General features: G+C 37.9%; 1 protein-coding gene, 1 long non-coding RNA gene and 1 other non-coding gene across 3 annotated transcripts; 2 read left to right on the top strand and 1 right to left on the bottom strand.

The window, feature by feature from the left end:
- Window positions 1–92,300: 92,300 nt before the first annotated feature.
- Window positions 92,301–92,407, top strand: LOC112918486 (U6 spliceosomal RNA). The gene has a single exon (XR_003234701.1). It is a non-coding gene; the product is annotated as a U6 spliceosomal RNA (small nuclear RNA).
- Window positions 92,408–109,105: 16,698 nt separating this feature from the next.
- Window positions 109,106–117,499, bottom strand: LOC140598362 (uncharacterized). The gene is made up of 2 exons (XR_012000745.1): window positions 113,942–117,499; window positions 109,106–109,625 (listed from the first exon to the last, which is right to left on the bottom strand). It is a non-coding gene; the product is annotated as an uncharacterized lncRNA (long non-coding RNA).
- A 3,815-nt stretch (window positions 117,500–121,314) lies between these two features.
- Window positions 121,315–242,451, top strand: PLPPR5 (phospholipid phosphatase related 5; the record flags this gene model as incomplete). The annotated part of the gene is made up of 6 exons (XM_072751309.1): window positions 121,315–122,310; window positions 163,463–163,595; window positions 166,924–167,174; window positions 202,018–202,194; window positions 210,430–210,549; window positions 241,712–242,451. Coding segments are annotated over 6 exons (1,710 nt in total), but the record flags the coding sequence as incomplete, so codon positions are not given.
- Between the last annotated feature and the right edge of the window lie 1,342 nt (window positions 242,452–243,793).

Genomic DNA, 243,793 nt, shown 5'->3' on the forward strand with positions numbered 1-243,793 from the left:
GTAAGGAAGAAAGAGTAAGGAAGAAACAGTAAGGAAGCCAGAGTGGTTGATGCAGAATCACCAAAGGTTGAAAATGGTTATCAGAGAGGAAGTTGAGCTGGGGATGGGGGACAGATGTGGGAGGGTCTTATGGGTTGTGGCGAGGACCTTAGATTTTTTTAAAAGATTTTATTTATTTATTCATGAGAGACAGAGAGAGAGAGAGAGAGAGAGAGAGAGAGAGGCAGAGACACAGGCAGTGGGAGAAGCAGACTCCATGCAGGGAGCCCAAAATGGGACTTGATCCCTGGACTCCAGGATCATGCCTTAAGCCAAAGGCAGATGCTCAATGGCTGAGCCACCCAGGTGTGAGCCACACAGGTGTCCTCAGGACCTTAGATCTTAACATGAGAGTTATTGGAAACCATTGAAAGATTTTGAGCAAAGAAGTGACACAAAAAAACATTTTAAAAAAACTATGTGGGCTATTCTATGGAAAACAGATAGTATGGGTAGAAGAAGCAGGGGGATCAGTTGGAAGTTTACTGCAATAATTTGCCATCTGTAATATGAAACATTATCGTTATATTTTCTTTTTTCTCCATTGTACCCCAAGAAACCCAGTTTAGCTTTGAGCATTTTCCCCTACTTCTTAGGTCTAGGAAAAGGAGAAGTGAGAATTGGCCCATAGAATACAATTCCCATTAAAACTAACTTTTTAGGGACGCCTGGATGGCTCAGTGGTTGAGCGCCTGACTTTGGCTCAGGGTGTGATGCCCAGAGTCACAGGATCGAGTCCCATATTGGGCTCCCAGCATGGAGCCTGCTTCTCTCTCTGCTGCCTGTGTCTCTGCCTCTCCCTGTCTGTGCCTCTCATGAATAAATAAGTAGAAATCTTTTTAACCAAAACCAAAAAAACCCCCTAACTTTTTGGAAAGGTAACTTATTCAACCTCTGGTCTGTCCTACTTGACAATGATGCATAGTTGTTGGTGCTTGAAAATGGCTGTAATGCTAGAAACCACAAGGAGGTATTTTAAATTTTGCTTGTTTGTTTCACAAGTAGAGTTTTCTTTGTTGGATAGAAGCAAATAAAGAAACATAATTTCTCCTGGGCCAGATTCCTTTTATGCATGCATCTGTACCGAGAAGCATCTTGCTTAGAAGAGCTGTGACCTTGGAAAGCTAGGGGGAAAAAAGCTGAGTTAAAGAACCATTCATTATAAACTTTATGAATACATTATCAGTTTGAGAAAAACATAGCAAGATAATTTTTAAATAGCATATTAGTACTTGCACTATTTGGTTTTAATGGGTTGTTGACAACACAATCATAAGTATATGGAAGCCATAAGCTGTTGTGTTGAGGTTGTTTTGTGTAGTTATTCAATTTTCAAAACATGACAACTTTTATAAAGGTTGCTCTGTTTCCTTGTCTCTAAATACTTATTTTACTGTTAAATGTTTTGCAAAGGTGAACAAGGAAAGGATTCTTCAGTTGTTTCTTTTTCTATCCTTAACATAGATCCGATTTAGTACAAAAGCTTTGATCCAGGGCTGGCTTAGACACCACATATGCCTAAACCTATGATCTTCTAACGTTCTAGGTTCAGGGAAAGCCATAGTGAAGAATATTATTTTGGACACAGTTTAAAAAACTGCAAGTAGTTCTGTTGTTACAAAATAGTCACCTTATTTGCCCTTCATTTTAAAAGAGGCTGGTGATTTTAGAAGTTATTTTCCATAGCTACACAGCACTCATCGGCATTCATCCTGCCACCTCATCATACAATATTTGCCACTGAGACTTCTATGTTACAGGAAACCACACTTCCAAAAACTTGCCATTTCCCAAATCTCACTGAAATGACTCAGTTACCGCCTGAGTTTTCTGACTTTGTTGCCAAACTGCTCTCATTTCTCTACAATCTCCCTTTTAATGAAAATTGGAGCTACAAATATTCCATTTCAAGTTCTACTGGTTGTTGAGTCATTTTTTTTGAATAGACAGTTACTACTCCAGCACTCCATAATTTTTCCAATAAACACTATCATAGATTATATAGGCATACATGTGGGAGTGGGGACAGAGGGTAGGGGAACAAGAATAGGAATCAAGATAGAGATACAGATCAGTAGAAGAGTTGGTCTAGGTATGTAAACTTCTGTTTCTGTATTTCCTACAGAAAAAGAATCCATTTTCCAATAAACGAAGCACCCAAAAATGGATGAAAAACACAACTGGAAATACTGAATAAACTTTCTATTCTTTGGAAGGGTTTATGAGTAACAAAGGCCAATATTATGGTAAATTGTCTTCATGTGTATAGCCCATGCATATATTGTGCATATAACTTGTCCTAAAGATTTCTGGTTAGAAAAAGAACATAGGATTAAGGCAAAAAAATACAAGTTTAAGCCTCATTGTATGACTTTAATCAATCATTTAAGTGTTCATTGGCTCTTGGTCCTTTATTTTTATTTTTAAACATATATAAATTTAACACCATATCTGTATATATATTTAATATATATAAATATATACATATAGCTCACAGAATTAATGTAAGAATCAAATGGATTATAGGTGAGAAAGCCTTTTGAAACCACCAAAGTACTTAATACAAATATTTTGTCTATTTGTTATTACCTTTAAAAAAGTAACAAATGACCTTAAGAAAGGAAGTACACAATTATCAGAAAGAAGGATGAAAACTTTATACATTGTCTTCTGAATTTGATTGTACAATTTGTACACAATTTTTTTTTAGTTCTTTCTAGCATATTTCAGTTAAATTAAGCCTTCTTAAACTAAGGCACTTAAAAAAAGGGATCCATTTATCTTTCTATTGTGGACAGAATAGGAAAGATAAAAGGCAAGCCTTCTGATGAATTATTCTTCACATTAACTGCATCGGAAGCAATCATTTATCTCAATATTTCCATGTGGTATATATTACTGTTCAACAAATATTCACCCCCTGGTATGCCCAAGACCTCTATGGGGAGAACATTTCCTTAACCCTCAAATGTTGCCGTGGCCATGGTACTTGTTCCATCCAAGTGGGAGTGAGAATGTTCCAGTCCCAAACCTAGTCCTTAAGAGACAACAGTTCTTCCGCTGGCTTTCCTGGGAGTTTCTGATCTTTAATATGAGAAATATATGCCCAGGTATTTGCTGCACTTCCTTTACAGGCCCAGAATGTGACACATGCAAGTCCAGCACCTTCCCGGCCTATTTGCTACTTGTAAGCATGAGACTAAGTTTAGACTAAGTGGCTGTGATTACATGCTACAGATTTGTAGGGTATTTGCTGGGCTGTATTACCATGGCAACAGCTGATTATTATACCTAGTGATACTACCACTTACTGAGAAAACTTTTGGAGAAGATGAGACCCAAGTGGGCCTGCTGACTCCTTCTCCCAAATCTAGTCTCTGTCCACCAGAGGGAAATTTTGAGTCTCCAGAGCAGAACATTAGTGTCCAGATCACTTTTCCTGTTGGGGAGCAAGAGGTAAATGGGACCCAAATGTTCCCAGTTTAGAATTTGAAGTAATTTAAAGCTACTGAATTGAGAAAAAACACTGGGTAAAAAATCAGGTTACCCTCTCTGGGGAGGAATGAAAGGGGTGAGGCAAGTGGCTATTAGTGTTTAGGGACCATCCTTCTTCCTGGAAACTAGAAAATTAGAGATGAAAGGTACACAGCACACACCACACACACACACACACACATACATACATGCACACTCCTTTTGTGTCCTTAATGCATTGGACTAACTATTAAGTCTATGGCAGGGCAGGGTGTGGCTATGTACCTTGGAGATGGAAGTCAGCGATTTATCAGTCTGTCTTGCTTTTAGCGGGGTTCAGGACACACTACTCCAAAATATGGCACATTAGCATATTGAATACTTCGAACTGAAGGAATTTTGGAAATGGCAGGTGCAGGAAGGATTTTTCTGACCTTCTCCTAAAGCAAGTCATGAGCCCCTAATGTGAGAGATGCCCTCCTTGTACTTGGACAAAATCTGACGGTGGAGGGCCATGAAGAGGAAGGGACAGGGCTTGCTGTTTCCCCAGTTTACTACACTTTGGCTCAGACCACGTTTCATCCTGTCACATTTTTTCGTGACTCTCCACTCTTCATCAAACCAGAGTAAAAAGAGTCAGGTTTACTCAGGGCTTCATTTCCTTAGGAAGTGTCTCCTGTTGCATAAAACTTATATAAATAAATATGTATGTTTTTCTCTTGTTAATCTGTCCTTTAGTACAGGGGCCTAGCCAAGTCCTTAGAAGGGTAGAGGAAAAAGATACTTCTCCATCCTTCCATCTTCATATAGCCATTTTCCTGCTTGTAACCACTGCCCTTCCCTGGATCTTTCCAATGGACAGTAGAGATTTTGCCTGGGAAGATTCTAAGATGAGTCATTACTATACATTAATTCCACCAAACTCAAGGTAACGGTGTGCTCAAAGCCAAAGCTTGTCTGCCAGTCGTATTTCAGATTATAACTATCCCAGTGATCCAACGTGGTATTGACATTAAGGTATTCCAATAATAGGGCCCTGGGTGGCTCAGTGGTTGAGCGTCTGCCTTCGACGCAGGGCGTGATCCCAGGGCCCTGGGATCGAGTTCCCCATCGGGCTCCTCATAAGGAGCTTGCTTCTCACTCTGCCTATGTTTCTGCCTCTCTCTCTCTGTCTCTCATAAATAAATAAATAAGACCTTTAAAATAATATTCCAATAACAAACAAAAACATCCCAGAGATATTGCAAAATTTCTACTATAAACCTTGCCATATTACCAAATTCCTGGGGAGAAATTACCTCTAAAGTTGGAATCTTTTTATGTATAAAGTTAAAGTCTAAAATAAATCCAAGTCTGATATAAAAGTCTCTTGTCAAATGAATAAAATATTCAAAGAAATAAAAGTCTCAAATCCATTCTCTAAAATGTCCTATTTTGCTCAGGCTCAACTGGGGAAGTTTTCCCCCTTGGATGGAGTGGGGTTTCCCCAGCAGCTGAATCCTGCACTATCCCTTAATGGAATGGGTGATTATTTCAGGGCCTCAGAAGTAACTCTATAGTCACTAACATTAGCCTAAAGAAGCCCAAAGATTTAAAAGGATGCATGAGTTTTGTGCTCCTCCACTCAAGATTTAAAAGTGAGTGGGGACTCTAAGAGTCGCTGAAGGAGCTCTCCTAGGCAGTGCTGTGACCCCGTGCCCTTGCTTGTCCCAGGGTGGTCACAACACTAGCACAGGCTCAGTGGTATCTGGGCAAAGGGCAGTGAATGAAGAAAAATCTTTATTTTAGCCCAAGTCTATGACCAGTGATCTAAAATTTGTTTGGGAAACATCTAGAAAGAGATTCATTTGGGCAATTCTCCCATCTTTTTAAAAAAAGAGTCTCCTTTGTGGAAAATCCTTTAATTTCCATTTTGCCTTTGAACACTGAGTTTTTGGTACCATCAAGATGCCTGGACGGTGATGCTAGGTTGTCTCTCACGAGCATTTGCTGTCCTATATCCCTGTGGCTGTTGCCCCTGCTTTTTGCCATGGACTTGCTTAAACTGATAAAATTATGGGGCATCTAGGTGGCTCAGTGGTTGAGAGTCTTCCTACAGCCTGGGTCGTGGTCCCTGGGGGTCCTGGGATCAAGTCCCACATCGGGCTCTCCATAGGGAGCCTGCTTCTCCCCCAACCTATGTCTCTGCCTCTCTCTGTCTCTCATGAATGGGTAAAAAAAAAAATTTTTTTAATGATAAAATTTTCCCTTAGGAGAGCTTTCTCTTCATTCCTGCATTTGTTCAAATGGAGAAATCGCCTCCACAGATTCTGAAATTGTAGCTTCTGTGAAAGCTTCTGAAGCTTGTACCCCTGAGGGCTGAGAAGGGCCAATACCTCTGCCCCAGGCTCCGCTAGATTGTCTACAAATTGGATTTGAGAAACCTAAAGCCACCGTGAGAGCTTACAGAATTAAAGAACCCAGACCAACTAGAGGCCACAAAGCAAGACATGACTCTGGAGCCTCTACACCAGCTCCACAAACCCAAGATTTGTTGTCCCTACTTAGGGCCACAGATGTGGAATGGGAACTGAGCAGTTTTCTAACACTGCCTCTCTGGGTCCAACACTAGCAATTAGTTATAGCCAGAAATGCACGGGTTTATAGGGGCATCCACCAGCTTGCAATTAAAAGTAGCAAATATTGTGTTGCCTATCAGTGCATGAAAATGATTGAGTCCCACGTCAGCCTGCCCTGCAATGCCAGACAAGCTGTCTCCAGGTAGCTCAGAATCAAGCTGCAACAGCCGAGGGCCTGTGAGGCCTGCCTATTGTTTGGTTAAAGCCACTTATTTCTAGGCAAACTTGGTGTAGCCTCCAGAGGCATCAAGATCGGAAGCCTACAAGGCTCACTGCTTCATGTCCGTGGCTTAAAGCTATTGGCTCAGGCTGCAGCCATTAATAGCCATGGGTACACCTGTACAAATATAGTGTGAGGTACACCAGCACCACCTACTAGGGTCAAAAACCCACATGGTATATACACTTAGTCAAGCAACAGCAAAGCCTGAAGACACCCACTCTAACTAGACTAGAAGACTGTATTTTTAAAAAAGATTTTATTTACTTATTCTACAGAGAAAGAGAGAGAGAGAGAATGCACAAGCAGGGGGAGTGGCAGGAAGAGGGAGAGAGAGAAGCAGGCTCCCCACCGAGCAAGGAGCCCAACGTGGTACTTGATCCCAGAACCCTGGCGTCAGGACCTGAGCTGAAGCCAGACACTCCACGAACTGAGCCACTTAGGTGCCCTGCATTTTTTTTTTTTTTAAAGCTAAATGCCAGACCTTGTTGATCCTTCAAAGATTTTGGCTCATGTAGTAAACACTGCTTATTTATGAGACTAACGTTGGTTTTCTACCACTCAACACCACCCAACCGCACGGCTTCAAATTGGAAGGTCTCCCCACCCCATTCCAGAAAGCATCACCAGACAGTGGATGCCTCCTAGAGGGACGTAGTATTTAGTACAAGTTCCCTGCATGTTGAGAGTAGACCAGAGACATGCTCTCTGCAGACAAGCCAATCCCAGGGGAAAAGGAGAGAGCGAGGTGAGCACAGCTAAACCCTGGTCCTGCTGCCCAATCCATGGGTGACAGAGAGGAGGTATTGTGAGCACGGAATACTTAGGAAAATTCAGAAGGAAGGGAAGAAGTTGTATGGATCACTCAGTGGAAGGTCCAAAGTTATTTATTTTCTTCCTAGCATCTTTTGTGAAAAGACAAAACAAAACACTTCCTCCCACTGACTGGAAGCACTGTTTCTTCCATTGCTGACTTTACATTTATTCATGGGCCTCTAATTGTCTATTCATTCACCAATTCCAAGTTAGTTAAATTACAGAAGTGTTAAGTATTGTATTTTTAATTATTTAACTAGGTCATTCTCACCTCTTACTCTTTTCCTCACATTGTTTGAATGGTTTTTAATATATTAATTTCCCCAGATTTAAAAAATAAATCATTTTGTGGTATCTTGTTTGGGATCACATTATAGATTTGGCATAGAATTCTAATACAATACACAAATGTCCTATACCACTTACTTGCATTGTTTTCTAGGTTTGGAGATCCAAAAGAGCAAAGAACACTTCTTTTTCACCTCTGCATTTCATACAGCAGTTCTTGGATATATTAAGCGATGGGAGCAATAAGTTTTTTTGCAAATATATTATTCTTTTTTCATCAGTGCTTTTAAAAAAAAGATTTATTTATTTGCATTAAAGACAGAGAGAAAAAGAGAGGGAGTGCACGCATGTGTTGCGGTGGGTGGCGTGGGGGGCAGAGGGAGAGGGAGAGAATCTTCCAGCCGACTTTCTTCCCAGCCTGGAGCCTGATGTGGGGCTGGATCCCAGGGCTCTGAGATCATGACATTAACCTAAGTCAAGAGTCTAATGCTTAACCAATTTAGCACCGAGGTGTGCTACATCAGTGCTTACCTAGACACCTTATCTGTTGCCAAATTTTGTTCATGCTTCCAAATCCACCTAAAACAATGTCCTATGAAAAGCCTATACTTACACTAGCCAGTTAGTCTTGGTCTTTCCTCTATGTCTTTGTGTTACTACCTATATATCTCTATTCTGTTCCTTAACATCTTTTGCTGTGTATAGATTCATCTCTTCTAGTCATATCAAGTTAGGCTTCTTGATAGTGGGACTGTGATATTTATCTTTTTTTTTTCACTCTGCGTATTTCCTGATAATATAACATGATTTTCAATATGTGTTTGGTAAATGAATAAATGCAAGAATGAAAACTGCTTTTAATTTGTAATATTTATCATAACTGAAAGTAATTAAATCTTTTTTGCATAATTCTTTTTTTCTTTTTTTTTAATGAACGTCTTCCCCGTTAAATAGCAAACTTCACAGTCAGAGACCATGACAGTCTTGTTTACCACTGTATCCTGAGGGTCTGGCACAGAGTAGCTGGTTAATAAATATTTATTGAATAAGTTAATATTATTATAAATTAATAATATTATATTACTATTATGATGAGACTATATAAAATATTCATATGAAAGGTTTGCATAGAGAAATTGCTATACAAGTGATCAACAGATCTTTCAGGAAAAGAAATACCGTTTTATGATGTTTTGAGGATTTAAATTCCTTCTTTTAAAAGTCATCAAGTGACTGTGGCCACAGGAGGAGATGTCCTTCAGCAACGTAGTATCTTTATTTTGCTCTAAGTCAAAATATGATGGGAAATCTACCCATAAAACATTTATATGGTGCATATAAATAGGCTATTAGCAATAGACACAGCAGCCAACAGGTTTACCCTGTCAACAGAAATTTATTAACATGGCAAATAGATAAAATAACGTATAAAATGAACCATAATCCTGCATCATTTTCATTTCAATGGTCACTTCCAGAAGAAACTTTGCCATCATTGCATTTAAATGTTTATTTATATTTACACTTGAATATTTATAGTTGTTTTTAATAAAGAGGGGTCTGCAGAGTCATCAAGAATTTTTAAAATGACATTCCAGGGAAATGTTCCAGAGCAGCATGCTTTGAAGAGAAAATAATTCTGAGAATATAGAAATTACAGGTTTTCTGTGAAGAAGACAGAAAAGATACAGATGCCGTTATTAAATAATGGACTAACCATGAGTCATCAGGAAGTTACTATTAATACATTATATATTGTACCCAATATATGATTATATATATTATCTTTGTATGATTAACTGCAAGCATAGATCTTAATAGTAATATCCCAGCAAGCATTTAATTTGAAGTAAACCTCTCCGGATCCTATTAAGAATAAGTTTGAAAACTAAATTATAAGGCCTGTTTGGAAAACTTGGCTAAGATTTCATTGATACTAAAAATAGCTAATATTTATTGAGAATTCATTCTGCATCAGCAGTGTTCAAGTCAATTTCCACATGTTACCTCATTATTTGATCTTTATTATGACTTGTGATGTAAGTACTATTACATCAGTCTCTGATCCACAAGGGATCTAAGGCTAATGTTGGTCCCTGACAAAGCCTGTGTTACCAAAGTCAGCAAGTGGCAGAGCTAGAGCTTGAAATCTGTTTTGACTGTCACAGTAGAGTCTAACCACCGTGCTCTGTTCTGTAAAACAAACTGTTAGTGTAAGGAACAGATCTGGCTGAAATCTTCATCAGGGGACTGTTAAAAATATATTTGAATTTGAATACATTTTGGCATGGTTTCATTTTATAGCTCTTTGCATTTTTGCATTTTTCATTCTCTCTGCCACCTAATTATCCAGATGATTTTGCTTAGTACAGTTAGTTCATCTCCCTGGCCACAGAAGACATTTGATTTTGAGACTCCTGTTGTATCACATCAAAGAGGTCCCCGAGAATAGTAAATGTTGGAGTCCAGGAGGGAAAATAAAAGGGCTTCGGATCAAAAACCCTAGTTGAAAATCCAGCTCGAGTATCGTGTAAAGGCTCTAAATAACGTCTATGTCTGTATCTATGTATATATCAATCTATTAGCCTCTCCATCTAAATTGGACTTCAATGTAGACCTCATTTAGTTTTGACAGTTATAGCAATCTTTGCATGCAGATACCTCAATTTGGGATTACAGAAAATGGAACTGATTTAGAGGACACACAGGCGTTTTGTGATCTGGATTAGGAGACATCTGGTAGGCAGCAACTGAATAAAGGCACTATAATAAGAAATGCAAGTATAATTTGAGATACAAACTTGAAAAGGCTCAGGCTTTGGTGTCAGGATGACCTAAATAAAAATCCCAGAGTTTCTATTTAATAATTCTAACTTACTCTGGGAAACACTTAACCATACTGTTTTACTATTGGCCTAACGAGGCCTGAGAATAGTAGAACATTCCTTCTCTCCCAGGAAGAACATATGGAGGGCTGAAATTTAGTTCACTTAATTTTTTTGTACCTTAACTTTCTGATGGGTGTTAACAATTATGATCTTGTAGTTCACTGGTCTTTTCTTTTGAATTGTCATTTCTGCTGTTAAGTACATGAAATGATTTTCATTTTTAATATTTCACTTTTCAGTTCTAGAACTTTCATCTAATCATTTTGCCCTCTTAACTTTTTTGCTAAAATTCTCTATTCATGCTTAGTGTTCACCTTTTTGGCTAAACACATTAACATATTTATAGTCGTTATTTTAAAGTTCCTGTCTGTTGCTTCTAATCTCTGGGATATCTTTGAATCCACTTCTATTGACCATTTTTTCTTTTGAGAATAGGTCACATTTCTGTGTTTTCTTTGCATGCCTTGTAATTTATACTCTAGATATTGGCACACACACACACAAAAAGAATAGTAGAGACTAAAAAGTGATATTTATTCCCATTGAAGGATATGCTCCTTCCTATAATCCTTGATTAAAGTGAGTTCTGGGAGAGGTTACAGTTTGGGTAAATTTCAGGACACCACTCCTTCCAAATACTTTGAAGATCCAATTAGAATTTCTCCCTCAAGCAGGACTTGGGATTTAAGCACCAACAAAAATCATGAGATGTCTCAGGGCTTGATAGTACTGTTTTTAGGTCACCAAAAAGCTTTCTCTGCACTCTAGCTCCCCTTTTGTCATTCCAGAGATCTCTCTGTCCTTTTTCTGCTTCTAAGCCTTTATTGAGCTCTGCTGTGCTCTCTGCGAAGTCTCAATGAAATTTTGGGATTTCTTTAGACCCTTCTGTTATTTTCCCAGTCTTTGCCCTGTGGACTGGTGAAAATCCCACGGGGAAGAATTGACAGATGGGTACAGACTCACTCTGCACCTGGAGCTCCTGAAGATTCTAATCTGCCGTGCCAACCTATATATGGCCTTCAAAAGTTTGGCTAGGGCAGCCCCGGTGGCGCAGCGGTTTAGCGCCGCCTGCAGCCCAGGGCGTGATCCCGGAGACCCTGAATCGAGTCCTGCGTCAGGCTTTGCATGGAGCCTGCTTCTCCTTCTGCCTATGTCTCTGCTTCTCTCTCTCTCTGCGTCTCTATAAACAAATAAATAAAAACTTTAAAAACAAACAAACAAAAAGTTTGGTTAATTTCTCCATATCCCACAAATCTCACTGTCTATGTTGGACTCACATCTCCTCCCACTGTGTTTCCAGACATGAACATAACAGGCAATTTATTCTTTCTTAGGAGGAGCTCATGAAATTCCATGAGTTCCATAAAAGTTTTGTGCACCTTGTCTCCCTTATAGGTATAATAAAATTATGTAAGTTTTGTAACTTATCCTTTTAGTTGTTCTGTTTGGAACAATAAGCTCATGGTTTTTCTACATTTTGAGTGAAGAAATTTTACCTTAACTATTCTCAGTCACTATATGGTCATCTTTGGAAAGGAAAATCTTGTGAAGATTGACACACAACATGTAAAAAATTACTTAGTGTGGTGTCTGACTTTGATAGGTGCTTGCAAATACTAATGTCCTTTCTCCATCAAGTTGGGATATTGAGGGATGCCAAGTAAAGAAAGAAAGGAACAGCTGTGCAGGTTTTGCATGAATGGTATTTGGAAGGGGTTAAATTTTGAAGACAAAAAGGACAGATTGATGGAAAGGAATAACAACTGAGTTTTTGTCTGCTTCATTAATTTCTTTCAACCCATATTTACAGAAGGCTCACTTATGGACTGTTCTTATGGTAGGAATTCTTCTTCTTTTTTTTTTTAAGATTTTATTTATTTATTCATGAGAGACGCAGAGAGCAGAAACATAGGCAGAGGGAGAAGCAGCCTCCCTGTGAGAAGCCCAATGTGGGACTTCATCTCAGAGTCCTGGGATCACAACCTGAGCCAAAGGCAGAAGCTCAACCACTGAGCCACCCAGGTGCCCAGGTAGGGATTATTCCTAAAGACATTTCCAAAGCAGAGCTCTTGTGCTCCTCTCTCTCTCTCTCTTTTTTTAAATCCTCAAAATGTGTCTACCATACTGTACAGACACAAAGATGGTTCTTTTCACTTAGATGTTCGCTCAAAAGGAAATGGGCGATGAAGTGGGAGTTGTGGAAACATAACAAAAATATGCTAAAAAGAAAACTAAACTGAGGAGCAAAATAAACACAACGGGTAAAAATTAAAAGAAGAGGAAAACTGTCCACAATCCAGAAGAGCAGACAATCGCTGACAGTGTTTATGTCTCAAGGAAGGAAATGAATTTATAAACACCTTCTTTTTGTGGATTAGAAAAGAGCTATAAACGAGTGTTAGGATTCACATCAGGGACCCACACCTGAATGGATGAATTAGCTTCCTGAGAAGTGGGGGCAAGATAGCGCAGAGAGGCTGCATTGCCAGTTACATCTATTCCGGCCTGCTCTCTCTGGATGGTGTATGTCTGCTTGGACCAAAAAGAATCTTTTTGTTCAAACTGCTTTTCTCTCACCAGGAGAGCCAGATGGTGACCCCAATGGGAAGGTATTAGGTTGTTGTGGATTGAAATAATTCCATTTTGGGGTGTGTGACTTTCATATCATCCACCTTCATTGTGAATCCAGGATTCACAGAGACCGAAGAAGGACTGGGAATCAAAAAAATTAAAGGAAAAAAGAAGAAGAGAGTCTCGCACATTTTATTTGGGTCAGTAACAAACGAAAAGCTCAATGAATTGAAATCCTGTGGGAGTGGGAACAGGACAGAATTTATCCATTTGTGATCCTCCTCCATCAGCTTTCACAGGAGCTTCCCAGCTGTAGGTGACAATCTCCAGAGGCAGCAGCTGGGCTCTCATCATCCCCTCCACAATTTCCTGCTCAATCTGGGAGCATTTGATTAAAAAAAAATTGAACAAACCTTAAAGTGTATATACAGGCCAGATACTTTATTTATCCGAAAGGCACTTTTTTTTTCACGCCTGAGAGTTATGCTGTGTCATCCTGCACTGCAGCCACTTTATATCCTTTCCCTCCTCCTTCATTTCCTGTGTCTCCATGGAAGGAAACATTCCATCAGAAGTCTGTTTCTCCGTGTAACTCTCTTAAACTGGGAGTTAAGAGTCTCTTGGTTGTATGATTTTCTTTGCTGAATATCGCACCACAAAGACTCTTTTAATCACACATATTGCTTCTAGCTAGTGTATCTGAGGCAATCCCTATTCTAGGAAACACAAATACACCTTCAGTGTTTATTTATGTGTTACTGACTTTGGGAGCTATTTCATAACTTACCCTCCTCAGTTGATTTGAAACCCTACTCCCCTAAGCTTACCTGAATCCCAACACTTATCACATTGCATTTAATTAATTAATTAATTAATTAATTATTTTTGTATATTTTTTTATTGGAGTTTGATTTGCCAACATATAGCATAACACCCAGTGCTCATCCTGTCAAGTGCCCTCCTCAGTGCCCATCACCCAGTCACGCTATTTTTTAAGGTTTTTGAAGATTTATTTGATCATTTGCGAGGAAGGGGGGGGAGGTGCCAAGGGAAAGAATCCCCAGACTTCCTGATGATCCCAGAGCCCCATGTGGCCTGACCTCAACACCCTAAGATCATAACCTGAGCACCAGATTCAGACGCTCAGCTGACAGAAACACTCAGGCATCTCTCACACTGCATTTTAATCGGGAGATGTGATGTTATAGTCAAGAATGGGTGGGCCTTGTTATTAATAATACCAACTCCAATATTAACCTGTGTGACATTAGGCAAGTTACTCTACGATTCATTCCCTTTCCTTATAAAATGAGATTGATAATAAGACTTCCCTTCCACATTTTGGCCATCAGAGGAATGGAGTTAGTGCCAAGCAGAAGAAGATGGCACTAGACTGGCTGCCTTAGATTTCTTCCTCTTCCTCTTGATTCTGTTTCCTTCCACATAAGTTCATCAATTTCTAAGCCTTCTTTGGGGCCCAACAGGGTGTCATAGTCATACTCTCAGGAGTATTCATCATCTCTCTGATGCATACCTTCCTTATGCTCTCAAATTGACTCTGGTTTAAATATTTGGTGAGCCCCGACCTATGGAATTTGTAAGAGCAAAAGGCCCAGTGTCTTATGATCTGTGAGGCTTGGATGAAGGACCTCTGAGATGACATTCTGGCTTATTTCCCAATTTAGGGTCTTTGGTGGGTATTAAATACTGCCTGCTGGTGGCTGTGCATGTTAAGGATCCAGAGGGAAGGAGGGGTAGCATTTATGAATTTCCAAATGAGCAGATAAAGAAGAACAAAACTTGCACCTAAGGCATGTGGTTTCTTCTTAAACAAAGTCGAAGGAAAAACCAAGTGAAGTAATCACAAATTCAAAAGCCCCACACTCCATACCTATAAAATTTGATCTACCGTTTTAATGAAAAGTCTCTGAAAAGTTTGCGCTACTTCCAGATAATCTTGATCTCTTGCATGAACACTTACCAATCGAATATCAAGCCCTGTTCATGTCAATATGGCCTGCTTTATTCACTCTATATTTAACCAGCACAGAAGAAGGAAATGATAGATAGTAATTAAGAGAGAAAAAGTTCTTAAAGGAACCATGATCCTAAAACAAACAATGAATATACCCTTATGAGCTTCACAAGGAGAGAGAGAGAGAGTATTCATGGGGAACAAAATTTGCAAAAAAATACTTTAAAATACTTTACTTCTGTTTTAAATTTAGGCTCCTAATTCCTGTGTGGTTCTGGCTCTTCAAGAAGCTACATGATAGTGTAGAGCCCCAACTACTCAATAACCTCCTCTGCCCTCCTCAAATCTTGCATCTTATCACCCCAACAGCAAGGAAAAAGCAATCTGGAACATACCCATCAGACAGAAAAGAAAAAAAATGTTGACCCTGATGTCTGGGGTGAGCTAAGGCTTTCCCCAGGGTTGCCTTTACTAGGTAACCACAGTGGCCCCAGAGCCCACCTCATTTGGTCATTTGTGACTTTGGGAAAACATCCTGTAAGTTGACTAGGGAAGGAAGCATAGAGAGTGATGGCTGGCTGGACCTTCTTCCAAGAAGTCCCAGCTACTTGGGAAGATTTATATCTGAAAACAACATCTGGGGCTTTGACTTTAATCTGTTTCTCCTTTGAAAAAAAATCTACAATGATATGTATTGAAGATCCCCATTTTCTATTCCATATATTTATTGTATCTCTAATCTTTTAAATTTCTGTATTCTAGAAGAACATCAAATTTTTCTCTCAATCACTGAGCTGCCTTTCTATAGCTTCCATTCTGCTATTTATGACCTCAATTGTGAATTTAAATTGTCCATATTTCATCTTAAGTTTACTAACATTTTAAATTAGCCTACTTACATGTGCTTAGCAATCATTCATGAAATTTTAAATTATCTTACTACTCTGATATTGGATCTTGGCCAATTCTAATTGTGAGATTATGTACTTGTGGCAAGCAGTCACTTAAAATTTAGTGATGAAAAATTGATGTTACTCATGAAAGTTGCAATATCTAATTTTCAGTGTCTATGTGGACAAAAAGGGTATAATAACTTATACATCTCCTTGTTACAATATGATATTTCTAAAATACAAAGATGCTGAATGAGATAGAAGAAAATCTCCAAGAATGTAGAGCATGAAGTATAAAAAATACAAAGGAGAGCGACGAGACACAGAAAATCAGATAAGGAGGCCAACTATATATTAAAAAGCATTTTGAGGGACAAAGGAGACATTAATTAAAGAAATAATATGAGAATATTTACGAGATAAGGAAAAATACAAATCTTAAGATTAAAAATGCCAAGCAATATAAGTAAAAAAAAAAAAAAGAAAAGAAAAGAAAACCGCAGTTAGGCACATAGTCCTAATTTTTGTCAAATCAGAATAAAGAACAGATTCTGAGAACTTACTAAAAGAGAAGGGAATAAAATCAACTACCTACAGAGAAGTGAGAAATGGAGTTACACTTGTTTTTCAACAGCAGCACTGATGAGAAAAGACAGGGGACATGCTTCATTGAAAAACTTTTAGAATATTAGGAAAATGAAATTTAAGTAGGCATAAAGTAAAAGTAGACATAAAATTTCTCTGAACAACACCTTACTTAGTTAAGTATCAGCTGTAAGGAGATTTGTTTTTTTTTTTTTTTTTTCAGCTAAGTTCCTAATGAAGAACTGACTTTCCTGTTAAAAGGAGCAAACAAAATCCCCTCATCTACTTGCCAGAGAGAGTGTAGCTACATAGACAATATATGAATGGCATCTCAGCCAGAGGTGAACACCCCAGCACACGCTCAGGACAAAAGGGAGAAAGACAGTTTACTGCTTCACATGATCAAAGTATAAATCAAAAATTAAGTTAGTATAAATCAAAATATTGGTGGAAAGCAAATCTTTTCACAGACTTTAAGTCTGTGAAAGTATAAATTAAGTATAAATCAAAATATTGGTGGAAAGCAAATCTTTTCACAGACTTTATGCATGGAACTCATCATAAATATATTAGCAAAGTCATAAAAGTTTTAAGCAATTCAAACCAACATGACATATCACCATGGTATGGTTAGAGGAGAGACCACAATGGAGTACATAAGAAGACCAAGAAAGCTAGAGCATCTCCAAGTTCTGAGAATCCCAAGGAATTTTTAAGTTTCCCTTCACAATAGTATAGTACCATAGTTGCCAAAAATGTATACTTACAGTAATGTGTAATAAACATATTGATTCATAGTCTATATGCAGTAAAGAAATCTAGAAGAATATACGACAAAATACTGAGAAGAGTTATTTTCAGATGGTAAGGTCATGAATTATTTGTACTTTCTGTTTTGACTTTACAAAGAGAATGAAATACTTTTATATTCAGAAAAAAAATAAAGCAGCTTTTTTTCAATTGATAAAATAGAAATTAGAACTGTATTAATAATGGCAAAACTATGCTCTATAAATGTGGACTACCAAGATGACCAAACTCCTTAATATAGTGAAAACTAAGACTAGTCCAACTTAGACCAAAGGAAAGCTGAAATTATCAGTAACAAACTACACTTTTTTAATCTTTAAAAAGTTATGTAGCCCAAGTTTATCTCACGATTTTTGTTCTTATTGAGAAAAAAAGCTGACAGCACTAATACAATCACAGCTCTAACATGTGCAGTGAGGGACACATGGCTGGCTCAGTTGCCAGAACATGTGGCTCTTGATCTTGGGGTTGTGAGTTCCAGCTCCATGTTGAGCATTGAGATTACTTAAAAAAAATAAAATCTTTAAAAAAATGTGCAGTGAGATTCTCTGATTCACTGAAAAGCACCCAAAGATACTGTTGGATATCAGCCTTACTATTCTGCTTTTTAGGCTGGGCTATTGAATTTTACACAAAGCCTAAAGACCTGGGTTGAGTTTCTGACATGGTATTTTGTGAATTCCCAGGGTCATAGTTTCTGAATTAGGTCTGCGAAGGAAAAAAGAAATATCCATTTATTCATTCAGGTAGTGGAGATTACTGATCCCTCAACTGCATCCATATATAAATGGAAGTTTCATAGGGCACATATTCCAGCCACTCATGAAGCTAACTATGGCTTTTTAATTATGTTCAGGCCAATATAATAGCGATCTGCACATTTCCTGTTCCAGTCCTTTCCTCCTTCCTGTTTCTTAGAAAGCAGACATGGTGAAAATGGGCCATTCAGGATGGCAGAGACTAGGGACACGTCTGGATGGAGGAGCCACTTGGTAGCAGGTGCCTGGATCATCCACACCATGCAACTGTCTTCTCAGCCCCAGACAATATTTACCTGGACTATTACAGCTTCTGAAAATTATGCTAAATAATGCACTTTTGTTTTTAAAATTGATGGAGTAACAAGGAAATTGCCTTTTCCTGGGATGGTCCATTTAAACACATATTTAAGACATATTCAAAAGCACATTTCACATGCTGCTCCCTCCCGTGCCAGGAAGCTAGCACAGTCACTCATTATTTTAAAATCTCATAAATCTCATTATTTAAAAATCAGGATTAGAGCTTGACAAAAAGAGACTTTTTATATTTATGTTCTCTCTCTCTCTCTTTCTCTTTAAGAAAATGCAGCATATAAACTACCAGTTAAGTTACTGTGAGCTTGTGAAAAGACAATTTACCCAAATATTCCCTGAAATTGAACACAATCCTTTAGGACAGCACCCTAGGGCACACAAGGTTATTGTGTTATGGAAGATTTTAATATCTTTTTGTGAAATTTTTCAATAGAAGCTGCAATCAATAGTCAATGCAGTTATTATCTTATGGAGGGCAAGTTTGTATTTATGCACTGCTTGAGGCACAATGGGAAAATAATATAAATCAATTAATATGAAATAAGGTATTAAAACAATATATAAATGGTAATAAAATGTAGAATAACATTGTAGCTATCTCCGGCAATAATAAAATACATTGGCACACACAATTATATTAATTTTGCTTTGAAAATATGTGAATTTTTCCACTAATATTCACATACTTTAAGAACACGATATTACAAAAGTAGCAATAATGTCTAGTCCTTTCTCAATTTTTTGCACTAATGATGAGTGGATGCAGCAAAGTGAAACCCGAATTTCTGATTGCCCTTAAATCATTTCTAATGGGATGCATTATTTGGTTTGAGAGAAAATGTAACAGATTTACCTTCCTAATTATGTTTCTGTGAGACTAATATTAACACTAATTAGCATTCCATTTGCATCCACAAAGAAAATCACTCTAGAATTTAAATTTGCCACAGTTAAGCCATATTCAAATTAAGTAGATTTTTTTCTGTGTATATTACTTTCTTTGTGAAAAATTTTAAAATGTCCCAAGTGGGGAAAAAAAAAACTTTCAAAATAACTTACATATGAATAATTCTTTCAACTCTTCAAACTATTTTAGAGCAATATAGATATTTTCCCAAGATTATACAACTGGTAATAGTCCTTAAGAACCCCCTCAAAAAATCTAACAATCTTTTCTTACTACAAAACTGCTACACAGATACCAGCCAGTCCTAAATCTGTATAGCTAAATGATGATTGAATCTGAAATAGCATATGAGATCTCATTCTAACACCTTGGTGGCTATTATCTAGTGAATTAGCTTGCTAGGGCAGGGTAGCTTAAAGAACAAGAATTTATTTTCTCACAGTTCCAGAGGCTAAAAGTCTGAGATCAAGGTATTGGAAAGGTTGGTTTCTTTCAAGGCCTCTCTTCTCAGCTTGATGTCCATCTTCCCTCTGTATCTTCACACATTATCTTTTCTCTGTGTAACTGAGAAAATTATGATTTTCCTAATCTTTTCTAACAAGAACATAAATCATTGGATTAGGGGCTACCCTAATGATCTCATTTTAATTTATTTACCTATCTCCAAGTACAGTCACATTCTGAGTTACAGGATGGTAAGACTTCAACATACGGATTTTGGGAGACAGTCCTCAGCTCCTAACACCTAGAAAATATAATTTCCTCTTTTTCTTATCACAAAGATCCCAAAAATTGTTTCAATAGATGGAAGGGTACAACTGGTCCATTTGGTTGGGTTCTGAGGACTGGAGTACCAGGTCCCATACCCACAGTCTATTTGGAGTAAATAGCACTCTTCTCTTTGTACAATATTTCATTTAATCCTCAAAGCAAACTCTGTGGTAAGCATTGTTATTATACCCATGAAATAGATGAGAAAATTGAGATCATGAGGGCTCATTGACTTGTATAAGATTACACAGTGATTGACAAAGTCAGGTCACAAACAGAATCATCAGACTAAATCACGTGCATGGAATTAGTTAGCTAACCAAATTCCTGAAACAAAAGAATCACCTCAAATATTGACTTCTTATTTTTCTGTTCCATGAAGAAGTTAATAATGAGTTGACATTTACAGTTAAGTATTCCCTTCCTTAGGACAGATAATTCTTCTTTACAAAAACAAAAAAGGCAAACAAAAAACAAAAAAAGCAAAGCCAACTAACCAAACAACAACAACCAAAACTCTTTATAATGACCATTATCTAATATGCAAATAAATCTGTTAATGCTTGTAGTACTTATCTTTTACTGTGTAAAAAATTACCCCAAGATTGTTTGCTTAAGATAATACAGAATTATCATCTCACAGATTTTGGGGGGCCAGAAATCTGGGAGTGGTTTAGCTGGGTGGTTCTGGCTTAGGATGTCTCATTTTGTAGTTGATGGGACTTAGTGGGAGTTACTGTTATACAAAGGTTGGTTGTGGATGGAAGATCCATTTCCAAGAAACCTTACTCACTTGGTTATTGGCAGAAGGCCTCAGTTCTTAATTGGCTTTTGGCAAGTGGCCAAAGTTTTTGCTACATGGGCTTCTCGTCACAGCATGGCAGCCAACTTGCTCCAGACCCAGCATCTATGAGTAACAGGAGGTCACAGTGTTTTTTATCACCTACTCTCTGAAGTCACAAACCATCCCTTCCATTATATTCTACTCACTAGGCAGAGTGAGCTACTAAGTCCAAGAAGAGAAATTAGTTTCCACCTCTTGAGAGGAGGAGCATCAAAGAATTTGTGGACAAGTTTTACAACTACCACACTATATATATAGTGCCAAGAAGCACTCACACGAAGAGTCTATGGCTCTCTGATAGTCATTGAAGTTCCAGCATGGGAATTTTTAGGCCTTAGCCTTGTCCGTATATGATGGAATCCATGAAGGAGGTTAAATAAGCATTAAACACTTCTGCAAAATAGTTTACAGAATGGAACATGCCAGCAGAAAATTGCCTTGGCTTATTAAAACATCAAGATATTTTGATTCTAAAGCATGATATACATGATACAACATAGGCCATTCTTTTATGGTTAGCTCACCTGTAACTGACATGTTATAGTTCTACTCAGCTTCTGATTTTTTTAAATCCCAAATAATTGATAATTTCAATGAAATTTTTAAAAATCAGCAGAAATTTATTAGTTTTATGATGAATATGACAAATTCACTTGTGACATAAATTTGTCCAATGCCCCTCTTTACCTTCACTCCTGGTCTCCAAGGGAGATCACCAAGAACTGAAGAATAATATCTTCATTTTGAAAGGAAGTCTCTGGCAACTCACCCCAAGATTGGAAAATGTTTTTAATGATGTTTGCAATATGCCATTGTAGTATTAGTGATTATTTTCCTTCTAGTTTAATAAAGATCACATTTCCTTTTACATCACTCATTTGCTATCTATTTTAAACTTCATAAAGGGTTACCTTATGTTTTATTTGGAGCAGGGAGGGAGATTAGTATGGGAATGGCTGCCCTGGGTAACCCCCTCTGGCTGGTCATGCCTTTAGTGTGCTGGTGAGTAAGGCCAAACGACCCACCATGGAAGCCATAGTCCTAACAGTCAGCCAGTGGCTTCTCTCTTCCTTTCATTCTCCTCTTAAGTTTGGTAGATCTCATTTCATTTTCTTGGGGGGTGTCATTATCAGTTAGGATTGGTCTTTTGCAGCAGAACTGATTCACAGTATGCTGTGATTTTCTCCCAGGGCTCCTGTGCAGGTTCTTAGCAAGAAGCTCAGAACCTCCTCCTTCCACCACATGCCATCAGCCCCCACTAGGTTCCTCCGTCTTGCTGCTTGGATTTCCGAGCCTGATCAAGTGGCTTTCTCAAGTGTGGTCCTGGCAAGAACATCTTAAGCCCTGCCACCTTTTCTCTCATTTCTTCCTCATCAAAGAGTGGAAGAGTGAACTACTTCACTGCTACCCCTATCCTCAGTCTTACCGTTTCTTTGCAAGACCAGACATGTTAGAATAAAATTGAAAATCATGTGCATCCCCCAAAATAAATAAATAATTTGAATATATAATTTTCATCCCATGGTTTTTTTTGAATCATCATGTGAAGGTCAATGAGATCACTGCATGTCATAAATCTCTACCAACTTAACCCATACAATGAAAACCTCTTAAATTAAATGCTCTGTGTAAGAAAAAATTTTATAATGGTGAAACAATGTCTTTATTCTATGTAAGCTTCCTTGTCTATAATAACCTTTTCTGAAGTCACAAGAATTTTCACATAACTTATACTTTTTTATTGTTTCAACTAAACTGCAATGGACATATTTAAAGTGGGTGTAAGCCAATGGGACATTAAAAAGTGGAGCTGGATGTAGGAAAAATTCTTCATTGTGTGGAGAGCTGTCCTATGCACTGCAAACCTGTAGTAGTTTCTCTGGTCCTGATTCCCAAATGCCAATTTAGGGTCCAACCCATTCTGACAACTCAATTCCTGTATACAATTTCCAAATACCTCCTGAAAACTACTGAACTATGGAGAGAGTGTAGAGGTAATTGGGCTGGCTTTGGTCCCCTCAGTAGGGACACAGGCCCCACTGCTTATATTGATTTAACTTAGAATATGGGACATATCAACTTTGGGGTTTGCTCATGATGCTGCAACCCAGGAAAAAAATCACACTTCTCCACCACTTCAGCTTTATCTACAGAGGAATGTAGTAATTTAGTAATTTAGATATTTCTCCTGTCCCATGAGTTGATTATGCATATTTATTATTCTCTCCCAGTAATTCCAAATAAACATTTCATTTTTATTCTATAAGATCTGTAAGATTCCATAAACTCTGTAAGCTTTTGCCTTCTTAACCATCTAAAGGAGGTTCAGCTATTATTTTTTTCATAAGGATCACAATCAAAATATATTAATAATTTTCCATAAACATTCACACTATTTGACTCATGTATACGTAATAAGGTAGTTTTCACATTGCAAACATGTTATTTTATAAATTTTCCAAGCTAGGTGGTGGGGATAATGTGGAATATTTTCAGAATTTGAGCCCCTTCTGCAGATCAGAGTTCAGGACATCTTCCTCCTTCACCATTTTCCTGGGGTTAGGAGCATTTTATTAGGTTATTGACAAAAGGTCATCTACAGAAATCTTTAATATTGTGACAGGATTGTGGAGGGACAGGCACGGAGCTGCAGCAAAGGTGTGTGGCTATGGTGCCCTTGAACTTTAAGGCACTATTTTCATGGTCATAATGCCTATCTCTAATGGATAGAGTCAGATGTTGAATATCTAATTGTGTTGAATATCTAATTGTGGAAGTGGAAATGTTTGATAATATCCCAAGCCAGAGGTAGAATTTAAAAAGAAGAATCCTTGTAGATGCCAGGTGCAATACAAGTAAAAGATATTGATGTTTCTAACATTTTAAACAATAACTCATGATGCAAAAAATGTCAGTTCCTGGTAAAGACAAAATTAGTTTTATAATGAGAATTTATAGTTTCCACAGAACATATACTATGTACAAACTGATTTCAAAATTATTGTATCATTTCCCCATATCCCAACAGGAAAACATGTTTCCAAATCATCAAAGCCAAGAGTTTAGGAGCTACACAATTTTCCCCTGCTTCTTCTTTGTAGAGGTAAGAAAATTCTAGAAATTCACCTCAATGAATATATATTATTTTAAAAAATATATGCTCTCTTCAAAACTTACCCCATGTATCCTCCGATATACAGGTTGAAACTAACTACAGAAATCTGTAATACCATTGGCTTCTTTTCATCTGAAATGTTTCATGGTCATGGAGATTACCAACATGGGTGCCATATTTGTGTCATGAGCAAATGCCTTTCTAGATCATTAGAGTTTCAAAGTTAGAGTTTCATTACCTCACTGATGCATCTTCTCTCTGCCCTCATTTTCCAACATCCACCCCACTCCCCACAGGTTTTTCTTATTCTAGGACCTCTCACCCTGTTCCAAAACTCCATAGTGTTGACTTTACTCGATTGGTTAATATAGTTTTAGTCTGTCCTTATATTAGCCAACAAGCCCTAAGGTTAATGTCAAGAAGTTCATGATATTTTGCCCCTCTTCTGGAATCAGCACTGCTCACTTATTTTGGTTCCCTCACCTTCTTCTATCACCTGTTTCCCCTGTCTACCTTGACAAGACCTCTGAGCTCTCACATGCTCTTCATTCAGACTCCTTAAGTCTATCAAGGATTGTGAGGAAGTTGAGCTATTGGGAAGTTAAGGTACATTGCCAAGATTTTCAAGTCGTACAAGATAATCATTTGCTCCCTCAAAAGAGAATGGATAAACCATTACTCATATTGGCCATTCTGAATTGTGTATACATAAACAACTTACCCATAGTGCATCAACAGTGGAAAAGGGACTCCCAGTAGGAACCTGTGTGGCCAGCCCAAACTACTGCTCTATATTTAATTTTTTTATTAAGTGTATATACACTATTATAAATATCACAAATATATTTCACAGTGACCTCATCTTTATCATGTATATAATTTCCACATTATAATGAATAAAATTAATATGTTAATTAAGCCTGAAATACTAATTTGGTAATAGCTTCTTCAGTGATGGCTTTAACAAGATTATGGCTTAGTGCCTAGACATTGCAATTGCTTTCTTGGAGTCAGCCTCCTTTTTTAATGACTGCAGTAAAAAGTTTCCTAGTGTTCTTCTATAAATGATTCTGTGCAATTCCATGTAGTGGGAGGCAAGGTTATCCGGATATTAGGGGAGAGAGAATGATGGAATAACCTGGCAAATGGGTTATCAATCTTTAGATGTTTCCATCATTTAAAAATATGCTTTAAAGCTTTAGAACAAAAAATAAATAAAGCTTTAGAACTACAACAGGTTAAGCTCCTTTAAGAGACAGGTTTTGAAATATATATATATATATATATAAGTATGCTGAAATGAACTATGGTTAGTATTTATGGCAAAGAACTTTAAGCAAGAAAGAAGTTTATATAAAGATAAATAAGCCAACAAATGATGAACTAGAGACAATGCTTCCTTTATAGTTGAGTGAGAGATATACAACCTGTTATTTCCAGTGATTTTTCTTTCATGATCTGGAAAAGAAATATCACGATGGCAGTAGGACCAATTTTAAAACTCAATCAGACTACAAGTAAAACAAGTAGAAGCTCCAACCAAGGTAACTAAATAGGGCTGGTGATGGGAAGCAGAGATTGAGTTTTTCACTAAAGTTCTCAAGATTATACAGTGCAAGAGAACTGGAGCCTGCTGGGGTAAATGACAGGCTCTGCAAGCCCAATCACATCATTCTTTAAACTGCAAAAATTTTGTCGTTTGGGGAGAAATGGATATTCTTTTTTTTTCTTTCTTTCTTTTTTTAAAAATCTTTATTTATCTATGATAGTCACAGATAGAGAGAGAGAGAGAGAGAGAGAGAGAGAGAGAGGCAGAGACATAGGCAAAGGGAGAAGCAAGCTCCATGCACCGGGAGCCCGACGTGGGATTCGATCCCAGGTCTCAAGGATCGCGCCCTGGGCCAAAGGCAGGCGCCAAACCGCTGCGCCACCCAGGGATCCCAAGAAATGGATATTATTTACAAGGATTCTAACGACTGAAAAAAATGCTTTAGGGTGAGTCAGGAATATTTGCCATTGTAAATCTGTGGAATAAATCTAGGAAAGCAGACAGTGAAGCAGATAGCAAAGAGTTGAGGCATGAATGGCAAGTGACTAGACGTTTTAAATCAACAGAAAATAGTGTTTTAACTGATGTTGATATATGAACAGAGATTGTTAGTCTATCAATATACTTGGGGTGACATTAACTGGTGCTTCAGTGGAGTCAACTACAAACTAGAAAAAAATTTGCATTGCATCCACTAATTAAGTTTGCATAGTTCAGGGAGAAAAAGCCAGGCAGGTGCCTCCTTTCCCATCATTTCATCAGCTCCCTTCACCCTATACTAAATTAGATAGGTTAGAATTGAAAATGATTCTCTGATCTTGGTTCCTTGACCCTTTGATAGCTCAATGCCTGTGCTTTCAGAGGCTTTAATGCAGTTTTTATGCCCCCCCCCCATACTTTGCTTCAGCTCCTTTGATCTCTCAAAGCAGCAAGACAAAACCACCTCTCCCTGCTTGACTTTACTTCACTCGCTGATTTTCTTCCTAGACAGCAGTTTTTACTTCTCTTTAAAATGGAAATGACTTTCATCTTTTTTTTTCTGAATTTAAAGTAATAAATGCGCATTAAATTTCAAATACAGGTACTTTTTCAAAGTTCTGAAATTTCATTGTTCCATTTCTTCTATGTGGCAGACATGGTTTTAGGTTCTGGGGATACAGAGGTGATGAAAATAGATAAAATTTCCTTCCTCCTGGGTGTTACATTCTAATAAGCTGGGACAACAACTAGCACAGAAATGAGAAGAATATTTAGAGTATCAATTGTAGGTAAGTGCTATGGGGACGATGAAAGTAGGGAATGAGGATGGGGTCGGCCGAAAGCAGGCAACCACGTAATTTAGCTTATGATTATTGTCTTTCACAGACAATATCTTAATATTTTAGCATATTACCTACCATAAACTTTCTCTTTTTTTAAAACTTTCTCTTTTTAATTCATTTTTTGTCTATAAATACAAGCACATAATTTAAAAGGTTAAAAGGTGTTAAAAGGTTATAACAAAAAATGTCTGTCTACTAATTGTCCCCCTGCTGTGAAGTAATTTTTTACCTGTTTCTCCAAATAATTTGTATACTGCTGTGTCTTGATTCATAAATTTTAGATATCATCCATTGACTGCCTCTTAAGGGACTGAAGACTTTAGTTTTTACATTGTCTACTCTTTTCTTTCACCTTAAATTCTCCCACAGTAGATGTGTCACAGTTGTTAGCAAAATCTATTCACAATATTTCCATTATTATTGTGGTTATGTAGATTCTATTCAAGTAATGTACTATTCGTTCATTTCCTTTCTTTCACAACTTTTTGCTTTTTTTTTGAAGTTAATAATGACTTCATTATCTTATTTGTGTAGTTTTATTTAAATCTTGGCACACAATGTAATAGCTCTGTTAAAAATGTCTTATGCCAGGTAAATACCAAGTAGTGGAATTACTGGAATATGATAATTCTATTTTTAATTTTTTGAGGACCCTCCATACTGTTTCCACAGTGGCTGCACTAGTTTGCATTCTCACCAACAGTGCATGAGGATTACTTTTTCTCCACATCCTTGCCAACATTGTTTTTTTCTGTTATTATTATTATTATTATTATTATTTTATTTTAGCCATTCTGACAGGGATGAGGTGATATTTCATTGTGGTTTTGATTTGCATTTTTTCTGAAGCAACCCAAATGTCCATTGACAGATGAATGGATACAGAAACTGGGGTATACACAAAGAATGGACTATTATTCAGTCATAAAAAATGAGATCTTGGAATTTGCAACAACATGGATGGATCTCAAGAGTATAATGCTAATGACATAAATCAGTCAGAGAAAGACAAATACCATATGATTTCATTCATATGTGGAAACTAAGGAACAAAACAAATGAACAAAGGAAAAAAGGGACAAACCAAGAAACCTACTCTTAACTATAGAGAAGATACTGACGGTTACTAGCTGGGAGGTGGGTGGAGGATGGGTGAAATAGGTGATGGGGATTAAGAATACACTCATGATGAGCACTGAATAATGTATAGATCTGTTGAATCACTATATTGTACACCTCGAAGTAATATAACACTGTAAGTTAACTACACTGGAATTAAAATTTTAAAAAAGAACACATAACAAATGTCAAAATTAATGAATTTTTTAAAAGATTTATTTATTCATTTTAGCGGGGGGCACACATGAGTAAAGAGAGAGGGACAGAATCTTTCTAGCAGACTCTAAACTAAGTACAGAGCCCGAAGTGGGGCTCAATCTCAAGACCCTGAGACCATGACCTAAGCTGAAACTAAGAGTCCAACACTTAACAGACTGAGCCATCCAGGTACCCCTAAAATCAATGAATATTTTGATACAAGAAATAAAAACAATTTCCTTAGAAAAAAGTCTTACTATAATTTACGACATGACCAAGGGTATCATATAATCTATTACTTTTTTTTCCCTCTGAATCCCCCCAGGTGTCTTTCTCTTATTTCAAAGTGCTCTATTCATTCTTTGGGCCTGGTCCACAGCAGTTGTCTTAAGATTTCCTTTGCCACAATCTTGGGTATTATCTTTCCTTCCTCTCTCCAGCATTGTAGCAGTGCCCATTTGCTGTATCCCAAGTCTCCTGTTCTTGGTTTATTCTTCTGTTTTAGTGGAAAATATCTTATGCAGTATGTTCTCCAAAGAGTATTACGTGTTTACTTTCTATTGCTAATGTACCAACTCACTACCACTTTCATGGCTGAAAATACCATGCACTTATCATCTTGCAGTTATGTAGATTAGAGGTCTGAGTCAGGTCACAGACTAAAATCAAGGTAGGGGCAGGGGCTGCATTCCTTCCTAAGAGTCTAAGGGTGAAACTTTGTTCCAGTTTCTAGAGGCTGCCTGCATTTCTAGGTTTGTGACTCGCACCATCGTCAAAGCCAGCAGTGGTGCGTTGAGTCCTCACACTGCATTGATCTGACCTTCTCCTCTGCCTACTTAAGAACCATTGTGACTATATCAGACTCATCTGGATAATCTCCCTATTTTAAGATGACCTGATTAGTAAACATATTTCACCTACAACCTTATTTTCCTCTTGCCACATAAGGTAACGTATTCCCAGGCTCCAGGGAATAGGACACAGACATCTTTATGGAATTTATTATCCTGTCCACCTCATGATGCATGGAAAACACATCTTAAAGTCTTTGCTGTACATGGACCTCTGATCAATAGATTGGATGGAAAAAGAATGCCAAGTTTAAAATGATTCCACTCATAATTTATAAAACATTACTTCATTCTCTCATAGCTTGCAGATTTCTCTTTAATTCAGATGAAATTCTTAATTTCAAAAAGCCTTAAGGAACTTATTATAACTGGTACCACAAAATCATGCAGTCATGTATCTTAGTTTTTATATACTTTATTTACTATTCTGGGCACTTGGGCAGAGTTCTTGGGCAGAGTTCTTTTACTTTAGAGACATATCTTTCAGGTCTACTTTTTTTCCAATTACTTGAAATTATTGTATTCCTCATCATCAATTTTTCCATTTTCTTTATATTTTCTTTTTAAAGATTTTATTTATTCATGAGACACACAGAGAAGCACTTAGAGAGGCAGAGACATAGGCAGAGGGAGAAGCAGGCTTCCCAGGACCCAGGATCATGACCCAAGCTAAAGGCAGACGCTCAACTACTGAGCCACTCAGGCACTTCTCTTTTTTATTTATTTAAATTCAATTAGCTAACATATAGAACATCATTAGTTTCAGATGTAGTTTTCAATAATTCATCAGTTGCAAAATACCTAGTTCTCATCACATCACATGCCCTCCTTGATGTCCATCACCTCCACCTCCCCTCCAGCAACCCTCAATTTGTTTCCCAGAGTCTCTCATAGCTTCTCTCCCTTTCTGATTTTTTCCATTCAGTTTTCCCTCTCTTCCCTTATGGTCCTCTGCACTATTTCTTATTGTCTTTATCTGGACTTCCTATAATTCAGATATTGAGCTTCCTGCATATCATATAATGAGATGGAGAAGACATCACCCACACAAGTACATAAAAGGAGAAAAAAAGGAGTTACGCTTCCATTAAAGAATATAAAATTTAAAATAAATGTACTCATTAATATAAATATATTAAACATCTATTATATATGTTTAATTTCTCTTTTGTCCTTCTGTTAATTCTTTTATCTTATTTTCTGGGAGATTCCTTCAATTTTATCTTCCAGCATTTTCACTGAATTTGTAAAGAAAAAAAAAGCTGTAAAAGGGATCCCTGGGTGGCGCAGCGGTTTGGCGCCTGCCTTTGGCCCAGGGCGCGATCCTGGAGACCTGGGATCGAATCCCACGTCGGGCTCCCGGTGCGTGGAGCCTGCTTCTGTGTCCTGTGTCTCTGCCTCTCTCTCTCTCTATCTGTGACTATCATAAAAAAAAAAAAATTAAAAAAAAAGCTGTAAAATTCTTAATTTATAAAATCTAAACTCGCTTACTCATACTTTTTTGTCTCTTTTACTATGTTTTCTTTTTAAAGAATGGTTTCTTTGAAGTTTTCTTCTGCTTCCTAAAATGCCGCTGCATTCTCTTAGTGTTTTTTATTTGAGTGCATTTTTAGCCTTTCTTTAATATTTTCCCTAGTACTTAGTGATATTTGAATATCCATCACATATTTAAAAAGACACAAAATATTTTGGAAATTTTGCATTTAGTAGTCAGACTTACTGATAATTGTGTTAGGGCACAAGTAAATAAATAATATTTGAAGATTATTGATTATAAATGGCTCTGTGGTTGAACTAAATTTATAGTCACGAACACCCAGTGCAATACATAACCAACAAGTAAAGACTAGAGGTCACATCTCTCCTATTCTATTTCATTACTACATTGTAGAACCTTCTTACATTAATCAGAGCACAGGCACACCTTGGAGATATTGCTGGTTTGGCTCCAGACCACCACAATAAAGCAAATATCACAATAAAATAAGTCAAACGAGTGTTTTGGCTTCCCAATGCATAAAATATAAATTGTTTACAATATATTGTAGGTTATTAGGTGTGTGATAGCATCATGTTTTAATAAACAATGTACATAGCTTAATTAAAAAATATTTTCTTGCTAAAAAAATGTTAACCATCGTCTGCGTTGTCAGTGAGTAGTAATCTTTTTGTTGGTGGCGAGCGGGGGGGGGGGGGGGGTCTTACCTCGATGCTGATGGCTGCTGACTGACCAGGGTGGTGGCTGCTGAAGGCTGGGGTGGCTGTGGCAATTTTTAAAATTAAGACAACAATGAAGTTCCACATTGATTGAATCTTCCTTTAATGAACAATTTCTCTGTAGCATGTGATTTTTTAAAAAAGTTTTATTTATTTATTCATGAGACACACACACACACACACACACACACAGAGAGAGAGAGAGAGAGAGAGAGGCAGAGACACAGGCAGAGGGAGAAGCAGGCTCCATGCAGGGAACCCGATGTGGGACTCGATCCTGGGTCTCCAGGATCATGCCCTGGGCTGAAGGCAGGTGCCAAACCCCTGAGCCACCCGGGCTGCTTGCATGTGATGTTTTGATAGCATTTTACCCACAGCAGAACATCTTTCACATCTTTCAAAATTGGAGTCAATTCTTTCAAAGTCTGCTGCTGTTTTATCAACTAAGTTTATGTGATGATATTCTCAATCCTTTATTGTCATTTCAACAGTCTTCACAGCATCTTCACCAGGAGCCGTTTCCAGCTCAAGAAACTTTTTTTGCTCATCCATAAGAAGCAACTCCTCTTCCGTGAAAGTTTGATTGTGAGATTGCAGCCATTCAGTCCTATCTTCAGGCTTGACTCCTACTTCTAGTTCTCTCACTGTTTCCACCACATCTGCAATTACTGTCTTCACTGAAGTCCTGAACCCCTCCAGCTCATCCATGAGGATGGGAATTAGCTTCTTCCAAACTCCTGTTCATGTTGATATTTTGAGCTCTTCCCATGAATCATGAGTATTCTTAATGGCATCTAGAATGGTGACTGTTTCAGAAGGTGTTCAGTTTACTTTGCCCAGATCCACCAGAGGAACCACTATCTATGGCAACTATAGCCTTATGAAATATATCTGTTAAATAAGAAGATTTGAAAGTTGAAATTAAGTCTTGGTCCATGGGCTACAGAATGGATGCTGCTGTTGTGCTAGGAGACATGAAAATAACATGAATCTTGTTGTCGATCTCCATCAGAGCTTTTGGGTGACTAGGTAGCATTGTCAAGGAGCAGTAATTCTGAAAGGAATTTTTTTTTTTCTCAGCAGAAGGTCTCAACTGTGGGCTTAAAATATTTAGTAAACTGTGTTACAAACAGATGTGCTGTCATCCAGGCTTTGCTGTTCCATTTAGAGAACACAGGCAGAGCAGATTTAGCATAATTCTTATGGACCCCAGCATTTTCAGAATCGTAAATGAGCACTGGCTTCAACTGCAAATCACCAGCTGCATTAACCCCTAACAAGAGAATCAGCTGTCCTTTGAAGCTTTGAGCCAAGCATTGACTTCTCCTTTTCTAGCTGTGAAAGTCCTAGATGGCAACTTCTTCCCATATAAGCCAGTTTCATCTACATTCAAATCTGTTGTTTACTGTAAGTACCTTCATTAATTAGCTAGTTTTCTGCAGCTTTTCTTTTCTTTTCTTTTCTTTTCTTTTCTTTTCTTTTCCTGCAGCTTCTATATCAGTACTTGCTGCTTCACCTTGCACTTTTATGGCATGAAAATGGCTTCTTTCCTTAAGCCTCTCGAACAAACCTCTGCTAACTTCAAACTTTTCTTCTGTAGTTTCCGCACGTCTCTTGGCCTTCTGAGAAAGAAGAGAGCTAGGGTTTTCCTTGAGATTAGGTTTCTGCTTATGCAGGCCACTGAAACTTTCTCCATATCAGCAGTAGGGTTATTTTGCTTTCTTATCATGCATATGATCACTGGATTGGCACTTTTAATTTCCTCCAAGAACTTTTCCTTTGCATTCATGACTTGGTGAACTGTCTGGCTCAAAAGGCCTAGCTTTCATCCTATCTTGGCCTTTGACTTACCTTCCTTACTAAATCATTTTTATCTTTTGATAGAGAGAGAAGTACCTACCTTAAGAGAGAGGTGTGACTCTCCCTCTCACTTGAACACTTAGAGACCATTATAGGGTTATTAACTGGCCTAATTTCAATATTGTTTTTTCTCCAGGAGTACAGAGGCCCCAGAAAATGTGAAATACAGGTGAATGGCTGGTCAGTGCACATTTATCTGTTACGTATGGCGTCTTATTGGGGTGTGGTTGATGGTACCCCCAAATAATTACAATAGTAACATCAAAGATTGCTGATCATAGATCAGTAAAACAAAGTAGTAGTACTAAAAATGTTAGAAATATTGTGATAATTACCAAAATGTAATTCAAAGAGACATGAAGAAGCATACACGGAGATACAAAGTGAGCAAATGCTATTGGAAAAATGAGGGTAGACTTAATGTAGCATCGACAAAACTGTGTAAAAAAACAAAAAAAACCCTACAAAGTGCAACAAAGTGCAATGCAATAAAATGAGTTATGCCTGTACCTATAACAAATACTTTTTAAAATAAGAAATGAAAGAATAGCTCAAGAGCTAAAAATGATGTGGAGTCCTTAGATCTCCCTTCCTTCTGCTTTCTTGATTTAGCAGATAATCTGTTTTGGGGCATTTAGAAAGAGAAATTGTCTAAAAGATAAAAATATCAATAAACAGAATGAACTTTTTGCCTTCTGTGTGTAATATTTACAATAAAATATCTTGCTTTTTATTTTCCTTATAAAACAGGAAAAAATCTGTTTGTTTCATCTCAAAACTTATAAAGGCGTTCTTTTTATAATTGTAAAACTATTTGACTATTTATTCAAATGTTCTCATTCAAGTGTTACTGATTGTGGTCATGAATACTTAAATAATTATAAGTAAAACTGTGAAAAATAGCTATAGCTAACTGTATTTCATTGAGGACGAGCCAGAAAAGTAAATCCCTCCTCTGCTTTCTCTTGGTCTGTTTACAAGTATTCCTCAAACCCAACCCAACCTTGCACAATGAATTTTGAGAAGCCTGACACATGTAGAAGTCACTGTCTTTCTTGCACTAAGCACTGTTTAATGGACAAGTCATTTATATTATGATGCTTTAAATATGATCATATAAATGTGGAAACTAGGGAAGAAAAGATTGTTGTGTGAAAATGGGCTGTGAAGCTTTTATGAAAAGATTTTCCTTAAAGGTACATAGTATCCATTTTGGAAAGAGAGGAAGAAAGATCATTCTGGCTTAAAAAACCACAATCCCGGTGGCTTATTAAAAATTACTGTTGAGGAGAAGTGAATCTTAAAATATGATAGGTTATGCAGCGTCAGCCCTTGTGAATCTTCATTTCCAGTCTGAACAACAACAGGAACCATTATAGAGATTTTTCTTTGATGAAAGAAACCTTATGGTAAGTCATTTTTTTAATGTTGAAGTCATTTTTTAAAAATTAAACTAGGGGTAGTATTTCAAATGGTTTTTTGGGTGTGTGTTTGTGCTTGTGTTTGTGTTTTGTTTTAAGTGAAAGTTTGAGACAGGACACCACACTAGAGGACATTTTATTAGTTAGGCTTTTGTGATGACAAAACTCTAAACTCCTGAATGGCACTGAGTATGAAGAGGAAATGATGAATCTAAGATATTTCCAAGGAAAACATCAATACCCACTACATGATTAAGTACAGTAGAGAGGGGATGGCAAAGTTAAAGATAATTTTAAAGGTCAAGTCCAGGGAACTGTAAATATGTTCTGTGCTAAGAAATATTTTTGGTACAAGCCCTGAGTGTTTCCTTCTTAAAATTTAAAGATTTTACTCCGTCTCTATTTAGTGTTATCTCTATTTTCTTCATTTTTATAACCAAGCTCTGGCTCCTTGCAGAAAAGCATCATATTTCCAAAACAACTTTTTAATTAATTACCTCACACTTTGTATGTCCTTACAAATGAAATGCCTATGCAATTTCTATTTTTTTTCCTGGAATTTAAAATTCAACATGTTGCAGTTATCTAAATATTATAGCATAGTCTCATCAAGCAGGATAATTCCCCAATTGAGAAATGTTTGTCTTATTATATAAGTTTTATATTTGATAATTTTTAAAAATCCATCTTTTTTCCCTCTAATTTTCAACATGGCTAAAATGAGTAAATAATGTACAGATTATTCTTTTATTGACCAAACTCTACTGAGGATCCCTTGAGCTCCTTTTTTTTTTTTTTAAAGATTTTATTTATTTATTCATGAAAGACACAGAGAGAGAGGCATAGGGAGAAGCAGGCTCCCTGTGGGGAGCTGGATGCAGAACTTGATCCCAGGACCCCGGGATCACAACCTGAGCCAAAGGACATTCAACCACTGAGCCACCCAGGTGCCCTTCCTTGAGCTCTTTTACAACCTAATGGTTTGACTTCTGGACTTTGGTGTTCATCTCTATATTGTTCAGTTTTAGCAAGAGCTACACTAAGTGAGTTTAACAAGAGTCCCCATCCTCTGTATTTGATCACGTTTGATATCCAAATAGGTTCCTTGTCCTTCTACATCCTTCAAGTGGGGTCTGATCATCCGGGCCTTTCAGCAAGCATCTTGTTAGGTAGATGTAGCTGGAATCTCTCCATTAGCCCTGATGTTTCAGGGCTAATTTTCCATCCACTGACCCTCCACCTTGCTCCTTGGCCATCGGTTTCCACTTGCCCACTTGCAATACTCCCCCACCTTAAATAAAGTCCTCCTTGCTCTCTCCAGCAGTATCAGGACCAATATTTTTTCCTCAACAAGTCTTTTGACCAAGTTTCATTAGCCCACACATAATTAATACTGGTGGAATAAGCAACTAAATGTCATGGAAGACTATAAATTAGTATATGATCACCCCCACAATCATCCCCCCAGCAATGATGAACATGATCAGAACACCTACTAATGCATGGCACTGCACTAGGTCTAGGGATACAGAGAGACGTAAGACCTTTCCACAGCAAGTAAAAGAGTATCATTGATTGGAAGGAAAAGTATATGTCCCAAATGGCAAATGCTGCCATAGGTCAATATTTCATTTCATGACTTATATTAAGTCCCAACCTTTTATTTAAAACCAAACTCTAACTAAAATTGTCTCCATATGTCTACCGGCAAAACCTTACATATCTTAATTCTTCAAAATTGTCAGCACGGAGTAATGTGTAAACAAGTAAAATAAATGAGGAAATGCCACAGCATTGCCAGCAGACTACTTTCATGCATTTGAATTTCTCTTATTGTTACACAATTTACCAGGTAAAGAGAATGTATACTGTCTCAAAAATTCACCATGAAAAGTAGATAAGGTTTTTGTATTAGAATTTACTATAGAACAATAGGACATTTGTCTAATTCACACTCCATCTGACACATTTAAACTCAGCTTTAAAAATTTTTTGTGGATCCTGCTGACTCTTCACCTCTCCCTCTCATGTTTCTTTTTATCTTTTGAGACGCACATTTTTTCAAAAGCTACTCCTAAAGGAACAAAGCAGTGCTATTGCTGTATACAATATTCTTTCCATCAGACAATCTCAATTATGTTGGTAGCCTGGCAATTTACATTCACTCCCTTCAGGTAGCAGTCAGACGCCACAAAGGCATCTTCCCCAGCAGGTTGATTGCTTTTTCATTCCCATAGAGCCTTGTGCTGAGAGAACTTTCAGACCCAGGCCTTCCATCCGATCACAACGGCCTGGACTCAGCAACGGCCTGCTGTGATTCTTATATGTGTTGCAAGACAATGTGATGACTGCCATTGCCAACTTTCCACAGGACTATTTAGAGCAGAAATGTTTAAGGTATTTGGCCTTTCAAGTCTCCATAAGAATTGTCCAATGAAAAACAACTATTAAAAAATAGCTTCTAAACAAACACTTTTCTTCATACTGATGAAAAGCATAACAGTCTATCTTATGAAATCTGTTTCACCAAGGAAAGGCAACCTGTCAAGCTTTGTATTAGTAGCTTGTAGGTAGATATTCTCAGGAATGCTTGTTTTCTCACAAGGTTCATTTTTAAGCAGAAAAACAAAGAGCTTACTTCAGCTTTGGAGAATTTTGAATTTTTGTTAAGATTTTATTTATTTACTTATTTGACAGAGAATGAGAGAAAGAGAGCACACAAGCAGAGGGAGCAGGAGAGGGAGAAGCAGGTTCCCTGCTGACCAAGGAACCTGATGCAAGGCTCGAGCTCATGTATAAACTAAAACTAGACTTCTATAGGAAAATGGAAAATCTCAGCAATCTTGGGTTTGGCAAAAGATTCTTACAAGACACAAAAAGCACAAAGTTTCTAGAAAGTAAACTGAACTTCATCGCAATTAAAAATGGTTATGGAAGTGCAAGTCAAAAGCACAATGAGATATCACTTCACATCTATCAGAATGGCAAAAATCAAAAAGGCAAATGAGAACAAGTAGTTGGAAGATGTGGAGACAAAAGAACCCTAGTGCACTGTTGGTGGGAATGCAAACTAATGCAGCCAGTGTGGAAAACAGTATGGAGTTTACTTAAAATATTAAAAATAGAATTACCGTATGATCCAGTTATTCCACTACTGGATATTTACTTAAGAAAATGAAAACTCTAATTCAAAAAGATATATGTACCTCTAAGTTTATTGAAGATTACTTACTGTAGACAAATTATGGACAATCCAAGTGTCCCTGGAGAGGTAAATGGATTTATATATATATATATATATATATATATATATATATATATATATATATATATATGGAATATTTGTATATTTTATATATGTTAATATAGAATATTACTTAGCCATAGAAAAGAATGAAATCTTGTCATTTGCAACAATATGAACCTAGAGGGTATAGTACTAAGTGAAATATGTTGGTCAGAGAAAGATGAATATGATTTCACTCATAATGAGTGGAATTTAAGAAGCAAAACAAACCAAGGAAGAAAGAAAGAAAGAAAGAAAGAAAGAAAGAAAGAAAGAAAGAAAGAAAGAGACTCTTAAACACAGAGCACACACGTATGGTTTTTGAGGGAATATGAAAAGGGTGAAATAAATAAAGGGGATCAAGAGTACACTTATCTTGAGCACTGAGTAACATATTGTTGAATTATTATAGTGTCCACCTGAAGTTGATGTAATACTGTATGTTAATCATACTTCAACTTAAAAAATTGATCAAAATAACCAACTGATTGGATAAAGGCAAAATACATTTTATTAATATGCCATTTATTGATAAGGTTATATATTTATATATTAGATATTAGAGGCAAAACTTCCTTTTTCTTTTTTAAAACTCAAATTAAAATTTTAATTTTATGAATGTGGTGAATGGAGAAATAAAGTGTTGTCCATCTCCTTTTCATTTTCCATTTAAAAACTTTTGTAGGAAATACATGGTACTCAGTTTGGTACAATAAACACAGCCCTGAATATGGAAGATAGTTTGTTTCAGATCATTAATCGAATAACTTTCATGTATCTATACAATAGCATACTGCCCAGCCATAGAAACTATTGATATATACAATAACACAGATAAATCTCAAAGACATTATGCTAAGTGAGGAAGCCAGTCTCAGCAGATTACATACAGTATGATGCCTCAAAAAAGGCATAAATATGATTACATACATTAGGATTCCATTTATATGGCATTCCGAGTAAAGGCAAACTATTGGGTCAGAAAACAGATCAGTGATTACCAGAATTTCAGGAGTGGGAGGGTCTGACTACTACAAAGCGCCAGCAAGCTGGAGATCTTGGGGGTGTCAGAATTGTTCTGTATTTTGTTCATATTGGCAGAATGCTTTATTTTAGAGTTCTTGTATTTTCAATCAATGAGTTTGAAAAAATGCTGACAGTTTTATTACTCAATTTATGAATTAAGAGAATTGTTTTTCAAGTCAATAAACTGCCTCAGAAACGTGTACTTAGTTAACAAAGAACTTGCTTTCATATTGGTACCATGACAATTTTAGTGAACAATTATAAAGGGTCCCCCTTTGGATTCCTCTGCAACTTTTCATAGTGATTGTTACATCTACTGTAATATTTTATCAACATGTTCAGACTCTGCCTTTTGTGGATAATACAGATGTTTTGCTCTATCAACCTGTCAATGTATTTGGCTTTTGGGGCTATTACTCAGAGATTCATCCCATGTTATCCTGAGGTATAGTGCTTATAAAAAGTTATCTGCAGAGAAAAAAATTTCCCCTCAAGCCTCAGCACCTATCTCTTGCAATAAAGCAGCTATCTAAAGGATAGAGCAAAAGAAAGGATGATAGTTGATAAATAAAAATGTAAAATGTAGAACTTCTTAAAAATACAAACACACATACACATAATACAAGTGAGTGTGTATAGAGTATATCTGTCTATAAAGATACAAATAAATGCAGGACCTGGCATAGAACACAGAGCTAGCTTCTTCCCCACAAACTTTAAGAAATTTAAGACCTCCTTGTTTTGTATTTGAGTAGATATTACGATTTTTAATAATTAATAAAATACAATGAGGCATTTGCTAGTGTAAAAGATATCACAACTTCTTTAACAAGGAGAGAAATAAATCTATTAAACAAAATTGTCTGAAGTGTGCTATTTAGTTTCTCTGTACTCTACTGAAAGCAATGATTCTTGACTGTATTGATTTGTAGGGATCACTCAAATGTATATGACATCAAACCTACTCCCTTGGAGAAAAATATGCATTTTACCAATCAAGTACTTTTACATAAAAAGGAAAGAGGAGGTATTATGCTGAGTGAAATAAGTCATTTGGAGAAGGACAAACATTATATGGTCTCATTCATTTGGGGAATATAAAAAATAGTGAAAGGGAATAAAGGGGAAAGAAGAAAAAAAATGAGTGGGAAATATCAGAAAGGGAGACAGAACGTGAAAGAGTCCTAGTCTGGGAAACGAACTAGGGGTGGTGGAAGGGTGGGTGGCGGTGACTGGGTGACAGGCACTGAGGTGGGCACTTGACGGGATGAGCACTGGGTGTTATTCTATATGTTGGCAAATTGAACACCAATAAAAAATAAATTTATATAAAAAAAGGAAAGTGAATTTCAACCAACTCACTATCAATCTCTTGGTAGTGGCTGTCTGGAGCATTGTGGTAACAAGAAATTAAAGTCAAGATTGGGTTTAACATGAAAGAGCAAGATTTTTTAAAGGTATTTATTTATTTATTTATTTATTTATTTATTTATTTATTTAAAGAGAGAATGAGAGAGAGAGACTGCAGGGGGAGAGGCAGAGAGAGAGGGAGAAGCAGACTCCCCACTAAGCAGGGAGCCTAATGTGAGGCTCTATCTCAGGATCCTGAGATCATGACCTAAGCCAAAATCAAGAATTGGATGCTTAACCCACTGAGCCACCCAGGCACTCCAAGCAAGATTTCTTTAAAATTTTTATTTTAATCCAGATAGTTAACATACAGCGTTATATTAGTTTCGGGTGTACAAGAGACTGATCCAACATTTCCATATGTCACCCAGTGCTCATCACATAAGTGCACTCCTTCATCCTCATCACCTATTTCACCCATCCCCTCACCCACCTCCCCTCTGGTAACCATGTTTGTTCTCTATAGTTAAGAGTCTGTTTCTTGATTTCTCTCTCTCTCTCTCTTTAGTTCCTTTTGCTCATTTGTTTTGTTTCTTAAACTCCACACAGGAGTGAAATCATGTGGTATTTGTCTTTCTCTGACTGACTTATTTCATTTAGCATCATACTCCAAAGAGCAAGATTCTTGATTAGCAACGTCTGTACTGGCCCAGCAGGTGAAGGGAAGGTTCACATACTGTGCATTTGCCGATCCTGGACCAGATTTTAAAAAATGAAGAGACTTGGATACAATTTTCTGATTCTTCCTTTTCGGGAATTGAAAATCCTTAGTTAAGGGAATTATCTTCAGTATAAATTTCTTTCCTTTTAGGTTCTCTTTATCCTTGTAAAAAAGACATTTAGCCCCTGACATTATTTCCCTATGTAGGTTTGCAGTGGAATAAAATGTTCTTACAAAGAATATCTTATTACTTTTTGCAATTTTTCGTCTTAGCTAACTTATTTGCTTTTTCTACAATAATTTTTTCCCCTCAAATTTTTGTTTTCCTAGTGTCTGACCTCCTTTTCTATGCTCTGTGAATTCTCTCTGCTGTGTAAATGAGTCTGGTCTGGGTGGTAGGTGGAGCCTGCTTCCCATTTTAGAAGACTAAATGGCTAGATGCTCATTATCCCAAATTCTTGGGGCATGGCTGTGTGCAGTTCATCTAGGTTCAACAAATCAAACTATAGACATTCAAACAGGAGTTAGTGATCAATAGAGGCAGATGATATGAGGTTTGTGATGATGATAACGATAGAAGCAGTTGTATATTTCCAAGAGTGGCTATGGCAGTAGTTCTAGTGACAGCGTCCAGTGCTGGGCTTGGGTACAGTGGCATCTGTAATGCATGCTCCAGCACCTCGTGGTCGGTGGTGGCGGCAACAGTGCTCTGTGATGTGATCCTGGCAGGAGTTTCTGCTGCTGCTTAGTTTCCTTTGTTTCTACACATTCTTCAAGCCTATTTCCCCAGCCTATTACCAGAAATTCTACAAAAAATCCAATATACTTTCAATGAATACTTTTTCTGCTTAAATGAATTAGAATTGGCTTCTCATATTTACAGCTAAGATCACTTTATAACAGATTTATGAAAAGTATTGGTGGTGAAACGAGGTGAGTTTTGCCTCCTTTGACTTCGCTCTGTAGATGCTTTGCTACTTGGTAAACATCAAGAACTGTCTGTTGAAATTTACTCCTCACTATTAGCTCTCTCTATATGTTATACACCGTGGCTTCTGCTATCCTGAAGCAATAGGGCTGATAAGTTTTGTACCTTTTGGCAAGAGGAGTCACTATAAAAGTCTGAACTTAAAGGAGAAAATTCAGCTTTGGAAACATGGGTACCATAACCATTTTGGCATAGTTTCCCATGATGACAAAAATATATTCTAAATCCAACCAAGTCTCCCATTTCTATTCTGACATTATTGCCATCATTTCTCCCCGGGTGATTTAACAGCCATATAACTGTCCTCAATTCCTCTCCTACTCCCGACTCCCACATATACAGGCTACCTTCCAAGCATTTCTTCAGTGGCATCTCAGAATAACTTAGGGGAAAAAATCCAGAATCTTCACATGGTTTAATAAGCTTTACATTATTTTACCCATGACTACCTCTCTGACTTCATTTCCTACTACTTCCCATCTTGCCACATGGGATTTTTTGCTGTTCCTTTCCTTACCAAACTCTAGCTCAGGGTATTTGCATTTGCTGTTCTCTCTGACTTGAGGATTCCTTTTTCAGATACTCACATAACTCATCCACTGACTTAATTTAGATTCCTCTTCCAACACCATCGCCACAGAAAGGACTTGTCTCACCAATCTTTCTGAATGACTACATTTACCATTCCTTTATCTCTATGCTACTTTATAATAATCCTTATTATAGTCTGATATTAGACAATTTTATTGATTTATTGATTTATTTCACTTTCTCCTCATGGGAATGTGAAATTCATGAGGGAGACAGAGACTCTAACAGAGACTGACTCTCTCTCTCTCTCTCTCTAGGCTATTCATTCATAGCCTATATTATCAGTGCCTAGTCAAGCGCCTGACACATATTCCATTAAATGAAGGAATAAACCACAACAGTTCAGAGTTGGGTGTCAAGTGAGTGAAGAAAAGCATTTTATAGAATCTCAGACTCTTTCCTACTATTTCAACAAATTGTTTTATTGGGACTAGACTCAAACATAAAGTCTTGGAGAGAAGCATAAACCTAACACATGACAAACTCTAAAATGTTTGTGCATTAGTGAGTGACTGCATAATTAGTGACAAAAACACTTGATAAACATTATTTTTTAAATGATCAAATGATTAAATAACTGAATGATCAAACATTGATTGGACAGTGAACTTGGAATCCTCATAAACATGTCTTTGTGGTTTCATATCTAAATTATATTTTTTCCAGAATTTTACATTTTATATTTGTACCACTAGCTTGATAAATTTTCTTGAGCTTTGTGTTAAATTAGAATAGCATGCACAGTTTAAATTATTTTTAAAGTTATAGTTATTGTTTGGCTGGTATGTATGGCATTTACAGAAATTCAGCTAAGCAATTCATTTGTCATCATTTATCATGAGTGTTCAGGTCAATGTTATTTACTCCATTCCAAGAATATGGTGTTATCTGGTGTTTGGCTCACGTCAATTAAATTCAGAACACAGTGCTAGGAAATGTGGAGATTCTCCAAAGAAAATGACATATTTCGTGCCTTCAAAGAGTCTGTCAGTTCTAACATTAGTACAAATTGGGTCTCTTTCTGGGTATGACACTTGGTCTGTTTCCAGCTGAGTCAATCTTCATCTTAGTTTCCCCAGCTGAAAAATAAAGCTAATAATATCACTGTCAGAAAAAAATCGTGGAGAATATTGAGGTAATGTTTGGAGCTCGAACTTGTTAGTAAAGTACAAGTTAGGTCAGTACATTCTAGAATATTTTGCTTGTATGAAACAACAAATTTAAAAAATAGAGTTTTTTCTAATATCTACTATAGCTAGAAAATCTATTAGAGCTGGAATCCCAACAATCCTAACAAAAACAACTAACCTAGTGTTTTCAAACTTAAAAAGAATTAGAATTACATTTAAATGAAATCTTAAGCTGAAGCATAAGCAAATACAGTTGTTAAAAATGGAACTATACACGTACCTGTACCCTGCTTGAATGGAATTCAGTATCTCTGAAACCCGCCTCCTGGGAATCTGTCACGTGGATACGACAGAGTCTGACAGTTTTATGGTCACTAGCACTAATTCAGATACAGTTTTCCCTTTGGCACCATTAGAGATTACTCGTTTCAGAACAGCAATATAAGTAGTCCCAGCACACAGAGATAAGAGCTCTACACTTCATCTCGGCAATCTCTTCTAGATATTTTGAACTATAACCAGGCCTCCTTAATTCATGATATCTCATCCTTGTATTTGTGATGTCTCTTAGAAAATTAGGAACTCGCCTCAGGTATGATTATCTGTCAACCAAATGCAACCAAAATGCAACCAAATGTCTGCGTGTGCACACAGGCACACACAAACACACGCACACTATCTAATCCCATTCAAGTTATTGGTCACAATACAAAATGTTCTTGCCCCCATCTGTTCTACAGAGAATATGGACAGAGACCTTGTTGATCTCATTCACCATTGTATCCTAAATGCTTATCACACTGACTGTATTCATTCACACATGCATGCATTCATTTATTTATTCATCTTTCAATTAAATACATTCATACTCTCACTGTATCTGACACTGTTCTTAACACAGAGAAATAATGTTGGCAGAATTGGCTCCTACCTTCATGGATCTTAAAGTCCTACTTATATTTGGTACTCTAAATATTTGTTCAATTAATGAAAATAATTTCTTTGCTGGAAAATAAACAAAGAAGCAGCCATGACCAGGCTTTTAAAAAGATAAGCTTCAGTTTTTTAAGATTATTTATTTTGAGACAGAAAGAAAGCAGGGGGTGGGGGGTGGAGCAGAGGGAAAGAATCTCAAGCAGACTCTCTGCTGAGCGTGAAGCCTGATGAGGTGCTGAACCCACAACACTAAGGTCATGACCTGAGCCAAAATCAAGAGTCTGATGCTACACTGACTGAGCCACCCAGGCACCTGGAAAAATAAATTTTATTTTTGGAGCAGATGTAGGTTCACAGCAAAATCAAGCAGAAAGTATAGAAAGTTCCTATATACTTCCTGCTTTTCCCCCACCACCACCCCAGCTTCCTCCCCTATCAACATCTGGCACCAGAGTGGAACATTTGTTACAATTGATGAATATACATTGACACATAATTACCCCCAAAGTCCACAACTTACATTAGGGTTCACTCTTACTGTTGTATATTCTATGCCTTCAGACAAATTTATAATCCCATGTATCTGCCATTTTTAGTATCATGTAGAATAGTTTCACTGCCTACAAAATCTGGCTAGACTTTTAAAATTTATCTTAAAATTTACAGAAATTAGATTGAGTATCATCTGCTTTCAGATTTTTTGGACAAAAGTTCTGGTTTGAACGAAATTTGGTTTTCTGAGGAACCAGTCCATTCCTGAAATGTGCTTTCAGATCAGATGATCTCACAAACATAAAAGATAGGGCTTCTCATACTGTCATAGCAAAGCAGTTGCTGGAGAAGTCAAGAAATGAAGCAGTACGTGGAATGAAAAAGAATCTCTGCTTTTATCATTATTCAGCATGAATATCATTTTATTAGTTTAACATTCTTTTTCTTCTGGAAAAGGAGCCTCAGTTGTCTGGTTTTGTTTTCAGAACTTGCAAAATCTAGAGGGGCTTCTTTAAAAATTAGAAATTATGTCTGGCATGAACACAGTCACAACACATCCATTATGCCAAACAGATCTGCCCATTCAGAATTAACCGCTCACAGGTGGGCTCTAGACTCAGATCTTAAAGAGCCTCAGATAACAGAAAACAGGATCAATTGAGCACAGTACCCCCTGACTCAGTGATTCTTATGGCACCAACACAACTTGAAAGTCACATTTCCAACTCCTTCATTTTTTTCTGTCTTACAAAATTTTTGTTTCTCCTTAATTCTTGAAAGATAATTTTACAGGATACAGAATTTTAGATTGGTGGTATTTCCCACCCCAACACTTGAAAACTTACACACCACTCTTTTTTTGCCTGCATGGTTTCTGAAGAGATGTCAGGTGTAATTTTTATTTTTGTTCTTTGATAGGTAAGGTATTTTTCCTCTTATTTTTCAAGACTTTTTCTTTACTTTTGATATTCTGCAATTTTATTTTTAAAATTTTATTTAAATTCCTTTAATTAACATATAATGTATTATTGGTTTCAGAAGTAGAAGTCAGGGATTCCTCAGTCTTATATAATAACCAGTGCTCATTATATCACGTGCCCTCCTTAATGTCCATCACCCAGTTACCCCATCCCCCCACCTGCCTCCCCTCCAGGGACCCTCAGTTTGTTTCCTAGGATTAAGAGTCTCTTATGGTTTGTCTCCCTCTCTGATTTCATCTTGCTTTATTTTTTCCTCTCTTCCCCTATGATCCTGTTTTGTTTTTTAAATACAACATGTGAGTGAGATCATATAATTGTCTTTCTCAGATCAACTTACTTCACTCATCATAATACCCTCTAGTTCCATCCATGTCATTGCAAATGGCAAGATTTTGGTTTTTTTGATGGCTGAGTAGCATCTCATTGTATATAAATATACCACATCTTCTCTATCCATTCATTTGTCAGTGAACATTGCTGTTATAAACATTGGGTGCAGGTGCCCCTTCAGATCACTATATCTGTATCTTTGGGTCAAAGAGGTGCAGTGCAGTTCTGGGTCATAGGATAGTTCTATTTTCAACTTTTTGAGGAACTCCTTTATTTTTTTCAGAAGGAAACAGAAATTGGGTTGTTTTGTATATTTTTTTTAATTGGAGTTCGATTTGCCAACATATAGTATAACACCCAGTGCTCGACCTGTCGAATGCCCCCCTCAGTGCCCATCACCCAGTGACCCCATCCCCCCACCCACCTCCCCTTCCACTACTCCTTGTTCATTTCCCAGTCAGGAGTCTCTCATGTTTTGTCACCCTCTCTGATTTTTCCCACTCATTTTCTCTCCTTTCCCCTATAATCCCTTTCACTACTTTTTATTTTCCCTGTATGAGTGAAACTATATAATGATTATCCTTCTCTGTTTGACTTACTTCACTCAGCATAATACCCTCCAGTTCCATCCACGTCGAAGCAAATGGTGGGTATTTGTCATTTCTAATGGCTGAGTAATATTCCAGCTTAGATACATAGACCACATCTTCTTTATCCATTCATCTTTTGATGGACACCAAGGCTCCTCCCACAGTTTGGCTATTGTGGACATTGCTGCTATAAACATTGGGGTGCAGGTGTCCTGGTGTTACACTTTACCAGTATCTTTGGGGTAAATCACCAGTAGTACAATTGCTGGGTCGTAGGGTAGCTCTATTTGTAACTCTTTGAGGAACCTCCACACAGTTTTCCAGAGTGGCTGCACCAGTTCACATTCCCACCAACAGTGCAAGAGGATTCCCCTTCCTCCACATCCTCTCCAACATTTGTTATTTCCTGCCTTGTTAATTTTCCCCATTCTCACTGGTGTGAGATGGGATCTCATTGTGGTTTTGATTTGTATTTTCCTGATGGCAAGTGATGCGGAGCATTTTCTCATGTGCTTGTTGGCCATGTCTATGTCTTCCTCTGTGAGATTTCTGTTCATGTCTTTTGCCCATTTCATGATTGGATTATTTCTTTGCTGTTGAGTTTAATAAGTTCTTTATAGATCTTGGATGCCAGTCCTTTATCTGATAGGTCATTTGCAAATATCTTCTCCCATTCTGTAGGTTGTCTTTTAGTTTTGTTGACTGTTTCTTTTGCTCTGCAGAAGCTTTTTATCTTGATTAAGTACCAATAGTTCATGTGTCTGTTTTTGTGCCAGTACACACTGTCTTTGATGATCACAGTTTTGTGGTACAACTTTAAATCCGGCATTGTGATGCCCCTAGCTCTGGTTTTCTTTTTCAATATTCCCCTGGCCATTCAGGGTGTTTTCTGATTCCAGACAAATCTGAAGATTATTTATTCAACTCTCTGAAGAAAGTCCATGGCATTTTGATAGGGATTGCACTGAACATGTAAATTGCCCTTGGCAGCACTGACATTTTCACAATATTAATTCTTCCAATCCCTGAGCATGGAATATTTTTCCATCTCTTTGTGTCTTCCTCAATTTCTTTCAGAAGTGTTCAGTAGTTTTTAGGGTATAGATCCTTTACCTCTTTGGTTAGGTTTATTCCTAGGTATCTTATGCTTTTGGGTGCAATTGTAAATGGGATTGAGTCCTTAATTTCTCTTTCTTCAGTCTTATGGTTAGTGTATAGAAAGGCCACTCACTGACCATGAGACTGAAGAAAGAGAAATTATAGAAATGCCACTGATTTCTGGGCATTGATTTTGTATCCTGTCACACCGCCTAATTGCTATGAGTTCTAGCAATCTTGGGGTAGAGTCTTTTGGGTTTTCTATGTACAATATCATGTCATCTGCAAAGAAGGAGAGTTTGACTTCTTCTTTGCCAATTCGAATACCTTTTATTTCCTTTTGTTATCTGATTGATAAGACTAGATTTCTAGTACTATGTTGAATAGAAGTGGTGAGAGTGGACATCCCTGTCATGTTCCTGATCCTAGGGGAAAGGCTCTCAGTTTTTCCCCATTGAGAATGATATTTGCTGTGGGCTTTTCATAGATGGCTTTTAAGATGCTGAGGATTGTTCCCTCTATCCCTACACTCTGAAGAGTTTTGATCAGGAATGGATGCTGTATTTTGTCAAATGCTTTCTCTGCATCTATTGGGAGGATCATATGGTTCTTGTTTTTTCTCTTGTTGATATGATCTGTCACATTGATTGTTTTATGAGTGTTGAACCAACCTTGCATCCCGGGGATAAATCGCATTTGTTCATGGTGAATAATCATCTTACTGTACTGTTGGATCCTATTGGCTACTATTTTGTTGAGAATTTCTGCATCTGTGTTCATCAAGGATATTGGTCTATAATTCTCCTTTTTGGTGGGGTCTTTGGTTTTGGAATTAAGATGATGCTGGCCTCATAAAACGAGTTTGGAAGTATTCCATCCTTTCTATCCTTCAGAACAGCTTTAGTAGAATAGGTATTTCTTCTTTAAACATTTTATAGAATTCCCTGGGAAGCCATCTGGCCCTGGACTTTTGTGTCTTGGGAGGTTTTTGATGAATGCTTCAATTTCCATCCTGGTCATTGGTCTGTTCAGGTTTTCTATTTCTTTCTGTTCCAGTTTTGGTAATTTGTGGCTTTCCAGAAATGCATCCATTTCTTCTAGATTGCCTAATTTATTGGCATATAGCTGCTCATAATGTTTTTAAAATCATTTGATTTTCCTTGTTATTGGTTGTGATCTCTGCTCCTTCATTCATGATTTTATTAATTTGAGTCTTTTCTTTTTAATCAGGCTGGCTAATGGTTTATCTATCTCATTATTTCTTTCAAAGAACCGACTCCTGGTTTTGTTGATCTGTTCTACAGTTCTTCTGGTCTCTATTTCATTGAGTTCTGCTCAAATTTTTATTATCTCTCTTCTGCTGCTTGCTGTAGGTTTTATCTGCTGTTCTTTCTCCAGTTCCTTTAGGTGTGAGGTTAGCTTGTATATTTGAGTTTTTTCCAATCTTTTGAGGGATGCTTGTATTGCAATGTATTTCCTTCTTAGGACTGCTTTTGCTGTATCCCAAAGATTTTGAATGGCTATACCTTCATTTTCATTAGTTTCCATGAATCTTTTTAATTCTCTAACTTACTGGTTGACCCATTCATCTTTTAGTAGGATGCTCTTTAACCTCCATGTGTTGAATTTCTTCCAAATTTCTTCTTGTGATTGAGCTCAAGTTTCAAAGCATTGTGGTCTAAAAATATGCAGGGAACAATTCTAATATTTTGTTATCAGTTGACACGTGATTTGTGACCCAGTATGTGGTCTGTTCTGGAGAAAGTTCCATGTGCACTTGAGAAGAATATGCATTTTAATTGTGTTCGGATGGAAAGCTCTGTATATATCTGTGAAATCCATCTAATCCAGTGTATTATGTAAAGCCCTTGTGTTTTTGGTGATGTGCTTACAAGATGTGTTATTTGTAGAAAGTGCTGTGTTGAAGCCTCCTACTATTAGTTTATTATTATCTAAGTATGTCTTTACTTTGGTTATTAATTGATTGATATACTTGGCAGCTCCCACATTAGGGGCATAAATATTCATGATCGTTAGGTCCTCTTGTTGGATAAATCCTTTAAGCTTGATATAGTGTCCCTCGTCATCTCTTACTACAGTCTTTGGGATAAACTTTAATTTATCTGATATGAGGATCGCTATCCTAGCTTTCTTTTGAGGACCATTTGAATGGTAAATGGTTCTCCAACCTTTCATTTTCAGGCTGTAGGTCTCCTTAGGTCTCAAATGAGTCTCTTGTAGAGAGCAAATAGATGGGTCTTGCTTTTTTATCCAGTCCAAAACCCTGCGTCTTTTGGTGGGATCATTTAGCCCATTCACGTTCGAAGTAACTATTGAAAGATGTGAATTTAGTGTCATTGTAATACCTATTCAGTCCCTGTTTTTCTGGATTATTTCTTTGGTCTTCCTCTTTCTTTTACAGGGTCCCCCTTAATATTTCTTGCAGAGCTGGTTTGGTGTCACATATTCTTTCAGTTTCTGCCTATCTTGGAAGCTCTTTATCTCTCCTTCTATTCTGAATGAGATCCTTGCTGGATAGTATTCTTGGCTGCATGTTCTTCTCATCTAGGACTCTGAATATATACTGCCAGCCCTATCTGGCCTGCCAGGTCTCTGTGGAGAGGTCTGCTGTTAATCTAATATTTCTCCCCATATAATTAGGGATTTCTTGTCTCTTGCTGCTTTAAGGATTTTCTCTTTATCTCTGGAATTTGCAGGTTTCACTATTAAATATTGAGGTGTTAAATGATTTTTATTGATTTTGTGGGGGGGACCTCTCTATCTCCTGGATCTGAATGCCTGTTTCCGTCCCCCAATTAGGGAAGTTCTCAGCTATCATTTTTTCAAATATCCTTTCTGGCCTTCTGTCCCTCTTAGCACTTTCTGGAACCCCAATTATATGTAGATTCTTCCTTCTGAAGCTATCATTTATTTCCCTTAATCCTTCCTCTTAGTCTTTTAATTGCTTTTCTCTTTTTTCTCAGCTTCCTTCCTTGTCATCAACTTGTCTTCTGTTACTCACTCTTTCTTCCACCTCATTAACCCTCATTGTTAGGACTTCCAGTTTGGATAGCATCACATTTAATTGATTTTTAATTTTGGCCTGATTAGATCTAAATTCTGCAGTCATGAAGTTTCTTGAATCCTTTATGCTTTTTTCCAGAGCCACCAGTAGCTTTATAATTGTGCTTCAGAATTGGCTTTGTGACATCAAATTGTAATCCATATTCTGTAACTCTGTGGCAGAGAGTACTGTTTCTGATTCTTTCTTTTGTGGTGAGTTCTTCCTTCTAGTCATTTTGCTCAGTCCAGAGTGACTGTATGAGTGGGCTGAGTCAAGAATATCAACCACGACCTAAGTAAATTTTACCCTAGATGATTCTGACAAGGTCAGAGACCAGAAAATGAAAAAAAAGATCAGAACAAAATAAAGCAAAAGGGCCAGTAAAGTGAAAAACAAATTTTAAAACAAAGTAGTAAAAAAATAAAGTGCCAAGAATCACAAAGAAAAGAAGAAAAAGAAAAAGAAAAAGTAAAAAGAAAAGAAAAAAGCAAAAGTAAAGAGGGGCAAAAAAGAAAAAAAAGGGGGGACTGGGAGATGGTGGTGGTGAAGATGTAGGGGAACGAGAATGTAGTCTACCTGAGAGGTCCTAGAGGGTGAAATTCTTGTTTTTGAGTGTATCAAGTTCTGTATGTTAGAAGATGCTCAGTCCCAAATTTATATAAACCAAAAATACTTGTGTAGGGCCCCACCATTGACCACCAAAACATAAATGAGATAAAAGAGGGGGACAGAATGGGAATGAAGAATCTCACAGAATGAGTCAGCACAGTATACCAGTTGGTTCCCCAAGCATGCCGGTCGTGGTTTTTTTTTTTTGTTTGTTTGTTTCTTTTCAAATTTTTATTTATTTATGATAGTCACACAGAGAGAGAGGGAGGCAGAGACAGAGGCAGAGGGAGAAGCAGGCTCCATGCACCGGGAGCCCGCCGTGGGATTTGATCCTGGGTCTCCAGGATCGCGCCCTGGGCCAAAGGCAGGCGCTAAACCGCCGCACCACCCAGGGATCCCTGCCGGTCGTGTTTAAGAAGGTATTAACTTCCACCATTGTAGAACAAAACGAGGCAGAGAAAACAAAAAACACAAAACAAAAAAACATCTTGTATATCTCCCAAAATTAAATTGAGTATGTTGAAGGGAATCTAGAAGTGGAAAATATATCTAAGACCTGTAATTGTAGAAATATGAAAGTCGAAAAGGAAAAAACTAAAAAATGAAGAGGTGGCAAAATGTTGTGGTTAAGGTGGGAAAAGAGAAAAAAAATATTGGAAATTTTTAGTCTGATACAAAAATGAGTTGTACTGGAAAAAGGTGGGGGGGGGGGGGGGAAGGAGGAACCCTCTAGTCTATACACTATAAATCCCTTGTCTTCCTCTGGAGCTTTCCAGAGCTGCTCGGCCAAGAACTTGCTCCTCCCCTGTTCTTCCAGCTGGTCTTCTGGCAGAGGGTCTGCTGTGCTGACTCAGGTGTGTGTACCTGGGGGAGATGCCCCCCCTACCCCGCCAGGTGCTGGGCTCAGTGGGAGCTGTTGCCCCCATGAGGCCCCTGTTCCCTGGCGGCCCTGTCCCTCCCAGGCACAGAGTAACACCGGGAGGAACAACCCCACTGGCGATGGCCAGGTCCCCAGCCCTGGAGTCAGCTCCTGCAGTAACTACCGCACCTCCCAGTCCACAGGGGCCTGGATGCTCCCGGGGCGGGGGCGCTGACCTGCACAGCTCAGGGGCGCCCGGCGGGGGGAGCATCCTTACTGTCCTGTGCCCTCCCCGCCTCCACCTGTCCCCAGGGGATGCAGGATCCTGGGCCGTGTCCCCCAGGACCCTGGGCTCCCGGGCCTGCGCTTCTGGAATCACGCTCCCGGGAGCCCCCAAGGCCACAGGGCGCAGCCCCTCCTCCCGGAGCCCACCGACCCCCTGGCTGCTCCCCAGGCCCCACCCACTCCAGCCCTTTACTGCGCTCAGCCCGGTGTGGGCGCGCTCTCCCCCGCGCCCCTGCTCTCCTAGTGACCCCGGGAACCTGGAGGCGCCCCTGCCCCCTGTGATCCTGCCCGAGTTCCCCGGGGAGCGCTCCTCCATCCGGGAAGAATCCGGGACGGACTTTTAAAGTTCCCTCTTCTCCGGGTGGGGCTCTCCGGTCCCGAGGCTCCCGCTGCCCCCCTAAGCCTGGCTCCTCGTGGGCCCTCCCCCACTGGATTCCTTTTTTTTTTTCCCCCTTTTTATCCCCCTTCCTACCTTGTTAGAAGCAAAGACCCAACTCTCTGTAGCATTCAGGCTGTTCTCTCTTTGAATCTCAGGTTGAATTAGCAGGTGTTCAGGATGATTTGAAAGTTATCCAGGTGAGCTGGTGGGGACAGGTGACTTGGAGACCCTACTCCTCCACCAGCTTGTCCCCAACAATCAGAAGGAAACACAAATCTATAGAGGTGAGGTAACCTACCTGCTTCAGGCTGGCTAGCTGAGTAGAGGCAAAGATGATGCTAGGATAGCAGGGTCTGGAACACTTGCTCCAAAATTACTTCTTCTTCTTTTTTATTTTTTTAGAAGGAACGGCAAAGTCTTCCTTTCTTTTTTTATTTTTAAGATTTTATTTATTTATTCATGAGAGACACAGAGAGACAAAGAGAGGCAGAGACACAGGCAGAGGGAGAAGCAGGCTCCATGCAGGGAGCCGGATGTGGGACTCGATCCTAGGATTCCAGGATCGGCTGAAGGCAGACGCTCAACCACTGAGCCACCCAGGAGTCCCTATAAACAAAGATTTAATCAACTTTCTATGGAGGTAACATTCCTGACTTAGTAAAATATTTTGTAGTAAGATTAATCAAAATTTCCCATTGAGGAAACATTTCTCTGAAAGCAGAAACATAATGTTTGTGAACCTGGAAATATTTCCTTGTCCTGGAAATGTTCAAGACATCCATTGGTGCCACTGCCCCTTCCTTTCTGAATTTCATATGTGGGGTATGAGAAGCAGGGCTGTGGATTTCTTCAAACTCTATTATTTTGTTTAGTATGAGTGGTATGGATGTGAGAAACAGGGATAAATAGGATTCAATCCAAATATATAGAAGTAAATATGCACACCTATGGGAACTTAACTCCATCATTTGAACTTAAGTGAAAATGACCAGCACAACTCTGTAACTGATGTAATCAGAAGGGAAAAATGTCTTAAGCAGCTGAAATCCCCAGGAACCCTAGGTAAGCCAAATAAAATTATTCTCTTGGAAACTGGCCCTGGCAGGAGAATAGCCATCATCACCTCAGGGAGAGTTGCATGATATTTTTAGTAAGAGGATATACTTAACATTAATTTTACCTTCAAAAAATTATCACATTTAAACCCTTTGAGAATAGTGCAAGAGTTCACCACTACTTCCATATGAATGTAGAATTCCGGAATTTTTCTTTCAAAATAGGCAGAAGCTGACAAATTCACTGAGCTAAGGGCTACAGCATCCCTCAGGGTTTCACTCGAATACTCATAACAGATGGATGTCTAGACTGTTTTTGAACACTCCAGGGACAAATTCCACAGTTCTAATTATGAAAACCATTTATATAATGCATTAATATGCCTGTACATGATTTTCTTACTTTATATAGCAATATGAGGATAAGATGAGATAACACATGCAAAAACGTTGAGCAGAATCTGGAATTAAAGAATTTAATACATTTTGCTTTCATTTCTTTTTCTGACACCAAAAGTAAATAAAGATAAATAAATACCGAAGATAGTAAGTTAATTGCATGTACACTTTTTTCTAATAGATTCTAAGCCCTTAGAGCAGACGCTATTTTATTTCTTCCTGCATTCTTTGTGCCTAGCTCAATGCATTGCTAAATAGTAGGAAAGAGTATGAGGTAAATGGAAATGAAGGGAGAGAGAAAAGGAAAGAAGGAAGGAAGGAAGGAAGGAAGGAAGGAAGGAAGGAAGGAAGGAAGGAAGGAAAACAAACAAAAGAAAGGGTAGGGGATAGCAAACAGCTCTAGGCTTATATTTCTCCAATAATTTCCTGCCACTTTCAGGATAGACAGACATCCAATTCCACAGGTTGGTTTCCAAGACAGTTCTTACTGCCTTGGCAACCTCTGTAACCTCTATAAACATACCTCGTGTTCAGCTTTGGAAACACCCAATGAGTAGCATTTCCTCAAATGCACTCAACAATCACAGCCCTGAGCCTTTGTATACATTACACTTGTAACTGGAACATATCCTCCCTTTCCCTCTGAGCCTGGCTAACTTCTCCTCCAGTAAGCCTCAGCTGATGCATTTTATATAATCACAGCAAATAATTTTTTTAATTCTTTCTCCTTCTGTTTCTGCCTGTTTCAGTACCATGCTTTGTCATTTTTTAAAAAAGATTTTATGTATTCATGAGAGACAGAGAGAGAGAGAGAGAGAGACTGAGGCAGAAACACAGGCAGAGGGAGAAGCAGGTTCCATGCAGGGAGCCCGACATGGGACTCCATCCTGGGTCTCCAGGATCACACCCTGGGCTGAAGGTGGTGCTAAACTGCTGGGCCACCAGGGCTGCCTGCTTTGTCATTTTTTCATGTGTTCATACATGATAGTACATTTGCTCTCCCAGAATGTACTCCAAATATTTTTTTTTTGTTTTCCATACTATCCAATTCATTTATACCAGATCCACATATAAAAATTTTAACTATAATGTGTGCAACCTTCTTCCTCCTAAGTGTTGCTGGTTCCCTTCTAGTCTTTCCCTGCTCTGCATTTAGGAACCAATCTTGCACCCTCCTCCCTTAAGTAGATGATATTCCTTTGGAACTCTGGAATACCCTGTAGGAAAACATTTTTTAAGTTCCAGTGCTACTTTAAAAATTAACCTTTTTATTTTACATAACAGTAGTTGTGTATGCAATTGTAAGAAACAATATGGAGAGATACCTAACACCCTTTACCTAGTTTTCTCCAAAGATAATGTCTTTCAAAACTCTAGTACAGCATCACAACTAGGATTTTAATGTGGGGATAGTCAATGTACAAAACGCTTCCATCAAAAAAACAAAAAACAAAACAAAAACAAAAAAACAAAACAAAAAAACCCCCACTTCCATCCACAAGGATTCTTTGTGTGCCTTTTTTGCTATGACCACTTAGAGTTTCCCAACCCTACCCCTGACAGGTGGCAATTACTAATCTGTTCTCCATTTCTTAGTTTTGTCATTTCAAGAATGTCATAAAAATGAGATTATAAAAAAAATGAGATTATACAGAGTGACTTACCAGGATTGACTTTTTCACTTAGCATAATTCCCTGGAGATTTATCTAGGTTTTTATATGTATCAATAGTTCATTCCTTTATATTGCTGTCTAAAAATATGGACATTCTGTGGTTTGTTTAACCAGTCACCCATCAAAGGACATTTAGGTTGTTTCCAATTTGGGGCTGTGACAAATAAAGCTGCATATTCATGTATAGGTTTTCGTTCTACATACATTTTCGTTTCTCTGGAATAAATGCTCAAGTGTACAATGACTGTGCAATTTGGTATTTCCATGTTTAATTTTATAAGAAACTCTCCGTTTCATTTATAGCTACAATATTACTGTCAACAACATTTATATTCCCTCTAGGAACAGTGTGAGAAATCCAGTTTTTCCTCATCCTTACTAGCATTTGGTGTTTTCCTTTCATCGTTTTAATAGATATATGGTGATATCTCTTTGTGGTTTTAATTCACATTTTCCTAGTGACCATGATGTTAAATATCTTTTCATATGTGTTTGCCATTTCTTCATGTGCTTATTTGACACCTGTATATCCTCTTTGATAAACTCTTTATATCTTTTACCTATTTTTCTGTTTGGATTTATCTTTTTTACTGTTGGGTTTTAAAAGTTCTTTGTATTAATATTCACTACTACATTAGTAGTCATTAAAATTAATTTGTAATGATATGAGTATTTTACTAGTTTGTGGTTTGAAAACATTTTCTTCTTGTCTGTAGTAACATTTTCGTTATCTTAACAGTGTCTTTGGCAGAGCAAAATTGTTTAATTTTGATGAGGTTCAATTTATCAGTTTTTTTTCTTCTATGGGTTATGTTTTTGATATAAAGTCTAAGAATTTTCTGTCTCACCCTAGATTTAAATTTTTCCTCCTATTTTTTCAAAAAGTTTTATAGTTTTATGTTTCATGTAAGTTCATGATCCATTTTGAGTTAATTTTTGTAAAAGATGTGAAATGTAAGTCAAGGTCCTTTTCTTCTTTCTTTCTTTCTCTTTCTTCTTTCTTTCCTTCTTTCTTTCTTTCTTTCTTTCTTTCTTTCTTTCTTTCTTTCTTTCTTTCTTTCTTTCTTCTTTCTTTTCTTTTCTTTTCTTTCTTCTTTCTGCCTATGGATGTCCACTGACTGCAGCATCATTTGTTGAAGAGGCTACCTTTCTTTCATTAAATTATGTTTGTATCTTTGTCAAAAATCAGTTGAGCATATTTGTGTGAGTCTATTTCTAGGTTGTCTATTGTGTTCTATTGGTCTATGTGTTTATCCCTTCACCAGCATCACACTATCTTTATTACTATAACTATGGAGTAAATTTTAATATAAGACAGAGCAACTACTCCCACTTTATTCTCCTTTTTCAAGTGTTTTATCTGTTCTAAGTCCTGTTCTTTTTCATATAAATTTTAGAATACATTTATCCATGTCTACAAAAAGCCTTGCTGGGATTCTGATAGAAACAGCAAAAAACAAAACAACAACAACAACAACAAAAGAACAACAACAACTGGGCAGCCCCAGTGGCTCAGTGGTTTAGCACTGCCTTCAGCCCAGGGTGTGATCTTGGAGACCTGGAATTGAGTCCCACATCGGGCTCCCTGCATGGAGCCTGCTTCTCCCTGCCTGTGTCTCTGTCTCTCTCTGTGTCTCTCATAAATAAATAAAATTTTTTTTTAAAAAAGAACAACAAAAACAAAAAGACCCAAAGAAACTATAGGTCAATCTATAGGTCAATTTGGAAATAATTGACATCTTTATTATGTTGAAGTCCCAACCCATGAACGTGATATGTCTCTCCATTTGTTTATGTTTTTTTCTAATTTCTTTTACCAGCATTTTGGAATCTTTAGTATATAGTTTCTTTTACACATTTTGTTAAATTTATACGTGTCTCTTTCTTTGAAGAGATTGTAAGTGGTATTGTGCTCTAAATTTCAGTTACCACATATTTATTATTAGTATATAGTAAAGCAATTGATTTGTTTTTAGTGAGATATAATTCACATATTATAAAACTCATAATTTTGGAGAAGCATACATTCTTTGAGTTTATCTTATTTGGGATGTATTCAACTTCTCGAATCTGTATTTCTATTTCTTTTGTCAAATTTGGGACAATTATTAACCCATTATATCTTTGAATACTTATCCAGTTCAATTCTCTCTTCTCTCCTTTTAGAATTCAGATGATATTTTAATTCTTTTGTTACTGTTTCAGAGGTCTTTAAGACTTTGTTCATTTTAATTTCAGTCTATTTTCTCTCTGTTGCCCCAATTGTATAATTTCTATTGATCTAACATCAAGTTCATTGATTCTATCCTCTCTCATTTACCTTTTACTATTGAACCCTTCCAGCAGTTTTAAAATTTTGATTACTGCCTTTTTGCAGTCCTACATTTTCATCTAGCTCTTGTTTATGGCTTGTATTTCTTGAGATTTGTAATTCCTGCTTTCCATGCAAAGCAAATAACTAGCAAAAACAGGAGAAAGTTGTATGTGAAATTTAAAATTTTAAAATCACCCAAAATCCCATCTTAAGGAGTTTGTCTATGATGAAACCAAATGAATGTTTTTGGCTCTAGCATTATGTTTACATTTGTATTGTCAGAGATCCTTATGCCTACTATGGTAATCCATTAAGCAATGGAAGACAATGTCCAAAGTTTGCTCACTAAATTTATCTTTTCTACACTGCAATTTTCATTCATTCATTTATTTATTCATCATTCATTTGATCTGTATCTGCTGACTGACTGATATAATCCCCAAAACTGGGTATATAAAGAATAAGATATGCTTTTTTAAAAAAAGAATTTACTTATTTATTCATGAGAAACACAGAGAGAGAGGCAGAGACATAGACAGAAGGAAGAGTAGGCTCTCTCTGGGAGCCTGATATTGGGCTGGATCCCAGGACCCTGGGATCATGACCCAAGCCAAAGACAATTGCTCCATGACTGAGCCACCAGGATGACCTCGGAATGATATTGACCATTACTCAATAGTGCTGCTCAGAAATTTGGATATCATCTTTGGCTCCTCCCTCCTGACTAACCCCACTTGCATCCAATCCACTAACAAATTTTAAATTTTCCCTCCAAAATAGATATTGAATTCATCTAATACTCTAATTGGCAATATTTATTGCCAATCTAATCCAAGATGCCATCATCTTTCTTCTGGGCTATTGACCCACTTTTTAAGCTGACCTCTCTGCTTCCTCTCTTACTCAGCAGCCAAGTGATCTTTTAAACATGTAAATAGGAACATACCAGTGCCCTCTTTAGAATCCCCCAGTGGCTTCTTATATATGAGGAAGAAAATGCAAATTCTTCATCAAGGGTTTATCTACTTCTCCACTCAACTTTGTACCACTCTACTTTGTAATCTGTATACTTCTACTTGCTCAAATTCTCAACCTCCTTTCTACTCTGAATTCTCTGTTCACATAGTTTTCTCAGGCTGAACATTCATTTCATTACCCTTTTCTAGCAAATTCCCATTCAATGTTTTCCATCTCTTTTTGAATACAGAATCTCAAATGTTATTTTTCAATTTCTTCATAACACTTCTCTTTACCCTCAGTTTAAATGTGGGACTTCCAGTTATTCCCTCTGTGTTCACTGTGTTGTTTTCCTCAGACTTCTTACCCCAATTTGGAGTTACAAATTTGGTTCACGTTGGTTTAATACCTACTTCTTTCACAAGGACATACGGACCATGAGGACAAGGGTTATTACTCCATTATTTATAACTACACAATTAAAAATATGATAGTGCTTGGCACACAGTAGGTGTTTGATACGTATTTTTTAATATGTAGGGGGCAGAATGTTTTGTCTTCAATTTATGATCCAACTAAGGAGAGATAAATACACAAAAACTAGGTATTCTGAGTGTTATGTTTCCTCCTTTCTGGCACATGGGTGTATATCTTGCAAATATATGGAGGATGGGAAGATAACAATTGAATAATTTAGTTTCACCATTCCTTGTGCTTGGTGAGCCCCGTTGCCCAATGTCTCCTCTGGGTCCCTCTGTCCTAACTGCTGCCAACTATCTCCAATCCTCTAGCCTTATTTCCCTGAAATCCCTCAAGGACTTCAATAATTTATTTATTGGGCACTTTTATTCAATAAGGACTTAGCAAGCACCCCCTCTGTGCTAGGCACTATGTTTGGAACTGGAGGTCAAGCAATAGACAAGATGAAGAGACAGTCTTAGCTTTCATGGACTCCATATTCTATTAATGAAGACAGATAACAAATATGAAATAAAACAGAAATTAACAAGATTTCATAGTGATAAGTACTATGAAAAATATAATACAAAGTGGTGTGGTAGAAATAAGCTGGTGATATGGGGTAAGATGGAGTTGTTTTTGATTAATGGGTTAGATATGATCTTTCCAAGGAGGTACAGTTTGGACTGAGACATGAATACTGTGAAGGAACCAAACATATGAACATCCAGAGAGGAAGGGCATTGTGGGCAGAACAAATAACTACCATAAAGATAGGAGAAAAGCAGGTATGTTTGGAGAGTAAATGGTAGGCCATTATAAGCTGTGATGATTAACAGTGGAATTGAGGAGGCAGGCAGAAACCAGGTTATGCAAGACTACTCAGTCCATAATGGGCTTTCAGAATTTATTCTGAGTATGACGGAAAGCCATAGGAGGAGTTTAAAACAAGAGTGACACAATTAGATTTTTATTTAAAAAGGTCACCCTGGCTTTGATGTAGATAATAGTTTACAGGCAAGCAAGAACAGAAATAAACTAGTTATAATACTGTCTTCATAATCTCTGCAGAAGGTGATGATACCTTGGTAGGGAAGACAGAAGAGAAGAGGTTTATTACAGTTTGGAGGTCATGCCAACACTCCTGAATTCCCCTCATTCCTCCTCCGGTCATTACCCCCTGCCCTATAGGGATACTACTATGCTGATTTTTAACAGCATAGACAGATGTTTGTTTTGTTTTGTAATCTGTGTTAAGTGGCATCATGTAGTATGTACTCTTGTGTCTTTCACTCACATTTTTCCATATTGTTGCATGCAGTGTAGTTTGATCTTATTGTTGTATATTTTTCTGTTATGCAATTCCATCGAAATTAATTTATTCATTCTCCTGTTTATGATGTGTGGATGATTTCCTACATGTGGGGCTATTAGTAATGGTGCTACAAAGAACACTCTAGTGCATGATATTTGGTGACCTGGACTAGAATTACGAGGTTATAAGATATATATATGTTTGGTTTTAGAAGGTAGTACCAGTTCTCAAAAGTAATTCACAGATTTACACTCCCACTAGCACTTAATAGCAATTCCAGCTACTTGGTATTTTCGGTGTTTTTATTTTAGCCATTATAGTGGATGTAACAGATAACAATTTCTATTTTCTTTGATATGTTTGTTCTGTGTGTTTACTTTTTAAATCTTTTTAGACCTATGACTTGTACTGTCTTTATTTATTTTATGTTTAGACAGTACCTTCCAAATTTGAATAACTTTCCTTTTATTAATAGGCTTGTCATCCTGTTAGCCTATGTTGCGAGATAGAAGACACCACTTGCTTTCTGTTTTTGCCTTCATATGCCTTCTTATCATTGAAATACAAAAATATTTCATTATTAATAATCTCACATTGTCTTACAGTGACCATAGGATCTAATCATTATTCTATGAATTCCATGAGAGGAGTTTCATTGATAGATGGCTTCAAAGTCTCTTATATCTTCACTGTTATTTTATTTGAATAATTTTCATCCTTAATTCTTTTTGTGATCTAATTTTCCCTTTGGACCAACCTCTACTTGTTTCTGCCTCCATGGTGTTTACTCCTCTCCCTCCACCCACTTTCACCTAGTATAGGATCCCAAAGCAACTCTTAGGTGTTTATTCTACTTTGATATGAAATTATATTTTATACATGAATTAATTTCCCAGAGATTTTAGAAGAGTTCTTTTACTTAGAGAAAAGTGTCGTGGAATGACAATCCTTTTATTTATTTATTTTTTTTTTTGACAATCCTTTTAGAATGCTTTGAAAGAAAGAGGTCTTCAACGACCAAAGAAATTCAAAACTATTTTCACAAATATGGTAGAATCATGACCAACTTGTTCCTAAAGTAACTTAAGAGTTAAACAAGTCCTTATGCACAGTAGCCAATAAAAGTGATTAGAAGTGATTAATGTTTCTGGAACTTTGCTAATTGTGCCATCATATCAAAAGGTTAATTAGTTCAACTGAAAGTTACAGTCACAGTAATTTGAGATTGGATCTGCAGCTGTGCTTGTGGGATTAGCCATTGACTCCGAAAATAAAGGGCAATAAGGAACTCCTAGTAGGCAATTTGAATTCCCTTGTATGTGTGTCTATAGCATGTTTTGTGTGATATTGCCAGAAGTTAATGAGATACTGAGATGCTATTTTCTGAGTCCCTATTTCTGCATGATTCTGTGTTCCACTTCAACATGATTATAGGTTACATAGCAGAAATCTCAGATTAAGCTATTGCCCTTTAACTTTCCTCTCCTGGGGTTTAGGCATGGCTAAATTGTACACTTGATCTGCTGGAGTTTCTTAGTGACTGAAAAACTTTCTGGAAAAGAACATAAACTGTATCCATTGCTGAACTTCAAATATATCTGATCATGCCTGATGACTTGATGAGTTGGCTCCAAAAAAATCAAAGTATGAGCAGGAGATTAAGAATTGTATAGAAAGAGTTCATTCCAAAGGAAGAAGAAACCAGGCAAATGGCTTAGGTCCAGCAACAAAGCCTTTAGTCATCCGAGGAGGAAGAACTCAGTAGAATGTCATGGTCAATATATGATTTCATTCCAGGCTCAACCTCAAGGACCTCTAAATTAAAACAGACAGATTTTTTTTTTTTTTTTTTTTTTTTACTAAACACTAATACTTTGTGGCATAAGCAACACTAATTTTCACTACCAGGGTTCTTTGAGCCCTGAAGGAGCTATATAAAAAAAAAAAAATGTTTCAACAAAAATGGATGTATTTGTTATATAAATTGTTAGTTACTAAGTTCTCACCATCTTTCCCTACTGATTCTAGTTCATGGAGAAATAAAATCAAGGGATTAAATAAGGAACAAAATTAAGTACCAACTTTATTACTGATAGAGCTAGGTTGAGAACCCAACCTGAATCTGAGGCCAGAATGGCACTTCCTACGGCCTCTCCTGAACTGTCATTCTGGATTCCCAGGGAAGTATTCACTTATGTACAGGCAGAGATGCTGGATTAGAGAGAGCAGAGGACAAGCAGGACCCACCAAGGCACTTTTTGCCTTGGTGACCACAAAGGTGGTGGGAGTGCAAGGTGGTCAGGCTCTAAGCATTTGAAGATATGTGGATGATTAGAATTGCTGTATGTGTTTGTGTGGGGAGGGTGGATTTTTTAGAAATGCAGCATTTCAACACAATGTCCCTGCCTCCCAGTAAATGCAGCCAACAGATGGTAAGCTTTTCTGGAGGTCACTAATCAGGTATCTTACCTCTGCTCTTACGTGTAGAGTATGTACAGACTATCCTCTCTCAAAGAAAAAAGGGAGAAAGAAGTTAAGTAATGAGTTTTCTTCCCCAGTACCCCAAACTTGTGCTTATTTATTTCTGTTTAATAACCAAGGCTGTGGTCAGCAAAGGTTGCAGCTATATCTCTTCCGAGGCGGGACTAGCAGAGTATCAGAGACATCTCACTTCCCATTACTGCCCCTCTGGGCCTTTTTTTTTTTTTTTTTAAAGATTTTATTTATTTATTCATGAGATACACAGAGAGGGGGAGGCAGAGACATAGGCAGAGGGAGAAGCAGGCTCCCTATGGGGAACCCAATGTGGGACTCAATCTCAGGACCTGGGATCATGCCCTGAGCCGAAGGCAGATGCTCAACTGCTGAGCCACTGAGGCGTCCCTCTCGGCCTCTTTCTGGGTCAATAGTGAATAGCTCAGTTTTTGTACCCAGAAGTTCTGACAAAACTCAGAATAAGCCATTAATTGCTGTAACTCACAGGATACAATGTACTCACGGCCTGAAACTGAATACCCATTCAATTTCCAACCTCAAATTATGCCCAGCTTCATTGTCAAATATTTCTTATCAGAAACTATACAAAAAATGCATAGAAAAGCAAAAGCACTTCCAATAATGCAATATAACTTTATAGTATATCACATACTTGAACAACATAAAATTCCTCCTATTATTACATTCTTAGGAAGAAATTAAAGACTGAAAGCAAAATCTGATTCGAGTTAATTAAACTTCAAGGAAATTAAAAGTCCAAAATCTTGCCTATTCAATATGTTTCTCTTTTTATTTTTGTCAAGAAGGATCTCAGTCACATGCAGTCTGGGTTCTTCCAGGAGTGGATTGTCCCTTTTCTATGGGTATGGGTGTCGTCCCTTTGGCAACTTCAAAATTTAATTACTCCAATTTCAAGTCACTTTCATGTGTGACATGTTATCAGACAAAGAATCCAAAGAGTCTATAGGACATGTAAAATGATCTCAGCTGCAGCCCTCACTCATACAATTTAGAAGAGACAAGATAATTTCAATCCTCCCACAGCAGTCATTCCCATACATAATATAATGTCACAGTGCAATTGCTAGCACTGAACCGTAGCAGGAAAAAATAGAGTAGATTTGACTTCAGTCTTGCCAGAATGCCCAGTAGTCTAGGCCAGTTTATTTTGATTCCTTAAACCATCAACTTTAATTCAGTTATGAGAATGCTTCCATTAAGAGGTTAATTGTGACATTGTTTCCCGCATTTGATATATTTCTACATTTTGCAAAAATTGTAAATTTGCTGTGATGGCCTCACCAGCCTCCAGGCCTTATTTGAAGCTCTTTTCTTTCTCTTTATGTGCATTTCACCTCTTTTCATTTTCTGTATCTCCTTTGAGCTGTGTGATCCTGGCATGATTCTGGCATATGGCTGCTGAGGAGTGAGCTTGCTGCTGGGGGATACAATCCGCATTTCCCTGAGAGCTGGGTGCCCTACATTTTAAAAGAACCAGTGCTCCAGAGTTCATTGCATTACATTCTCCACAATGTCAATCTTCTGCTCTTTTTCTGGATTTCCTCAACTTCAGAAACATCTAGAGGCATTTTTAGCTGTGTGCAATTTACTGCTGCTGCCTCTTCTGGAATTCCTTGAGCCCAGGCATCCTGTGTACTAGGGACATCTTTCCCTTGCCTCAGATGGAGATTTCCCTTCAATATATTCCTGAGCTGAAGCTGCTATTGATTTTTTCCCAATATTTGTGCCCTTAGTGAATTAAAAGAGAATAAATATATCCTTTCCATGTGCACTTCATCCAATTCTGCACTCCTAGGGTTTTAGGGTTGGTAGCACTTGAATCCCTTATGTCACTTCCACAGCATCCCAAACACTGCTCCATGACATCTCTTTTCTTGCTATTTTCCATTTGCAACCAGTGCTCTACTCCTCTCTGTGTTCCTCCTACTCTTTCAGCCATGCCCAGTGGAGCTTTTATTTTTATTTATTTTATTTTTTAAAAGATTTTACTTATTTATTCATGAGAGACAAAGAGACAGAGAGAGAGAGACAGAGACACAGGCAGAGGGAGAAGCAGACTCCCTGTGGGATCCTAATGTGGGACTTGATCCTAGGACCCCGGGATCATGACCTGAGCCAAAGGCAGATGCCCAGTCACTGAGCCACCCAGGTGCCCCAAGATATTTTATCTTTATAGATAGTTTGCTTCATGATATTATCAAACTATATTTTCTTGTAAAATTGACAACATGCAGTATAGTAAAAGGGGGTTGTTTTATTTTTTATTCATGAGAAACAGAGAGAGAGAGAGAGAGAGAGAGAGAGAGGCAGAGACACAGGCAGAGGGAGAAGCAAGGCTCCATGCAGGGAGCCCAACGTGGGACTTGATCCCGGGTCTCCAGGGTCATGCTCTGGGCAGGAAGGCAGGAGCTCAACCGCTGACCCACCCAGGCATCCCCCGGTGGAGCTTTTAAATATGTACCCACTCACTAAAGCAACAAACCACATTATGAATTATAACAGCCAAAATTTACTGAATTCTTGTGAGGTGCTGGATCCCGTGCCAAGATATCTAAAGGGAGGCATGGCATGCTTGCTTCCCAGTGACTGGTAACAATTTTGAGGATTAATGAGGTTAAGATATTTTCTGAAGTTTACAAAATATAAGGTAACCTAAAATTAAGAGAGCGTGGGAGGGACAGAGAAGAAGGAAGAGGAAAAAGATGAATTACCCTGTCCACATTTCAGTGGAATATCTCTATCTCTGATAAATGTGCCCCAAGTTTCTTACCTTACCAGTCAGTTAAATTACTCCTTCTTCAGTAGAGAAGCGTAAGTGAAAGGGTAGAGATGGTCAGGAAATATTTATTCCAGTGCTGGAGGAAATTCCTTGTTTGTGGTCAAGGGCCCTAAACCCCTATTTGAGTTATTTGTAGAGACTCAGTGAATTCATGTAAGTTAGCTCCCATTACAGAAATCAGCAATTGCTGCTCCTTTCCCAAGAATGTTGCAAAATCTCCTCTCCTCTATAGACGTGAGGAAGAGGAATAATTGTGTTCTCCAGTAATATCCAAATTCAGGACACTCTGCCAAGGGTGTGACTACTCAGAGTTGGAGTGGGAGGAGAGCCCATTGTTTTGTTCACAGCATATTCCTCTCTATCCTACGGCATAGAAGAGGGTGCTGATTAGTACTTAACTTGTGGTAAGTGTGTCTCTTTTATGCTTTTTGATAATGGTGCTCAATCATTTATTTGCAGTGTTGCATATAAACCCTAAGGATTTTTCTTCCTAACAAATGACTTGTTTTTATTACAAATATAAAGCATGTAGAATTTAAGAAATTAAACAGATGAACATTGGGGAAAAAGAGAGGCAATCCATAAAACAGACTCAGCTATACAGAACAGACTTCCTGAAAGGGAATAAGGAATGAGCAAATGGGTGATGAGGATTAAGGACTGTACTTGTTGGGATGAGCACTGAGTGTAAAATGAATTATTAATTTCTACTCCTGAACTAACATTACATTCTATGTATTAAAAATTCTGGGACATTTTCTGATACGTATAAACTCTCTGCATCTGTCAGAAGGGACATGTACTGGGAACCTATTTTGTTTGCAAAGACAAAGAGAGCTTAGTCATGAATTACTTCCCAATTCAGTTTCACTAAGCTTGTAATTAGCAGAATTTCTTATAAAATTTTGGAACTAGTTTGACTGTAAACCTAGTTTCCAGTGTATAAACTTTTCTCTTATTTCTGTGCTCTCATAGGTTTTTAAATTATTTTTTCATAAAAGCATGTATTTTAAGTAGAGAGAATTACAAATAAGGTGACATGTATAATAATATTTTGAAACACTATGTCTTTAATTTCATAAGAACAATGTTATATTGTACAGCATTTTTCTGTTCTACTGGAAACTATCTCTAGGTTAATCAACCACTACTTAAAGCAATGAGGCCAAAGACAGAAATTTTCTCCTGGATTGTATCACGAAAAAGAAGAAAGGGTCGAAATATGTGCTGTAAGGATATAGAAATAGCCAATACCTGTGGAACAATAGAGTGGATTCCTACTACCCAGAATGAACTCATTGCCTTGACCTTGTCCATGTTTTCCTATGGAATCTGTTTAGACCACAAATTAGGACCAGAAGGAAAATCTGTAAACCAAAATAAGAGGTTGACCTCTCAGTAGAAATAAGTAGAAAGGAAACAGCTGTGAATTTTTAGACATTCGGTATTTCTTAATTTTATTTCAAAAGACCAATTCACTTATTAGTATGTACCATGGCTAGCCTATGAACCTGAACTAGACTTTGTTTTTTTTTTAATTTTTAAAAAAGATTTATCTGTTTGATTATTTGAGGGAGAACAATAAAGAGATAGCAAGAGTGGGGGGTGGGGTGGAGGAGCAGAGGAGGAAGGAAAGAATCTCAGGCAGACTCCTCACTGAGTACAGAACCTAAGGCCAGGCTGGATCTTAGGATCCTGAGATCAAGACCTGAGCCAAAACAGAGTTGGACACTTAACCAACTGAGCCACCTAGGCTCCCCAAGAGTATATTCCTTTAACTATTAATTTTGATCCCTGTGTTTATAACTTCAACATCTGTATTTCATTTTTTATCCATCCATCCATTCATTCATTCAGTCGGTCAATGAGTCAGACAGTAAGTACTTATTGGACATTTATAGTCCAGGTTGTATTATAGGTTCTGGAGATATAGCAAAAACAAAACAGAAAGAAATTGCTGTCCTCACAATTAATCAATGAAGATTTTGTGATTTGGTAACTTGCCTTAGATATGCCTGACATTTAATATATAATTCAGATCTTTACAATTTTCTAACATAGTAGGGTTTCCTGATCCCCTTCAGACATGATAGTTTGGTTTTTATGTTTGACTCCTGACGGTCCTAACATGGAAAGCCCTGCCATGGCCTTTGGTAACAAAGTCACAACTACTTTAATAGTGCACTCAACTAGTGTAGACGTTTGCATATGAGTTCTAATTCACATCCACAAGAAATATGGCTTACTTACAATAACTGATGATATCTTTCTTTAATACTATCTTTCTGTTTTCACTCACCAATTTCAGGGAGCAAGGAAAATACACTTTGTTTTAATCTAGTAATTTGTATTAATTCGATAATTTAAACTTTTTCTGTGAGAGTCTTATTCAAGTAAATTCCCCATCATCCAGATTTCCTGTCCTTGTTCCAGTTATATTCAAGATGGTCTGAAGTTACAAAATTGAGAGGACTACATAATCAACAGTGATTGACAGGAGGGGAGGGACAGTCCTACATACAGGTCCTCATAACTGCTTTATACTACGCTAAAGTTTGTGGTTGGGAAATTTCTTGTCTCCTCTTCAGTTTGATCAGGACTAGAGATTCCCCTCTCCTGACTCAACTTACCTTCACTTCCTGGTGCTAAGAGGTCTTGGGCATGGCTGCTGTAGTTGGGTACTGTAGTTGGCAATAGCTGACCTAGTACACTCAATCTCAGCCAGACCTCTGTGGAGCTTCTGGCAGGTAGCACAGCTGGACTCCCTCCTAACTGCCTCTACATCCCCACATCAACTCCACTGTGAGGGTATGAGGTATCTTTCCATGGCACATAGGAGTTAAGAGTGCCTTAGAGTCCAAAGTCTGCCTAAAGCCTGAGAGGAGGATAGGAGGGGCATCCTGCAGCTATGTCCTCTTCAGGATAGACTTATTCAGGGAGTTCTTGACCCAGGACTCAGTGCTAGCTGATACATGTCTCCATCTTACTGTAATGTTTTCTGTCTGGTGTGGCAGACACATGTATATGTGTTAGGTATGGTACAAATACTACATTCTCACCTTGTGCCAAAAATGCCCACTTTTCCCTGGGATTTTTCCATTTAAAAATTGACCTAACTTAGTGAGGTACGTAGGATAGACAATCTTCAATCACAGTCCATAAAGCAGAACTACCACCAAGTGGCTACAAAAAACATTTGGCTGAAATTGATGGGGATGTTGATACAAACGAGTATAATAGAGAGATATCCTTTGGCAAGTGAAAAGGTATCTGGATCAGTACTACAGTACTACAGAGTTGTTGCCGGTACTCTTTATTTTCTCAAGTCATTTGCAATTTTAGAGATGCCCAGTTTGCACTAAAGCATAATGAAGCCCATGAGATTTTAACATTGTCGGCCCAGTTTTAAAATGTGGTTAACTGAGTTGTTAATGTAGTGTGAGTTCCTAGGACTGCATTAGGCCAATCAGGCTAATTAGGTTGCATGCCCACTGGGCATGGATTGTGAGTGCTTTACTAAGTTTTTATTTAAGGCTCGTGCATTTTTTATCTCAATAAATTTCTTCACACTAAATTGCAAAAAGTGGTATGCAAATCACCACTTAAATATTGTAAAATTAAAAACATATGATTTGTGGAGCTAATACTTGCACTTGATTTGGAAACTGACCTCTAACATTATGAAAGTGCTCTGGGACTGTTACATAATTTTTTTCAAAACAGTGAAGGGCAAAATCTAGTGACACATATATACATTATATAGATGTTAGGTCATTGGATCCCTGTAGGATTCTGTAATTCTATGTGTATGGAAAGAAATCTAAAAAAAATTATTCTGTATTATTTCCGTCCAAAATTTGGTAGACTGATTTATTAGTTGTTGAGTGGTTTAACCAGTAGCTCAAGATAGCCTAAGGAGTTTCCACTTCTTAAATAGGCTGAACTAATACAACATCAGTAAATGTAAACATAACTTTTGTGCTTCATTGATAGCTAACTTTTAAAACTTTATCAGAATGATCCTTTTTCTACTATCTACAGCTATTTGTTATATATATATGTATATATATATACACATACATATATATATAAGTTTATATATTCAGAGATAGACTATTTTTCAAGAGAAACTTTATAACTACATGGAAGTATTGTAGTATTGAGACCGTAAGACTTATGATGGTGTATATAGGTCTTTTCCATCTTAGTTTCACAACACAGTCTGGCACATGGCAATGACACAACCCAATACAAATATATAAATACCTGACTGAAATCTCCTAGCAATAAGAAACACCCAATCATGTGTTCATGAGCTGCCACTGGAAAAAAAGAAGTAATAATGACTCTAGGAGACTACCTGTGAGATTCAAGGGACTCCTAAAGAACTTCAGTCAGGAGAAAACTCATTCGAGATGGAAAGATCTCTGTAGGCAAACATTCTCCTGCAAATACTATACCTGCACTTTGCTTTGGTCATTACAACTTTAACTTCCTTGAACAAACCCTATATGTTTTACAGAGTCTATAAGATCCATTTGAAGTGCCGAAATGAAAAGATAAACTCAATATCTTATAAACATTTTACAGTATCAGGCGATCCTAGAGTTGAGAAGAATCTTTGAGATAATCAGGCCAAGCTTCTACTAAAATTTAGGAACCCCTTCCTAGGCATAGAAATCATTGGGTCTGAACCCTTTCACTAATATAGGAATTATGTACTTTGTAATTATATACTTACATTCTTGCAATCCAAGTTAAACAAATCCAGATCCTAGAGAAAAGAGTGAGCCTGAAGAAAAGAGCTGTACATATGGGACAGAATAAATGGTTCCAGATATAAGAGAAGAAAATTGTAAGAAGAAGAAGAAGAAAATTTACCTAATTAAGAATAAGACATATACCTAAATCAAAGGGAAATATGTTCTAATAGCCAAAATTAATTAAGGAGACCAAAGCTATACATATGTTAGGGAAATTATAATTTCAAAGATTAAGTTATCTTTTAGGCTATATCAGAGATTGTTGACACCCTCAACCCATTATTTTTTCTCATCTTCATCTGTATCAGGAATACTTTAACAATAAATATAATAACTTTAAAAGTAGAATAATCCTTCTCTTTTTCAGCCTCACTTGAATCATAATGTGACCATGTTCTTTGGACCATCATCTGGTCCCCATCCATCTGCCTGAGATGTGAATGTGGTAATGAGCCATCTTCCATGTGGATGAGAACAACCTCCCAGAAATAGCAGAACAGCAAGATGGAAACCTCCATATCAGCCCTGGATTGATTATGCTTAGACTGTTACAAAAGAGAGAAAGAAACTTTCCACTTATTTAAGCTCCTTTTATTTTAGGGTCTACAAGAAACTTAAGCATCCTACAGCAGATACAATACTTTCTCTTTAAAGTTGACAAAATATTTTCAAATATTATATTGTCACAGAAAACTCTTTCAGCCTGCAAAAAGCAAAGTTTGTAAGGATAGTTTTCTTTGATCAAGAAAACAATAACAAGAAAAGGAAAATAGATAATCAGAAAACATTTGACCACCTGGACAATGTGTAAATATATCTCATAGGTCAAAGAGGAAATTAAAGTTCTAATTATAGACTATCTAGAAAATGAATGACAAGCAGTTTCTTTTAAAACTTATGAACTATGATCCTAGCACTTTGATTATGATCTCTGGATGTCATTTTCTACTGAAAGGAACCAGGTTTCAGGGAAGAAAGCTTATTTTAGGCCTGGGTCAGGAAATGTACAATATGAGCCCAGAACATTTGTCATAACAAAAAGTAAGAAAGCTCTCAAAATATACTAGATTCATTTCATAATGAATCAAGAACAAAATGAAATTTCCACTGGACAAAAAAGAACATATTGAACAACAATAAGAATAAAAATATCAAATATGTTTAAATCCATGAGTTCATAAGAATGAGTTCATAAGAATAAATGCCTTCTCTACTACTCCCTGCCAAGTAAAAAAAAAAATCCTTGGAGACCCATAAAGATACTAGGAAACCAACTTTATATTTTTTTAAAATGTAAAAAAAGAAAATAATTAATCAATCATTCCACCCTTCCTACAGGAACTATATACCTCAGAACAACAAAATAATTGATGAATGGAAGTTACTATTTATGGAAACTTTATAACTAATAAATGAAGGAAAAATGAAAAAAGTGCAAATCACCATTCTGTAACCTCTTAAAGTAAACCTAATATGAACAATCTAGGCAATGACCACCAACATTTGCTATTTTGACAAAGAGACAATAGACACTATGTGTCTCAGTGGATATACATGACTCCACCTTTGGTTGAGATGACATCTGCTCCAGTAAAGATCAATTTACAGGGAAAATGAGAGACATAAAACACATGGTAAATGATACCTAACAAAATCTAGATTTGGGAAACTATAGAATAATGGAATAAAACAGCCAGATTTCTTCAATAAAAGGAGGGAGAGAGTTCTGTACTTAAAGAAATATAAAGTTACATAAGAATACTTATATTTTAGAAGTTCTTACAGATGAAATGATATGATGTCTAAGATTTACTTAAAAACTTCCAGTAGTGGAAGATCTTGCTGAAGATCTAAAAGTGAAAGAAGACTGGTCATCTGTTCATACAGTGCAGCTGGGTAATAGATATGCATGGGACTTCATTATACTATTCTACTTCTGTATATACTTAGGTAGCTCTACAATTAAAAAGTTAAAAAATTATGGAACAGGACCAAAATATTTCTCAGAGAAAACATCTTAGTCATGGATATATTCATTATTAAACAAAGCACAAACTAATCATTCAGCTCAAGAGCTTCAAAAAGAATAACAAAGCAAACTCCAGGAATATAAGGCAAATTACAAAATCAAAGCAAATATTAAAAATTTCAAAAGTACAATGACTTCTAAGTCAAAAATATTTTTCAGTACAATTAATTCTTCATTTCCTTTCTAACCTGTATGAGGGCAATGAAATCAAGCTGTCTTAAAATCTAGCTTAATAACAAAAAGCCTAATGGAATTCAGTCACAATAGCTTCCTCATTCCTATGAATATGTGGACTTCTTGGGAGTCCTGGTGTCATGGAATCAATATGAATATGTGGACTTCTTGGGAGTCCTGGTGTCATGGAATCAATAGAGGTGATGGTAATGACGTCTTGCAAGTCAGTATTAAAATCCCAGTATTTCTGGGACCTCATAGCTATTATCCAAGGACTGTTGATCCTCCTATGACTGGAATTCTTGCCAATAATTTAAGTGATAATCTCACTGTAAGGTCCCAAACCACCAAATTCTTCAATAAGGGTTTCTAGTCATGCTATATATGCCTTTCCTCCTACAAATTACTTTCCTCTGGTTACCCTACCTCTACTCTGCCCTAGTCTCCTTCTCTGGTGCCTCCTTTTGCTACCTGTACTATACAGGGTGCAAAAATCCAGAAGGCAAGCTTTTCATTTGATAAATTTCTTCTACTCAGTCAAGATAGATTCTCAAATTAAAATCGTCATACAAACATCAGAGGGTGATAGACTCTCCCATTTATAAGGGATTCAGATGTTCAGGTGGTTACGTGTTTGATGCAAAAATCACTTTAGAGCATACTCTATAAGTAAACAGCAAATATACAGTCACTGTTTATTATATGTATTTTAAATATACAGAATCATTTATTTTTCTTTAAAATTTTCTCCCTACATTTTGGATTGGCTATAGCTCATGTAGGCATTATTTTATGTATCTATGTATCTAATTATTTGCTCAAGGATCTATGCAATATTGAAAAAATACTTTGTTTCCCTGAGGCTGAATTTTTTTATAGATAGCATTGAGATAGCAACACCTCATACTGATGTTCTGTGAGGTAGATAAGACAACAATTTAAACCTTCTACGTAGTATCTGATGCATGGTATACACACTGTATATCTTAGATTTCTCATAAATAAAAATGACAAACATTTAAATACTAAACATACAGTCCTTATGAATTGTATATTACTATGACACTATAGTGGCAATACTAAGACATTTGAGCAATAATTCTTTAGTCATGCCTTTCTTGTTCTGCTTTAATCAGAACATTCATTCTTCTCACTGTTTAGAAGAAAATTTTAAAGAAAATGATTTCTAAAAAATAGTTTAAAATTTTTTCTCATAACTTTGGGACAAAGAAATTATGCACTATATGTACCCCAAAAAATGTCAGACAAAGAAAATCAAAGGGAAGCTATTAATGCTGGCTTATTCGTGGGTTATGGATTATGCTGCTTTAATTACACACATATATAAGATTTTAGAATGAAGGAAGAGTTAAAGGACACCAAGTGCAATTCAGGGCATCTCATCCTCAGTAGTTGGGAGTGTTATTCATTTTTTAAGGGGAATATACATCTCAATAAATAGAAACACAAATGTCTTTGTTCTTTGTTGAGTTATTTAAGAATAGAAATTTGACAATATCTCTGCTTTCTATATCCCTTTGTTTCTTTAATGGGATGGGGTGAAGATGGAGAGGAGGAATTGGAAGAAATGAATAAGAATATGGTTTTAGGTTTATGTAAAGAATAAGCCAGTCGTGTTTCTGTCTTCCACAGTATCAAATAGACAAAATACAAAAAGTATTTATTTTCAAAAAAAGAGGTAGAAAAAAATAAACCTATTAGAATGAATCTTTGATCAGATAGTTGTCTAATCAATGTAATTTTCTTTTTTTAAAATATTTAATTTATTTATTCATGAGAGACAGAGAGAGAGAGAGAGAGAGAGAGAGAGAGAGAGAGAGAGGCAGAGACACAGGGAGAGGGAGAAGCAGGCTCCATGCAGAGAGCCCGACGTGGGACTTGATCCCAGGTCTCCAGGACCACACCCTGGGCTGAAGGCAGTGCTAAACTCCTGAGCCACACGAGCTGCCCTCAATATAATTTTCTACTGATTTTGTTTCCTTCAGGAAACTCTAAAAATTGAAATTTTGCCCAAACGGAAAAATATTTTTTGTTCTTATTTTAGTTCTTAAATTTAGTGTTTTTCAAACCCCCCAAAAATGTTTGACTAATATGTGAACAAGAGGTGCATCCAATAGGATTTTCTGTCAAATCAAAAGTCTACAATTTTTTCAAAAGTTACGACCAATTCTACCACATTTCCTCAGTTAACCTCTCTCTTAGGTAAAGACTACAAGCATTACAAAAGACAACAGTCAAACGTCACCAAAATGCATTCCTTTTCGATCAGTACACCTTTTTCCTCTCTTCCCTCTTTCTTATCACTACCCATTGCAATTCACTCCACTAAAACATTTCCATATAATATATGGGTCAATTATATCCTTCCATTTGACAGTCTTGATTCTTTATCTCCTTAAGGCGTGTTTTTTCATCATATCCTTCTATTTGGTGACACTCTTCAAACATTCTGGCCACTTGAGGTCCATACAAAACCAATATCCATGTCAAATCCATTTCCTGCCAAGAAATCATCTTTGATTTCTCCATTTGGAATGAGCATCTCTTCACTGCAATTACTTGTGAAAGCCCCAGCCCTGGTTAAAGTCCATTTTCTGACTTCTCCTCTTTCACCCCACGCAGCTGATCCTGGCTAGAAGAGAGCGGACAGCCATGCTAAGCAGTCTAATTTTAAACTGTCATCAACACTTGCATCAAGTTACAACCAGTTCTACCACATTTTCCCAGTTAATCACTCTCTTTGGTAGAGATTCCATCTTCTCTTCTCTCTTATAAAACTCCAATAATCCCTTTCCTTCTCTCATTTAATTTCCTTGATTCTTATGTCATTGAGAAAATGTGATCAATGAGAAGAAAATGTTCACATGCTCTCAATATTGAATTTATCAACTTACTCGAATCTGTACTCAGGCAATGGTGAACTAATGGCGCCTCTATCTGTGAACATGCCCTTCCTTGTGCATGGAATTCCATTCTTCTAACATAGTTTAGGGTATTACTCCTGCCTTCAGCCCAGGGTGTGATCCTGGAGACCTGGGATCAAGTCCCACGTCGGGCTCTCTGCATGGAGCCTGCTTCTCCCTCTGCCTGTGTCTCTGCCTCTCTCTCTCTCTCTCTCTCTCTATCTCATGAATAAATAAATAAAATCTTAAAAAAAAAATAAAACATATGTTAGTTAGATCATGACACTTTTCTGCCTAAACCCACCAGAGATTTTGCATCTAACTCAGAGTAAAGCCCAAATCTGCAATATTGTCTGAAAAGCTCCCATGGTCTGGCCCCCAACCAACTCCCCAGTGTCATCGCCTACTCATTTCTCGTTCTGACATCATCTCCTCTCATTCATTCTGCCCCAGGCACGTTGTCCTGCTTGGAGATTCTTGAGCATGCTGAGCACTCTCAGAACTTGGCATCTGTTCTTCCCTTGTTTAGGAAGTTTTACCCCCAGTGTTTACCTCTCATTTCCTTTGGTCTTTGCTCAAATGTCATTCTGATAAGAAACGGCTTAGCTAACCACTCTATGTTTCCTCTCTATCCCTCTCTCTGCCTTATTTTCTTCATTCCACTACCTGATTATTGCATGAGTATCTGACTGTCATTAATTTTCCCCTGCTAGATAGAATATAATCCACAACGTACTTTTTTTGTTCACTTATTTATTCTCAACAACCAAAATTGCAGCTTTCATGTAACATTGTGCTCAGTAAATATTTATTGGCTAAATATTAATAACATGTGCTTGATCTTCCATTATATATAATTTGTTATAATTTGTACTATTTATATAATATATATGTATGTTTTTATTTCTATATACATAATGTATTTTCAGAGTAATCAATGATGCCTAATACCACACTTGCATTTTTTTTTTAAAGATTTGTTTATCTATTAGAGAGAGAGAGCATGGCAGGAGGGGCAAAGGGAGAGAATCTCCAAGCAGACTCCCTGCTGAGCATGCAGCCCTTCTCTGCTTGATCCCAGGACCCATGAGATCCTGACCTGAGTCAAAACCAAGAGTCTGAGGATCAACCAACTGAGCCACCCAGGCACCCTAACCACACTTGCATTTTATATACATTATCTGTTTTAGTTCTTACAACAACTCTTAGATGAGGGTTATATTATCCTTATTTTATAGATATGGAAAAAAACTCCAAAGAGATGAAAACTGCTGAAAATGGTTACTATTCACAAACCCCATTCTCACCTCCCAAATTGAAGGCTTTTCCTATTACTTTACATTTGAATTTACTTTTGTAACATTTAGTCCAAACTGTGCTATTTGCTGGAAATTTAATTAAATTAAGTAATAGGTCAGTTAAATGTTAAGTATCATTTGTAGACCTTTGAAACTTGGATCTATAGAAATAGCGGTTGAATTAACTATTTGACAAGAACTATTTTCCCATTTGCTTTAATTTTCTTCATTCATTAATGAAGAAAATTTAAGTTCTATGAAATAATGGAGTTACCTAAACCATTGCAAATGAAAGGCTGGAAAAACATGCTGCTTCAGCTCAGTAGGACCCTGAAATTTCCATTTTTAGAAATATTTTTGGAGAGAATAAGTCTTGATGAAGTATATGAAAACTTCAGCCTAAATGTTTTATTCATCAAGCTAAATTTTTAAAAATAAACCAAACTTTAACATTTTTTTAATGTTTATTCTTATGCTACTTATTTTCTATTACTTTCTACTCATGTTCCCATATCCTCTTCCTCAGGCCTTTATACTTCTAATTCTTACAGATATAGTATGGGCAAGAACAAATGGATGGGAGGAAAAAGTAAAAATTTGCCTTAGTATAATTTTCTAGGTGTGTTTCCCTGCTTCCAAATTAGCTGCAGTTCTGGAATTGATGCTGCTTAAGCTCCAGAGTGAGTATATGTAGATGCAGACAATTGAAAGAAGCTGTACTCTACATAGAGTATCTTTTCTGCACTGCTATGCCTCTCTGTGTCTTGTCCATCTCTGCACATGGTTATGCCATCCACCCAGCAGCACAATGTCTGTTTTTACAATGCTTGGAAATGACCTTGGGTGTTTCTTCTCCCTCTCTAGTCTTCTGTCCCTCATATCAAATCCATCACCAAATCCTGTTGACTTAACTAATGTATGAATTTCTCTCCCTATTTATTTTCACAATCTTGGTTCAAGCTTCTCGCTTATGGCAATAGCTTTCAAACATGTGTTTCAGCTTTCAAACTCTTTAAATAAATAACCAGTATGATCTATTTTTTAAAAGATTTTATTTATTTATTCATGAGAGACACACACACACACACAGAGAGAGAGAGAGAGAGAGAGAGAGAGAGAGAGGCAGAGACACAGGCTGAGGGAGAAGGGAGAAGCAAGCTCCCTGCAAGAAGCCTGACGGGGGACTCGATCCCGGATCCCGGATTAGATCCCAGATACCCGGATCCCGGTATCAGGCTCTGGGCCAAAGGCAGACGGTCAACTGCTGAGCCACCCAGGCATCCCCAGTGTGACCTATTTTAAACAAAATAAACTCATATCTCTGTCAATGTCTTCCCACTGCATTTAGAAAAAAAGAAATCAATTCCTTTCCATAAACTACAATGTTCTCTGTGATTTAGCCTGGCTAACATCACTGTTTCTCTTACATCTCCCATCCTGCATGTGGAATTCCATTGGAACTTTGCAGATAGCCTTCCATTTGCCTAGAATGCTCTTTCACAGACTCTATATGGCTGGCTTTCTCTCACATCCGGTCTCAGTTTAAATGACTCTTCCTTAGACAAGCTTTCCCTGACCATCCAAAGTAAAGTAATTTTTCTCATTATATAATATGTCAAAGAATCATATTCATTTTCTTTTAATACTTTTTGCATTCATGATGACATATTTACTTGATTCTATGTGTCTCTCAATAGATTGTAAGCTTCATGAGGACAGAAAGAAAGTCTATATTGCTCTCCGGTATATATCCAGGGCCTAACATGGTGCCCAGCATGTGGTAGTCTCTCAAAAAAATAGTTGTTGAACGAATGAATAAATGAGTACTCTACTACTACTTAAATTGTTTGGTAACCTTGACTAACCAATACTATTTGGTTCAGATTATTTTACAAGATGTTTAAGCCAAATAAACTTAATTTTAGATAAAATAAATATGTATGGTCATATTTTTGGAATAGTGCTTTACATTTTTGATAGGATATGAGTACATTTTTGTCAACAAAGGATTTAGTTATCAGAGACTAAAAATGTTGGACTCCTTAATTAAAAGTGAAGGCATATCTGACTCACCATTGTGAGTGCCTTGTTTTCACAATGTCCCTCATGAAAGCATCTCCTTCAGTGTATGCCTCTTTCCTTCTCCACAGGGCTAGGATTTATTTATGTTGTAGTACCATTCTGGAAAAAGGACACCACACTATCCACCTCCATTGCCCAAAAACTCTGCTTTATTCAAATAATTTCATGCAAATAGATGCCTGAGAGGAGTAACATCTATCTATCATCTCAGCAGATACATGTGCATCTTTGTTTGGGGCCAATCAGATTCTATATCATGCATGTATCCAGATGGCACAAAAAATGTTTTTTTTATTATTTATTTTTTAAAAGATTTTTTAAAAGATTTTATTTATTTATGAGAGAGAAAGAGAGGGAGTGAGCATGAGCAGGGGGGAAGGCCTGAGGGGAAGGGAAAAGCAGACTTCCCACTGAGGAAGAGGCTGATGTGGGGCTCCATCCTAGGACCTTGAGATCATGACCTGAACTGAAGGCAGACACTTAACAGACGGAGCCACCCAGGTGCCCCTGTTATTTCATTTTTAAAAGGAAATTACTAAAACTTAAGCTTAAAGCATAGGATACAAATATAAATTATTGTGGAAATGAAATTATTGGAAACTTGACTACAGACATGTAAAGTTATATAATAATCTAAGAAAATACATTACAGCAAAAATAGGATAACATTTAGGCTTATCATTGATTCACTTTTCCAAAATACTGCTGAATTCTGGGAAGAACACTAGAAAATAATAAGTTAAACATTTTTAAGAACTCTTTGCTTATGACAGATAGTTTTCCAAGCTTTTTTACGCATTCAATCACTTACGCTTCACAAAAATTCACTGAGGTGCGTAGTATAATTCACCCTATTTTACAGATGAGTAAACATGACAGAAATATTTAAGTAACTTGTACAAAGTCACACAGCTAGTAAGTGGCATGAATAAGATTTGAATCTAAAAGCCACATTCTTAAGCATTATGCAATACTGCATCTGTTAAATTACATTTCAATCCATTCTTAAAGAACTTATGTATTAGTAAATTGAGAAGATGTGTGCAGAAACAAATTATTGATCCTTTCATACAATTAATATTTATAATTTCTAAAGTAATTTCAATATATTATTACATTGGTTCATATAGGTAAAAATTAGCATAATACTTGGTGTACAGTATACTTGCAAAATGTGTTCTTCACTAGATCCTAATCTCAACTCAGATAAGAAACTATAGGTGTCAAGATGAGATAAGCTATTCATGATGATAAAGTAACCCTGAAATTCCAGTGACATGTTCAAAAGTGTATTTCTCATTCAGAAAAAGCTTCCTGTGGGTCAACAAGGGCTCTTTTTCAAGCAACAAATCGGAGAGATTGAAATCCTTGATCATGGTTGTCAGTTATAAACCTTAGTTCTAGCTCCTTAATCCCAACACATGGCCACTGAGGAAGGGATAAGGTACAGCCAAAAAGGCACAGCAGCTAATAACTCCCTCCCTCTAATTCAACACAAACGCTCAGATTTGGATCAGAACCAGTCACATGACCTGAATGCAACAAAAGAAGTTGTGAAACGCTGTTCTGTAGGCCCATATAAAGGAAATAATATCATAAGTATTGCTGTTAAGTACTAGTATTCCTCTTTATCATATCAGTAAAATGAGATACATAAAGGTACATGGGGAACCTGGGTGGCTCAGTCAGTTGAGAATCTGGCTCTTGATTTTTGGCTCAGGGTATGATCTTAGAATCCTGGGATTAAACTCTGTGACCAGCTCTGCACTCAGCCTAGAGTCGGTTTAAGGATTGTCTCTGCTCCTCCCCTCTTGTCCCTCCCCTCATGCTCCCAACCTGTTCCTAAGCAGGGCTTGCCCTCTTTTATTCTAAAATAAAATTTAAAATCTTAAAACAAAAAAAGGTACAGTAACCTGCTCTCGCCCATGTAGTCAGTAAATGTTAAGCTAAAACTTTAAACGGGCTTACATATTTTAAATTAGCAGTCATTATGTCAAGTATCATAACCAAATAGTTAAAATTTTAGGAAGAAAATAATTCTTTCAGTTGAGATTTATGGAAAGGTTTCATAGAAGAGGTGCCATTGAAATTATTAGTAAAGGATAGAACTTATGTGTGGAAAAATGGGATAAGGGAATCCTAGGCAAAGTCACATGAGCAGAGTAGTAGAAAGTATGTACAGGAAATAAGAATTAACTGTTTGACCAAGTCAGGATAATTGTTTTAACAGGCATAAGATTACACTAAGTAAAAAATTTCACTTGATGTGATCAATAACAAAATATATAATTGCTCAGTTGATATGAGCATTAAGACAACTTTTTATTTCATGATCTGATCACTTTTCCTCCTTTTATTTTTAACCTAGGCACAGCCTTGTGTTCCAAAACATACCTAAGATACCTGAAAACTCATAATTTATTTAAGTTTGCTAGTACTAAAATGCTTCAAAATATTCCCCTAATGTCAAGTATGGTCATTCATGATTGAATATTGTTATATAATGGATGCCTGGGTAGTTCAGCCATTGGGCGTCTGCCTTTGGCTCAGGGCGTGACCCTGGTCTGGGGATCAAGTCCCGTATCCCACTCCCTGTAGGGAGCCTGCTTCTCTCTCTGTATATTTCTCTGCCTCCCTCTCTGTGTCTCTCATGAATAAATAAATAGAATCTTTTTTTAAAAATAAATAAAATCTTAAAAAAATATATTGGCATATACCTGAAAAAACAATCTGAAAGAGCATATATAAAAATATTAAATTTAAAGAAACTAATTCACATTTATCCAACTTACTCATTTGACATTTGCCTTTCAGGAAGTTGTTATATTCCAGGCAAGGTACTAGATGGAGGTAAGACATGATTGAGGTAGGGCCATTCATGTTCTTTTTACTAATCCGTTTAGCATAGAATTAGAAAGAACAAGATTCTCAATAATAAAGACATGCTTTATAAGTGCTTATATTTTTCCCTTTTTAAAAATAATTCAAATGTTAAACCAGCAATAAAATTAAGTTGGGTACAACTATACTGGCATTCAAAAGAACAGACTTATTTAATCATACCTGGAAGGATTTAACATAAGTAGAGCAGAGGATCTGCTTTTTCTCTCTTTCTGTATATAGTATCCTGAATGAAGGAGAGATTCTGAAGCTGTGGCAATAGACTTGGAAAAGAAGCATGCAGTATCTCCCCAGGCAAAGTTCTAAAAAGACTGAAAACCTTTTATTTTTATCAAACATCCTATATGTGATATTATTAGAATGAGATAGCCAAGAGCACAGAAAATAATAAAAATAATCCAGCTTTCTATTTGTGTGCATCTTGGAAATTAGGCGAAAGGGGATCACTCGTGGGTAGATTAAGCTACCTAAAATATGGCACCTGTGCCCAGTGAGAGGGTACTTTAATGTTCAGATTCTTTGGTCTCTGTGGTTACAGGAAGCTGGGTCACATGAAGATTGGCTTGCCTTTCTCTTTTTCACAAAGTAAAGGGTAGTAGGCACATTTTTACCACATGAGGTGTCACAAATGAGTAAGCTGAGTATCAAGGATGACAAAATATCACAATTGTAAAAGTTTTCAAAAAACACATTTATTTTAGAATCTTTGGCATTGGAAGATAATGGATGGATTTTGGTACTACATATAATGTGCTATAATTTGTATATATGTATTTGTATATATGTATTCTATATATACATATGTGTATATGTATTCTAGAAGGCACTGCAGGATTAAAGGAAGTCCCAACAGAGAATAAAATCATCTAAATAATGTAAGTAGTCTCTGGGATTACATTTTTGTAACTTCATTATTTAGTGGAAATCTTATGATGTGGGAAACCCAGTTATTCGCAAGACACAGATGGTGATATATGGAATCTCTAAGAGGTGAAGTATTTCAAGTGGGGCTTCAAGGTTTGATTAGAATAAGGAGGTCAGGAATCTATAAACCTAAGAAAGAGTCTCTAGGTTTTATGGGTTAAAAACATAAAAAAACAAAAAAATGTACTCACAAGCAATAGTCTGCTTTCATGGAGCTCTGTTGCATACAATGGGGGATATTTAAAAGAGCATGAGAAAACTTTATGCCTCTTCTCAGGGGACAAAGATACCATGTGATGAGCACTGTTGTTTGCCAGTGTCGGGCTGGAGTCCTACCAGCTGAAGCAGGACTGGAGACAGACACACAATAATTAAAGAGTGTGTAAGTTGAGATAGAATAAACAGATAAATTTTTAGTTTTCAGTCTTCATATTACAGAATTTTGGAGAAAAGGACTCCCTCCAAATACAAGGTTAGACAGAACAACTTCAGGAGGAAAATGAGGCTTGAGTTGAAGCTTAAAGGAAGGGAAGATAATGAAAATAAGAGGGTTTAGAATTCCCAGACAGGGGATCACGTGAATGAAGACATGGGAAGAAGATGACAGAACTTGGGGTCAGCAGCAGGGAGGAGTGGGAAGTTGTTGAGGTAACTTAAGGAGGATCAGACAATGAGATAAAATTTTAGAATTGATATGTTTAGCATAGAATCCATTGGAAGTCATTTTATAAAAAGTGTGATGTGATAATTATGCCCAGTATCTTCTGAAAATTAGTCTGGAAGGATTACAAAAAGACAGCTAGGATAAGATAGGAAGTCAGAGAGACCACAGATTGTACTAATTCAAGCATAAGGTGATAAAGCACCAGGAATACTCTACATTATATGAAGGGTAAGGAGGTTCTCCTTTGCTAAAAATAATCCACCCCCCACTACCCTCCCTAGGCCTCTTGATTCATTTCTTTTTTCATAGCTTTCCTAATCACTTTAATTTATTATCTGTCTCTCGCCCCTATAATAGGTAAGCTATTTTGTTGTTTTGGTTTTCATTCTTGTATTTCCACAGCCTGGAACAGTGGTTGACACAGGATAGGTGTTCAATAAAATTTTTTCTCAGGAATCAATGAACAAATATAAAAATGCAGAACAAAGTAATACTTAGGAGCAGATTGAATATAAAGCATGAAAAAGAAAGAAAAAACTAAAATAATAATTCCAAATAATACTATCTAAAATATATATATATATTTTTAAGTCATAGGAACAATTAGAGAGTTTTTATCCAACGGGGGAAATTTAGAGTCAGTTTTAGATCAAAACCTAAATGATATTAGGAAAGTATTATTTGGTTTTCTTTTTCTTTTTTTTTAAGATTACATTTATTTATTTGAAAGAGAAAGATAGAGTGAGCATGAGCAGGGGTGGAGGGGGGGTGGAGGGAGAGGGAGGAGCAGAGAGAAAGGAGATCCCCAAAGAGGGCTCCATCCCAGGACCCCGAGATCACGACCTGAACCAAACGCAGACACTTAACTGACTGAGCCACCCAGGTGCCCTGGAAAGTATTATTTGGTTAGCACTATCTTTTCCACACCTAGCCCAATACCTACAAGGTTGATGTTCCACAAACAGTCTTTGAAAAATACGTTATTTGAAGACTGAGGATTGTAAATGTATTCTGTTTGGAGTTGGAAAGATTGGAATGAAGAATGGGAAAATACAGAAAAGGTAGATTTTAGACCTTTCAAGTTGGAAGCTAGATGATATGGTGTGGCTGAGTTTTTAGAAATTGGAAAATGCGTAAATAGTTTAACGTGTTCATGCAATTGTGTATAAGATTGGTGATTCTCATTTGGCTGAAAACATGTCTTAGCAAATTTAGAAATTAATTTGAGGAATTTGCGACCTGGAGGCAGAGCATACAAACCCTAAACTTTTGAATTAATTTTATGAATACGGGTCTTTTATTCATTAGGTAAATTTCTGAAAAGTTATGTGCAGATCAAATAAGGACAAATCTAATTACATTGACTTGAAGTAAAAGAGCTATTTTATTTGCATTTCTGATTGATTTGCAGTTGGCTGTCCTTCCTAACACCTTCACCATTTCTCTGCCTTTCAAGATTCTCTGTGAATTGGTTGATGGACTGTCAGCACTTAAATTCACTGGGGGCGGGCAGCCCCGGTGGCGCAGCGGTTTAGCGCCGCCTGCAGCCTGGGGTGTGATCCTGGAGACCCTGGGATCAAGTCCCACATCAGGCTCCCTGCATGGAGCCTGCTTCTCCCTCTGCCTGTGTCTCTGCCTCTCTCTCTCTGTGTCTTTCATGAATAAATAAATAAAATCTTTAAAAAAAATTCATTGGGGGCTTATATTTAAAGGATGTTTATGATAAGTGTTTCAGTTATATGAGAAAAGCATATTTGGATATATTGAGTTTTATAAAGAGCAAGGAACGGAACATGTATTATAAAATCTTAGAAGAGATTTAGTATTGTAAGTATAAATAAAGCATAGAATATGAGTAAGAGTTGATACAAGTTAGTTCATTAAAGTGTAAGAGCAAGGTGTATAATGTTTTTATTTTTTATCGTTTTAAGATTTTTTATTTACATTTGAGAAAGAGAGAGAGGAAAGACTCCTTGCTGAGTAGAGAGCCCAATGCGGGACTTGATTCTAAGACCCTGGAATCATGACCTGAGCTGAAGGCAGATGTTTAATTGACTGAGCCACCCAGACGCGCATATAATATTTTTAATCAGTGTGAGAATTTGACCAGTTATTAAAATTTTTGAATTCGAATTTTCCAAGACTGAGGATTTTTGTTTTTGTTGTTGTTTTGTTTTTTAAAATTTTTTTATTGGAGTTCAATTTGCCAACATATAGCATAACACCCAGTGCTCATCCCGCCAAGTGCCCCCCTCAGTGCCCATCACCCAGTCACCCCAATCCCCCGCCCACTTCCCCTTCCACTACCCCTTGTTCATTTCCCAGAGTTAGGTGTCTCTCATGTTTTGTCAAAGACTGGGGATTTGATATGAAAACTTGAAAATGCCATTGGTATTTTTCTGTTTCATTCTCTTTAGTCTTAAGACAAGGTTATTATTGTTATTAGGGGAATATTTTAATTATGTGCATCTGTGTGTCTTCAGTATATAATATACACATACACATAGTTAACTACTCAGTATACCTTACTTTTTCTTTCTCCTGAGGACACATATAGTACATAATTTGAATCTATTTGAGCCAATTAATATTTCAAGAAATTCTTTTTTATACCATTTACATGAAAACACTGAGGGAACAAATTTGAATATGTGTTTCACTTGACTAAATGAATTCTGAAGTTAGTGACCCAAAGACCAAACTGAGAAGGAGGAATGAGGAGAGCAGGAATCCTCATCCAGTCTCCCCTTTTAGCTCCTCATTGCACTAACTAAAGCATATGGTTGGTACTTAACAAATACTATGTTCTCTGCTCCAAAAATAACAACAAAAAAATCAAATTTAACCATTTATTGGGTTACATATTGATATAGTTATTCCTGCTTCTTCCCATCTTCTGAAAAAGATAAAACTATCAGCAACATGAGTCTGCTGGTCCTTAGACACTCTTTTCAGATATAATCTTCTTCCAAACCAAATGCGTTTCTCATGTTTTTCTTCACCCTCTCTCAGCTGTTCCTTTTTTTCTCACCAAAATTCACGATTTTGATGCTGATGGTCTAAATTTCTTTCCCTAGACTTTCCTGCTAAAGATAGAGGCAGAACCAGCATGATCATCCCACTACGTTACTGTTCACATCTTTGATCTTCCCATGGATTAAATAATAACTAGAGATAAGCATAAATTATGTAGGGAAATACCATCATTTAATTTTCACACATGAATAGATCATGATTATTATTCAAGATAGACTAAAAATGTATTGCAGTACAAAAACCTTTAAAAATCTCAGTGGCTTTCAGGATATAGACTTGGATTTTGTTTGTTTGCTTGTTTTGTCTTCCTTGCTCCTGAACATATCCATCTCAGATCAATAGTGAGCTCTGTCCTTTGTCATCTTCACTTAGGGGTGCAAGGTGACATTGTTTCATGTTGCAGGGAATCAGCAGTTATCTCCTAAGGGCTTCCACCTGAAAGTAGCATGCTCAGCTTCCCTTCACACTGCATTGGCCAAAGGATGTCCCATAACTGCCCAACCTCAAGGGGCTGGGAGTGCAGTCTCATCAGGTGCCTGGATAGGAGAATATTACAAATCATAAGTGATCTCATAACTCCCTCACCCTAAAATAAATACAAGTTATGTGTATAGAACTTATTTTTAAATATACATTTTCAGTTTAAATTAGTTCAAATGCACAACGGAAAGTATAAAATGCAATAGGAATAGAGGTGTTATAATTAACCTATTTTAGATAATATAATCATTAGAATGGAGAGTTTGGTAATTATAATAACTACTTTTAAAATGTCCTCAGATTTTTTTGCATCCATAAAGAATTTATTGAATACCTTCTATTTTCCTAGTCCTAGGTACATAGAGATAAACCAGACACACAAAGAAATTACAATCCAGTAAGAAAAGAGTCACTAGCAAATTGATGCTTTTGATAGAGTACATCAAATTTGATGGCAGAAACAAATTCATGATGCAAAGAGCATACTAAAGAGAGAAATTTCAAAAAGTGAGGTCAGAATGAATCTGTATACGCAGAGAGTTTGCAAAGTAGTGACTTTGAGATAAGTTTTAAATACTGAATAGAAATTTTTATGGGTAAGAATAATCCAAAGGAAATAGCATCTCCCAGAGCACAGGAGCATGAGAGTTTATATGATGGTGAGAAATTGCAAGTAGTACTAACTGACTGGAGAATACATTTATGGGGAGAAGCAGGGCCACGCAGCAAAATATAAGGTGAAAGGGAGGCAAATGCATGTGTACCATGCTAAAAATGTCAACTTTATCAGAGATAATGGTGAAACACAGGAGTTTTTTTTTTTTTTCTTTAGAAAGAACATTATGTTGGAAAGTGAAGAATGAGTCTTCACCGCCTGGTATAATACCTAGTACATAATTAGGACTCAATAAAAAATGTTGAGTGAGAAAATGTGGCATGTAAGGAAGGATGAGATCATCTCACTATAATACATTAAACAATTTCTCTAAAATTGGAGAAATATCATACATTGAAGCTATCAGTATTGGTTATGGTGGGTGTTCCTAAATGAAGCAATGATTCAGAAATGCAACTCATCAGTCATTTATTCATCCCCTGATTTTTTTCTTTGATTCATTTATGTAATAGATATATCTCCTCTGTAAAGCACTGTATTCAGGGGCACGAGAAGCAAAGATACCTATCATATAGATTTTTTTTTATGCAAGAACTCTGGAATCCAATAACAGAAGTAAGACTCATACTCAAATAATTACTGTGACGTAGTCTCTGGAAGCAGGGAGAACAGAAAAACAGATTGGTGCTAATTTGAGATCAGTGGTTATAAATGGTTTCAGGAATAAGTATTATTTAGGTTGGCTTCTTAACAGGTAGATTTATTGTAGACCTTCAGAGATTGTCAAAGTAGAAGGAAATAAGGTAAGCAACAATACCTATTTCAAACAATTTGTTCAATTTTGTTTTTTATTGTTACTGTTTAACCTGTCAGAATTATGAGACAGACTAATTTTTAACTAATCAGATGATTCAAGTAAAGCAGTCAGTCAGATAACTCTGAGTTTCTTTTGCATACAAATGAGCTCTCAATGCATCAGCTATTCATATTTAGTTACCTCTTCTGACTTGTGGAACAAATATTGACAGTCTCTTTTTTAATCACCAGTATTTCTAGAGAATTAAAATTTAGCAGCATTCCAAACACTTTTTAAATTTTATGCTTTAGAAAAGAAGTGGTAATGGAGTAATTAAGTGCATATACATATTCTGAAGAAAAAACATTACACTTTATAACCCGAAAGTTGATGAAAGTGCTTTTATTATACCATCATATTTCATTAATTTATTAACCACTTGAGTATTTAGTATGTTCCAGAAAACATACCACATGATTAATAATAATATTAGATTCATTAAGCCTTTTGATTTGTCAGGCAGTGAGCTGTTTGCACACCTTATCTCATTTAATCCTCAAATTGACAATATGAGATAAGGATTATTATCCTCATTTCACAAGTGAGAAAATTGAAATGTAGAGAACTTACATAACCTGCCCAATGTTACCTTAAAAATATGTGAGGATTATGCCAAGTGAAATAAATCTGACAGAATAAGACAAATACCATATGATTCCACTTACATATGGAATCTAAAAAAACAAAACGAACAAACAGATCAGAAACAGACTTATCAATACAGAAAACAAATAGGTTCAGAGGGGACAGGGTTAGGGGATAGGTGAAATAGGTAAAGGAGATTAAGAGGTACATACTTCCAGTTATAAAATAAATAAGGCATGGGGATGAAAAGTACACCATAGGGAATGTGGTCAATAATAATAAATAACTTTGTATGGTGACAGATGGTAACTACACTTAACGTGGTGAGCACTGCGTAATGGCCAGAGTTGTGAATCACTATGTTGTTTACTTGCAACTAGTATAACATTGTATATCAACTTCTACTTCGGTTTTTAAAAGTGGAAAAACAAAACAAGATTCATATTCAGATATGTCTTTTCCAGAATGAAAAAATCTGATTCAACCTTAATGTCAACCCAGGATAATCAATACATAACAGATGCAACAAAAATCTCTGTAATACAAATGTAGATTCTGGGACTGGAAGTTCTGAGAGGCAGAGGCTGTCTTTTCCTTTTTGAAATCCCAATGTTTCATCTTATTTGTTGGTGCATAGTAATTGCTTAGGATACATTTGTTGGATGAACAAGAGATACAAGGAGAAATGGGAGCAACAGGAGACATTTTTGTATAAGAAGAGATTGAGAGGTTAAATGTCCACCCCAATGCCAAACATCTATCTATTCAAAATGTCTAGACTTCAGCCCACCCTTCAATTCTAGCTCTGTTCTTTTCCATGGTGCTTCTCTTTGCCACTGTTTTAGTAGGATGGCATATAGATGCAGAGATCATACGTATAGTTTACCAAGATGAACTCCTCAAATGCAGGTTTTGCCCTACCTCTGCTTAAAGCTTTGACGTGTTCTTGTTGGCGTCGGGAGACAGTAGGCAGTGGTGGAGATGGGGAGCTCTTGGTCAGGCTGAGTGGGCTCAGATGTCAGTTCTGCCCCTTATTGCTTACTGTGTTCTCCTTTATAAAATGAACATAATCATACCCAACCCACAGAACTGTGAGGATTGAATGTGAAAATCCATGAAAAATACTTAGCAAAGTATCACATGCATTAATTACATAGTCTGAAAGGACTGGCTATTATTTTGAATCACTGGGTGTATTAGTTTCCTAGAACTGCTATCACAAAGCACCAAAAAACCCCACAAAAAAAAAACTGGGTTGCTTAAAACAATGGAAATTTATTCTTTCATAGTTTTGGAGGCTACAGTCACATATCAGGGTGTTGGCCAGGCCATGCTCTGGGTCTGATGCTTTGAGAGGAGACTCCTCCCTTGCCTCTTTTATCTTTTGGGGGTTATTGGCAATTTAGCCTCTGGGTTTTATTGGCAATTTTTTGGCATTCTTTGGTTTGTAGATTTATCACTCTGATCTCATGACTGTCTTCTCCCTGTGTGTCTCCACTTCATCTCCCCTCTGTGCATGTCTGTTTCTGTGTCCAAATTTCCCCTTTTTTAGAAGGATATCAGTCATACTAAATTAAAGCCCACTGTAATGACTTTATCTTAAATAGCTTACCTCTATACACACCCTATTTCTAAAAAAGTTTACATTTGGGGGTACTGGACTGTTAGGACTTTAACAAATTTTTGGAGAGGGCATAATTCTATTTATAAGACCAGGCATCTACTTTTAATATTGTGTCTTAAAGGAGCCATGTGAGTTGAAATCCCCTGACCCAGAAGAGCATAAAAAGCACTTTTCTGAGAACTATCCCTTGTGTGTCCTACTTTTCTTCACCTAGCTTCTCAGCCATCTCCTGACAGCCTCAATTGAGAGTTGCCTCTTGGGTCTGGTTTAACTTTCACTCCTGGTCTAATTAGGGGAGCCATTGCTGACCTGAAGCTTCCATCCCCAGAAGACCCTGAGTTCTGCTTTTCCTGCTTTGGTACCTGCCTCTGGTGATAGGATTGCCTCCCCTGGAGGCTGACCTTGTCCTCATTTTACCATCAGTAATCCTCTATTGACATAGATGATAGCAGTAACAGTTTCTTGAAAGCTCTAAGGAGCCAGGGGTGATACCAAACACTCCACAGGCATTCCATTATTTAATTGCCACATCAGCCCAATATGGTAGGTTGGCCAATGTACAGATGAGGAAACTGAGGTTTATTGAGGTTAAAGTACATGAAATAGACAAGAAACGATGAGGCTTGAACTAAGTTGGTGGCTGAGGGAACAGAGCAGGGAGAGGCTTTCAGAGAAAGCAGGTATAATCCAGTGCACTGGGTTCTGACGCAATGTGCATCTGAAAAAGGATGACCATGCTCGCTTCGGCAGCACATATACTAAAATTGGAACGATACAGAGAAGATTAGCATGGCCCCTGCGCAAGGATGACACGCAAATTCGTGAAGCGTTCCATATTTTTAGAAGAAGTTCAGTGGAACAATCCACAAAAACAAGGGCTGAATAGATATGATGACACTAAACTCATATCTGTCAATAGTAACTCTGAATGTGAACTGGCTTAATGACCCCATCAAAAGGCGCAGGGTTTCAGACTGGATAAAAAAGCAGGACCCATCTATTTACTGTCTACAAGAGACTCATTTTAGACAGAAGGACACCTACAACCTGAAAATAAAAGGTTGGAGAACCATTTACCATTCAAATGGTCCTCAAAAGAAAGCAGGGGTAGCCATCCTTATATCCGATAAATTAAAATTTACCCCGAAGACTATAGTGAGAGATGAAGAGGGACACTATATCATACTCAAAGGATCTATCCAACAAGAGGACTTAACAATCCTCAATATATATACCCCGAATGTGGGAGCTGCCAAATATTTAAACCAATTAATAACCAAACTGAAGAAATACTTTGATAATAATACACTTATACTTGGTGACTTCAATCTAGCTCTTTCTATACTAGATAGGTCTTCTAAGCACAACATATCCAAAGAAACGAGAGCTTTAAATGATACACTGGACCAGATGGATTTCACAGGTATCTACAGAACTTTACATCCAAACTCAACTGAATACACATTCTTCTCAAGTGTACATGGAACTTTCTCCAGAATAGACCACATACTGGGTCACAAATTGAGTCTGAACCGATACCAAAAGATCGGGATAGTCCCCTGTATATTCTCAGACCATAATGCCTTGAAATTAGAACTTAATCACAACAAGAAGTTTGGAAGGACCACAAACACGTGGAGGTTAAGGACCATCCTGCTAAAAGATGAAAAGGTCAACCAGGAAATTAAGGAAGAATTAAAAAGATTCATGGAAACTAATGAGAATGAAGATACAACCATTCAAAATCTTTGGGATGCAGCAAAAGCAGTCCTGAGGGGGAAATACATAGCAATACAAGCATCCATTCAAAAACTGGAAAGAACTCAAATTCAAAAGCTCACCTTACACATAAAGGAACTAGAGAAAAAACAACAAATGGACCCCACCCCCAGCAGAAGAAGACAGTTAATTAAAATTCGAGCAGAACTAAATGAAATCGAGACCAAAAGAACTGTGGAACAGATCAACAGAACCAGGAGTTGGTTCTTTGAAAGAATTAATAAGATAGATAAACCATTAGCCAACCTTATTAAAAAGAAGAGAGAGAAGACTCAAATTAATAAAATCATGAATGAGAAAGGAGAGATCACTACCAACACCAAGGAAATACAAACGATTTTAAAAACATATTATGAACAGCTGTACGCCAATAAATTAGGAAATCTAGAAGAAATGGACGCATTCCTGGAAAGCCACAAACTACCAAAACTGGAGCAGGGAGAAATAGAAAACCTGAACAGGCCAATAACCAGGGAGGAAATTGAAGCAGTCATCAAAAACCTCCCAAGACACAAGAGTCCAGGGCCAGATGGCTTCCCAGGGGAATTCTATCAAACGTTTAAAGAAGAAATCATACCTATTCTACTAAAGCTGTTTGGAAAGATAGAAAGAGATGGAGTACTTCCAAATTCGTTCTATGAGGCCAGCATCACCTTAATTCCGAAACCAAACAAAGATCCCACCAAAAAGGAGAGTTACAGACCAATATCCCTGATGAACATGGATGCAAAAATTCTCAACAAGATACTAGCCAATAGGATCCAACAACACATTAAGAAAATTATTCACCATGACCAAGTAGGATTTATCCCCGGGACACAAGGCTGGTTCAACACTCGTAAAACCATCAACGTGATTCATCATATCAGCAAGAGAAAAACCAAGAACCATATGATACTCTCATTAGATGCAGAGAAAGCATTTGACAAAATACAGCATCCATTCCTGATCAAAACCCTTCAGAATGTTGGGATAGAGGGAACTTTCCTCGACATCTTAAAAGCCATTTACGAAAAGCCCACAGCAAATATCATTCTCAATGGGGAAGCACTGGGAGCCTTTCCCCTAAGATCAGGAACAAGACAGGGATGTCCACTCTCACCACTGCTGTTCAACATAGTTCTGGAAGTCCTCGCCTCAGCAATCAGACAACAAAAAGACATTAAAGGCATTCAAATTGGCAAAGAAGAAGTCAAACTCTCCCTCTTCGCCGATGACATGATACTCTACATAGAAAACCCAAAAGCCTCCACCCCAAGATTGCTAGAACTCATACAGCAATTTGGTAGCGTGGCAGGATACAAAATCAATGCCCAGAAATCAATGGCATTTCTATACACTAACAATGAGACTGAAGAAAGAGAAATTAAGGAGTCAATCCCATTTACAATTGCACCCAAAAGCATAAGATACCTAGGAATAAACCTAACCAAAGAGGTAAAAGATCTATACCCTAAAAACTATAGAACACTTCTGAAAGAAATTGAGGAAGACACAAAGAGATGGAAAAATATTCCATGCTCATGGATTGGCAGAATTAATATTGTAAAAATGTCAATGTTACCCAGGGCAATTTATACGTTTAATGCAATCCCTATCAAAATACCATGGACTTTCTTCAGAGAGTTAGAACAAATTATTTTAAGATTTGTGTGGAATCAGAAAAGACCCCGAATAGCCAGGGGAATTTTAAAAAAGAAAACCATAGCTGGGGGCATCACAATGCCAGATTTCAGGTTGTACTACAAAGCTGTGGTCATCAAGACAGTGTGGTACTGGCACAAAAACAGACACATAGATCAATGGAACAGAATAGAGAACCCAGAAGGGGACCCTGAAATGTATGGTCATCTAATATTCGATAAAGGAGGAAAGACTATCCATTGGAAGAAAGACAGTCTCTTCAATAAATGGTGCTGGGAAAATTGGACATCCACATGCAGAAGAATGAAACTGGACCACTCTCTTTCACCATACACAAAGATAAACTCAAAATGGATGAGAGATCTAAATGTGAGACAAGATTCCATCAAAATCCTAGAGGAGAACACAGGCAACACCCTTTTTGAACTTGGCCACAGTAACTTCTTGCAAGATACATCCACGAAGGCAAAAGAAACAAAAGCAAAAATGAACTATTGGGACTTCATCAAGATAAGAAGCTTTTGCACAGCAAAGGATACAGTCAACAAAACTAAAAGACAACCTACAGAATGGGAGAAGATATTTGCAAATGACATATCAGATAAAGGGCTAGTTTCCAAAATCTATAAAGAACTTATTAAACTCAACACCAAAGAAACAAACAATCCAATCATGAAATGGGCAAAAGACATGAAGAGAAATCTCACAGAGGAAGACATGGACATGGCCAACATGCACATGAGAAAATGCTCTGCATCACTTGCCATCAGGGAAATACAAATCAAAACCACAATGAGATACCACCTCACACCAGTGAGAATGGGGAAAAATAACAAGGCAGGAAACAACAAATGTTGGAGAGGATGCAGAGAAAAGGGAACCCTCTTACACTGTTGGTGGGAATGTGAACTGGTGCAGCCACTCTGGAAAACTGTCTGGAGGTTCCTCAAAGAGTTAAAAATAGACCTGCCCTACGACCCAGCAATTGCACTGTTGGGGATTTACCCCAAAGATTCAGATGCAATGAAACGTCGGGACACCTGCACCCCGATGTTTCTAGCAGCAATGGCCACAATAGCCAAACTGTGGAAGGAGCCTCGGTGTCCATCGAAAGATGAATGGATAAAGAAGATGTGGTTTATGTATACAATGGAATATTACTCAGCAATTAGAAACGACAAATACCCACCATTTGCTTCAACGTGGATGGAACTGGAGGGTATTATGCTGAGTGAAGTAAGTCAATCGGAGAAGGACAAATAGTGTATGTTCTCATTCATTTGGGGAATATAAATAATAGTGAAAGGGAATATAAAGGAAGGGAAAAGAAATGTTGGGAAATATCAGGAAGGGAGACAGAACATAAAGACTCCTACCTCTGGGAAACGAACTAGGGGTGGTGGAAGGGGAGGAGGGCGGGTGTTGGAGGGGAATGGGTGACGGGCACTGAGGTGGACACTTGACGGGATGAGCACTGGGTGTTTTTCTGTATGTTGGTAAATTGAACACCAATAAAAATTAATTTTAAAAAAAATGATAGAGGATGACCAATGAAGTAACTTCCAAGCTTCTAGTCTGTTGTTTGGATGGATGCAAAGTGATACTTTTCACTGGAATAGGAGAGAAGGAAAACCAGGTGTAGGGAAGGTGGGAGGCGATCATGGCTTTAATTGCAAACGTGTTGTGTGTGATACTGTAGATTACACAAGCAAAGATGAGGCAGTTGGATATATGAGCCTAGAAGTCATGTAGAGGGGATCCCTACATTCTCTTCCAAACAGGTCTCCCTGCTTCTACCTCTGCCCTCTCCCATCCTTCTCCAGTCTATTTACTATACATTTACATTGAATCACTCCTCTGTTTCCTAGCAAAGGCTTCCCATTTCATGCAAAGCAAACCCCAAAGTTTGACAGTGACCTACAAGGCAAGACACAATCTGGTATCCTGTGGACCATTCTCCTCCTCTTGCACTCCACTTTAGCCAAGCCAGCCCCTTTGCTTTTTTTTTCAAGCCAGGAAAATTCTACCTCCAGGCCTTACTCTTGCTACTTCTACCTAGATGTTCTTCCTCCCAGATGTATGTATGGCTGGTTCCCTCACTTCCTACAGGTCTTTACTCAAAAGTCTTTTTTCAGTGGGGCCTTCTTTGACCATTGTATCAACTCTTACATACTAACATTTCAAATCCTCTTTCTCAATTTTATTTTTTCTCCTTTACACTTATCACTATTTAGCCTACACTAAAATTTACTTATGTACCTTGTTTATCTGGTCAAATGTAAGTTCCATGGGGGCAGGGAGTCTGCGTATTAGCTCAATGGTCTAACCCCAGTGTCTAGATGGTTATTGACACATAGTAGGCCTACAATAAACATTTATAAATAAATGATTCCATGGAAAAATATGATCAAAATATAGATTTTATTCATTCATTTGGAAATTATCTCTTGAATATCTGTATTATGTGCCAAATACTGTTCTATGTTCTGGAGAATAACAGATGATATGTCTGCCATCATGAAGCTTACTTCCTAATTAGAAAGAGCAAAAATAAATAGTTAATTAAATATACGAGGTTCCAGATGGTGACAAGCTCTATGGGGAAAAAATAAAGTGAACTAAGGAAGATGGATTTCAGAATCATGAACATAAGATATTGGAGTCCCATATAAAAGTGAAGGATCATGAATAGTTTGTCATCTGGGAAGCATAAGCATTAAAAGGATAAGTAAAGCAAGAAGGGAAGCCCATGAAGAAATCTAAATGGGAAATGACAGAGAAATGGAAGGAAAGTCAGGATAGTGTGGTGTTAGGAAAGTCAAGGAAGCAGAGAACCTCAAAAAGGAAGGAATAATCAATAATGTCAAACATCTAATTTGCAGGGGTCAAATACTATAAGGACAAAACATATTTGCTAGAATTTGACATTTAAGCAAATTTACAAAAATTAGTTTCAGTAGAGCAATGAGATAAGAAGCCAGATTACTGTGAGCTAAAAAGAGAACAGGATATGAGAATATCAGTAGAAGTTGATAGGACCCACTTTTTTTCAAGATGCTCTGCTTTAAATTTAAAAAAGAAAGAAAAGAAAAAAATTAAGAGGATAACTAGAGGGACCCATGAAAACTGCATTAGAACTGTTGTGGATATAATCAGAAACCTGAAGACAGCTCACTTTCTCTGTCTCCCCGTCTCTGTCTCTCACACACACACTCTTCACATACATACACCCCTCCCCCCACAATATTCCCATTGATTAATAATCTTAATTTTCAAAGAAAATAAAATTCCCAGAAGTTTGCATATTTATGAAGTTTTAGCCCAGGATTCATGCTCAGCAAGCTGCAAGGTTGATTTTACCCGTGGATTTAATGAAAACATAGGTCAATTACAAGGTGTGTATTAACAGTAAGAATAAGAGCAGCTAACATTGGTTGGTTACTGGGGTCAAATATTATGACAACTGTTTTAAATTTATTTGTCCTCACTTTTGAGGTGTGGAAATGAGGCTCAAAGATGTTAAATTGAGCTGAAATTCAAACACAATCTAACTTTCAACTTTATGATTCAACTACACGAGGCCACCTAAGCTACATAATGTTTTAGTGTCTAATGCTAGTCCAATTTATGGATAACTTCCAAGTGGGTCAGACGAAATGTAAAAAAAGAAGCCATATAGGTACTAGAATAAATACATGAGTAAGTTCTTCTATAATCTGGTAACAAAACAAAAACAAAAACAAAAACAAAAACAAAAACCTATTCTTATTATCAAAACTGAGAAAAATAAGGGAAAAGATTGAAAATTTTGAGTACATAAAAAAGAAAATAATTTCAAGCTGAGAAAGTACCTAAGTTATAGACAAAGAGAGAATAACTCTAATATAGAAAGAGCTTCTAAAAATAGAAAGCTGCCAACAACCTTATTGAAAACTAGGTTAGACATAGAAACAAGAAAAGAAATGCAGTGTATTAGTAATCTAATGCCAAGTAACCAAGTGCCCCCAAACTTAGCAGCCTAAAATGATGAACTTTATTATGTCACGGTTTCTATAGGCCGGGGACTCAGACACAGCTTAGCTGAGTCCTCTGCCCCGGTTCCCATACAAGGTCAATCAAAATGTCAACTGGGCTGTTGTCACAGATTGAGGAAGAGTTCTCTTACAATTTATTTCATAGTTTTTATACTGCAAACCAAACCAGAAGGGATAAAGTAATCTCTAAAACTTCAAAGCAAAATGAAATGAAAGAACCTAACTAGGTATCAAGGTGGTAATATAACCATATGAGGAGGAATTATTTAAAATACAGGAATTTGTCTCTACAGTTGGTGGGAAACACCCTAAAAACAAACAGATACACAAATAAAACTGCCCTTACCTTGAAGAAAAAAAGCACACAACAAAACTTTTAACAGTTTTTAGCAATTATATTATTATTAGGAGTGTTGAAAAATATGTATGATTATGTAGTGTGCCTGTGAATCAGGATTTTCGGTACTGAAGAGATGAGGTACAGATGCAAGACCAAAGAGTGAAATTTAAACGCTGTATTTCTGACTCAGGAATGGCATGTCAGTATGAATTTATGGTGTATTTTCTCTAAAAGAAAAAGATATTAGCTTTATCCTTTGAAAAACCCTATAAACAATGACCAACCAGGTGGTAATAAAGCAAACTTTATTGACCAGATTTTGGTCTCTAAATATAATTTCTTCCTACAAGAAACCAAAGTACCTTAGAAAAACAGCTGGTTCCAGGTCTAGGGCAAAACATGTTGGAAATTATCCTAGAACATTTTATCATACCAGAAGTGAGAAAACTTCTCACTTCTGAGAAGTTGAGAAGTTACATCAAAAGAATCCATGAAACAAGGGCAGCCCCAGTGGCTTAGTGGTTTAGCACTACCTTCAGCCCAAGGTGTGATCCTGGAGACCCAGGATCGAGTCCCACGTTGGGCTCCCTGCATGGAGCCTGCTTCTCCCTCTGCCTGTGTCTCTGCCTCTCTCTCTGTCTCTGTGTCTCTCATGAATAAATATATAAAATCTTTAAAAAAAAAAAAGAATCCATGAAACTAATGTAAAGACAATCCTGCTGGTCAAAAATAAAATAGCTGGAGTATAAATAAGAATAACAACCTAATGGATTGAGATATCAAATACCTTTAAATTCATAAGTTTATAATTATGTAATTACATAATATATAACATTATTATTTTATATTATTATATTAAATATGGCATAAACAGTGCATATATAATCTTAATAATATAGATTATTAGTTAAATAATAATTGAATCATAATAATTAAATAAGTAAATAATAATAATAATTAAAATAATTTTGTAAGGGTGCTTGGGTGGCTTAGTTGGTTAAGTGTCCAACTCTTGATTTTAGTTCAGTTCATGATCTCAGGATCAGGAGATTGAGCCCTAAGTCAGGATCTGCTCTAAACATGGAGCCTTCTCTTTCTTTCTCCCTCTGCCTTTCCCCCTACTCCCCACTCACATTGTCTCTCTCTCTCTTTAAAATAAAAAAAGTAAAAATAAAATAAAATAAGTAGTATTGTATTAATAATATAACTAATATATATTAATATTATGTAGGTAATATGTATTAAACTCTCATTGTTCACCTTTGGAATATGCTGAGAAGACAATTCATGATTTTTAAATGGTAAATAAAGAGAACTAGTCAAATATTTATCCTGTTTTTCCTACACAAATTGTACTATTGAAAAATCAAATAGCTGATTAGCTGATGTTTCTCTTTATAGAAGTATTAGAGCTAAAGAATAAGGATGAAATGATAAAATTAATATTTTTCAATCCCTAAAAGAATGAACAAATCGAGGTAATAATCATCAGTGGTTAATAATAGCTCTAACAGAGAAAAACAAAACAAAGCAGATGTCATATACTTCCTAATGTAAGCACACACCAAAACCTATGAAACATTCTTGCCAAAAAAACCCAAAACTAGATCTACCTTCCTATACACAGAAATACAGGGAATGAGAAGATGTTAACTGACCCTATAGATATGTAATTATCAAAATCTAGACTATAGGGACTCTATAGGTTAAATGACTAATTTCTCTAATAAATTCAAAAGAAAAAACCAATGGAAAGTAAATGCATAAATTATTATAGAAATAAGAGACATAACCAATTGCAAACTTTAAATCTTATTTGCATTTTTATTTGAATAAACTATAAAAAATGACACAATAGGGGAAATCTGAATACTGAGTGGACAGATATTGGATGGTATTAAACAGTTATTAAGTGTGATTATTCTAATTTTGGTTTGTGTTTTTAAAAAGCACTTATCATTATATGGAGATATAGACTGAATTATTTATGGATGAAATGACATGTTGAGAATTTGCTTCCAAATAATCTAGAGGAATGGAGAATTAGAGATAAAACAAGATTGAGGTGATAATTACTGAAGGTGAGCAATAGACAGAAGATTTTATTATACTAATCTCTTTAATGGTATATGTTTGTAAAACATCCATAAGAATTTGTTAAGCCGGGCAGCCCGTGTGGCTCAGCGGTTTAGCGCCGCCTTCAGCCAGGGCGTGACCTGGAGACCCAGGATCAAGTCCCACGTCAGGCTCCCTGCATGGAGCCTGCTTCTCCCTCTGCCTGTGTCTCTGCTTCTCTCTCTTTCTCTGTGTTTCTTATGAATAAATAAATAAAATCTTTAAAAAAAAAAGAATTTCTTAAGCAGAGTGATAGTGGGTCCACAGGTTTTTTAAGATATTATTTTTGTACTTTTTTGAACGTTTGAAATGTTTCATAATGTAGGAATATATCCCAGGAAATTGGAGCTTTAACAATATCCTGAAAGTAGCCAGCACCCCTCTAGGACACACTTTATTTATAGTTTTATGTTAAGAAGTTCATTTTCAATTGATACTAACTTGCTGATTCAAAGGAAGTCATTGAATTATTTATTTCTTTTGGTCCCCCACTTGCCTATGTTTTAAATGGGAACAAATGAAAACTGTTAATTAAAAAGCTTTATTTTTCTCTGCTTCAAGTTCCTTGGGAGAAAACCATTATTAAAACAGAATAGCTTAATGCATAACCAATCCTGACACCTACTACATTGCTTTGGCCTTTTGTTTTTAGTACAAAATTCTTTTACTATACATTTTGAAATGTTTTCATCTTTCTCACATCTTTCTCACAAGTATAACACATTACTGATTTTCACTGACAAGTGCTAGACCATGTGAAAAACTTTGTGGGATTAATTTTCTGTTTTGCATTTTTTCCCATGCTATGCTGATTGGACATGTCCCATGACTTAGCTCAGCCCCAAAACATGGCACCAGATCAATCAGTGGGTTTGGCACAACTTTAGTTACACTGGTATAGGATTCATTAAAAAGGACTCATATTCATAAGATAGGCTAACTGCTAAAGGAGAAAAAAATAAAAGTGTTTTGTGTCCTTGCTGTTTTTTTTTTCCCAAAGGGAAGGGGAAGAGGGGGTGTTAGGGTGAACTGAAAGAGTCAAGGGAGTGGAAGCCACAGTTCCTGGAACCATAAGGTCTGCCACTAAAGTTCAAGATTAAGCTTTGTTCTAATAAGAGTTTGGCTTTCCAAATAGGGATGCCAAGGTCCTTTCACTCACATATACTTCTAAAACTCTGCTTTTCAATTGCGTTCGTGTGTTCTATTTTAGAACACTTCTCACTCACTCAGTAATCCAAAAGAAAGACTTTGATACCAGAGCTAAATTAAAGAGGAAACAGTGCTTGTTTTCAGATAAAGTGAGAGTTACCAGCCTTCTTGAGAACGTTGTGTTTTGATTGATCTACTTTCTCACTGGCTCTTTTCTCTCAACTTCTTCTTGGTAGAGGACCTCATCAGGACCTCACCAGATTCTTATCCCTGTTTTTCCGTGGGTTGCTGTACCTATCCTCACCTTCCCATCTCAGTGAAAGAAGATAGCTCCACGAAAGGCTTGACCCTATTGCCCACCTCATCTTCTCACTCTCTTGTCTCTTTTAAAATCTACCCCCGTGAGTAGGTTGTTTCTGCTCTGGCCTCTTCACTCATTCATATTTCCATAGGTTTTTAATCATCAAATGGGTCCACTGATCTTCCCTTTACCTGCAAAGCAAAACAGAATAAAACAGGCTTTACCGTGCGACCTCCTCCAGCCGCTACTCTATTTCCCCTCACGTATTGATTCTCAAACTAGTACAACAAATAATCTGGACCCGCTGCCTCTGTTTCCCTACTGCCTTCTGGAATCTGGCTTCCTCTTTGACCATTCAATGTAGAACAAAATTGTACAGGTGACCAAGAGCCTCATCACCACATTCAGTGGCTCAGACACTGCCCTATTTTCCCTCATCTGCTTGGCAGGTTTAATCTGTGCTCACCTTGCACATCTTTTGTGAACTTTCCCTCCTTGGTCTCCTTGACACTGGGAAATCTTCAATATCTTAAAACATTTTCGATGATGACTTTTCTGTTTCGCTGGCTGCTCTATTATACTTCAGCCTTACATATTTTCTTTCTAAAAATTTCTAGAATATTGGGGCTCTTGGGGGTTAATATATAGCATCATTTGATTCTACTGCATAATATTGAACCAAATGGTTCAATAAAAACCAGAGTAGGAGATCAGCAAATGGATATTAACTATTTCTATAGATCCATGACCAATATAGGATGCTAATATTCTCTCTCCACTTATACCAAATTCAGAGATTGAAAGAATCTATTTAAGGAGACAAAGTAGACTCAAAGAGCAGACTTACCCAGAATTGCTGTCCCCCCCGCCACACACACACACATACACACAAAGAGGGAGCTGAGTCTCCAGATCGTTAGCCTTTAAATAGATAAGATTTACCCAGTGGAAAACTGTGAACCAGTGAATGTCACCGTCAGTCGAAGTCAGATAAATCACTGCTCCTGCTTGGGGAGAAATGAGTAAGATACATCACGAGTGTTACTCTCAGCATAGGAAGCTATATATACACAAACAGTGTGGGATAGTCTTCATTCTTAATCATCATCTTCATGTAGATAATTCCCAAATCTGTGTCTCTGAGTCTGATGTATTTCTAACCTTTTCAATGTTAAATCAACCTGTTCCCTTCCACCTCATGTCCTCCTCTGCTGTGGTCAATGGCACTTCTACTCCCAGTCATCCAAACAAGAATCTTTGGCATCACCTTTCACTCATCACTCGCCTTTGTTTCTTCTTTTAGAATGTCTATGGTACTCATCCTTTCTCTTCAACTTGTACCTCTACCACTATATTCTACTCCTTATTTATCATGTATGCCTTCAACAGCTACTTATGAAGTACATACCAGGTGCCACGACATTTTTTAGGCAGTGGGGATATTAAAGACAGATGAAACATTGATTCAGCCCTTATGTTGAGAAGAGTGGACAAGGGGTTATCAAATTCTAACTTAAGTCAATATGTAACTTCAATATGGACAATTGCAATACTTGGAGGGCACTTGGTGCTCTGTGAGCCTATAACAGGAGGTATGGGAGATGAGAAATAACGTCTCTAGGAGATGATACTCACATTGAAATATGAAGTAAAAGCAGGAGTTAATTAGGCAAAGAAGGCAGAGAGGAACATCTCAGGCAGCATTCTATATGCACAAATGCCTTCTGACTGGAGGTAGCAGGAGGAGTAGAGGTCGCAAGAGGGGTAATGTGGTACAGAATAGAGGAGCTGGAAAGGTAGTTAAGGGGCTGTGCCATGTAGGGCCTTATACATTATGTTAAGGAGTGTTTTGAGATCAAAGTCACTGAAGTGTTTAAACAATAGGGATTAGCACTGGGGTTTGAAAAGACCACTCCTGCATTTTGGATCATTACCTTTGCTTCTCAATTGATTATTTGTGTGTCTCCCATTCCTCCACCTTGTGAATTTTCATACAAACCAATGTCCAAATAATCCTCACTATGAGCTGCTTGAACCTTATCTGCTTCCTAATCAAATGGTGTGGATGATGCCTCATTATTTTTAAGATAAAGCTTAGATTTTTAGATCTGTTTTTTTGCTGAAGCTTGCTACCATCTGGGTTCAGTCTCCTTGTCCAAAATACTTTCCCTCTTCTCCCCAAAACAGACTTTCTCCTCTAGCTAAGTCAATCTTCCCAAACACCCCAGCCTCACTCAAATGCCATTAAGTGAAAGAAATTGCCTTTGAGATTTTGAAACTTCTGCCAAAATTCTACCTCTTATTAAAATCCAAACATATTCAAGATTCCAATGAGGTTCCACTTCCTCTGTAAAATGATTGCTAACTACTCTGGACCACAGTGTGAGTTCAGTTGTGCTAAACTCTGATGATATTTGTGTAGTTGTAACAGAGCTAAACAGGAATGGGCATTGCATAGGCAAATTTTTATGAGACACAAATCATTCATTTTAGGCATCATCATCTTGGCTTGATGTGTTAATTTGGACCTTGATTATAGTCTTCTCAGCAATATTTTGTTTTGTTTTGTCTTTCCATTATTAATTGAGGTTTTTCTAAAGATTTAGAGTTAGAGAAAAAGTGGGGCATAAAAAAAGAGTCTAATTCTAATAAAAATATGTTCAATGTTCTTAAAAATAATTTGGTAATATTTTTATTTGTTGTGTGATATACTTACTATTGATTTGCTATTTCTCAATTTACTCAAAAATGCCTTGTTGCTGGAAATTTAAATATTTCCATTTCATCATGTTTTAAATAATGTGGTTAAACCATTATTTCTATCCTTATGTTCCATTTATTTTCCTAGGATAGATTTAAAAATATGTAATTACTGGGTCTAGAAGCCATTTTTTGTTACATATAAGCTAAAAGGCTTCCAATGAGGCTCTACTACAAATAGTGTATGAGAATGTTCACAACACATTGTTATTAGCATGGGTTTTTATCACTGCACATATCATCTGTAATTTAATGTTTCAAAATTTAAAAAAAGCCCACTATGTTGTTTTGATTTGAATAGCTGTCATTGTGTCTTTGTGGTTTGAGGGAATGTTGGGGAAATTACTGTAAGAAGGGTGCAACTGATCCCTAATAGCTAGAAGACTTTTTGATCTGAGATTCTTTCACTTATTCTACAAATATACATCCAGTGCCTGCCATGTATCAAGCACCACATTCTATGTCAGATGGGCCATAAAGTAGTGGTTCCCAAATTTTTTCTATACATTGAAATTACCTAAAGATTATTAAACAACAACAACAACAACAAAAACTACTACTGCCCAGCTCCCATCGGCAAACATTCTGATTTAATTTGTATGGGGTATGACCTGGGCAGTGAGAGTTGTAAAAGCCTTCTAGGGACTCAGTGTGTAGCAAACTAGGTCAGAGTAGAGGATGGAGTCACAGAATACGGTCAGGGATACAAGTGCTCTAAAGTGTATAAAAAAGACACACACACACACACACACACACATACACACAACCACAGTGTTTTGAGTCCAGTAGACTTCCTCTGCACTAGGTTACCTCAGACAGTGACTTTGAACAGTCCTGCTTGAATGACTTCAAAGTGATAAGACTAAACATTGGGCTGAACGAGGTACTAATGATAAAACTAACAGCTACTTACTACCTCAGTCTGAGTTTTAGTTTTCATTGGAGAAAGATGGGAGCTTCAGATGCATCAAATGTGACATCCTCACTATCCCTTGGGTATCAGTTGGGTAGAACAGAGCTCTGCTTAGGAAAGTCATTGTTAAAACAGAACTCAAGCCTTTACCCAGTATGCCTATAAAAGACATTAGCGTGATGTTGTAAATATATTTAATATTTTGATATATATAAATTATGCTTTTTAAAAATAGTGTATACTTCCTTATTTTCCCTCTGAATTGCTCATTAGAGAGTATCTCTCTCCTGGAAAATATATGTAAAGTGTGTGCCATGGTTTTTATCCATCTCATTTTGATTTAGTTATCAGAATATACAACATCTGCTAAAGCTGAAGCCCACAGTCTTAGAAATTTTTCTTTCATTGCACTCTCAGTCTGCACATCATTAGTACAATTCAGATGGAAATTCCGTAGAGATGCAATATTGCTAACAGATTGTATTTTCCTGGAAAATCTGACCCCCCAAATTTGATTTATTTAACATATTTGCATTTTAATGGATTTTTCTGAAAGGATAATCTCATCAAGATGGGCTGCTGTGGTTTTACTGAGTAATTCACAATTTTCAGCTCATTTATATATGTTTATTAATGTGCAGTATGAATATTTGCACAATGTGCAGGCACATATGGATTATGTCTACCTGAAATGCATGCTTATATGTTTGGAGACTGAACATTTGGTATTTTGGTTACCTTACAGATTAATCCTCTAGTTTAATATATTCCATTGAGTCAGTCTCCTGGCCTCAAGGTTAATAATAACAGTGCTTCTGTGGTACCCTACAATTTATAGTACTCTTTTCACATACATTAACTCATTTAATAACATGCCCAAAGTCTTGGGAAAGCACGGTAACCTTTTGAAGCTACAGAAGAACTGCTTAAAGGGCCAGTTCCTCCCTCCACAGTCTCCCTAACCTTCAAGGATGAAAGTTTCTAAGCCAATCCTGACCAAGCTGTTAGTTTTTGGTATAGCAGGTGGGTGTGTTCAGTGGTTGTGGTTAAAGGAGGACCTGCTACTTAATGTGACGTCAAATTCTTGCACTCTTTCCTTTCGCCAGCCCAAGCCTCCTCCCAAATTCCATTTTCCAGGCTTAATTGGCACAGCTGTGTTTTTCCTGATATCTCTTTCATAGTTCTCTAGCTCTCCACGGGAATCAGTATGCTTTCCTCTAATCACTGGGACAGGGTGCCTATTTCTGCCACCAGTTATTGTGGAACGGAGCTTTGGCAGAAGGATTTATCTACATTACCTCTCCCCAACCCCACTATTGGATGGGATGTTCCTCTTTACACAATGAATGCTTATCTGAAATGTTCACATTATTCCATAAGATACAAAATATATATCCTGACTCCAAGAGACATCAGTCTCGATTATTCCTAAGCATCATATTTTACCATCTTTCAAATACAGGTAAGTCAGAATTTATACTTTTCTGGATGGGATTACAAACTCTCACAAAACATGTATAAGAACAAAACTACAGGGACGCCTGGGTGGCTCGGTGGTTGAGTTTCTGCCTTTGGCTCAGGGCGTGACCCTGGAGTCCCAGGATCAACTTCCACATTGGGTTCCCTGTGGGGACCCTGATTCTCCCTCTGCCTAAGTCTCTCCCTCTCTGTGTGTCTCTCATGAATAAATAAATGAAATCTTTAAACAAAAGAAAAGAACAAAACTATAAGAATCTCAGAAGTCTTATTAGTATAGTGAGTTTTTTCTCCAATTTTTTTCACCCTTCAAATATTTCCTTTTTGGATTTTTATTGATGTGTTAGTGTATAGTTCAATGGATTACAGCACATAAATAGTTCAGATAATTGCCACAATTGGGATGCAGAACGGTTCCATCACCCCCAAAGAACTCCTTTGTGTTATTCCTTTATAGTCATACCACCCACCCCACTCCCAGTCCCTGCAACCATTGATCTGTTCTCCACTCCGTAGGTGTTTTGTCAAGAACGACATATAAATGGAATTGTGTAATAATATGTAAACTTTTGAGACTGGCTTCTATCACTCAGCTTAATGCCTTTGAGATTCATCCAAGTTATGGAGTTTTATTCCTTTTTATTGTTGGGTAGTATTCTCTAACACGGATATGGCACAGCTTGTTTATCTATTCAAATATGTATTTTAATATATTTGTATTAAGTATAAATGGTATTTGTAGAATTGGTACAACATTAAAAATTGTCCATATGATGCAATAGTAATTTTCTGGGAACCAGCCAGATCAAGATTCAAACATCAGCCCTGCTCTTATTAGTCATGCGCAAGTGAGAAAGTCTCTCTGAGATTCAGATTTGGCAAACTGGGCAAGTGAATGATACTTATTTCATAAGATTCTAGAAGTAATTAAATAAGATTAAAACATGAAAAGTGTTTAGCACACAGTAAATAATCAATTGTGTCTGTTTGCCCTCCCACCTTCCATTCAGTCAAGGTAGCACAGTATGTATTTTTGGAAATTTTTATTCTCCTGATTTTCAGGTGTGGAAACTTTGTAATACTGACTTTTTTACAATCTTTCTTGGTGAACATATGGGAGACAATCCATTGTACTATGCCTAGGTCAGATCTTTGCAGAGTGCAAATTCTTAGTACATTTCCAAATAAGGGCAAAAGGTTAGTTTGCAAGTTTTTCTAGTACAAGGTTATCTTATGAGGTGAGTGTCAGAGGTCAGGAATTTGGGAAACTCGTTTTGAGCAACACTAGCAGAACTGGAGGTCCATGTAATCTAATGACAATATATGATAGGTGCATATTTCCTTTGGTGCTCATCATGCAGTCATAGCCCGCTGGAAAGAGGACGCAATACTTAAGCACATAGAATGCTTCGGTGATTCAGACAGCACTGGTAAGCCTTCTGATGAAAATGATTCCTAGGCATCCTTATCTCATTTGATGCTGGACTCCATTACTTGTCAGTAATTGATTTGTTGCAATTCTTGGAGCGTAGCATTCGACTTCCTTATCTGTATGAGCAAGAAGCAGCAATTAAATTTCTGACCCAAAGATAAAAAATATGTGTGTGCTTAGCCCAAACTCCCCATATTTTATTCATTTTATACTTCTGGCTGCACAATTGAATAAGACTGTCCTTCAGTTTTAGTGAAGTTGTGCTGGCCAAGTAAATCGTTAAAGTTATATGCCATTGATTCCATTTTAACTCATGCTTTCTGACTTTTACAATGAGGTAATAAAAATACACTTGGTCTCAAACTTAACTTTAAAGAGTTCAACTGGAAATCTATCAGATTGGGAGAAATAGATACCATTAAAAATGAGTAAATACCTTATTATTTCCTAATGTTATAATTTATGGGATGATCATCTTAATAGTCCAGCAATCAAGTATATTTGTATTGACCTTGTAGAGGTTAATCCATTTGAAGTTGCCATTAATCTAACTATTTTGCACCTGCAAGAAAGGGCAAGTTCATACGGTTCAACCTAATAAACATCCTAATATATTGAATTCAGACAGCAACAGGATACTATTCTGGACTTAATTCTGTTCCCCCAAATTCATATGTTGAAGCTCTAGCTTGAGATGTGACTATATTTGGAGACAGGATAGGGAGATAACTAAGGTTAAATGAGCTCATAAGGGTGGGTCCCTAATCTGATACAGGACCCATAAGGAGGGGAACAGACACCAGAGTTCTTTCTCTCCATGCAGGCATAGGGAAAAGACCAGGTAAGACCACAGTGAGGAGGCACTGTCTACAAACCAGAAAGGGAGGTCTCATTAAAACCCAACCCTGATGACATCTTGATTTCAGACTTCTAGCCTCCAGAATTGTGAAAATACAAATTTCTATTTCTTAAGCTACCTAGTGTACCATATTTTGTAAAGATAGCGAAAGCAGACTGATGTAGGTGCCAATCACTCATACTTCTTGAATCTTCCATTCCTGGCTCAGTAGCTAAGCTGGATTATCAATGTTAAAGGGATATATGGACATATATTCCTCAAGTCTCATTTCCAGGTCCACTAAACATCAAAATGAAAACTTTGTGTCACTCTAGAGCATTTTATGCTGCTGTACAATTACAAATGGGTATCTTGATAAGTAAAAACCTGATTTATTCACATTGGCTTCCACACACACTGAAAGCCTCAATTAAGTGGTGTAGTTTTAGTGGTAGCATCAACACATGACCTTTTAGAAGATAGTTAAATGAAAACAGATGCTGTATACCTCATCAATAAACTGGGGGTGGTTGTGAGGATCAGAAATACGTGAGTAAAACACCTATATGCTTCTAGCATAGAGTAGCCACTTGATACATGATTCTTTTTTTGTTTCAATAAGACAAAAACATATTTCAAGAAAAGCCAGTACTGAGGAGAGAGTGTTCCCAAGCTGTGCACAGGAAGGGGGATTAATTCATAGCCTAGGCTGAGGATAGCTCCTGGACCTTCCCAACCAGATAGCCTGTTTGGGAAATTGAGAGCAGATTGGAGTGGCTCCTCCCTCTCCCAGGCAAGGGAACTACAACAGAAGTCCACCTGTGGAGACGCTGTGCAAAGTGTCTTTTGTCCCCACCTGACCAGACGGGCTGGAGACAACTACTGGAAACAGTGTGGCCCAGTGGCACTCAAGCCAAAAGGCAAGCAAGCAGGGATGATAGTCTACAAAGCAAAGTCAGTGGTCTGTTTAGTCAGGGTACTTGGGGTGCCAGTCAGCTTGAGTTAAGACAACAAAGAGCTTCACTGGCTTTATAGCTGCTTCTCCTGCTACACCTGGACAGGAAATCTCATTTGTAGCCCGACTCATTGCTGAATACAGCAGTCAGCCCATCTAACTAGGGACCCCAACCAGAGCACACAGGCAGCTGCATAGCCTATTCTACAGGCCTACATACAGTGTCACTTAAACAGAGAGACAGCCTCCGGCTTCCTTGTTACACAGAGGAAAACCTGATCTGCCTATGGAATTCAGTGCACACTCTGACCTGATTCATGTCCCCAGACAATGAGCTTTACAGATCGTGGGTCCTGTCCTGCTGACCTGCCAGTTCAGGGGAGCTAATTCACAGCCCTATCTACTACTGAAAATAGTACCGAGTGCCAGCCATCAAGTAATCCTGAACAAAGAATCCAGGAAAATGTGGAGCCATCCTAAACATACCCTAGTTAGAGAACCAAGCTAGCAGTCTTATCTAACTATTCTCAGTCAGTGGCACGATACCCACCCCCACCTCCATCCTCAGACTCAAATTTTGCCTCACCCCAAAACTGACCATAATAGCAGGCACCACCTGCCCAAAGACATTACCAGGAGACACTTAGAAACCCAAACTGAGCTGACTGATGAAGAACTGTCTCTGTCAAAGCAGACCTGTAAAGTCTGGAAGAGGAGCTCAATTACTCAAATGTGCAGATACCAACATCAGAAATCAAGGATCACAAAAGATCAGGTAAACAGGGGCATCTGGGTGGCTCAGTAGTTGAGCGTCTCCCTTTGGCTCAGGTTGTGATCCCAGGGTCCTGGGATCGAGTCCTGCATCGGGCTCCCCACAAGAAGCCTGCTTCTTCTTCTGCCTATATCTCTGCCTCTCTCTTTCTGTTTCTCTCATGGATAAATAAATAAAATTTAAGAAAAAAAAATCAGGTAAATAGGACACCAAATTAATAAAGCTCCAATAACTGACCCAAGTAACAGAGATCTGTAAACTATCAAAGAATTCAGAGTAATTCTTTAAGAAGGTCTAGTGAATGATAAGAAAACACAGACAATTAAACAAAATCAGGAAAATGATGCATGAAGAAAACCAGAGGTTTAACAGGGGAAGAGGAATCTTAAAAAAAAAAAAAAAAAGTCAAACAAATGTGAGAGCTGAAAAATAAACATCTGCATTAAAAAAATTCTGTAGAGGGATCCCTGGGTGGCGCAGTGGTTTGGCGCCTGCCTTTGGCCCAGGGCGCGATCCTGGAGACCCGGGATCGAATCCCACATCGGGTTCCCGGTGCATGGAGCCTGCTTCTCCCTCTGCCTGTGTCTCTGCCTCTCTCTCTCTCACTCTCTCTCTATCATAAATAAATAAAAAATTTTAAAAAAAATTCTGTAGAATTTCAAAAGTAGATTCAACCATGTAGAAGAAAGAATTACAACCTAGAGAACAGGATATTGAAAATTACCAAAAAATAAAAAATAAAAAGAGAGAAAAAGAATGAAGAAATCCTATGGGAATTATAGGACACAATGAAAAGAGAACATTCACATCATGAGAATTTCAGAAGGATAAAAGAAAGAGAAAGGGACAGAGTGATTTAAAAAAATAACAGCTGAAAACTTACTAAACCTGGGGAGAGAAATGCACATTCAGATCCATGATGCCCAAAGAACCCCAAATAATTTGAACCCAAAGAGGGAAATATTGAGACACATTATAATTAAATTGTGAACAATCAAATAAAGGTATATATACTATGAAGGTATAGTTATCAAAACAGTATGGTACTGGCATAAAAACAAACAGACCAATGAAGAAAAAAATGTATCTTCAATAAATGGTACTGGGAGAATTGAACATTCACATGTAAAAGAATGAAACTGAACTCATATCTTACCCATCACAAAAATGAACTCAAAGTCAGTTAAAGACTTAAGTGTAAGACCTGAAACCATGAAACCCTTAGTAGAAAACATAGGAAAAATTTCCTTCGTATGTACCTCAGCAATTTTTTAAACATGATACTTCAAGCATAAAAACAAAATCAAAAATAAACCAATGGGGCTACACCAAACTAAAAAGCTTCCACACAGCAAAAGAGACCATCAACAAAGTGAAAAGACAACCTATGGAATGGGAAAAAATATTTGTAAACCATATATCTGATAAGGGGTAAATTTTCAAAATATATAAAGAATTCATACAACTAAATAGCAAAAAACCAAATAACTCGATTAAAAATGGGCAAAGGACCTAAATGGACATCTCTCCAAAAGAGATACACAAAAGGCCAACAGGTGCATGCAAAAATGTTCAACATCATAAGTCATTAGAGAAATGCAAATTAAAACCACAATGAAAAAAAATTTAAAAAAAATAACCACAATGAGATATCACCTCATGCCTGTTACAACGGCCACCATCAAAAAGACAAGAGATAACAGATGCTGGTATGGATGCAGAGAAAAGAAATCCTTGTGTGGTGTTGGTGGGCTTATAAATTGGTGCAGCCACCATGGAAAATAGCAACATTTAAAATAAATAATAGCAACCATATGATCCAGCAATCCACTTCTGAGAATATATCCAAAGGAAATGAAAAACCTACCTTGAGGGGATCCCTGGGTGGCTCAGGGGTTTAGTGCCTGCCTTTGGCCCAGGGCATGATCCTGGAGACTCAGGATCAGAATCGAGTCCCCCGCCTGGCTCCCTGCAGGGAGTCTGCTTCTCCCTCTGCCTGTGTCTCTGCCTCTCTCTCTCTCTCTCTTTCTGTGTCTCTCATGAATAAATAAATAAAATCTTAAAAAAAAAAGAAAAACCTACCTTGAAAAGATATCCACACCCCCATGTTCATAGAAGCATTATTTATAATAGCCAAGTCATGAAAACAACCTAAGTGTTCACTGATGAATGAATGGATGACATTTTGTGGTGTATATAGGTATATACAACAGAATATTATTCAGACATAAAAAACACAAAGAGATTCTACTATTTGCCACAACATGGCTGGAACTTGGAAAACATTAGAAAGTAAATCAAAGAAAGACAAATACTGCATGACCTCATTTACATGTGGAATCCAAAAACAAGCAAATAAAAACACAAAAAAATAAGCTCATAGTGGAAGAAATCAGATTATGGTTACCAGAAGTTGGGGGTAAAGGGGGAAGGGGTTGGAGGAGGGTGGTCAGAAGGCACAAACTATCAGGTAGAAGATAAATAAGTGTTGGGGATGTGATGTACAACAGATAACACTGTTGTATGATACACAGGAAAGTTAAGAGAGTAAATCCTAAGAGCTCTCATCAAAAGGAGAACATTTTTTTCTTTCTTTTGTTTTTATTGTATATGAGAATATGGATGTTAGCTCAGTCTATTGGGGGTCAATTCACAGTACATGTAAATCAAACCATAATGCTGTATGCCTCACTCTAATACAGCGATATACTTCAATTACTTCTCGGTAAACCTGGAAAAAAAAAAGAGTTCCTCTAAAAAATATGAAGGGTTTCTATTAATAAAAGCAGTAGTTCCCCAAGATACCCTATTTTATGAGACTTTTATGAAGTTAATTAAGATTTTACTATTCATGTTCTTCTATTTTTATTAGAGATCCATATGAGCCAGAAGAATATTAAAGCAAGTCATCAGTGAGTGGAAAACAAACTAAAATGTTTTATTCTTACCCATTACATTAAATGGAAGACATGATTACATCTGAAGCGTTGCTTGCAATAATAAGATTGATATAATAAAATATGATTAATCAATACCTGATTCAATAACAAAAAGCGATAATCAGAAGTTAATGATACAAGCACAGGGATGATTCTCTTCAAAAAACTTCCCCCATCTTTCTTTCAAAGTGTTACAACATATAAATACTTAAATTTTAGAGTTAATGCTTTCTGCTACTATCTTCCAATGCAGTAATTAAGACATTATTTTCTTTCCTTGACCAAAAAATTATTCTTCTTGCTTATTGTTGTAAGCCCACAGGGTGAAAAAAGTTCAGAAATTTGATAATCCTTTCAAGTATGATGAAATTTACAGCAGAAAAATTCATTAAGCCAAACATCTTTATGCCCTCACTAAAATAGCATTCTGAAAATTATCTGATTCAACCAATAGTTGATTATGGTCCATATATGAGCATAAGGAACCATTCTGAGTGTCTAGTTTCGCTGTATCTTTGTTTCAATCATTACCCAGTACACTGAAAGACAACCAAACAAGTGCTAATTACCATTCACAATCTGTTTCATTGACAAAGGACCTGCAGCTGTCATGAGCATAGTTTGTCCCACATTTTCCAAAACACCTCTAAAGAAATTCTGTTTCTCAGTGTTAGCAGGATTTGTGATTTTGTTTAGGACAGTCCTCATTTATCATAGCACAAGTAACGACTTTCAGGTGTCTTCAAATAACATGAACTTACATAGACAATTCAGCACGATTTTATGCAGGCATGTTTCCAAATGGATCAATGAAAGTTCTGCTGACCCAGCAGTAGCAAGATTAATTATGCCAGAGGAGTCATAACAACTGTGCTGATCATTTATTGTCATGAATGGCCTAGGCTCTGTGTTACATCTTGGTGAAGTAGGCAGCCTTTTCCTCTTTTTAGAAGGAGAAACTATAGAAATTAAGGAATTGAAATGACTCCACCAAGTTCCCATAATTATGAACCTACAGAACGAAAATATCTGTTGAGTTCTCAGTCCTTGGGCTTAAGCACCACTTCCATGACACACTCCTATGTCTTTATCTTTAATACTTGTTTAAAGCTATTCTTAGGGAACTGAATATTTTGAAACTTTCCCCCCATGTTATGGATCCATTGACTTACATTTAACCAAGGAATGTGGGGTTTTAATGATTCAAACATAGGGCAAATAATCCAATATTCACAGATGTGGAAACATATCCAATGGCAAATAATCTGGAGTTTCTTAAATTGGAATTAAGAGCTGGGGAGAAAATTCAGCACCCACTTAGATTAGACATTTTCTCCTCCTAATTATGATATATTTTCTAATGCAGAGTTGCCCAATGCTTTGATATTTCCAAAGCAATTTATAAATAGAAGCCTTTCAATGTTTTTGTAAAGATTCACTAACCCAATTTTACAGATAAGCAAACCGAGATTCAGAGAGGCTGACTGCCATGGCCACACAGTAAGTATCATCAGCATGTTTCATTAACTCTTGCTAACTCAATAATTTAAGATTTTTACTTTAATATAAGAGTGTTCATTTGATAGCATATTATATTTTTCTATTCTTTCTCAGCCTCAATGTCTTATAAATTTTAACTCTTTTACTTAGTCCATCAATTTCATGCCTCTATACCTTCAGTGAAATATAACTAGAGTTAATATGTGCTCCAATAAAATATGTGCTTGGATTGTGATCACTGTTTTGAAAGTGAAAACTTAAAATAATACTGGAAATATAGAGGAATACAATAAGCTGTAATCCAGTCACAGAGGAAGACATTTTAAAGATATCTCAGATGTTGTAACTGAAGATAAATACTACTTTTCCAGATCAGAAGTTTCTGGCCCCAGAACTTGCCCGGGGGGCTCGGTAGTTTAGCGTCTGCCTTTGGCTCAGGGTGTGATCCTGGAGTCCCAGGATCAAGTCCTGCATCTGGATCCCTGCATGGAGCCTGCTTCTCCCTCTGCCTGTGTCTCTGCGTCTTTCTCTCATTCTGTGTCTCTCATGAATAAATAAATAAAATCTTTAAAAAAAAAAAAAAGAAGTTTCTGGCCCCTGTGATAAACATCCTGTTACAAATGGAACCTCAAAGACAGACATACACATTACTATACTAGTTGTTTTTCCTCCTGTTTCCTTGAGAATGCAGCTCCCTCCAACATCAAGCACTGAAGATCATTACATGAGGATGCAGGGCATCCTGTCCATAATTGTGATGTCCATAATTAGAGGGCCAAGTGCAATCCCCAAAGTCCCTAGCTCTCTTTAGTCTGCCTTTGAAGAATCTGTATTTTTGAATTCATATGAACACATTTAAGTACATTTCTTGGGTTAAACAGTTCCACATATTAAGTATCTGAGATGTTTTCTGTATCAAATTGTTTGGGAGTTAGTAAACTAGTGTCTTTGCTCCTTCTCTAGATCCAATTCAATAAAGACCTGTCAAGATATTGCCTTCCGTACTTCAATAATTATTAGAATGAGCCAGATGCCTTTACTTCTTCTGAAAGCAATTACCTGGACTATTAAAAAAAATGACTTTCCAATGTCTATTCCCATTAGATCCTTTACCAATCTATGTGTTAATATTTAAAGTTCTTCATTAGTACAAAGTTATCTAACTTTTCACACTCATGAATCTCTTCAAACATCTGCAGCTCAGGTTTAGCATGATGAACATTTTTTTTTTTTGTCTTTGTCATTGATTTTGTCATTGCTGTTATCAAAAGAAGGACCCTATTCTTTTGGAGATGCTTCCTTAGTTTGTCTTGTGTAAAGTCTTCTGAATCCTTCACCTCACTATCTCAGCTATGCATTGAAAGTAATGTTATTTTTTCTGTTTTTGCACCATGGAATGAGAAAAGTTCAGGAAATTCCCTTGATTTACCTCTGAGCTACTGGAAACACATGGAAACCCAACACTTAACATTCTGTATCTTCTTTAGTCCTTGGAAATGCTCAGCCATCTTTGCCAAAACCATGCTGTTCTATAAACTAATGAGGGCCAAATCCTTAGATGTTAGTGGAAAAGCCTCCGTCTCCCTCTATTGCTAGCCACAGATGTGCAGAATCCAATTGGTAATAATCTTGAAGAGCTAGGTACATCTCCAGTTCTCTTCTAGCAAGCACCTTAGATTTTCAAAGTTAAAGAGGAATGCATTCATTTATCTGGCTATGCACAAATATTCAATGCTTGGCTTCCTAAAGAGTATTCATTTGTTTGGTCTTTGCACGGATATCAGCATAAAGATCTACTCCAAATTTTTGTACATTTGTTTTCTGTCTGTAGACAAAAAGGTATAAACCATATGGACAAGGACTATATATCTTCATGCTGGTCTAGCACCTTACTAGTTCTTATTAGAACATTAATATTGAAGTGGGAAGATGAGAGATATTGGAATTGGTGAATGACTCCCCCAAGATTTGTCTCCATATTCATCATGGTTCATGTTTTATGAGTGAAGAAAGAGAGTAAGATCAGAGTGGTTGTTAAGATGTGCAAATAAATATAATATGAATCACTGGAGGTAAAAGTTATAAATGCCACATTTTGACCTCAATAATCTACCTTGGTGGGAGCTAAAATGGGGAGAATTTGCAGGACTGGATAATGTTTTAAGAAAGACTGATTGCTGGGGTGCCTGGGTGGCTCAGGCCACGATCCCAGGGTCCAGGGTTGAGTCCCACATCGGGCTCCTTGCAGGGAGCCTGCTTTTCCCTCTGCCTGAGTCTCTGCCTCTCTTTCTGTGGGTCTCTCATGAAGAAATAAATAAAATCCTTAGGGGGGGGGAAAAAAAAGAAAGATCGACTGCTATAATATATTTGAAAGCACAATGATGTGCCTAAGAATTAAATTAAATTAAGAATTTAGGCGAGGATTCCCAAGGATTAAATATAAGCAGTGCTGTTGTTAATTTAAAAACGATAGAAAGGTAAATTAAAAATTGAGGTAGGGTTCGTAAGGGTTCTTTGAAGTTGAAAAGATGTATTTTGGAAAAGAATGAGCCTAATTAATGTATAAGAAAATAAAGTGAAGAAACATACCAAACAAATACCTTCTTTGGGCTAGGTACTTTACATAGTCTTATTTAATTGTCAAAATAAGCCCAGAGGTAAGAAAAATTAGTTCATTTTATCCCTGAAAAAGCTCAGAGTCAGGAAAGTAAAATAACCAGCCCAAAGGCACATAGCTCATGCTCTTTCATCCACTTCACATCATTTCTATGAATAACCAATCTGCTCAAATATTCATGGAAGTTGAACTTAATATTGGTATCTTTATAATGTGAATTAAGATTCAGTATTAACTCTGAATTTCAGCATTGGATCATTAGTCAACCATGAATCGGTCAACAATACTATTTGACTGTCTATGTCTTATATGGACAAATGATGGGGATATTGAAGATTCTGAAGGAAAATATCTTATTCCTGAGATAACAGCATCTGAAAGAGAAGACAAAATGTGCATAAATCTATAGAAAAGTGTATACATCTACAGAAATAGGGATGCCCCCAGAATTGTTTTGTAAGCCAAAAATTAGAAGGAAGTGACTCGTGATAGATGTTGGAGAGACCTGAGTTAAGGTCTCTGTAAGTCTAGATATGTTTATGTGTACAAGTCAAATTTCATAAAATTTAAATGTGACACAGGTATTCACTACGTGCCGGACATAACTGAGCATCATTAATCCTCGTATCAACCTTGTATTAGTTGGTAATAATATTATCCTGATTTTACTAGTGACGAAACTAAAGCAGAAAAGAGTCAAGCATCTTGGCCAGGTTTCCAGAGCTGGTACGTAGCAGAGCTTGGATTTGAACCGAAGCAATACCAGAGCTGCTACGCTTACATTAACCGTATACGTTCAGTGCCAGTATCCCATGTAAGTGGGCATGGACGTCAAGATTATGATTCCCTAAGCCTTGACATATACCTCGCCACTGTCCTTAGAGGAGCACAGTCATTAATTTACTCACCAGATATTTACTGAATACCTACAATGTGGCATACGCTGCTCATGCTGGGGACAAGAGAGTGAACAGGACAGGCTAGGACCCTGCTTTGTTACATCCACAGGTCTAGGCACCCCATACACGTTAACAATGCAGTACATGCATTTTAATTTCAAAAATAATGCATGTTTTCATTGGCTCGGATAAATCACCTCCATCACTTTCCTTGATCCGAATGACCCTTAAAATCTACCCTTAAAATATTAAGACCATTCCAAAAATTCTATTAAGTAGGAAGGTTTGGGAGATGCCTGGGTACAACCAGAAGAGCAGTTTAAACACTCTCAAGCTCTTCATATGATTCTCTGAATGGGTTTTTAAATCATGTGTCTTTGTAGTAGTTACATTTTCATAATATGGCAAGCCACTTTTGTCCATTAGGGAACGATTTCCTCCCACTGCCCCAAATTGCTTATTATACATGTTGTTCAGGGTCTTTTATCCAGCAAGTAGTTATTAAATGATGTTTAGTAACATGTGGTGGATAAGGTATCCCTCATTAAGGACATTTCACACTGCTATTACTTCCCCAACATACCAATCTTTTGCCAAATTTAAATGGCCTTATTAGCCTACCAATGCTGCTTTTTTCCTGATGCTAAAGATCCACCTCTAAAAATCATCAAGTACAACCCATCAAAGTGAATGAATATTCTGGAAACCTGCTAAAGTAATCTACATGTTAACCAGAGGGGAAGGGCTCTGGGAATTTTCTCATCCCCCTGTCTCTAGCATATGCTTCCTCACCTGTTCTTCCCGAGTGGAGGCTGTGAGCAGCGGCAGGCTCTGCTAAGGTCCTCCCCCACCCCCACCTCCACCGCCACCCCCAAGTTCGCTGGCTGAGCTTGCACCCACAAGGCATCCCCAAACTGGGTTCTTTACAGATCTGCAGCTGCACAGCCCCTTACAGAGCTGTGCACACGCGTGCGTGCCCGTGTATGGGCGTGCTTCGTACGCGCGTGGCGTGAGCCGCGCTGGTGTCCCTCCCCGTCCACCGACCCCTGGAGAGTCCCCGCAGTCCCCCGAGCTCCGGGCAGAGCGGGACGAGGCGCCCTGCCCCCTCCCCTCCCCCCCCCCCCCCCCCCCCCCGGGCGGCAGGCGCCGCTGCGCCCCGGGCCCCTGCAGTGCCTCCTGGCCCCGGGAGCAGCTAGAGAGGAGCTGGCGGAGGACGAGCGAGCGGGGAGCACGCGGAGGAGGAAGGGGCCGTTACGCCAGATGCTCCTGCGCTGCTGAACTGTGACTGTGGCTCTGCACTCAAGGCCCCGCGGCGCTGGCGGGGAGCAGAGAAAGTCGGAGTGTGAAACGCCCTGCGCCGCCGTCAGGGCGCCTGGGAAGCGGCGCGGCGCGGCGCGGCGGCTGCGCGGGGCTCGGGGTCGGGGTCGCGGTCGCGGTCGGGGTCGGGGCGCGCGCCGGGGACACTCGCCAGGGCGCCCCCGAGACGCGGCCGCGCACCGTCTTCCCCGGCGTCGCGCGGGTTCCTGCCACGGCCGCGCTGCTGCCTCGGAAAGGAGTTTCTAGAAGCTCCTTCTCTGCTGCCTCCCCTCCCCCCTCCCCCCCCCGTGTTCGGCTTTTCCCCCCGCGAGCAGCGCCGGCAGCTCCACTGCGCCCGCCCTCCGCGGGGCGCAGGTGCCGCCCGCCCGGCTCGTGCCGCCGCGTCCGCCGACGCCGCCTCCTCCGGGCTGGCCCGGGGGCTGCGCCCGCGCTGCTGCGGCGCCGACGCTCGCTGCTCGCTCGGCCGCCCGCGGGGCGCTGCGGCCGCCGCCGGCCTCCGGGGACTCCCCGCCCTCCCGCGCGACCCCGCGGCCGGGCGGGCGGCGCTTGCGGCGGGCGGCGGGCGGCGGGCGGGGGGCGGGGAGGGGCGCGGGGCTCGTCCGGGGGGACGGCCGCCTCCTCCGCAGCCTGCCGGCGCCTGGGCTCCCGGCGCTGCCTCCGCCTCTGCCCGCGGCCGCGCCTCGCCGTCCCGCCGCCCCCGGTGGCGGCCCCGCGGCCCCGGCAGGGGCCCCCGCGGCGGCCCGCGGCGCTCGGCAGCAGCATGCTCTATTTCCAGATGGTGATCATGGCAGGGACGGTGATGCTGGCGTACTACTTCGAGTACACCGACACGTTCAGCGTGAACGTGCAGGGCTTCTTCTGCCACGACAGCGCCTACCGCAAGCCCTACCCGGGCCCGGAGGACCGCAGCGCCGTGCCCCCCGCGCTCCTCTACTCGCTGGCCGCCGGGGTCCCCGTGCTCGTGGTAAGCCGGCGGGGGGGGGGGGGGCTCGCGTCCGACGCCCTCCGGCCGGCCCTCGCCGCCAGGGGGCGGGGGGCGCCGAGGTCGGGGCGGCGGAGCTCCTGGGCGAGCCGAGCGCAGCGCCTGCCCCGGGGGAGCGTGCGGCGGGCGGCCCGCGGCCCCGATCCCCGCGGAGGCGCAGGGGAGCCCGCGGGCGGGTCGGCGCCTCCGCGCCCAGCGACCTGGAGCGGGCCTCGGCCGCGGGGGGTGGGGGGGGGAGGGGGCGCCGGCTCCCGGGCACCACCGCCCTGCCTTCCAGATGCAAGTGCCCGGGGGCTGGGCTGACCAGGACCGGGCGCCTGGAACAGACTCCGGGACTGCCAGGTGCAGAGGCTCCCGGCAGGGGCTGCTGGAAATTCCAGCAGGAGCCGAGGACCAGATGCATTGAGAGGCGGCTCGGCTGGGCTCTCGGGGCAGCTCAGGTGCTTTGCTCTGACAGCCTGGCTGCGAGGGCCTGGCGGATTTGGGGCGTGTGTGTGTGTGTGTGTGTGTGTGTGTGTTTACGGACACTGTTAGGATGGCGATCACATCGTAATCTACGTATGCGAACATGGTGCGAAGTTCTCGGGAGGGGACCTGGTGCTGGTTCTTCGGAGGACGCGATGGCCCTGGCCAGGGTCCGAGCGTGCAGGTGTCCTCCCCGCGGTCTGCGCTCTCTCCAGCTCCCAGCACACGACAGGCAGTTAGGACACGAAGAGGAGAGGGAAAGGGAAGTTTGAGGTCCAGTGGCGGAACGTGTCGATCTCAACGAATGAATGTTGGGAACATCACTCGGACCCACTGGGTGTGGACATTCATGTCTACTTTGATTTTAGGGGAAAATGATTTCATGGGTTTTTTTTGTTTTGTTTTGTTTTGTTTTGTTTTGTTTTTTCCAGAAGATGAGAAGTTCCTAACACGCATAATGGAATTCCACCAAGGAACTTCTTGGTAACTTCAAAGTAACTTCGTTTATCCCAGGCCCCCATGATAGTCGACTTTGAATTCAGCTTGGCTGTCCTGGTTGGACAAGTGTTAGACCTTGCGCCAGAAAATGCCTTGTTTTGTTTCTGATACTGTAATTTGCTAAAAAGTCCACCTTCATGTTTGTGTTCTCTCCCTTCCATTTGAAAAACTGAGAGAGGAGAGGGAATTTAGTCATTTTAGGGATTTCTTCTCTCTGTAGATGTTGGGTTTTCAGGCACATGTTTTCTGAATAGCCCAGGGATTTTTCTGTGTGATTTATTTATTTATTTATTTATCTATTTAATTTATTTATTTTTTTAAAAGAAAAAGTCTGTCTCTTTCAGGTCACTGGTTTGGTTATGACCGTAATCAATAAGGTCTGTAACTTGGCCCTTGGTAATTACCATTACGTGTCTTACTTAAATGAGATGGCATTTCAGATCCTAACCATCCGTCCATGGTGGCAGGTGCCAGTTAGAGACGAGAACATATTGGCCTTAAGATGTTGGTTATTTCCCACTTATAGGGAAGCTAGGAGGAGAAAGGGAATGAAGTCATTATTGAGTGCATACTCTGTGCTGGGCACTGATAAGCCATAACTGCATTTATTCTTCAGAGCATTCCTCTTCAGATAACATTTAAGGACACTGAGGATCAGATAATAAAATGGAAACACTTGAAAATAAAAATGGTGGGTGTGGTGCTTGTATGCCCATGGGACTGATGCCAAATGCCATGCTACTTCTACTACTTCTAAAGAACATGTTCTATGAGAGGGGACGAGAGATGGCTAATGTGACAGGCATCTAGAATAAAAATTGAGGGGTTTTCAAAGGGAGGATCTGACTTAATTTCCACATTTTGACTTTTAGTTCTTAAGTTGCAAGAGAAAGAATTTAGGAGGCCCATCTGAAGAGAGGGACATGTAGGGTTTTAGAGGCTAGCTGAGCTGCTGGCCCTTGTTTCCTCTTCTGCTTCTCCGAATAGCATGCTCTCACAATGTGAGAGGTAGGGAACAGTAATGGCACCTCTGTCTTTCCCTTCCTCTCAAAAACACTGGCTTAGCACAGTCACTTTGCATGAAAACAATATTACTGATAATAATAATAATAGTTGTGCCCATCATTTGTTGAGTTATATACCTTATACCTGTCTAATATTTGCATTATCTATGAAAGCATTTGTTATTATTGTCACCTAATATTTGCAAAAACTGAGGCTTAGAAAGATAAGGTAACTTGCCCAAGTTATGACACAAAGTGTTATACTCAGAATTTTAACCCTACTTGGTCAACCTCCAGAGCTGGAGCCTTTTCTATTATAATACAAAATTCAGTTTACTCATGAGTTATTCTAAATAAATGCCTCAGACAGTCTCCCCCCCCCCCCTTTTACATTTCTTGGACTGTACTGACAAATGTTCCTCGTATTGTATATTTTTTAACCTTCAAAACTCATTTTTAATTCTTTAGATTAATTTGAAAACTAGCTCTCCTCACTACCACAAGCTGTGGTTTTGTTTCATACTTGCTAAGTTCATTTATCTAAAAATCAAAAGCAATATATCTTTTCAGTTTTATCACTTTTATGTAGTGTTGATTTGGAGCCCAGGTTTGGAATCTAACAAATTTGGATTCCGATCCAAAGTACATTCCTGCTGCTATGTTAACAGTTGGGAACTCTACTTGCTGTGTAACCTTGAACAACTTATTTAAGCTTGTTAAGCCTCAATTTCCTAAGTCACAGGATTTTGAATATTAAATTAGGTATAATACATAAATGTCATCCTTGGCCCATAGTGGATTCTCCATAAGAGATAAGAGATCAGTAAATCATTAGCATGGTTAATTAAATGATAATTCAGTTAATGTTTAATGAATTCCTGTGTTGCAAGCATGACATCAGACAGAGTAGACGTTATAAAGGAAACTTCAGAAATAAACCAAACTCCTAAGGAGTTTACAGCCTAATTTGGGAAATTAGGTAAATATGCCAAGGTCATAATATAAATCACCGTAATAGAAGTGTGCGCACACACACATACATATACACACACCACAAAGACCTTTGGTGGGTTCAGAAGAGGACAAGCTTGTTTTTATCTAGAGGAAAGGCCTCATGAAGGAAATGGTGGCATTTGAGATGTGACTTGCAGAAGAGGCTGGAATGGATTTGGCGTCAGGACATCACAGAAGCAGCTACACGGATAGCCACTTGGTAGCAGAAAACGTAGGCTGTACTCTTGAAACAGCAAGTGGTTTGTCTTGTTTCTAAGAGTGGTGTGTGGGGAACACTGAGGATATACGGCTGAAGGGGAAGACTAGCGTCTCATTGATGAGTCCTGGAATCCCCGGCTGAATATTTTTCTCAATTTGTTGGGAACTGACTAGGGACATTGTCTAATGGGGGGTGTTTTAGGACATTTTGGGGACAGTAGTATAGGGCTCTCCTTTATTAAAATTCCAGTATAAGAATTTCAAACTTTAAATTTTATCCTCAAGTCTATTTTGTGTTGTGAAATATTAATTTAATTGTGTTTTCAGAAAATACCTGTAACTTGGGATCATTTACAAAGATGGCTTTTTTGTTGTTGTTGTTGTTGAAGATCTTATTTATTTCTTTGAGATGGAGTGTGAGAGAGAGCATGAGTAGGGGGAGGGGCAGAGGGAGAGAGAGAATCAGACTGCCTGCTGAGTGGGGAGCCCCAACAGTGGGGCTTGATCCCAGGATCCTAGGGTCATGGCCTGAGCCCGAGGCAGATGCTTATCCAGCTGAGCCACCCCGGTGCCCCAAAGACAACATGCTTTATAAGCTCTTTGAAAATGTCCTATTCACCTTGATCTGTGTAGCATTTGCTGAAGCACCACATACATAATTTTATGGACATAAATTTAATTAGTGATCTTTGATTTTTCATTGATTGAAAGATTTGGGGATGACAATATTTTCTGCACCCCAACTTTGGATACAGTGGCCATGAGCAGCTCTTGTTCCTTAGGTCATTAAGCAACAACACAGGTGATTTGAAGGACACCAGGGCTAGAACATTCATCTTCGTAGAGCCAGAACCAAGGCAGAAAAAATCCAGCAGTGAACCCATTTCATACTCATGGTAATCCTATGAGGGATTATCTGCAGGGAAGATTTGAGTGTTAGGAAACATTTCTGATTCCTAATGTCTGCATCCTCAGGAAACTCCCTCTGGACTCTGAGACTGTGAGAGATGCAGCTACTGCTGTTGTCCCAAGGGTGTTGAGTCATAAATGTGACGGGTAGATAATGACAGAAAGACATCTTGTGTCCAGGCCCTCCAGCTTATTAGATCAAAGTGTCTGAAGCTTTCCCATGGACCTCTTCTTCTATGAACCTCGCCTTGAGTGCTTGCTCCTATTTCAGCTCCTGGAACACATGCCTGTGGCATGGTGCTGAAGAAGCATGGATATGGGTGTCCGACAAGCCTGGATTCTTATCTGCATTTCTCTCACTTACTCTACGTGTGACCTTGGGCAAAAATTTCTTATTCATAAACTGGAGATAAAAATGCCTACCTCTTGAGAGGTTAAGATCACAGACTCTGGAGTCAGACTGCTTGGGTTTGAAGCCCAGATCTGCCGTTTTCCCGCTGTGTGAACCTGAGCCAGTCTTTCTACACCTGTTTCTTCCACTGTAAAATGGAGATAATATGAGTATTGACCTCATAGGGTTATCATGAGTATGAAATGGGTTCACTTAGATATCAGAGGAGTGCCCAGCTATATACCATTAGCTATACCATTAGGTATACCATATACCAGCTATACATATTAGTTATACCATTAGTCCTTTCCAGGTTGTGATGATTAATCAAGATAATCTATTTAAGGCACCTAGCAAAATGTGTTTTGTCAGTGGATTCCAGAGCTGATAAAATACTAGAGGTGGAAAGAGGCCACCCGATTCAACCCACTCACCCACAAAAATTGGGGAGTCTGAACAGCAAGAGTAGCAAAACTCAGAACTCTGTTATTGGCACCAAGTCCACGATTCCTACCTTTGATGATCCCTCTATTTTTTCAAGTAGGCTGACACTAGCTAGTACTTCCTGTGCAGCAGACACTGTGTTAGATACATTTAGCATTACTTGATTTAATGCTCACCACTGTAGTACTATCATTAAATCCACTTATAGATGAGAAATATGTTTAAGTCAGATTATGTGTCAGACTTGTGTTAAATTATTTAAATCTATTAATTCATTTTTTACCTTCAGCTTATGAAGGAAATTTGGATGTGAAGAGGTTGGAGTGCCAGCCAGGAGTTCCACATTGACAGTGTCAGAATCCCCAAAGCCTGTGCCTCTAGTTCTTCTATTACATCCCTTTATCCTAACCCATTAAATAGATCTTTAAAGATACTCGGTCATAGTGATTCAATACTAGAGGAGTCAAATTTTTCTCAAATCTTTTACCCTCCATTTCAGTTTTTCTGGTTTGATCAGAAGCTTTGTGTCCCAGTGTAGATGATGGTTTCAGTGTGGTGTAGGAGATTGTTTTGTTTCCCGTTAAGCTCAAAATGTTGTAGGGAGGTGGGTGGCAGCAGAAGGGATTCAAAGATATTTCTGTTATTCTGATCGGAAGCCATGGTTCTTATCTCTGTATCATATGCTGATCCAGTGCTGCAGGAACCTGCATTTATGTGGAACCGCTGTCTGGTTTCTAGGTCTGCACACTACGGGGCAGGGGTTCTATTTCTAAGACATGTTTCTTAAAATGGGACTTAGCACTAAATTTGGGGTGCAGCAAACTCATTAAAATTGTGTGTAAATACTATATATATATATATATATTCACACATACATATATACAAACACATTTTTCTAGTAAGAGCCTCTGTAGCTTTATCAGACTGTCAGATATACAAGATTCCCTAAAAGTTAGAACCGCACTTTGAAGGCTTATGAATCTGATTAAACTCCTCCATATGTCTCTTAGGACCTTCCCTCACTTAGATAGTCTCATTCATATTCATTCATTCATATTTTCCTTCCCTTCCTGCGTTTCTTTTTGTCTCTCTTTTTCCAAAGATCCTCTCCACTTTGCATACTGGTAAAGGAGACAGTGATGCCGAGGGGAAGACAGAGGCTGGTCTAAAAACCAGCTAGCGTTCCTCTGCTTCTCCTTTCTCTCTCCCCTTCTCCCTCTGCTTCTCCTTCTCCCCATCTTCTTGTCCCTTTTTCTCTTGCTGTCTTCTTTGTCCCCTCCAACTCCTATCCCTTGGTAATCCCTGTGGTTTTTCTGGGCCAGTTACCTTATCTGAAAAATGTGGACTTATTTCTTCCTACCTCTTAGAGCTGTTGTGAGAATAAAATAGGTGAGAATATACTTTGGAGACAAAATGAGGAAAACATACTGCGAGCAGATTACATGGGTTATATACCCACTGGTCACTGGAGATGATTATGACCGCTCATAGCATGACTACATCCCAATCTTTTGTATAGTTTGAGACAAAATAATGTTTCCAGGGAACAATATTGATACCATCTGTTAGGCATGTGCTGTATCATATTAATTTTTAAACTTGCATTTTTCCAAAAAGACGTTATTTGTAAAAGTTTTAAATGATAATGCATCTACTAGGTACCAGGTACAATGCTATTGCTTGAACTTGTATAAGGAGGAAGGTATATTCACTGCCCTTCAGGCGTTCGGATATTGTGCAGCAAGTTAGAGCTGCAAGCCTCCGCATCCTTGTCTGTAAGATTGAGATAATGATACTTAACACGATGATTTATGAGAATTAAATATGAGCACGCATCAAGTACTCGATAACTGATAGCTGCTCTTTTAGCATAAATGCCAATAATATTTATTGATAGTACATAGTGAAATGACATCAGGTGGCTTAATCATTTCTGTGAAACAAATGAAGCAAACCTATTATTTTTCACTTTAACCCTTTCATATAGTCTGTGCAGTAATACATCTAGGGGGCTTTAGCAGTTCCCTCCAGCTGGTAAATGACACATCTAGGATCTGAATCTATTACTTCAAGTCCAATGCTCTGTTGGCTGCATGCAGTTTCCCACTAATTTCATTCCCAACATAAATGGTGACATTTCTAGAAGACAGAGGTGAGTTAAAGCATATCGATTATGTATCGGTGTGCTGTTTACAGTATCCATATATTTGTTAATGTATAGGCTCAGTTACAACCAGACATGGCAATGGGATGTTCAAAGACATGTTGAAAGACAAAACTTCATTGGCTTTTAGAACCAGTGGAATAGCCAATAGAGCAGCTCAGCCTTCCCATTCATTCATCAAGTTGAGTGGCAAGTTCTGATCTCAGAGATCTTAACCTATAGTTAGGAGGATCCTTTTAACAGACTGGAAAATCATAAAGAATATCATTTGGATGGAAGATATTTTAAAATATGTGAAGTGGAGTTCTATATTCAGTACTATTTAAACTATTTCTGAGAGTGCCAGTTTTCACTCAGCAGGCTGGTTATTTTTTTTAGTCTTATTATGACAGATGTAGTTTGAAAATCACTGTCAGTAAAACCACCATTTTTTTTTTGTTATTGTTATATGAAACAGAATCCGAAAGATTTTTTTCCCAGACCAGGTGCATTTAAGATTCTAAAGGCAGGGGCAGCTCAGGTGGCTCAGCGGTTTAGCGCTGCCGTCAGACCAGGGCATGATCCTGGAGACCGGGGATCGAGTCCCACATCAGGCTCTCTGCATGGGGCCTGCTTCTCCCTCTGCCTGTGTCTCTGCATCCCCGTCTTTCATGAATAAATAAATTTAAAAAATTTTTTAAAAAAGAAAGAAAAGATTCTAAAGGCAGTCTTTTGGTGGATATTTCTCAGTGAGTGAATATGTAAGTGAATGTGTTTGTGTGTGTGTGTATACAGTGCATATATATAATTTGGTCTGTAATAAACTTGGAATTTCTTATATGGATTAATTTTTATCTCTCTTGCTTCTAACCTCTATAATGCTCCACCATCCACCCCTCTCTCCCTCCAAAAAAACCCCCAACTTTCTGGAACATTCTGCTATATCTCTTCAGACTTAGCAGTAAGCAAATTTCTTGGGACTCCCACATTCTCCTCTATGACTCCTTTAGCCTCTTCAGCAGATTATGATATTAAAATAGCCTTATATTGTGCTTTGTGTTGTATTTATTTTTATTCCTGTTTCCATCACTAGACATAAGCATCTCAAAGTCAGGGTATTATAATCTGACTAGAGCTAACTTCATCATACCCAATTCTTCAGTTATTCTCAGTAGGTAAGTTATTCAGGCACCAACTAAGGTTGTGATAATGAGGTTATAATGACCAAATTCTGATGAGCATGCAGTTACTTAAAAACCATTTGTTAAAACAGGCAAAAAAAAAAAAAAAAAAAAAAAAGTCCACATGCCCTGTTCTGTATGCTCAGTGAACTGACAGCTCTTTGTCCTTTGAGGTGTCTTAAGTGTATGAACCCCTGTATGAAAGGTTCATCACGGACAAGGTTGGATTCTGTGCCCTTGCATTGATGTGCTTCATGCAGAAATCCTAAACCACTGGCTGGACCCAAGATCCGCTGAGAATAAGCCACTGGAGTATAGGTTACAGGCCTCACTGGAGTCTTATGGGTTATTCATTCAAGGATAGAAAGAATGTCCAAACTATTTTAGTCAATCCACATAGCTTGAAAATATTTAATTTCACCAATAAAGATTCTATTCTTAGCATTCATCATGCTAATTAAAAGTCATTTCTTTCATCAACAAAAAATCATTTTTCATATTCATAACTCTAATTAAATCAGTTATTAATTAACATACAGATAGCAAAAAGACTTGTAGCAGCCTCTTTAGGTTGGGCTTTTTTCTGATAAAATGTTAGTAACTTTCCAAGACTCTCCCTGTATTCCTCATTCCCTCTTTCCCTGAACAATATTCAGTGAGAAGCGTACCTTGAAAATGAGGCTAAAAGAGCTTACTTGGTTTGTTCCAAATCCCAAAACCAGGATTAAATCCCAACTTTCCCTTCTTCAAATCTTTCAAAGTATAAAAGACTTATGAAATCATAGGTCAGTTAAATACAGATGTAGTCCTGACATATCTACGTATTACCAAAATAGCTTGTGTGTGGCATTTCCTCTCCAAGGGAAGCAGGATTTGTGTTGATAGAACCAGAACCTCTATCCTGAGTAAATTGTGTATTGTTTTTCTCATGTGATGATCCCCATTTTTTAAAGAGTGCTTTCAATCATGCCAGCAAAAACTGTACTTCTCTATCAAGATTTTTTAATTGAGATTTCAGATTTATCTTTTTCTCACACTGGGGTGCACAGAAGCACTTTTCATCCTGAGAAGCATCTTATATTTCCAGAGATCTCCTCAAAGCAGAATGCCAAGTTTTCACAGACACCAAAATTGAGCAGTCTTGGATAGAGATAGTGCACCTGGAGCCTCATATTGTAATTTAAAATGAATTCCTAACATTTCCAGTTAAAAAACAAAATAATATCTTTGGGTTGGTGACAATGACCTCCTCCTTCACACGTGCCTTTGCAGTGTTGGCTTCGTTCAGTTACTAAACTGAATGAAGAGACTTAGTCAAAACTACGTGACAACCCTTTTGGTCTTTCACAAAGAGACCTTTGTTTCCTCTTCATTCTGGCTCCTAATCACATGATTATTTGGGGTCCCCTTTTTATTTCTCCTGGGGCTAAGTCTAGAATACAGATATAGGAATCCAGTAAACACTTTATTCAAGCTACACTATTAGGCGCTTTTTGACATTCAATTTTTGGAAAAGACTTGTGAATCCAATGTTAGAAGATGCTTCTTTGTGGCTGAGATTTGTTAGTCATGAAAGCAGCCTTAGAAATCATTTAGTTTCATCTCTTAATTTTCAAACAAATGGTCAGACAAATTAAGGGACTTGCCCACGGTCATGCAATTAATGAGGAAAGATACAAATAGCTGTCATATGTGGGCACTGGGTATTTATCAGGCATTACCATGAGTACTTTATATATATTAATTGAATCCTCCCATCATTGAAGATAGGCACAACTGTAATCTCAGTTTACAGATGAGGATATTGAGGCACAAAAAGATTAAACAAGTGGCCCATAACCCCACAGCAAGGAAGTTGACATACCTTAGCAAAATGGCAGATATGTGCTTTTAACACAGAGATGGGCCTTGTCCCCTTACCAAATTTTTTGCCATCTCCTGGTGGGGCTAAGATCACCTGCAAGAAATTGTTCCGCATAGCAGTATTAGTTGGGAGGGAGAGAGGAAGACTATGTGATTATTATGGGAGCTTTTCCCTCGTGGCTTTTATACTGTTGACCGAAAAGATTTCACTGAATATTGTATTTACAATTGACACTGTCTGTGATAGTGAAAAGGTAGTGACAGATAAAGAAAAAGAACATTTAATTCTCAAATCATTTGGTTCTCCTATGTCTTTTATGCTTCTAACATCAAATATTTTTAGACAAAAAGTTAAACTACGTTTGAAACTTGCTACAAGTGGATGTAATAAAAACCTACCCATTTTTGATGCACAGATTCCAAAGTCTTATAGTGTTATTTTAATATAACACGATATAATATAACACTATATATAATTAACATATAGCATAGCTACTGCACCCAAGGCAGAGTCATTATGTTAAGTTTGTCAACTAGTTAGAGGCGTGAAAGAAATACACAGTGGTGTGTGTGTGTGTGTGTGTGTATTTCAAGGAAAAGCATAGACATTTATATATTTGTATGTTTTGAAGTCATTTTTCTTTGAAGGGACTTAAGATACTCTTAAAATTATTGTAGAAATATTTGGTCCAATCCTGTAGTGCCATTTTCTGCAAAATAGCAGTGACTTGAGGAGTCAGTTCTTTGCTGTGCTTTATGTTATTTTCCCTCTTCATCATTTCCATCTGCTTAAATACTTTTCAGCCTTTACTTTAGGCAACCACAATCCCACTTCTTTCATAACTCCTCCTTTGATGCTTCTAGTCAACAGTGATCTACCTGGCCTTTAAAATCCTTTTTGAATAATAGTCTGTCTTCTTAGATACTTTCCATAAAAGTGTAGTTGTGGACGAGGGATAGGGAGCTGGAGAGACAGCAAGACCAAAGAAAAGGTACAGTAGCGATAATGTGATATAGTATGGACATAGTGAGTTCTGGTAATACATTTTATATATACAGGTTTTATAATGATCTGAAATTAAGAGAGAGAGAGAGAGAGAGGAAGGAGGGGAGGGAAGAAGGGAGGAAGAAAGAAAGAAGAGAAACTCACTGGCCTGAGAGGCCATTACTCATTACTTCTCCTCATTACTTCTGCTGTTTACTGCCTTTGAGGTCTTGAGAAAATCAAGTAGTTCTGTCCTCTGTATCATTAGATACTTGATTTGGAAGAGTTTGAACTCCACCTGGGGCAGGAGACTAACAGACTGACTCATGATTCCTTACATAGCCTTTTATGTGTATGAAACAAGTGTAACTATTAGGACATTTTACCTTTCTTTAAAAAAGGAAAAATATTTTATTTATTTATTTATGAGAGACAGAGAGAGAGAGAGAGAGAGAGAGAGAGAGAGAGAGAGAGAGGCAGAGGCAGGCTCCCTGCAGGGAGCCTCAATCCAGGATCCTCAATTCCAGGATCCCAGAATCATGTCTTGAGCCGAAGGCAGACGCTCAACCACTGAGCCACCCAGGCACCCAACACTTTACCTTTCAATGAAGTAAAGTTTCTCTCTGAGTTGTCTGCTCTTAGGCCTCTCACCACTTGAAACCAGTATCATATGATGTTATTTTTCAGTACTTTGACGATTCTTCTTCTTCTTCTTCTTCTTCTTCTTCTTCTTCTTCTTCTTCTTCTTCTTCTTCTTCTTCTTCTTCTTTTGAGACTTAGAGTTTTCATGTTCACATGGCATGGATTTGAGTCTGGCTTTCACAGCTGACCTCACTTGACAAGGTAGGGCACCAGCACTGAATGATGTATTCCAGGTGTACTTTCTCCCCTGGCAAATACATCAGAAGGTCTGCATACTGTTTTCTTTAATGCATTAGCCTTGGGGTCAGTATAAAGTCTCCTTGTGGTTGATTTTCTCATTTGTGAAGGGAGTAGGTTAGACTTTTCTTCAGGTAGACAAAAGCACTGGATGATGATGTACACTGTCTCCTTCCCATGACCATAGTAGACATTGCTAAGAAATTGTGGCATTTTCTTCCCAAATGAGACTGATCTAGGTTTTCAGTCCTTGAGGTAGAACTCCAGGCAACATCTTCTAAGTGGATTTGCTGTCTTGCAGTCAGATAATTGTTAAAATTCCAGTTGTATGTCACATATACAATGTAGTACACTACATATTTATGTATTATAACTAATTACATGAGAGTATTTTGCCCATAAAAAGGAATTTAAATTCAGAAAATATGTCTTGTATATTTTTGCCTCTTGCTCACTACATAGTGCCTAATATAATGACTTTCAAATGGTAGATATTAGTAATTATTAATGTATTTAAAGAACACAATTGGAGAAGCAGGAATTGAAGTTCTTTGGGGTACCCATTGCTAGATACTTACGTTATGAAGTCCAAATTATCTTTCCAAAACCCATTTTTTAATGTTTTAGTTACCAGTCATCCCTGATTTCAGATATTTTCCCCATGCACATTTTTCATTTATTCATTTATTTGTAAATTTAATCAGTCATATAAAATATAGTTCAAAATATTTACTTAGAATGGAGAATATTTCAAACACCTATCATTTTGTTTTAAAAATCTTTAACATCATCGTATTTTTGCTTCTGTAACCATATTTCCCCCATCTTTAATTGTCCACAGCACAAACTTTTACAACTGTAAATTGTTACTCTGTAAGCATTTCTGTAGCATATGCTTTCTCTTCATCAGATGTGACATATTCCGTATTTCAATACTTCTCCCCCTGTTTTTATTTTTAGAATGAATTGGTGGATTTAAAGAGCATATCATCTTCCATTCTATTTTGTAAATCAAATAAGCAATACATTCTACATTGAAAGTTTGTCTATTTGGTAAATTAGAAAACTTTTTTTGATCTTCTGATGTAGGATTCAGCTAGCTGGCAGAGTTTCTTTCTTTCTTTCTTTTTTTTTTTTTCCAGAGGTTTTATTTATTTATTTGAGAGAGAAGACAGACAGAGCACCAGCCCAGACAGAAGCAGAGGGAGAAGGACAAGCAGACTCTGCGCTGAGCACAGAGCTTAACACAGGCCTCTACGCGGGGCTCGATCTCAGACCCTGAGATTATGACCTGAGTTGAGACCAAGAGTTGGATGCCCAACTGACTGAGCCACCCAGGTGTCCTCCTGCTGGCAGAGTTTCTAAATGAAATAAGTCATGACTTTATTGTCACTCAGATCTCTGAATCATAGTATGTACATTTTCATTACTAATCCTAAATGAAGAGTTGAAACGTTTGACTCGATACATAGAACTGTTTTTGAGAAGAGTTTGTTTCCTTAGAGAGTGATAAAAGTTAGTGGTACTTTAGAAAATGACATTAATGAGTAAAGAAAGATTTAATGCTGCTTGGGTAGGCAAATTACTTACAACTTCAATTAACTTCAGAAGGAACCAGGAAAATGAAATTAGGATTTTATCGTTTATGGATACTTTTCATTGAAATTCAGGATTTCCCAGTTAGAGTGGAAAATCAACCAAGTGCAAATTAGCTGCCTACCTTATCCAGTGGGTGCAAATGATATAGCCTGCTAGCAATCACATTGAAGTACAATGATTTGGGATTCAATAATTCTTTCCTTCGTTTGTCCATTAAAAAACAGTTACTGAATTCTCCCTGGACAAGGCTTTGTATGTGTAATGGACACCGCATATTCAAAGATGGAAGAAAGGATCCCTCTCCTCAAGGAAGTCAAAGTTTAGTGTTACGGGAGACTTAAAATAGACTAATCCTGAAAACTGGCCTGAGAGAGGAAGACAGAAGGAATGAGATTTCTGAGAGGAGGCGCCCTTGGCTAGTCAGGGCAGTGAGGGAAGGGCAAGAGCATACATATACAAAGCCATTTAGGCTGGAGAAACCTTTCCTGTTGAAGGAACTCCAAGAATGTCTGTAATGGAAAGGCAGATGGCACAGAAATAATTAGGTTCAGAACTTAAGGACACATAGTAGAAAATACATTACGATAATATGCAGGGATTCCCTTACCAGCATGAAGAGGTAAGTCTTTGATACACATTCTAATGTCTTAGACTCATTTTCTCTGTCTGCAAAATGGGACACCTAAATCTGCCTGTCTTACAAGTAATTCTGTTTCTGTGACTGATTTTAATTTAGTTTACTAGAAGGAAAACATTAGAACATTGTTTTAGAGTTTTAAGGAATCTAGAGAAATAGTCATCACGTTGATCTTGACTGCCAAGTGTGTTCCAGAAGTGCTTACATTTTCCTACTCTAAAATAAAAATACTGCTGTGAAATAAACTTTTAATTAGATAGTGCCTAAGAGGACAACCCATCTGACATACATACTACATGGTTTTCAATCATTATTTGCAACATGGACAGTGCTAAAAGATTGGTATTGGTACAATTATGGAAGCTTATGTTGATATACACAATTAAAATTTAAATTGGCAAGGGTATTTTTGTTACTATTGCTGTTTTTCTTCTATAATTAGGATACCTTGTCTTGCATTTTCTAAATTACATAGCAGGTGGGCTCACCTGTGTAGTAAATATCTTTATCTCCTCATTTTAAATTGGAAGGTAAAGTGAAATATATACATCTATATGTTGCTCTAGAAATCTGAGAGCATGATATTCTAGTTTTTTTAGAAAGCATGGATTGAAATTTATGTGAAACCAAGCAGTACTATTCCTGGTAGGTGAAATTCATATTTTCCAGTTTATGGTATTAAGGATTAAATGTAAAAAAAAAAAAAAGGATTAAATGTTCTTGGTTTTCTTGCAAGATGCTCTATCCTTCTAAATTTAGTCATCTAATTAAGATTTCCATTCATGGGAAGTGACTTTAAAGAGCACATAAGACAGGCTTTTATACAAACAAGCTTTGATTGGATTAATTGGATTTGCATAAATTTTATGATGTGAATATGCTAGTGTCTTGGCTTCATTCACTTAGAAGGGAGAACTTAAAGGAATCAGAAAGAGAAAACACATGAAAGGTTGCAAAGGAACCATGTAAAAACAGGTTAATGGCATGGAAGCACAAACTGTAAGGAGCTAAATCAGTCCAAGCTTGAGCAATATATAAACTAGCCAAGCCTAGAAAAGCTGAGCATAGGTAAAAAGGGATGGGAAATTCGGACAGACCACAAGATTTGAGTGTTTTTTTCCCCCTGAAGACCTGTAGCCTTTGCACTTGACATGGGTTTGATGACAGGGTCTAGAAGGCTGGTGGTACATGTAGGGCTGAGAAGGCCAAGTGAGGATGGCAGCATGGACTGTGGGCAGGCAGGCTTCTGGCAAGTAGCTCTCTTGGAGGGTCACTTGGTCTTCAGAGGCCAGTGCTGCCCCAAGGTTACCGAAGAGATGGTAGCCTGGAACTGGTACACTAACAAGTAGGACAGAGCAGGGCCGTATGGAGGAAGCAAAGACGTGGTGTGGTCTCATAAAGGTGCACATGAAGGGCAGCCCGGGTAGCTCAGCGGTTTAGCGCCACCTTCGGCCCAGGGTCTGATCCTGGAGACCCGGGATCGAGTCCCACGTCGGGCTCCCTGCATGGAGCCTGCTTCTCCCTCTGCCTGTGTCTCTGCCTCTCTCTCTCTCTCTGTGTCTCTCATGAATAAATAAATAAAATCTTAAAAAAAAAAAAAGGTGCACATGAGTAAGACAGGGTGGGCTGGTCAGAACAGGCAAGTCCAGGGGACCTGGGGAACTGAACAGGATTGTGGGATGAGGCCCTACACATACAGTCCACAGTGCTGGGGGTCAGCAGCCCACATCAGGATCACCAGCAGGCAGGACTAGGACCCCTTCCCAGCAGGCGGCCATCAGAGCCCAGAAACCGATTCAGAGCAGAGTCTAAGCAACAGGTATAGGCTAATGGAATTAAGAAAGCATTGGTGTGGAACCAGACTTTGGACCTTACAGCTGCTAGTGCACAAGTGATCTGCTGAATATTCCTTCTGATATTCATGCACTCATTAATAACAGTGAGACACCAGCAGTAGCAACAACATGACCCTTTACATTTCTGTAAGGCTCTGTCATTCACAGAATGGCTCACAATAATAATGCAACATAGATTGTAATCATGTTGAGATGATGAAATCCAGGCTTAGGAAAATTAGATTTGCTCATAGTCTTGCAGCCCAAACAGTGGCAGAACTTAGATTAGAATGTGTCCCTGATGTATTAAACCTTTGTTTGTAACCTACTTTGCAGTGAATAAAGACAACGGTAACCAGAGTGAAAATAATGAGGACTCTCCCGACCTCAGGAGGTTTACAGTCCAGGCAGGGGTGCAGGCTCATGCTGATGTAACCTTAACATTTCGAAAACTCGTCCCAGGTCTAGAGGAGTGACTGAGATTTAGGAGGCACTAAGTCACAGTTTGATGTATTAATGAATAGCTAGTGAAATGCTGTGGTAGCCTAGCAAAGAAAATCATCAGTTTGGACTTAGGCTATAGATAAAGCTTCTCTGGGAACATGGCATTTTGGCTACTCAATGATAGGATGCGTCCATGAGGGACAGGCATGTTTAGATTCAGTTGGAAGAGAAAAAAGAACTAATAATTATTGAGGTCGATTTAGAATCAGACATTACCAGGGTTCGGATCTTGGATCTACTGCTAACTTGTGTAATTACTTGACCTCATTGATTCTCAGCTTTGTTATGGTAGGTGCTCATTGTATAGAAGCTAATGCTTTTGCACATGTTAATTTTGGGAGAGGCTAATTTAATTTTCACAGCAGTTCTATCATTTTGTATTATCGTCATCCTTTTGCAAAAGACAAAACTGGGACTCAAAAAATCAAAAAAGTAATTTGCATAAAATTAAGTAATTTGAAACCAGAAGGGTCTTCTTGGTTCTAAAACCCATTCCTTTTCTACCACCCTCCAGTGACACGCAAATGATGTATTGAGGGGATCCAGGAGGAGTTTTTCCTCTATTTAGTCCCTTTGACTGCATAAAGAATTTATAGAAGGACAGAGTTAGGAGCAAGTGAAAAGAACAATAATTTATGTGTAATTGGGACTAGTCTGAATGCAACAATGAACCACCACTGATGGAGCAAAGGAGGCTTAAGGGATGAGATAAGAATCCCAGAAGAACATCAAATAGCTGAGATGCCAACTGAAAATGTAGCATTATAAAGTAAAATGAGGTGGGTCTAAAAATATAAACGTATTCAGCTAGTGAATCCAGATAATAATGGGTTGAAATAAACAACCAGAAAAAATGTATGTCTTGTGGATGTTTTGAATTAGAGAAAAAAGCTAGACCAGTAAATAGGATGGAGATGAAAAAAATATATATTAGGTACTATAATCTTACCTGGGGTCTATTTGTATTTAGCCATCTTTTCATATCTCCTTTTTTTCAATTCTGCTTTTCCCAAATTATTCTTAATTGATGTAGGATCCCAAATATACAGAAATGATAAAAATGTAAATGAAAGGGCTGTGGATTCTCATAGTACCATAAAAAAGAAAGCTGTCCTGCCACTGGATATGTGATATGAATAAATATTTTTAATATATTAAAGTATAAGCAGAGGCATGAATTCTAAGCCATACGGACTGTCTGCATATGAGTGTGTGGAGGGGTGAGGACACACTGGCACCAAGGCACGGCCATGGTGTCAGGTACACAAGTGTCCTGTCCAATCCTACATTTGTCATAGCTAATACCGTCCATTCAGGTGGCAGTTACGTTGTTCACGAATCAACAAAGTGGAGCCTCTTTTCCTTTCTTCTATGTCTCTTTCCCTTCCTCCCACTCGTCCTCCCTTCCTCCCTTCCTCCCTTCCTTCCTCCCTTTCTTTTTTCAGGAAATTTTCATTGACTGTCTTCTCGGTGCCAGGAAATAGGCAGATTCTGGTAATTTAAAGATAGATAAGAGTCAGGAATTCATAGTTGAGACTTGGCCATCATAGACCTTGGGGGAATTTTTAAACTCATTTCTGCTTTTCTCCTTTTATGCTTGATAAAAGTTTGGGGCCGTCAAAAGATTTTACAACTTTTGCTTCCAGTTATATTCATGACCTACTGTATAGGTCATAACATCAGAGGTGGTTTTGAGTTCTGCGTGGGCATTTTGAAAGAACATTCCTTGGTTCTTTGGTTACTGGTTTACAGGATTGATTTACAAGTACTTTCCAAAAGCTTCATACCCTATAGTATACGTACACACTATATATGATATAGATGTTCTTGAGAGCCTTCTCTATGTAAGAGGACAGTTCCCTAAGAAAAGAGAAGCCACCCCTCCTTAGCAAATTATCTACAAGCGTTAGCCACTCACAGGGACACTAACCTGATAAAAACATACCAGGAAGAAGGTATGCTTAAATAATGTCAAGATGAGGAGCTAGATAAAGGAGGGGTTTAGTTCACTTAAAAAAAGTTTATTGAACTAACTTGCTGCATTTAAATAGCTGATGTCTATAAAAAGGTTACCTGAGAATCCTAGTTGATCAGCAAAAAATCATGGCCAAGAAAAGCTAGGTTAGAAATTGTAGATACATTAGCACGTGTCTAAAGAAACAATAATAACATTGCTTTCAGAAAGGAAGGTAGGAAAAAAAAACAATCAAGGTAGATTGATTTTGTGAGTTGATTTCTCTGATCTGTTTTAGTTAGAACATGTAGGAATAATGGGTAGTAAATGGATTGTTGCAGGTTAGACCTCAGATGTGATTGCCAAGCCAGAACTCTATCCAATTCAGGAATATGACAAATGACAGGACAGTCATTTACCGACACGGTCAAATACCCACACAGCACACTAGAGTTTTCACGTGTGTTTATTTAACCCACCCACAAATGTATGCTCAGTTGTTTAGTGGAATCCTTATTGTGGATCATTTTATCTTTTAAAGATGAAGATAATATAATAAAGAAACATGACGGAAAGTTTTCTAAAAGCTCTGCTCATGTCTGATGTTATACTTCTACCTTAGAAGGCCAGTCAGTTTTGCATGCTAAGTAAAGGTTTAAAAATCTATACCCAAGATACCTCTGTAGCTCTTCCATCTGCTCTGGTTCCTCTGGAAACCCAGGACCTATTGAGCCACCTACAATGATGGGCCAGGGGATGTAAAAATAGAATCTAGCCCCATACTATCCAATGGCAATATGATGCAAATAATATTTTAAGTTTTATAGTAGACACAATTTTTAATGTTTAAAAATTAAAAATAGGTGAAATTAATTGTATATTACTTAAGTCTGTATATCCAAAATATTTCAACAGGTAATCAGTATAAAAATTTACCAACAAATTATGTCCTATGGCTTTTTGTGCAAAGTCTTTGAAATCTAGTACATGTTTTCTCACTTACAGCACATCCCAATTTTTACCAGCCAGCTTTTGAGTGATCAATAGCCGAGCACTTAAGGCGAGTGGCAAACTGTATTCTCAGGGCAGATCTAGACTTTTTCCCCCCCACCCCCTGTTATTTGAAAGAAACTTCATCATTTCCTAGTCTACTTTTTCACTAATTGTGGGAATACTGTTGAATAGATATGCACCATTTTGATCTGTACTTCAGAAGACACACCTGAATAGATTTTTGAAGATGTTTTCTCAAATTAACAAATACTTGGTTTACTGTAACTGTTTCAAATATGATTTTTAAAACACTTCGTTAAATAGAATATTCTTTTTCATCAAGGTTGGGGGGGTATGGAAATATTAGAGTACTTTTGAAACTTAAACTTGAATCAGGGCATTTTATAGATTTCCTTTCCACATTGTCTTGCTGTGGGAGGGAAGGATTCATGACCCTGTGTAGACTCTCCCCGTTGCCTCTTCCTTTTGCCAGTTCTTCATATATGTTAATGAAGTTGTGGAGAAAGGTTAATCATGGTAGTGTTTAGGCATTCTTGCTTTTGCTTTTTTTTTTCCTAAATAATAGGATTATGTCTCATCTCCAGCACACATGGTGGCAACAAGTGCCCAAAGACTAGTTCTATCACTGTCTTCCTTCCTTCCTACCTTCCTTCCTTCCTTCCTTCCTTCCTTCCTTCCTTCCTTCCTTCCTCTCTTCCTTCCTTCCTCCCTGTCTTCCTTCCCTCCTTTCTTCCTCCCTCTCTTTCTTCCTTTCTTTCCTCCTCTATCATTTAATCAAATATTCATTCATTCATTCACACAATTCTTAGTGAATATCTGTTATATGCTAGGCAACTTGCTAGACATGGAGGTTAAATGATAAAAAGCATCTTGCAATGCAGTGGGAAAATTGTATAAGAAAGTGACAAATGTTATGATGTTCATCACCATCCTCAAGAGGACACATTATTTATTCTTTGTGGTGTAATGGAGCTTGGGCCCAGCTATCTTGGAAATGGGGAAGCATTCCTCTCTTCATTTTATGAAAGGTTCTGATCATGTTAATATTTCTGGATTCTAGCCAATCCCTTTCCAAGCAAATAGCCCTGTCAAGAGAAGCTTATGTCAGGATGCCTAATGGCTCAGTTGGTGAAGTATCTACCATGGGCTCAGGTCATGATCTCTGGGATTGAGCCCTGTGTTGGACTCCCTGCTCAGTGGGAAGTCTGTTCTTCCTCTCCCTTGCTTCTTCCTTTCCCTCTGCCTTTCCCCACCACTCATGCAATCTCTGGTCTTTCTCCGTCTTAAGTAAATAAAATCTTAAGGAAAAAAAAAACAGAGAGAGAGAGAGAAGTTTATGTCTGTGTTTGTGCTCAGTTACCAGAGCCATCAGATCAGATTAGATAGACATCTAGAGAATTTAACACTTGGGCAGCCCAGGTGGTTCAGTGGTTTAGCATCACCTTCCACCCAAGGCCTGATCCTGGAGACCCGGGATCAAGTCCCATGTCAGGCTCCTTGCATGGAGCCTGCTTCTCCCTCTGCCTGCGTCTCTGCCTCTCTCTCTCTCTCTCTCTCTCTCTCTCTCTTTCTGTTTCTCTCATGAATAAATAAATAAAATCTTAAAAAGAGAGAGAGAGAACTTAACACTTTACTGTTTGACATTACACATGGGCTTTGTTTGTACTTTTATTTCAAGTATTGTCATCAAAATATTATTGTTGACAACTTTGTTCATACTGCAAATACTGGCAACAAATATGCTGCTGTAATCTGTGTTCATGGATTAGTTCTCTCTGCTTCCAGTATATCTCCAAGTACACGAAGCACATGCCATGAATTTTATTAATGGATGAGGGTAGTATAGAATCTCTTTCTTCTGGACCAAGTTACTAGTGCTCCCACTTGTAGTGAATACAGACATAAGCTTCCCCTTTTCTCATCTCCTTGATGCCCTTTGCAAAGGTGAGACTGGATTTTTTAAAAAACCTATTACCATGTATCAGGTAAGGCAGACACCCAATCTGTAACCCAGTGGAATGAATTAAGTCAGGAAGCGCTGGGACATCGAAACAATTGAGGAATGGACACACAGAAAGGTAACTCCCTCAAAGGTGCTCTGGGCACCTGGTCCTACAGCAGAACATGGGCGGTGGAAGGAAAAGTTACAGAAGACAGGGATTCTGGGAAAGCGTTTCAGGGAGGCCAGTGGGGAGTAGTAGCATGGTCTGGTATTGGATGGAACGCAACGCCTAAGACTCTAGGAGCAGGTGGGTTGAGGAAGGTCTGCTGCCAAGTAAGAGAATAGGGACTTTGCCACTGTATAGAGTTAAGCAGAAGAACTCCAGTGCCCGGAAGACAGATGGGAACAGATAGTCTCCTCCTTAGGGAGACGAGGTTTCTGACTAGGTTACTAAAACAGAGCCTCAGGAACAGAGATCAGCTAGTAGAAATCAGGCACAAAATAGAAATTGCACTTCAGGAACAATGTATAACTTTCGTTATCAAATATAGGCCAGAATTAGCAACAGAGATTTGATACTGAATCACAGGCCTTGGGCTGAAGCTGTGTAAATCCCTCTTGTCTAAGGTCAGAGTTTTCAAAGATCAGATAGACCTGAGCTTAAGGATTGGGACAGAAGGGATAGAAGCATACTGAAGTGACTCTGGCTTTGTGAAGAGAGTGATGCAGAGCCGAGATTGAAGTAGGATGACACACCTGTAAGCCATGTCAGAGCTCCACCTTCTACTCACCAAAACGGTTTCATTATTTCAGTTGAACCCACTGTCAGGTTTTTTAAGGTTAGATGGTTTGGGGAATTGCTGCACTGATTCCACTGACAAGGTTTTCTGAAAGGCAAAGGAAACACTAAAAAATTCCGTTTTTGTCACTGTCAAACCCTTTCTTGGAGGTCACCAACAACCTTCTTGCTTGGACATTAACTTCCTCTATTTCCTTACGGCACTAAAGCACCAATCAAGGACCACCTGCCCACTCCTCTTTGAAAGTCTCTCCTTTCCTGGGTTCCTTGACGAGATCATTTTCTTCAGACTCTAGAACACTCCCGCTGTTTACTTCTCTTTTTATTTCCCACTCCACAATTGTAGGCAGTCTCAAAATTTATCCTTAAGCTTTTCTTTCTTTCTGCCCTTTTGTCCTCATTATTGGCATGTTTCCCTTTGTTTTTCCCACTGTTATAAGCTTGGCTCATTACCTAGAAGGATTACTGCAATAGTGACTTAACAGACTTCTCCCCCTTTTGCTCATCTTCTCTGCTTCCCGATTGATTTTCCCAAAGCATAGGTCTGATCACACCACTCCCCTGCCCAGAAATTTCATAGCCTCCCACTGTGAACAAAATTAAGTACTAACCTTATCTTGGATCTCAAGGCATTTACATCACCGTCCCAACATAATCTCCTATCAGCCCTCCCATCTAGTCTACATTGCAAACCAAATTGGGCCACTTACTGTCTCTCAAGGACACCTCAGACTTTCCCTCCTCCAAGGCATTATTTATGTTCTGTGTTCTATAATTTTGGCAACCATGTGTCCTGGTTTGCCTGAGTCAGTCCTGGTTTATTCCTGTTGTCTTGATATTAGTATTACTAAGCTTTTATTTCACACTCCAAAGTGTAATGGTTTGGATGATGAACTATATTGTCACCCTACCTGTAAAGCTCTTTCTCCTGTTCCTTCTTGCAGTCTTGTTCTCCAGTCTGCGCTCTATTTAACTTTGCTTCTGGTAAACATAACTCTATCCTTTTAAGCCGTGTGCCATGTAAAAAGCATCAACTTTCATGAGATTTTTTTCATCACTAAGTTCAAGGCTATATTCTTTTATCAATTAGATTGTTTTCATCTGCACATAACAGAAAACTCCAACTTAACCATTTAAACAATAAGGAAAATTTATTATGTCATACAACAGGGAATGCCATTAGGATGGCCCAAAAATGTCTAATTCAGTATCTGAACAGCAGATCAAAGATCCAGGTTTCTCTTATCTTTCCACTCTGACATAATATGTGTCTGCTCTGCTCTTGGTGGTTCCTCTCATGATTTTACAATGACCACCCTTGTTCTGGAATCACGTGCAAAGTTGATGATGTCTAGCAGAAGAATACTTCTTCCATGAGTCTCTTTTTAAATGCAAGAACCCCTATTTGGAAGCACTATCCCTAGCAGAGTTCTCCTCATCCTCCTTGGGTGCAACTTCATCTCATGCCCAGGCCTAAATGTGTCATAGACTGAGCCACCAGGTCCCCAGGACTTGACAAAGCATTCATCCTTTGAGGGTCAGGATGGCGGTAACTCCCTGAGGACCATGACCGTAATAGAGAAGGTTGATAACTGAACAAAATCAAAGCTCTATGAGGAAGATGGACAGTTAACATTGCTTAGATAGACGATGGTGTCTGCTACATGTAAGTTTGGGTTCAATCACTGTTTATTAAATAGGGGTTTAGTTTTCCTTCAGATATGAAGAATTTTAATTCACTTGAATATTCTAATGCTGTCATGAATTATAAATACTGATATTAAACAAACATTTAAAATGATCAGCACTACACATAACAGGTTCACTTCAATACTATTTTGCTTGAGTTCATATGGAGAGATTATAATTAAGATTTTGAAAGAAAACTTGATTGAGATTTTAATAGCCATCTAAAACTGCCGGCCAGAAAACTGCTCAGAATTGCTCATTAAGTACAATTGTTTCCTGTTGCTTTTTGAGGGAATGTTTTTCCAAGTATTTGAGTCCTATATTCATTGGACTCCAATCTATATTCATTGAGTCATATATTCATAGGACTCAAATATTCACAGGATTTCAATTACCTGTTACAAGTTTACCTTTTGGGACTGAATTGCAGAATTCTCAAAACGTCTGCCAGTTGTGAAATGTGATAAACAATGGGTCAAAAAACTGTGATTTTGAAATGCGCTATGGCACCAAGGGGGGCTTGGAAAGAAAGGCTGCTAACTGAAGATCTTCTTCTCTCATGCCCATGGCAGGACTCTCATTCTTCCCACTCAGAGTCTATTCAGGCCCGGCACCTCCCAGGATCTTCTGTGGGAAAGTCAGAGGTGGAAGCCAGAACATCTGAAAATTAGTAACGTGTAGCACAGATGGGGGCTTGCTCTACCTTTTGAAGTGTTGTCACTGGTCCACAACACAGATGGTCTCAATGGGGGGACCACAGGGACCCAGGACCGCCCCCCCCCCAGGTCCACATGAGAAGGAGCCAACACTATTAACATGAAAATATTCCATGCAATGAAAGGATCAGAAAGACTCATTTTGTTTCTGAATGAAATAGAACAGAACAGGGGCAGGGGCACTCTGGATGGCTCAGTCAATTGAGTGCCTCAGGACACTCAGTCAATTGAGTGTCTGCCTTTGGCTCAGGTCCTGAGATCAAGCTTTGCATTGGACTCCCTGCTCAGCGAGGAGTTTCCTTCTCCCTTTCCCTCTGCCCCTCTCCCTGGCTTGTGCTCTCTCTCTGTCTCTCTCAAATAAGTGAATAAAATCTTAAAAAAAAAGAAAAAGGAAATAGAACAGAGTAGAGAAATACTGTTTCTAAACCCTTCATTAGATATTGCTGCTCAGAGTCACAGACCTTGATGCCAGAGGGCATGGAACTGGCATCGTATGTTTTCATCAACACTCATCCTAACTGCTGAGATGTGATGACTCTAAATATTTTGACAGCCTACAATAGGACTCAATAGAGAAGCAGAATCTAAGATTATGCATGGTTTGGACATTTGAACAAGTTTTCTAAAGGATGAAGGGGTTGGATAAGATTGAATTCCTTCCAAATGTAAAAGTCAAAGTTAGTCAGTCTTACCTGAGGGAAATTTTTTACGTGCATGTTCAAATACCTGTGAAAGCTAATCTGAATCTTGCAAGGAGTGCTGGTGGGAAATAGCATAGAAACTGAGTAAGTTTTTTTTTTTTTTTTGAAACTGAGTAAGTTATATATGGAAGAGACAGTGAACTTCAAAGTCATACTTTTCCCCCTCTTAATAATTCAAGTAAATAGAAAGACCTTCACATTAGTTCTACAGGGTTCTGCTATTCTATTCAACTTCTCCAAATGAATATTTAATCATTATGCCTTTGAGAAATAACATAAATCTATAACTCTTCCTCAAAATTTTCTCTTCCTTAAAATGAACATCTTGTTAATATTATCTGAACGTCCCACCAAACCACTGCATCCTCAATCTTTCCAAATAACATTTTAAGGTAACAGGCTAATTCTACAAATAAGTTGAAGCACGTTGGGGGCACATTTAGAAAATTAGTATTCCAAGCCTAATTGCACTCTGCCAACCCATATAAACTCTGTCTTTTACTCTTTGTTTGAATACATGCTATTGTTTGTTGGAGTGTCTTATCTATAAGCTTTATTTATCTAGTTGTTTCTTTTTTTTTAAAGAATAGATTCCCATATTTGTGCTTTCTGTAGGAAAGCATATTGGGGGAAATTATATTCATAAGTACAAAGTTCAGATAAAAGGCTTTAACTGTCAGACTTTTCTTCCTAAAATAAAACGAACTAACAAAATATTATAATGTCAAGGTTGACATCAAGTGATAAAGTGAGTTCATATGTGCTTCATAAAGAGCTTTGACTCCATTCCTGAACAAATCTTTGATGATGAGGATAATATTAAAGTTAGAGTGATGCTGCTGAGGTTTGAATCTCAGGCCCGCCATACTAGTTGTGGGATCTTGGGAAAATTATTCAACTTTTCTGTGCCTCAATCTCCTTATCTATAAGAAGGAAGAGTAATATCTCCCTCATAGGGCAGTTGTGAGGACCAAATCAAATTAGTATATGTAACGTGTTTAGAACAGCACCTGGCCCATGGTGAGTGCCATATATCGCTTTTAAAAAATGACAACAAAAGGAATATATTTATGAGTTTATATAATAAATAATATGTATCATAAGCTTAATTTAAAGGCCTTTGAGATCATAAATAATCAGTTTTGTAAAAGGTACATCCTGTTATATATTGGAAACTTTCAAATTGGCTTGCTTAATAAATTTAGTTGAACCAGAGCTATTAGGGTTTCACATTTAAATGATAATTATACCTTTTCCTAATACACCATGAAACAGTAAGCTGCAAAGTTGCACTCATACCAAAAACAAATGAGACCAGACTGCAAAATGAGTTTATGTTCCAAGATTCATCTCATTCATTTATTTTTGGGTCTCAATCATGCTTTTCTTTGTGCGTTCTCATCAAACATTTTTAATGGCTTAGCAAAGTATAAGGATTTCCTATGCAATCAACATTTACTCTTTCTGTGAAAGTGTTTTAAAAATAAAGTCCTTCAAATGTCTAGTCATTTTTTTTCCAGTAAAAATGAATGGCCTTAAAAGACATTTGTTCTGGCAGTCTGTTTAAAGATGAGAGAAATGAAAGCCAAGAAAACCGGAAGAAGATGGCCTCAAGGGAAAGATCTGTATGATGAATTGGAAATTGCAAGGAATACTATTTCTGCTTTCCCAGGCAGAGCTGTCACCTCAAAAGCCATGGAAAGGAGTGTTACCCGGAGTCTCACAGTCGGTTGAGTGCATAGTCCCTTAATGGGAGTAAGGCACTTGAAGGTGACCACTAATCATTCAGTCCTGTTGAATAACAGAAACTTAGATTTTGATACAGAAGAAACCTCAACTGTACAGTAGAAATCTGAACCATGCAGCAGTCTCAAGTTTCGGAACCAGTAAGAAAATAAACATTAAAAAAAAAAAAAGATAAGGAGAAGAAAAGAGGTAGAATTACTGTCTGCTACGAGCAATTATGAAGAGTTCCTACACTGGCTCAGGTTCTTTGATAATTCTCCCCAGACTCAGCAGCCAGCAGATACCTCAAGGAGGTCCAGTGGGGAAAAGTATGAATCTTCTGTACTGTAGAGAAAGGAATGTGAGTCTTAGATCGGAAAGGTCAGGTAAATCCCACTGTGGTTCCCTGGCCACTTTGTGCTGCACGAATAACATCTCAAAGAGCTACTTATATGCCTTTTTATTTCCCATCTGTGTCACTGTTTAGAATAACACTTCCCTCTCTCCTTGTGTGAGTTAATACTTGTTTTCTTTTTTTTTTTTTTTTGAAGTATTATTTTCTCCTCTTCCTAATAAACAGGGAAGTGGTGAATGAGTTTGCTGTCACTTTATGAAGTTAGCCTTTAACATTTTTCCTTTTTCTTTTTGAAGAGCCCTAATTCTTTTATTCGATTATCATAAATAACTCTACTGGCTAATACTTCCTAAATGTGAATTTCTGTCCTCTAAAAAAGGAGATGACCTGCTTTTATTGACTCCCCCCAGTGTTTCTGGGATATCAGCTTTAATGATATTTAGGATTGTCCCTAAATCATAGATTTCTAAAATCAAATACGTTTGGGAAACACTTGGCAGTAAACTTCAGTTCTCTTTAGTAGTTTTCTGTAGCAGATTGTCATGCTTTTGGTCCTATAGGAAAGCTAATTAGGAGGAAATTGCCCTCTTAAATACAGAAGTTCAAACAAGAAGGCTTTGATTACCAGATGCTTCTTAAAATAAAGCAAGATTTAGAAAAACATTATAAGGTCAAGTTGAACTCCAGAACTGGACTGCATGGAGTCGAATCCTGACTTTGTAACATACTAGCTAAATGACTTTAGGTAAATCATATAATCTTTCTGTGCTTCAGTGTCTTCATCTATAAAATAAAGACAGTGAAACAATACCATCAAGGGGCAGCTAGACATTTTAAATCTTAATGTGCTAATATGCCCTGTGAATCTCTGGGAAGGATTATAGTTTGTAACTTTTAGCTGATTGTTTTTTTGAAACCAGGAATATCTTCCCTCCCCCCAAAATCCCTTAACATCCTGCTGAACATAGTTTTGTAAGCACTGATTTAGAGACATTTAATTATTGCTTGTGCTTCAACGGCTGATGTCTAGAAACTCCATTATTTCAAATTCCCACAGAATATTTAAGTTTTATCATGTTTTATTTTATTGTTGATAAAGAACAGGGGGAATTAATTTTAACGGGCATTTTAGAAGACCTGGAAAGGAAGCCAATCTGGTCTAAGCATTTTTATTAATTATGAATTAGTTCTTTTGAGGAATGACAGGTACATTATAAAGGTAGTGGCCTACAGTAGGTTTATGAACATGAAGAATTTGATCTTATATATTATTTTTTTCAAAACTACAAGTATGCAAAATAACTTTGAATTGTAGTGCTCTCATAATTCATTTTTCTTATAGCTTATGTTCACTACCTTCGTGTGAATGGTTGGGCAAGTATAAAGATCATGGAAAATTTAATTAACTAGGAAAAGAGGTTTTTAATAGTTTTCACAAACTTATTATTATTAAAAAAAAAAGAATGTGCATAATGTAAACCTGCACCTTGCTGTTAGGCAGACCATGCTTTCTTTTTCTGTAGGATCGTGCTACTTGTTTCCCACCCCCTGACCCCCAACCACACACACACACATGCACTACAAGATTAGTGTCAGAACTTTCACATTATCCCAATGTGTCAAACTACTATATTATACTATTCCCAGCGTCCCAGATTTCCTTACCATGAGCACTAACCCATCACTTATCTGAGTTGGAAAGAATCTCAAGATCATCTAATCAGAGCTAAAATTTGCCTAGTGCTTACCCTGGGCCAGCTCCTGTTCTAAGAATTTTATAACAGTTAACCCATTTAAGTCTTACAGCAGCCTATGGTGGCATTATTTCTATTATCTTCATCTTGCAGAGGAGGACACTGAGGCAAAGATTCCTACTACACTACTTTGGAGAGACAAGTATGCCTTTCCAGTGCTTAGAGCAAAAACATTCCAGGTAGTACTTCTCCATACTGTGCTCTAGCTAGTTCCTCAGGGTCTGGAGGGTTTTAATATTGACCACACTGCTCAGGTGGAGTTGAAGAAGACTGGATACCTTTCCGTAAGAGTGTTCTGGAAAGGAACACCATGTTTGGTCACTTGCGTGTTCAGTCCCCAGTCAGCACTTACTCCTCATATCCTCTCTTCTTTATTCATTCACTAGTATAGTTAGTGAGTGTGTCTGTGTTGGCAGATATGTTGTGAGTTTCTCTGGCACCTCCTGCATGTCAGCCAGAGTGAGAAGTGCAGTATACTCTAAGCCAGAGGATGAGCATGTGCTGGGGTGCTGAGCAGTGAGTGTCTTGTCAGGACACTTCATCTCTCCAAGGCTCTCTTAAAACATGTGGAAAGCAAGAGCTTCGGGATTCTTTTTTTTTTTAGATTTCATTTAACCTTGCCTTCTGCAGTCCCACCTAGAATCCCATTCTAGGTATCACAATGCCTGGAATAGGTCTTTGCATAATATAAATATGTGATAATTGTTTGTTCAAATAAATATCTAGAAATTCCTTTAAAAGAATCTCTGAAAAATACCAAATGTGGTAATCAGGACTTTTAGACCCCCCGAAATATCCTGTAAAGAGCTTGGGGGACTTCTTAAGACACAAGTGACTGGACCTCATACCCAGAACTTCTGAGACAGTAGGTCTGGGGTGAGGCCTGTGAGTGTACACTTCCATCAAGTCCCCAGGTGCTGCTGATGCTGCTGGTCTGAAGACATCTGAAAACCACTGTCCATAGAGCACTCTGAAAATTGACACCTATCCTCTGACTTCACAATTAAAAAATGATTTAAAAGGGCACCTGGGTGGCTCAGTGGGTTAAGTGTCCATCTTCCACTCAGGTCATGATCTCAGGATCCTGGGATTGAGCTCTGTGTCAGGATCTCTGCTCAGCAGGGAGTCTACTCCTTCCTCTCCCTCTGTGCTCTCTCTCTCTCTCTTTCTCTTTCACTCTCTCAAATAAATAAATAAAATCATTTAAAAGTTTTAAAAATAAAAAATGATTTAATAAGCTTATCCCACCCACTGGCGGATATAACAGTTTCATGTGTTTCTTATCCCTGCTATTTGCATTTTAACAGGAGTCTCCTAAAGACTGCAAACCCTCACTCAAAAGAACAAGTCCATTCCTGGCCTCATTTCCTTCTGTGTAAGCTGCCTTTTGACACACTGCTTCACTAAAACTGTCCTACCCCCCAGGATATGGGGGCATTCTGGTTGCCACCTGCTGCAGTCCTAACCACCATTACTACTGTGTGCAGATTAAGACCAGGGGTTCAGAAAATGAACTGCCTTGGGTTCAGATGTGCCTCTTCAGTCTACACCCAGCACTGGGTAGTTTACTTTATCTGTGCCTTATTTTCTTCATCTGTAGCTGGATTTTTTAAAAATTTATTTTATTTTATTTTATTTCTGTAGCTGGATTTTAATAACAATACTTATAGGGCTTTTCGATTAAATTGCGAAGCACTTAGTAACAATCCCTAATACCTAGTAAATGCATGTAAGTTAGTTTTCTTTTCAATCCTTTCTCCCCCAGCTTTATAGAGATATAATGACATATTACATAAGTTAAGGTACCTGTACAATGTGTTGATTTGATAGATTTCTGTATTGCAAAATGATTAACACCATAGCATTAGCTAACACCTCTGTCCTCTCACATAATTACCATTTGTGTGTATGTGTGGTGAGAACATTTAAGATCTATTCTTATAGCAACGTTCACCATGCTGTACATTAGAACCTCAGAATTTGTTAATCTCATAACTGGAACTTTGTGCCCTTTGAACAATATCTTTCTTTAAAAAAAAAAAAAAAAGATTGGGACGCCTGGGTGGCTCGGCGGTTGAGCGTCTGTCTGCCTTTGGCTCAGGGCCTGATCCTGGAGTCCTGTGATCGAGTCCCACATCAGGCTCCCTCCATGGAGCCGCTTCTCCCTTTGTCTGTGTCTCTGCCTCTCTGTGTCTCTCTCTGTGTCTCTCATGAATAAAGTAAATAAATAAAAGATTTTACTTATTTGTTTGAGTGACAGCACACAAGGCAGTCGGGGGAGGGGTGTCCAGAGGGAGAGGAAAAACAGACTCCTGGTTGAGCAGGGAGCCAAACTCTGGGCTCATCCAAGGACCCGAGCTGAAGGCAGTTGCTTAACTGATTTAGCCACCCAGGCACCCTGACCAGTATCTTTTCACTTTCCCCACCAGCTCCTAGGCCCTGAGAACCATCATTCTGCTCTCTGTTTCTATGAGTTCAACTTTTTTTTTTTTTTTTTTTTTTTTTTTTTAGATTTCACATATAAGTGATGCCATGCAATATGTGTCTTTCTGATGTATTTATTTAGCAAAATGCCTTAAGGTTCACCCAGGCTGTAGCAAACAGCAGAATTTTCTTCTTTCTCATGACTGGTATTTAATTGTATATACCACATCTTCTTTATCCACTCATCCATAGACATCATTCCACATCTTAGCTATTGTAAATAATGTTGCAATGGACATTGGAGTGCAGATATCTCTTTGAGATCCTGTTATCAATTCCTTTGGATAAATACCCAGAAGCAGCATTTCTGGCTTACATGATGTTAGCATATTGGGTTTTTGTTTGTTTTTGTTTTGCTGTGCAGAAGCTTTAAGTTAGCTTTTATTATATGTTAAATATTCCCCAAATTTGCCTCTTGGGGTATCATCTTCATGACTTCTCTCATAGCTACATACCACCTCAACTATCACTTATTTTTTCTTTAAATCAATCCACTTTACTAACAAATTGTAAAAGAAAACATACCATTATCATAAATGAAATAATATCAATTGGTAAATAGAAAGTAACCACAAAGTGAATATACTGAAAATCAGTATTTTTCAATTTTTTTTTTAAAGATTTTTACTTATTTGAGAGAGAGTGAGAGCAAGAGAGCACAAGCAGGGGAGCAGCGAGGGAGAAGGAGAAGCAGACTCCACGGTGCAAGGAGCCTGCTCCTAGAGCTTCTAGGATCCCAGGAACCCAGGATCATGCCCTGAGCCAAAGGCAGATGCTTAACCAACTGAGCCACCCAGCCACACCAAAGACTTGATTTACTTGAGAGAGAGACAGACAGACAGAGTGCACGCATGAGTTCACATGCACATGAGTGAGGAGAGGGGTAAAAGGGAGAAGCAGACTCCCCACTGAGCATGCAGCCTGAAAAGGGGCTCATCCCAGGACCCTGAGATCATGACCTGAGTTGGAGTCAGATGCTTAACTGACTGAGCCACCCAGGCGTCCCTGGTGTTTTTCAATTCTAGCTAAGTATTATTTTCTGCTGAAAACTGAGCCTGACACTCATTCCTTCTTTATTGGGGGGAAGAAAAGGAAATTAGCAAGTTCTCACTGCTGTTAGATAAACCCCCCCATCTCACTGGCTTCACACGTTAGGGTTTATCTTCCGCTCATGTAGCAGTCTAGCACAGGACTACTGGCTGGGGGGCTCTGACTCCTTCTGTCTTACAGCACCAACGACTCCCGGGCCCAGAGAACTCCCTGTTTCTAGGCAGCAGATGGGGAGAGAACATGGAGAAGACACATGATTTTTCCTCTCCATCTGAAACTGACACACATCATTGATCCTGACGTTCCTGTGGTGTAAGTCACCTAGCAGCAGGCATGCAGGGAATGATGGTCCAGATAGGTAGCCCCTTCCCAAGCCAACTTTATAATAATGAAAGTGAGAACACAAGTTTCTGTGATCAAATTAGGAAATATATACACTTATAGCAAAACATAGCCATAGTTTCTTACCTGTGGGGAGGGATGGTGTGTCACTAACTACATTACTAACCATGTTACTGTTGTATCACTCATTATATTGCCTCTCCAGTAATTCTGCTGAATTCCATTAGTTCTTTTTCCTAATCTCAATTCCACTAAGAGACTATGTTTCAAGAAGTTAGCAATGCCTTACTTAGCAAAAGTGCTGGAATACATATAGACACTGAAGAAACCTTAATTTCTCTGTATCATAACACAAAGTTAATGAGATAGTACCCAGTGTAGCTTTTTACCCCTTGGTATAGCTTAGAACTTTCCTTAGCTAGCTTGAAATTGATGATGGGAAATGAGCTCTCTCTTTATATGTTCCTGTATGATAACCAAGAATACACAGTGTGTTTGATAGGGACCTAAATCTAAGCCCAGTGCCTTCCTACGTTTTAAATTTTAAGTCTGTCTCGTGACCTTACCTTTATGGATAAGTTTCCTTTTCAGATATTGTTTCACATATATCTGAAGTGCATGAGACATGCCAAATACCATCACACCAATTGCATGATCTCTACTGCTGCATTATGTCTGAAATGGTTTTCTTGTACCAATTTCAAACCAATGATGCATGGATATCTTTGAATCATCACCAGTTGAAAAAGAGAGGAATTTCTAATTAGGTTTTTATAAATGAAAACATAAAGCTATTTTATAAATGAAAACATAAAGCTAAACATCAAATGTTTGGCATTTGATGAAAGCCTACAGTGATTTCATCTTCCTGAGAAAACTTACAGTATTTTGTCATTAAGGAATATAGATACTAGAGGGTCAGCCTCTGGGAACTGAGGCATGAGAGCAACATTATGTCCTTATAACAAACATTTAAACACTTATATTTGGGGATTTATGATTCACACTTGCATTTTTGTCAGTTGCTATTCATCTACACAGTGGGGCTTTTACTCACTGCCAGGCAGGACAATGGATGAGATATAGGATCACACACCAGTTCTAGCCTCAAAGATGGGATAGAGATGTGGATGGGTGATTTAGAAAGGTCCTGCTTCATAAACAAGGTAGGGCTTAAGCGACTTTATAATGTCAACACCAAGTTCAATAAAGCATAATGGAGTCACTCAATCAGAGAATGGGGTATAATAGGAAACATGGTCCTCCAGCTTGGGAAGATCTGTGGAATGTAAGGCTTCTGTCTACCAGACGGGTTGAGGTTCAGGAGCACGGCTCTTGCCTCCAAGCACAGAGACTGTCAGGTTGCAGTTAGGAGGGGACTGTGACTCAAGGAAGAGCACAGTTGCTCAGACACAACCCTGGCTGGGTGGGTAAAACAATGAGGGTCCTTCAGTACCAGCTCCTGAGCTCTTCATGGGCATCATCACATTCCATATCAGATTTACAAGGACCATGAATAGACACCACCAACCTTCCATAGGGGTTGCTTAAGGGCTTCCGGTAGAACTAAGGATCAGGCCGGAGCTGTCTCCTTTATTGGCAGAGGAGGAGTGGGGGTGTGATGAGTTAGTGAGCCCAGATGAAGGGAACTGGAAGGCACATGCAAGAAATGAAGTGAGGGTCGACACCTGTGTACTTACTGTGCCAATTTATACTTTCTCTTCCAGTAGTGCTTTTTTTTTTTTCTTTTCCTTTTCTGTCCCAGTGAATGAACTTTGCTAAGGTGGAAGAGCTATGAACAGCTGATCCATGGAATGCCAGTGGCGGATTCACCCCAGTGGGGCCACAGACATTCTTCCTTATGTTCTGCTCCCTTCTCACTCTGCTCTCCACAGACAGCTGGAAGCTGAGGCAGGCAGATGGAGGGGCCATGTTCCTTACCAGCCCGTGTTCCTTACCTCAGCTGTCTTTGGAAACAACTTTCATTTATTAGTTATTAGTTGATAGAAGAAAGAAAATTTTATCAAGGAAAACTATGAAGTGACAAGACTTTTAGCATCCCTGTCTCTGAATTCCATGCCCTCTACTTGTCATGTTTCCCCCTCTCCTACTCCCAGAGAAAGAAAGCAAACTAGTTACACTCTTTACCCAAGAACTGCTTTGGGAATCTGATGAGAGTGGCAGCCAGTGACTCCAGATTAAGAACTCCTTCTTGATGATGGTGAGAAAATAACCAAACCACCAGGTGCTTCATTCCATATAAGAACTGAGAGTATGCAAGGACACCTGGGTGGCTCAGTGGTGGAGCATCTGCTCAACCTTTGCATCCGGAGCGTGATCCCAGGATCTGGGGTTGAGTCTCGCATCAGGCTCCCTGTGGGGAGCCTACTTCTCCCTCTGCCTGTGTTTCTGCCTTTCTCTCTCTCTCTGTCTCTCTCTCTGTGTGTGTGTGTGTGTGTGTGTGTGTGTCTCATAAACAAATAAATATTAAAAAAAAGAACTGAGAGTATGCAGAGGAAACATGAAGAAATTTCATTGAAAATGGAATCTCAGAGAAATAACAGCAGAGTTAGAAAGGATGGCATAAAGCTCCCTTGGTGTTTATTGGAAGCGTGGCATTTTATATCAAAAGGATCAGGAAAGCATTTTTCTAAACTCTGTTCTTTTATGCCTAGAGACCTCAGGATTGTAGAGATCCTTGTGAGGTGCTGTCTGCCCCAGTACTGTCCCCTTAAAACTGTAGAAATTTCTAGGAACGTGGCAGAGCTCCAGGGTATAACCTGGTTGTTGAGAAGTGTGAATAGAGGGCAGGAGGCTGAAAGGGGTGGGCCAGCTTAACCTAGAAAAGTTTGAGAAAAGCTTACAAGTTTCTAGGCAGAAGCTGTGGTCAAAATCCCTCTGAACCTGGATTCAGATTCTGGCTGTGCCAGTAACTGTGTGATTCAGGCACGTTTAACTTCTCTATTTCTCTCCGAATAGGTGCCCTTATCTATAACATGGGCAGATTGAACTGGATTTCATTCACGCGTACAACCATTCACATTTATTGCTTATGACTATGCTTTCATGTAGATGTATAAAGATAGACATTTTACAGTCCCTGCTTCAGAGAAGCTCTCAGTTGAGTGGAAGAGACTGATATTGCTGATTATTATAGAATCATGTGAAAAGTACCATAGTAAATGTACAAAATGCCACTGGAACATGGAGAAGGGATAGGTTGCACCAGGAACAGGCACAAAGAATAGGCAATATTTAAATTATGTCTCAAGCACAGAACTATGCCTTGCCTACCAAGCTATACTAAGTGATGGACCAAGTCTAAAATCCTGGATGTATGGAAAGGCCTGGCATGTTGGCATGTTGGGGGGAATTTACATGTTTAGCTCTGGCTAGAACATGGCATGTGGAGGCTGTTGTAAGATTTGGAAGAAGCTAAAAAAAAAGAGAGAGAGAGTTGGAGGAAGCTGAAAGGGTGATTTTAGGCTCAGCTATAAACAGTCTTTTATGATAATTCCTATTATCCCATTGTCTGTGAAGACACACAGGAACATCATAAATAGGAAATTTGGATTGTACATATTTGTTTTCAATATATCAGTGTGGCAGTAGATGTCTTGATGGCCAGAGAAAAATGGTCAGATTTGAAATATAATGAAAATATAAAAGAAACAGGAGTTAGCAATTGCTGGAGAGAGGCAGATGAGGGGACAGAGGTGTCAGCATGGTGTAACATGGTGTGAGAGTTCAAGCTTTAGTGCCCAAGTGGAGGATGGTGGGTTAACTGAGATGGTGACACGGAGGAGCAGGAGGCTTAGAGTGGGAGAGATGAATTTCGTTTTGGATGGGAAGGCTCTGAGGACTTCAATGTACAGATCTGAGCATGTTGAGATGTTATCACTTAATGAGGTGGTTGGAGACCTGCATCTGAAAGTTGGGGAAGAGAGAAATAGGATTCCTTAGAGTGGTAGGGATTGGAAATGCCTTTGGGAGAATAAAGTCCTCCAGGGAGACTTCTGACAGGGCAAGAGAGAAAGAACCAAAATAAAAGGCCAGGCACCATAGAATTTAGGTTTGTAATTCACAGATGAGAGCTTTTGCCTCCGAGGCAAACTCCATCTACTTTGGTTCTGTTTGGGTCATGTTGAGAGCTACCAGGAGGAGGGCCACCTCCACTCCTCTTCCAACATTACCTTCCTGGTGTTGTTTGTGTCTAAAACCTTTTCATCTATCTGATAACATCTATTTACCTTTTCTTTAAAAGTAATTAGGTTTTCTTTGATGCTGTGCTTTTTTTGAATTCTCCTAGAAGAAAGTACCAAATGTGATTAGATGTACAAGAGATTTATCAAGAGAAACATCTGTAGAAGATAAACATTTGAGGAGGGGTAGGCCAGAGAAGGCTGGGAGAGTATGGAGGTGTGACCCCTGTGAAAGAGAGGGGGAAGGAAGGGGAATGGGGTAGCAAGCACCTCAGACTACAGTGCAGTTTCAAGAAAGCCTTGGCCAGGCGGATTGGCAGTTTTCAAGTCAAAATTGCTAGTTGGAGGTATCCCACATCTCAGAGGAATAGGCTTTCCTGAGTACCCCCACCATGCTTAGTTAGTCATTTACTAAATGGAGCCTACAGGAAGTGAGATCACAGTGGAACAACAGCTGGGCCCATGAGCTGGAAAACCTCCCTGCAGCAGGAGAATCGGAGTGGCACGTTTTACTGATACCACAGATGCTTTCAGTGACTCAGTAACATTTTTTCCTAAATGTGCTTGCTACTGGCAGTTATTGTCCAACGAAGTGAAACTCAGCATCGAACCTTTATAAATTATTTTATCTGTGTCCACCCAACTAGATGATAAAGCTTTCTTAAAAGAGCAGTACCTAACATGGAACCCTTAACTCAGAAGGTATCTAAGTATTCATCATAATAAAAATGGTTTTATTTTTACTACGTGAATTTGCTGATAGTAAACAATGGGAGTTTTGATTTAGGAAGTTGGGATGGGTGGAGAGACTAAGAGAGAGTATGATTTGGATGAGGAGTTGCACAGGTACCACAGTGAGGAGGGCAGAACTAGAGCACGTGACGTAGACACAGCCACGGGAGGAAAACAGACACTAGGGTCTAGGCGCCTACATTTGATGAGATGAAGTCCCAGTAGCACACAGAACGCAGTATCCAGAGAACATGGTGGAAAGGGCTAGTCTAGAGAAAGAACTAGCGTGGGGAGAGGTCCAGCAAGATGGGATAGATAAGAGTTGAAATAGACCTCACTGCAACTCCCTTTTTTTTGAGAACTAGGCTTTCCACCCACAGAGGCAGTTTTCATACACCATGACTTACCTTCTTAACTGGTTAATTGGAGCAAAAGAGACACCTGTCCCCAACTAAACCCCCTGGGAATTTGAAGTTGGGGTTTGGTAAATCTAATTAGTTGAACTTTCCCTCAACTGACCTGACATTTTAAAACAGGGCTCTTGGAAACTTCTGGGGCACTCATGTATGCTAGGAAATAGGAGAACTGGCTTGCAGAAAGAGAAGAATGAGTCAGGCATTCAGAGAAGAGCTGAGAAGCAGTGTGACTCCAGAGATAGGGAGTGAGATGAGAGAGTAGTTGCTTGAACTTCTGAGGAATTTCCATTTCTGGACCTGATCCTGAGACCCATCCCTCCGAGTTCTGAGATAACCCTCCAACCCTAGAATAAGTTTCCAATTTTGCTTAATCCAGTGTGAGAGTTTCTTTTAGTAGCAGCCAAACAGTATTGATTGAGACAGCATTTTGGCAGATATGCTGAAGACACAAATAGGGAATTCAGAAACGTGCAATGTGCTGACATGCAGCCAGGCAAGAGGTTAGCATTAGGAAAACCAGGAAAACTGTAGCCCTGGGAAGAGGGGCCCAGACAAGGCAGGTCTGGTAGGATCCTGGTAACCAAACGAGTTATCAAGTCAGGGATGAGCACACAGGATCTGGTTTTAGGAAGAAACTAGGGTGTAAGGTAGAGCCTTCATCACAGGAACAAGGCAGAAAGAAGTTGGTTATCAGGAGTCCGGCAAAAGGTCAGGGGCTGACTGAGACCTCGGATCTAATGAGGATGGAATTCATGCATCCATTTAGTAAGAATTATTGGGTATCTGTTGTATTCTAAGGAATGTCATGTAGCATGTACTAACAGACCAAGTTGCGGGGGGCAGTGTCCTAGGGAGTGGAGCCAGTCTAGGAGTGGAGACCCACTGGTACCTGCTGTGGAGGAGAGAAGGCTGGGAGGCCAGAATTAGGCTGAGAGCCAGGCAGCTCATGATGTGGAGTAGGTGATAGATTCTTTGAATTTGGAACATTGTGGGGGCAAAACAGACCTGGAAGTAGTTGAAACTGAAAATTCAGTAATTTCTTTCAAAGAGCAGAAGAGTGATTCAGAAAGGAAGAGGAGAAGATGTCAAGCACACAGCTTATCTATTAGTTAGCTTCTTTTAGGGCCGTGGTGGCACCTGATGAGCCCATAGAAAATATCTCTTGTGCCTCTTCAGGTCAGGTGAAATGTTTCATCACACACCTGCTCTACTTTATCAAAGTTAAAAATTTCAGGAGGATTTGGGAGGCTATAAACTATAAATTAGCCTTTCCTAATTCAGTCCAATCTTACCAGATAGGCAAAACTGGGTTTCTTTATTATAATTCAGCTCAACATCTTCTGGTTTAATCTTGAAACTTGAACTCCTTGGAAGAAGAGATATAGTAAGAAAAGAGGAAAAGTTAGAACAAAAATTAAGAAATGCTTTATAATCGGTTACCCATGTAGGAGTAGAATTAGGTTAAATGTTTCATCTCCTATAAACTCCTGTATCTCCCACTTACAATTTTGAATATCCTATAATACAGATGTTGCCTTTCATCGAGACCCCAAAAGCATTTTTCCAGGCAATGTCCCTGTATAGTACGTTACTTAACCTAGACAAGACGTACTGAAAACTAACCTTAATAATGACAAATTAGGCAACATACCATTTGCTCCAGTTTCTTTTCTCTTAATCATATTTCTAGTGTTGTTGATCATAGTATTAAATAGAGTCAAAAGATCTGGGGGAGAGTCAGCAATTTCTGCTTGGCTTCTGACTGGTTTGATGGGGACCAAATTATTTAACCTCCCTAAGCATTCATTTCCTTATTCATAAAATGGAATATTAACACATACTCTAATACCTTGCTGGATGATTTTAAAGGACATGAATGAAAACCACTGCAAATGGTATAAATACCAAGGGAAGATAGGCAGGTCCTTTAATAAATCAGCATAGTAGAGCAAAGAATCTGTACCAGAATCTAATTTTTCTCCTTATTGGCTATGTGGCTTTGGGCAATTCATTTGAATTCCAAGTCTTGTTTTTTTCAGTTGTAAAAGAAATATGGTATTTTCTGTTTCATTTTTTTATAAAGATTAAAATGACATATGTTATACTAAAGTATAAAGAATATAGTAATGACTGTAATTTGTAATACTGTCATTAATACAGAATAAAATAATGAGATTTTGGCAAGGGGTAATCTCATAGCCAAACACATGTGAATTAATTTTGGTTTTTGTTATAAAAGTATTAATATAATTTGACTTTAGGATGTCTTTATCCAATCCTTTCAAGAATACTTTCATAGAAAATTTTCATCAGAAAATTCATTGATTTCTGTGGCACTGTCAAATTTAAGCAAGACATAATCCCTTAAAAATAAAACATGAAATTCAGTTACATACCAAAAATAAATGAGTGCATCCTTAAAGTGAAGATCCTTTGTAAATTTTTTTTAACTAAATCCATACAAAAATGGAATGGTCCGTTTGGATTCATAATTCATCAGCTTAATACTCCCTTGAATTGAGAGAAATATGGGTTGTACACATAGAGATAAGGTTCTAATAAAAGGGTTTAGTTAAGTAAATATGATTCAGTTTTATATTGAGATTGTTATCACTCAGAGGAGTTACTTTTTTGCATTTTTTCTATAAAATTATTCTTCATTTATACTGCTTAAATTCTAATGTTCTTTAACCTTTTATTTCCTTGCAAGATAATAGTTGGAGAAACTGCTGTGTTTTGCCTACAACTGGCCACGCGGGATTTTGAAAACCAGGAGAAAACTATTTTAACTGGAGATTGTTGCTATATAAATCCACTGGTGCGGCGAACTGTACGATTTCTGGGTATGTGTTCATTGAATTATTTTTTTTTCATTGAATTATTTTTATTGTTGCTGCAATCATATTTATGTGTAAGCTAACCCCTAAAATGATCAGCATTTTAACTCTATGCAAATACTGGATTATATTTTATATGAAATGTTTTAGTTTGGCTTTAAAAATAACATTGCATACTACGTTCATGTGGCTCCACCTCAGGTATCATTTTCATATTACTTTAAGAAAAAAAACACTACACTTGGATGTTTAATATTTATTAAGAAACTAAAAATTATATAATTAAAAGAAATTATTTACTGTGTTTATGAAATTTCAGAAACAATGCTTGGGGAGAAATGATAATCTAGTTAGACTGTTCAGTGTCATGACAAACAAGAAAGATAGCTTGGCAAAGAAAAGGTATGTTGTATTCGTTAACTGCCAGATGTAGCACTACCTCTGAGCTTTTTTTTTTTTAATGTGAACAAAAACATATTAGTGATTTTATTAGAGGAAAAGATTTACTATTACATATTGTACACCTGAAACTAACATAACATTGTATGTTAAATATACTGGAATTAAATTTTAAAAAATAAAATTAAAACAAATTTTAGAAAAAGATAAACTGACTTTAACCTTCAGTCTGAAATTCTAGCTCTAATACATATAAGCATTGATGAATTAATGCAAATCATTTCAATTCAATAGAAATTTGGCCAAGACAGATTTTTTAACTGACACAATAAAGTTTAATATAAATTATCATTTCCTGTATTTATCAGGTAAAAGTATGTCTTCATATACTAATAAAATTTAAGATAAATTTTGACTTGTGTTTAGATTAAGGTACTGTATCCTTCAATATATATTTCATATCAATGGGATCAAGATGAAGACTTTGGAGATATTATGCACAGATGACCTAATCTATATATAAACCCACTTAAAGATTAATCAGATGTCATCATACCTTTGAATCTCTCTAAAGACAAAAGGTCTCCTTATCTCGGACTGTTCTTTCTATTGCCATCAAGTTATACATCTCCAAAGCCCTCATTTATACTGTTGAAGTAATAACTTTTTTTTTTTGAAGTAATAACTTTTATATGAAACTTTAAAAAGCTTTTTTTTCACATGCATCAATACTCTGTAATCTTTGCATGAGTCTTTTAATAAAAAAATAAGCAATAATATACTCAAAACTAAAAATGATGAAATTGACACTTTCCAAAAATTCTGTTAAAGCAAATTTTATTAAGCCTACTTAAGTAGGTATGTTTTGCATTTGCACATGTATTTCTAAAGAATTATGGCACAAAATAAAGCATACTTTAAATCTCCTATGTTTCTTATTATGTGATTTTATAAAATATTTAGGAGTGCTTGATTTGTTTCTTTTCCCTTGTTCATAATGATCTGGGTATTTCTAGTTGTTTAAAATGGGAAGTTTATAAGCAAAACATTACTGCATAATAGGGCATTATTCTTTGTAGGGACTTTATCCTGGTGGTCAGCACTGTGGATACACTCATGGGATCTCACTTTAATAAGTATCTTTGTAGTACAATATTGGCCTTGGGCCTAATGCAATGAATATTTTAATTTAAAAGCACATTTGGGAACTTTACAAGTATCAAGAGATATTTCCGTATCCTTATCAAATATTTCTCTCTATTTTACACAGGAAACCTTATTACAGCAGATAAAAAGAAGGGTTTGGTTAAATAAGATGAGTACATCTTAGCCTAAATTTCAAGGGAGTAGAGATGAAGACTTGCCATTTAGGTTCCTGTGCTGGGGCATGATGATTGGAAGGAGAGGTTACGTACAAGAGCATTTTATTGAGCTCCATTCTCTTTCATTTCTCTGCCTCTCCTAAGTTTCTACTTTTGATAGCATTACTTGTATGACTCATGACATGCTGGGAAGATGTAAAGAAAGAGCTTTTATTATTTTCTTTTAACATTTTTAGATAAAGAACTAAGGTTTTTGTTTCACAACCATTTGCATACACAGTTTTGCTATGTGCAGATTTATGTGCATCAGCCTTTTATAATCTTATGTTTCAAAAATTAAAAGGATAGCCATGCTTCTGATGCTGGAAAATTATTTGATCCTGCACAACAAAATTATTTGTTTCCTGCATAACAGCCAATAATTAAGTATAAAGGTCTAGCAAATAAGCAATCCAGAAATCTATGACTAAAAGATAAGTGTCTGATTATTCTAATAGAACCATATGACTGTTTAATGAACAAACTGTTTGGAAAGTATTCTGTCTCTAATCATTTATAAAGTAAAAATACCTGATTTGAATATTATTTCCCTAAATTAAAAATAATAGATTTTTTCGCATTGGTACCATATCCTCAAAGGTTGTATCTGTCAGTTTAGTTGAAAATGATACTAAGGAATTTATTTTGCCTACTCTACCTAAAGAGAAAGATAAATTTTGATTCTAATGACCAATGATATTGAATTTAGAAAGAAATTTTTAAAACTTGGGTAAATTGTCACATTCCTTTCAAGGGACAAAAAAAATCTCTGTATACCTAATTTTCTACCTTCCGATTACCAAAACAAATAAATGTCAGTGCTATAAAGATAATTGACAAATTATCATTTTGATTGCATTATTATTTATGAAATTGCCCCAAATTTGATAAATTAAAATACAAACATAAAATATAAGGTGGGACTAAGTTACTAGCTGTTATGTGACTTTTTAAAATACATCTGTGAAAGCAGGTTAAAAATTAATCTGAACCATTCTTCTTAAGATATTCCGTGATATTTAAATGAAAGCTAATGGCATTGGATTTTACTGCTAATTGGCACCTCCAACAGAGTTAACATCAGTCTGGATGGGTTTAAGAGGCATAATCAAAGGGAGACAACTGCTTGGCTTTATGTTTGTAAGATGCAAAATATTTTCAAAATAGGGAAAATAAAGATTGCCAACATTAGTACAAGGTGAGAGACGGAGCCCTCTCCAAAGAAGCATGTCTCCTTGTTAAAAACCACATTACCCAACTATAGTCTTCTTTATCTTATGTCTTACAAACCTGCCATGCATAAAATTGTAGCCAGTGGTAGACAGAACGATATGTTAAATGATTTAACACTCTCATCACTCCAGAAAGCAAAGAGCTGGAAAGAAGTGAAATGGAAGGAACCATATGTATGTACGTATATGTATGAATGTATGAATTATTTTGTAGTTTCCAAAATGTTGCTATGTTGGCTTATTATAGACAAATACAAAAAAAAAAAAAAAAGCAAAAAGAAACAAAAAAACCCCAGAAAAACAACAAAAAACAGAGTTACAATGGTTTGTTTTCTTCCTCAGGTATTTATACATTTGGGCTATTTGCTACAGATATCTTTGTAAATGCGGGGCAAGTGGTTACAGGGAATCTGGCTCCACATTTTCTTGCCCTGTGTAAGCCCAACTATACAGCACTCGGATGTCAGCAGTACACACAATTCATCAGTGGGGAGGAGGCCTGCACGGGCAACCCAGATCTCATCATGAGGGCAAGGAAAACGTTTCCATCCAAAGAAGCGGCTCTCAGCGTCTATGCAGCTATGTATCTGACGGTAAGCAAGGATTATTAACCAGTTTTAGTCTATCTTTCTGTTAATTCTTCCAGTGAGGAAATTATTTTTTCTGCCATAATGGAAGTCACATTAACAGCTTTCTGTAGGCCACTTAATTTATTTTTAATAATAGCTGTTTGTACTGCGGATAAAATTAAGTCAGTTGACTCTCATGAGATTATGTGTGGGTAGTTGGTTGTATTAAAAAAATATAGCCATTAGCATTTCTATTTGAGAATATGTTTATCTTTATGTTAAATAGGGCTTAATGGAAACAAATTTGTCCCGTAGCAGTCCCCATAATCTCGTAATAACCCAATTAAGAAAACTATCCTGGCCTCTTAGCTGCCTACTCAAGCTCTAATATTTTCTGGTGGAGGCGGGGAAAAGAGAACTCTTTTTTTAAGAACGATTTTTGTTTGGTTATTGGTAACTATTTCATCACAATGTCTCAACTAGTTTTAATATTTTTCCAAGAACTAGCCAAAATGTCCTTATAAATCATGTTTTTCCCTTTTATTCTTGAGTCTTTGCCATCATTTCAGAGGTGAGAGCCAGGCTTCTACTGCAGCTGTCCCGGACCTCTAGGTGGAAGTAAATGGTCATGGTTGAGCACTTTACTGGATTTGCAGGAGTAGAAAGAAGGGCAGCCTTGACAGGCAGTTCTTGGCCCCAGAATCCTGCCATCAGCCCTCCCCCCTATTACCAGGATCTGCCTGTAACTATGGAGCTGGACTCCAAAAGTGTGCTCTGTAGGCTTTGCCATGGCTACAGTAAGAAGTTTAGAGAATTTAAAAGACTTTTGGGGTTCTCCATTCCAGCAATGCCAATAGCTATTTTCTTCTGTTTTCAGCTCACTGACGAGAGATCTCAGGACCTAAATGCAACCAAATTTGGTCATTCCTGATGACTTAAAAAAAATTAATTCTACCCACAAGGAGTTTTTTGATTATGGAAATATTTCTGATATTCTTGTTGTAATCATGCCAGCTTATCTCTAAAAAGCAGAGAGAATCCACAGTAACACCCTGTGACACCTCTCCTTGAGATTGGAAATAAAATTACTAAATAAGCAACAATTTAGGGGGAAAAATACAGCACTATACATACCACTCACAATGGCAGGATAATTTCGGAAGCCATAAGCATATACATTTTAACATTTCTGAAGTTTTCTAGCTGAGGCAATTCTATCCCTCGCAGCCCAGACTTTTAAAAATCCCATCAAAAAAGGCTTTCTGGAGTTAAAGATCGAATCTCATCCTATCCATTTTCTCTTCCACAGTCTTCTGACGTCTGCTGCACCTCCCTTAGTCCCCTCTCAGTGTGCTCCCAACTCTGCTCCTCCCATTTCTCCTGATTTCTTTATCCCATCAGCTTTGCTTTCTGCTTTCCATTCTAATGTAATTCCAACTTGATATGAAATCTGTTTATCCACGCACATTCTTTCTATTCATTAAATTGCTTGACTGCATGTCCCACCTCTCTTAAAATATGAAGCATTCAGCCTTAAAATGAAGATTTTAAAACTTGAGTGAATCACAAGTCACAAAATACTTTTCATTCACTGTCATCACATCTAAATCTGACATTGTTATTTGTATCCGAGTATGAATTGCAAATGTCTGCATATACATATGTGATCAAGCCAATGACTTGAGACCAATTCCAGAATACTCTCTGAACCCAAATCCTATTACATGATTATTTTAGCACTAATAGATGATAGATTTTGCTGGCAAACCAGGGTTTGCTAGTGGTGGTGAATGTGCTAGTATTATAAATACTTGATATTTCTGTCCTGCCAAAATCGTGTTTTCAAAGGCATTGCTTTGGGAGAAGGTATTATCCTTTGAAGTCCCAGAGAAATCTTCATATCTTGTCTTGCCTCTCGTCAGCTGCATGTGTTTTAGCAACTTCTTATATATATAATTATATGATAATTTATGTAGTAATTTATGTAGTAATTGATTATTTGTACTGATTTATTGAGTCCTCATAAAAACTTCTTGATGTAGTATTATGATGCCCATTTTACAGGTGAGGACACTCAGAAAGCGAAGCAGCCTGTTCCAAATCCATAGAATCACCCATCTTCCTGGCTACAATGATTCCAAATATTCCAGAAAAGGACTATTAAATCATATTAGCTCTAATATGTGCATGGTCAGCTGAATTTCCTCCTGCTGCCACATAACCTAAGTAACCTTTATGTGTAAAGGTTACAGCCAAAGGTTCAGATGGTAGATATGTTTAGAGAAAAAAACATTTAATAACACTTCAGCACTCGGAAATCTTCTATCACTAAACAGTGGTTTGGACTAAAAGTCAGGATTCCTACTTGTAATTACATTGCAGAGTACCTCTGTCTTTTTAACAATAGATTCTGTTCTCTGCTAACTGCTTTTCTCTCTTCCCTACCATCCCTTTATGAGTGTGTGAGTGTGGGTGGCTGCTATGGCAACTCTGAATATAACTCTTGCTGCAAATGTAGGCATTACAGTCAGGTTTTACTGTTATATTTGAACCCTTATACATATATATTTCTTCCCAGCTTCACTAGAGACACCTTGGGAAAACTTTATAATAGAAATGTTGGGGTGTTTCAACACCCCATCTCGTGAAATACTTGCCAGAATTTTGATGAGTAGGTAAATAGGAAAACAGCTGTATATTCAGTATTTTCTGTGGAAACAGGCTTATTGCTGTATTTAGGTAGAGATAAATTTGTTTAATGTTGTATAGGTGTTATAAACATACGTAAATACATAAAATAAATAAGCTCTATTATGAAGTCTTTGAATAAGAACTGAGGCATGTTTTTCTGATGTTTCTCTTTGTGGATTAGTCAATAAAATTAAGGAACTTGAAGTCTCCCTTAGCATTTGACTTTAATTAAGGCTTTGGGGATAATTTGATAACAGAGTTGTTCTCTTTTGCTTTACTGAGAACTTTCAGGGGAAAAAAATATATATCTCTATGCCTATTTTTGCAAATGTTGTTGGATTCCCAGGAAAAAAATTCTGAAGGTTATTTAACCCTCAACCATTAAATTTATAATTCAGTGTTAAGTCACGTTAGAATAATACTTAAATTTAACTTTGTGTTATTCATTTCATATAAAATGAGAAGTTTTTCTAATTAAAGTTAAATGAACTTCAAAGTTAAGAATGAGAAATAATGTTTGGTGACTTTCCAGTGAACCTCATAAGCCAGTGAAACAGAAAGACCTAAAATAATCTCTTTAGGTTACTTCCAATTCTGGCCTTATGTTGATTTTTCTGAAAATCTTTAGAAAAAGAGAGAAAAAGAAAGGAAAGAAGAAAGAAAGAAAGAAAGAAAGAAAGAAAGGAAGAGAAAAAGAAAGAAAGAAAGGAAAGAAAGAAACAAAGAAAGAAAGAAAGAAAGAAAGAAAAAAAGAAAGAAAGAAAGAGAAAGACTCAGCTATGCTTGTTGGCCTTTTTCCATTATCTTTTGCTGTAAACAAACCATCCTAACCCTCAAAACAAGAATTTGCTATTCTCAGGATTCTGTGAAGGTGATCTGTGGTTTTACTGGTAGTCAAACCTTGCTTCTCTCATGGGTTGTGTTTAGCTGGTGGGGGGAGGGAGGCGCTGGGACAGCTCAGTAGCCAGGCCTTGCTCCTTCTCAAGAGATTTTCCCTTAGAGACTCTGAGAGCAGCCCATCCTTTATTTTTATTTTTTAAAGATTTTATTTATTTATTCATGAGAGACAGAGAGAGAGAGAGAAAGAGAGAGAGAGAGAGGCAGAGACATAGGCAGAGGGAGAAGCAGGCTCCATGCAGGGAGCCGACGTGGGACTCGATCCCGGGACCGTGGGATCACTCCCTGAGCCGAAGGCAGATGCTTAACCGCTTAACCGCTGAGCCACCCAGGCATCCCCAGCCCCTCCTTTAGTAACATTTTCCCTAGTCTATATAGGGGAATGCACAGGTCCTCATTCTGGGGTACAGGAATTTGGGGAACGCATGGCAGCTTGCCTGCAGCATTTAATGTCATGAGACTGGACAGGGATTGTGTTTGGTGGAGAACCATCGGGGTGGGTAAAAAGAAAAGCTCTGGGTTACCTTCAATATACTTGTCTTGAATGACTGATGAGATCTGGCTGCCATCAGAAAGCCATTCCTCTAAATCTTCCCTGCTCAGAAGTAATTTAATGCTGAAATGTATAAGATCCCTGTGCTCTAGATTTCAAATGAGCAAATTTGTGTCTGGTAGATAATCTATCAAACAGTATTTATTGAGCACCCACTTATACTGTGACTGCTCTGCTATTACCGCGACTGCTGCTGCTGTGACCACTATTATTAGTCGATTGACATTTGTCCTGTCAGCCTTCAGCTAAGTGTCATAGGGGGCAGGGAGGTTACTAAAGACATCTGCAAAGTACCCACTGAGTTCCAATGTTTTCATTACCAAGGACCCCTTTTATAATTTACCGTCTTCTTGTCCCACATTCCTCCATGAACTTTGTATTTCTAAATCTTCTATCTAATATAATGCTTTCCAATCCCGACTTAGGCCCAGATATTGAACAGTGGCCCATAATAATAAAAGTAGAATTATGTTGTTTTGAAATTGTACACATACAGTTATTAAAATTGCACACATACAACTATTAAATAACAAGCGTAAATGACTAAAGACACATGTATACTCTGCATCTTTACCATAGTTTTCCCTGGCTTCTGTAAGTGAGACTTATGATTGGGTATTCTGTGATTGACCCATGGCTTTATAATAGTGTCTGGTTCTCCAGTCACATCCCAGAAATTCCTGCATCTTCCACAATGCATCAGAACCACTAAGCAGCGTGAGATCAACAGTGTTGCCAAATGACTTAATATAGTTCCGGCCAAAAGTAAAGAGTACTGACATTTTAGTTAGTGCATGTGGGCTTATTGTGGGTAAATATACTATTCTATTAAGCTCTTTGAAATATTGAAAAATATGTCATAGAATTCCATTAATATGTCTGGAGTTCCTTATGTGTTAACAAATTCCAGGTTGGGGATTCCTGGCAACATTTGTACATCCTATTTAGGAAAACAGAATTTACTCTCATAGGACAATACAAAGTATAGTCAGGGCTCCATTATGACTTTTGTCGGCCGTAGGCAATTAACTTGTGCTCTCAGGGCCTCTTCTGCCTTTGAAACAAAAATGTATACTTTTACAACCTCATTGCCATAGAAACAAACTTATAAATAACATATGTTAAACATTTTTTAACCTACATTTTCACTTTTCCTTCTGTTTTTAAAAAGAAATTAAGACAAGTTTTATTGGTCCCTAAAAGTATCATGGGCCCTAGGTACCATGCCTACTAGATGCGTTTTCCCTGAAGATAGTGAATAATAAAGTTCTAGTTGGAGTATGATTGTCAGTATATCTGGTTCTGACAGTGAGAGCCACTCAGTGTCCAAGAGGGAAGAGATCACTATTGCCAAGCACCATGAGAGAGTGCTTCAGAAGTAAGTGGTACTTGGGCTGGGTTTTGAAGATGAATACGATTTGAATAGGGAAAGAAGAGGCATTCCAGGTAAGAGGACAGTGTGAGCAGGAGACTGCAGATACAATTAGGAAAAAGTGAGGGGGAACCTCAGATGGGAAATATATGGGGGATTTAAGGATTAGCAAGGATAAATAAATCAGAAACACACGGTAAACCAACCTGAGGCTTCACATTTGGGTTAACAAGTAATGCGGAGTTGAAAAATTACATTACAGTAGTGCTTCAGAATTATTTTATTTAATTCAATTCCATAAATATATATGGAATACTAGAATGCATCCAGCCTGTACATGCTGATATAACCTCCTTATTTAAAATGGTCTGATAAAGTGTAAAGAGGGAACTAGAAAGGAAAGAAACTAAAAGTAAAGGGAATATTTTAAGGAGATTGTCAAAGAATCTCAGACATGAAATAAGGATTTGGATTTAGCTGGTTCTCTTAAGATTGAGAGCCCTGGGGTTGATGAGACCAGAGTCAGATGAAATGAAGTGAAATGAAAGGAAATTCCTAGTTTCTGAGAAACAGAATAAGCTTGGACTCTGTGAACTGTCAAGACCCTGAGCAATGGCAAGGGGAGTGTAGATTTGAGCAGCTGGGAATCCCTAAGCATTTTCTCTTAGAACAAAGGAAAAAGAAAGTCTGATCTAGACCAAGATCTCAGTGCTCCAGTGTACACTGTGGGGTTTGCACACCATCATCAGCTTCCTTCGATGCCATGGCTAAACTTAGCCAAATCCCTGGGCATCCTGCTCCTGTATCTCAACCCTCTGTCCCCCAGCTTCCATTTATTGGAAAGTAAGCCTCCCAGCCTCCTACTAAGTAGTTTATAGAACTTAATCTTCACAGTGGCTGGAATCAAAGTATGGCCATCTTCATGTTACAGGGAACAAAAATGAAGATACAAGAGGCTAATTAACTTGCCCAAGGTTGTATCGCTAATATTCATTGGAACCAGAAATAGGACACAGGCCAGTATCACTCCAAAGCCAGCATTTGGTCTCTTATATTGCACTGCTTCCTGGTATGTGCCCAGTGAAAAGGAGGCAGCTGCATGCCCTGTGATCTTCAGAGTGCAGTGCCTCACACACAGTAGGTGAAGAAAACTGCTCCATTGATTTTAATTGAATGTTGCACAGTATAAATTAGGAAGGTTGTTGAAAAACTGTATACTGCATAAATTCCTGTCTCATGTCTTATTTTCCAGGCAGCCAAATAGCTCAAACACACAAAGTAATATAAATGGTCATGATGATTGGATTTTAATTGTGCTTTTGATTTTAAGTAAGTGAATATTTTATTTTTATGATCCTTAATTTGTAATATCTTATGTTCTGCACATCATTTGAGATGTTAAAGAACTTTAATTGCTTTTAAAATGACGACTTCTAAGTTACCTTTTACTTCTTTACAACATACAGTAATTGGATACATAATAATCTAACTGGCATTGGTAGTGCTTAATGCTCATTAGACCTCCATGGTAGGCGCTATCACTTTGACCGGGTCCAACAGAACCCAGATTGCAATGGGCAGCTCTGAATGTGTGGTCATTTGATATCCCAGAATCAAACATTCCACTTATTCCATGCCCAATAACATGCTCAAGTGTATTTTTCAAAAGATGCATTAAGCTCTGCTGTAGAAGTAGTGGACTTGCTCCTGAATTCCAAGAGCCACACTGAATTTCACAGTAGGGCTGGTCATGAGCTCCAGACTGTATGCTTTCCACTGCTGACATCTCAAGAACCATAGGGTCTTCTGGATCTTGTGGCCCAAGTAGCAGGGCTGCTTACCCCACAGGATCTTTTCTATTCCAGGCCCCACTTAAAGCTGGCAGCTTTTCATGTCACTTGGCATATAGGCCAGAGCAGTATTCATAGGTGTGGGATGTGTGTCCCCAAGAACAAAGTGATCTAAAGGTGCTGTGCTTTTCTTTATGGTGGGGGTACAAGATATAATAATTTGTCTTTTACTTTGGATGGGATATGTAATATGTCCCTGGTCAATGGATCCCTAAAAACTTTAGTGATGTCCCAGGCCCTTGAATCTTATAGGGTTTATCTCCCAAGATCTGGAGTGCATGTGTCTTACGAAGGCCTCCAGTGTGCTGACCATCTTTTATTTATTTTGCTTAAAGTTTAGCATGTCATCTTTGATGCAGAGGATTAATATGATGGTCATGTCAGACTATGATATGGCAAAGTGCAGGAGGGTTAATATCACATTGACATAAACGGTGATGTAAAATTTGCCTATTCCATGTGAATGTGAACTCTTTCTCATCCTCTTTTTTGAACAAGACAAGAAAAAAAAATGCATTTGACAAATCAGTGGTCACTACTACTTGGTTGAAGATTCAGTAGTCTACAGTCATTCTCCAGGATCTGTCCAGACTGTTGCATTAAATGGAGATAGGATAAGAACCACCACTCCTGTATTCTTGAGATCCTAAGTGGTGGACAAATCTTTACCATCCCCCATCCCTTAATGCAGTATTGCTTTTGATTTACTATCTTGGCAGGAGTGGGCGGGTATAGTTTCATAAGCTTCCTACTGAATTTCCCCAATATTCCACCTGCCAAGGGGAAAGTGACCCCTGGATGTGTTCACAGACCTAGAGACTTTGGCCCATACTCACTGTGTAGTCCTCCTAGGACCCTACTCCAGCAGGGGCCATGATGATGCTAATTCAGGTCTCCAGGTATCAATGACCCCTTAGACTCTGTGTCCAATAGTCTCAAAATATCTGGATATTCTCTTCTTCCCAATAGATAGTCACGTGAATAAATGATCAGAAGTCCTTTTGAGGAAGGACTGGGAAAATCCTTACATTATATACTTTCTGTAGAGTCACAGGGTCCTTCTCTCTGGGCACCAGCTGCCTCTTCAGTTAGTTTCATTCTGATTTGGAAACTGCACAAAGGATTAAAACTTTTTATTGGGGCATCTACTTTCAGCTCTGCATTCTTGTTACCTTGTGGTTATACAGTATTTTTCTTGACTCCTCATCTTTTGCTCCAGGGAGCACTATGTTCTATAAATCCTCTCTAAAACTAAAACTATCTGCTGGTCAAGTCACCTTGGCTGTCACTCAGGCCTTCTGCATTGTTATGATAATTGAACACACCCACACCCACACCCACTCCTGCTTCCAGTGGTAGAGCACTGGTTTCTGTTTCTTCAGGCTCCCCAGGATCTGCATGGATGTAAAGGACCCAGCTACGTGGTAACCTACCCTACCGTCAATCTTGGCCTACAGAGGAGAGGCACCCCTCAACTTCTGTGCCTTTCTCATTAGCACATTCCTGGTGCCTCAAATGGACAGTGTGTCCACGAGGTCCTCCTATACTACATCATCCTTTGGTGGGTCCTTAAGGCTCATATTATATGTCCATTTCAGCAATGCCACTTCTCTGAGCCTTTTAATTCCTTCCTCCACCATCTGCCAAAGCAATTCAGGCATGCCAGCTTCATGGAGAGAAAGTAATTCATTTCACCAGGCTTTTAGGAGCCTGCCCAGCAGGAGTTTTTTACTTTTTCCTGGGGGCCTTGCAAGAGTAAAATCCCACATCCCCAGGGAGAGTACTCATGTCAACGAACACTCCCTTATCTGTTTATATTTCAGCCTCCTTGATAAAGCCCCCTCAAAATTCAGCCATATAGGTCTCCCCTGGCTCCATCTGTCATGTATCGGCTAATTCATGCAGCAGTTTGGGGATAGAGGCTCTCTCCTCCCTTATCAGGTTCATCTCATCCTGAGCCACTAAGCCCTAATTGTGGGCCTGACAGCAGGAAGAAGAGGTAGAAGCAGATCTTGAGAGAGTCCCTGTTGCCCTGGGGAAAGAGGCTTCTCATACCCCTGTTAGAATGTCTTCTGGTGTGGGTGGGACTGGGAGGAGTGCTAGCACTGCATAGGTAGGGGTAGGTCACATCTGAAGGCTCCAAGGGTTTAGAGGAGTGTAATGAACCATAATCTTCGTGTACATCCTCTCAGATGTCTCCGTCCCTCGTGTCAGGGTCTAGATTTTTCTTTTTTTTTTTTAAAGATTTTATTTATTTATTCAAGATAGACATATAGAGAGAGGGAGAGAGGCAGAGACACAAGCAGAGGGAGAAAGCAGGCTCCATGCAGGGAGCCTGACGTGGGACTCGATCCCAGGTCTCCAGGATCATGCCCTGGGCCAAAGGCAGGCACCAAACCCCTGAGCTACCCAGGGATCCCAGGGTCTAGATTTTTCTAACCAGGGTCCTGTCCTTGGTCTAATAGACCTGCCTTATCTGAGTATTCAGTCATCTTTGAAGATCCCTGGACTCTTAGCTCATAAGTCCTAAGTCTGGCCTTCGGCTCTTTTTACTCGGACATTGCAGAAACAAAAACTTTCTATTAAGTTCTTTCTACTAAGAGGCACTTTGACCATCACACTCCATTTTGATTTGTTTGTTAGCTGTCCTCAGTTTTTCGATTTCCTTCTGTAGGGCACCAGCACAACTTAGTAAGAGCCAGTCAATCGCATTATCCCTCTAAGCATTGTTTCCAGGGATTTCTCAACTTCCCACATCATTGGCCTCATTAGGATATTTCTCTCCACTAGGGTGACTAACCATCAGACATCAGACTTCCAGTGCTGATATCAGGCAAGTTTAACCTGGTTAAACTAAACCAGGTTAGATCAGTTACCTTATCCCTACCAGAAAAGTCTCCCAAGTCACTACTGGTGGGTTTTAGCAATTGGCTTGCTACCTGGTGGACTGTACGTGCCTCATTTCCAGCAAGAATGTGTCCCCAGATCCCATCTTACCACCTCCTTTCTTAAATTGTCCCAATTCTGTTAGGATCCTCCAAGAAGTGGAAGCTGAGATAGACTTAGGAGTAATATTAGAAATAAAATTAGGAAACTGAGATGTACTGGTGGATTGGAGGGGGATAATACTTGTGAAAGCAGATAGAAGCAAGATTGAATAGGGAGAGTCTCAGACCGCAGTGTAGACCTGAGAGAGTCTCGGCCAATCTTGACCAGAGATTCCCATTAGGAGAGCCCTACACTGCAGAAATGGCTCAATCACCACCACCCCCCCTCAGCCCCCTGGTTGGGGGCTGGCCAGGCACATTGTGAGCTCTGCTCAAACACTATGTGCTACAGGTGGACACTCAGCTCACTGCTCTCCCTATAGCAGAATGGCTGGCTCTTCCCTGAAGGGAGAGGAGAGCAACTTAACCTCTGTGGCTCGCCATACTTGTTTCATCTAGTTCTCACTCAGAGAGGATCTAATAAGCTAACACACAGCAAGGGGTTAACACTGTGCTGTATTATCTTCTGTCATAACTGCCTGTGCCAAATATACTTGCATTTGAAGTGCCTTCACGTATAGGAAAAAAAATTATGGCACTGTAATTTCAGTCATCAGACCCCTCCTAAATTGAGATAGTTTAAATCAAGGAGAATTCTTGGCACCTTTCCCACTGCATTACAAAAGAGGTTACCTTCTCCTATGAACACAGTCTGCTTTGAGCCATTTGTTTGTTTATGCCACTTAAAGAAAATCTTGGAACAGGAACAAAGGATTTCAAACAACAAGGAGAAATCCCTCTATAATGATACAGAAATGTAAAGTATAAAAATAATAACTATTATTACTGAGTACTTACTGTGCTAAGCACTTTACACACAGATATTTATTGCTTTCTCTCCTTTGTCAAACATATTAATCAGGCATCTTTTACCTATAAGGATGTGCGCTATTAGTTTCCATGTGATGTAGAGAAGTATGATTTCCTTAGACTTGCTAAAATTTCCACTATCAAAGAACAAAACCAATAACTACCTAAAAGCCATCCATTAATTTGAGCTACCATTCCATCTCTGAAAGAAACTTCTAGAAAGATCAGTTTATATTTCTGCACCTTATAAGCCATTTACAATGTGTTTTGTTCCCCCTTCACCCTCCATCCCCCCACCACACACTCTACCAATACTACTCAGATTTCATCTACAGTGACCTTACCAAAAGCCCCTTCAAATCCTTGTTTTGCCAGCCATCTCAACAACATTGAGGCTCTTGCTCACCCTCTCCTGTCTCAACTTTTCTCTTTTTAAGACATTGAGGACAATGTGTCCAAACTTGCTTCTTCCCTCAGTAAATGCTTTATTGCAATGTCAGAAAATTGTCTACTGGTGTTTACGAAGTCTCTGTTCTTGACCTTTGCTTCCCTCTATTATCCCTCCCAAGGGTGATCTCATGCGTTAACACCTCCATGTCTTCAAGTGAACCACCAATTCCTTCACCAACCTTAACCTCTCTCCTGAACTCCAGACTATTCCTAACATGAACATACCATGTGGTATTCCATTACCTCTTTAAACTCAACATTTCAAAAGCCAAAATCATGATTTTTCCATTGCTCCAAACGAGCTCCTGCTTTTGTCTCTTCTGATTTGATTATTGGCATCCCTACCCTCCCAGTTACCCAAGCCTGAAATCTCTGAGTCACCCTCAACCCCTCCCACTTCTACACCCCCACATCCAGATGTCTGATTAATCCTGTTGGTTCCACATTTGAATATCTCTCAAATCTAGACTCTTCTCTACCCTGTCCCCCATTCTGCTACTGCTTGAATTTGGCTCCTTTGTATCATTTGCCTTTACTATTGCAGTATTGACCCTGATCAAGGTTGATCTTTTTGAAGTTTTGTTCCATCTTTTCAACACTCCTAAAGCATGAGTGTTAAGCAGATCTCTCTTTGCACAAAAGCTTTCCATAGCCTGCCCTCACCTACCCTTCAATCCCTACATGTAGCATATGAAGCCTTCTTGATTTTGGTTAAAACCTGTTTTTTCTTATGCTATGGATTGCATTGTGTCTTCCTCTACACCCCACTCCAACTTCATACGTTGAAGCCCTAACCTCTAATTGTTGGTATTTGGGGATGAGGTCTTGGGAAAGAATTAGGTGTTGATGAGGTCATGAGGGTGGAGGCCTTATGATAAGATTAATGCCTTTCTAAGAAAAGAGAGCAGAGAGCATATTGTTTCTCTGGGCCCTCTAAAGACATAGCAAGAAGGCTGTCACCAGAACCTGACCATGTCGGCTCCTGATCTCAGATTTCCAACCTCTAGAACTGTGACAAAAATAAATGCCTGTTGTTTAAGCCATCTAGTCTGTGATATTTTGTTATGGTAGCTGGAGCTCAGACACTTCTCTTATTTCGTAATGCCCTCTTTCATGAGTTCAATTCTCAGTTCATGGGAACTTTGTTCAGAGTGGACCATTACCAACTATGAATCACAATATTTTCTTCTACTTAAATTCTTTTACTTTTGTTACTCTCTCCATCTGCAGTATCTCTAGTACCTGTAGATATGGTCTGCTCAAACTTCTATTCACCTTTTATGCATTTGTCAAAATCTCTATTTTTAGAGACAAATATTTATCTCTACTATAAATAATAGAAAGCGGATCTGACAAAATGAAGTGAAAGGACAAGCTTAGAGCCCAGGTTCAGGGAATGAGCAGGAGCTGCTGGAGCCTGAGCAAACAGAGCCACAGTCAGAATCAGCCCATAGGAAGTGTACGGTGAGGATGCACTGCTCTGACCACAGGACCCTGGACACTACTGGTGCCACACCTCTTGATGCCTCCACCAGCACGGCTGCCACTGTGGTTGCGAGTGAAATGGATGTTTCACTTGACTTCTTTGGGTGACTTGTAGGCATATCTGTTTGACAGTGCGGATCATGTGCCAGCAGCAGTTGTTTGCCAGGGCTTAAAGGAAGGAGACACCAACCTTTGTGTGGTTTTGGCAGGGGAATGAAGTATATGCTTCTCATGTAAGAGGCATACCATGGAGTATCTCCCAGTTACAACAAAGGATTAAGATCCTCTGTAGTGAAAAAAAATTCTTTACCGTTATGACCCTGATCAAGGTTGATCTTTTTGAAGTTTTGTTCCATCTTTTTAACTGAAGTTACTCTACCCATCTTCAGTGGCACACCTAGTATATTTGCCACAAAGCAAATAATTTTCATATCTTTTCCTCTGTATGGAAAAAAGTACTTTCAATGACATTTACATGATAACAGTAATACTAACAGTAATAATCACGATTTTTCAGTTTTAAAATAAATAAGAATAGATTTTAATTTTAAAGCATAAAAATGTAGAACAATTCATGTGTCTTGAAAATTTGCACTTAACAACAAAAATACTATACATTTATATTATTTCATTAGTTCACTGTAATGGAATATTTCATTGTTTTATTATTTTCTTTCCTTAAGTTAAACATACAAACAAACTCCAAGTGGTCACACAAATAGGCAGAATTGAAATAACTCAAGATCTCTTTCTTCATCTTTACAATTATAATCCTATTGTGTTTTTTTTCCTTCTCTCAAGTCTGCTTAAATGGAACACCAGAGGAGTTGGAGATACTCTGGGGCCAAAGCTTGCAATGAGTGGCTCCCAACTTTTACAGATTTACCCTCAACAAATATATGTAGCTGAGTCCACATGCCAGAGGCAGATGTGTAGTTAAGAGTTCTTCAAATTAACTTCCTTATACAATAAAATAATATTTATTAGAGATTATGTAATAAAATGTGCTGATTTAAAGTTTACATCTATGTTATTAACACTCAACAGTAACTGCAGTGATTCTTTTAGCTTAGACCAATGTTCCACTTAACTATTGTTCCATAACAAATCACTCCAAACTTGGTGACATAAAACACTCTACTGTACTCACAGACTGCGGGTCTGATATCTGAAAAAGACACAGTATGGCTGTCTTGCCTCTGCTCCATGATGTTATGGATGCAATTGGGAAGACTCAAAGGCTGACTCAAAGTATGTCTTGATACCTGAGGCACGGAGTCATCTGGAAGACTGCTCATTCATATGTCTGCATCTGGGCTGGGACTTGAAGGTTAGGGCTGCCAGCACATGGCCTTTCCATGTGTCTTGGCTTCCTCTCAGCATAGCAGCCCCAGGTGATCTGGTTTCTTACAATACTCTAAGCACAAGTGTTCCAGAGAACTAGACAGAAGTTCATGGGCTTTTATGAATTCATAGTGTCACATCTGCTGTCTTTTATTGGTGACAAGCAAGTCACAAGACTGCCCAGATTCAAAGGGAGGAGAATTTAACTTCACCTCTTTCTAGGGAAGAGGCAAGGGAGCCAGGGGTTGGGAGACCGTTACAGCCATCTTTGAAGGAGACTATCAGCTGCATCAACAAAAGATTCTGGGGGGCAGGAGCATGTTATTCCTAACACTGTTCATAATCGCCTGGCAATCATAAAGAGCAGAGAGACATTCAGTAGGGTTTATTATTGCATCCCCTTATTGCTTGCACCTGGGGCAGACTGCTGCTACTGCCCTGCCCCTAGTGTGCCACTGCCTCTGTTCTAATCTGGAAAGATTTTAGTAATGCTGCATTTAAAATAGATCAGCCTCCTTGTTTTATTATTTACATATTTCTGCCTCTAGTAGAGTATAGACTTCCTGAGATTAGAGACCATTTCTTTATAGTAAGTACCACAATGTCCACAGTAGCATGAATATAATACAGACATAGAAAAGTGTGTTGATTGGTTCAGACAACTACAGCTGTATCTTAAATGCTCATATTTTGTAACCAGGAGATTTAAATAGATGCCTAGCCTTGTCCCCTGATGAATCTATAATCTCAAAGTATAGTGATGCAGAAAATGATACTCAGACTGAGAGGCTGTGCCTACTCAAAGCACTGGATCGATTCCTCTGATAAATGGGGTCAATTCCTTAAATAAATTAAGCTTCTGCATTTTCTATGGCAATTTTATTAGAGCCAAGAGAGAAATGGGGATACTGCTTGGCATTTATATAAAGCCCACAAGCCATCTCACCAAGGCTCTTTGCCACTCTAACTTCAACTGGGAAAACCTTTCATCAGTCTGGTAACTGGAGAAAATGCCTGAATGGGATCTGTGCACATCCTGAGGATGGACAGGCCCTGCTGCACGCCTATAAATGATCCCAGTTAACCATAACTGCCCGTGGACATGGAGACAGCTGGATTAGATTCACAGAGATGCTGGCTGGTGAGGTCCCTGTCCTTAGCTGCGTCTGTGGCTGCTCCTGGCTACTTTCTCACCATCCTGCACAGCACCCCTTTGGACCCTCCAGCGGCCAACTCTAGAATAGTCCTCATGCACTCTAAAAAACCCTAAAACTGAAGACCCGTTTGACTCTTATTTTCCCTTAAAAAGGGAGCCTGTATTTGCGTGAACAGCTACCAACTGCTGTCTGAATAAGTAACATCCTTTTGCTATGTGTGCTGGTACTGTGCTAAGTACCTTACACAGATTTTCTTGTTCAGTCCTCACACTTGTATGCCATGGGTACTATTAGAGTTTGCAGATTAAAGATGAGAAAACTGAAGCTCAGAGAAATTTAATAACTTGTCCAGAGTCACACAGCTAGTGTATGCTGGAGCCAGGATCCGAATCCAGAATGCCTCTTCAGTGTGCTCTAAACCACCGCCTTCCGACTGCCTCCCAGTAACTAAAGTACATGCCCTGGAGCGCTGACAGTGCAGAACTTCAGGTCTCTTAACCTTGGTTCTGCACCGCTCATGTCTCTGTAGTTTCCCAGGAGCAGTTTTGATTCCCATCGTGGTCCCTTGCTGCTCTCATGGCAATGGCATAATGCCGTGTTCTAGCACTGCTGGCTTCTTAGAGTGAGCCACAAATCTCAGGACATTCATCAGATAAGAGACACTAAAGGGAGCCACCGCACGTAAATCAGACATATTTCTTGTATTTAAGTGCTCTCATACGTTCATTGCTATTATGTTTAACTTACTTACAATGCTACCCACTAATTCATCTGGGCCATTTTTTAACATGGAGTCACAGGGCCTTTTAACTCAGTCTATAATTGATTTTTCTTATTCCATAAAGTTTTCTTATTGGGTACTTTCATTTCTTGGAGCTCTGCAGTGTTAAGATTATAGCTTTGGAGTCATTTATGAATATAAATAAAACAGGGGAAATTACATAGCCAAAGTAGACAGTCAAAGGAGGTATTACTTCAGCATGTTAACACTTCACTCCCAGTTCTACAAACTTGGTTCAGACCCTCATCATCACTTGCTTGGATTATCAGTAAAATTTTCCTAATACCCTGTCTTCTTGCCCACCATAATCCACTCATTCTTTAAGTGATTTTCCAAGTAACTTTCCAAACTGGGAATCATAACATGCAGAGCCAGTTTCACGGGTGTATAACCTCTGTTGTCACACAGGCCGCATGTTCCGGAGGGCCCCACACTTGGTTTAATGCTCTGCTGTCACGATCTTGAGATGCTTAATGATATCTCAACAAGGCACTTCACGTTTGCATTTTGCACTGGACTCTGCAAATTAGATCACCAGTCCTGGTAACATATAATCATATCATCCACCCTCCTTCCCCACTTTCTTTCTCATAAATGCCCTAAAAATTCTTCTGTGAATTTCCTAAGAATTCATGAAATATACTTTGGAAGAATCTGAATTTTCTTCTAATTATGTAATTCCATGACCGTAAAATATTTTACAAATATAATTATTAAAGGGTATCAGAGATCTAATATTTACACAGACACTTCAAAAATTGACACAGCACTAATAAACACAAGATCACGTTAAGTTTTCTTTATTTGGCTTGATTTGTTGTCTGCTTTGTTGTTTTATCAGACACATCACAACATTGACTTATATTGACCTGGTGGTGACACAATTCTCAGGAATTTTTTTTAGCTGTGATCTTTATCTTTTCCTTTAATTCACAGACCTAGATTGAGTTTTTCACTAATTGTCAGTGTCATCAATTATCTTAGTGTCTGATAAGAAATGTCTAAAATGGCTCAAAATAAAATAATCATGATTCACTCCATTTTTATCTCAATTTAGAGTGTGTGTACCACATTTTTTTTAAATTTTTTTAATTTTTATTTATTTATGATAGTCAAAGAGAGAGAGAGAGAGAGAGAGAGGCAGAGACACAGGCAGAGGGAGAAGCAGGTTCCATGCACCGGGAGCCCGATGTGGGATTCGATCCCGGGTCTCCAGGATCGCGCCCTGGGCCAAAGGCAGGCGCCAAACTGCTGCGCCACCCAGGGATCCCGTGTGTGTACCACATTTTAAAGAAGAAATTTAAATCAGACAACGATGAGCTGGTTTAATTCTGAAACATTGAAAATAGCAACTCGTTCAATTATGTATCAGTCCATTTGGGCACCTACCATATTTTGAAGATTCAGAGACAACGACCCTCAGCCTCTGATCTCAGGATACATGCGTGACACTTAGATGTGTCCGGGAGGTGAAGAGATATATTAATCTGCTAGGGCTTCCATAGCAAAGTACTACAGATTTGGTGGCTTAAATAGCAGAAACTTATTTTCTCTGAATTCTAGAGGCAAAAAGTACAAGACCAAGTTGCCACCGGTGTTGGTCACTGATGAAGCTTCTCTTTTTAGGATGCAGACAACTACCTCCTTTCTGTGTCCTCCTATGGTCTTTTCTCTGTGCTGTGTGGAAAGAGAGCTCTCTAGTGTCTCTTCCTCTTCTCATAAGAACACCAATCCTATCAGCTAGGGCCCCATCTTTATGATCTCATTTAATCGTAGTTATTGCCCTAAAGGCCCTATTTCTAAACATCATCACATTGGCGGTTAGGGCTTCAACATAAAAATTTTGAGGGAACATAGTTCAGTCCATAACCAACGCAGTACCTCACACTACCAATAAAATGTGTCCTAAGTGCTTTCATAGAAAGGGACATAGGGCAGTCGTGTGGCCAGAAGGTTTTCCAGGAAACAGAAGTGATTTCTCAGTGAAAGAGAGCCAGGCAAGGATGGTAGGTGGTTGAGTGTATTAGTTTCTTATGACGGCCATCGTAAATTGCCACAAACTGGAGGGTTTTAAACAACAGAAATACATACGCTCACAGTTCTGGAAACCAGAAATCTGAAATTAAGATAGTAGCAGGGACATGCTCCCTTTGATGTCTCTAGGGGAGAATTCTTCCTTGCATCTTTTAGTTTCTGACGGCACTAGCTTTTCCTTGGTTCGTGGCAATCTCAATTTCATCTCTACCTCCACCTTCACGCGGCCTTTTCCTGTGGACATCCCTTCTCTGCCTATGTCTGCTCCTCTCAGGAAGACACTTGTCTTATCCCAAGACTCTTGACTGAATAACATCTGCAAATATCCTGTTTTCTAAATAAGATAACATTCACAGGTTCCAGGGATTAGGACTTGAACATATTTTTTTAGGGGTCACTATTCAACCTACTACAAGGACTTGAGAGAGATGGGATGGTAGAGAACAGAGTGAGGATTACAAGCAGTTGAGCATGGCTAAAGCATGGCCTCTGGGAAAGGAATGAGAAGATGAGGCTGGAGCAACAAGAAAAGGTCATGTTGGAGGGGGCCTTACACATCAGTAAAAGTTGGACCTTTATTCTGAACGCAGTGGAGTTACTTCACGACTTGCCCCCACTCTGAGCTTTCCGTACTCTTGATTTCCCATTTAGGAATGTGAACTAGCTGCCGATGACTAAATCAATTAACAGATGTATTTTTATCTGTCTAGCGTATTTTTAAAAATGTAATTACTTCCCCAAGCTTTTAGTTGGAGAATTTCATATCAGAATAATATATCTACTTATTTTTGAAACACTAGTGTTGTGGTAGCCCTGGACTTATGTTCCCCAACAACAACTGGTTGGCACCGAGCATGACTTCCCACTCTGGAAGGCACATGTTCTCTTCTGTTGGCCTTGGTCCCTCTCCTTCATTGTCTTCTCAACATAAGGCTGAGGCCATTTACCTCAATCACCTCTACTGTTGGCTTTTTCTCTAGTTGGTCATCTTGGCTTGTCTTGCCCTTCAGGTAAAGGGACTTGGAACCTTCTCTTTGTATAAGGTATCCTCTCTCTTTCTCTGCCTTATGTTCTCTTCCTCTGCTTTCTTCTCCTGTCTCCTATTTTTCAATCTTATAAAAAAAATCCCCATGGGAAACTGCCTGGCTCTCTCCACATGTCTGGGTTGTTGCTTCAATTTTACTCAAGGCAAGCAAAAGGTCTTACATGTCATTTTATAGTCAGGACCTAGAAAAATCTATTGATCAATTCAACTTCTATTTTCTGTTCATTCTTTCTGTGATTTGTGCCCCTGTATCCCATACATCAATTATTCTTTTTTTTACATCAATTATTCTTACTACTGACTCATATTATAATGATATTTTTACATGTCTCTCTTTTTTCTTATACTAAGTTTCTTGAGGTCAGAAATGAAAGACTTCCCTATCTCTGTATCTCTAGCCCAACACGTTGTCCAGGACAGTGAAGGCACAATAAATGTTAATTGAAAATGAATAAGGGAGGAGTTGCCTGGATGGCTTAGTCGGTTGATTGTCTGACTCCTGATTTCAGCTCAACTTGTGACCTCAGGACATGGGATTGAGCCCCACAGATAGCTCTGTGCTCACCATGGAGTCTGCTTGTCCCTCTCTCTCAGCCCCTTCCCTCCTCCCTCTATCTCTTAAATGAATAAATAAAATCTTTTTTTTTTAAATAAAATCTTTAAAGAAGAAAAGGAATAAAGGTATGAATTCCATCCACATCTCTTTCCTTCTCTTGAGGCCTTACATCATTTTTGAACTTTTACTTCATAACTTTTTCTAGCACATAGTGTGTTTTTAATCATATTCTAGGAACTCTTTTATGCCTGTCCAGAAACATAGAGCCTGTCTTCCCTTCTCTGCCATATTTGCCCTGGGGGATAATATGCTTGCCAGACAGCAGCTCCTGTCCATCTATAAGTACACCCCTGCCTACATGCCACTCCTTCCTCTATCTCCTCAGCTGTCATTTTGCCACCCAAGTTCTAAGCCCCAGCAAACCAAAACAGTTGAATCATGCCTGTAAAATAATCTCCTGTCTCTCATCTTCCCACTGAGGTTTATCCCCTGAGTATGGTCAGATTCTCATATTTCATTTCTCCAACTTTATGTCCCTGATTCCACTGAAGTAGTGAGAGCTAAGCATCTCTGCCCTCTGTCTTCCTTCTTCCCCTGTTGCCTGTGCAGTACCACCCACCAGGCACATCTTCCTCTAGCACCTTAAGCACCTGTGATACTTATCTTCTCTCCTCAGGTTGAGTAACATATTCCTTCACTTAGCTTTTAAGGCCATGTTAGGTTTCTCAACATAATTCTTGAACTTGATCCAGGTCTATCTGTTCACTCTTCTGAGATCAAGCCTTACTCTGTACCCATTGGTCACTTCACTTCATGCATCATAATGCACCCCCAACTCTGGCCAGCCCTTTACAATGAAAGGCCTTCCTCAGGCATCCAATATATTCCCATTATTTGAATGGTCAGTGTATTTTTAGGGCTTACTCATTTTTCAAAGCTGATGGGAACTCTTCCATATTTAGTCATAGCACTTCAACTGCCATAGTTGGAATTACCAAAAAGTTGGAGCCCAGGCTTTGGCTATGTGAAGCTCATTTCCTCATCTCTGCTTTGGCCATTTGTAGTATCATGCATCTGATTCTGGTCTTCAAAATACCTCACAATCTCATGGTCCTTTTTTTTTTTTTTTAAGACTTACTTATTTATTTGGGAAAGCATGCATGCTGTGGGGAAAGAGAATCAGAAGGGGAGAGAGAGAGAGAGAGAGAGAGAGAGAGAGAGAATCTCAAACAGAGTTCATGCTGAGCACAGAGTCCCACGTGGGGCTCCATCCTGTGACCTTTAGATCATGACCTGAGCCAAAATCAGGAGTCTAACAGCCGACTGAGACACCCAGATACCCCAATTTCACAATCCTTTATCATCAGTTCTGAAATCTCCAAAACAAAAACAAAACTATAAAAACAAAGTTATTTTTTATTTTGTTAGCTTTTTGGGTGACTGTGATTTTGTGATTTATAGCACATATGTATTTGGTCTTTATCCATAGTTCCTGGCCCACAGCTCTGAAAACCCTTGGAATTTCTTGTGACAAGAGTGATAAATGTGTCTTTGTTATGTTAATAAACTGACTTTTGGAAAGCCCTGGTAACCTAAGGACAAGGGCTGGCTGCTAGGAGAGCAAAGGGTTGAAACTCTCAGAGGGCCTGGAAGTCCAATCATTGCCATGGCCAATGATTTAATCGTCCATGCCTATGTAATGAAGCCTACATTAAAAACCCAAGAGGATGGGGTTCAGAGAGCTTTCTGGTTGATGAACACATGGAGATCTGGGGAGAGAGGTTCACCAGAATAAAGAATGGAAGCTCCATGCCCTTTCTTATGCCTTACCCTGTGCATCTCTTACATCTGGCTATTATATCCTTTTATAATAAATCAGTGATCTAGCAAGTGTAAGGTTTCTGTGAGTTCTGGAAGCCACTCTAGCAAATTAATCAAACCCAAGGAGGAGGGTCATTGGAACCTCCAGTCTGCCCCCAGTAGGTCAGAAGCACAGGTCATAAACTTGGTTTGTAATTCATGTCCTCAAGTGGCAGGGAGAGGCAGTCTTGTAGGGCTGAGCCCTTTTTTTCGCGGGGGTGGGGGGGGGGGGGGGTGGCTGAGCCCTTAACTTATGAAATCTGGTGCTATCTCTGGGTAGATAGTGTCAAAATTGAGTTGAAATTTAGAACACTTGGTGTCTGAGAATTCTTTTTATTGGGATGGGTGAATTCCCCTGCCCACTCCTCACCTCCGTTGGAACTGGTGATCAGATTCGAACCTTTTTAATGACAAACCTGATATTCCCTGAATTAATTCAGTGTATTAATGTGAAGCTACTTATATTCTTATTTATTCTTCTTGCTGTGAATATCTATATATTTAAATGTAGAAATGTGAATATGTTTTATTGTGGGGCATGGCATCTGACCCCATTTGGAATAATGAGAAGTATATGCATCACTTTACCTTTCTAAAATCTGAAAATATTCTGAATTCTGGAATATTTCATAACTCAGTAGTTCACATAAAGGATTTCATTGACACTTTTCACATTTGACCAATGATGAAACTAAGGCTCAGAGATAGTAGGTCACTCACTAATGTCATATCCCCAATCTACTGGAAGGTTAGGCCTAGAAGTTGGGTGCTCTGAGTCCACTCGAGGCATGATCCTCTCACTATGGCCACCAAGTGCAGAAGCTTCCTGTAAGGTGAAGATAGGAAAGAAAGGAGATTCTTTTACCACAGCCATTAATTTTTCAGAAAACCAATAGAATTCTGGAAAATACCTTCTTAGACATAATTTCTGAAATATAAAAGTCTACAACACGCTTCAAATATAGCTCAAGTAACACCTAGGGTAAGAAAGTCACAGATTATTTATGGAATAATTGTGGAATTTGCTGTAAGTTTTGTATATATATTTTTGTTTTAGTTAGATGTTTCAGTATAATATAACACAAGCCTCGTTTCAAAAGTAGTAAGTTCATCCATTCATTCATGCAGGGCTTCCTATATTCCAAACTCTTCTTATGTTCTCAGCCCCTGTGCTGCCGTGCAAGTTGGCGGCCATGTCAAACATGGAGTTTGGGTACCTAGGTCAGCCTTCAGAAGCCAGTTTAATTCATTAACGTGCTTACCATAGAGTATGAAAAGTGCTGCAGGACTACCCTGGAGACAAGGTTTCCATGAGAAAACAGGTAAAACATTCAATTCTTGGTGCATATGTGAACATCATTATCCCTCCAGGTGGGAATTGAGATTTCCTCACTAGAAACTTTTCTGTCAGCTGTTGAAGCTTGGGACTACCTATGCCTTGCTCTTCACTCACCTTACTTTCCATGCCCACCAATCTCCACTCAGTTCAAACTCATCCACTCAAATGCGTGCGTGCGCCGCGCGCACACACACACACACACACACACACATATCTAATTAACCAATGAGTTTTACCAATTCACCTTCCTAAATATTTATCTAATCTGTTCATAATTGCAGTTCAGGACATGATGATCCAACACCTGGAACCACTTCAGCCAAAGTGACACTTTAAAACTCGAATCTGCTCCTGTCGTCTCTTCCTGTCCCCATCGTGGCTCTCCATTTTTCTTTTACTAAAAATCCAAACTCCCTCACTTGACCCACAAATCCTTTGGTAACCTGGCCCCTGTTAACCTCTTTATCTTAATTTTCTGCCACTCCCCTCTGGGCAGGTACCTCCCAGGGCTCACCCCCAGCCCCACCCACAGAGCTTTCTGTCTGACACTTGGAGTTATTTTCAATGCCTCCACCATCTCCATTGTATGAGCTCTCACCTCTGTTGAAAGATCTCCTTGAGCCCTGCCCATCCCCCACAGACTGAGGCAGAGACCTCTCTATTCATACAGCCTTGGGGTAGTCAGAGCATGGACTTCATAGTTAAGCTGCTTGAGTTTGGATCCCTGCTTCATCACGAGTAGGCCTAAATCCATGGGCGAGTTACTTAACTTTTCTGTGTCTTACTTGCCCCTCCTGTTAAGTACCAACACCATGGGATTATTTGGGCTACATAATTGATACATGTACAGCACTTGGCACAGTCTTTGATGCACAGTAGACATTTCAGTAAATTTTAACTTTCATTATGATTAACTAATTATTGAGAGTGAGTCATGCTGGCCACTGAGGTGACAAAGAAGAAAAGCTATTTCTTTCCCTCATAAGCTAGCAAAAAAGAAAAAAATATATTGTTTCAATAACAAAAAAAATGATGTATTTTTCCAGTACTTATCATGAAACCAAATGCTGGATAGCAAAATGAGATCACTCTCCCCAAACAACTGGGACCAAGGCTGAGAATGTGATTTGAGATGCAGGGCAGGCACCCAGGATCGAGGGATCTTTTGACATCTGACAACTTTGTTGCCCCCAACCCAGAATGTCTGGTGGTGAGGGGTAGAAGCTGGAGGGTGTGGGAGAAGAGTGGCTGGACATGGGGGCTCATGCTTTCCGCTTTCCTTCTGTGTCTTGAAGGGTAGTGAGGTGAAAGCTGAAAATCTGGGTAGGGTACAGTGGGGGTGAATCTAGGCAGCTCTAAGTTAAATAAAAATTGAGGGAGCAGGGGAGGGAAATCTTTAACCTTGAGAGAGGGGAAAAGAAGGTACCTCCTGAGACCCCTGGGTGACCAACCACAAAATCTCCCCTGTGATTTAGCCACAGACAAGCGTTAAGCATGAGGTCAGCGATAGCTTAGTAGCACATGGTTCAATCCTGATATATATCTTGAAATGTCAAGCTGTGGTTAATATTTATGATGTTTATTGAAATTAGCACAAAATTGATAAAGTACTTTGCTGCTGGCTGCAAACCTATATATATAATGTCAATTCACATATGGCCACGGTGACTACTACGAGACTCTGTGTATGTGTGCATGCCTTGTAGCACACATTTCTTTTCCTCGTTGTGATAGAACATTTATCTTTTTAAGTTATGAGTCTTTTCCTGTTATTTATAATTTAACACAGTCTCTCAAGATGTGAATCCAGTTCTTAATATTTAAAATGTTTCTGATTCTATATGTTATATGGAGATATAAAGTGCACATCCTCCAGAGATCATGTCTGTGAATAATCACATACTCATTAATTATAGTTTCTTCCCTTAACTGAAAAAAAGTCTGAGAGAAAATGTAAATCCTAAGATTTATTTACAAAATCAGTTTGATGGATTAGGCAGAGATATTTGAGATATGCTTTCACCATTTTACCATTGATTTCTCGTCCCTGACATTGAACTTGCATATTTTAATAGCTATTTGGGTTGTATTTTCTTCATTTGCCTTTAAGTTAAACTAAAACTGATCCCTAAATTCATCTAGCAGTCAAATGAGCATTTGTGTAGTATTTAAAGATCTCCAGATCCATCTTTTAACATATTAATTTGAGTTCCTTACTTGCTAGTCGGCAAACTTAAAATCTTAGAAATGACATAATTCTTAAAATTATAGGAATCAAGTATCTTTTGCCTGCATGTAACTCCTCCCCCCATGTATAGCTTCCTTTTCCTTGTATTAAAATCAGAAACAAGACAGCAGCCTATCTTTATCTAAATATTCTCTTACTTTTTATATGGTATTTGGCAAACAAATGTTAAATGGTTAATATGTGTGGTTCTTGATTTTATAGATGACATAGGAAATGTCAAGTAGGAGTGTTTTGTTTTTTTCTAGCTGATAGATGAAGCACCATGCATACAATCTATTTATCAGGAGGTCATACTGGAGAGAAATGGTCTCCATGTTAAATCAGCCACGGCTGCTCTTCAGGGATAAGGTAAATGTGCCAGTGATGAAGGAGCTGTTATTTACAACCAAACCATCAATTGGCCATTGTGCTGGGGGCAGCTGAGTCACTGAGCATATTCGGATCTTAACTGCACGTACCAGCTGGTCCTGAACACTGAGGGTGTTGTTACTCACATCACATTTGTGACTCCCTACTGTTGCCCATTCAAGGACATCAACTACATGATAAATTTGGTGTTCATGATTATGTAATCTTTTGTTAGGTACCCACTAAGTATATTGTAAGGAAATGGATGACTACTCTTCATTTTTCAACTACAATATGTTTAAGGACCTTTATCCCCATGCCCATTTGCTAGGCAAATTGATTTTATTATTTCTCCCAGTAAATATATAGTTTTAATCTAAATAATATCTTTTGAATCCTTTATGTGGATTCCAGTCACAAAATAAACAAAAATCTTCATGGTGCCAAAACTTGCATTCCTTTTGCAATTTCTGTGCTAAATCCCACAAACTATTATTGTCATTTTCATTTTGCAAATAATATAAAAGTATGACCTAGAGAAGTTAATTTATCTAAAGTCACAGAATTATCCAAAGGTAGATTGATGTTTTAACCCAGAATATTAAATTCATAATGTTGAGTTTTACCTCCTGGTTTACGCTAACTAAATATGGAATCTCTCAAGTTCCTAAAGGGTATCAGTAAAATACAAAACAGATGATTAACTTTGATGAAGTCAAATATTTAAAAGTAGATGTTATGATAATTAGAATCTGAAAAAAATAGGATAACTGTGACTCTGAAAATTCAAACAATATCCAAATATCACTAAATCACATTATGTGTTATTTAAACTGTAATATATGAATAGATATAAAAGATAAATATAGGTAAAAAGATATAGATAACTATAGTCTGATAAAGCACAGGTGCCCTAAAAAATGGTTTTAAGCTCAGTGTCCAACTCCAACCAATAAAATAATTAAATAACAAAATAGCAATAAATGATGAAATGCATATAATCTTTTTTTTATAATTAACTGATATAATGTTCATTCCCCTTGAATCATGATGTTCTTATTTAGGTCAGCATTCTCCAATAGATTATTTAGATTATTCAGTAGGAATATATAATGAACCATATATATGATATTTAATTTTTTTAGTAATCACATTAAGAGTTTTTTTTAAAGTGAGATTAATTTTAAAATATACTTTAAACTGAGTACATCTGAAATATTACTATTTTGACATGTATCAACATAAAAATCATTAATGAGATATTTTGCATTCCTTTTTTGGCAAAGTTTTTTAAATCCAGTGTGTATTTATTTGACACTTGCAGTACACTTCAGCTCAGATACTAAATTTTCACTTGAAATACTTTATCTGTATGTAGATTTCATAAAATTTACAGTGTAAAACCTAGATCCATATACCCAATTTTTTCTAAATATATTTAAAATATTTCTAATAATTAAATCACATTCTAATTTCAAAATTTAAATGAGCTCAATTTAACTAAAATCTAAAATTGTCCCTTGATTCCATTAGCTACGTTTCAAATGCTCTCTTGCTACACTAGCTAGTGGCTACCATATTAGACAACATAGCTCTAGGATTTCTCATCTTTTATTCAGTGCCTTAGAGAAGAATGGGCCATAAGAGAAAGGCTGACATCTCCTCATCCCTCTTCCCTCGATTCCTGGCAACCACCACTCTATTCTTTGCTCCTATGAGTTTGACTATTTTAGATTCCATGTAGAGAGGTCATGCAGTATTTGTGTATCTGCACCCAGATATTTCACTTAGCATAATGTCTTTCAGGCTTATCCCCCAAATGGTAGCATTTTCTTTTCTTTTTTTTTTAAGGCAGAGTATATTCCATTGTATATGTAGTATATGTACCACACGGAGATTTAATGTTCAGCAATGTGATTATAGTTAATACGTATTGTATACTTAAAATTTGTTAAGAGGGCAGGCAGGTCCTAAATGTTCTCACTACATACATGCACACAAAATGGTAACTCTGTAAGATAATGGATACATTAATTAGTTTAATTGTGGTTATTTGATAATGTATATATATATCAAAAATCAAGTTATATATATTAAGTATATATATTTTTTGTTTGCAAGTTATACCTCAGTAAATCTGGGGGATATAGGAAAGAGATGAGCCAATATCAGTCAAAATGGAAGATATTATTTAGTTTTAATAATCAAATCTTTGGACTCCTAGGTGGCTCAGCAGTTCAGCGGCTGCCTTTGGCTCAGGGCCTGATCCCAGAGTCCCAGGATCGAGTCCCACGTCAGGCTCCCTGCATGGAGCCTGATTTTCCTTCTGCCTGTGTCTCTGCCTCTCTCTGTGTATGTCTCTCATGAATAAATAAATTTTTAAAAAATCTTAAAAATAATCAAATCTTTGTCAGAAGAGAACAGGAATTTCTAAATTCCCAAACTACCTTTACATACCAAAAGCAAAATTTGAAGTTCTGAGTATCATGAGCCAGTAATAGAGAGAACACTGGATATCATATGAGAGGAGGTACCATCAACTTAGGAGAAGAGAAGGTGCATTTCTGGGCCTAGAAAGTGACAAGATTGGAAGAGAGCAAAGGGCAGGATGGCAGATGTGGTGATCATTTTGAGGGAGTGCCCTTGGGTTAGAAACTCTGAGAAGGAAATTGGTCACCAGATAATAGAAAATCTAGAAAAGTTGAAAACAGAAAACAGAGGGGCTTATTCCTTGTTTCTGGCTTGAAACAGGAAGAACTTAACTTAATTGCACCCCTAGAGCAGTAGGGCAGGCAGCAGAAAGATGTATGACGCACACCAGAGCTCGGGATGACAGCAGCCCACCTGGGGCTAGAAGGAAGATGTGCTGGAGATTCAGAGGATTTTTATAGCATGTGAGCCTAGATGGAACAAGTCAGCATGGGTTCACAAGGACTTTAGCAGTGATTGTCAGTAGAGCACTCAGTGGAGACCAAGAAAGAGAAGCACGGGGCAGTGGAAACCAGCAGAGATGAAGAGGCCATTCTGTAGGACAGCCCTGTGGCTGCTCTGAAGTTGCCGCCCCACTTGGGCCGCGTAGTCTTGCAGACCTCCAGCTGGACCCCAGTACCATTTTTGCCAGAAAGCAAAGAATGGAAAACTGAGAACAACTGAGGGTTTATTAAACATTCCTCCCTCCCCTGTTCCATCTCTATTCAGTCTTGGATGGATGCTCATGATGAAGTTTAGATCATTATGGAAAATAAAGTAGCTGCATGCTTTATATGACCTAGATTGCGGTATATAAAATTTATGGCTTCAATATACTACTGTTTATTGCATTCCCCCATCACAGCCCTGAAAGGTCTGAATTATGTGAACACAAATCTGTCTGGCACAAAGTCTATGATCTTCCCTCTACTACATTACCTCCCATCACCATTCTGTTACATACCCTATCAGATATCTTATTGTTGTTTGGCGAATTTATGAATGTGGATAAGTATGGATACAACAGTAAGACTTTCAGGACATAGCGTGTCTAGCTTAATAAATGAACCTAAAATACGGTGCTCAGTGTCTCCATACCAACTTGCAAATAAATCTCTAGTGGAGTGCCATAAGGTTCTGTCTTTGATGCTGTCTTGTTAGTGGTGATCTATATAGAGCTAACGAGAAGCTCAGAGAAAGAACTAATATGATAAATGTCATCACAAAAGTTCAGAATGAGGGGATCCCTGGGTGGCTCAGCGGTTTGGTGCCTGCCTTTGGCCCAGGGTGCGATCCTGGAGTCCTGGGATCGAGTCCCACTTCGGGCTCCCTGCATGGAGCCTACTTCTCCCTCCTGCTGTGTCTCTGCCTTTCTCTCTCTCTCTATCATAAATAAATAAATAAATATTTTTTAAAAAGTTCAGAATGGTCCTGATAGGGTGAAATATTTTGAGAACAAGAAATTGGATTTTTTTTAATAATCCCAGGAGTCCAAAATAGGGGAACCTGCTAGAGCATCAGCCCATGAAAGAAATCACAAACACCCTGACCAGTAGTGCTATGTAGGTACTAAAAAATAAAACCCCCAAAACAGATTCCTTTTTTAGATTGTATTATTCAAAATAGTCAAAACATGGAAATCGGTTTAAAGATGATCCAATCCTAACCTAATTACAAAAGACAGATTCATGAGTAGGAAGACTCATGCATGGTCTTTTGGATTGGGTACAATCCAAAAAAAGTTATAATTGTACTCTGGGCTGGTCAGAGGATGTGTGCACTGGCGGGCTTAATATTGGACTCTACATTCTGAGAGGAGGACTAGAGTATGTCAGAAGCACTAGAGTGTCATGTTGCTGAGGAATCTGGCCACTGAGTTGCTTCTATCCTGATGGGTGGAATTTAGGTCAGTTCACCTATAGGAGGGAGGGGGCAAAGAATAAGAGTAGGTGGCAACCACTTACAAATAAACAATTAGTGGCTGTCTTTAGAAAGATAACTTGGAAGAAAGAAAAAACTGCAAAATAGCATAAGGGAAAGGTGAAAGAAGCATAAAAACAAGAGAAGGAACCAATTTATCCACATGCTGTGCCACGATGCCACCATTAACTTAACGATCCCAACTCACCAGGCACCACCTTCACAATCAGGCAGTGCAGTAGGTCCTGGGCTTGCTGTGTTCTTCAGCCTGGCCCTGACTTAACCCCTGCAGGTACTAGGCATTCACCATGGGCCATGCTTATAACTTGTCTACATGAGTGGCAGAGCTAGGAATTAAACTAGATCTTATTGGCTGCAAAGTGGATGAGCTAATCACTAGGCTACAGTTATCTCTTCCTTTGGACCAGTTTTACAAATCCCAGTACATTTCATTATTCACACACTGAGCAGATATTGATTGACTGTAGTAGTTCTCTTTTGACACCATGACAGATTATCACAAACTTAGTGACTTAAAATAACCCAAATTTATTATCTTGCAGTTCTGCTATTCTGAAATTCAGCATGGGTTTCACAGGGATAAAATCAAGGGTTGAGGGGCACCTCAGTCGGTTAAGCAGCTGCCTTCAGCTTGGGTCGTGATCCCGGAGTCCTGGGATCGAGCCCCGCATGGGCTCCCTGCTCCATGGGGAGCCTGCTGCTTTCCCTCTGCCTGCCCTACCACCGCCTGCTTATGCATGCATGCACGCGTGCTCTCTCTCTGTCAAATAAATAAACAAAATCTTAAAAATTAAAAAAAAAAGTCAAAGGTTGAGCCCAATCGCACTCCTTCTGGAGTCTCTAGGGAGAGAATTCATTCTTTGATTTTTCTCAATTTCTAGGGTCTGTCTGAATTCCTTGGCTTGTGGCTCCCTTCCTCTGTTTCATAGGATGAGAATGTGGGCATCTTTAGGGTGTTGTATTCTTCCTATCATAGGTGCCTGGCCTGTACTGGGTCTTGCTCCAGGCAATATGAGATAGACAAGGAGGAGAAAGACAATAGTAAGTAAACAAAATACATATGCCAGAAAATTTGTGTGGCAAAAGCAAAAACCAATATAATCATCTCAGTAGCTGCAGGAAGAGCATTTGACAAAATTCAATAGTCATTCCTCCGCCCCTTCCTCTTTGCTGGGAACTCGCATACTCATCTTTCTGGATCTCACCTTAGATGTCTCCTCTTGAAGAAACAGTTTCAGGTGTATAGTAAGTGCTTAACAAACACAAATGTTTGTCTGTTTTTATTTTTATTTACTTATATAATAGTACTTTAAAATCATATGGTGCTTTCTCAAGTTACCCAACAGATGGATGTTTATTATCACAAGTGAGTCAATTCACATTTCTGGATAACATGGGCATTGTGATTACATTTTAGTAAAAGCAAACAAGTAAGCAAAAACTCTTTATGTATGTGTCAGTTGTTGTATATATTTGTATAAGTGAGGAGGAAAGTGTAGAAGAATATATGCCAGACTGTTAGCAGACAACAAATGATCAGCTTTGGATTCTGCATCTTTATGCTGATAAATACTCATGGAATGGATGAACAAAGACTGCTAATAATAAGAGGTTAAATAATGAGAGGGTCTGTAAGGTAGTGAGCATCCAGTGACCCTTGAGGACTGAGTGGGTATCATTTTGTTCAAACCATACCCTCTTCTGTTTGTTTTATTTTAGCTACATTTTGACATCTGGTTAACCTAGATGGTTTTATAAGTGAATTAAAAACCAAGAGAGCATAAATAATCAATTTCTGTACTGCATCCAACTTGCTTAATAGATTCTTATGCCATAATTTCCTCTTCTGCAAATTAGGAATAATAGACTTTCTACAAGGATAACACAATTAGACTGGTTAAAAGGCACTTATATTCATAAAGTACCAAAGAGTTGTCGAATATAAGTGAAAACTCTCTAATTTTTCTTTTGTGACATTCATGCCAACTGATCATGCTCCAGAAAAATCCGTGTATTATAATGCACTGCTATGATCCACCTTAAAGTTAAATGTATTTGTACAAATGTCACCCTTTTTCCATAACCCTTAAAATTCAATCTTCTTTTCTGGGTCTGGCTAGTAAGTGGGGATCTGGTGGAGGAAAAGCCAAATTCCAGGCTATGTTTCATGAGTTGTCTTTGTGGACAGACTATATCTTTAGACTCCTTACAACCAATGCTTGAGTCATTAGAGCAAGTAGCGCAAACATTCAAAAAGAAACTTCACAGTCATCACCAAAGCTAATAGATCACTCTAAGCCTACATAACTTGGACAGGTATCTGAGATGGTCTTTGAGGATGAGGGGGAAGACAGTGCTTTCCAAAACCAGATAGATTCTGTAGTAGGTTTTCCACATAGGCCATACTCACATTACTTCTTATTTCCCTCTAACAGCAGAGTTGAGATATAGCCTCACTCTAGGATACTACAGTAACCTTCTTTTTCCTCTCTTTGATTTCAACTCTCTTGTATGTCCATTGGCCATTTCCTCCATGCAAGAAATCAGTAAAGAAATAAGAAAGAGTAAGAGGTGCTTTACTTCTCATTTGCACCTCTCCATTCTCAGCAGTGCCACCCCCAATAGCCAAATTGTATTTTCTTCATAAGCTTTATCTTGATTCAATTTTTTCATCAATAAAATGAAAGTATGATGAGATCTGACTTCTATGGATATTTTGAGAATTTAATAAGATAATCTAAGGTACTTAGAACATTGCCTTGAACAGCGATCACTCATTAAATCATAGCTATAATGAATATTAGCAATATTAATACTATTCAATTATCATTCCACATTTATTTTTGTCTTAATAAGGACAGAATATGTTTAGAGTCCTGGACAGATGTGAAGAAATACAAAAGTAAAAAAAAAATTAATTGACGTTATAGCTGTGTTAAAGGAAATCTCACCAGCAGCCCAAATTTCACTCCCTATTCATGTGCACTAGTCAAATAAAGAATTACTCCATTAGATGCATCACTGGCAACCTGAAGTGGTGTGATATCCCAGCCTTGTTATTCGTGTGGGCAGAGCTCTTTAACACATTCTCTCAGAAAGGCAGAAACATCATTTTCTCTCTCTCGTCTCTTCTTGTTTCCCCCTCATGTATACTTATCCTTCGTCACTGAAATTATTCAGCTCTTCCATGCACGGGCTTAGAATACACAGACTCAGCTCCAAAGATCACAAGCCCAAGATGAAACAATTCAACTTTTTTTTTTTTCCTCTAGAATATTGGGACCTGAGAGAGATGGCAAAGGGCTAGAACTTGGATAGATAGAAGCCTTGTATCACATGGGCTGTTTAAATATTCATGCAGCCTCTTCTGGCAGCTAACAGGGCTGCAAACTTTGCCCAGGAAAAAAAAAAGGGGGGAAGATAATTACTGAATTTCATCACATTCTGAAATGGCTGCTGTGAAGGAAAACCTTAAGTGCTGATTTTTGGTTTAATCTCTTAGGGAAATATATTTTTTAATTATTCAATGCAGGACAATAGGCAAGTGATTAAATGTATGTCTAAGTTTTTTTCTGAGTATGTCATCAGTGTTAGGTACCCACTGACATTAATACCATAAAAACGTATTGTACTGTCAAAGCCATTTCCTTTATAATTACTTTACTAATGACTTGAAATATTAACTGACACACTCCCCTTGCAGTCAACAGCTTTGCTTATGTAGTAATACAAGGTTTAAATCATCGGCAACTGAGCGATAGAATAAATCAGAGTGGAAGAAAGACCAAATAAATTATTCTTGAGTGTGATGCCTCTAAACATGAGGACATTTCATTTAGTGCAATCAATTGGCACTATAAGTTCTTCATTAGCATATGTGAAAACACCAGCAATGTAGGTATCTATTCATTGTCTTGTTTGTTTTAAGGAGACATTTACCCTAAATGTAATTAAGTTTTTTTTGTTGTCCTAATTCTGGCTGATAGATAAAATTTAATAAAAACAAAGTAGCTTTCACAATATCTGATAACAACATGAAAGCAAACCTTGTCACCGCAGTGAACCCCAAATTCCTTTTTCAAAGTACTTTCTATTTAGTGAAAATCAACTATATCTTATTTTTTATAGCTACAGTCATACATTCTAACCTATCAATTATACGTCCTTCCAATGTGGCATACAAAAGTGTAAGCATTAAAAACATTCCTTCATCAGTTTGTCCCTTCTAACAGTAGTGATCTAAGATGTCAATTCAGAAAAAACAATAAGTACATTAATAGTTAAATGTTAATAGTTTCACTAGTTAAAAAAAATCACTTGGAATGTCAGTATTCAGTGTTTCTAGGTAATTCATATTACAGAAGAATTGGCCATTAGTAAATATGAGGTAAGTAAAATTAAATAATTACCATTCTTAAATTCCACTTACAAGAAAGTTACTTCAAAAAATTCATAACTAGGACTAATTATTTGAACTCTGTATGCATAGCTATGTCTATAAATATATATGTGTACATATATGCAAATATATTGGATATATATTAAGAAAATACCTTCATGAAATGTTATGTTTTTCATTTAATGTTTCAGATGTACATTACCAACACAATCAAAGCCAAAGGAACAAGACTTGCTAAACCCGTTTTATGTTTGGGCTTAATGTGCTTGGCCTTTCTTACTGGACTCAACAGAGTAGCAGAATACCGAAATCATTGGTCAGATGTGATAGCAGGCTTTCTGGTTGGAATATCTATAGCAGTGTTTCTGGTAAGTACAAACTTATTTGGATTTCACTGTATTTTTAATTAACGTCCATAATCACCTACAAGAAAAAAAAAAAGGGTGACTCACATGCAGGTGTCTCTGCATGTGGTGTATCAAATGATAAGATGTATATTTTAAGTCATTCATTTCTTCCTCCTTCCTCATTTGTTCTGCCTAAAGTCAAATTTGGGGAGGAAAATATATAAACTCTACACTTAAAGGCGAACCAAATATTTTCGTATTAAATGGAACAGAGCTAAAAACACTCAGTCCTTCTTGGATAGTTTTTAAGAATGGGTTGCTTGGATATTTTGAGAATTTCCTCAGGTCACTTTCCATCCCAGAGTACCTAGAGCATCCCAGAGTACCCCCAAGGCCTCAGCATAGTACTCTCCATGAACTGCCATGTTACAGCGCCTGCTAATAGGTAAACCTCATTTGAGAGATCAGTTGGTTCCCTTCAGCAACTAAAAATGCATGGATGATTTCCAAGATAATACCATCTCACATCAGAATTTGCCAAGTCGTGAAGAGCATCCGTAGTGATTTCTAGTGAAGTAAGCATGCCATCTCTCTTCTTTTTATAAAACCTCCTTGTAGTATTACTACAAAACCAGGTTTTGGTTGTTGGAAAATTTATTTTAGTCTGGCTTTTAAAAAAAATCAATCCATTATGAGTATATAACATTTAACCCAGATGGAAAATGTGTAGGCTATACATCAAAACATATTTTTTGCATTGACACATTATAAAGGGAAAAAACACTTTATTTCCATTTTGATTACATTTAAATTGCTTCTCACGCTTAACTTCCCTTCTTCAGCTCCTTTCCCTAGTTCATAACCAGTAAGCAAAAACTCATATGAACCTTTCCAGCTAATGATTTGTGTGCCAGGCATTTTAAATAGGCTATTTTCTGTAGACCGTCCTATGTTAGAGTGGTGAGTAGGACCTGTCCCTGCCCCAAGTTCTGTGCTGCTTTTCTTCCTAATGTCCCCCCTCTGATTCTCCAGGTGCCTGGGAAACGTAGGCCCATTCTAATCTCTCTCCCAGAGATATTTTATGAACCCAGAAAGCCTGGGGCCCTGACCTGGGCCAGAGCCTTTTCCTTCCTTTCACTCACCACAAATGAAGCAGATTGAAACATTTAAAATAAAACAAAACAAGACAAATATCCTACATAAACCCTAAGTAAAGAACTACCAAAAGTTAAAATGTCAAAGCACTAGTGTCAGATGTAGCTGTCTTTCATCTCCATGGGTCTAGAGCATCTTCACTGGCATCTCATCAGTCTACCTGCTTATCTTCCCATGGCTGTCGCCAACTTTCCTTCACTTCCAGTGAACATCTTGACACCTTGAAAGACCAAATCCAAAACCCTAGTATCTTCCTTGTCACTTCCTTATCTGAAAACCATGTGGTGAATGGGTTGGATTCTGGATCCCTCCTGGGCTCAAGCCTCTCTGACTGTACATATTCAAAACATTCCACAGCAGCCCTTCAGACATTCCCACACACCTGGTAAATGACCTTAATCAAAGGTCACATGAAAATAATGCTTTAACTGTAATAACTAAAACAGACATTTGTGCATTCATGCACAGTCGTTTCTGAGCATGAGTGCCTACAGGTGCCAGGCACTGTGCCAAGAGCTGGGGATGCAAGGAGGCTCAGATGAACATGATGTCTCTCCTGTGAGAGTTACGGTCTGGTTCACGGGTCAGACACTAATAGGGGTTATTCCCTCAAATATTCCCTTACTCCCTTCCTTAAAACATAAACATTTAGTGAAGCCCTGTTATGATCCAGCCACTGTGCTTAGTGCTGGGGATAAATACATGAAAAAGATAGAGTCCATCTACTTGAATAGATCACAAAATAGACACAAAGAGTTTTACAAACTCTAAAATGTAATGATATTAGTTCCTAAACTAAAGAGATTTCTGTTGGGATTAGGGACAGTCTGAAAGAGGTTGGGATACATAAACTTGAAATGTTTGCAAAGCAGGGAGGTCAAAGCTGGGGCATAAGGAATGAGGGGCAAGGAGCACAGTGCTCAGAAGCAACATAAAATGCTTCGTAAGAGGGACACCTGGGTGGTTCAGTGGTTGAGCGTCTGCCTTTGGCTCAGGTTGTGATCCCAGGGTACTGGGATCGAGTCCCGCATCAGGCTCCCTGCAGGGAGCCTGCTTCTCCCTCTGCCTATGTCTCTGCCTCTTTTTGTCTCTCTCCTGAATACATAAATAAAGTCTTAAAAAAATGCTTCATAAGATAGGCCTTTATGGTGCCCTCAGTATATTATAGGCCTGGGCACAGCATTCACACGAGGGGAAGTGACATCTTGGAAGTGGTACCAGTCATCCAACGTGAGTGACAAGAGTGGGAAATAAAAAAAATACAGGGGTATTTATTCTGTATGGCCTTGTAGGTTAGAATAATCTGGGCTTTTTTCTTTTGAATGTGGATGATCTGAGAGCCACTGTCAGAGTTCAAGTGAGTTAAAGCTGGTTGAATCTCAGCTTCTTTATTCACTCAGTTTGTGCCATTGCCAATTTACCTTTCCGAGCCTCAGGTTCTTCCTCTTTAAATGAGGCTAATGACAGCCTCCTTAAAGCTTATAAGGACATAAAAGTTGAAACGGGATGGTGTATGTTCAACAAATGGCCACATGAATGACTGAAATAAGTTCCATAATTGATAGTTTGCTTCCTTTCAGCCCCTTCTCTCCGATACAGTTTGCATTTTGAAACTAGTTTTGCTAGAAAAGTAAAACTCCAGGTGAGGGTAGGGGAGGCAAGTTGTGCGGAAGCAGGGAAATAAGATGGCGCCAATCAGGCCTCCATGGGCACAGAGAGAAGGGAGGCTATATGGGAGGTTTGTGAAACAGAAGGTTTGGAGCTTGATGGCACACTGGGGATGATGGAGGTGAATGAGAGGGAGCAATCTGTGATGATTCCCGGGCTTCTCATTTGGGCAAATAGAATATTTATTCTGAGCAGCGACTACAGCTCTGGCTTGCAACATCCTGGGGTGTCTCCAGTTATCTTGCAGTGTGTGCAGAACTCTGAAATAGTTCCAGAATAAAATGAGCACTAACCTACTCCAAGACTCTATGTCTTGGTTAAAGGCATCCACATCCCCCAGTCACCCGGGCCCAATGTCTAGTGTCTGCCTTTGACTCATTCTTCTCGACTCACCCGGTGAGTCATCTGGTCCCAGTTTATTTCCACTACAAAATGTCTCCTCCACATTTTATGTCTTGGCCATTCTGACCAAAGTGTATACTGTGAGACTATACTCGATTTTCAAGATTAGTGCTTCTTCCCTGTCTTCTATCTCTAGGTTCCTAACTGGCTCCTCATCTCAGACTCTCCAAATACCTCCCGTTCTGCCTCTCTTCTTTAGAACATAAGCTGTTGCTAATAACAAGACAAAACAAAACAAAACAAACCTCATTCCTGCTGCATTAAACTCAGATATGTCCCACTGGGCTTCTGGGATCATCAGTAATCTGGCTGCACTCTTCACAGCCCAGTTTTTTTTTTTCCCCTCCTTGCAGTGAAATCCTGTATTATGTATCCACTCAGCTTCCTTTGCCTTGCAGACAGGTTCTGTGTCGCCTTTATGTTTGACCCAGTGAGAATGCCAGTTCCTCCATATTTTTTTTTACAGAGCAAAACAGGGGTCTGGGAGTCATGTGAACCTAGGTTTGAATCCTGCTTTTGCCATATGGTGCATATGTGACCTTGAACAGGTCACTTGGCTCCTCATTTTTTTTTACATAGAATTGTATTTAAAATGGCTTTCCCTCTCCAAGGAATCCTTTCCTCCTTTCCTGTTCACTTTTATCCATAGCATATTTCAATTTTTAATATGCCACATATAATAGTTTTGTTTTTGTTTTTGTTTTGTTCTTGCTGTCAAACCCACTAGAATGTAAGCTGCGCGTGGAGAAGGCGCTTATTTGTTTTCCTCACTGTGTATTCCCAGTACACAGTACAGGGTCTGGTAGATAGGGGGTTCTCAGGAAATATTTGATGCATGAATGAATGAATGGAGGAACTATGTTATTCCCAAAGCTCTTTTGAGGGTTAAATGAAATCTCATACACTGCAGGTACAGTTGAGTGTGGGGTGCAGAGAAGGCTCTGAAGATCATGGTCCTCACCTTTGATGACTATTCAGATCCTTTTTGCACTTGAGATTGTTCTCAGACAAGTCCTAACTTGCCCAGGAAGTGTCCCTGATTACCTGGTTCTCCCATTTTTCTGGAGTTTCCACTGCACTCAAAGTCTGGCCTGTCACATTATACCTGAGGAATTATATCCTGTCTTGTTGATCACTCCCATCCCCTGTGTGTTTTCTTTAGTTAGAGAACCAAATCCCCATGCTTAAGAAAATGCAAAACAAATACTAGGTGAACAATAGTTGTAGATTGGTTAATATTATGTAACAAATACATGCTGAACAAATGTCTGCTTCAAAGTGCTTCCAAAAACGATGCCCAGGGTCAAGTTAGTAGTTCAAGTTTACTGAGCACATCAAGAGCTTGTCATATTATCCTGTGTAATGTAATAATAATGGTAAGAGTTATTTGAGTTATCTTTACTAGATTAACTCAATTAATCCTCACAACAGCACAGTGAGATACAGTTATTGTCCTCATTTTGCAGGTAAAAGAAGCAGGTTTAGTTATATTGAGTGGCTTGCCCAGGCTCACAGAGTGAGTAAATCAAAGAGGCTGGTGTTAAGGCCCAGCCTCTTTACCAGAGCCCATGCACTTAACTCCATGCAAAACACATGTGTTACTTGCTGCAAGGGAAGAGGTAAAATGACCACAAACAGATCTGATTAATAAATCATCACCAAAGGCAAAAGAACACAAAAATACATGTGTAGTGGTAACTTATTAGTGTCAGTTTTGTAGGACAGGATAAGATTATACACATGAAAGCTGCTAATGTAAAAACAGAGTGTTTCAGAGGAATGTCACTTTAAATTATATAGGAACATTGGGAAACTTGAGAATTCTTGGCTGGACACATGCTCATTAGTTAGTCTATTCATTCTCTGTGGTACTGCGAATACAATGATGAGCAAAAGGAAAAAGAAGAAGGAGAAGGAAGAGAAGAAGTAGAAGGAGAAGAAGAAGAAAGAAGAAGAAGAAAACGAGGAAGAGGAAGAGGAAGAGGAAGAGGAAGAAGAGCATTTCTGCTTTCATAGAGCTTATAAGGAAGCCCTCTAAGGAAGAGGTTCACATCAACCAAAGTAGTATGTTTTAGGAAGGAAAATTGAGCAAATTGAATGACTGGTTGAATATAGGAGAATCCTATACTCATCCTTTAGGATAAATCCAAGTTTTCAGCCTTGTGTAATCAGGGGAGAGGGAGTGTGGGGGTTGTTTTCCCGACAGAATCCAGAAAAAAATCAAGTTTTATGGAGGGGGGTCCAAAGATAGGCAGATCTTGGGTTTCACTTTGAACATTTGTTGAATTTTTCATATCTTTGACAACCAAAGGAATGGTTGTCCACTTACCACTTAACTTGGTAAGATATTGCAACCTCTTCTCTTACAAATTGAGAAAATTCAGACCCAGAGGACTAAGAACATACAGACTCAGGATCAAACACCAAGCCTCTTGCTTTCCCCTATGAGGATTTTTCCTTTTTATTTTTTTAAGATTTTATTTATTTATCTGAGAGAGAGAGAGCCATAGGATGAACAGGGAGAAGGGACAAGCAGGACCCCATGTTGGGTGCAGAGCCTGACTCGGGGCTCCATCCCACAACCCTGAGTTCGTGACCTGAGCCAAAATCAAGAACTTGGATGCTTAATGGGCTGAGCCCCCCAGGAGCCCCCCAACCATGACCATTTTTCTAATAGGACATCAGTTCCATACTTGTGAATGTTAGCAGGCAAAACTTGCTAAATATTTGAAAATGGTTCTGAAGAAGATTTGGCAATTTCCTCCCTTATAATTTAAATAATAACAGTAATGAATAATCATTATGCTAATAGATACTATTTAATGAATATCTACTATCTGTTAGGTGTTTAAATAGTGGCATTTGAATTCTCAGCTGCTTCAGTGGTATTGTCCTAACCCTCAATTAAGGCAAAGACATAACTGATACAAGCTTTCAAAGAGTTTACGAAACCTAAATAATATAAAAAAGCAATTATACTAATTTCAAAAGCCCATATTAACTCTAGATGAACTTTTCTTCATCTCATGACTTCCATACATCTATGTACATAGTTATTTCATTTCAATAAATATTACTTCACAAGAATTTGTAGCAATATTTTTCATCTGCCTAATCTTTCATTAATTTATAATATTAATGAGAAGGGAAATATGTGTGTATGTTTCATGAAGTGAGTGTGAAACTGCTTGCTTGTTATGCTGTTATTGGCTAAATTCTTGATTATATTCTTTGTACTCTAAGCAGTGGTCAGTTAACAAACTGCAACCAATTCAACCCGCTGTGTTTTTTTTTTTTAAGTTACAGTGGAACACTGACATGCCCATTCATTTATGAATTGCCTATGACTGTTTTCACATCAAAAGCAGAGTTGAATAGCTGCTGCAGAGATTGTATGCCAGCAGAGCCAAAAATATGTACTATTGTGCCCCTCCCTTATAGCCAAAATTTACTGACCTTTTCTATAGGGCAGTCTTTTGCCCTATAGTCTTTTGTAGGGTCATCATTTGATACTAGGTTTATCTAGTTCCCATCTCCAAGCCTGTACCATCCCTTACTTTAAAGATCTTAATGGCACTGATAAAGTTGATGTATCAAATTAGTAGGCTTTGATCTGTGCTTCTGATCTGTAATTATTCATGGAAATGGAAGTATAATAAGTATTCCACAACTAGGGAGATGTTTTTTTCAAATAAAGTTTCATAGTGTGTGTTATTATTTTGTAGATTTATTAATTTTATTTAAAAACTGGAGAATAATCAAGATCTAATTGGCCTTTGAAAATACTCAGTAATGAGGCCTACTAAAGAAAAGGCTTTCCAGTGGAGCATTTGTGAAAATATACAATGTAAATGTGTAATTATATATTAAGCATTTATCCTTTTTAAAAATGAATGTTAGGTTATAACTGCAAGTAAGTTCTGGGTTTTGGCTTGGTAATAGACTATAAACCCAGCAAAAGAAGGCTCAAGAATATCTTATCCAGGGCAGCCCAGGTGGCTCAGCGGTTTAGCGCCACCTTCAGCCCAGAGCCTGATCCTGGAGACCCAGGATGGAGTCCCACGTCGCGCTCCCTGCATGAAGCCTGCTTCTCCCTCTGCCTGTGTCTCTGTCTCCCTCTCTCTCAATCTGTGTCTCTCATGAATAAATAAAAAATCTTTTAAAAAAAAGAATATCTCATCCACTGCTTAATATAAGTAAATATAGCAAGTAATTTTCCTGTGTTAATTTACTATTCCTTACAGTATGATTCACCTGCATCAGAAGCTTCTAGAATGTATTTCAAAAAGTGGCAACTCCTAGCCCCCATCCATCATCTACAAAATCAGAATCTTCAGGGAAGGGTTTAGGAATGTGCATTTTTAACAGTGCTGGGCCTTTATTATTATGTAACCCGAAGTATGAGAACCTCTGGCTTAGTTCAAATACTGTCGCCTATGGGAATATAATCAATTGAAACAAGGGTCAATTTCCTTTATGTAAAAGGTCTTCTATTTCACTGGTAGCCCCAGTAAGCTATTGTTTAAATGCCAAGTATACATGGGATACAATAATAGACAATAAACTAGGTTAATTAAAGGGATGCTACTAAATTAGAAAGTGCCAATTGTAGAAGGTTTATTATGAATGTAATGATCTTGAAGCAATGGGAAATAATTAGCATTTAAATTAAGTTGTAGGTTAGCCACATTAGGGAAAGGTTAGCTTGCTATGAATTTTTATAAGGCTATGATGTTATTTATAGATTGATTTGAGCATTGACTATAATCTAATTTAATGAAAAATTTGGAATAATGAAATTGTCATTATTAACTGAGCTACACATTATTCAATAAATTTTCTTGAACACATTTGCATTGGAATAACTATTAAAATTTATACAAGATAAATATGGATGTAAAGTTACATATGTAATACTTAAGTAATTTTAATACTTTAGTACTATGATTCAATTTATTAAGCTACTTAAAAAGGTCATAGTCACAGGGAGTGTGGCTTTGCTTCAACCGCATTTTTTTCCTGAAATTTTAGGTTGTGTGTGTGGTAAATAATTTCAAAGGAAGACAACCAGAAAATGAACATATACACATGGATAATCTGGCACAGATGCCAATGATCAGCATTCCTCGAGTAGAAAGTCCTTTGGAAAAGGTAACATCTGTACAGGTGATTCATGATTTAAATTCTTAAATGTGATTGTTATCTAGAGCAAATGAATAATCATTTCTGAGAGTTCCTGCACAGTCATTTTTTATTTACTGAAGCAAATTTAGACTCTAATGTGGTATTTAGCAAGAATTTAGTCACTGAAGACATCATCTTAGAAAAATGCATATTGCATCGAAAATAATTCTTTGAATACCTAATGCTAAAGGCTGAGTATCTATACATGGAATATGCTCTGTGCTTTGCCATAACTTTGAGATAAGGAACATTGTGCAATGATGGTCTCATGCATGGGTGAAATAATAAGGTTCTATTTGAGAATACATGCATTTTTTTCATTAAATATATTCCATTTTTCCCATGCTCTATTTATGTGAGAAACTGCTTAGTATAATGCCTAGGACATAACAGGGCTCAATAAATGTTGTCAAATCTCATTATATAAAGGTCTGGCAGCAAGAAAACACCAGTCATGCCCTCCTAATCAGGGAGGTCCTAAGGGTCAGGTTGGGCAGAATGGAGCTGGACCAGGTAGCACTTTGAATGGCAAGTCAAGGCTTCATTGGGCATAGCAATGAATAAGAAGCCAAGTATTTAACAAAAACTTTTCTCAAAACTTTGTCTTGAGACATCTGAGAGCTACAGAGGATAGTATTTCTTAAATGATGATGCAGTTATGTAATTGGTTCAATGATTTGTATTTGTAATTGGTTCAATGATTGCTCAGAGGGTTACTAAATGCTTCTCAGCAGCCCTATCCATATCCACATTTTGATCAATATGTTAGATGAAGAGATCAATTACATGCTAATCAGGAGCTTTGATGGATGAATCAGTGAGGGATAATTAATACATTGGTTGAAAGAATAAAAGTTCTTGAGAGATTGGATACAATTAACAACTAGGAATAAAGCAAATGTTTTATATTTGGATTTAAAAAGAAGTTCATGTAGGGTAGGGTACATCTAGGGTAACTGCACAAACAAAAAATGGCTCAGAGGGTATAGTAGGTTACCATTTGGTGTGTGTCAGCAGCGTGTTACGGCTGCCAAGTGTTATATGATCTTAAGTTCCACTTAGGGAACATAATATCCTGAATGAGGGGATTGATGATTTGCTGTGCTCAGAGTAGCATGAACACCATATACTGCCCTTGGTGACATAGTTTTAAGGTGAGCATTGATAAAATAGAGTAGTCGGTACTCAAATATTTGTTAAACGAGTGAATGAATGTGTCCAGGACAGTGAGTGGCCTCAGAGTCACAGATTATGAAAGACTGTTGAAGGAATAAAAAATGACTAGAGAAAAAGAAAACTCATAAAAGAAACAATAACTTTCCATGTATATCTGAAGGACTATTGTATGGCAGAGGAATGCTATTTGTTCTGCTAGTGCCTCAGAGGTCACAATTAGGATGAAAGAAAAGTAAATATAAAAAGATAAAATATCTAGAAAGAACTCTAAAAATGGGATGGCTTCCTTAAGAGCAGTGAAATTTCCTTTTTTAAGGAAATTCCTTTTATTATAAGGATTCAAGAATAATTAAACTATCACTTATCCTTGATTCTGTGGAGGGAATTCAAGCATTACATTGAGGATAGAGGTACTAGATCATCATCATCATCATAAGAAGAAAATATTAATAACTACCATTTAATGAGTATTCAATACGTGTCAAGTACTATGCAGATTGCTTATGTAAATTCTGCAAATACACTTCTATACTCTGAAAGTATAACTTCATTCCTTACAACAATTTTTATAGTAGCAAATGCTGCTAATAGTCCATCTTCCCTTCTTCCTTTTAATAATTGAATTCCCCAATGCAATTTTAGCCACATCCACCACTGCCCAGTCATACATAGTCTGTATCTCCCAGCTACCATTGCAAGTAGGCAATGCAGCTAAGTCTAGACCAATGGGGTATAAGCAGAAGTGGTAAGTGCAACCTCAGATTCATTGCTTGAAGACTCTTGTCTCTGTCTCTCCTCACCCTTCTCATCAAGTAGAAAAAGTATGACTGGAAATAATCTTTAGCTTTTTGAGATAGCCGATCCACTTTGACAGCCTAGTTCCTGGATGAACTCAGGGAGCAGTCCACAGACACACTCTAGATGGTTCTGAAAAAGAAATAAACTTCTTTCTTCTCTGAACCATTGGACTGTTTTCATCTCTTTTTCCACAGTGGCTTAACTAATGCCTGATTACAATAAATGTCCCCATTGTACTAAACTCCTAAATAGTTAAGTAATTTGTGAAAGTCCACATTATTGATAAGGAACAAAGTTCTATAATGTGATATTTCTAGATGCAGGTTTTTTAAAAAACTGAATAATATGTACAAAATTAGATCTTTTTTAACTCAAGAATTAAACATAGCAATAGAATTTAGGAAGAGCTATTAGACATTTTGAAGACAATGGTCAGGGTAACAATTAGTCTTCATTTCATATACCTCTGAAGTTAATTTGAACAATAATCACTGTCTTCTGTTTTAGAACATATTTGTTTAATTAAGGGTTCTTCAGTAGCCCCCTAGCATTGCCAAATATCCTGATATATACCATTATGCCCTTTTATATGTAACATGATCATAAATTCCTGTTGTTGAATTTATGCAAATTTATTTAGTGAGTTTTAAAATATGAAAGCAAAAATATTCTATTAGAATATATAGATTTCAAGATATCAATGTTCATTAACTTCTTTCATTATTTTTTTTTCTATTTACAACAAATTCATGTGCCCTATTTTTACTTCCCACCGAAGTGTGTTGGCACAGACCTTCCTGAGCTCCGACCTTGTTCCCGTTCTTTTCATCCTGTTTCCAGGCAGAACACTGTCTGCAGAGTGCAGGGTCTGTTCTTGCATCACACAGACCACGGGAAGATCAAAAATCCAGCTCCTGGGGACATATCTCAGACTTCCCTGCAGAGCTCTGTTGCTGAGAGGACATGTATTTGGCTCATCAGCCAGAAAGGGAGGAAGGCCATCACTTAAGGGAAGCCCACGATGGCTTTCTCTTTCTTATGTGATAAGGAGTATTTGGAGTAAATATGTTGCTTTTCATCGTACTTCACAATGGGAAACAAATGAATGCAAAACTCTTCCCACTGTTTGATCTTAGTAATTGATAGTTGGAGAGTGACATTAGGTTCATGAAACTGGCTCTCAGAGGAGAGGAAGGGAGTCCAGTATTAAAGTTTGGTCTGCAGACATGCAGTAGTTTGAGCACTATTATGTATTATGCCAAGCTATCATTTTCTGCTTGCCAGTTTTGTGTGGAAAAGGCAAAGGGTTTCTTTTAGAAGTTATGTACTTATATAACCTCCTATGTTCAGAGTACATGTTTGATAAACTGTAAGCTACAGAGTAATTACAGCATGCCAGCGTTCTTTATTTTTATGCCAGCAATTTATCCCTTAATTATAGGGAGTTTGTCATATACTTAATTACCGTAGTTTATGAGGAAAAGTCATGATTTTTCTGAAAGCTAAGTAAATCTGAACATTCATTACATTTGGTTTTATGAAAAGAATTAATCATCTATGGAAACTGGCCCATCATATCTCATTGTCCACTAAATATTTAAGTTGCCAGTAACTTCATTACAGCTGTTTGTAATATCAAATCATAAAAGTCTGTTTATCAGTAGTGAATGATTACATTCGCTATATGTTACATTCCTGTAATGGAACCCAGTACATTATAATGTGGTGTTTCAGCTCACAGGTTCTGGAGGTAGACTGGCTGGGAATTTGGGACAATTTTGACCATGGGCAGCTTATTCGAATACTCTGATTCAGTTTTCTCAATCATAGAATGGCCATCGTGAGAGTTCAGTAAGCTGATACTAAAGTACTTAGAACAGTGTCTAGAATCTGTAAAGCCATTAATCATTGCCAGTTATTATTACCATTTAACAGTTGAAATGGATGGGGTAAATCAAGGTGTGGAAAGTTTTTCAGATATATATTGTAAAGGGGTTTTTATTTTTTGTTTTTTAAAAATTTTATTTATTTATTTATTTATTTATTTATTTATTTATTTATTTATTTATTTGAAAGAGAGAGTGTGTATGTGCCCCTGAACTAGGGAGTGGGGGGAGCAAAGCGGGGGAGGGAGAGGGACAAGCCACAAGCTGACTGCTCGATAAGTGTGGATCCTGGGATCCTGAGATCCTGACCTAAGCCAGAACCAAGAATCAAGGGCTTAACTGCCTGAGCCACCCAGGTGCCCTGTAAAGATTTGTGTGTGTGTGTGTGTGTGTGTGTGTGTGTGTGTGTGTGTATGATTTATGTGTATGATGAAGCCAGCTAAGCAAATTACCACACAAGATAATTTCTTTCTAGTAGGATACAAAAGAGCATGTAGGTGAGAGAGAGAAAGAGAGAGAGAGAGAGAGAGAGAGAGAGAGAGAAAAGAAAAAGAGAGAAACTGGATACCAATTTGAAAGCAATGCTTAAACCTAAATAAGCAATTGAATAGTGGGCCAGATTGGTTTCTTTCCCTTTTTCATTCCCTCCTTTCATTCCTCCTTGCCTCCCTTTCCTCTATCTTTTGTTTTCCCTTTCTTTTTCTTTCTATAATGAATAATTCATGAATAATTGTGTAACAAAAATAGTTACAATTTTTAAAAATTATCCAGTTTTCTTAAGCTAATCTAAGGAAGTTCTGGTTATGATTCCTCGTATTGACCACCAATATGTTCAGATTTACCAAAGTCGCTTGAAAAAACTCCCTCAGAGTAATTTAAATCCCTGTGCTCCTTCCTTATGAGTCATAAGGATTTAAAAGGATCCTTTTAAAACTGTTTGTTTGGTTTATTCTTCTCTGCTGAATTGAGCATGGTGGTGGCTCCCAGGCCTTTATGCTCTCATGGCTAGAGTCCAACCTGTAGCCATCCCCATTCCAGGTCCCATCTGTCCTGAGAACCTGCACACAAGCTTTGTGCAGGTGCCTCTTACTTATAGGAGCCACAAAGTTCCCACCCCACAAAGGCCCCAGGGAACCAGTCTTCTTCATAGGTCATGCCACTGCCTTTCAGACTCATCTTTTTCTGGCTCCTGCCTTCAAGGGCCCATGCATCCTAGACAAAACCTTCAGTGGTGCTGGCCTCAGGATGTCTCCAAATACATGAAGATATTAATTACACTTGGGAGTCCAAGAAACAAAAATCTGATTCTCCTTCTGGGAAGTGGAGATGGAAACATTTACATATTCATTATCTTTAGTTCCTCATATTAGCAAGAGTGAAGTAAGAATTAATATATTAATAGCGGTGTCATGAAGAGTAAAAACTAGATAGGATAAAATTTTAGTCATTTCTTTTAAATAGCATATAAGTTGATCCAGTTTGAAGGGTGTCATGAAAGGATGATTAAAATGTTTCCTTGCCAATAAAAAGTTCAATATTGCAGACTTGGCTAAAATCCTATAGAATCCCAGTAATATACCAAAACTTCAAAGAGTAAAGATAGAGATAGGAGCAATCTTTGAGAGAAGAAGTCTATTCTATTTACAGTACATTTCAGCTCCTTGAACCAACACCATTTTGAAACTGGGTTAGCAAATAGGCAAATACATGACAAAAGAAAGCCTTCAGGCAAGAAGTTTTCCCTCTGATCAAGCTTCTTATTAATATGGGTTCATGGCAAATGAAGGAATTCTTTTCCTCAATTAAACGTGTGCTATAAGATGGAATGGAGAGTTAACCTTCATTCAAAAACAAAAAGCAAAACAGAACAAAACAAACTAGCTCCAATGACTACATCTATCTGGAGTAGCGGTTAGGCTGAGGAGATTAGCAATCTCTCTGATATACTAATAACCTTGGGAATGAAACGATATAGGAACAAAGTAATTTTCCTATAGTCTCAGCTTCTTCTCCCACTTCACTCATCAAATAATCAAAATAATGTTATAAATCTATATTCATCATCTTTCAGCTCAAGATCTAAGGTAAGGATTCCTTGACTATTTATGGAACAATTTGGGGATCTTTGATGAATCTTCTCCCACTCGTTTTAGGAAGACAAACTGAGCTAAATCTATTATGATTCGATAAAAAAATCAGGATAATTATTTAAATACTTTAAAATGAGAAAGACACATCTCAAGAGTTAGAATATTTTTTTGAAACAGAAGATTAACTACAGGAAATTTAATTAAATTTATTATAGGTATTTATTATAGGTAGCATCTTCTTTTCACTGTCAAGGAAATTAAATACATGAAATGAGAGATGAAAGATAGCTGGCACAGTGGTACAACTAGGAAACTAATTAAGAAAACAGGTAACTAAAAGAAAAAAAAAAAAGAATAGAAATAGGTAACTGGGCAGCCTGGGTGGCTCAGTGGTTTAGTGCCTGCCTTCAGCCCAGGGCGTGATCCTGGAGACCTGGGATCAGGTCCCATGTTGGGCTCCCTGCATGGAGCCTGCTTCTCCCTCTGCCTGTGTCTCTGCTTCTCTCTCTCTCTCTCTCATGAATAAACAAATAAAATCTTTAAAAAAAAGAAAACAGGTAACATTATGGCAGGATGGAAACCAGTAGTATAAACCCTAAAGAACAAAATCCACACTGGAGAATGTCATATCTGTTCTATTAAGGACAGGTTTCAGCATATATAGTAAAAGAACAAGAAAATAAAATTGACCTGAGAGAAGATAACAGATACGGAAGACATACTGTCTAATATGAATCATTGTAGATCCAGAAGAAATGAACAAATAGAACTATAGCAATATTGAGAGATAAATATTAAGGAGACTTTTCTTTCAAATAAATACTTTTAGTCTAGAAAAGTTAACTAGATACAAAGTAAAATTAAAATATATACTAAAACATAGATATTTCTCAGTGAAATTTTTGAATTTCAACACTGAAGAAGGAGTCCTATAAATTCTGTGAGAGATGTTGTTGTTGTTCCCACTTATTAACTACCCCCCTTCTGTAGGCAGAATATCCTTCCTGCTCCGGTTATTTTGGATTTGGTCAATAACATGTTAATGAACCTGATTATGCATCACCAATCAGAAATTTGTAGAAACATTAAGAGTTTTTGCCAACTTTATTACTCCTGGACATTTTCCCAGGAAAAGTCCATGTTCCAGATAAGGCTGCTCCCTCCAAAATGGGAATACACGAGAAGCAGAAGAGTACCCAACCAGATGGCTGGAGCAGATCTATAGAACCTGACCACCAACCTGTGGTATGAGGGAGAAATACTTATCTGTTGTTGGAAGCCACTGCACTTTTGAGGTTATAATATAGTATACCTAGTGAAAACTAACACACATACCAGGGCAGAAAAAGTAGGTTATCTACTCTAGACTGACAGGATACTGGCCTCAGACTTCTCTCTCCATAAAGAGAGTAGATGCCAGAATAGAAAGGAGTAATGTCTTTAGAGTTTTCAAAGAAAAAGTTTGTGACATAAGAATTCTATTCCCACCAAAAAGGATATTTAAGTATTAAGATAACCATAAAATATCAGATATGCAAGAATTCAGGAATTATATTATCCTGAAATATTACCAGAAGATGTTTACCAGCTAACTGAACAACACACCAATATCTGGAGCTCTCAAATTGGCAAAGTCATGATATGAATGAATTGGTAGAAAGAATGGAAACCATTTACATAAGGAATTAGTTAGAATTGTCTATGGTAAATATAGTAACAACAAACCAGAAAAAATATAAAATTTATTTAAGGAGAATATATATAAAAAAGAAAATAATATGGGACACCTGGGTAGCTCAGTGGTTGAGCATCTGCCTTTGGCTCAGGTCATGATCCCAGGGCCCTGGGATCAAATCCTACATCAGGCTCCCTGCAGGGAAGCCTGCCTTTCCCTCTGCCTATGGCTGTGCCTCTCTCTCTGTGTCTCTCATGAATAAATAAATAAAATATTTTTTTTAAAATAAAATAATATAATAATGACAAAATGAGACAGACATCCTATATAATACCAACAAAAGTAAAATTATGATGATTTCCAGACTTTATAAAGAAAGGACTCAGTACCACTGTTTTGTTCTTGACATTGCTAACTAGAAAAATATAGGTTGAAGCATTTTTAAAAGTAAAAGTTATCAAACATAATTAAAAACAACCTAAAAAGTCTAATAACAAAGTGTAAAATATCAGCAATACATGTGTCAAAGGTTGATGTCTGTAATGAAACATCCTAGACAGAACATAAAGACTCCTAACTCGGGGAAACGAACTAGGGGTGGTGGAAGGGGGGAGGAGGGCGGGTGTTGGAGGGGAATGGGTGACGGGCACCGAGGTGGACACTTGACGGGATGAGCACTGGGTGTTTTTCTGTATGTTGGTAAATTGAACACCAATAAAAATTAATTAAAAAAAAATGGGCAAAGTTCATAAATATGCAAATTATTAGAGGTCAATGCAAATGAGAAATAAATATATGGAAAGTATTCTCTGCCACCTTTTTCCCCTTTTCACCCTTTTTTCTTTCATGGAGGTATAATTGATGTATAACACTATAGTAAATTCAAGTGTATAATACAATGATGTGATATTTTTATATATATATATATATCCCAAAATGATCACCACAATGAGTTAACATCCATCATCATATAGTTACAATTTTTTTCTTATACTGAAGACATTATTTATAGTCACCATACTGTATATTATGCCCCCATGACTTATTTTATAACTAGAAGTTTGCATCTTTTGACTCCCTTCACCCATTTTGCCCATCCACACCACCTCTTGCCTTTCACAATTACTGATATGTTCTGTGTCTATGAGTTTTGATTTTTCAGATTCCATGTATAAGTGAGATAATACGGTATTTGTCTTTCTTTGTATAACTTATATTACTTAACATAATGTCCTCAAGGTCCATCCATATTGTTGCAAATGGCAAGATTTCTTTTTTGATAGTTAAATAATAGTCTTTTGTGTATATATTTACCACATCTCTTTTATCCATTCATTCATCAATGGACATTTAGATTGTTTCCATATCTTTGTAAATAATGCTGCAGTGAACATGAGAGTGCATATATCTTTTCAAACTAGTGTTTTCATTTCCCTTCAGATAAATGCCCAGAGGTGGAATTGCTAGATCACATGGTAGTTCAATTTTTACTTTTTTTAGGAAACCTCATACTGTTTTCCATAGTGGCTGCACCAATTTACATTCCTACCAACAGTGCACAAGTCCCCTCTTTTCTCCACATCTTTGCCAGCACTTGTCATTTCTTGTCTTTTGATAATAGCTATTTTAACAGGTGTGAAGTGATAGCTCATTGTGATTTTTACTAGAATTTTCCAGATGCTTAGTGATGTTGAACATCTTTTCATGTATCTGTTGGCCATCTCTATGTCTTCTTTAAAAAAATAAAATTCAGAATTTTGCTCATTTTTTCATAAAATTAATCTTTTTGCTGTTGAGTTTGATGATTTTTTTACATATTTTGAATATTAACCTCTTATCTGATATATGATTTGCAAATATTTTCTCCCATTCAGTAGGTTGCCTTTTTTTTTTCTGATGGTTTCTTTTGCTGTGCAGAACCTTTTTAGCTTGATGTAGTTCTACTTATTTATTTTTGCTCTTGTTGGTTTTGCCTTTGGAGTCAGAGCCAAAAAAATCATCACCAAGATCTGTGTCAAGGAGCTTACTGCTTACGTTTTCTTCTAGGAGTTTTATGGTTTAGGGTGTTACATTCAACTGTCACTTACATTTCGAGTTAATTTTTGTGTATGGTGTAAGATAACGATCCAGTTTCATTCTTTTACATGTGGCTGTCCAGTTTTTCCAACACTATTTACTGAAGAGACTGTCCTTTCCTGTCCATTCTTGCCTCTGTTGTCATGAATCAATTGATCATATGTTCATGAATTTATTTCTGGGCTCTCCATACTGTTCTATTGACATATGTGTCCATTTTTATACCAGTACCATTCTGTTTTGATTACTATAGTTTTTTAATATAGTATGAAATCAGGGAGTCTGATACTTCTAGTTTTGTTCTTCTTTCTCAAAATTGCTTTGGCTATTCAGAATCTTGTGTTTTCATAGAAATTTCAGGATTGTTCATTCTGTTTCAAAATGCCAATGGAATTTTGATAAAGGGATGCCTGGGTGGCTCAGTCAGTCATTGGTCTGCCTTCTGCTCAGGCCATAATCTCTGATCCTGGGATGGAGCCCCACATCAGGCTCCCTGCTCAGTGGGGAGTCTGCTTCTCTCTCTGCTTCTTCCTTTCCCCCACTGCTAATGCTCTCTCTCTCTCTCTTTCTCTTAAATAAAGAAATAAATAAGTAAATAAATAAAACCTGTAAAAAAAGAAAAAAGTTTTTTTATAAGAATCGCATTGGATCTGGAAATTGCTTTGGGTAGCATGGGCATTTTAACAGTATTAATCTTCCAATCCATGAACATTTATTCATTATCCTTCCATTTATTCGCTTTCTTTAATTTCTTTCATTATTGTCCTGTAGTTTTCAGTGTACAGGTCTTTCCCTCCTTGATTAATTTTAATCCTACACTTTGTATCCTTTTTTATTCAACTGCAAGTGTTTCTTCATCTTTCTTTCTAATAGTTTGTTATTAGTATATAGAAATGCAGTGGATTTTTGTATATTGACTTTTTTGTATATTGATTTTGTATCCTGCAGTCTTATTGAATTTGTTCATTAGTCCTAAGAGTTTTTTGGGCATAGTCCTTAGTTTTTTCTATATACAGCATTATGTCTTTTGCAAGTAGTGAAAGTTTACTTCTTCCTTTTCAGTTTGGATTTACTTCTTTTTCTTGCCCAATTGCTCTAGCTAGGAATTCCAATACTATATTGAAGGGAAGTGGTCATAGTGGCATCCTTGTCTTGTTACTGATCTTAGAGGAAAAGCTTTCAGCTTTTTCATTGGGTATGAAGTTAGTTTTGGGCTTGTCATATATGGTCTTTATTATATTGAGATATGTTCCCTTTATACCCACTTTGTTGAGAATTTTTATCATAAATGGATGTTGAATTTTGCCAAATGCTTTTTTATATATCTATTGAGATGATCATGTGATTTTTATCTTTCATTTTGTTAATGTGGTATATAACACTAATTGATTTGTGGGTGTTGAACAATCCTTGCATCCCTGGAATAAATCCAACTTGATCATGCTGAATTATCCTTGTAATGTGTTGCTAAATTTGTTTTGCTGAAATTCTGTTGAGGATTTTTACATCCATGTTCATAAGGTATATTGGCCTATGATATTTCCAGTGGTATTCTTTTTAGTTTCAGCATCAGAGTGTAACGCTGGCTTTGTAAAATATGTTTGGAAGTGTTCTTCCCTCTTCTGTTTTTTTTTTTTTTTTTTTGAGTTTGAGAAGAATTGATATTAATTCTTTTTAAAATATTTGGTAGAATTCACCAGTGAAGCTTTCTGGTCCTAGACTTTTGTTTGGCAGGAGGAAAGGAGATTGCTGATTTAATCTTCCTACTAGTAAGATTTTCTAGTTCTTTATGATTCCATCTTGGAAGGGTGTATGTTTCTAGGAATTTATCCATTTTTTCTAGGTTGTTCAATTTATTGGTGTCTAATTGTTCACTTACGATCCATTGTATTTTTGTGGTACAAGTTATAATACATCTTTCACTTCTGATTTTATTTATTTGAGTCCTTTCCCTTTTTTCCTGATGAGTCTAGCCAGAGGCTTGTCACTCTTGTTTATCTTTTCAAAGATTCTGCCACTTTTGATGAAAATTCATGAAGAGTCTTTTATGGGATACTTACAAAGAAAGAAAATGTCATGTCATTTTGATTGACCAGTAATCTTCTGGCAAAGTTTGTTTTTAGTTAGATGCCAATTCTGGTCAAAAGAGTTGACTTAGTGTGTTCAGGCTGCTATATCTAAGTGCCAAATAAACAATAGAAATTTATTCCTCAAAGATCTGGCAGCTGGGAAGTCCAAGATCAAGATGTCAGCAAACCTAGTGCTTGGCGAGAGCCCATTTCCTGTGTCCTCACATGGCAGAAGGAGTGAGGGAGCTCTCTGGAGTCTCTTTTATATGGACACTAATCCCATTCATGAGGGCCCCACCCTCATGACCTTATCACTTCCCCAAAGACCTTCCTTCCAAATACCACCACACTGGGGGTTAGGTTTCCACACTGAATTTGGGGAGGACACAAACATTCAATCTATAGCAGGAGTTATCTAACTATCCCAATGATTTACAGTGGAAAAGGCTAACTGCTAGGCAGGCTGTCACTAAGAAAATTGTCCCTGTACTCTCACTCCCGGGTACAGGCTGACCTTGCATCTGTGGCATTTGCCTGTTTTCTCTTCAGAGATTTCTTTTGTCTATAATTAATGAATAAGGAGTACATTGACATTCCTTCCAGGGATTCTCCTGGGTCAAGCTGCATTCATCACAGCAGCAAAGCACTGAGCACTTTTGTCCTTTTCTCTCTCTCTCTTTCTTTCTTTCTTTCTTTTTTTCTTTCTTTCTTTCTTTCACTCTGCTTATTCTCACTCTAAGGCAAACCACTGGCATTCAGATTTGAATAGGTAAGCATATGCAAATAATAATGTGTGCATCTGTATTATTGATTTTAACTCTAAGAAAATCTAAGGAAAGGAATAATTTAGCAAAAGAACAAAAAACTCTTAAATATATATGAAGATGAATGGTATTTGATAGAAAAGGGTGTATTTGTAATAAATCTAAGAGTTTATATCTACATATGTGTGTTAAGGCAGTTAGGCCACGATAATCACTTAGAGCTAATTTGAAATAATCTTGAGAGTTAACTTAGTGAATATAACCAGGTATAATAGATGCTTTTTTGAGAAAATAATTTTGTTTCTATCTAAACCTAGGCATTATTTTTTCTTAGGTTTAAGTGATCTTATCAAGTGAGTCAAAAGGAATTCCCTTTGCCAATAACACGAATGATAGGGATAATTTCCAAGATTACAGTTTTGTATTTTAGGTAAGGGACTTTTCACCAACCTACACTACCCAAGAAGCTCATAGTGTAAAAGCACACCCTGATTAACAGAACTATCACCTAAATGAAAGTGGTAAGCCATGATGACAGTTCCAAAAATCTAAAAATGTCATGTGTGTATTATTACAGATGGAAATTACCATGTTTAATTCCCATGGCTATTGCAAGGGAAAATAATATGCATAGGAACATTCTAAGAGAATTCACAATGAGAAGCATATGCATTGACCTTTACATTTACTGTTTTGCAGATTATAAAATCACAAGGGTCAAGGAGAAGCCTGAGCTGAAATTAAGGCAGAGTGGAGGTGGGGGGCAAATGGAGAGCCAGGCTTTTACAGCTGGAAATCCTGAATTTAAAGCCTTTTTTGATTACTTAATAACTAGGTGGATTAAAGAAATTATTCCTCCTTAACTGAAAAATTGGTACAATAATGACTCCCTTGTAGGGTAACTGTTGGAATTAACAGATCACAAATAAACTTCTTGGTACATTGTAGGTGGTTAGCACAAGTTAGTTCCCACCTTCAATAATATGATTCCCTTAATAGGATTTTCATCTTATCTCAGACTAGGAAACTCCAATAGATGTATTTCATAGACTTAAAAGTTTATACAGATTTTCTATGACATACATAGCACAAGTGGCAGAAAATATTATAGTATAAAATTTTGCATACATTAGTGTCATAGCAATAGCAAAACAATCCTGTGGTTTCTTGCCAAGACAAATATGATTATGCATTACGTGCTCTCTGTGATAAATTCCTTTGAGGTTTCAGAATGCTGTGCATGAATAACTACGGCAATCTATTTAAGATTTAGTTGCTTTCCTATAATGCAAATCTTTGTTTTACAGAACTGCTGAACTGTATATAAATGTTATATAGGACCTTGTCAAAACAATTTTATTAGTGATCAGATATTGGAATAGTTAGTGAAACTAAATATATTCATATTTTAGGCATTTTTCCTCGATCTAAGCTTTGAACACTAATGAAAAATATTTGAAGTAAATGAGTGTTTACATGCTGTACTCTGTTCTCATTTGTTAAATTTAATTTTGCTTAAAAAAAGTCAATTGAGAAGGGAAGCTTAAAAATTCCAACAGACATCAACATTTTAGGTTAGAAAAACTAATGCATTCTGTTATTACTTTGCCATATGTCATTTTTCCTATTTATGTTCCCATATATTTAGTATTTTTCCACACTATTTATAAATCATAATATCCTACATAAAGAATAAAAGCCAGATTTTTTTCAGTTATCTAAATTGGCCTTTTATAAAAGCAACTTTTCAATAAATTACTTTTGAATATAAACATGCTTCCTCATCTTATTTGTGTGAATAAATATACAGTTGATGACTGCATCTTTAAATTATGTGATTCTTGCAGTCAGCAGTTAAGGAGAGAATAAAACAATGATAGATTAAAAAATAATCCTTGATACACACACAATTAATTATACATAGGAGACAGCTCCTACCCATTCATTCCCCTCTTCTCTCAGATTTGTTCCCAAATGGTGGACTGTCCTAGAGACACGTATGGAGGCCTTCAAAACCGATCAAGAGCACCGTGACACTATGAATGCTTTTTGTAGAGAAAATGTAAACTTTTATATTAATAAAACTAGGAAAATAAACAATAAACTCATTCACAGTTTTATGAAACAACCATAATTTTTTGTTGTTTCAATCAAAGAAGCAAGTAATTTGTGTATATTGTTTAAAATGTCAAAGTCTGGCAAGCAAAACAAAGGTAGATAGAAACTATCCATATCCCACCACAGTGATCACTGGAAACTTTTTCTTCTTTTTTAAAAAAGATTTATTCATTTGAGAGAAAATGTGCACGTGCATGTGTGCACATGCATTGGGAGGGGGATATAGAATCTCAAGCAGACTCCCCACTAAGCATGGTGCCCACTGCCCCAGCTCTATCCTCTCTCCATCTTAGGATCCTGAGAGCATGACCTGACCTGAAATCAAGAGTCAACTGACTGAGTTGGCCCTGGAAACACTTTCTTAAGTAGCCTTGATGATCCCGTGAGTCTATATGTGGATTTGTATATAGTACGGGATTTCCCTGGATGTTCTTTTCTGTAGTCTGCTTTTGTTTGGACAACAGTATATCAAAGATATGAATACAGATCAATAAATCTAATACTCATATCAAGCATAAGAGTAAAAGCTAATCTTTAGGAGAGCTTAATATGTGTCTGCAAAGAACTTCACACATTAAACATCATCTTATTTATTTATTAAGATTGTATTTATTTATTTGAGACAAAGAGTGAGAGAGAGCATGATACTGAGGGAGAGGCAAAGGGAGGGAGTAGCAAACTCTCTGCTTAGCAGGGGTCCTGATGTGGTTTTGATCCCAGGACCCTGAGAACAGGCCTGAGCCGAAGGCAGACTCTTAACCAATTGAGCCACCCAGGCCTCGTTTTATGTTTTATAGAAACTATTTAAGTATATCTTATTATTTCTGTTTTACAGAGAATGAGATATAGAAAGGCTAAATAACCTGCCCAAGGTTACACACCTGGTATGTGTTCTGAAACAAGAATACAGAATTGTATTTTCCGTTTTCCATTTCCAAATATGTTTCATATTTATCACACTTCAAGAGCTCAAGCTCATAATCACTCTGCTATACAATATTACACAATTATATTGAAAAAGTTCTAATTCATATAAATTAACCACTACCTTTGTTAGGCATAGGAGATTCTTTCCACTTCCAATTTCCCATAATTATAAACAATAATAGGGTTAACATCTCTAAAACAGATATCTTTGTAAGTTCCATTAATAATTTATTTAAGAATAAATTCCACTTCCATAGAAGTGGAAATGCTCAGAAAACAAGGATGAGTACTCTTCAGGCTTTTGGTGTGATTCGTATTTTTATGTCTCCAACAATGGAGAATATTACTTTTAATAATCCTCACCAATCTCATAGGTCAAAAATAAATGTTGTACCTCATTTAATTTGTATCTTTTAAATATCCTCCCATACATATATTTTATATTTTTCTTTTGAAACAATGAAATATTGAAGCAATAATTCAATAATTGACAAACCAAATCCTAGGTACCATTTGGCTTTTAGACTTAGTTCATATTGTAGCTAATGGTTTCAATATTTGAGGGGAGGGTATTAAAGGCATACTTTACATTCTATAAAACTCTTTCTTTTTTTGGCACATAGTTTTATGAGTTTTTGTCAAGTACATACCATCATATAATCATCACCATAATCAAGTTATAGAACATTTCCATCACCCTAAAAAGTTCCTTCCTTTCCCTTGTTGGTCAAACCCCTCCTTCAACCCCCAACTCCTGCAACCACTAATCTGTTTTCTGTTCCCATAGTTTTACCTTTCCCAGAATATTGTGTAAATGGATGCGCGCCATCTGTAGCTATTTGAATCTGACTTCTTCCACTTGGCATAATGCATTTGAAATTAATTTATGTTATAATTTACACGGGTAGGTTATTTTTTTCCTTTTTATTGCTATTATTCTGTCATATGTATGTACCACCAATTGAAGGATATTTGAGTTTTTTTAAGTTTTTCACAGTTATGAATAAAGCTGATATAAAAATCCATGTACAAGTTTTTGTGTACATACATATTTTTCTAAATCTTGGATAAACACCTAGGAATAGGGATTGTGGTTTTATAGTAAATGTATATTTACCTTTACAAAAATGTTCCAAAGTATCTGTGTCATGGCTCATGATACTTAAGGTTTTGAAAGGTTCTGAAATGAATCTTGTTGTGACTCATCTAGATTTTTACCAACTGGTACCTTCTGGTGAAAATAGGCAAGTTTTATTTACTTATTTGTTTTAATTTTTTTTCAAATTTTTATTTAAATTTGAGTTAGTTAACATATAGTGTAATGTTGGTTTCAGGAGTGGAATTTAATGATTCATCACTTGTATATAATACCCAGTGCTCAACAACAACATGTCCTCAAAAAAGGGAAGTTTTAAAATGAGTTTTAATCAGCTCCTGGTTGTACAAGAATTTGTCATGCACTTGACCCCTTACCATGTCCTCTGATTCTTCTGTCAAGTAGCACTGAGGTGCTTATATAGCAAATCTAAAGCATTTTAAAAAGTTAAAGAAAAATGAAATAGTAATCCAATTAGGTGATTAAAATGCCAGTGTAAAACAAGGCCTGGGTACAATTTATGGAAGAGTTACCTTTCTTATTATCATTTGTTATATGTAGTAAAATTTTACTTGTAATTAGATTTATAATATATGAGATATGTAACAAGTACCAAATAAGAAGCACTATGGTACATTTCCCAGGATCCATGAGCTTACAGTCTAGTGGGAAGATCAATAATCTTATGAGCAAATATGGGACAGGGTGATGAGAGCTGTGCTAGAGGAGGGCATAGAGGGTGACCTACCTAAACGTAGAAATGCTTGCAGCATCCTCTCAAGGAACAGCCGAAGGACTGTTAGCCAAGTGAGGAGGAGAGAGAAGAATGAGGAAGATAGAGGAAGCAGCTTTTTCAAAGATTTTGTTTGGCAGGTGAGATAAGAGCATGGAGGCAAGAGACTTGAGGGTTCCATTAAAGAGTGTTCAGGTAGGATCCAGAATGAGGGTAAAAGAAATTGAATTGAGAAGGGACAAGATGCGCTGGAGCATAGTAACAGATTAGTGGTTGGGAAATTTCAAAAATGGCCAAAGAAACTTTGTAGTATAAAGGAGGTAGGACAGGAGGTAAACTGGGGTTTTACATTTCTAAAATTTTATTTGTTTATTTGAAAGAAAATATGAGTAAGAGAGAGCACACAAGCCAGAGGTGGGGCAGAGGGAGAGGGGGAAGCAGGCTTCTGAGGAGGGAGCCCGACGTGGAACTCAGTCCCAGGACGCTGGGATCATGACCTGGGCACAAGGCAGGCGCCTAACGACCTGAGTAACTCAGGTGCCCTGGGGCTTTACATTTTCAATGTGGTTGATGGTTGGGAATATAGTTGTGAGCATGCGCCACAGGTCATTAGAGTTAGGGAGGTTAAGAAACTAAAGATAAAGAACATGGATACCCGCATCCACCAAGTACGCAAGTCCATTAATATTAATAGACTCACATGGAGCTTCATGTCATTGTGCTGAGAGACACTGAGTTACAGTGAAACCCAGTCTCTGCTGCAGATCCCAACACCTTTCTGCACTTGCTCTAAGCAAGGAATATAATGTGCAGTTATTCTCAGAAATTTTTGAACACAACAATCATTCAGGATTATTGCTTTTTAAAGCAGTGCTCTTGGGGATCCCTGGGTGGTGCAGCGGTTTGGCGCCTGCCTTTGGCCCAGGGCGCGATCCTGGAGACCTGGGATCGAATCCCACATCAGGCTCCCGGTGCATGGAGCCTGCTTCTCCCTCTGCCTGTGTCTCTGCCCCCCCCCCCCTCTCTGTGACTATCATAAATAAATAAAGCAGTGCTCTTTTTACCAGAGAAATGGTAGGTTTTTTTTTTTTTAAGATTTTATTTATTTATTCATGAGAGAGAAAGAGAGAGAGAGGCAGAGACACAGGCATAGGGAGAAGCAGGCTCCTTGCAGGGAGCCTGATGTGGGACTCGATATCAGGACCCCAGGATCACGCCCTGGGCCAAAGGCAGGCACTCAACCGCTGAGCCACCCAGCGACCCCCAAGATGGTAGCAGTTTTAAAGAGAATTTCTTTCATACACCTGACAGTGTTTACATTGCTAACTAATCACTTTACAACACCTTTAGACAGTGATTCTCAGACTGGTGTAAAAGGGAATCCTTCCCTTATAGCATTTGTGCAAAGGGCACATTTTTGGGATGCACGCCCAGAGATTCTGATCCAGTAGGCCTGGGTGTGGTTGGGCCTGGGGATCTGTAGTGTATCAGCCTCTCAGGTGATGTGGATATGGAGTCAGCTGTGGCCTGGATTCAGCTGGGCCTGCAGATCTTCTGAAACAGTAGTGTTCAATATTGGCTAAGCATTAGAGTCACCTGGAGGGCCTTTAAAACTACCATTGACCAGACCATGCCTCAAACCAATTAAATCCAAGTCTCTGGTGTCATGTCAGTATTTTTTTAAAGCCCCCAGGTGATTTCCAGCATGCAGCCGAGATTGAGAACCCGTGCTCCTAAACATTCATTGTGGAAAGCCTTAAATCCTTGGCTCCTCGGGACTTGGGAATACTTCATAAGATCTACAGCTAATGCTCCAGTAAAAGCCCGGGCTGTCTGTGGTTTAATTAGCTTATCAGTGAAAGCCACCTAGAGACTTCTTCTTCCTCTGGAGAGTAACGATTCTCTCAGAAAGTAGCTTTGAGCCCCCGTCTCCAAATAGTACAAAAAAGAAATTCCAGAATAGAAACAAAGCTGAGTGAATGTAAAACTCTGAGCTGAAAAGCAAACCTCGGTAGAGGAAGAAATGGTTCAAAACAATCTTCTTTCCCATGAGAACCCTGGTTTTATCACATTTCAGCGTTTATGTCTTTATATCCCCAACTTCTTAAAACATGAAACTGTTGAGCATCTTTCAATCTGCTTCACAGCCTAAGTTTGAGGTTCTCTAGTAATTTCTTCTCAAGCAGACCTAACATTGTTTCTCTTTTACTGAAAATACCAGCTTCACAATCTACCAGGAGGAAAACTGAATGTGACGAAGGTCCTAGAGCACATGCTCCAAGTATTACTCCTTTCCCTCCTTCTCTCTTGTGCCCACTTTGTCTCCCTCCAGGGACACAATGAACAAACAAAGGAAGCAAATAGTAAAATACAGAGGGCCAGTATTTAGGAGTATGGCATTCCTTTACCCTCCCATGTTGAAATAAATGTAGGCTGCATCTATACAGCATCAGAATTGTTAATTATTATAGGGCCATGATACCCTATCCTAAACCTTAGTGCTAGATTTTTTCAGTATTCAGTATAAAATAAAAATATTTTATATTTTAGGGGAAAATACTGTGTATTTTGTTATACAAGCAGGGTCTTGGGCAGCACTTTGTAATCAAAGATGAATATTTCTGCAGCACAACATAAAATATAAATTACCTCACAGCATAAATTATCTCACACCATAGAGTATAAATTGTCTCAAAGCAATTCACCACCAAATGAATTTGCACCAATCTTATAAGAAACATTTGGTTTTAAAGTTTGTGTGGATATTGGAATTGTAGACTACAACATTGTGAAATTCCAGCCAGCTATAATATATATGTATTTCTTTCTCTTTGTGCTTTTTGTTTCTTTTTTTATTTTTTCATCTTGTTACCTTGTCTTTATAGAAAATTATAGATGTTCGAGTAGAGATAAGGAACTTGGTTCATATAATCTCATTTAATCTTAGCAAGAATCCATTCAAATGGGTATTATTATTTCCATTTCTCAGACGAGAAAGTTGGGTCTCTCTGAAAGGTTAACTTGCTTGTGAAAATTTCAGTTGTTGTGAAGCCCACCTTCGACACTTGACATTCCTACTACTTGACCACAGAGTCCACTGTACCACACAGCTTCCTTACCAATAGAGGTGAAGACATAAATCATTGAATTAACGACATTCTATGCACAGATCTCATTTTATATTGAGGTTAAAAACCTGAGCTGATTGCTGACAACCTCCTATTAGAACAGAAAAGCTCTTAATGATCATCTTGAAAGAAAGAAACTGGAATAGTATTTAGCCTCAGCATTTGGTCTAATAATAGAACAACATAGAACTTAAAGTAAACTAGTACTTTGTCCAAGTCAGTCAATCCACATTAAATAAGCATTTAAATAATGAATAAAACACATTTTGTAGGTGTCCCGAATCCAACCCATTGAGAATGGTCAAGAAGAAACTTCACAGGGAAGGTCCTTTAAAGACTGTCTTGCAAGGCTCTTCAGCTGGATACTGGGACTAAGCCACTGCGAACATCTTCAATTAAGGCAATAAACGTATGTGCGCTAGAGCGCACTGGCCTTGAAGTTGGGTTGCAAAGCTAAGGCAAATACAGAAAATGTCCTTCTGTGCAGGTTTCTATTGCATCCAAAACTCGAGGTACTTGACTATTGTTATTATTTTACCTTCCAAATGTATTTTTTTTAATTTTTTACTTAATGGGAATTTGGCATTCCTCAACTAAATAGCCCGTAATAATAATGGCTTTTTTGTTTTTCCTATCTGAAGTGCTCTTTTTACATTTCCCTCATATTTTCTTAAAGGGAAATGGTGAGTGGCATGTCTTGTCAAGTGACATGTCATCTCCACATTGTCATAAGTTGATGATAGTTTTGTTTTAAATAACATCTTTTTAAATAAGTGTAATTTCTACAAAGGGAAGTATAGAAGAAATAGTAAAATAGAGATTTTTATGTAGAACTTAGAGCTTCAAAAACTGGCATACTATATAGACTTTAGAATTCACCGAATTTAAGAATCCAAAACTACTTTTCAAAAACAAGTGCTTGTTTTTCCATGGGACCTCTGCACTCAAGGACTGGATTCGGTATTTTGCACTCTGATTTGCTGTGGACTTGAATGAACACTTTCTAATGGATGCAGCACCTTTTAATCTTCAACTTCTTGAGCTCAAACTCTGCCATCTGTACTAGAAACCTCTGTGTGTATAGTGCAAAAAGCAGTAATTGCACTGATCAAAGACCTGACTACTTTCTTCATGTGACTCTGAATTAAACTATTATGCATGAATTTTTAGTTTGCCTACTACATGCTTTCAGTATTATCTACTAATAGGATTTAATATTGCAGATTAAGAATTCAGCCAGATTAAAAGGGGAAACCTCTCATTACCTGGTTTTGCCTCATAAGAAACACATTTCTCAAGACAGGTGACCTGAAAATAATAAATGAAATTCTGGCTTTTTCTATCACTGAGAAAAACGCTGAAAGGAAGTGAGCACTACCATAACTTCCTTCATAGGAATTATGCCATGTGTATATTTCAAATTATGCATTTACATACGTTGCTAATGTAATTTTTATAACATAGAATCAGAGTGTTTTAGGGATGGTAGAGACCTTAAATAATTACCCTTGTACTTTCTCTAGATTCCTTCAGGGAAAAATCACCCCTATGTTAAAGAGACTTAATCCTAGTTTTTAAATCTTACTCAGCTAAGTAATCCATCTCCTTCATTCTGTGGTGTGAGTCCATTTGCTCTTAGTGAAATTGATGAACAGATGGCCCCCATGCTCTCTGTATACTCCTTTCATGTACTTAAACCCTATTATTAAATTTCCCTTTAATTTTCTCTTCCCTATGTACAGTCACTTTAATGTTTTATTTTCATCTGTTTAATCTCTCTGCTAATGCCAACCTTTAAATGATAAGCCGCAAGCAGCATCCTTCTAATTCCAGTCAGACAGAAAAAAAATCATCTCAGAAGTTAAAACTTAAATGTGATGTGAAACTAAAAGGGTGCTAATTGGAAAAAGCGGGAGTTGGGATCTAAAAATGTAGTAGGTCTGGAAACTGTAGTCTAACTTGATAATGACTTAGCTTAATGCAAAGGGTAATATTGTTTGGACTCGATGGGCAGTGAAAGGAAAATCCAGTGACCACTGAAACATGATTTTAAAGGCCCAGACTGAACCCAGTATTTCCTAGTTCTCCATAGTACACTTCGAGATACACATCTGATGCCATATATCTTAAGTGTCCTTACACCCCTGTTTGGGACCATCTCAATTCCAGCCTATTGTACTCTGTGTATTATTAGCAACCCTCTCTAGGGTTTAGATCATAATGTACAGATACATCCACCACAATATTCTTTGTCACTCTCTTCAGCTTGCACTTGTCACTTGGCTTTCCTCTGCTTCTGTCCTGCTTTGCACTGATTATTAGTGATTTGTTTCTGATACTTTCTCTGTTTTATTAAGGTCTTTTAATATTTCAGTTCTACCTTCCAAGGTGATGGTCGTCTCCTTCACTTAAGATCATCTTCAGCAAAATTAATGGGCCGTGTAGACACTTGATTACTTGGGCCAGTGGCCTTCAGAACACCAACCATTTTCTCTCTTTTGTCTCCTTTCCTTTATTTCTGTTGTCACCTTTTCACTCCTTTCCTACCCACCGTTGCCACTGACCCGTTAATCTTCAATTTATGTCTTAACATCTCTCCAGCAATTACTATGTGCTAGGTCCTGTCCAGAGGTACGACACCCCCGCCAGTTTTGTAGTGAAACACTGTGTATCAGATTGTATTTTCTCAGTTCACAGGTTTCAAGTTCCCACAGGGCCACTGGAAATAAAATTATGATGTCCTGTTTGCACAGGTCTGATGGCTTTTATCCAATCACAGTGTATCATAAAGCTCTGACAATCCTTTTTGTCCTAAAGTCATGCTTGTGCTTTTGTAAGAGAAAATCAAGAAGACTCAGAGATGAGTTACTGAGTTCCCCAATGTTTTCATCTTGCATTTTTAAAATGAGAAATTACAGTTTCTTAAGTATTCTTGGTAGTTAGTGAAAAAGGCAGTATGTTCTGCTCACTACTGACTCCTACTGTTTTTCTTTAGGTTTAAGTGAGTCAGACCTGGAAAATAATGCTGTAAGCACTAGTCAGTGATATTCTTCTAATTCTGGTTTAATATGCCTAAATTTGGTACAAATGAGTTTTAATTTCTTCACACACATTTTGTGAGTGTTTTAACTAGTTAAGATGCTTTAACTTGAAACGTTCTACATATACATGGAAGAAATTTCATGGCATGCATTCATTACATGAAATTCTGTTTATGATGTCCTTGACTTAAGAAGAGTCAATACGGAAAACTACTACGAAAAACACTTCAAGCAGGTAATATGGTAAAATCCTTTTGTAATGCTGCTCTTATTGGTTGGGGCTGTCAAGTTTATTACATCTTGATGTAACCCTATATGTAACATGATTATGTCATATCAATTTTCCACTGCAATACTTCAGAAGCCATGATCTGGCCCTCTGTATATCTGAAAACATTTGAATAGTAGCCCTTCCACAGGGTGTTGCTTTAAAGGAAAGGGAGGAAGAAGAGGAGAAGAAAGCCCTGCAAGGAATTCTATAATTGAAGGAAACAACAGAAATTGCAGTCTGCAGTCTTTGATTCATGAATTCAAGACTGAAATGTTTGGAGTGACACTGCCACAATGACAACACAGGTTGCTCCTGACTTTGCTCCCCACTGCCCACAAGAAGAATCACCAAGAGCTGTTTAAGAACAAGACATCGCTGAGAGAATCCTAGACCACAGGAGCCTTCAGCTCCTCCAGTGAGCAAAGAGAATCCCAAAGGGAAACCAGCTCCCCCCAACCCCAGAACTGTGGGTTGCTTTGAAGGAATCCCTATTCTGATCTCACACCATGGGAATTGCTGGGTAATCTGCAGGCTCAGCTATGGGGAATCTGCATGTGATAGAGAAGCAGGGAGGGGCTTGCAACAACCAGCCCACGGATCTGGGCAGACCAAATTCATACCTGCAATGCCCAAGTAGTAATCCCAACCAGCAGTTTGAGTAATCTCCAGGACCAAACTGAGGGTGCACTCTGACTAGGGGGATCAGCGGGGTGTGGATCTGCCCAATCCAGATCCTTAAATGAGGACTTCTGCCGGCCTGCAAGCCTGGTTTCCCCACACCCAGGTGAGGAGCGAAGTGTCTTCCAGCCCCTTTGGTCCAGAAGGGCTGGTGACAACTTCTGTAAGCAGTGTGGCCCAGCGGTACCTGAGAGACAGGGAGGCAGAGCAAAGAGAAAGCCAGGACTGGGCATGGAGCATTCCTGTGCTTCCTCCCAGGCAAGGACGCAGCAACATAATCTCACCTGCTGTGGGGAGTGTCCTTTGGTCCCATCTAACCAGAAGGACTAGAGACAATGGAAGCTATCCAGCCCAGTAACATTAGACAGACAAGAGGCAGACAGGCGGAGCCGACAGTATGTAGAACAAAGCCTTTGGCGTGTTAGGTCAGGGAACTTGGGGTATAGGTCAGCTGGAGTTAAGGTAACAAATAGAGCTTTACCAACTTTAGAGCTACTTCTCCTGCTGTGTCCAGGCAGGGAACCAAATTCATACCCCACTCATCACTGAATACAGCCTTCAGCCTGTCCAACAAGGGAATGAGAGCAAGCTCCACCTGCCCAAGGAGTTTACTAGCAGACACAACCAGAAGCCCAAATTGAACTGACTGGTGAGGAACTATTCTCTGCCAAAACAAACCTATAAAATCTGGAAGAGGAGTCTAATTATTGAAATGCACAGGATACCAATCTAAGGAATCAAGGATCACAAAAAAATCAGGTAAATATGGTACCACCAAAGGAAACTAATAAAGTTCCAAAAATATCTCTAAATAAATAGAGATCTATGAACTGTCAAAGAATTCAGAATAACCCTCTTTAGGATGTTTAGTGAACTACACATTAAAATTAAATATAAAAATAAATAAATAAATAAATAAATAAATAAATAAATAAATAAATAAAATTAAATATAGTTATAGATTCTGCCATATGGTAACAATGGTACCTAATTCACTTAAAACTCTAGTTTAAAAGTTAAAAAAAATAACATAGTAAAAATAACCTTAACTATGATAATCTGTTATTTCACAACATAAAACATGTAACTTGTAATAGCACTAACCTAAAATGTGAAGGAGAGGAAAAATAAAAGTATAAAGTTTATAAATTCTCCACAAGTTAACTTATTATCAGTTTAAAATAAGTTATGTTTAAGATATTTTGTATGTGCCTCAAGGTAACCACAAGGGAAAATTCTGTAGAAATTAACACAAAGGAACACAATAAAGAAGTTAAAGCATTCTGGTACCAAAAAACATCAAAACACAAAAATGACAGCAAGATAAAAACAAGGAACAATGGATTTATTTTTTAAAAATGGCAATAGTACATTTTTACCTATCAACAATTACTTTAAATATAAATGAGCTATGTTTTACAATTTAAAGACATAGAATGGCTGAGTGGATTTTTTTTAAAAAAAGATCGAACTATATGCTGCCTGTAAGAGATTCACTGTAACCTTGAAGACACTCAGAGATTGAGAATGACAGGATGGGAAAAGACATTTCAAATAAATGGCAATTAAAAAAGAGCAGAGATGGCTCTGCTTATATCAGACAAAATAGACTTTAAGCTAAAAATGGTAAATAAAAAAGTCATGATATAATAATAAAGGGGTCAATATATCAATAAAATATACCAGTTGTAAGCATTTATACACCCAACATTGGAGCACCCAAATATATAAAGCAAAAACTAATAGAGCTAAAAGTAGAAATAAACAGTAATACAGTAATAGTTGGGGACTTTAATACCTCACTCTCAACAATGGTCTTCCAGACAGAGACTCAGTAAGGAAATAGCAGATTTGAATACTATAGACCAAGTGGATCTAACAGATATATACAGATATCCAACAATAGTAGAATATACATTCTTATCAAGCACACATGGGGCATTTTTCTAAGACAGACCATATGTTTGGCTATAAAACAAGTCTTAGCAAATTCAAGATTGAAATCATGCCAAGGACCTTCTCTGTCCACAATGGGATGTAACCAGAACTCAATAACAGGGAAAAAAAAAACTGGAATTAATGAATACGTGGAAATTAAACAGCACTTTCCAGAACAACCAATAGATCAAAGAAAAAGTTAAAGGAGAAGTAAAGTTTCTTGGGATGAAAGAAAGTGGAAATGCAACATACCAGAACTTGTGGAATGCAGCAAAAGTAGTTCTAAGAGGGAAGTTTACAGCAATAAATGCCTGTATTAAGAGAAAGAAAAATCCCAAGTAATCTAACTCTCACTTTAAAGAATGAGAAAAAGAAGAATGAATTGAGCCCAAAGCTGTGGAAGCTAGGAAACAATAAAGATTAGAGCAGAAATAAATTAAACAAAGAACAGAGAAAGAAAAAACAATAGAAAATATTAGCCAAATTAAGGATTGGTTCTTTGAAAAGGTAAACAAAATTGACAACCCTTATCTAAACTAACCAAGAAAAAAAGACAAAGGACTCAAATCAAAATTATAAATGAAGAAGAAGATACAGTAGATACTATGGAAACTTAAAGGATCATAAGAACTACTGTGAAAAACTATACACCAACTTACTAAGACAGAATCAGGGAGAAATAGAAAATCTGAAAAAACTAATATTAGTAAGGAGATTGAATCCGTAATCAAAAATCTCCCAATGGTGAAAAGCCCAGGACCAGATGGTTTCACTGGTGAATTTTACCAAACATTTAAAGAATTAATAGCAATCCTTAAATTCTTCCAAAACATCAAAGGAAAGATTCTAAAACTCATCTTAATAGGTGAACATATCCTAATACTAAAATCAGAAAAAGATTTACTAGAAAAGAAAACCAAAGGCCAATATCCCTGATGTCTATACATGTTAAAATTCCCAATACGACACAGGCCTACCTCATTTTATTGTGCTTCTCTTTATTACAGTGCACAAATACTGTGATTTTTTACAAATTAAAGGTTTATGGCAACTTTGCTTCGGGCAAGTCCATCAGTGTTGTTTTTCCAATGAAATTTGCTCACTTAATGTCGCTGTCTCACATTTTGATAATCCTCACAATATTCCAAACGTTTTCATTATGATTATATTTGTTACGGTGATCTGCGGTCAGTGATTATGACTTACTGAAAACTCAGCTAATGGCTAGCATTTTTTGGCAATAAAGTATTTCTTAATTAAGGTATGTTCATTGTTTTTTTAGACATAATGCTATTGCACACTGAATACACTACAGTATAGAATAAATACAACTTTTATATATACTGGGAAACCAAAAACATCTTTTGACTCACTTTATTGTGATACTTATTTTGTTGTGGTTGTCTAAAACGAAACCTTCAATATCTTCAAGGTATACTTGTACTAACAAACTGAATCATTCATCATAAACAAGTGTCATTTATCCCTGGGATGCAAGAATGGTTCAACATATGTGAATCAATCAGTATGATACCACATGTTAATAGAATGAAAGAAAAGAATCACATGATCATTTTAATAGAGAAAAACATTTGACAAAATTCAACATCCATTCACAATAAAACTCTTAACACATGAGGCATAAAAGGAATGTTTCTCAACATAATAAAGGCCACATATACCTAGCCTACAGCTAACATCATACTCCGTGATGAAAAGTTGAACACTTTTTTCTCTAAGATCAGGAGCAAGACAAGGATGCCCACTCTCACCACTCCCATTACATAGTCCTCCCATTACAAGTCCTAGCTAGAGGAGTTAGGCCAAAAAAAAAAAAAAGTATCAGAATTAGAGAGGAAGAAGTAGTAAAATTAAAATTTACTCTATTTACAGATGACACGATTTTATAAGAGAAAAATCCTAAAGACTCAACCAAAAGCAGATCTAAATAATTAGTTTAGTAAAGTTGCAGAATACAAAATTAACATACAAAAATCAGTAGCATTTCTATTCACTGACAATTTTTTAAAAAATAAATCAATCCCATATACAATAGCATCAAAAACAATAAAATACTTAGGAATAAATTTAAGGAGGTGAAAGATCTGTACTCTGAAAACTCTGAGACACTGATGAAAGAAATCAAAGAAGACACAAATAAGTGGGTATCTCATGTTCATGGATTGGAAGAGTTAATATTGTTAAAATGTGAATACTACCTTACCAAAAGCCATCGGTGGTTTCAATGCAACCCCTATCAAGATTCCAATGGCACTTTATACAGATTTAGGAAAAAAACACTCCTAAAGTTATATGGAATCACAAAGACCCCAAATAGCTAAAGAAATTCTGAGAAAGAAGAAAAAAGGCATCACAGTTCCTGATACTATACTATAACACAATAGTTATTAATATAATCAAAACAGTATAGTACAAAACAGTATAGTATATTAATATAATCAAAACAGTATGGTACTTTATAGTACCATAAAAAAAAGACAAATAGACCAATGGTATAGAATCGAGAGCTAAGAAATAAAACCAACCATATATATAGTCAACTAATATTTGATAAGGGAACCAAGAACACTCAGTGGAGAAAAGGTAGGTTTTCTTTTTTTAGTAAATGATGCTGTTATAATCGAATATATACATGTAGAAGAATGAAACTGGACCTAGGGATCCCTGGGTGGCTCAGCGGTTTAGCACCTGCCTTTGACCCAGGGCATGATCCTGGAGTCCCAGGATCGGGTCCTGCATTGGGCTCCCTGCATGGAGCCTGCTTCTGTCTCTGCCTCTCTCTCTCTCTCTCTGCGTCTCTCATGAATAAATAAAATCTTTTAAAAAAATTAATAAATACACATCTAAGAGAAAATAAAAAAACATTTAAAAAACTGGACCTATATTTATACCACTTAGAAAAATTAACTCAAGAGGGATTAATACTTGAATGTAAGGCCTGAAGCCATGAAAATCCTAGATGACATAGGAATAAAGTTCCTTGAGGAGTCTTGGCAATTATCTTTCTGATAGGACACCTAAAGTATAAGCAGCAAAATCAAAAATAAATAAGTGGGACTACATCAAACTAAAAAAGTTTCTGCACAGCAAAAGAAACCATTAACAAAGTTAAAAAGCCTATGGAATGGGAAAAAATATTTTCAAACCATATATCTGAGAAGAGGTTAATATATATATATATAATATATATAATAACATATATATATTATATGCAAAGGACATGTATAGACATTTCTCCAAAGAAGATATATGAAAAGCCAACAAGCATATGAAAAGATGCTCAACATCCCTAGCCATTAGGGAGATGCAAATCAAAACCACAATGAGGTATCACCTCATGTCTTTTGGAATGACCATCATCAAGAAGACAAGAGATAGCAGATGCTGGCTTGCATGTGGAGAAAAGGGACCCCTTGTGCACCACCAATAGAATTGTAAATTGTTGCAGCCATGTCACATGACCCACCAAATCAACTTTTGGGAATATAGCCAAAAGAAAAACACTAACTCAAAAAGACATCTGTACTTCATGTTGATAACAACACTATTTACAATAGCCAAGACCTGGAAACAACCTAAGTGCCCATTGATGGAGAGATGTATAGAGAAGCTGTGGTGTGTATACACACACACACACACACACACACACACAGAAATATTATTTAGCCATAAAAATGAAGAAATCCTACCATTTGTGACAACAGGGATGGACCTTGAAGACATATGCTAAATGAAATCAGTCAGATAGAGAAAGACAAATACTGTATGATTTCACTTATATGTAGATCCTAAAAAAACAAAAACAAAAAACTTAAATTCATACACAGAAAAAAAAGAAAAAAGAAGAGATTTGTCCGTCCGAGGTGAAGAGTGTGGGAAGTGGGAATTGGAGGAAGATGGTAAAAAAATAAAAACTTCCAGCTTTCAAGTAAATAAGTACTAGGGATGTAATGTACAACATGATGACTATACCTAATACCACTGTATGACATCTAGGAAAGTTCACGAGAGAGTAAACCCCAAGAGTTCTTAGCACAAGGGAATTGTTTTCCTTTTTTTTTTCTTTCTTTTAGTTGTATCTATATGAGAAGATAGATGTTAACTAAACCTATTGGGGCGATCATTTCACATCATGTAAATCAAACCATCACGCTGTATGCCTTAAACTTACACAGTGATTTATGTCCATTATTTCTAAATAAAACTGGAAAACAAATGAAGTGTTTAAGCAGATCTTTGTCAACCAGCAAATGCCTTTTAGTCTGAGCATTTCACCAACTCATTGTATGCCAACTGTCTCACTAGGAGCAATTAATGTGAACCTCCAAGCCTCAGCATTAAAATCCCATTACCAGTAAGCAGAATATTAGTGTCTGGGATTACCATTTTCATCTCTCCACATTTCAGTGTTAATTGTGACCACGATTTCTTAATCTATTGGGTGAATTAAGAATATTGAATAAAATCTATAATTAGCCATTAAATGTATGTAATGATACATAGAACTTAAATGCATGTTTCTGCAACTTAAACGTAGATGGGCTACAGATTATATTAAGCTAATGGTCATTTGTAAAGCACTAAATATCTTTCAAAGCCAATTTTCCCAGGACTCTGACATTGTAATTCCATTCTCTTTTCCAGAACCATATCACCGCCTTTGCAGAAGTCACATGATATTGAAGAAGATGGTCTGTCACTACATTGGACATCATCCCTTTTCACCATCCACTCATAACACCCAAAGTTTGTTTGATTACAAAAGAAATTTATAAAGTTGTCTAATAATTTTTATAATTTTAAAACCAGTGTCCACTTATCTGTTTCCCCCACTAGACTGTGAGCTCCTCAAGGGCAGGACTGTGTCTTTCTTCTCTGTATCCCCAGCACCTACAACAAAACCTAGCACAAAGTAGGTGTTAAATAAAATGTGACGACCCAATGAAAAAAATTAGTTCTGAATTAAAACACATTAGTTTCTCGCAGAATCACTGATACTGTGTGAAAAGAAACCTTAACACAAGTCATCCTGTATAAGAAATTCCCTCCATTTCAGTCTAGTTAAGCTTTTTAGTTGCTCATATATCTATTTAGCAGTATACCACATTTCATTTGAAGTGGACTTTGAAAGTCATGGGGGTTTTATGTTATTTTTCAGCATGACATTATTTCCATTCTAACAGATTTCAGTGTGTGAAATTACTTTACTTTTAGAAAGTATGGTCTATACTAAAATAATGTTTGCACATAATAATATGCTATATTTCACTTAAAATACCATTCATACTATACATTCTAAGACTGGTGCTTCTGCTTTTGAAGGGGAAAATGCCAATTTTTACTGTAATAAGTAATGTATCATAATTAAAAATTATTTATTTGGACTTTTGTTCCTGACAACTGTGGTTTAATTGTTGACTTGTAGCTTTTGAATGTAGGCAGTGTGTAGGATATTTTAAGTGACAAAATCTAGCAGTGGTTCCTATGTAGTGAGCAATTTTCCACTGATAAAGTGTCTTAAGAAGGGTGAAAGTCTCCATTATTAGGGTTTTTACTAGTCAGAATTCCAAATAATTTAAACAGGAAAGAACCACACTCTGACACATAAATTAAAATCTGTAAATGCCAGAAATGTGGTTAACACATTTTACTTCGCATTTGTATAGTACTTTATGGTTTACAAAGGACATTTTTATTTATAATTTTACTTAATCCATATAGTAACCCTGTGTAATAATTGAAAATGGCTTTAGTTTATAAATGCTAAAAATAAAGCCAAGGCAAGGTGGATAATATGCCTAATTCCAAACAACTAGCAGGAGACACTTAAAATTTAAATTCAGATTTTCTGACCCCGAACTTGTATTCTTTTCGAATACACCACAGCTGTTGTATTATTTTGGACACATCAAAACCTTTCAGAGGTGAGTAGAGTCCTGGACAACTGCCTATGTTTTTTAAAAATGAAGATATATCAAAATAGACTTATAAGACCTATGCTGTATTCTAAATATTTATGTTTTAAGAATGAATGCTTTACAAATATGCAATTATATGGTAACCTATTTTTAATTTTCTTTAAAAATAATGTCAAGAGTCTAGATGTGAGGTCTTTTGTAAAGTTGAAACCCAAATCAGGTATATGTCCTGCAACCCTCACCCCTGTGCTCTACACCCCACCTCTCAGTAGAGGCCCCAAAAGACATACCTCACTGAGCAAATGAAATTAAGGATGAAATCATGTGAATATAAGGAAGATGAACCAGGCTACAATTACACCATTAAATGTACTCCTCTACCATAACCTCTCAATCTTTAAAGCCACCCTGAGTAGCTTTGTCTTATATGAGCAGTAGTTAATTGACTGAAATGATTCTTCCTCACCTTGACAGTATTAAAAAAAAAACTACATTTTCTCTGTAATTTCAACAGAAATCAGCAAATAAATATAACCAAAGACTTGTCTATTATTCCCCAAATAGATTTTACTTGCTCTTTTCCACCAATATGGGACTTAAAACACTTTTTATAGGGTCAAAAGCAGAAAATCCATATTTCTACCAAATTCAGACTTCTATATAGCAATTCAGCATGGTTGGAAATTTAAAATATAAAAAAAGTTAGAATGCCTTGATCCACTTTAATGACTTTTTTAAGGCAATAACAGTAATGGGGAATTCACTTACAGGGAATGGAAGTGAAAAAGGATGATTGTAATATCTTCAG

This window comes from Vulpes vulpes, chromosome 3 (assembly GCF_048418805.1).
Source record: "Vulpes vulpes isolate BD-2025 chromosome 3, VulVul3, whole genome shotgun sequence".
In the NCBI taxonomy this organism is placed as follows: domain Eukaryota; kingdom Metazoa; phylum Chordata; class Mammalia; order Carnivora; family Canidae; genus Vulpes; species Vulpes vulpes.